This window comes from Zalophus californianus, chromosome 10 (assembly GCF_009762305.2).
Source record: "Zalophus californianus isolate mZalCal1 chromosome 10, mZalCal1.pri.v2, whole genome shotgun sequence".
NCBI lineage: Eukaryota > Metazoa > Chordata > Mammalia > Carnivora > Otariidae > Zalophus > Zalophus californianus.
Genome location: NC_045604.1, coordinates 105,903,034 through 106,174,504, shown reverse-complemented (window position 1 = coordinate 106,174,504; position 271,471 = coordinate 105,903,034). Strand labels below are relative to the sequence as shown.

Here is a 271,471-nt window from a genome sequence, read left to right as displayed (position 1 = left end):
GGGGACCAGGTCGGAGAAACTGATGGAGGAAATTGGAAACCCTTGCAGTTGGGGGTGCAAGGAGACACCGGGAGACAGAAGCAGAGAGGCTAAAGGGAGTGGAGCCAGGCCAAGACCGGTCAGAAGGGCCACCACTCCCCGGGGGCAGAAAGTAGCCTCCTCCCGCGGGTGTACGGGTGGGCTCAGCTCACGCTCAGCCGCTGGCCGTCAGGCAACAAGGCCCCCCGCAGGGCAGCACACAGAAAGACTCCAGGTACACCCACGAACCCACCCTCCTCAGCACATGAACACAGACCTCTGCACCCACGCATGTCCTGAGGATCTGTATACATGGCTCTGCACCCAGGGCTAAACCGGGTGGGTGGAGGAAGGGTGTGAGGGACAGCCAAGTGTGGACTTGGAGCACTGCCCCCACTCCAAGGAGCTGGTGGTCCAGGCTCTTAACTCCTGAGCATGCCCCCTCCCGCTGGAGATAGAAACCACCTGCAGTTCTACCCTGTAAAGAACCAGGTAAGTGAAGGATGTAAAAGTCCTATAGTAACTATAAAGTGCTGCAGGGAATATTAAGGTCTGCTTGGCATGGAGGCCCCTCTCCCTTGCCCTCCCTCCAGGGTCTGACCAGCTCTCCCACTCCCCCTCCCCACCAAAGCTGATTTCCCACCTAACTTTTCCCACTTTTTAAAAAATACTTTCCAAGGTGATAACCCCATTACCTGCTAAATGGATCCAGTGGACTGTGCTAATGTGATCAGGTGGAGGTTCATGTCCCGTTCCTGGGCTCCCATACACATGGCCACACCAAGGGTTAAACTGATGAGAGTCATCCCTGGAATTCTAGGCCCAGGTAGGCCAATAAGTAACTGACAAGTCACTTAACCTTCTTTTTCTTCTCTTTTTTAAAAAGTTTTTATTTATGTAATCTCCACACCCAATGTGGGGCTTGAACTCACAACCCCCGAGATCAAGAGTCACATGCTCCACCGGCTGAGCCAGCCAGAGACCCCTCTTCCTTTTTTTTTTTTCTTAATAGGACTTCCCCCTGTTTCTGATTTTTAAAACTGCTAACACACTGCACATCTCACAAAGCTGCAGTTAAGGTAGAATATGCTCAATTGTGGGATAGCTCCTCAAAAAGTTATGAGTGTTGGAGGAAAAAGTCCGGAGTGGCAGGAGGGAGATGCAACCATGCTCTAATCCCTCCCTTTTCTCTAGAAGCCTCGCCTTCTGCCACCAGAAATTCTGGAATTGGTCCAAACGTTCACCACTCTGTTCCCTCAGCCAATGAGAATAGAAAGTTTCCTGAAGTTGCTGACACTTCATGTCCCAGTCACGCAGAATGAAGAAGTCACCACTCATTGGTCCAATCAAAAACCATGTGGTTCCAAAATCACCACGCTCAGACTGCTTCTGTCCCGACTCCCCTGGGAAGTCAGGGGGTGGTGGTGGTGGTGGTAAGAGGTTGGAAGATGACTAATCTTCTGGCTACCCCTCCCAGCAAGAGAGAACAAGAGGCTTTCAGCATCCTTAAGTGCTCTGAGGAGGCAGGGAGGGGGGGCCATCACCTTGTGCTATTGGGCTTTAAAATCCGCCAAAGTTAAGACCAGTGGGGCTCAAGAGTGGAGTGATCTGCTTGCTGGTAGAGACGTGAGAGTCCTAGCTTCACATGTCTGGGTTCCAGCCCCCCACCCCCACCCCCTTCTGATGGTGAGCCACAGAACCACCCAGAATGTTTGCACAGCACTTCGGTTTAATTTTCACAACACTGTAGGATGGGTGAGGCTGTTTAGTCACTTTACAGATGAAGAAAGTGGGTTCTGAGAAGTCCCACGATGTGGGCTAGATCCCATAGCTGGCAAGGGACACTATGAGGGCCTCTGGCTGCAAATGCAGAACCCACCGCCCACTCACCCCTCAGAGGTCAGATGTACTTTGTGAAAATGCTTTGCAAACGGCAAAGCACGAAATCAATGTCAGTGCTATTAATGCTGGAGATTTCCCTTAGTTGCTCTGAATTTGGTAAACACTGTCTCGGACTTTGGGATCCATACTGGCTTTGACCCTCTTGCTGGGCTTGTTTATTTGGGTCTTTTATATTTGGAAGCGCCTACTGTGTGTCTTCTCTCTGGACGGGTGTGCCTTACTGTCAGTTGGGTAGTATCGTTGCTTCCTGTCGTTTTACTTAGGCCCATCCTCATCCTCAGCTGCAGGGCCCTCCAATCCTCAACATGGTCTTTCACCCCTCCCCTTCAACAGACCACCTTGGGTCTTCTTCCCTGGCCTCTGAACACCCCCACTTCCTGGGATTCTGATGACCAGGACTTCCTCCTTCAGATTTTGGGGTTTGGGGTTAAGGCAGACGCTTAACCAACTGAGCCACCCAGGCGCCCTGATGTTAAAGCTGTCTTTATACCTCTGGCATTTCATTCAGATCTTGGCACACAGTAAGTGCTTAATAAATATATTATGAAAGAAGGAATGACTTCAACTTAGTTCTAGAGTGGGGGAAGGTGAAACCACCTTTGATCATTTATCAAAAGTCATCCACTGGGTAGAGGTAAAACCAGACTCCTGGCACCTTAACCCCAAGCCAATGCACAACCCAGCCTCATGCTGCAATTCTAAAGGTTCAGTATGAGGGCTTGTGCCTAGAAGTCCCTGAAATTCCACATCTTCTCTCCCCACCCATCACCAGGTTCCTCTCTCTGGTCCACATGAACCAACGTTGGTTGTAATGTCTGTCATTTATTTGCAAACATTAACGTCACTTCGATGGGTCCATTTCTGCCCTCGAAGAGCTCAATTGAGCTAGCCATCAAAAAAACCCCACCACTTTTATTCTGGAGACTATCTAACACACCCAAAAAATAGAACAGTATAATGAAGCCTCACTAGCCTATCATCAGCTTCAACAATTATCAGCTCAGAGCTGATATCGTTGGGCTCCGCAAACATGCCGATATTTTGAAATAAGTTTCAGACATCATATCATTTCTGGTATTTCAGTAAATCTTTATCACGGTGATAGGGATGGAATTGTGTCCACCCCCAATTCATATGTTGAAGCCCTGACCCCCAATGTGACTGTATTTGGAGACAGGGGCCTTTTTAAAAAAATTTTTTTTTAAGATTTTATTTATTTATTTATTTATTTATTTATTTATTTATTTATTTATTTATTTATTTATTTATTTATCTGACACAGAGAGAGACACAGCGAGAGAGGGAACACAAGCAGGGGGAGTGGGAGAGGGAGAAGCAGGCTTTCTGCTGAGCAGGGAGCCCCGAGACAGGGGCCTTTACACAGGTACGTAAGGCTAACTGAGATCATAAGGGTGGGGCCCAAATCCAATAGGATTAGAAGAGGAAGAGACACCAGAGATCCTTCTCTACCTTCGAATTTGCAGAAAAAGGCCTTGTGAGGAGGCAGAAAGAAGGTGACTGTCTACGGGCCAGGAAGAGCTCTCTTACCAGAAACTGAATCTACCAGCACCTTGATCATGGACTTGTAGCCTCCAGACCCATGAGAAATAAACGTCTGGGGGCGCCTGGGTGGCTCAGTCTGTCAAGCAATCGACTCTTGATTTCAGTTCAGGTCATGATCTCAGGGTCGTGAGATCGAGCCCCACGTCCGGCTCCATGGACATTTAAATGCTTTAAAGTTTTTCCTTTTGGGGCGCCTGGGTGGCTCAGTTGGTTAAGCGACTGCCTTCGGCTCAGGTCATGATCCTGGAGTCCTGGGATCAAGTCCCGCATCGGGCTCCCTGCTCGGCGGGGAGTCTGCTTCTCCCTCTGACCTGCCCCCCTCTCATGTGCTCTCTCTCCATCTCTCATTCTCGCTCTCTCAAATAAATAAATAAATAAAATCTTAAAAAAAATAAAATTTTTCCTTTTATTTGCTGGTCTTCAAAATAACAAGTTGATGCCTCAACAACTTCCAATGGGGATCAATTATTATTTTTAGAACCACTATGAACTCATGGGTTTTAAGCATGTTTAATGTGATACAGTTACTGTCCCTTCCAGATGCTCAAGTTATCCAACTTTTTGGATAAACTTGTGCGTCACAGTGACACAGAAAGGTCGTGATGGAGCTCTTAGGGTTGCAGAGGTGGGATGCCCTGAACCAGCCTGGCAGACTGATAGGTTAAGGGAGGTGTCCTGGAAATGCCACCTTAACTGGGTATTAAAAATTCCCCTCCAGGAGCGCCGGGCTGGATCAGTCCTTAGAGCTTGAGACTCTTGATGTCGGGATTGTGAGTTCGAGCCCCGCGTTGGGTATAGAGATTACTTAAAAATACAATCTTAAAAAACAAACAAACAAATCCTCCAGAAGGATAAAGAAAGGCAAGGTCCCGCCAAGGAGGAGGGGACAGCCTGAGCAAAGCCCAGAGCAACAGCCTGCTTCACAAGAAGTAGTTCTGGGTTGTACCCATCTTGTGGGCAGGGACTACTGGTCAGCGGGGGGAAGGTTTTAAGCAGAAGTGACACATCTGCCTTGTGAGTAGAGACGGCCCTCTGGTGGCCACATGGAGAATGACAGGGAAGGAAAAAACCAGAGGAGGCATCAAGTTACTCATAAGGTTTCCTCAGTTCATATATTTATGTTAGACTCTTCCAGGGGCGCCTGGGTGGCTCAGTCGCTAAGCGTCTGCCTTCGGCTCAGGTCATGGTCCCAGGGTCCTGGGATCGAGCCCCGCATCGGGTTCCCTGTTCAGTGGGAAGCCTGCTTCTCCCTCTCCCACTCCCGCTGCTTCCGTTCCCTTTCTTGCTGTGTCTCTCTCTGTCAAATAAATAAATAAAATCTTAAAAAAAAAAAAAGATGAGGTCATACTGAATAAAGGTGGGCCCTAATCGAATCTAGAACTGGCCTTCTATAGGAGAGGGAGATTGGGACGCGACACAGAGGGAGAAGGCCATGGGACAGCAGAGACAGAGACTGGGTGACGTAGGTGCGGGCCAAGGATTGATGGCACCACCCGGGGCTGGAAGGAGGGAGGGAGGGTTTCTCCTCTACAGGCTTCAGAGGGAACAGACCCTGCCGACACTTGATTCTGGTCTCCAGAATTGTGAGACAATCAATTTTTGTTGTTTTAAATCACCAAGTGCGGGGCGCCTGGGTGGCTCAGTCGGTTAAGTGTCTGCCTTTGGTTCAGGTCATGATCTCAGGGTCCTGGGATCGAGCCCCGCATCGGGCTCCCTGCTCTGCAGGGTGCCTACTTCTCCCTCTCCCTCTGCCTGCCACTCCCCCTGCTTGTGCTCACTCTCTCTGTCTCTGTCAAATAAATAAATAAAATCTAGAAAAAAAAAAAAACCAAATCATCAAGTGAGTGGTGCTTTGTTAGGAAACTAGTATATCTTTCTCCCTTCCCGCAATGGATGCAACCCCACCCCCACCCCCGCTTCTGGCTCTGTGAAGGGAACTCCTATGCACCCCTGCCCGCCCCCCAAGCTGGGCTTCCTGGTGCTGGGCACAATCTACGAACGACGCAGCTGGTTCCCTCTGCACAGGTCTCTTGGACATGCTTCATTTGTTCATGCCTGGTGCATGGCCATCACCAGCACACGGTCAGAATGCAAACACAAACAAGACACACTTCCCGCCCTTAACATCCGCATTTAATAATATGAGATAAAAGATCGTGGATGAGCCATATGTTTGGGGTAACAGAACACCAGTCCACATAATGTGATGGTGTACATAATGCGGATCCCATAGTGTAAGGCTTGGGATGTGGCCATGGCTAGGAAAAGATTGTGTGGAAAGAGGTGGGCGAGATAAGAGTGACAATAACTAATATTTGCTGAGCACCCTGCCAGGTGCCACGCTAAGCCTTTCCGTGCATACCTCATTTCGAGCTCAGCGGGGACACTGTGGTGTAGATGGGAAGATTAGAGGCAGTGAGTGAACCTGAAGGTCCGCACATAGTGAGGGCTGAACCCTGGGAGCTGAGCTGTGACTCCTTGGTAGGGGTTCCACCCATTCTCCACTTAGGAAGGAGGGCCGAGTCAGGGACGGCTGGGAAGCCGGGCTGGGCTCTGTTTGAAGGCTGCCTCGAATGCTGGGCTGAGGATTCCTCACCTTCTAGCAATGAGAATCCAGCGACAGTGAGGATCCAGCAGGGAGAATTACATGAAGAAAGCAGTGTTTTACAAAGAGCATCTTGACAGCAGGAGGAGGGGGGGATGGGAGAGAAGGGGCAAGACCTCTCTGATTGCTGAGGCGCAATCCCATATGATAGCGGCTTCTGGGAAACAGGGGACTGATGTGCAAAAGGCCATTCTGAGCGTCTCACCTGGTATCTCAATCCAGCAGGGGACACTTGTCATTGTCCAGGGGTGTCATTTTCTTTCTTTTTTTTAAGATTTTATTTATTTGAGAGAGAGAGAGAGAGAGAGCACAAGCAGGAGGAGGGGCAGAGGCAGAGGGAGAAGCAGACTCCCCACTGAGCAGGGAGCCTCAGGTGGGGCTCGATCCCAGGACCCCGGGATCATGACCTGAGCCACCCAGGCGCCCCAGGGGTGTCACTTCCAACTCCCTCTGCTCTGCATAGTCTTGCCAAACCCTCAGACTGATGATGCATTCTGCTTGCTGCACCCCACCCCCAAAACGTACGTATGGATATGGGCTCCAAGTCTCTCTCCCAGGGACGGAAGCCTGATCTGGAACTTTCTGTATCTCTCTGGTTTGTGTTGTGACCTCTCCTCTCACCCAGATGTCTCCACATGAAGCATAATGTTCCCTCTCAATTCCTCTCTCCACGGGGATCAGACATGACCACTTTCTTGAGAAACTTGCCCAGTTGTTTTCACAAGCACTGGGAGCACTTTACTCCTTTTTACTCTAGGGCCAACCCACTCCTTACTGCGCTTCTTGGCCTCTCCTGTTTCTCTCCAGCCTCTGGCCAATCCCTCCCATCCCCTGACTATTGGTCTTGGATTACAGACAGGAGAAATGAATGATGGGGAGTGAAGACCCCTCCTCCCTCTCCCCCAGTCCTCAAAGGCCCCATTCCTCACCTACCACCCAGCCCAACCTCCCCTCCCCAGAGATAGGCATCTACCACTCACAGGGGAGAAGGGCAGGGGGGTTCTTGGAGGAAGGCCCACAGCCATGTAATCCTCACACCACCAGCTCTTGGGGGTAGGTTCTCACTAGAAGTTGGTGCCTTTGTCCCTCTGGGGAAGAATCCAGAGAAAAACATGTGATGCTATCCTGAAAGTTTGGGCTGAGGCACGAAGTTCAAACAAGTAGGCAATGCATTCCAGAGGTGTCCAGACCAGGCAACATGCAACAAGCAAGACCACATATTCCAAGTAAATGATTGAGAAGATACTCTTGAGTCCCTGACCCATGACAAAGATTGGAATTTGGACACAAAGGAGAGAGGTGTGGGGGAAGGACTTCTGAGCTCTGCAAGCCTTACCCGTGGAGGGCAAGGCTTGCCTCCACAGGATCAGTGACAAAGGTTGCAAGACTCAAAGAGTTTAGGATGCCCCAGGGTTTGGGGGACATGTCCACCAGAGAAGTCTAATGGCTAGATGGTAGCTGACTGGATGTTCCCATCCAGGAAAGAAGGAAGGACAAGTGGCTGCATTGAGCCCAGCCTGTGTTCTAACGGTATCCAAGCTAAGCGTGTTCCAACCTGGAGCTGTTTATTTTCCATCCCTCTCTCTACTTCCCAGCCTAGAAAAGCAATGGGCTTCCTAAGGAGAAATCCTATGTCGAGTGCCATGGGCAGAAAACCAGGGACAGATGATGAGGCAGAGGAATCTAAAAGAGAATACTCTGGAGAATCCAGGAGAGCCCCCCTGAGGAAAAGGAATCAGCTTGGAAGGTCTGGAGGCCCAGAGAACATGAAGCTTAGGACAGTGTTGTCAAGAATGTTTGGGATCCTCTTTCTCTTCCTCTGCCCCATACTCCAGTCCCTAGGGTTCAGTAACAGAGACAAGAAAGGGAGGGGGAGGTGGGGGAAGAAAGAGGTCAGCTCCATCCCCTTTGTACTCCACCTTCCCCAGCTGCCCCTTCTGGTCAAGCAGGTATCCCGCTTGCTGCCCTTGCTGGAGATGGAAGGTTCCTACCCTTGGATGAAGATCCAAGTGTGGATTCCTACTCAAGCTACATGTCTATGTACCAACTTAAGGTGAATGAAGAACTTACCACTTGTGACCCTGATAAATCCCGGGGCTGCTCAGATTTTCCTCCAGGAACAACAACAACAACAACAAAAAAAAAACAAAATTCTTCCACTGAATGTATTTTATAGGACAGTGGGAGACTAATACAGTTGCATTCCAATTACATTTCAGCAAGTTTTTCTGAAGTCCTGGATACCGACGCAAAGCTGGTCAGCAAACAGGACTGATGTTGTCAGGGAATGCTATGACCGCATGAGGACCCTTAGACTGTCCGGTCTTACCCTCTCCTTGGACTGACGCCGTGTCTGTGATGAGGAATGATGATATTTTGCCAATCTCCGTTCTAAGCCCCTTACATCTTAATTCTTTGATCATCACAAGAGTCCTGTGCTCACTGAGCGACTGGGTTAATGTTGACCTAACACTGGGCTAGCAGCTGGGCTTTGTGCTGCTCAAACAGGTCCCTGCTTCATTCATCTCCTGGCCACAAGGAAACATAAAGGATGGAGAGGGGTGCAGTAGCAAGCTATGGACCAACACTACCTTTTCTACCATCGGAGATCATTCCACTTGCCATATGGCCAGGAACCCTTAACCAAGCTCAGCTTTTGCTCAGGCTGACTATTCCACCATCCATCCTATCTTCTCCAGCTCACCCTGCAAAGCCAACCTCTCCCTAGAGCCACCCGCCCCAACTCAATCCCGAGGCCCTACAGCTCTCCGGGAAGCAGACGCCTTCATTCACAGAGGGAGAAAGGGCTCAGCAAAGGAAAGATACGTAGGCAAGGTCATGCAGCAGAATTAAGGCTTGCTGGGAGGGGAATTCCGATCCCCAATCCAAAGCAGCAGCTTCGCAGTAGAGGAGAATGAGGGTGGATCATGCCTGGGCCCCCTTACTCCCAGAGCCAGGGTGCGAGCTCCGCAGGCATCCGATTCTACAACATAGTGGTGGGACAGAAGGACCAGTACAGAGAAGCAGTAGGAGGAGGGTCTCAGTGCCCTGGGCTGAGGGGCTCAGGGTCGGGGGCGGGGGGACAGCAAGGGCTAGATAAAGGTGAGGTGAGTAGAAGCTGGGACACCGCAGCTTTCCTTGTGGTCCTCGAAGAGTTGCTCCAGAGCCTCCATATAGAGCATGTGATAGTGGTCAACCTCCTCCTCGGTGGGCTCCAGGCGCTGGGGCACTGGGATGGGGCGGCCCACTGCAGGAAGAGGAGAGACAGAGGATGTGGGGGGGGGAGCTCTGCTGCCCACACAGCCGACAGCAGCTTTCTTGCCTGGAGGTGGGCACTCACCCACAGTGGTGATGGGCCTGGCGAAGGGCACCAGGCCCCAGGAGTTGGCCGAGAAGAGCCCGCGGCCCCAGAAGATGCAAGGAACAAAGCCCATGATTTTCTTGAAGGTGACCTGGCACATATACTGCCAGGAGTTTGTGGCAAAAAACTTAAAATTAAAGACATCATTCTCGCCAAAGGAGTACACAGGTACCAGGGAGGCCCTGGGAAGGGACAAGGAGAGAGAAGAAGGGTGGTCAGGCCAGTGGCTTTCGGAGCATCCCAAGACAGAACCGCAAATCCCTCCCTACGCCTCTGGATTCCACTGCCCAAGTCCGTTTCAAGCAAATGACAAAGAAAGATCCGGACGAAGGGACTCAGAATTCTTGAGAAATGACTGTGTCCTGGGCCTTCATATGTTCACCTTTGAACAACACGCGGTAAGGGGCACTGACCCCCACCCCAAAAATCCTCATATAACTTAACACTCCCCCAAAACTTAACTACTAATAGCATGGCCAATAACATAAATAGTCGATTAACAATATTTTGTATATGTACTACATAATGTATTCTTATAATAAAGTAAGTTAGGGGCGCCTGGGTGGCTCAGTCGTTAAGCGCCTGCCTTCAGCTCAGGTCATGATCCCAGGGTCCTGGGATCCAGCCCCATGTCAGGCTCTGCACTCAGCAGGGTGTCTTCTTAAGATTCTCTCTCCTTCTGCCCCTCCCCCAGCTCATGCTCTTTCTCCCTCTCTCTCTCTCTCTCTTTCAAATAAATAAATAAAATCTAAAAAAGAAAAGAAAAGAAAAGAAAAAGAAAAGAAATCATCAGGGGGTGCCAGGGTGGCTCAGTTGGCTGAGCGCCTAACTCTTGATTTCAGCTCAGGTGATGATCTCAGGGTCGTGGAACCGAAACCCAAGTTGGACTCTGCACTCAGTGTGGAGTCTGCTTGAGGTTCTCTGCCTCTCCCTCAGCTCCTCCCTCCCCTCACGCATGTGCTTTCTCTCTCAAATAGATAAATGAATCAAATCTTAAAAAAAAGAAAATCATCAGGAAGAGAAAATATATTTACAGTACTATATTGTAAAAAAAAAATCCATGTATAAGGGACCTGTGCGGTTCAAACCCACGCTGTTCAAGGGTCAACCGTATACATTTTCTCATCGAGTCTTTGCAACTACAACATTGTAGCAAAGTAATTATTAGTCCTGTCTCACAGGTAAAGAAACATGTCCAAGGTCTTGCCTTTGAGGTAGTGTCAGAAAGGGCTTTGAATCCAGGACTTCTGAGCCCAAGGTCCTGCTACTTGCACTATGATCCTGCCTCTTTCAGAGAGGGCAGAAGCCTGGCAAAAGTGGGCATGGTGCTTGGCACAGAGAAAGTGCTCAAGTGTTGACATGTGCCAGAGAGCGCAGTGTGGGCTCTGGGGACACAGAGTCCAGGCTACAGGGACCTGGATGGGTAGGGACAAAAGAGTGTAGACCCGCAGACACAATGTGAAGTTCTGACCATCAACAGCAGCCCCGGGCTGGGCACCTGCACCCCCACTCACCCGTGCCTCAGTGCCAGGCGCACGAAGCCTTTGCGATTCCGGAGAACGAGGCAGTGCTTTCCTGGGATGGCATACAGGGACTCCTGGGCACCCCCAACCATGATGATTACAGCCTGCCCGAGCCGGCGCCGTGACAGAACAAAGTCCAGGCTCCACCGGTTCACAGAACATATTCCTGCGTGTGTGAGGAGGTGGGGAACGGTCACCACGCCCTCCTGGGCTGCCTAGCCCCTCACCCGCCCTTTAGTGAGCCCCACACCCCATTCCCTCCAAACCTGCCATCTCCACGCCCATGTCAGTGTGACCTACAGTGCCTCTCCCAGCAAGGATGCAGGATACTTGCTGCAACCAGAGCTATTCACTGATGCTCACCGTGAGCCAGGCCAGTGTTCAGGCCAGGTCCCTGTGTTAGGTGCGTGGGAGGCAGTCAAGGGTGGGCGGAAGGAACGGGTGCCTCCTCCCACTCAGCTCGAGGCTCACCAAAGGACATGATGTAGTCACGATAGATTGGAAAGTGGAAGAGGGAGGCCAGCACTGCCGATGAGAGCTGAATCCCCGGGAACTGCTTGGAGAAGTTGTTGGCCTCGGTGGAGAAATTGCAGAAGGTTCCAATGCACATGATCCCGTGTGGGTGGGCACCCAGCACATAGTTCCGGTCAGGGGGCAGCTCGGCTGTTTTCACCAGCTTGGGGCGGGGGGGGGGGGGTGGGATTAGGTAGGATGAGCGGAAAGAGGCGTGGAAGGCAGGACACCAGCTGAAAAGAGTTGCCCTCCACCCTGACTTCAGAGTTCAGGGTCCTTGAATGGGGTGGGCAGCACAGAGAGCCTACTCTGGAACACCACTCGGCAGCCCCCGCCCCGTGCCCCACTGTCTGAGTTTAGGGAGCCCAGGGTGCCTAGGCAGGGGTGAGGAGGGGTGAGGAGAGGTAGGAGGAAGAGTGTCTCTGCGGAGGGTAACCTGTCACCTTGATAGGATAATAATCCCTGGCGTGTTTCCACATGGCCCAGTTCCTGGTCCACTCAAAGCGCCTTCCACCTTGGGGCAGAGAGATGCTTTGAAGAATTTCTGGAGGCCCCTGGCCACCATCTCCGCTCCTTGGGCACATGCCCAGCAGCGCTCACCTTGGTTAGGCGTGTCCCAGTCCAGGAGGAGCCACACCAAGTAGAGAACAGAGACGGACCAGAATGACGTGAAGAGGAGGGAGAGGACAAGAAGGGAGAAGAAAGGGCCTGAGGGAAAGATGACAAAGAAGAAGAGTGCATTAGCTTTGGAAGATGGGTCGTTCCACGCAGCGGCTCTCTCCTCCCCCCTCACAGGTGGTGGGTGTGCACCCAGCCATCTCCCAGCCTGAACTCTGGCCCTCTCCTGCTCCCTTTGCCCTCAGGCACGCAGGCAAATGGGGCCCCAGCCTTTCTCCCCCAGGTCCCTGCCCCCTTTGGGGACCCCAGGGCACCAGGCCTCTCACCCATGAAGAGGAAAGTGAGCACGTATTGGTAGGCGCTCATTACTTCTGGCCACTGTTTCTGCACGGATTCCATGGTGGGCTCGCGGCGGGGCTGTGGAGACTCCTGTCCCAGTCGCTGCCCTCTGCCAGCGAGGCTCCAGGGCCCGGAGCCCAAACGAAGAAGGTTGGCTGGCGGATGGAAGGCTTTCTTGCCGGAGGGGCCCAACCCCTCGGGCTCTCCCGGGACTGCGGGTGTGTTGCGCGTGTGTGGATCCGGAGCCCCAGATGTCTCCAGAATGATCTTTGAACTGCAAGCGTTAGTCGTTTTGGGCTGGTCGCTGGGCGGAGCTGGGAGGCTGCAGGGAATCGGTGAGGGATATAGTGAGTGTGTCAGCTGTCCGGGAACTGATGTGGGGAGGAGGCTCACAAGGAGCTTGGGGAGCCCGCCCCCCCCCCCGGGTCCCAGCCGCCGGCAGGGGCCAGAAGCTCCGCTGAGACCGTGGGAGCTGCAGGGCGGCCGGGCACGCCCCCGCTGCGCGCCCCGGATCTGGGTGCAGGCCTCCGGGAGAATCAAGATCACCCGGAGGCACGGCCCCGCACAGACCCGCACACACCGCAGCTCTGTTGCCACGTTTAATTTCCCTCCGGTCGCACCGCCGCCGCGGGCGCCGGGCGAGGAGGAGGTGCGGGTGGGCGGCGAGGCCGTGGCGCGCCTTGCGCTCGTCGAACCGCTGCGCGAGCCGCTCCACCGACAGCGCGTGCAGCGCGTCCACCTGCTCCCGGCTGGGCCGCGGGTTTCGCTGCACCGGGATCGGGGCCCCCACTGCGGGCAGAACGGGACGCCAGAGGGGCGGTGGTTGGAATCCCCAGCCCGTGCCCTTCCCGCCCAGCCGCGCGACCGTCCGGGACAGTGTTCAGGGCCTGGCCGGTTGCCGAAGGGTGAGGCCGGCGCGGCCAAGGTGTGGCCAGCAGGCGGGGACCTTCACCTCCTGGCGCGGGGAGGGCGCGGGGCCGGAGCTCCGCGGGAGCCGGTGCGCCGGCGGGGAGCGGAGCGGGCAGAGGCCGGGGCTCACCGACGGTGTGGATGGGCGTGCGGAAAGGCAGGAGGAGGCCCAAGGGGCCTTGAAACAGCGGCAGGGCCACGCTCAGCAGCGGCGGCAGCGCCTCCTGCGCTCTCCGCAACCGCGAGCCGGGAGGGTTTGGGAACTGCTGGAAGAGCTCGTTGTGCCCGAAAGAGAAAGCAGGGCCGGGGAGGCCCTGGGGGAGAGCAGAGGCGCGCCCGACTCCGGGTTTCCCCGGCGCGCCACGCTCCTCCGCGACAGGGTAGCCCGCGAGCGTCCCGCCCGGCCACTGCGGCTTCCTCACCCTTGTTCCCGCGCCAACGGGACAAAGCCCTTCTGATTCCGGATCCACAAAATCAGCTCGCCGGCTTTTGCTTCCAGCGCTTCCAGGGGCCCTCCCACGGCCAGGACCGCCACCTGGCCGCCCCCCAGGCCGGGACAACAGATAGGCGGCCGCTGGCCTTGTCAGAGGACACCAAACCTGGGGGGAGGGGAGAGGGGGCCCGGATGCCTGGGTCTTTGAGAAAAGGGGGAGGAGGGCGCCAGGAAGGTAGAGCTGGGACCAGGAGCTCCCCCGCCACCCCAGAGAGGTGGGGGGTGACACAGCATGGACTGGGGGATCGCCCCACTTCTCACCACGACACATGATGTAGTCCCGGAAGAGAGGGAGGTAGAACCAACAAGGCAGCATGAGGAGGTATGGCAGGAGGCAGGGGAAGAGGCTGGAGAAGCCGCTGGCCTCCGTGCAGAAGTTGCTGAAGGCCCCGGTGACCAGGACCCAGTGAGGGTGGAAGCCGAAGAGGTAGTTGCCAGAGGGATCCAGTTCTGCGGTTTTAACCAGCTGGGGGCAGGGGCAACATACCCCACTCTGACCGTGAGATTAGACTTTGGGGGGTAACCAGAGAAGAGTCTATTCCAAAGCCTTGCCCCCACCCAGCACACCACTCCTGGATGGCCTCACCGAAGACAGGGACGTAATCTCGGAAATGTCTCCAGATGGCCCAGCTGCGGACCCAGGCAGATCGGCGGCCTCCTGCCCTCCGTGTGTCCCTGCTCGGCTTAGAAGAGCAAGGAGCACCATGGCCAGGCACACCTGGGCGGGAGGATGGAGTGGGGGACATTAAGGACCCAGACATTTAAGTCCCCAGGTACCTGCCTCTGCCCTCTCGTCCCTGTTGGAGGCCCTCCTGCCCAGCTAATTCCTTCTCATTCCTTCAGCGGCGCCCAGAAAGCCCTGTCCTGCCTCCCTCCTGGTAACAGGGAAGCAGAGTGCCAGGTGCTGAGCCTCACTGAGCCCCAAGTAGGAGAAGACCCATTGCAGGACAGCAACCCCTTGAAGACCCCGGCAGGGTGGCTGGAGGAAGCTGGCATACTGTGGAGGCACATCCCATAGGGGCCACCGTGGGCTCTTAAGTACACTCCCTGTGGTCCAACCTGCTGGCCCTGACCCTTGGCCCTGGTTTGGCTCCTGTGTCCACCCCCTTTGCTGACCTGAACCCTGTACCCTTGTGAGCCCCAGCAAGAAAGGGTTAACGACTACACGAGCTCACAGGGTTGTGATCAATAGGACCAAACAGAAATGCCCAGGGGTGTGGCCAGGGAGCCTGGAAGGGAGGGTGTGCGGACCTTGCAGAGGTCAGGACCTTGGGCCTCTGAGGGGCCTCTGAGGAGCTGGCTGGCAGAGGTCTGGGAAAATGGGGTGTTGCCAGAGTGGCATGGGCTCCCCACACAAGTGAAAGCAGCTAGAAACCCCTTTAATTGCCCTGGTCTGGCCCCTAAGGAGTAGCTTAGGCTGCTGTGGGGAGACATTCCGGCAGGAATGGCCAGAAAGGCCAGCAATTGGCCAGCCCAAAAGGACACACCCTCCAAGTATGCGGGACCAGTCCTCACATGGCTGGGGCCCTCCCCAACACGGGCCAGAGCTGTGGACCCTCTCCCGGTCAGAGAATGTCACTTCTTTAGGCAAGTCTGACATACATCCTCTGTCCCATTCTCTCCTGGCATAAAATACTTTCCCACGTTCCCTCCTTCGTGGCGATTTTCTGGCTAAGGTCTACCCCCAGCTGTGAGCCACAAGAAGACAGCTGTTGTTCTCATCAATCCTAACCCTGTGACAGGTGCCCAGCAGGTGAGGGATGCTCAGTAAATGAGCATGGTAGGAGACAGGATGAGCCAGCGTCCAATGCCACTTAGGCTGGCTCATCTGTCCTGCCCCCTGCTTCACTCTCGTGTGGGTTGCCCCTCGCCCCACCCCAGGAAGTAATGTCTCCTGTCCCTACTCAGCTCACTTCCATCCGCAGGGAGACCGGGTGAGATGCACTGAAAAGTCTGGCCAGAGAGGTGCTCAGTCCACACGGAAGGGGGACCAGCCCCACCTGTCAGGAAGGAAGACTTCACAGAGGAGGTTTTCCTGGGAGTCCGGGCAATAGCAAGAAAGGGGTGGATTGCATGTGAGGTGTTGGAGGCAAGAAACGCCCAAGGACCAGGAAATGGGCCCGTTTGGTTTTCAAAAGCCTTCTGCAGGGGACCAGCTGGGAGAGACTTTCAGGAAGGTAGGCTGGTGCTAGGACCTGCGAAGGATCAAGCTAAAGGAACACGGCCTGAGGTCCTCAGGGTGCCTCCAGGGGTTTCGCTGGCTTAGCAAGGGCTTGATGGCCCCCCCAGAGGCTGGAAGACATCAGCTCTCAGGAGGTCTCGCCTCTTTTTCAAGGCTACTTTCCATTCCCCTCTTCCAGGAAGCTTTCTTGGGCTGACCCTCCAAGGCTTCCCTTTTCCTGATCCTCCTCTGACTAAAAGCTTGGGTCCCAGAAGCCTCCTGTGTCTTCCTTTGGAACACATGCTTCCAGGGGGCCTCCCTTCCCTTAGCACTGTCCCCAGAGGCCAGCTCAGGGCTCTGCCACCCCCTCGCTTCATGCAAGGAAGAAGATGCCCTCAAGGGATGAGAGTGTCAGGGAGGAGAGGCTGGGGGAGGCCGGGGTGGGCTTTCACCTGAATCTAAGTGAAGTCCTTGGTGCCTGGCCCTTCTCAGGCTCCCCTCCCCCCCACCCCTAGGCAAAACAGCAGAGTGACAAATAGGATCCAGGGAAGCTTCTTGGTTCCCACGCTGCTCTACCATCTGCTTTCTGCCTTTTCCTCTCTGCTCTTTTTCCTTGGGGTAGCTCCAGGTCTCCCCCTCCGCTCTGGGGGCAGGAGGGATACGGGGTCAGCGGGGAGGGGAAAGACGGACGCGGACTCACGAGTTACAAATCCTCCTTTATTGGGAGGGAGGCTGAGAAACAATAATTTATTGTATGGGGAGCCCCCAGAAGCCTTCTCCCCATGAATCTTTGGGGGCTGTGGGGAGGGGCAGTGGGGCTCCAGGAGCTTCCTGAGAGGGCCGTGTGTTGGGTGGGGAGGCGACACATTCAGTCCCAGGCACGCCGAACATCCACTCAGGAAGGGAGGCGCCAGACAGACCCCCATCTCCAAGGAGGGGGGCGCGGGAAGGCACAACGGCGGGGAAGGTTTGGCAGAGTGGTTGAGTGTCAGGGGTCGACAAAGGACACCATGATGTAGCGAGTGCCCCGAGTAGTGGGCAGCCCCTCGTGGTAGTGGGTGAGGCGGCCGGGGTGCAGGAGCCCCCAGCCCTTCCGCGGGGACGAGACTATGCAGTCATAGCGCAAGAAGCGACAGCCACCTCCCTGGAGGAACAGGGGAACGGAAGTGGACAGTGAGCAGACAGGGGGCTGGGGGGCTGGCCGCCACAGTGGGGAGAGAGGCAGGCACGGGGTTTTGGGGTGTCGGCACACAAGGGAGGCACGGGGGTGGGGGTGGGGGGCAGCGAGGCACACAGCCTGGAAGAGGTCCAGGAGATGGCGCCTTCAAAGTAACTAGAAACATGAACACGACATGCCATCGGGCAGGGCGGGCGACTGAAGGGTGTGTAGGGGTCGTCAGGGGGCAGGAGAGCAAAGTCCCGGGGGCTCAAGTGTGTGCACGTGTGCACGCGTGCACGTGTGGAGGGGCCCTGCTGGTGCCCTGACACGGGAGGGCGCCTGGGGCTCACCTCATAATCCAGGCCCTTGTGGTTGAGGGCCACGTTGAGAGTGAAGGTAGATGAGTCGTGATGGGGCCGCAGAGCAGGCTGCTCGTCTGGCCGGTAGCGGACCACGAAGTTCATCACTGCCCGGGTCTGTGGGGACGTGACAGAAGACACTGGAGGGATGGCCGTGAGGTCCCGGGGGCCTTCTGAGGAGGGTGGTAGGCGGAGGGCCACGGGGGTCTCACCGCTAACTCCTCCTGGCTGCCCTGCTGCGGAAGCCCTTTCCACAAGGCTCCGGATGCTACGGGCGCTGAAATGGCGCCATGTGGAGACTTCCAGCCAGGACGGGGGTGTGGGACGGTAGAGGCAGGGGGTAGCCGGGGCGGCGGCCCACCTTGGTGTGGTAGCCTGGGAACAGGCTCTCTGTCATGGGTCCCACGTACGTCCTCAGCAGCTGCAGCCACTGGTCCTCATAGCCCACCTGCTTCATGTGGATGTCCACGGTGGGCACATTCTCGTAGCCTCCGGCCAGCCTCGAGTCCTGTGAGCGGTGGGCACTGAGCCCCAACAGGGCCGCGCCAGCTTCCCCCTCCTCTCGCTCTCAGGCCTGAAAGCTTGTGTGACCCGGGTCTGGCAGCCTCGACCACTTAGCCTGACCCTCACTCCTCCTGGCCCTGAAGATGTCACCTCTCCTGTGAAGCCCCTCGGTCCCCCCGTGTCCGGGCCAAGGCCCCTCCTGTGACTCCCACAGCCTCTGGGCTGCCTGTCACAGCCTTCAGGAGCTGGGCTACTGTTACTGACTCTAGCAGGTGAGGTGCTGGAGGGCAGGGCTCGACCAACACAGCTCAATGGGACACACCGCCTAGGTCAGTAGCTGGTGCCTGGGACCTGCATGCCCCAGGAAGGAGTTCCTGAACGAATGCTCACGCACACACATGCGATTGTGCCCCCTGTGGGTACCCCCCCGGGGTCCCCTTCTCTGCTCCCACTCTCTTGATTCCATTCCCCTCCATCACAGCCGCACCTCCCTCGCCCGGTGGCCTCCGCCTCCTCCCCTGGCCCGGCCCCTCTCACCTCATGCCGGCCTCCTGACCACTGGCCGTAATGCTCCATTTCCTCCACCAGCTCGTCGCACATCTGGTCAGACAGCAGCGGGAACCAGTACACGTCTGGGCACGGCTGAGGATGGGCAGAGGAAGAACAACAGGGCTGGGGGATGCTTGCAGACCCCTCTGGAGGAGACAGGCAGCCAACCCAGGGGAGAGAAAGCAGGGAGCAGAAAGGGAAGCCGGGAGATGGGAGAAGCTGGAGGAACGGGAATCTGAGCATGCGGATGGGCCAGGAAAGGCAGGGCCAGAGAAGGTGGGAGCGGTGCAGGGGACCCGGCACAGAAGGCAGGAAGGTGCCAGAACCCCAGGTTTGGGGCTTCTTTACAAAACTGTCATTTCACCCATAACACCAATAGGCCCAAGAGACAAGAAAGGATCACTCTGATTAGTGGCAGGGCGGGGAGCCGAAGGCCTATCTGTTCGGCCTTCGCCTTTATCTGTCTGAGGGAAGTCAGTCTGGGAACCACTAATCCAGGCAGCGGACTCAGGGGCGGTGCCCACCAGGGCGGTCAGGGGTCCTGCTCAGGGCTCACCTGCTCCACAAGTCCCTCCCCTTCAAGGGCCCGGCTGTAGTTCTCATGAATGTACTGCTCCTTCCAGTCCTGGGGGAGGAGGGGGAGGGGTGAGCACCTTGATGTGTGCCCTCTTCACTCCCTCCGGGCCCACCCAGGAAGCTCCAGCGCCTCTCCCCAGAGACTTCCGCCTCTCCCCAGGCAGGAGCAGAGCCTGGGAGCGGGGACATGCGTGCGTGCGCCCTCCTATAGTGAAGGGCATGTCCCGTTCTCTGAGCAAGACGTCAGGCACTCACCAGGGGGTTGTCGAAGATCTGCCAGAGGTCAGGGTGCAGGTGGTCGGTGTCATACTGGGAAGTGGCCAGGAGGCGGCCAAATTCGTGCTGATTGCTGAGGTGGAGGAAGATGCCCTGGTGGGGGTGGGGGAGGGGTGTGAGGAGACACGGGTGGCTGCTTCCCAGCACCCTGGCTTTGGGCGCCCAGGCCCCACTCACCTTGTCCCGCAGGCTCTTACAGAAGGCCATGTCTGGGTCAGTGTCACTGCCCGAGAACACCTCCCTCTGGGGCAGCTCTGTCCTCAGGGTCTCACCGCGGATCACGTATGCCTGGGCTATATAGGGCACATTCCACACGCCCCTGGAGGCACCCACACTGGCGTCAGCTAGGTGGGTGACCCTCCCCCAAGGCTGCCCCATTCAACCCAGGAGCCCCTTCCCTCAGGGCACCCCCACTCTCCAAGCCAGAAGGTCCACCGGCTTCCCTGTCACAACACCTCAGGCTGGCTGCACTGTCAGCCCAGCCCCACAGCTGTGGCCCTTGCGACCGGCGGGGCCTCGGGGCGGGGGGAGGGGGGTGGCGGCGGCGCGCAGGCGTCTGCGGGCCCGGGCTGGAGGAGAGGGGCTGCGGCCCCCCGCAGGACTCACACTCGCTTCCGCTGCACCAGCTCCACGTAGTCCTCCGAGCGGGCATAGTACTCGTCGGGGCTCAGGGCTCCCCAGAAGTTGGACCACAGCTTCCCAAGGCGGGACAGCATGGGCGCTATCACCTTCCTGTGGACAGGTGGAGGTGAGGGCCGGGCAGAGGTGAGCCCTGGGCCCCGGGAAGGAGGCGGGGACTCCCCCGAGACTATCTGGGGACCCTCTGGCTGAGCCGGGCAAGCGACCTGTTCTCTTCGATGAGGATGCGCAGGGTCTGCGGGTTGGTGATGACAGCGTCAGCATCCAGGCTGAAGTAGAAGTCGCACTCCGGGTCCTGCCGACAAGTGTCCCTGGAGGTGAGAGATCAATGAACAGAGGAGCTAAAACAGGAGCAGGCGGGGGGAGGAAGGGACTGTGTGGCAGGTAGGATAACACCCCCTCCCCGCCCCCCCGCAGAGGAGGGGAAGAAGAAAGTGGGTAGAAGCACCAGGGGGAGAGTAGGAAGACTATGGGGGTGGCGGGTGGTGCGCTTGCTTCCCCCGGACCCTGAGGTTCTCCTGGCTGGGGGGTGTCCCCGTGGAGGCTGACCCAGGCTGCACGGCACATGGAGAGGGAAGGGGGTGGGTGCAGTGGCTGGCAGCACCCCTCAGCCCTCACCCGTCCTCCCCGCCCAGTGCTCACTCACATGGCCATGTCCCTGGCCTCGCCTGGCGTCAGGGCCTCCTCTGGCCCCACCAGCTTCACGCCTGAGAAGTGGTCCTGGAGCTGCGGCCAGGAGTCTGCAATGTGGGGCTCATGGTACACCTCCTGGAGACGGGGGCGGGGGAGAGGGAGGGGGGTGGAGAGGGCAGAAAAAATGGTGCCCGAGGCACAGGAGGGGGAAGGTGGTGAGCAGAAAGGGTGTAGGAAGGAGTCTGGGTGGGTGGCAGTTCCAATCGGGGCAGGGGCAGAGTGCCTCGGGAGGGTGCACAAGGGAGAGGCTGCTGGGGTGTCTCACACTGTTATGCAGGAAGAGGGTGACCCTGTCGGGGGGGTAGTCCAGGAGGAACAGCCGCTGCAGGAAGCGGGGCAGGAACGGGGTAGGTTGTTGTACAAACACAGCCAGAAGCACCCGGGGGGGAGGCTGGAAGATACGACACGATGGGGCTCAGAGGACAGCCCAGGCCCCCAAATTGGTGTGTCCTCCGCCACCCTGCCAGGTTGGAAGTCCCCAGGAGCTCTGGCCCGTGTGCTGCTGCCCAGCATGCTCTCCCTGCACCCTCTGCCTCAATGCCTGGTCCTGCCCACGCCGCCCCCCCCCCCCGGCCGCCCCTCCAGCACCCCTCCTCACCTGCCCCCCCGGGAGTGTCCTCCGGTCCCGGCCGCAGAACCCACAGCCTCCCTGGGGAGTCCAGCCATTAGGGACATAGTTTCCCAGGTAATTCAGCTGGAGCTGTTGGGAGAGGCAGTGAGAGGAGGAAGCAAAGGAGTCCAGCAGCAGAGGTGAGGAGGGTCAGGTGGACAGGCAGGGGACAGGGCAGGGAGGGGAGAGATGGACACTTAGAACCTCTCCCGGCACCTCTGCAGCTGGGGCTGGGGAGGACTGGCTGCTTGGAAGGGCTGGAGGCACGCAGGGGCGGGGGCCAGGTCTGACTGGGGCAGGGGTGAGGGGGCTGAGGGTATAAACCATTGGAGCACCTTAGTGGGACCATTCCCATGGACCACGACGGGAAGCGTGTCATAGGCCACATTCCGGATGCGCACACGATTCCGATCGAACTTTAAAACCACCTCATCTGGGGAAGAAAAGCCCAGCTTTAGACTCTTTTCCTCTCAAAGCTGCCAAGCAACAGATGCTTCTAAATATGGAGGGGGGCGGGGAACCCGTGCTTCTCTAGAGGATGAAGGACTGTGGCTCCAGGGGGGGCGGGGAGCAGCCAGTGTCTCTCTCCTGAGGGTACTGACCAGACTCCGGCCACCCTGGGGAGCTCCACCCTACTACCCGGGTGACCTGGGCAAGTCACCAGTCCCTCAGGGAGGCATTTTTCCTCCCCCCCCCCCCCCCCCCGCCCCGGAACAGGTGATAACCATAGGCCCTCCCTTTGTAGGATTGTTGTGTTAAATAAAATCACAGAAGTAGAGCCCTTTCTCCTCACCTAAAGCCCCATTGAGGTTCTGAAAGATCCGGGATTTATGATCCAGATTGAGGCTGAGTTTCTCCTGGATGGGATGAGATGGGGTGGGCCATCATTTCCCACTCTTTCTACAGCCTCCCTAAAGCCCTATCCCCCTCCTCTGCCCTTCAGCCCGCATGGGCTGCAAGTGACCCCCTCCGCCGCTGCTCCCTACCCTAAGCCCCGGGTCCAGGTAGAGTCGCGTATAGAACAGCTGGTCATCATCGTCATCCTTGTACTTCCACTGGCGGACGACTTGGTGGACGGTGGGGGCAAAGCCAATGAATCCTGTGGGGGTGGGTGGGTGCTGACTCCAAGACTCTCGGGGTCGCAGGGACCCGTCCCCACTCCCTCTCTAGCCCTCGCGCCCCTGGAATGCTCCATGCCCCATCACTCTTGCCCCCCCACCCCCCGCCTTGGGCACTCTGCCACTCACCACCAGAGTTGAGGAAGCGCTTCCCCGTGCCCACCTCAGGGTACTGCTCTGCCAGCCCCCACTCGGGCCAGCAGAAGCCCTCCGCAGAGAAGAGCAGGCGGCTGCCACTCTGGACGAACTTCTTCAGCAGCTCCGAGGGGCTGCCAGCCAGAATCACGTCGTAGCTGGGTGAGAAAGAGGGGGCGTGAACGGGACGCGCCACGAGGAACCTCGGGCTCCTCACCCCTTCCTCCTGCTTGCCCCTCCCCCGGCTCCCCATCCGCAACCCCTTTACCTGTCCACAAACATGATGACCATATCCTCCCGGTCTGCGTATTTCCCCATCTCTTTCTTCAGCCACCTGACCTTCTGTCCTCCACCAACCGTTCGGGCCACATCACCCCCTCGCCACTCCTCTCCCAGGCCCAGGGTCTGTCGGGGAGACCCGCCATCAGTCGGCGGGATGGGCCCTCCCCACCAGGCTCACCGTGGGGCCCCAGGCATCCAGCCCTCAGCCCACTCCTCCCGCCCCTCCTCTCCTCCCGCCCCTCCTCTCCTCACCCGCACTGTGTAGTTGAAGAACTCCGCGGACCGCAGGAAACGCCGGTATCCTTCCGTCTCGGTTGTGGCCACCGTGATCACCAGCAGCTTTTCTGTCACCAGCCGGCAATTGGCGCTCGGGACCCACTCAACCCAGCTCACCGCCCCCCGCGCTCCGCTCCCCGCAGACCCCCTTGCCCTCCCTCCGACTCTGCTCCTGTCCTCTTTTGTTTCCGATTCTCTCTTAAACTCTTCCCAACCAGGGGAACTTTGGTCCCAGTGGAGAGCTGGACGAGAGTAACACCAAGGAATTCGGGGTCAGTTCACGTGGGAGGCTGGAAATCCCAGCCCAGGGTGGGGAGGGGCCGCGTGATTCGCCCTGTGGAGGGCGCACGGCCACCCCCTCCAGGCCGCGACCCGTTCCCCGGCCCCGCGGGCAGGCACGCAAACCCCGCACCCAGTCGGCGCTCCCGGGGCTCTCACCTGGGTTGACCGGGTCGCTGCCCCGGGAACGGTCGGAGGCCGAGGTCGCAGGCGGCGGCGGCAGCAGCAGCAGGAGCCCCAGCAGGAGCCGGAGTCCCGGGCCGGAGGAGGCCATGGCGGGGAACGGGCGGAGACTGCACACAGGCCCGCAGGGCTCTGGGGCTCGTGCGCCTGGATCCCAACTCCGGGGAGGGGCCCTGGGAAGAGGGACCGGGGCTGCCCCGCGGCCAGCCGCGAGGAGGAGCAGGGATAGGGCGCCGCCCTGGAAAAAAGGCGTAGCCCGAGGCTACTGAAAACTCGAGAAGCGGGCGCCGCAGACAAGGCGAGGATTGTCCCCGGGCGTCAGCGCGCGGGCTGCGCGGAGCCAGCGGAGGGGGCGCCCGGCCGGGAAGCGGGGGAGGGGCGGGGGCTCGGGCCAGCGATCCGGAGCCGAGGACTTTGGTGAGGGCCAGCCCGGCGCAGCGCCTCCTGACACATGAGGAAACTGAAACCCGGAGAGGGGAAGTGACCCCCTGCGGGTCGGGCGGGATGCGGAGGCGGGTCTTTGCCACAGCCCTGCCGGGAGCTGCGGGACGGAAGGCTGGGAGAGCGCGGCGGTGGGGGCGCGCGGAGCGGGGCGGGTGGAGGAGCGGGCGGCAAGGAGAGAGAAGGTCGAGGAGTCTGCGGCCCCAGGGGCGCTGGGGGTTGAGGTTTCGGCAGAGGGTCTCCGGGGGCCTCTCGGATTGCCCACTCAAGCCTGCCCACTTTGGTAGTCCAGCCCATCATCTCTACGTCCCCCGGGAGAAACTCCAGGGGTTGCCTTTGTGATGATGGCATCTTCAGAAGCACTAAAGGAAAATGACATTTCTCAAAAGACCACTGGCACCACCTCTTTAAAGTGATCCATTTCGGGGGTCCCACAAAATACACAACTACACTCAGGCCGGAAGTGGTTTTGCCCCTATAAAACATGGCGGAAAGCTTTCTCGTCTCCTGGGCAACACCACGTAAAATGCAGACGCATAGGAATTCCATTGGGATTACTCTGCGCGCGCGCTGCCGGAAGTGGTGTCACCCCCCTTCCGCAGCGGGTGGCTTAGCGCGCGTGCGCAGTAGGCTCTTCCGTCAGCTGTGTTGTGGAAATGGTGGAGAAGAAAACTTCGGGTATGTGAGCCCCCGGAGGTTGGCCCCCTACCTCCTCCCAGACCCGACCCTGGCCTAGGAGGCTCTCACCCAGTTATTAGTCTTAAATCCCTTCCCCCGCCCTGGGGTCCTGGCGTCGGGGTAGCCCCTCAGACCATCCATTCATTTTGTATTGATGCCCGCTCCATGCCTGCGCTGGGGATGGAGAGAGGAAAAAGGTCCCCATCATCCAGAAGCTGGCTCTCTGGGAGGGGGACAGACACGCAGACCTGCCGTTGCATTTCAGAGTGATACGTGCGACGGCAGAGGGGTGCATAGCTCCTGGGCGCGGGGAGGAGTGGCACCTAACTTGGCTTCTGGGACCGAGGGGACAGGGAAGGCTTGGAGGGAGAAAAAAATGCTCTGATTGGGTCTTGAAAGTCGAGTCACGGTTTCGCTCAGTGCAGGTGCGCCGAGGCTCATTCCCGGCAGCGTGAACCGCGCGTGCAAAGGCAGGAAAGCGAGAAAAAGCAAGTCGCTTAGGAAGCCACGTTCACAGTTCGGGGCTTGTGGAGGAACAGTAAGAGAGTCTGGAGGGCTGGGGAGGGGTGCACTTGAAAAGCATTCTGTACACCGCTGGAGAGTGTCAGTTCTGTGGAGAACCACCAACGGCTCTTTTAAGGCAGGGGCACAGCCGAGACAGATACATCTTTTAGAAAGGCAATTCTGGCTTCAGTACGGAGCAGCACTGTACGGTGGAACTTTCTAGAATGGTAGGAACGGTCTTAATCAGCACTGTTTAGCATGGCAGGCTTTAGCCACATGTGGCTTTTGAGCACGTGAAATGTGGCTAGTGCCACCGAGGAACTGAATTTTACATCTTATTTAATCTTACTTAATCTACGTCGAATTTGAATGACCACGTTGGAGCAGTGGCAACCTTATTGTACAGCACAGGTGTAGAGGCTGGAAGGCCAGTTAGGGAAGGTTGGAGTAGTTTAGTCCCGGTAAGAAGAGATGTGGGTGGAACACTCAGCCAGATTGACTTTAATCAATCCAATCATGTCAGTCCTTTCTTAAAACCACCCTTTGCTGGATCTCCGTTTTTCTCACTGTAAATCCTCAAATCCAAATTCCTTTAGATACTTAAAGGTAAGACTTTTAATGGTCTGCCTGACTTTATATCCACAGTCTTCCCCCCCTCCCCCGGCATGCTTTATATAGCAGCCCTACTGAGCTTTTTATAATTTATTGAAGGCACCATGGTCTGCCATCCAAGCTTTCTGTCATGCTGGTACAAAGGCCTGACACACCCTTCCCTCTCCCCCAACCAAGCTAACTTCTATTCCTCAGTCAGATCTCAACCTAGACTTTCCTCTGGAAAATCTTCTGACTACACCAAGGCCAAGTTAGGTGTTTCTGGCCTGTGCTCTATAGCACTTTGTACTTCCTTGTGCGAGCATATACTATGCGGTACTCTGCATGGTTATTTGATCATTTGTATTCCCCACCTGACTGTAAGCTCATGTATTCCCAGGGCCTAGCGCACCGCCGGGCACTTGGAGGGGAGGCAGTATGCAGGGATCCAGAGCTGGGCAGTTCTGGATCAGAATTCTGACCCACCACTTACTAGCTATGTGAGCTTTGGACATGCTTCTTAACCTTTGAACTTCATTAAGCTGGGGATGATAATGATACTTCTCTCATAAGGTTGATAAAGGGTTAAAGCTCTTACACAAAGAGCTTAGTGTAGATGCTATTATTAGGATTAGAGGCACTCAGTAAATATTTGTTGACTGAATAAAGAGATATTTTGTGTAGAACTATCAGACCCTGATAAAGAGAGCTAAAGAGGGAGGTTTAAAATAACTCCTGGGTTTCTTGCTTAGGATGTCTGTGTAGATGGTTCCATTTACTTAAAGAGTGTACGGAGGAGAAGCAGACTTGGATGGGAAGATTTTAAATTTTGAGCTACAGCGTCAGTGGGGCCATCTCTGGCTACTCTTCTAAGCCTCTCATGTGGCCTACTCTCTCCCTGCTAAGAAGAGGGCTGTCCCCATCTCTTTCTCAATCTTTTTACTCTTCCTGGGATTTCAACCCCAAACTTGGGGCTCTAACTCTCACCCAAAAGTGAATGACACCAAAAGTGGTGCTGTCAATTCTCAACTTTTTCCTGAGCCCCACAGCTGTTGGCTGTTCAGTCAGCTGCAGGAAATCACCTGCTGACTTCACCGTTTTAAACCTCTCTCTTATTACCATTCCAGTTCACTGGGTCTGTTAATTCTGCACAAAATATCTCTTTATTAAAACGCATATTCAGGGGCACCTGGGTGGCTCAGTTGTTAAGTGTCTGCCTTCAGCTCAGGTCATGATCCCAGCGTTCTGGGATCAAGCCCTGCATCCGGCTCCCTGCTCCACGGGAAGCCTGCTTCTCCTCTCCCACTCTCCCTGCCCACTGCCCATGCTTGCATTCCCTCTCTCGTGTGTCTCTCTCTCTGTCAAATAAATAAATATAATCTTTTAAAAAAACGCATATTCATTGAGTGTCTATAACCATAAGGAAAACCTGAAGTTATGTCAAGGAAGCAAATGAGGGCATTCTTTCCGCCCAAGGGAGATAATCGGTACAGTCTCAAGGTGTCTTAAAAGGAGGATTGTAGAAACACACACTGGATTTGGCCCTATTAGGTCACCGGGGTCCTGAATGTGAATTGTTTCCACTGAATGGGAGTCAGTTTGCTGGGGGTTGAGGAGTGGATGGGAGATGAAGAAATGAAACATCCCATGGATCATTCTCTCAAAGATGAGTCACTGTGTGATGTTGGGTTGACATGTGAGAGTTTGGCAGCTTTTTCCAGTGAGAGGAAAATACCTGTGGGGGAAGAGGGGTTGAAGATGCAGGAGGGAGGGAAGGACTCGAGTTGGAGGTGAAGGGTCGGGTTTAGCAGGGGGACTTGGTGTGTGGGGGGTGCATCCACTTGGAACGGAGGGAAGGTGGGTGCCCATACATTTATATGTGAGGGTGGGCTGAAAGATGAGCTTCTCTACATGTGGCCTGTGTCCTTTGTGGCAGGAAATGGGGTTGCTGAGGATGAAGGCGGGATGCATTAAAGTCCCAGTGGAGGCGGGGGGCCCCAGAGTGTATCGTGGCCCCCGTCTGCATGGTTGTGTGATTTCTGCCAGCAGTGAGAGGTCTCCAGGAGGCGTTTCATTGGTTGGGTCTGGGGAGTGGGAGGAAAGGCTGAGGCCACCCTAGCTTCTCTCCTCCTGTGCCCCCATGATTCTGGCTCTGCCCCATCCAGTTCGCTCCCAGGACCCTGGACAGCGGCGGGTGCTAGACCGGGCGGCCCGACAGCGCCGCATCAACAGGCAGCTCGAGGCCTTGGAGAACGACAACTTCCAGGACGACCCCCATGCAGGACTCCCCCAGCTCGGCAAAAGGCTGCCTCAGTTTGATGATGATGCGGACACCGGTGAGGCGGTGAGGCGGGTGGAGGAGGAGGAAGGGTGGGAGGAAGTGGGAGGGTCTGCCTGGCTCAGGACTGTAGAAGGACATCGGGCTGGGGGTGGGTAGGTGACAGGGGAGCTCTTCTGCTCTGCCCGGGACTGGCTCCTGCGGCGGTGAGCCATCCGCTCTCCCCTCTCTGCCTCTGCTTCCTCTAGCAGATGGAGAATACAGAACATGGAGGAGCTGAGCTCCCAGAGCCCTCCCAGCTCTGACACAAAGCCTTAGGGGAGCGTGAGATGTGTGTAGGTGCTGGTTGGAGAAGCGAGGGGAGGGACACACATGGGAAGGAGAGGCCGACTCGGAACCCAGGGGAGCACGTGGGCAGGAAGCGGACTTATGGGTGTCGGGAATGAGGGTGCAGAAAAAGAGGGGGCTTTTCTTGGCACGTGCCAGGTAACTGCAGTTGACCTTGGAACGGCACGGGTTTGAACTCTGCAGGTCCGCTTGTACGTGGGCTTTTTTATAGTCCTGTCCTGTAAATGTCTTTTCTCTCCCTTATGATTTTCTTTTTCTTTTTCTTTTTTTTTTAAAGATTTTATCTGACAGCGAGAGAGGGAACACAAGCAGGGGGAGTGGGAGAGGGAGAAGCAGGCTCCCCGCGGAGCAGGGAGCCCGACGCGGGGCTCGATCCCAGGACCCTGGGACCATGACCTGAGCCGAAGGCAGACGCCTAACTACCGAGCCACCCAGGCGCCCCTAACCTTATGATTTTCTTAATATTTTGTTTTCTCCAGCTTCGTTGTAAGAATACAGTGTATAATACATATAACATATACAATTTGTGTTTATTGTTTATTATTTATTGTTATCAATAAGGCTTCTGGCCAACAGTAGGCTATTTGGAGTTGTTTTGGGGCAGCTGAAAATTACAGATTTCTAACTGTGTGGAGGAGGTTGGCACCCCTAACCCCCTCGTCGTTCAAGGGGTAAACTCTAATTGCCCTTCCTCTGTAGGAAAGAAAAAGAAGAAAACTCGAGGCGATCATTTTAAACTTCGCTTCCGAAAGAACTTTCAGGCCTTGCTGGAGGAGCAGGTGAGTGGGGGAGGGGCTGGCCCAGGGGCTGGGAGGGCCCTGCAGGGAAGAAATGAGCCCATAGAGGTCCTGGTCCTGGGCGGGTGTTTGCTACATGGGTGGGCAAGGAGTTGTGGACCCTTCCCCTTGTCTCGGCAGAACCTGAGTGTGGCCGAGGGCCCCAACTACCTGACAGCCTGTGCAGGACCCCCGTCTCGGCCCCAGCGCCCCTTCTGTGCCGTCTGCGGCTTCCCCTCCCCCTATACGTGTGTCAGCTGCGGTGCCCGATACTGCACCGTGCGCTGTCTGGGGACCCACCAGGAGACCAGGTGAGCTCGGAACAGCCCCTCCTCTCCCCTGCCCCCAGGGCCCCAGACCCTCTCCTCATCCTGGGCTTCCTCTGCCTGCAGGTGCTTGAAGTGGACTGTGTGAGCCTGGGCATCCCCGGAGGAGAGGGCCTTCCGTGCACCACCCCAGCCTCGGAGAGGGCTTGGCCAAAGGGAGAGGTGCTCTTCTGGACCTAGAGAGGAGCCGTTCGCTAGTTCAGCAGAGCTGTGTCCAGCCTGCCAGGGAAGAGCAGTCTTACTCCCAGGGACTGTGTGCAGGGAAGTGGGCTGGGCCCTCAGCGTGCTGATGTAATAAAAGGTTTCATGCCAGGAAGAACCTGTTTGGTCACAGGTCTCCTGTCCTACTCACTGCTCTGCGGCTTTTCCTTCTACCTGTCAGTCACCCCTCCCACGGTCTGCCTGTCTGACCGTGGAAGATTTTATCCCATTCTCCTGCAATGCCCGTCTCTGCATTTGTTGGCTGCCGCTTGTCATTTTTTGGTGATTTATTGAGTGCGTTTGCTTTTGCTTTTTGTTTCTCTAGTTCTTCTGAGTATCACTTGAGTCCTGCCAGGACTGGGTGACAGGCAAGTAGAGTGAGCTTTGGGGACGGGGGCAGAATGATACTGTGGAAGGAGCCAGCCCTGGCTTCGTCCTCTGGTCTTTTTTTTTTTTTTTTTTTTTAAGATTTATTTATTTATTTGAGAGAGTGAGAATGAGAAAGAGAGAGCACATGAGACGGGGGAGGGTCAGAGGGAGAAGCAGGCTCCTCGCAGAGCAGGGAGCCCGATGCGGGACTCGATCCCGGGACTCCAGGATCATGACCTGAGCCGAAGGCAGTCGCTTAACCAACTGAGCCACCCAGGCGCCCCGTCCTCTGGTCTTTAACCCAATGGAGAGAGCGACCCTTGTCCTTGGTGCCGCCGGTCTGAGGAGCAGTTGTCCCAAGGAGGCTGTTGTTACCAGGGACTGCAGCATGTGAAATTATTAGTATCAGAGAAAACCCATTCTGGGAAGCATGGGGGAATTGACGATATCGAGGCCTCTGTTCTTGGTGGCCCTGGATGCTGTAATTCTTTTATTTATTTATTTATTTATTTATTTATTTATTTATTTATTTGAGAGAGAGAGAATGAGCATGGGAAGGGGCAGAGGGAGAAGCAGACTCCCTGCTGAGCTTAGAGCCCGACATAGGGCTCGATCTCAGGACCCTGAGATCATGACTTAGTGGAAGTCGGACACTTAACCGACTGAACCACCCAGGGGGCTCCGGATGCTGTAATTCTTATGTGGTGTTAAAGTTTCTTACACCCGTGCCTCCTCTAAGTGGACTGCAAACTATGAGCTCATAAAGCTCCTTGGAGTTGCTGTCTTAAGGCCCTGTACCCCGCTCGAACATAGCAAAGCAGATGCTTAGGACGTATTTGTTGTACTTGTTGAACAAATGACCTCAATAAGATATTAAAATGGGATCCAGCAAATTCCATGTTAGGCACCTGCACAGGCTCTTCTCTCCCCTTTTGGGGCTTTACAACAGCTGGCCCAAACGTTCCCAGTGTCTTCCTTGCCCTTTCTCTGGAGACTTGAGGTTGGGTCAGTGGTGTTGGGGACAGCTCCAAGTCTGATGGTGAGGACACAGTTTGGGGACCGTCCCAAATTGGTGGTTTTAAAAGACAGCTGTACATTTTCTGACTGTCCTTTCATCAAAAGGTAGGGTCTTTGTCCCCTTCTCCCGGGATTGGGGCAGAATTATGACTGCTTCAACCAATACAGGGTGGCAGAATTGAGACCATGTGACATTCAAGGATGGGTAGTAAAAGGCAGGGAAGCTTCTGCCTTGTCAACTAGGAAAATTGTTCTTCTGGATCCCTCCATCATCATATGAGAAATCCAGCCATCCTGAAGCTGCTGTGCTACGAGGCACCCAAGACTGCACGGGGAAGCCACAGGCAGGTGCCCCCGCTGCCAGATCCAGCTGAGTCAAGCCTTCATGCCACCCCAGCCCAGGCTTCCCTCATGGGAGTGAAGACCCCTCCAGATGATTCCGGCCGCCAGGCATCAAATCACCCTCAGCTCAGCTGTTCTGAGGCTTCCTGGCCGTGTCCTCAACATCACAGAGCAGACATAAGCCATCTCTGCTACACCCCAGATGCCTGACCTACAGCATCCATGTGTATAATCAAATGGTTTATGCCACTGAGTCTTGGGATGCTTGTTACGCAGCAGTAGTAACTGGGACACCAGGAGTCCAGTTTGCTGGCTTCTGACTTCTGGCCTAAATTTATTATCTCTCCCATGAAGGGAAACTTTTCCAAGGTCCTAAACTTTCAGTTTTCCTCTCCATCAAGAAGTACATGCAAGCAAGAAAACAAACAAACAAACAAACAAAAACCAAAAAAAAAAAAGGAAGGAAAGAAGGAAGGGGAATAAAAGACTATGTCTTGGCTGAGAAACGCCATCAGCACTTCGCTGTGATCACCTGCATTGGACTTCCTGTCCGATTTGCACTGAGCACGATCTCTTTGGTTTATTTCCTAAATCCGCTGGCTTTGCTCCATACTTTGCTGTTATAAAAAGAATCACGTAGATTCTGCCTGGTGTAAGATTTGCCTCCTCGGTGACACATTCAGGCTTGCCAGCTGACCTTGATAGGACAGAGCCAGACCCACGGGCTCCTCGTTGCTCTGACACCAGGGAGCTCCAGGAGTCCTCCGTTGACATTCTCTAGGAAGGGTCTCTGGACCCCCACTTAAAACAAGGAAAGCCTTGAACAGTTTTCGCCAGCTTCCTAGGTGCTGGGGAGATTGGTCTCTACCCTGGGAGACACCCAGGTCTCTGGGAAATCAACAGGGTGCCAAGAGTGTGTAGAGGGTGGCCCCGGTGTCCAGTGAGGGAGCAGCACAGCCTCCTGGGCGCACGGGGGGGCAGAAGAGGTTGATTCTAGAGCCTGGGGGCTCACTCCTACAGCCCGCAATGAGAGTTGAATTTAGTTGACTGAATTAGTTTGGAAAGGCCAGGATTCTGCGAAGCAGTCCAGGTGTGTCTTCAGTCTTGGGCAAATCTTGGTCTTACTGGTCTTACTGGTCTTACTGGCCCTACTGTTTCCGAACTGCATGGCTCGGACAGGTCACTTACAGATCACTCTTTCTTACAGCCACCGCCCTGATAGTGGGAGGATTAAACGGGACGGTGCACCCAGCCCAGTGCCTGGCATTTGGGAAGTTCTCAGTCAGTGGTAGCCGTTGACATGACTGCCTAAGACCTCCAGCAGTTTGTTGTCGAGCCTTGTGACAGCCTGTTCCTCCAAAGACTGGACATTCCTCGCAGTAGCCCTAGCCCCTAACACGGCAACCTGCCGTTTACATTTCTCTCGGCTCCTAGCTTGTGAGTTCTCTGAGGGCAGGAGCCGTGTCTTGGTGCCACACTAGCTTATAGCAAAGAAGGAAATAAGTATTGTTTAAAAGGGTAAGTGTGTTGATGGGTCCTAATAGCCGAATGACTGTGCAGGAGGGACGGAAGATGTCAAAACTTAACCTAGTGCCCGTGTTAAGGCGAGTACTTAGATGCTCAAGTGTGGAGGCTGGCTCGGGTTAGCTTTCCTGAGAGCGGGGAAGGGGTGAGAAGAGGCAGGCTGGGCTCTGGGAAAGGAGGTAGCAGCTGTGGGGCGGGGGGCAGAGTGGAAGTTGGGGTCAGAAGTGCCCTGGGTGGTGTCAGGAGATGTAATTGTAATTGTGATTTTGTCCTTCACAGCAGTTGCGGGGGGGGGGGGGGGGCATGCAGCATACAGGCATCCCTGAGGAACTCTGATGGCCTCTCAGAGTTGTAAGACCCTTCTTAAGGGGTGGGTCCCATTTTTGAGAGAGAAACCCACTATGGGTTTGCTAACAAAGCAAACCCCATGGGCCAATCCTTGGCACAGTAGATGGGTAGACCGCGACACTAGCACCCATGCTCTTGTGCAGTCCCTCCCACGTTGACTCTCCACTTGGCCACGTAACTGGCTTGGCCAGCAGGACATCCATAAACTTTATGGGAGCAGAGAGTGAGGGGGAAAAGACTTCAGCAAACTTCTTGAGCAGGAACCCCCTTAACAGCTTCTGGGGAGACCCGCGGGACGCCCCCGTGCCAGTGTGCTCCTAAGGCCAGTGAGCCGCCCCAGTTTGCTAGGCGAGCACAGTTGTACGGAGGAAGAGGAGGGACCTTAATGGTCCTGGGCTTTTCTCCTGAGGCGCCAGGGACCTGCTAAGGCAGCACAACGCTTGACGCTCCACGAGAGGAATGTGGACAGGATTCGGAAGACGGATGAGAAGCTCGATTGGGGGACCCCTATCCTGAGCAGGAGAGAATGAGGGCCTGACCTGGCAAAGGCAGTGGAAGGAGCGAGGTAAGTGGACGTGAAGAACACTGAGGGGGGGAATCCACGGGATCTGGGGCAGGTGGCGGAGGGGAAGTGAAGGGAGAGCCTGAGATGATCGACACTGTGGAGCTGTGTGACTCAGGGGTCGACTGTGCTGGTCACAGGAATGACAGGAACCGGCTGGGGGGAGAGCGATGAAGTTGGTGAATTCGCCAGCCTGGGGAAAACACACAGGGGGTGCGTGTACTTCTGAGGCTCGGGAGAGAGGGCGCAGTTAGAATGCAGATGTGGGTGTCTCTCCATCCCCGGGGGACTGTCAGTGCAGGGGAGTGGGTAGGATGAAAGGGAAAGGAGAAGGGCTAAGATCAGACCCCAGGCCACCCCCAGTGACTAACCCGGTCAGCAGGTCAGCGCTGCCGAGGCTGGCTCCCGGGTTAGGGCCCTTGTCGCTCTCCTTTCATTGGATGCCAGGCCTCTCTTATGGCTTCACGTTCCTGTCTCCCACTGGGCCTGTTCCAAGCCAGCCCACAACCCAGTCAGTGCTCTGAGTTGGACACCACTGAGTCACACGCACGCACACACACACATGCACACGCACACACACGCACACACACGCACACACACACACACGCACACACCCCACCGGTATGCAAGCCTCTGGGAAGAGCTGTTCAGAGACTTTTCTGGAAGTCGTTGACTCTTTCCCCAGAAAAATCTGCCTGCAGGAGAGCTGGTTGATTTGACACACAATTTCAAAGGGCTGTCAATTTGTGACGTCTACTCTTAGGCACAGCTGAAGGAACTCTGCTCACGGTCAGCTGTCTCCTTGAGAAAGTTCGAGCGCCAAGAAAGACTTGTTAGCTCAGGCTGGCCGGGGAGACAGCTCTGCCCCTTTCAGTTTCCCAGAGGTGGGTCTTCCCGTACGCACTCCTTGATGACTCTTGTCAGTAATTATGAGTGCCACACTCTTGAAATCACTTGCAACCCCTCCTCTTTTTTTCGGAAGACAGTCCAAAGGTGATAAAAGAGAGGGACGGGTGACAGCCTGGGGTCCAAAAACTGAGATGGCTCTGGGGGCCAACCCCAGCCACCCGTTGCTTGGCCAGCCACTTCATGACACCCTCCATCCCTGAACAGTTTATAGTACAAATTTATTTATGCACGTATTTATACAGAATACAAACGGTCGGGGACGCCTACGCCCCCTTAACCAACCAGCGCCCAGACCGAGAAGGTCCTGCCCCAGGAGTCCGAGGTGAGTTCTCAGGAGGCGGTTTCTCGGCCAGACGGAGGAGGCGGGGCCGGAGGCGCGGTCAGAGCTGGGCGTAGCTTCCGACCACGGGGCGGAGTCGGGGCGTGGCCTGCACCCCGGGGTTGGAAGACCGCTCTCCGCTCGGGGCACTGGGAGGGGAATGGGGGTCCACTGGCGTCCTACACGTAAGCGTTCTTCCCGTACTTGCCAAAGGTGCTGTCGCCTTCGTCCGAGGCCGCGGGGCGCAGGTGGTCAGTGAGGCCGGGGGACCGCACCGCGGAGGCCTCGTAGGGGAGCCTGGTTCAGAGAGGCCTGGGTCAGCGGAGGGGAGCCCCCCGTCCCGCCGCCGCCGCCGCCGCCGCCGCCGCACGCCGCCCTTACCTGGGAGCCGGGGCCGCGTGGGGAGAGCGGCAGCAGCCGGAGCCGAGGCAGAGGCCGCCCAGGATGGCGAGCAGGGAGGCGCTCCAGCCCAGGTAGAGGGCGGGGCCCAGCTCGTACCTGGGAACAGGAACCGGGCGGGGCAGCGCTAGCTCGGCCGGCCGAGTCCCACCCACAGCCCCCCAGGGCGGGGCTCCCACACTCACTTGGTCCCTGCATACACGGGGTCGAAAAATTCCTGGGTGATGTTGAAGGCGTACCAGGAGATGGCCACCATCCCGCAGAAACCTGGGGATGGAGAGGAGGGTCACGCTCGAGCCCCAGGCCCGGCAGAGGGGCAGGAGGAGGGGGTGGCGCAAGTCCACGAGCAAGTTGCACTCCCTCCCTAGCTCCTGACCTTTCTGCCTCCTAGGATCCCAAGCGCAGCCCCTCTTTCATGTCTAGTCTCCCACGTTCTGCCCTTGGCCCGTTCTTTATCGCGACCCGCCCCGCATCTTGATCACCTAGCTGCCTCACTCGGAATCTGCCCCAGTCAAATCCTACCCGTCCTGGGAAATCCAGCTGCCCCAGCAACGGTCAGGCGCAGCCTGCCCTTAACGCCCGTTTCTTCGGCCTCCCAAAGCCCCCAGAGCCTGTGACATGCCTTTGGCACTCAGTGCAGTGAAGGCCTGAGGCCAGGGAGACCCCTGGACTACAGGACCAGCCTCACCCCTCTCTGGGGGCTCCTCCAGTTAAGTCACCGGAGTTTTCTGAGCCTGTTTCCACATCTAGGGAAGAGGGCAAGACCCACCCTACCTCACAGACTGAAAAGAGATGGCCTGTCGCCTGGTGTTGTTAAGTGTGTGCAGTGGGTTTGCATGTGTCCCCCTGACTCTGGTCTTCCTGGCCGGGCTGTAAGTTTGCATGTGTCCCCCTGACTCTGTCCCCCGGTCTTCCTGGCCGGGCTGTAAGCTCTGCGGGGGCGGGGGGGGGGGGGAGACGCTCACTCACCTTTGGGGTCCCTCTCACACCTGGCTCATGCCTGGCTCCTAGTGCGGGCTCAAGAAACATTGCTGATGGACTGATTTGTAGCTGAGGGATTTGGGTGAGCATGAGGCTGGGTGAGCCGGGGGAGAGGAATTGCTGAGCAAGGAGGGCGCGTGTCAGTGCAATGGGGAAGGTGAGACACACACTGGTCGTGAAGAGCTGGAGAGGACAGGGAACCCCGGGTCCACTGCCACCACTCTCAACCCCCGACCACAACGCAGGGCACACCCACCACCTTCCCGCAATTACCAGCCAATATGTGTAGGGCCCCCGCAGTGGCCGCCAGCTTGGCCTTCCGGGAGAGGTCCATGCTCCCAATGTTTACGCAGCGCAGCCCCACCATGCCTAGGAAGAGGCCCAGGAAGCCCAGGAAGATGGCGGTGATCATGAGCGCCCGGCAGGCCTGGATGTACCCTGGGGAGGTGGGGCGCAGCCATGGGTCCCTCAGCTGGCCCCTTCCCCCTCCACGACCGAGCCAGCCCCTTACAGCCAGCCCCTGCTCGGGTCTCAGCCCATAAAGACCCTCAAGTCCTCTCCTTCCCCGCCAGGCCCTATTCAACTGAAGGGTCCACACGGTCTCCTTCCCAGGAGCTCACCTCAGCCCCAAGGAGTCTTAGCGTCTGCTCCCCGTCCCCCACCCGGCCTCGGTGCGCTCCGAGACAGGCTCGCTCCTGGCACTACTGACACTGGCCAGTTAGTGCTCTGTTCTGGGGGCCGCCCTGTGCATTGTGGGATGTTCGGCGGCATCGCTGGCCTCTACTCATTAGATGTCAGTAGCAATCCGTCCCAAGAGGAGCAATCAACATGTCTAAGACACTATCAAATGATCCCTGAGGGACAAAATCACCCCCAGCTGAGAACCACTGGTCTGTTAGGTCCCCACCACGCTCTGTTGTGAATTACAGAAATTGCACTGGAGCACTCCAGCCCCTTCCCCGCCGTCTGCTTCTCTCTAGGCCCCACCTGGTGCCTGGCACAACCCTAGTCGTCCGGAACTGAGCTTTCTCCCGAAGCGACCGGTAGGGGGCAGCGGCGGCCTACAGGTCACTGGGCGAGGGCCTTTTCCGCCGGGGAAAGTGGGACACCTGGGCCAGGACCCATCCAAGCCCGTCTAGCTCAGGTGTGTTTCGTGCCTCAGTTTCCCCTTTCTCAAAGCCGAAGGAAACGGCCCCCTTCCTTCCTGGTCCCCCCGCCCCCCCTTCTCTGTGATGGTTGTCAAGCACTCCAAGGACCTTGCTCCCCTTTCCCTGGGCGGGGCAGTGCCTCTGGTGCTGAAGGCAAGGCTGGGTCTCTGCCAGGAGGGTGTGGCGTGGCCCGGGGTTGGCGGGTAGGGAGGAGGGACAAAGTTCTCACTCCCAGCCACGCCCTCTGGAGTTCCCACCCTCTCCCCTGCCCCATATCCTCCACGCACGCATTCATCCACGCTTCTCTACCTGGGACTTGCCTGGCCCTGGGTCCCCAGGTGGCCGTGGTAGAACAAGGGGGAGATTACTGGTGGGCCCCGAGGGAGCACGGGCTGGGCGGGATTAAGTGACAGGACCCACCCCCCCCACCCCCCCCAGGACCCGCCAGCCTGGGTTCCAGCCCCCCTACCACCTGTGGGATTCTGGGCAGGTTAAGGCCCGTCCTTGGGGCTGCTTCCCAGCTTTGGTACGATGAGACCACTAACAGGCTGCACGGAGACAGCGCTGAGAGGGAACAGCTGAAGAGCCTAGAAACCACGTCTGGGGCCCGGATGACCCCCAGCACTGGGCAGTGGCCCCCCGCCCTTCCCCGCCAGCATGCTCTTGCCCCCCCCGTCAGCAGTTCCAAGCAGGGCCCTTCTCGGGCGGACGGGCTCACAGCAAAGGCCCCTCCTCAAGCCACGGCGTGGTTGGGGTGGGGGAGGTGGGAATGGCCACGGCTGCCGCGTCGGCTGCCTCCAACCTCTCTTCAGGCCACCCAGCATTCTGGGCTTCTGGCCCAGAGGGTACTCAGCTTTTATAGGGAGCTTTGCGGGTTGGGGGGGGCACCTGCCTTGCACACAGTAAGTCCTGGGGAGAGGGATGAAAGCATGAAGCCCCTACCGCTGTCTCAGAAGATTCTGGGAATGGTGGGGGCACGGAGACCCACCCAGATCCCCTAATTTCTCAGAGAATCTTTGGCATTCCTGGGGGATTTCGTGGAGCCCTGTTCCAAACCCAGCGTTGGCTTCAGTTCTGTCCACTACCCTGCACCTGCAGTAGGGGACTGGAAAGAGCACGATGGCTCCAAGGAGGGCGTGGGAGCAACACTGAATAGCGCACCTGATCCTCCCCTCTTGGTCTCTGGCATGGGGCCGACTGAAGGGACACTCCCCTGGGAAGTCCCGGGGGGCTACTCATAGGGTGAACAGGAAGCAGGAAGATGCGACAGCCACCAGGGAGAACCTTTCTGGGCCAAAAGAGCTGTAGTTCCAGCCCGCAAAGAACTTCAAAAAATACACTGCCCGAGAACGCCGAGCACACACACACACACGCGCGCGCGCGCACGCGTGCACATACATCCCCTACCTGCTTCCAGACCCTCAGAGCTTCAGGGAGACTCCCTTTCAAAGGGTCCTTTAGAACTCGCCATGGCAGTGGGACTGATGCCCCAGCGGGAGCCTGAGGCTCTTACGTGTCTCAACCCCAAGAACCCAAGACGGGGCATCCTCCTCACCCCACAAACCCCAGCCCTCCCATGCCAGAGCTAAGATGCTGAAATTGGCTGTGTGCATACATATGCTAACGTACCACGCTAACATTCTGTGTGCTTTATCCCAACACACAGCCATCCCATGAGCCAGGGCTATTATTACCCTGAGCCTACAGATGGGGTCAATGAAGCTCACGTATCACCTGCCTGGGGCACAGAGCTAGTAAACAGAGCCCAGCAGGCAGACCCTGGTGCCTGCAGTTGTAACCACTAGGGGTGTCACATTAGGGCAGGGGGACACGTGGAATGAGGTCTCTACCGCAGTTCCAGAAAGGGCGCTGCCCCCACCCCCCAGCTTGATCCAGGCCTCCCTTGACAGTCTGGCACCCAAGGCCCGACCACGGGCAGCACCCACCCTCCCTGGGGGTCTCTCCCTCCTCCAGCCTCCTGCCACCCTCTGCCCCCTGGAGCTCTCCCCATCCCATACCAGAGAGGGCCAGCAAGGACGGGAACTCCCGGCAGTTGTAGACTCCCATGGAGTCGGTGGCACAGCTAAACCAGAGGTTCTCGAAGATGGTATTGGTGGTGATGACGCTCCCGTGCACGGTGGACACTCGCCAGTAGCTATGTGGCAGGGTCACCCCCAGCATCAGCAGCCCCAGCGCTGCCATGAAGAAACCGAAGGTCTCCACGGCCACTGACATGGTAGGATGCAGGGCCCCGAGGGGCGCTGGGGGCCCCAGAGAAGGGGAGGGGCTGAGCCCCACAAGGACTTGAGGGGCTTTGGCTAAGTTGGGGCGTAAAGGCAGGCTGGGGAGAGAGAAAGGGGGGCCAGCTGCAGTGTGGACCTCACGTCTGTCTCCCGGTTTCTGTCGTCAGCCCTCTCTCTGGGTCTCAGCTTCCCGGAAGGTCCGGGCAGAGGAATGAGCCTAGAGCACCGGGCAGCTGTTGACGAAGAGATGGAGGGAATAAAAGAAACCGGCCAAAAGTCCACCCCCTCCCCCAGCCTCTGGGCTCCCCGCCCCAGGAGGGGGGCGGAGAGGACTTATGGGAGTGACGAACAAACGGATACAGCCAAGGAGGGGCCCCCATGGGAGGCAGTGGGAGCCAAGGGGAAGCGTCTCTGACTCAGCCTTCATCGGGGGCCAGAGAATGGAAGACGACGACAAGGAGAGACAAGGTAACCGAGAAAGTGCCCACAGACAGACCTTTGGCGTGGCAGGGTCCGGGGAGCAGACCCACTCTCCTGGATGTTGGTGAGAACAAAACTTAAGAGACGCAGAAGACCTAGGATTTGGGCCAAATCTTCCAAGGAAAATTCTGGTTGAATAAGGGAACAGGGTATTTGGGAGAAACCCACTGCTCTGGAGTCCAACCAACCCGGATTCAAACCAGACCCAGTATTTACCAGAGCGATCCAGGCATGAAGTTTGAGCCCCATGAGCTTGTTTCCGTTTCTGTGAACTAGAACTAGCTTCCTCACCTCATGGGTTGTATTAAGACCCGTGACCCCAGATCAAAAGCTCCCCGCGAGTGTGAACTGCTCCCTCCTTGATGACCACCCTGGGTCTGGACACCACAGGCTGGGGTGAGGCCACCAGTTGCTTTCCTCCAAACTGCAACTTCCTAAACTTGAATTTCCCCCCTTGTCGCATTAATCTTTGATTCTCAGCACCAAGCTTGATCTTGCGGCCAAGGGCCACTGAGGGGGATAAATTACACGCCCAGAATGTGATCCTGTGGCTAATCAGCCATCAGAACTGTCACCAGCTCTATTAATTATGGATTAGAAACCTCCAGGTCCCCACCCCAAGCCGAGGGCAAGCACCTGTCCCAGTATGGGTGGTACCATTTCCTGCCCCTAGGCCACACCAGGCCAGCTCTGGTTTTCCTCCTGCAAATGCAGCAGGGGCTCAGTCTCCAGGGGACAGGGGCTGGACGCTGCCCCCAGGCAGTCTCACAGGATATCACTGAGCCAAGTGTATCCCCCCACTACCCCCCCTACCCCGTGTCAGGCTCCCTTGCGCTCCCCTCAGGGGCCTCCTCCCCAATCCCCCCAAGCCAGGCTGGCTTGGCTGTGGAACGAGAGGTATGCAGTGAAGCAAGACAGGCCCATGCTGAGCCTGGCACCGGGCGGGTGTGGGGCAAAGCAGGCTGGGTGGGGACTGCGTCCTGACCTTCCATCTCTGAGCTGACAACCGGGATGTCCTGGGTTTGTAACTCGTCTCAAGAACTCTTGCCAAATGCCCATTCCTGCCCCCGGGCAGCGGCCCCTCCTCTAAGGACGGGGTGGGCGGGGTGATGGTGGTGGTGTGTGTGCCAGAAGACAACGGGAGGGAAGGGTGGAGGTTTTAGAGGAAACTGAGTGGGCGGGCCCCCCTGGTGTGGAAAACTCCACGTGCTGAGAGGCAGCTGTGTGGGTCGGAGGAGACAGGAGACATAAATCCTGTTCTGTCCCCTCAGCTCTGCCCTTCCCGCCTCCAGTCACTGCTTTCTCCCGGGATTCTTGTGCCACGCAAAGGCCTTGTCCCGTCCCCCGTCCTGCCTACCACTGCTCAAGCACACAGCTTTGGGGGAGGAGGAGGAAGGAAGGGCGTGGGGTCTGGGCAGCTTGGCAGACAAAGGCAAACCCCACACCAGCCACGGGGGGTAGGAGTAAGAAGGTGAGCAGGAAAGGACCACGGGTGACCCCCACCTTGGGGCCCAATGGAGCCCGCCCCTTCCTCAACACGGACACAGCAGTTCCCAAGCCAAGGCCCAGTTTTATTTACACTCATCCCGGAGCACATGGTTTGGGGCTACTGGACACGTCTCTGGGGAAAGGAGGCTGAACGCCAGAGGGCAGTGATGGGGTGCAGAAGAAAAAGCAAGGATGGATGGGTCCCCCCTCTTCGAGTGTCCTCCATAGGCTCCCACGTATCCCTGGGCAGAGGCGGAGGTGCAGTCTCATTCAGGATTTGGACTTGGACACAGCAAGTCCGATGAGTCCAGCCAGACCTGCCACGCCCAGGGCCATGCCTCCAACAATGGCCATGCCCACTAGTCCATCTGGGAAAGGGAAAAGGGAGACCGTCAGGAGCCCAGCCCCGACAGGGACCCTGCCCACCACCTTCTTTCTCCCTGCCCGATGCTCCTCAAAAGATGTGCCTCTTCCCCTGGAGTCATGAGGTGAGGGACTCCAGGGCTTGGAGAAAGAAGGCTTCTGAGGGACTGAGCAGGAAGTGCTTGGGTGCGGAGGGAGGGGGTCATTTAAAGGGAGACCAGAGAGCCCAGCCCAGGCCCGGGGGGGGGCGGGGAGAGAGGGGGAAGAGGACTTAACCAAGAGCCGAGAGGCGCCCGGGGACGGCTGGGGCCCAGGACAGTGGGGAGTGGAGAAGGTCAGAGAAGAAGAGTTCACCTTTCTTCATGGCCTTGTCAATGAGTCGTTCCAGTTCCTTGGCCTGGTTGTTCTGGGGCTCAGTCTGCAGCAGGCCCCGCACATACTTTAATGCCTTCTCATATTCCTGCACTCGGGGAAGACATCCCACACACCCACACACCCACACACCCATACACGCGCGCACACACACACACGCACACACACACACACACACACACCCTCAGTATTCTGTCCCTCCTCCTGCCCATCAGAGGGCCTTCCCTTCACTGGCCCTGGGGGATCCTCCCTCTGCCTCCACCACCCCTCCTCCTCCCTGACTCCAGCCCCACCCAATGGAGTAGAGTCCACAAACCACCCCATCTGTGTGGGGGTGATAAGCTGGAGGAGATAACAACGCAAGGCTTGGGACTGCACCCCAACCTGAGGTCACCTTGCTCCCCACACCCTCGGCAGCTGGAATCTCACATTCCCTCAGCCTGCTATATCCTTGCACCTCTGTCCCCAACACCACCCGCCTTGGCCTTCCTGAGGCCCAGGGCTGTCCCGTGGCAGAGACACGAGAGGATGCTGTGGCACCGCTGCCTTACCTTGAGCCGGTAGTTCCCCACAGCCAGGTAGAAGACATAATCCCGCTGCTCCTCTTTGCTCCCTTTGGGCAGCAGCTCTGGGGAGGGTGGAGGAAAGAGGGTGAAAACCGCTTCTCTTCTTTCCTGGTGCTTGCGTCCCAGAGACCCCGTCCATTCTCTGAACCCCTGTATGATCCTGGGAGAAAGTCACTGTCCTGTGCTTCCCTTCCAGCTCCGGCCACTCGTGGCTTCCCTGTCAGACCTCCGGGGCACCACGGACCCAGGCTGCCAGACACCCGGTGATCAACACCCTGGTCTCCATACTGCAGTCAGCTCCGGCTCATCTAAGTGAACTGACAGGAAATCAAGGCGCTGGAGAAGCCAAAGACAGCTCTCCTCGCTTCTAGCACCTGCTGCGCGTTCTCACTGCGGTCACTTGCTGCCCAGACTAGTGTTCAAGTGAGTGTGCCCTCCCTCCCCCTTAAAAAAAAAAAAATCAGCTCAAAGCTCATCTTCTGTGAGCCATCCCGAGTGACATGACCTGATTCTTTCTTAATTCAGTGACTTCCCAGAGGCTTATGTGCTCGGTTGTATGCTATGCAGAATTTGGTAGTTTCATGGGTGTTTATCAATCTTCCCAAGTATCTGTTCTGTCTCCTCAACTAGAACTGGCAATGCTTAGAGACCCCATCTACGGCTGTGCCCAGCTGTAGCGGAAACCCGAAAAATCTGAATGAGCCAAATGGGCAAATGCAGGGTGAAGTTATTTGCATTAGAAAAGATTCTTATTTTTATAGATTTATAATGGCCGTCCTTCGCTAGTACGCTCTTGCGTACACATGATTACTGGACCAAGAGAAAGGGTCCAGGAGGCAGAGAAATTTAAAGGTCAGGTATTGTGGCCTCTGACAAATGGTGACCCATCCAAAACCAATAGGAAATAGGATTCCAATCAAAGCAGCGCCATCTGCTCCCAGGTTTGGGGGCCTGTCTTCTGTACTTCTTCCACACCATCCGCATGGAAGGTTTTCAACAGCTGCTGAATAAGCAACACGGTGGGGCCAAAGAGCAAGGGTCTAGAACACACAGGACAGGAGCTTCTGGTCCTAATTCGGCTACGAATTCATTAGCTGTGTGACCCCAGACGAGTCACTCTCCTCGTGGTCAGGCTGCCAGATTGCCAGAGTCCTGCGGGGACTGCCGTGCTCTGACTCTGTCTGGCTGAACAAGGATGAGGTGGTAATTAGCCAAAAGCACCCTGGGAGAAGCCAGGCTAAGGGGCAGCCCTTTGTCGCAGCTCTTTACAGGGACATAACTGCGAGGTGACTATTACAGGCTCCCGTGTTGAAAAAGGATCCCAGCACTTAAAAGATTATTAAAAAAAGAAAGAAAGAAAAAAAAAAAAGGATCCCAGCACTTGAGATGGAGGGAGTGAACGAGGCTATGGCAGTAGAGGGCAGATCCGGCTGGCAGCTGGGAAGGGGAGAACGGGGTAGCCTAGCACCTCACCCTCCAGCAGGGCGATGCCTTTCCGGATGTCATCGTTGTACTTGCTTCGCACCAGGCACCAGGCATACTCAAACTGCGTGCTCTTGGACACGGAGCCTGCTGCCTTCTCAGACTGAAACTTCTTTTCAAACTTCTGCCATAGGAGAGGAGAGGAGAGGAGTCATTTAGAAATGAAGGGGCCCGCCATTCTCTAGCAGGACCTGCGTGTCCAATTCCCAGTTACACCTCATCTGCCCCAGTCTCTGCCACATTTCCCTCGCGGCTCTTGGCATCTGGCACCCCAGGTTCCGCTAGCTTCATCCCTGGGACCCAGACCCAGGGATTCTGCTCCTTAGCGACGGGCTGTCTCCTTGGACGGTAACCCCCGTCCGCTTCCCTCCTCCTAGTGGTACCGAGCGGAGATGCCGCCTCGTGGCGGCTCCAGGCACTGCTCCCGAGGCAGCTGACCCCGAGCGGCTAAACAGTAAACACGCTGTCAGAACTGCTCAACAACCACCCACGCAGTCCCTCTTCGGTGGCTGCTTCCCCCAACCAGCCCCACCCTGTCGGGCCTGGACCTTTTCTTATCTGCAAATTGGGAATAAAAACAGTCCTCACAGTGCGCACAGTAGCCCACAGAGCTACAAAGATTGAGATACGGCCTGCAATACACTTAGCACCGTTCCGGATTCTGTGAGTAATATATGAAAGAATCTTTATGGTAGTTGCTATATCCCCCCCCCCCCCCCCACTGAAGGAACATTAACAAAAAGGAAAAAAAAAAGGTGTCCGCACCCTGACCTCCTAACTCCTGCACGCGCCCAGAACCTGTCAGTTTTTCCACGCCAGACTGCAGGCCCCGGGTCTGGGGCGTGGCGGCCCAGAAAACTACAATTCCCATTAGGCTACCGGACAAAGTAGAACCTCTGGGCAGGGGCCGGACGCTGCAGAGGATGCCGGGAGCCCTGGTTCCGCTTCCCTAGGCAAAACTGATGCTGGGTAGAGGGTCTGGCCCCAACCGGACTCTCCTCGGGACCCGCCCGTCCGAATATTCCCTTTCCCTCCCTCGAGGCCAGGCCTCACCCGCAGGTCTTCCACAGACACCAGCTCGTTCAGTACGGCCTCCATGGCCGCCGCCCCTGCAATCCTCACACCTAGGTCGCTACTGTGCCACCGTCTCCATGGCCTACGGGCAGGGCTGGAGAGCCACTTCCGTCGTCCGGCGGAAGCGGGCCCCTTCCCCATAGCAGAGCCAATCACCTTACGCAGCTGATGCCGAGCCCGCCCCTCTCCGCCGGTGGCGCCCCGCCCCTTCCCCCCTGCGCCGCCAGCGCACACATTGGGGCTCTAATGCGCACGCTCCGAAAGGTCCCTCTCTCACCAGCCACCTGCGGACCTCTTTACAGTACAATTTGATGTCCCGTGTTCGTCCTCGCGAGTGCCCCGCGTGTGCCTTCCTCCACCGAGGCTAACTTAACAGAGTTTGGGCCTATGTCTTGGTGATTAGCCCTTGGGCTGAAAAACTGAAGAAAGAGGGTGGTGGAGGACCCGGCATGATCTTAAAATTGGGGGGGGGACCAGTCTAAACCTACCTCCCCTCTGGCCCCACCCCCCTCTAAGTCTAGGAAACCGGAGGCTACATTACCTTTCGGTGCCTGTAACAAAATCATAACTGGTACCAAGGTTTTTAGGGCCTCTGCTGACTTACAAGAGGATTGACAACAGGACCTCAACCATACACCCAGAGACTGGGGTACATACGAATAGGGGATACTGTGGAAATCTTTAAATGGGAATTTAAAGAAAAGCTGTTACCCCATTACTTGCAAAGAGGGTCCAATCTTTTAATGCTTAGATAAAGCCTCCTCTGTGCCTGAGGGGGAAGATCTGCCGTGGGTCGTGGGCAGCGAGGAGCAGTCAAAACATGGGAGACCGTAAATGTTCAGTCCTCTGGCACCTGGGCTGTGCAGTGATGGGACTGGGTAGGTAGTGACTTTCAAATTCTCTTCACCTTGACCCACAGTGCTCCAGTGCACATTACAATGTAAGTTCCATGAGGGTAGAACCTGGATCTTGTGTCTCTTTGCATCCCCAGCACCTGGCACAAGATCAATGTCCAATAAATATTTGTTGAATAGACATGAAATAAAGCGAACAATAGTAAAGAGGGCAGTGCAAATGCAGGGATTATCATCCCAAAACCTTTCATGTTTGCAAAGCCCCTTTTTGATTTTTTTTAATTCTCAGAATAGCCTTGTGAGTCAGGTAGGCAAGAGATAGTCTTCTCTACTTAGCTCCAACAGCTGAAATGACTTTGATAGGGGGAGTCTGTTAAAGAATAAAGAAGAGCGGATAGGACAAGTTCCTAAGTACATTCTAGCTATTCATCTTGAAACAATTCAGGCCTAAATTTGTAAATTTTTGCTGGTTTACAATAGAGATCTTCCCATAAGCAGCAGGATGAACTAGGGAGGAACGACTCAGGTTAATTTAAAGGCTAGAAGGCAAAGCAATCCTGGGAAACCATTTGTTTCAAGTACAGCAGGAAAATTTAAAACGAAGGTAGTACAGAGGAAAATTAAAAATGAAACCCCGCAAACTACCACCAGTGCTGCTGAAATTGTAATACTGGTTTCACCGTCTTAGCTAGCAGCCAGTATTTTTAATTCACGCCATTTGTCGGTTTGTAATTATACACTTGTGTGATAACTTGATGAATGCCACCCTCTCGTACGAGACTGGAAGCTACATGAGAGCAGGGTCTGTGCTATATTGCTCATATTATGCCCCTAGAGCCCAGCTCAGGACCTACCACCAGTAGATACTCATATAATTTATAAGTGTTGCCTAAAGAGATATTGTGGTTGCTATTATTAACTTTTTGGAAAGCAGTGAGGGAAAATGAGTTAAGAGCTAAAAGACGTAATATTATCTGACTAGTAATCTCCTGTGGAAGTATTCAACAAAAGCAAAAAAAAAAAAATTTAAAGCAAGACATGAAGACATTCATTCCTGCATTATCTGTGGAGGTAAACAAACAACAAAAGCGCCAGGGAATGGTTTTATTAAATGATGATACATGAATATAATGAAATAACAACCAACCTTAAAGTCACAGTCATATGGATTCTTTGCATGTGGATTGTAATATTCAAAACAAAACAAAAAAGCAAGCACTTCTCAAATTTGGTTCTGTAAATGGGCAGAAAGGAAACTGACATTTTTGGTTGGTGGGACTGAGAACTAGAACTGCCACTTGTTAGCACATTCTGGGCCCTGGGCCCCTCCCTTGACTACGCGGTTAGTTGCAAGCCTGCTCTGGTCTTCTGCCCTACAGCACCTTGTTGGTGGGCAGCCCGGGAGAAGAGCTCAGCAAACACCCCCTAAACAGGGTTCCACTATTCGTGTTCTAGTCTTCGGCGATGCTCACCTCTACCTCCCACTTTCATTTGCTATCCAATCAGGAAGTCCTATCCACCGCAAACTGACTCATTCAGCCACCCAACAAACATTAGTTCTGGGCCTACTGTGTGCCAGGCGCTCTTCGGAGTGCTGAGCAAGCGACATGAACTAAACAGACACAGTCCTTCTCTCATGCAAGTTACCTCAATGGAAGAGACAAGACTGCTAACGAATAAGTGAATGTCAGGCCACCCCTGTCTCCATTCTGTCACCATACTTCATACATACGTCAGATTTTTTCCCCCTCTTCCAAACCCAGCCTGGCTGCCAGTTGTATTTTAAAGGTGCAAATCGGGGCTCCAGTGTCCTGCTTAAAAATACCGTCTGGGCTACGCAGAACATTGTTTAAACGTCTTCTCACGCCCACGAAGCCCTTCAGGGTCGCCCCTGCTTACCTTCCCAGCTTCATCTTCAGGCACCCTCAATCCTGCACGGCGAGACGTTTTCCTGGCAGCCGCCTCTCTTCCACCCGGAATGCTCTCCGTTCACCAAACACCGGAGCGCCTAGAAGGCAGGCGACTGCCAGCCCCGGGGGCCGTTCCCCCTCCGGGACAGACTCCTTCGATCCGGCCCCCGCGCCTCCAGCTCCTCGGCGCTACCGAGTTGATCACCCAGTCCTGCAGTCCTTGACGTGGACAGGGACTGGGTCTCATTCATCTCTCTGCCAAAGGCCAGGAGTCCAAGCATCGTTTGCGGCGCGAATGAAAGAGTAACGACGGGAGCTGTACAGAAGACTCTAAGAACTGCGGAGACGTCTGCACTTCCGGGTGCCGGTTACGTTGGCACCGGAGGAAGCGAGGGGTCGGGGGGGGGGGTCTCCTCCCGGGCTGCTCTAGGAAGAGGGCTCGGTGGTCCGGAGGACCCGGGGAGCCGCCGGCGCGGTGCGGAGGAGGAGAGCGCCGCGTGGCTGTCGCGCGGCAGCCACCTCCTCGGGGAGGCGGGGCCGAGCGGAAACCGGGGCGGGGCGCGGGGGGCGGTCAGGGCGCGACTTGGAGGCGGAGCGGGCGGCGCCGAGGCCTGGGAGTCTCCAACTTCATCTCCCCGCCCCTCCTCCCCGCCTCTGTAACTCTAGGGTGACGGAAGTGCTCCCTGGTCACTCTTGCCCCAGAGACGCTCACTGTAAATTAAAATTTAAAATTACGCGTTGTCCCCTTTAGAGTCTGTCTCGATACAAAAGGGGGTGATGGGTACACACAAACAAGGTGCACACGAATCACCCGGAATCGTTAAAAATGCAGAGTCTGATTCAGTAGGGCTAGGGTGAAGCCGGAGAGGTTTCATTTCTAAGAAGCTCCCAGAGGATGCTGATGCTGTGCGTTCTCTAAGACGCTTTCAGGAGCAAAGGTGTGAAAGTGCAGTCCCAGAACCGGCAGCATAGGCAGCCCCTGGGAATTGTTCGGAAGTGCAGATTACTGGACCCCCACTCCTAAACCTGCTGAATCAGAAAGTCTGCGGAGTGGGGTGGGGGGAGGATGCAGGCAGAACGTGTTTCTACAAGCCCAGTGGGTAATTCTGATGCACGCTGGAATTTGGGAACCAGTGGATAATGGAAAATTCAAAACAGCCCGGACTGTCTATAGATTTGTGATCATGGTCAGTTTGCCTTAATCTAGCTAAACTTCAGCTGAAAAATCAGGATAAAAATACTAATGCCTTCCTAGTGAATCTCTTATAATGAGGGAAATGTGAGATGATGAAAGTAAAGAACTTGGCGCACCTAATAAACATTCTAGAAAAGTTAAGCTGTCATTACCATTCAAATGGATTGCCAAAGGGCAGTTCGAGAAGGGGTAACTCCCCTGGCCTGAGGTGAGTGCTAGAAAAGTCTTCAGGGAAGAAACGTGAGTTGACCTTTGAACCAGAATCTTGAAGAATAGGAATGCCAGGGCGCCTGGGTGGCTCAGTTGGTTAAGCGACTGCCTTCGGCTCAGGTCATGATCCTGGAGTCCCGGGATCGAGTCCCACATCGGGCTCCCTGCTCAGCAGGGGGGTCTGCTCCTCCCTCTGACCCTCTTCCCTCTCGTGCTCTCTATCTTTCATTCTCTCTCTCTCAAATAAATAAATAAAATCTTTAAAAAAAAAAAAAAAGAATAGGAATGCCAGGTGAAGGTGAGAAAAGGCATTCCAGGAACAGGGAGCACCCTAGGTAGTCTCAAGAAAGGGCCAGGGGTGGGAGGGAAAGTGTTGTGGGAGGATAGAGGACAGGTGGCTGCAGAATAAATCATAGAGACCCTGCAAGCCACGCAGTGATGCTTACACTTCATTTTTTAGGCAGAGAAAATGCCTTTAAAAGAAGGGCAGGATCTGCTCTATGTATCATAACTGCAAATCTTGTGACTGTAGCGTGGGGGCTGTTCCGAGGGGCAGAGAGGCCGGTGTAAAAGACGTGGTGATAGGTCAGGCTAGAATCAGCAAAGATTTAGGCTAAGACACTGGCCCTGAAAGTAACGGGAAAATAATAGGAGGAGGAAAGTTTTCTCTGATAAAATGGACAGAACTTGGTGGCCAAAATGGATATGGAAAATGAGGGAGCGAGAGGACTCCATGACTGCATCCAGGTTTCCAGCTCGGTGTAAGGGTGAACCACTCTGGGGCGCCTGGGTGGCTCAGTCATTAAGCGTCTGCCTTCGGCTCAGGTCGTGATCCCTGGGCCCTGGGATCGAGCCCCACATCCAGCTCCCTGTGCAGTGGGAGAGCCTGCTTCTCCCTCTCCCTCTGCCTGCTGCTCTGCCTACTTGTGCATTCTCTTTCTCTGTCAAATAAATAAAATCTTAAAAAAAAAAAAGGTGGGGGTGAACCATTCTCTAAATACGTAGAAGGAAGAGCATGTAGATAGAGATTGTACAAATAGAAGCCAGAACTCCAGGGACCAGAAAACCTTTCAGAAGTAGGCAGAAGAAAAAAGAGACAAGGAGCATGAGAAATGGACCTAGGAGCTGCTAAAAGGAAGTCCAGGAAGGCTGGTGTCCTGAGAGCCAAGAGAGATTTCAGTCGATACCAGTGGGCAATTATTTTAAAAGTTGCAAAGAGATTAAATAGGACAAGGACCGAAAATAGACCACTAGATTCAACACAGGTTGGTTATTTGTGGTGAGCTTAGAGAGAGTAATTTCACTAGTGAAATAAGGATGGGAAGAGATTTTTTTAAAGGATGAGGCATAGGCAGGGGCAGGGGGAGTAAGCATATGGAAAATAACTTTAAACTATTTTTCTGGTCCACCAAAGTGGAAAAGACAGGGCTTCAATGGTAGTGACCCCAACAATATTACCTCTCAATGATGGTGATTATCTGCAAAATCATTCATTTGGGGTGATGAATAATTTCATTTATTTGAGGTACCTCTTGCAAATGACTGAATTTTGGAGAGCAGTGACACAGACAAAGAGGATTGTTTTTATTTCTGTTTTTCAAACAACAGATGAACCTTAAATTAAACTATTTAGGTGTGGTTTTCCTGCTTGTCTATTCTGGGAACAACATCACCTTTGCCATTTGCCACTTTGGTGTTAGAATCTGGTAAAGAGAAGAAGAAGGACAAATCACAAAGGGGCAAGAGAATTTCCCAGGTCAGTGAGTTTTCATTCATTTCATTCAGCACTGAATTCAAGCTGCCAAAAGAAGAACCAGAGCGGGGCGCCTGGGTGGCTCAGTCGTTAAGCGTCTGCCTTCAGCTCAGGTCATGATCCCAGGGTCCTGGGATCGAGCCCTGCAAGGAGCCCTGCATCGGGCTCCCTGCTCGCTGGGAAGCCTGCTTCTCCCTCTCCCACTCCCCCTGCTTGTGTTCCCTCTCTGTCAAATAAATAAATAAAATCTTTAAAAAAAAAAAAAAGAAGAACCAGAGCATCTTTCACCCCAACCTTATACATTGCCCTGGTCCAGCTCTGAGCTACTGGATTACTGACTTTAGGAATTCTTTCAGGACTCAGTGACCTTTCAGAATGTGGCTGTATACATCATCAACGATGAACGGAGTTGCTTGGACCAGGGTCAGGGCCCCTTTTTCCAGAATGTCATGCTGAAGAATTACAGGAACATGGGTTTACTGGGTAAAGATTCTGCCATATAGACAGGAAGTTTTTGAAGGTTTTTTTGTTGTTGTTTTTGCTTTTTGGTTTTTGGGTTTTTTGAGAGAGAGAACGAGAGCACACAAGCAGGGGAAAGAGCAGGGGGAGAGGGAGAAAGAGAATCTTGGGTGTGGAGCCCGACACGGGGCTCGATCTCACAACTCTGAGATCATGAAATCAAGAGTCAGATGCCTAACCGACTGAGCCACCCTGGTGCCCCAGCTTTTCAGTTTTTGTTGTAATTAAAATTCATTGCTTCAACAACCACAGCTCTTAATTTAGCTATGATTTGCTTAAGTTCCATTTTGTTGATGTCAGTTGAGGAGATAATGGAGCATGTACTGGGCTGCAAAGGAAAAGGGGAGGTTGTGAGTGACCAAAAATTTGCCCCAACAAGTAATGTTTTCATTAATTGAGTAGATTTGGAGAGGAGCAGGTCAGTCTGCCTAAGGATCTCCTGACTAACAATCAAGCCAAACAGTAACATATTGGCCTTTTAATTTTAGTCCAATGTAAAATATTTATTTTGCGATAGAGTTTGTAAATGATTTGTTGTTTTTGTTGTTGTTATGATTTTTTGGCTTTGCTGTGTTTTTAGATGTCTTTGTATTTTGGTGGCTGCTGTTTGTTTTGTTTTGTTTTTAAAGATTTTATTTATTTGACAGAGAGAGACACAGCGAGAGAGGGAACACAAGCAGGGGAAGTGGGAGAGGGAGAAGCAGGCTTCCCGCTGGTCAGGGAGCCCGATGCGGGGCTTGATCCCAGGACCTGAGCCAAAGGCAGATGCTTAACGACTGAGCCACCCAGGCGCCCCTCTTTGTTTTGTTTTATTTTTTTACTTTGTTAAAGATTTCACGCATAGAACTGAGAAAAAAAATCCTTGGCTATTCAAATGTAGGCAAAACTAAAAAAGATTCCTAAAAGCATAATTAATTCCATATATCCTATATGAAATACATTTAGTCTAATAAGTGCCTCCTTAAAATATAAATTTAAGGTGGAAATACACTTAATGAATTGGCTGAAAACCCCATGAAACACTCAAAACTAGGGGAAAGAGAAAAAAATGCATGTAAAAACATAAACATTCTCAAATGAGGAGGAATCATTTTATTTAAGACAAATGATGGGAGAAAGCTTCTTGACATTGCCTTGGCAATGATTTTTTGGATATGACACCAAAAGCACAAGCAACAAAACAAAAATAAACAAGTGGGCCAACATCAAACCAAAAGGCTTTTGAGCCACAAAAGAAACAATCCACAAAATGAAAAGGCAATTGATGGAATGGGAAAGAAAATATTTGCAAATCATGTATCTGAGAAGGGGTTAATCTCCAAAATATATAAAGAACTCTTATAACTCAAGAGCAAAAACACAAGTGATTCAATTTAAAAATGGCCAAGGACCTGAATAGACATTTTTCTAAAGAAGACATGCAAATGGCCAATAGGTACACGAAAAGGTGCTCGGCATCGCTAATCATCAGGGAAATGAAAATCGAAACCACAAGATCTCGCCTTGCACCTATTAAAATGGCTATTATTCAAAAGACAAGCAATAACAAGTGCCAGCCAAGATGTGGAGGAAAGGGAGCCCCTGTGCACCGTTGGTGGAATGTAACGTGGGGCAGCAGCTATGGAAAAAGTATGAAAATTCCTCAAAATATTAAAAATAGAACTACCAGATTACCTGGCAATCCCAATTCTGGGTATATATCCAAAGGAAATGAAATCACTACCTCGAAGACATATCTGCAGTCCCATGTGCTTCTAGCATTATTTCCAACAGCCACGACATGGAAATGACCTAAGCGTCCCTCGGTGGATGAGTAGATAAAATGTGATACACACACACAATGGAATATTAATTATTCAGCCTTAAAAAGAAGGAAATCCTGCCATCTGGGGACAACATGGATGGAACTTGAGGGCATTATGCTAAGTGAAATAAGCAGACAAAGGAAATGTTGTATGATTTCACTTATATGTGGGATCTAAAAAAGCAGAATTCATAGAAACAGCAGAATGGTGGTTGCCAGGGCTGGAGGTAGGGGACATGGGGAAATGTTGGTCAAAGGGTACAAACTTCCGGGTATAAGATGAATAAATTCTGGGAATCTACTGTAAAATATGCTGACTGTAGTTCACAACACAGTGTGATATGCTTAAAGTTACTCAAAGAGGAAAGCTTAAGTGCTCTCACCACATATACACACAAATTGGTAATTATGTGAGGTGATGGACATATTAACTAACCTCACTGTGATCATTTCACAATATATACTTGTCCTGAATCATCACGTTGTACACCTTAAGCTTACAAGATGGTATATGTCGATTATATCTCCATAAAGCTGGGGAAAATAAGATGTTAGATGATTGATTATAAGTAGATGTATTAATAGATTGATTAAACCGTTGGCTTTAAGTGAATTATCTTTAGGCAACTGATTTTAAGCTAATTGGCCTAGAATTACTTAGACTGTGTTGCATTTCAGTAGATTTAGTTACTTAATAGATTAAGAGAGATCGAATCATTGACCATTTAATTATGTAAATTGATCAGAAGTCACAAACACCAATGCTTTTAGAATCTATTGGTAATAAGATTGCATCGAGGGGCGCCTGGGTGGCTAAATCAGTTAAGCATCAGGTCATGATCTCAGGATCCTGGGATTGAGCCCTGTTTTGGGCTCCCTGATCAATGAAGAGCTTGCTTCTCCCTTTCCTTCTGTTCCACACCCCCAGCTCATGCTCTCTCTCTCTCTCAAATAAATAGATAAAATCTTAAAAAAAAAAAAAAAAAGATTGCATTGAGATAACTTTCTAGGCCCAAGATGGAGCCCTTCCTGCTCATGCTGTTCCTGAAGCACATTGAAACTTATATAGCTTCTACGTCCCTGTAAATGCTCAGGAACACAGTCGATGCAATCAGCCAATCCCCAAATGCCACGCCAACTCACCCCAAGCCAGGCTGACTAGATGGCCCCAGCCAATCAAATATTTTCTTTCTCTTCCTCATTCTTTACTCTTTATCTTATCAAAGCTTTCTGTCATCCACTCCATTTTGCAGTTTACGTCTTCAAGCGTTAAATGAAGTCTGTATCACCTCAATTGTCTCCTTTAATTATTTTTTAACAATTGTTCATCCGTAGGGTCGCGGTTAATAAGGGAGGAGCAGGGCAGCTCATGGGGTTCTGGAGGGCACGTGGGCAGCCTCTGTGTTTGGCACTCAAATTTTAGGCTAACACCATGGTAAGCCCAACAAAACAGGTCTAAGGCCAGGTTGGTCTGTTGAATTTGACCTCTGCTCCTTGTGAATTGGTTTTATACATGCTAATTATCCCTAATTTACTGAGAAGTACAGTCTCTCTTTGTGGATTTCTCCTCTGACAGCGATTTAATTTTAAAATCTTAAGTAATTCCTTAATTTAAATAAGAAACCTATCGGGGTGGGTGGCCGGAATCGACCGTGGCAGGTGGGCAGAAGCAGCCCTTAGTTTAGAGGCCAGACATTTTCTTTCCCCGACTCTCTGAAATATAAGGACAATTACTTTTTAAAAAACATCTGAGTGTGTGGTGTGTGCAATTCTATCACCATTTGGGAGATGACTGATCTCTGTAGCAGACTCTTTTTTGGACCATCTGCCCAGTTCATCATTATGTCTTTTCTTTGAAAAATGGCACCATATACTTGGATGGCCCACCGTTTTTGGGTGAGGAGGAGCCAACCACACTCTGTCTTGGGACTTAACCATAGTTAGTCTTGGGACAAGCCTCTGCCTGTGGCTGGGCCTGAAGTATATATAAACTCAGCAACTGCGGGGAGCCCTTATTCTGCTCTGTGAACAGAGCAACAGAGAAGCTGACAGAGACCATCTCTCTACAAAGAGACAAGAATGAAATGGATTTTCAGAGAAAAGCAGGGACTAGAGAACCTGAGGACCTAACAAGAAAGATCCTGAGGTGACTTCGTGGGCTGGTGTCTTTTTGGATTCTGGTTTTAGTCCCTCCTGAAGGCAACTACAATCTTCTGGGTAGATTCTGGGAAAAGGTTCATACTCCTTTTTTCTTAAGCTAACTCACGTTGGTATCTATTATTTGCTACACATATATAATGTAGGGAGGTAGTGGAGTTTCTTTCTGATCCCCACAGTGGAAAATTACAAAATAAAGCCTAGCACTGAGCCTGACAGCTGACTTGGAATGTTCTCAGCTAGACCCCAGATACAGAGCTAGCTGGTACCAATCACAGGTTTTCACATTTTTAGGCAATGTTATGAATTCCCAGGGTAACCAAATAAGCTCTATTATGGATTATAGTCATACCACTTAGCTAAGCAGTTTTAAAACCTTTTTGTTTTGAAGCATAACATACGCACGCAAAAGTGCACACAGAAAAATGTACAGCTCAATGACTTTATAGAATGAACCACTATGTAACCACCACCCAGTCGAGAAATAGGACATTGCCAATCTTCCAAAAACCCCCCTCCCCAACTTGGACTCACTACCAAAATTATAACCCCCTACTTCTCTTTCTTTTTTTTAAAAAAGATTTTATTTATTTATTTGACAGACAGAAATAGAGCAAGAAAGGGAACACAAGCAGGGGGAGTGGGAGAGGGAGAAGCAGGCTTCCCGCGGAGCAGGGAGCCCGATGCGGGGCTCAATCCCAGGACCCTGGGATCATGACCTGAGCCGAAGGCAGATGCTTAACGACTGAGTCCCCCAGGTGCCCCTAACCCCCTACTTCTCTAATAGTGACCAATATCCTGATTTTTATGGCCACATCCCCCATTCCCCACCCCCCATCTAAGCATGCATCTGTAATGCTACAGTTTACTTTTGTCTGGTTTTCTTTGAAACCTCTACTTTTCAGCGTCTGGCTTCTCTCACCGAATGTCATGTTTGTGAGATTCGTCCATGTTGACATATATAACTTCAGTTTGTTCATTTTTCATTGCTGCAGATTTTTCCATTGTATGGATGTACCGAAGCAACTATACGTTGCACAAGTGCACTTAAATAGAATGCAAAACCAGACAAAAGGCATCTCTATTTTAGAAATTCTGTTAGTGGTCCTTCTTTGTGGGGGCAGGTGGAGATTGGAAAGGACAGTGATGGGGCTTCTGGGATGCTGTTCTAGTCTCTGTTGGGGGTGCCCATGTTCAATTGAGCTGTGGTAAATGAATTCAGTAAAGTCACAGGATACAAAATTAATATGCAGAAATCTGTTGCATTTCCATATGCTAATAATGAAGTAGGAGAAAGGCAAATTAAGAAAACAATCCCACCAAAAAGAATAAAATACCTAGAAATAAACTTACCCAAGGAGGTGAAAGACCTGTACTCCAAAAACTATAAAGTATGGATGAAAGAAACTGAAGAAGGAATAAACAAACGGAAAGATATTCCATGCTCATGGATTGGAAGAAACATTTTTTTTAAAGATTTTATTTATTTATTTGACAGACACGTAGAGCCAGAGAGCACAAGTGGAGGGAATGGCAGAGGGAGAGGGAGAAGCAGACTCCCCACTGTGCAGGGAACCCAATGAGGGACTCGATCCCAGGACCCCGGGATCATGACCTGAGCTGAAGGCAGACACTTTTTTTTTTTTTATTTTATTATGTTATGTTAGTCACCATACAATACATCATTAATTTTTGATGTGGTGATCCACGACCCATTGTTTTTGTATAACACCCAGCGCTCCATGCAGTACGTGCCCTCCTTAATACCCATCACCAGGCTAACCCATCCCCCCTCCCCTCTAAAACCCTGTTTGTTTCTCAGAGTCCACAGTCTCTCATGGTTCATCTCTCCCTCTGATCCCCCCCCATTTTCCCCTTCCTTCTCCTAATGTCCTCCACGCTGTTCCTTATGTTCCACAAATAAGTGAAACCATATGATAATTGACGTTCTCTGCTTGACTTACTTCACTTAGCATAATCTCCTCCAGTCCCATCCATGTGGATGTGAAAGTTGGGTATTCATCCCTTCTGATGGCTGAGTAATATTCCATTGTATATATGGACCACATCTTCTTTATCCATTTGTCTGTTAAAGGGCATCTCGGCTCTTTCCACAGTTTGGCTATTGTGGACATTGCTGCTATGAACATTGGGGTGCATGTGGCCCTTCTTTTCACTACATCTGTGTCTTTGGGGTAAATACCCAGTAGTGCAATTGCTGGGTCATAGGGTAGCTCTATTTTTAAATTTTTTTTAAAGATTTTATTTATTTATTTGAGAGAGAGAGAATGAGAGATAGAGAGCACGAGAGGGGAGAGGGTCAGAGGGAGAAGCAGACTCCCCGCTGAGCAGGGAGCCCGACATGAGACTCGATCCCGGGACTCCAGGACCATGGCCCGAGCCGAAGGCAGTCGCCCAACCAACTGAGCCACCCAGGCGCCCTATTTTTAAATTTTTGAGGCACCTCCACACTGTTTTCTAAAGTGCCTGTACCAACTTGCATTCCCACCACCCATGTAAGAGGGTTCCCCTTTCTCCACAACCTCTCCAACATTTGTTGTTTCTTTCCCTGTCCATTTTTGCCATTCTAACTGGTGTAAGGTGGTATCTCAATGTGGTTTTGATCTGAATTTCCCTGATGGCTAATGATGATGAACATTTTTTCATGTGTCTGTTAGCCATTTGTGTGTCTTCTTCAGAGAAGTGTTGAAGGCAGACACTTAACCATCTGAGCCACCCAGGCGCCCCAAGAAGCAACATGGTTAAAATGTCCATATGATCCAAAGCAACCTAGAGATTTAATGCAACCTGAATCAAAATACAAAGAGCATTTTTTCACAGAACTAGAATAATACTGAAATTTGGATGGAACCACAAAAGCCCGTGAATAGCTAAAACAATCTTGAGAAAGAAGAACAAAGCTGGAGGTTTCACAGTCCCAGATTTCAAAGCTGCAGTAACAAAAACAGTATAGTAGTGGCATAAAAATAGACATGTAGGTCAATGTAATAGAATAGGGAGCCCAAAAATAAACCCATACTTATCTGGCCAATTAATCCTTGACAAAGGAGGCAAGAGTATGCAATGGGGAAAAGACAGTCTCTTGAACAAATGGTGCTGGGAAAACTGGACAGCTACATGCAGGAAAATGAAACTGGATCACTTTCTTACACCATAAACAAAAATAAACTCAAAATGGATTTAAGACCTATATGTGAGACCTGAAGCCATAAAATTCCTAGAAGAAAACATAGGCAGTAATTTCTTTGACATTGGCTGTAGAAAACATTTTTCTAGAGATGTCTCCTCCCGCAAGGGAAACAAAAGCAAGAATCAACTATTGAGACTACACCCAAACAAAAAGCTTTCACACAGTGAAGGACATCATCAACAAAAGGGCAAGGTAACCTGCTGAATGGGAGAAGATATTTGCAAATAATATATCCAATAAAGGATTAATGTCCAAAATATATAAAGAACTCATACAACTCAACACCAATGAAACAATCTGATTAAAATGGACAGAGGACCTGAATAGACATTTTTCTAAAGAAGACACACCCATGGCTAACATATATGAAAAGATACTCAACATCCCTCATCATCAGGGAAATGCAAACCAAAACCATGAGATATCTCCTGACACTTGTCAGATGGCTAGAATAAAAAAATATAAGGAACGCAAGTGTTGGGGAGGATGTGGAGAAAAAGGAACCCTTATGCACCGTTGGTGGGAGCGCACAGTGGGGCAGCCACTGCGCAAAACAGTATGGAGGTTCCTAAAAAAATTAAAGATAGAGATACTATATGATCCAGTAATTCCACTACTGAGTATTTACCCAAAGAAAATGAAAACACTAATTCAAAAAGATAGATGCATCCCTATGTTAATTGCAGCATTATTTATAATAGCCAAGATATGGAAACAGCCCAAGTGTCCATCAGTAGATGAATGGATAAGGAAAATGTCTTATATATACACAATGGAATATTAATCATAGAAAGAATGAGATCTTGCCATTTGCAACAACATGGATGGACCTAGACGGTGATGATGTTAAGTGAAACAAGTCAGACAAAGACAAATACATATGATTTCACTCATATGTGGAATTTAAGAAACGAAACAAACAAACAAAGACACTTAAATACAGAGAACAATCTGGTGGTTGCCAGAGGGGAGGTGGGTGGGAGGATGGGTGAAATAGAAGGGAATTAAGAAGTACAAACTTCCAATTACAAAAATAAATAAATCATGGAGGAGAAGAGTATAGCATAGGGAATGTGGTCAATGAGATGGCAATAACGTTTGGTGACAGATGGTGACTGCTCTTACTGCGATGAGCACTGAATAACGTATAGGATTGTGGAATCACTATATTGTACGCCTGAAACTAATGTAACACTGTATGTTAATTATACTTCAATTTAAAAAATTAATTGAGCTGTAAAGTTATGATCTGTGCACCTTGCCAGATGTATAATTCACTACGATATAATGTTAAAAAAAAATAAAAAGCTGATGGACATCCCAGCCAACAATGGCTCTGGAATTGGGGGACATCCCCAGGAGAAAGGCAGCCCTCCCAACCAGGCTCCCAAGGCAGAACCTCTGTCCTTTCTTGGAATTGGGGCTGGTAATTCTTCACTCTTTTGTTAGCTCTCTGGTGCCGTCAAGTGGATGTTTTTTTATATTCTGACTGGTTTTTTTTTAGTCTCCTCAGGAGGAGAGATGGGCTGAATCACCTAACCTACTTTTACCAGAAGCAGAAGTTATCATAGTAATTCTCTCTGGGTTCTGAATTAAATTGAAATCCTGGATAACGGTAGAGTCACATCTGTTAAATTTTTTTGAAAATCTTCATGTTATCGGTGATTGTTACCCAGTGTTATTTCTGAGAAGAAAATGTCTCTTATTGATCAAATATTTATGTTGTGAAAGTCAGATTTTGTTTATGAATTTACTTAATTATGTTAATCCTGAAGGGACCTATTTTTCTACTGAAGTACAAAACTTCCAAAATTTTCCATCTGAACATTTTCCTAACCTGGTCAACTATCTTACTTAAAAGCAGTGAGACTTATCCTATAAATATAAATCAACCATCAACACAAACCAATAATAAAATATACCTGTCTTGGCTATGGCAACAATAGGAGCTTCCTTAAGCTTTACATTACATTTTAAGCTTTAAAAATCTCCATGGAAAGTGCTTTTCCTTTTTCTCAGCATTTTAATTTGGATGTACTTACTTGAGAACTAATGGGTTAATTGTCCTTGTAGTTCAGATTATTCTATCTACCTTCTTTTTGTACATTTTTAAAAAAGATTTTATTTATTCATTTGGCGGCGGGATGAGTTGGGGGGAGGGGCAGAGGGAGAGGGAGAAGCGGGACTCCCCGCTGAGCAGGGAGCCCTATGCGGGGCTTGATCCCAGGACCAAGATCATGACCTGAGCCAAAGGTAGATGCCACCCAGGTACCCCTATTTTATCTACCTTCTTAAAGGAACTTCCTGAGAAGCGTCATCTCTGAGTCCTCTTTGGCCAACTCCTGGTCACCCTTCTGGTCATTTCCTTTTCTGCTCCAAAAATTTCAAGAGCTAAGACCGACCTTGGATGGCCCCAGCTGCATTTTTCCATTACAAAACACATCTTCCCACTTCCTTTGCCAACATTAGGAGTTCCAGTTAACAATCTGCTCTGATCTCCCAGCTAGAGCCAGAATAGGAGCACAAAGGGGACATGAGAGGGTCCATCACAGGTAAGTGAAGGGAACAGGACACAGCAGATGGGAAAGAAATAAGAAATAATTGTAAGTCCTAAGGACTTGGTTGTTGGGCTTGCTAATAAGGGGTAGACAGGTCTTCTCAGTGATGTTCTCCTTCCCACATGTCTACTAAAATGAAGCATCATGGTGGTGGCTATATAATTTATTATCCAAAAGGGACATGTTTGAGGGTGAGACAGGGATGGTATCAATCGTTGCATGAAAACAGTAAGAGTAGACTGAGACATCTTGGCAAACTGGCTATCTGGTCACCCTAGTCATATAGGACTAGCTTGGGAAGGGCTCCTTATGTCATGACCCCTTTCCTGAACCCTACATCACAATTTCACACAGACGCTGCTGTTAGCTTCACTATTTAGACTTGATTTCAGCTGACACGGAGCCTCAGGGTTTTACCTGAGTTCTAGAACAGTGGTCTTCAAATCTGAGATGCATCAGAATCACCTGGAGAGCTTATTAAAACAGAGTCCTAGACCATACCTCAAGTTTCTGATTCCATAGGTCTGGGGTAGGGTCCAAGAATCTGTATTTCTAAATAAGTTCCAAGTGGTGCTGATGCATCTGGGGACCAGTTCTTGTTGTTGTTGTTGTTGTTGTTTATTGTTGTTTTGGTTTGGTTTTTTTGTTTTTTGGGGGTTTGGTTTTTTGTTTTGTTTTTTTTTTTTTGGTTCTCAAGGCTCTAGAGCATTTTCCATGCAACTCAGTGTTGCTCCATGTTCTGACTGAACCCTAACTGGTGTATACCAATCTGATTTGAAGGAGACTGTTACTGCAGAATCCTGATTTATAGCAGATAATTGTGAAAATTGCTGGACTTTTACATCCTCCACAAATGAGGCCTTCTGATTTTTGCAGGATGTTGATGTGGAGATACTTTACACCATGTGAAACACCGGAAGGTACACCATCCATAGGATCTCATTAACAGGGCCCTTTATGACAATCCCAAGGCTTTGTTGGTCTATTTCCAAACTCACTGCTGCTGAAATGCCTTTTCTTTCTTTAAGATTTTATTTATTTATTTATTTATTTATTTATTTATTTATTTATTTATTTATTGACAAAGAGAAAGAGAGAGACAGAGAGAGAGAATGTGAGTGTGGGAAGGGGCAGAGGGGGTGGGAGAGAGGAGGGGAAGAATCTCAAGCAGACTCTGTGCTCAATGAGCCAAAACCAAAAGTCGGACACTTAACCGACTGAGCCACCCAGGCATCCCTGAAATGCCTTTTCTGTATAGTTTGCCAGGATTATCTGAACAGCAAGGACATCATGGCACCTTATGGGATTGAAAATGTTTTCAACATTTGAATCACTGAGCCCACATTTCTATTCTCTTGAACTTGACCAGCAATAGCCACCAGGCCACAGGGCTGTAGGGAAAATAAAAGGAGCTTCACCTTTTTTTGGTGCAGCATTTACATTTGGGGGAAGAAGGGGGCCCATAGTTTTGATCAGATCTTTAAAGTCATAAATACAGGAAAGCAAGGACCTTTCTAAGTCATGGGGTGGGACCCCATGAGACATTGAGAGAACATGAGGGCCGATCTAAAGAATCTGTTTGAATGAGATGGGGGGTCCGGTGGCAGAAATCTGGCTAATATCACTACACCATGTTCGCGGTTGAGCCCTTCAGGCTGCTCACCCCCATGGCCTCCATCTTTGCGTTGCTATGGAGTATATGAGATGGGTAATAACTGGGTTATTTAGGCATAAGGTCTAAATTTAATGAAATAAACTGTATTTTAAGCAAGAATTAGGAGGATTCCAGTGTGACAAAGGCTGCATGTTTGTGTTATATTGAACTTCTAGAATTTTATAGCAGAAAGGACAGGAAGGTGTCTGATTCACCCACTCATGTTTCACGTGAAAGAACAGGATTAGGGAGGTGAAGTGACTTTCTCAAAATCCCTAGGTCTCCTGGCTCTCAGTCCACGGCAGTTTTTCTATGCACCATTGTCTCTTCCAATACGTGGTAGAGCAACTTTTTAATTTTTATTTTTTTTAAAGATTTTATTTATTTATCCATGAGTGACAGAGGTGGGGAGAGAGAGAGAGAAGCAGAGGGAGAAGCAGGCTCCCAAGGAGCAGGGAGCCCGATGCGGGACTCGATCCCAGGACCCTGGGATCATGACCTGAGCCGAAGGCAGACGCTTAACCATCTGAGCCACCCAGGCACCCTAGAGCAACTATTTTAAAAAAGGAATTCTGGGGGCACCTGGGTGGCTCAGTCATTAAGCATCTGCCTTCGGCTCAGGTCATGATCCCAGGGTCCTGGGATCGAGCCCCATGTCAGGCTCCCTGCTCAGTGGGAAGCCTGCTTCTCCCTCTCCCACTCCCCCTGCTTGTGTTCCCTCTCTTGCTGTGTCTCTGTCAAATAAATAAAATCTTTAAAAAAAAAAAAAGGAATTCTGATGTAAAATCATCTGTTTCTGGTAAAAAGGCAGGTAGCTCCGTAGTTCAGAACAACATTTGCGTGAGTTGGATTGCTTAAAATGTTCCAGGCTAAAAAACATCCCCTCCCACCACTTCAGATGCTAAGAAGGATGTTCCAGAAGGCCAGCTGTGACTAAGCGCTGAATAGAGGCAGCTTCCTTTGAAACATGAGGTCATATCAAGCTGGGCAAATCTAAGAGCTCAAGAAGGCACCGAACCTTCCTGAATGTCAAAATGGTTCAGCTATTTTTAAAACGTTGAGATTTTATTGATTTGACAGCCGAGATGGGATGAAAGGGGTAGAAAAAGCCTGAAGAAACGTGTAACTTAGCTAACTTTTTCTGTACCCGGAAGGTTTTTGTTCCATGGCAATTGTCTGAGACTGGACTGTGGCCCCGTCCCACTTCGTGTGTCATCTTCAGTATCTCAGAATGGCTGTCCTTGGAGATGGGGTCTTTATCGAGATAATAAAGTTAAAATGAGGCCATCAAGGTAGCCCATAATCCAATATGATTGGGGCCCTTAGAAGAAGAAATTAGGACACACACACACACACACACACACACACACACACACACACACAGGGAAGACCCTTCGGGGACACAGGGAGAAGTAGTCCATCTACATAAGCCAACCCTGTCAACTTGATCTTGGACTTCCAGAGAGTCCAGCAAACAGAGAAAACAAATCTCTGTTTTTGAAGCTACCCAGTTTGTGGTGTTTTGTTATAGCAGCCCTAGCAAGCTAATACAACATGCAAATGTCATTTTGCATGAGAAAACTCATTTCTTTTTATACTTCTGTGGAGACGTTCTTCACAAAGTCTTGGTGAGTGCACGATACGCTTCTCCCTTGGTTCAGTTTCGCTATTCCAGAGCTTTCTGGATCTGATCCCCCACCACCACCACCACCACAAGCCTTGTGTATCCCGGGCCTCTCTGCTTCTGCTGTTCACCACGAGTGCGGAATGCAGAGATGGTTTTTCAGATACTGGCGCTTAACTCCAAGAGGCACTAAGACAAAGGTCTTTGTCCATCTCCTGTGATCACTGAGGCTCTGAACAGTGCTCTGCTGGCCCCTTGCCATTCTGAAAACCCATTTCAGTGTTTTGCTGCAGGGAGCTGAGAAGCTGCCTCCCTCGCTGAGGCTGGAGGGGCTGGAGAGAGGGGCGCAGACCCAGGCTTCAGAAGCCTGTGGGGTGGTAGGTCTGGTGCTCAGTGAGGGGCAAGACTGGAGACCTGTGAGCCCCTATCACACCTTCCTCCCTGCTCTGGCCAGGCTGGGGTGTATATTATTGAGCACTGACCATATGCCAGCCTGGAGATGAATTCTCCCTTCATCCTTACGGTGACCTTCCATCGTGGCTATTATTATACCCATTTTAGAGATAAGGATATGAGCTCAGATGAGAACACTGAGGCACAAAGAGGTGACATAACTTCTACAAGTTTACACACGCTAGCAAGTAGCAGAGCCAGAAATTCCACACAGCAAATCTTTATTCAGGACCCACCCCACGTCTGCCGCTGTGTTAAGTGTGGGAACTGCAAGGGTAAGGAAAAACCCAGAACCTTCACAACATAAACCGGCTGTCTGGTGAGGGAAAACGGCGCAGAGGGACAATTATTACCCTATCATGGGCAAAGTGTTCTTTATTCAGTCATGCCTGTGATCAGGGCACAGAAGGGAGGGGTTGCGAATCCAAGACTGCGAAGTTCCTTAAAGTTTGTTTGTTTTTTTAAAGATTTTATTTATTTATTTGAGAGACAGAGAGAGAGCACGAGGGGAAGAGGGTCAGAGGGAGAAGCAGACCCCCTGCTGAGCAGGGAGCCCGATGCGGGACTCGATCCCCGGACTCCCGGATCATGACCTGAGCCGAAGGCAGTCGCCCAACCGACTGAGCCACCCAGGCGCCCATTCCTTAAAGTTTTGAAGGGGTGATCGCAGAGCTGAGTTTGGAAAGCTGGCCAGGCCTAGGAAGGGAGCAAGCACAGTTTACTGCAAAGGCTAAGAACGGGACCCTGGAGTTGTGCTCCCGGATTGGATCCAGGTCCAGTACTAAGAGCGGAATGACCTTGAGCAAATGTCTCAGCTTCTGTCAGCTTCAGTTTTGTCATCTACAAAATGGAAATAACCACCTCATTTTATTTTGAGGATCAAATGAGATCATGCACATTGCCTGAAAAAAAAAGTACATGCTCAATAAATCATAAAGGGTTTTCAAAGAAATTAAACCAAAGGACTCATTATATAAATAGGGGAAAGGCAGGGATGAGGCAAAAGAGGCAGCAGGGTCCAGGTGATGGGGGGCCATTCCAGGACCCAGGAGATCATGACCTGAGCAGAAATCCAGAGTCATATGCTCAACTGACTGAGCCGCCCAGGAGCCCCTCCTCAGCCTCTTCTGCCCCCAGTTTTCAAAGCTCACATCACACTCACTCACAAACAGCTGTTTCTTCTTTAGAACAAGGACTTCCTTGAGATGTCAGGGACTAAAGTTCACATTCCTAAGCCCAGTGCCCAATCCATGTAGACACTCCAAAATAATTTGTTTCATGAAAGAAGACATAGTCAGTGCTTCTCGATGCTAATACCAACAATACAGAAGGACAAAGCCTGTGATGGTGCAGTGTGCACAGTGTTTGGGGAAGCCTTCTTAGGTTTCTTAGACGATACAGGGAACTTTTCACAGAGGTCCTGTTTGGGCTGAGTCTTGAAGGAAAAGCACATCAGGCGGAGAAGGGAATTTTTTTAAGGCTGAATAATATTCCTCTGTGTGTGTGTGTGTGTGTGTGTGTGTGTGTCTCACATCTTCTTTATCCATTCACCCATCAGTGGACACTTGGGCTGTTTCCATGTCTTGGCTACTGTACATAATGCTGCATTTAACATGGGGGTGCCGATAGCTTTTCGAATTAGTGTTTTCATTTCCTTCAGATAAATACCCAGAAGTGGAATTGCTGGATTATATGGTAGTTCCATTTTTAATTTTTTAATTACTATTTAAAATAATACTATTTTCCATAGTGACTGTACCAGTTTGCAATCCCACCAACAGAGTACGATGTTTCCCTTTCTTCATATCCTTGCTAAGCTTGTTATCGCTTGTCTTTTTAATAATAGCCATTCTTTTTTTTTTTTTTAGGGGGGAGGGGCAGAAGGAGAGGGAGAATCTTAAGCAGTCTCCATGCCCAGCACGAGCCTGATGCGGGGCTTGATCTCATGACCCTGAGATCAGGACCTGAGCCAAAATCGAGAGTTGGACGCTTGACTGAACCACCCAGGCTCCCCAATAATAGCCATTCTAACAGGTGATGTCTCCCTGTGGTTTTGGTTTGCATTTCCCTGATGATGAATGATGTTGAGCACCTTTTCATTGTATGCCCTGTTGGTATTCAGGTCATTTGCCATTTTTCATTGGATTATTTGGGGTTTTTTTGCTATTGAGTTTTAGGAGTTCCCTATATATTTTGGAGATTAACCCCTTACCAGAAATGTGATTTGCAAATCTTTTCTCCCATTCCATAGGCTGCCTTTTCATTTTGTTGATGGTTTCCTTCATCATGGTGCAGAAGCTTTTTAGTTGGATGTAGTAGTACTTGTTTATGTGTTTGCTTTTGTGTTGCCTTTGTGTTTGGTGTATAAACGAACTCTTAGAACTGCTTTTGCCCTGAAGACATCTGCCAACTCTGCAGGGAGCTGCGGTGAAACTGAGTTGCATTTCTGTTCACCCTCCTCACGGCTGGAGAAGGACAGCACTGTAAGTCCAAGGGATATCACCCCCTACCCCCAACACACATGCTCAGGGTAAGGTGACACCAGATGTAAATCTATGTTCTTTTGGCACAAGGTGCAAGATTCCTGTGAGACAGTAAACCAAGCCCAGGCGTCCTGAGGAATAGTAGACTCAATTTACACCTCAGAGGTGGTACAAGACAGCTCAAGTAGGAATTTAGCTGAAAGCCATTCTGGTTTTGATGGTGGCCCAGGCATCTGCAGATGGAAACATAGAAGAGATCTAATTTGTTTTAGCCACCTAATGGATGATTAAGTGCTATGTCTTCATTTGCATTTCCCTAATGCCTAAGGATGTTGAACATTTTATAACCTCTGGTGAAGCGTCTGTTCATGTATTTTGCCCATTTCCTAATTGGATTATCTGGGGGGTTTTGTTTGCTTGTCTGTTTACTACTGAGTTCTTCATATTTTCTAGATAAGTCCTTCGTCAGATACACGGTTTACAAATATTTTGTCCCAGTCTGTAACTAGTCTTTTCATCCTCTTAATGGGGTCTTTGGCAGAGCAAAAATTTTAATTTTGATAAAGGTTAAATTTAGCAATTTTTTTTTTCTTTTATGGAACCTGCTTTCCGTGTCACGTCTGAGAACTGTTTGTCTAGACCAGGGTTTCTCAAAACTCAATTTTCTCAGTTTTGAGAATGTGAGCTAAAAGCGGACACACAACAGCTCTGTGTCACCCATTTCTCACTTATCTGTTTCCATGGTGATGACCCTTGGGGCAGACTCTCAGAACTCTTAGAATTCTTGGCACAGCTGCAGGGGGAGATGTTATTCTAGATGCCCAAAGCAGCGGGTTGAGAAGAGCCAGGCTGTCAGAGTGTTTAAAGCAAACTAAGGAGGGGGCGCCTGGCTGGTTCAGTCAGAAGAGCATGAGACTCTTGATCTCGGGGTTGTAAGTTCGAGCCCCACATTGGGTGTGGAGATTACTTTAAAAAAAATGGTAAACATAAAGATTCATGATGCTCATGAATGGCTGAGGTGCTGGTGCCTGGTTGGGGGCCATGCTTGCTCACATGGCAGGTATGTAAGTAGCTCTGTTTGAGAACTTTGGATGCTAAGACTCAAGTGGTCTTTCCTGGACCAGGACATCTTGGATATGCTCCTGCTGTCTGCACATGGAGAAGGTGTGTCTGTGCTATCCCCACGGAGAGATTAAGAAAGCATGCATTTGACCTCTCCAGCCTTTGCTTATAAACATCTTTTTTCCTGCTGTTCCTGCATTCTATTCTTCACTCTACTAAATCTTAACCTTGAGTATAACTTTATGTGGGGTCCTGTGAGTCTTTCCAGTGAATCATCAAACTAGTTGTGGGACAGGGGGTTGTTTTTTTAAAACGAAGAATTCAGTTTTTCAAATTGTTACAAGACTTCAAAAATCATCTATTTCATATTGAGTGAGTCTGGGTAGTTTGTAGTTTTCAAGGAATTGGTCCTTTTCATCCAAGTTGTTGCAGTCATACGGGTAGAGTGATTTAGTGTTCCCTTATTCTCCTTTTAAGGTCTTTGGAGTTTGTGGGAATGGCCCATATTTTATTTTTTGTGGCTTTTTCTTTTGTTTTCAGAGCATCTTTATGGAAACTGTCTGATGTGACTTCTAACTATGACCCTGTGCGGCAGGCAGGGCAGGCGTATTTATGGGCATTTGGCTGCCAGAGAAACATACCTGCTCAGAGATGCCTGTTTTAGAACCACATGGACAGAAGATCGCAGAGCTGATATCAGAGCCCAGGGCTCTTGACTCCAAGCTTCTCCGCTGGTAATAAGGTCCCAACTATCCCTCCCACATAGTTCTGTTGCCTTCCATACCTACCTCTCGGCTCTTTCTGGTGTTTTTACTCTCTACCTAACCTTCGGGTGTCATGCTTTTCCTTGAGTGAATCCTATCTTACAGATTTTCCCCTTAGTGTACTCCTGGCCTTCTCACACTTGGCCTCTCTCCTTTCTCTAGGCCTTAACTTTGCCAGATCGTACTTCCTCTTCTTGGGGACCCCCAACATACCAAGGTCTAACCCAGTGGTTTCCAGCAAGGAGCAATTTTGTCCCCCAAGGGATATTTGGCAAGGTCTAGAGACATCTTTGTCACAACTGGTGAGATGCTACTGGCATCTAGTGGGAAGAGGCCAGAGATGTGGCTAAATATCCTGCCAATGTCAAGACAGTCCCGCCCAGAACAAAGAATTATCTGGTCCAAATGTCAGTAGTGCTGAGGTGAGAAACCCTGCTCTCATCCCATGCCTGGGGAGGCCTCGCCCGACTCTCACTGGCTCTCTGTATGTGCCCCAGGCCACCAAGGCTTAAGGCTTTCAATTTCTGGTGGATGACTTGCCAATCCGTGGCTTTGTCAGCTACATGGAGGCAGAGTGGCTTCCTGCCACACAGCCACAAGATAGGACTCTAGACCCCTTTGGATTTCCACATCGAATCCATGGAGATGGAATTATTTTGCCGATGTCTCGGTGTTGGGTGTCAAGCCCCACAGCCCCACTGGGTTACGGCCTCATCCACACAGAGTGTGCTGGTCCGAGACTTCAGTGGAATGTTGGGAGTGGCAGGTGTTGTGGGGATGATGGTGGTAACTTCTTTCCCCAAGCACTGGAAATCTACTGGTTGCCCATCATCAACTCACTGGTGGGTCTTGTGGTTGTCTTTCACATGTGTGTGTTTTGGAATGACCTGGCTGGGTACAACTTGGATGAGGAGGTGACCTCTGGAGGTTCCGGTGATGGTTTTGACCAGGGTGACAATGGCTGGAAAATCATCCATACAGATGTCCTCTGCTTCCCTCCATACCATGGTTTGCTCTGTGCTGTGCTCAGCATGGGTGCCCAGTTCCTGGTCCCTGGCACTGGTGAGATGATAAGAATCAGGGATTTCTCTCAAGGGGTGGAAATAAGTAGTTAGCTTGTTCAGAAAACGTTTACAGATCTTCTCTTCTTTCCAAGGTGAGGGGCAGACCTAAGGAGTGGGGTGGCTCTAGTAAAGATGAGTATATTCTATTGTAGGTTTTCTGGACAAAAGAATTGGGGAGATTGCTCTGCTGCAGGCCCTGGGTCTGGGAGAAAGGGGACTCATTCCTCTAAAACATACTAGAAGAGGGATAGGTGAGCCCTAACACAGGCTTCTTGGTGCTACTCTACAGACATCATTATCATGGCACTGCTGGGCATGTTCAGTGGGTATCATCATGGGGTCATTAACTCAGTGCCATCTTGTTGTATGCCCCGACCTGCTGCATCTCTGGACACATGTCCAGCCACTTCTATTGGCAGATCGGAGTTGAATGGTGGATGTGGAATGTCATTCTCACCACTAGCCTCTTCTCTGGAGGAGACTTCCCTTTCCCCGGTGGGCCAGCCTAGACTTAGGAACTTACAACACATCATGGTACCTGTAATAGAGCCAGAGTGAGGTTTACTGCCCGGACCCTCACATGCCTGCTTCCTTGTCCTAGATCTGCCAGTTCTTGGCCATCCAGTGGTTTCTTCTTGATATTGATAATTTGTGTCTTCCTTGTCTTTTCTTTATTGGCCTTGCTAGAGGCTTATCCATTTCAGTGATCTTTCAAAGAACAGCTTTCTGTTTAATTGCCTTTGTTTTTATGTCTTTTATTTTATTGATTTTGGTATTTTTCCTACCTTCTGTGTTACTTGGGTTTATTTTGCTTTTCTTTTTCTAGTTTCTCATGGTAGTACCTTACATTATTGATTTGAGCCCCTAACATGAACATTTAGTGCTGTGAATTTCCCTCTCAGACTCTTTTGGCTATGTCCCACAAATTTTGATATGCTGCCTTTTCATTCAATTCAATGTGACCTATTCCTTTGAGACTTCCTCTTTGACACATGGATTATTGTCTGTGTGTGTCCATGTGTTTGGAGAATGTCCTGCTATCTTTCCATTACTGATTTCTAGTCTGATTCCACTGTGGTCAAAGTTCACATTCTGTATGATTTCAATTCTTTTGAATTTGCTGAAATTTGTTTTCAGGAAATAGTCTACCTTGGTGAATGCCTCATGCGCACTTGAAAAGAATGAGTATTCTGTTGTTCTTGGGTGAAGTAGTTCTATAAATATCGATTAGGTCCTGTTGGATGACAGTGCTGTTCTATATCCTCGACGATTTTCTGACTAGTAATTCTGCCTACTGTTGAGACAGTGGTGTTAAAAGTCCTCAACTATAGGGTGCCTGGGTGGCTCAGTTGGTTAAGCGACTGCCTTCCGCTCAGGTCATGATCCTGGAGTCCCGGGATCGAGTCCCGCATTGGGCTCCCTGCTCAGCGGTGAGTCTGCTTCTCCCTCGGACCCTCCCCCCTCTCATGCTCACTCTCTTTCTCTCTCTCAAATAAATAAATAAAATCTTTTTTTAAAAAAAGTCCTCAACTATAATTGTGGATTGGTCTGTTTCTCTTTTCAGTTCTACCAATTTTGCTTCATGTATATTAGAATTCTGTTGTTTAGTCCATATATAGTTAGGACTGCTATGCCTTCTTGGGGGACAGATCTTTTTATCAGGATGTAATGTCCCAGAGGCTGCTGGGAAGATGGTGGAGGAGGACGACCCTGGGCTCACCTCTTGCTGCGTGGCCACCTAGAGAGCACCCATGTCGGCATAAATAACCCAGAAAGCAACCTGAAAGCTGGCAGAACAGACTCTCTGCAGCCTGGCAGAGACAAGAGGCCACAGTGAAGCAGATCCACTCCCCTCTGATCGCTTTTGGCAAGAGCCCATCAAAGCAGTGCCACAAGCCTGGCAGTGTGTACACAGCCCAGACAAGGATCAGCACCACTCTAAAGTGAGTCCTGCTCCAGGGAGAGGAGAAGATAAGCACACACCAGTTTGACTGTGACCCTGGTAGTGGGCTGGGGGCAGGTAGTTGGTCTGACTGCAGGCCCCACCCACCAACAAAAGCTTCTCAGGGGACAACACAGGGAAAGTGCCTGCAGTTTGGTGCTGCTTCATCTCTGGCAAACGCCTGGTCTGACTCAACTCAAGCCCAAGGCAGCCCCAGACCGGCCCACTAACACCACGGGCACCAGATTCTGCCCACAACAGGCAGAGAGCCATCGCAGGCCACACTGAAGGCAAACACATCCCAGCCACAATGGTAGGACACCCCTGTAGCAACACACGTATAGGAGACACCCCCTGAAGCACCATTTTCTGGTGACAAGGAGACCTTGCGCTACAAGACCTCTTCTTCATAAAGCCATTACTTTCAAGTGGGGGAGACAAAGCTGACTTTCCTAACACAGAAAAACAGACACGGCAATAGACAGAATGAGGAGACAGAGGAATACGTCCCAAATGAAAGAGTGGAACAAAATCAGAGCAGGAGACCTAAACGAAATGGATAAGTAATATGTCTGATAGAGAATTTAAAGTAATGCTCATAAAGATACTCACTGGACTTAAGAGTGCAGAACCTCTATGAGACCCTCCACCAAGAGATAGGATACATAAAAAAGAACCAATTAGAGCTATTGGACTCACTAAAAGGAAATAAAAATAGACCACCTGGAATAAATAGCAAAGAGGAAGTAGAAGAATGGATCAGCCACCTGGAGGACAGAGTAATGGAAAGTAATCAAGCTGAGCAGATGAGAGGGGAAAAAAATACACAGAATGAGAACAGACCCAGGGAACTCAGCGACACTGTCAAGCATAACAGTCACATGATAGGGATCCCAGAAGCAGAAGAGTGAGAAAAGGGGGCAGAAGATTTGTCTGAAGAAATAATAGCTAAAAACTTCCTGAATCTGGGGAAGGAAAGAGAAATCCAGATCCAGGAGGCACAGAGAGTCCCCGACACAACCAACCCAAAGAGGTCTGCACCAAGATACAAAGTAAATAAGACGGCCAAAAGTAGTGATAGAGAATTTTAAAAGCAGCAAGAGAAAGGAAAGCAGTGACATACAAGGGAAACCCCATACAGCTATCAGTGGGTTTTTCAGCAGAAACTATGCAGGCCAGAAGGGAACGGCATGATAAATTCCAACTGCTAAAAGGAAAAAAAATCTATGGCCAAGAATACTCTATCCAGCAAGGCTTTCATTTAGAATAGAAGGAGAGAGAGTTTCCCAGAAAAACAAAAGTTAAAAGCAAAACCAGCCATGTCCCTGTCACACATGATGCCATCGGCCTGTGGTTCCCAAATTCACAGTCCAGTCGTCCTCCTGCCTCAGTCATCATGCACGGCCTGCCACCTGCTCAATGCCAAGTCAACATGCCTTCACCTCAGATTGCCAAGGGTTCAAACTGGCACTCTTCCCCTCAAATTCCATCCCCTGTGCTCAAGTTTGTGCACAAAAGTGGGCATAATTATAACAGCAGAATGAAGCAACCCAAACAGTGACACTATTTCTGTGGAATATAGAATGGATAAAAGGAGTGTGCTAGGCTGAGAACGTCTCTAACAAGCACATCAAAGAACAATACATACAGCATGATTCTGGTTAGTAAAAAAACAAACAAACCCGGGAAGAATAAAACAAGATGAAATCAGAGAGGGAGACAAACCATGAGAGACTCTTAAGCATAGCAAAGAGGCTGGGGTTGCTGGAGGGCAGGTGGGTAGGGGGATGGGGTAACTGGGCGATGGGCATGAAGGAGTGCATGTGATGGAATGAGCACTAGGTGTTCTATGCAACTGATGAATCACTGAACTATATTTCTGAAACTAATAATACACTGTATGTTAATTAATTGAATTTAAATAAAAGGACTCCCCCAAAAAACAAGGATGTAATGTCCTTCTTAATCCTTGGCAATTTTCATTGCTGTAAAGTTTACTTCATCTGGATATTAACATAGCCACTCCTGCTTCCCACTGACTAATGTTTGAATGGTGTATCTTTCTCTATCCTTTTACTTTCAGTCTACATATATCTTTATATTTGAAGTGAATTTCTTATATACCGTATATAGTTGGATCATGTTTTTAAATCCACTCTACCAATCCTTGGGCTTTTTTTTTTCTTTTAAGTGAGCAAATGGCCACCAGGAACTCCACCCGTTGATTCTCCCAGTTTAGCAATTCCAGAGCACAGAACATGCCTCTCTCCTGGTAGCTCCAGCAGCCTTCCCAATGAAGCCTCTCATTGCCCTGGCCCTATTCTTTGTTCTTAACTAGTGGATTTATACCATTTACATCTAATGTAATTTTGGCATGTTAGGGTTTAAGCCTGCCATTTATTATATGTTTTCTGGCTTTCATTCCTCTGTTTTCTTTTTCATACTTTTCTCTGGTTGCCTGAACATTTTTTATAATTCCATTTTCATTTATCTATCCTGGTTTTGAGTGCATCTCTGTAGTATAAGTGCTTGATGTAAACTTTTGATTGCTGTGGCATCCACTTCAAATTCATCCATCTTGAATTAACATACTGCTGGGTGGACGGCCCAGGTGCCAGCAAAACAACTAGTAAGGAACGAGGCCACCCCCACCCATGAAGTTCCTCTTACAAAGAGCCCCAAGTAACCTAGATTAACTGACCACTTGATTGATCTCATTTCTCCCTTCCCGTGCCCTAATTCCTCCTCTTATGCCATAAATTTGCTAATAAAGAGTGTACCTGTGAAACTCTAGGTACCCCACCCTCAGTCCCTAATAAAGGCAGAGCCCTAGGTCCTTTCTCTCTCTCTCTTGACCCAGAACTTCATGTGTGGCCCTGGGGTGTGTAATAAACCATGTTCTTCAAAGTTCCCCAATGGTTTTGCTGAGGTGCATCCTGAAATCACAGTAGAACCACAGGGCTGGTCCAGCCACAGCACTGGCCCTGGTGCTGGTGGAAGGGGGGACATCTGTGGGGCTCAGGCATTCCTAATCAAGAACATCACTATCAATGGGCTGGGACTGACACAACAAAGTCTTTGTATAGTTTTTTTTTTCTTTTTCTTTTCCCCAGTGGTTGCCCTAGGTGTTTTACATCTGTAACTTACTCCAACAACCTACTGGTATCAATATTTTTAACCATATTATCTCCATTTAGGTCTCTGTACCCACGCACCCCCATTTAAAATTGCCTTACGTATTTCTTTTCCATACAATGAATGCCACGTCAGGCAATGTTATGGTTTTTGCTTTAGCTATTAGACATAATTTCAAAAACTCAAGAGGATAGTCTAATATGTTTGCCCATAATTTTACCATTATCATTGTTCTTTCTTAATTCCTGATGTTCCCTCCACCCTCCAGAGTCTTCCTCTATTCGTATTAGACATTATGTCCAGGGTTTGAGCTGCACTTCAGTGGGAAGAAGAGAGAGAACTGCATCCATGCCATCTTGTCCGTAACTGCCATCAACCTCTTCTAATACTTTGATATTTTTAGCCTATTTTTATTTTATTTACTTAAAAATTTTATTTATTTATTTGACAGAGAGAGACAGCGAGAGAGGGAACACAAGCAGGGGGCGTGGGAGAGGGAGAAGCAGGCCTCCCGCTGAGCAGGGAGCCCGATGCAGGGCTCGATCCCAGGACCCTGGGACCATGACCTGAGCCGAAGGCAGACGCTTAGCGACTGAGCCACCCAGGCGCCCCTTTAGCCTATTTTTAAATAAAACTTTTATTTCAGGATAGTTTAGTTCTACAGAAAAGTTGCAAAGATAGTGTAGAGTTCCCATATATCCGTTTCCCCCATTAATACACCTTATGGTATCTTTGTTATAACTAACGAACCAATATTAATATATTATTAAATAAAGTTCACCCTTGATCTAATTTCCTTAATTTTTACCTAATGTCTTTTTCAAAATGTTCCAAGATCCCATCCAGGATACAGCATCCCGTTTAGCTGTCATTTCTTCTCAGGCTCCTCTTGGATGTGACAGCTTTCTCAGACTTCCCTTGTTTTTGATGACCCTGAGAGTTTGGAGGAGTCAGGCATTTTGCACAAGGTCCTCAATTGGGATTTTCTGATGTTTTCACTGCATTAGACTGGAGTACCGGGTTTTGGGGACAAAGACCACAATGGTGGTAAAGGGCCATCGTCATCACATCATATCGAGGGTACAGACATCAACAAGCCTGATCACTGTTGACGCTGACCTTCATTGCCTGGCTGGGATGGGGACTGTTGGGCTTCTCCCGTGTAAAGCAGCTACTTATCACCCCCCATTCCATGTTGTACTCTTTGGAAGGAAGTCACTATGTGCAGCCAATACAGTTTCTTTTTCTTTTATTTTACACTTATAATCATTTACCACAAATTCTGACTTATTGGAGGAATTAATCTTCCCTGGACCCATATTTTCCCAAACATTTCATTGTTTATTACACCAATATGAAGCATTTATGCGGCAAAGCAAAGATCAAAGGCATGATTCCAGAGACTATTTCTCTTAATACTTCCATGCACTCAAAACTAATGTCCTAATGAGGCCTTTCAATACTATCATAGCCATTTCTAGGAAAAACCTAAAAATCCTATGCAGCTGTAAGGGGAATGGAATTCTTCTGAATGCTTGTTTTGTTTCAGGGAAATTTATCAGAAGAAACAATGAGTTTCATTTTCTCTGGAAAGTTTACCTTAAAAAGAAACTTGGATCTTACACATCATTTCCTCATGAATCTCCTAAATTCCCCAAAGGGAAGCACGTTTGTGAATGTCGTATTTGTCCTTTTGACACAGATAGGGCTATTTTTAGACCAGGCAGGCAGAATGGCAGAATGGTTTGTGCTTTGTATAGACTCTACAGCACACGGAGGCCTGTGAAATTATTATCTTGAGTCCCCATATGCCTACGCCATAGGACTTGAAGCATCATGTTGTCCTTTTATATTGCTGAAGACCATCCTAAGTTTTATGTTTTTGCTTTTATGATGTATTTGTCAGAACCGGAACTTGTTTGATGTTGAGTTTCTGGATATGAGTAATTATCATGAGAAAATATGACTCCTGCTTACCAAATGGCTCCAAGAATACACTGCAGAGGAAAGGGGGAGATTGCTCAAACTAAGGATATTGTTAGAATGTTCTCTGTATGCAGGAGGCTCTGTACAGTCTGACATCATGGAAATCTCTAAGTGACTACCGCCAACCCCCACTTATCCACCTTAGTGTCACGTGAATTCTGGAAAAGAATAATGAGGCAGTAGCCTTATCAGATAGGAAAACAACTTATAAAGAAAAAGAGTCAAAATAATTATGTATCAGACAAGGTACAGAAATAGAAATTCAAGAAAAAGACCCACATTCAAATGGGAACTGAACCCATAATCACAGCAGCATTTCACAATGGCTGGGAAAAGGGAGCTATGCCCCAGACGGTGCTGAGAGGTGATGGGGGAGGGGACTATCCCAGACCTTCACCCCCAGGCCTTACCTCAAGGTAAATTCCATGGGGACCCAAGGTTTTAACATAAAACAACGAAACTATGAAGTACCAGCAGGTGGAAAGGATTAACGTTTTAACAGCTCCGGAGTGGGAAAAGCATGAATATGCAACATTCAGAAGCCATACAATAAAAATGGGGTAATTTGTTTGGCTTAAAAACCCCACAAACTCAAGAGACATTTGGAAGGATGGCCGCGAGGCATCTGACACGTGAAGGGACAATACCTTCAATGAATGCAGAACTTTTGCAAAAGGATCAAAGAGAAAGGTGAACAAAATTAAAACGTAAGAGGCAATGAACACAGGGAAAGATGCCTAGCCTAACCTTGAGTCACTTTTCATTGCCTAGGCTAGACAAAGTGAAAATTCCAGAGGTGAGAAGTTCATGGCCACAGGGAAGGGGCACCCTCCTTCACAGCTCCCAGGATGGCTGCTGCGCCTTCGGGCGGTACCTCCCAGATCCGTGAGAAGAAGGGGGGCAGGCAGGGAAAAGGCAAAAGGTTCCTGCTCTGGAGTCCCCCACTTTAATGAGTTCTCGTGGACGCCCAGTTCTGCTTACATCTCATTTGCTGGCTGCACGCGGCACTATGGGGAACTTACTCATTTTTAACTTTGCCTCCTAGAAAGCGCACAAATCCTAAGCATCCCACTTAGGGATCTTCACAGAGTGAACACATCAATTTGACCAGCATCCAGATCAAGGAACAGAGTGGGAACAGCCTCCTTGCAAGACCCCATGTGCTCCCTGCCGGTCACTAGGGAAGGTAATTTTAATGGGTACATTCTCAGTGTGACCACAAGAGGGTTTGTTAAGAAAAGGAATATAAGTAACCAGCCATCTGTCACAGCCATCATTTTCTAGATTCACCCAAAGGCACGCTGACTCTTAAGTCTTCTCCCCAAATTTTATATTCTTCGCCCAAGACATGTTCTGGTTCTTTGAGAGAGAATGGCTGGGATTTACACTTGCTGGGATTTTATATTGTGAGGCTGGGACCCAGAGCAAGCGGGCCCTGAGCAGGACCTTTCTGCAGCAGTAGACTCATAGGTGAATGCAGTGAGGAGGTCCCTATCAGAGGATGAGCTGGCCCCCAAGCATGGAGAGAGATGTGACTAGGGAGACATCCCAGAGAACCATCAGGGACCCCATCCCATGAATGTGATGAAGATGGGGATAATGTGCAATTCTGTCTGTATCTTTTAGAAGTGAGAAGACCGCAAAATATACGTGGCCAAATCTTAGAAGTCAGAATTTATTCAGGATTACAGTATTCGTATTGGAGAGAGATCTCGCATTACAAATACAGGCGACTTTTGCTGGGGCTCCCATCCTCCTGAACACTGAAACATTTGTCTTAGAGAAAGCCCGATCTGTGGAGGCCTCTGCAAGCATTCCAGCACCTTCACAAGCCACAGGAACTCTACAAATGCAATAAATGTGAGGGCTTTCGGGAAAGCAGAGCTCATTCAACATCAGAGAATTCACACTGGAGAAAAACCACATGCACATAATGGATGTGAAAATGCTTTTAGACAGTGCTCACAGCTAATTAGACTTCTGGGATTTCAGGGCAGGGAGGAGCTCTGTAAGCACAATGGATGAGGAAGAACCTACAATCCCAGTTCCAGACTCAGACAATGTCAGCTAATTTAGTTGGGACTTGAGCTGGTCATATGTAATGAATATGGAGAACTGTCTAGGGGAAGCATGGAGCTGATTGAACCTGAGATCATTCATCCTAGAGAGAAGCCTGTGAGCCTAATTGGTGTGGAAAATCATGTGGGGACAGTGTAGCCCTCTCTCATCATTGGAGAGTTCACGGGAAAGACACTCTCGTGTTGTACAGACTGTGGGAGAGCGTTTAATCCATAATCAGGCAAATTCATACTGGAGAAAAAGCCTTGATTACCAAGAAGGAGGAAAAGCCTTCAAGTTCTTTTCCTTACTGGATTTCAGAGAAACCTTCATGGTGTACGGGCCAACTGTGGGGGTGGGGGAATTCACGGCGTATTAAGCATCACGGTGAAGCATTAATCACATCAAAGTAGGAGGTTACCCTTTTTGCTTCCTCCATCCCAAAGCTTTCATTCTTTTCTCTGATGAGGTCAGGAATTTTTTGTGTGTGTCTTTAATGACTAATCTTCCTAATAGTATCATTGCTTTTATAAGTTTAGCTTGTACCTCTACTAGGTGTTCAGTACTTCTACTGAGTGAGTGAAGTAACACAGTGGGCAAATGTCGGGGTTGACCTGGTTTTGGCCTTTGGGGGCAGGACTCCTAAGATAGGCAGGGTGCATAAGGGCTATGCCCAGAGGGGTGAGGCTTAGTGGCAGAGTCTGCTGGTAACTCAACCGTGTTTGGGCCCCATTCATTTGATGACCTTCTACCGGCCACGTGTTTCTACTACTGATGATGTGGGGATGGGAAATGGGTTGGTGAGACTTTTCTCAAGTTCTGAACACAATGAAATAATCGTAGGATGCCAATTTATCTTTGTTGTGTACCTGAAACTAGAAATCAAAAGAGGAAGGCCTAGAGTGCTCGAGTTCAACGTCTCATTGCACCAAGGAAGGGAGGACCACACATTTTCTTGTGTTGTGCTGAAGAAGCACCCCGTCCCCACTGCTTGATCAAAGCTGGGGCAGAAGACAGCTTAATTTAGCCCTTATCAACAGATGGCTTTCCTGCCTCCCAAGCGAACCAGGATGATCCCCAGACCCTAGTCTGGGATTCGAAGCTTCCATAAGGCATCCTTGCCTCCCACTATCTTTACTCTCCAGCTGAGGTAGAAGAGATTCAGATCTTGTGCATTTCTGGCTCCTGGCTTTGCTGAGAAGACAGGAAGAAAGGGTGGAGAGAGAGGGAGAGATGCAGAAGAGATACAGAATGAAGCACGTGGGAGCGCCCGCACACAGGCAATGGCCACAATTCACGCCCTGTTCCTAAGAGGATCTAAACTGTCAGGAAGGCTGGCTGGAGGGTTAACGAAAAGGCCTCGTTTTCCACCAGTTTAATTCTAGTTGCTGTAAACTCCTCCCAGCCAGTACTTGGCACTTCTGAAATCTTGCTGTGGACCCTGGCCTCCCGCAGAAGTGATCTGACCCACCCACCATTTGTCCATTCCAGCTTGCTGCTCCTTCCATGTGCTTTCCATGGCTTTCTGGCCCATGCTTAGGCTCTCCTCCTCTCCCCTCACTGCCCTTGTTTGTCCCAAAATTCATCATTGAGCCCCATTTTAGAAGACTCATGCTCATGTATCTAGAACTTTCCTGAATCTATCTTTCCTCATTTGCGTCCAACAGGCCCTGGGAGTTGGGACTAAGTGCTGGAATTGCTCTGTAGGCTGTGAGAAATCTTGACTTGTATTTCCTACCACGTAAGTTAAGATTTCCACTGTCTAAATTTGCGGTGATTTCCCATTTGGATCTAAACCAAGAGCATGGGGCTCTAAGGAGTTGATGACGGACAGACAGGTTCAGAGCAGTGCTATACTGGCTAAGAATGTCTTAGGCTTCAAATAGCCGAAATCTGCTTAGAAAATAAAGACATTTAATTAATGCATCAATAAGACTGGAAGTAGGTGGTTCCAGGATAGGTATAGTGGCTCAACGATGTCATCTAGGACCCAGGCTCTTTTTGTCCGTCTCCTGGGCCAACTTTGGTATGTTGGCTTCTTGGTCTTGTTGCCTCATGGTCCCAAGATGGCTGCTACAGCTCTAAGTATCACATCCTCAGACATCCATGTCCAAAGCAGGAAGAAGGGCCAGGCCTCTTCACCATCCTTCCTTTAATCAAAAAGCAAAATTCTTCCCAGAAGGTCCTCCAGCCCATTTCCTCCTAATTTTTATTGGCAGAACGAAGTCACACGGCCCCCTCTAAGCCAACTGACAGCCAAGGGAATAAGGAACAAGTTTGTTGCAGTGACTCACGTGGGCCAGGCGGGCCCAGGAGCTCTGGGACACTAGGGCACCTCTGGGACTGGCTCCACCCCCGGCCTTTCACGGGTCCCAGCTCTGCTCTGGCTGTCCGCTCCTTTCTCCCCTTGCCAACAACAGGCTCATGGTTCCCTCCACTTGGAGGTCTCTCCATGTCATGGCTTGTTTTTCTTCTATCTCCACGTTCCTTCTTCAGTCTCATTCAGGCCAGCACATCGGTCCATCCAGGCTCTACTTGCCCTCATGCTATCCTGTCACACACACACTGTGCCGATACAGTCTGATTTTTTGGTTCGAGTTTCCCCGAAGGGGAATCCAACTGGTCTGACTGGCTTTCCTTATATTTTTGAGCCAGCCAGGTGATTTCAAAAGTCACTGGTCAGCTTCCACTGGATCCTGGCCCAACGCGCGGGGTCATGTAATACAGTGGGGGCCAAATGTGGCAGCTCCCCACAGATGGGGCTCAGGGCAGGACAGGTACTGTGGCACAAGGAAGAGCATGGATGGTGGCTTTGCGGAGCCCGGAACAACAATGTAAGGAGATGAAGTTACTCTATGAAGAGAGACTGTTAAGGGAGAACATGGAAGCACCAGACGCACGAGTGAAAAAGCCATTTTGGACATTTCCACTCCATTTCAGTGGATGCCACGTGAAAAAGAGGGGAGGGATCCTGCTGGCAGATAGAACCAAGGCCCCTGCACTACGGCCAGTCAGACCACCTTAGCCAAATCCAGCCATTTGGGCCTCTTGGGTCAAGGCCCAGACACAGTGGAGCAGAAAGAAATTGTTCCCGCCCTGCTCTGCCTGATGACCTGACTCACAGAATGGAGAGCAGAAATCACAGATTCTTGCGTCTGCCATGCCTCAAGACTCTCCCCAAATTCCCACAGCAGAAATTCCAGTGACTGCTAGGAGTGCGGGGGATGTCGCTTGTGAACCACAGGGATGGTCGGGAGGTTCAGCCCCTACTCCACCTGGCCTCTCTGAAACCACTGAGCGGCTCTGACAGGCCGAGGAGGGGGCTGTGGAAGCAAGACCATTTCAAGGTGGCTGCGCGATTGAGACGCAGCATGGACTGGGATTCCGGTGACGCAAGGAAAATTCCCGCAAGGTGAGAAGTAGCGCCTTAAAGCCCGAGGGATGGGCAGGCCTGGACGTGAAGCCTGCTCCTCCCCTTACTCACTGCCCACCCTTGGGCAAGTTATTTAACCTCTCTAAACCTTATTTTCTTCATTCGAACACGAAGACAGGAACATGCTACTTCCCGGGGCTCCTGGGGATTCAGCGGGGCCCTGCGCGGGAAGCCCTTGGCCGTGCGGGCACTATAGGCAGGTTGTGCTGGTTCGAGCCTCACGCATGCCCCGAGCAGCCTCAGAGGCCCCCCGTGAGAATGGCCGCTCAGCAAGCATCCAAGAGCCTGGCGTAGGTGCTCTGGATGAGGGGCTGTGGGGATGGGGGGGGTGCCTTTACATACCATGAAGCCCTTTACAGCTTTCCTTCTAGACCTGACTTCTCGAGCAATTCTCTAGAAGCCTTTGGAGCTGCTTCTTAGGAAGAGCCTCGGCCCGCTCCCTATGAGTGCGGAGCTGAGAGCCACCTGCCCCTCCAGCTCCCTGCTCGCTCCCCCCACAGCCTTCACTTGATCATCTATTTCGACCTCCTCTACCTGTTTGCATTAATTTCTGTTCAGTCGGGTCTCCGGGTGGTCATTAGGGGAATAATGTGAGGGACCATTTTGGAGACCCACTGTAAATGACACTCCAGCTACCAACAGCCAAACCCAGAGCGCCGACACCTGGTAGTCAGTGGTGTTCCTGCCCAGAGACAACTGCGTGGGCACCAAAGCCCCCGGTAAGCACACAAAGAGGTGGCCGGCAAGGGCCCTCCTTTTCCCTCTCTCCTTAACTCTTGGTGACCGGCTCACATGTCCACCAGTTTCAAGGTTCAGCTGTTTGGAAGCAGCCCCCGGCTCCTAGGAGATGTGGTTCTACGGGCAGTGCGAGCCCTCCGGACCAGCTCCTACTATCTGGCCTAGAACATTTCTAACTCACTAGCTTTAAAAGAAAGCAGCAGAGGGGCAGCTGGGTGGCTCAGCTGGTTAAGCGACTGCCTTCAGCTCAGGTCATGATCTCAGGGTCCTGGGATCGAGCCCCGCATCGGGCTCCCTGCTCAGCAGGAAGCCTGCTTCTCCCTCTGACCCTCCCTCTGCTTGTGTTCCCTCTCTTGCTGTCTGTCTCTCTCTCTCTGTCAATTAAATAAATAAATAAATAAAATCTTAAAAAAAAAAAAAAAGAAAGAAAGCAAGCAGCAGAGAGCTCCGAGGCTCTATAAAACCCTGGATGTATACACAGGATTTGTCCCCTTCCCCCGCACCTCCCCGCAAGACAGGGATTCTGCAGCTTACGAAACACACAAGGGGGCACTGTGTGCATTTTGTGCTTAGGACCCAGGACTTCACCATATACCAAAGGGAAGACGCACTCATTGGGGGGTGGGGGGACACTTGAGGACAGTCACTAACATCTGAACTCGCTCCCTCCATGAACTCCCTGGCTGCTGGTAACTACAGGAGCACTCCCCTACTCCACGCCAGGTGAAGGCTTTCTACGTGCCAGGTGCTAAGCCAGGCACTGTGGATAGAGATGCTTCAGACACAGGCCGTGCCCTCAAAGAGCTGCAGGTTCGTGCTGAGGGTGGTCCCTACGCCAGCCAGAGTTAACCAGGACACTGCATGGACAGCCCTGCGACAAGACTGATCGCTTGCTTGCTCCCCCGCCTCCCCCTCCCCGAAGTCACTCCCACGATTGGCGCCATGCACGGCTGGCAGCAGGGAGAATCTGGCTGGCCTTCCTGGCGTGGGCGGGTGTCGGGGGCAAGGAGTGGCAACGAGGACAAGATCACCTTCCACCTGCATGACCTGGAACGGTGCGGCAGCAACTGTCCCCTGAGAAGGCAGGCCACGGCTTCGGTCACGGGCACATCTCCGCCCACGACTGCGCTGAACCATAAATCTGTCGGCTTCAACCGCAGTGGCCACAGCCACACCCGGTCTCCAACCCAAGTCCCGCTGTGCTCAGACATGCCATGGAGAACACCAAGGAGCGGATGTGGCTCTTCCTCAAAGAGCTTCCTTTAAGTCTGTTGGAGAAGAAGGCATAGAAAAGTCATGAAAACCTAGAGCATCGCGTGAGTGCCAAGGGCTTTGGTGGGCCGTGAACTCTCACAGGAACACGGATGGGGGCGTCCAACTGTAGGCCTAGAGAGTCCCGGGAAGGCTTCAGGGAGGAGGTGAGTTTCAGGCCAGGCCAGGAGGGTGGGCAAATTCAGAGCCGTGGCGGGGGGGTGGCACTGCATTCCAGGGGCATCTGTGACCCAGGCACTGACCTCGGGCGCTCAGAACATAGCTCACTCCCCACCGCCCCCCCCCCCCAGAAAGTAGTGCCTTGTCCCCTTGCTGTGCTATCACAGGAGGAGACAGCCAGGGGCTGGAATGTTGGTGCAGTCACAGAGCCTGGTTTTTGGAAATGGGGACTTGTGGACAGAGATGCTTCAGACACAGGCCGTGCCCTCAAAGAGCTGCGGGTTCGTGCTGAGGGTGGTCCCTACGTCAGCCAGAGTTAACCAGGACACTGCATGGACAGCTCCACGACAATACTGATCGCTTGCTTGCTCCCCTGCCTCCCCCTCCCCGAAGTCACTCCCAGGATTGGCGCCATGCATGGCTGGCATTTCCTACAATGTCATCACAGTGTGAGGCCAAGACCGAGGACAGCCCAAAAACACCACTGCTCAGCCTTCCTGCCAGGGCAGAACCACGGGGGCCACCCTGGGGGAGGGGAGCTGCTGCTGATATGCTGATAAAGGCATCACTTTGGGAAACCTCAGACTCTAAGCCCAAACCTCGGGCACAATTCTGGCAGGGTGTCAGAGAATTCGTACAGAGGAAATCTTTGAATATTATGAATAAGGGAAAATTTCCCTTCATTTCCTAATTCATCCTAGAGAGATTCAGTGAATGGCACTGATGTAGGAAAATCCTCGGGAGGAGGCGAGCAGCTCTTCGAGATGAGGAGGTCACAGGAGAGGGGCACGGGACACATAAAACACAAGCCCTGGCAGCCCGACCTTCCGAGTGCCACGCAGGAGAAAGTGGCATCCTCAGTGGGCCGAGCCACGGACTCGCCCAAGAGCAGATAAGCCATCCACGAGCTAAATCTTTCAAATGGAATGAATCGAGGGTGATGATCATTTGAGGAGAAATCAGCCCTTATTCATTTCCCCAAGATCCTGACTGGGGAGAGGGCGGGGGCTCCTAGGGAATGAGGGAGCTCGTGGGGGCCCGAGGGGGGCCGCTGCACGGGCCTCTGAGCACACGGGACAGAAAACATTCCTATCGGAGAAAAACAACGATGAACGGAATCTAGAGAAAGATTTTGCTGGAACTTGGAAATTTTCGCACCAGCGGTGGAACAAGAGCCTGGCTGTAAGGAGTGCAGATGCCCTGTGGGACTGTTCGTTCAGGTGTCAGGGGAGCCCGTATGGTCCCTGTGGTCCACAGCGCTGAGCCGAAGAGAAGAACGGGGACATCGCCCTTCCTCCTTCCTCGTCAGTCTTCAGCAAAGTCTGATGTCACCTTTCCTGTCCCTTGCCTCAGCCTTGGGAGGGTACCTTCACAAAGGCCCCGCCTGTGTGGGCTTGGGCTCTGGCGGGCAGGAGGCTGCCTGTCCACTAACCGGCTGGTGACCACTGACCCGTTCCACGCTGGCGACTGTGACTGGCTCATTCATCCACTCATCCATTCAACAAGTGCCTTTTCGGCATCTTGTCTGCTCTGTCCCTGGCACTATTGTTTGTGCGGGGGGGGGGGAGGTAAAGGACAGGGAAGGAGGAGCCGGCTGCAAGTGGCCTGGGGGACCGCGGGGAGACGAGAAGGGTCTCGGGAGCACAGCAGCACCTCCAGGTCCCACGGTCTCAGAGGGCGCTCGGGAGAGAGGGAGGAAGGAGTCTGTCCGCCATGTGTCGGGGGGGCACATGATTCCTCTAAGCGACCCCACGAGCCGGGGGCCCGTTAGCTCCACTGTGTAAAGAAAATAAGCCAGCACCCGAAGCGAGGTCTGTCTCACTCCTCGTGCCACGGTCATCCCACAGGGAACCAAATGGCCCTTCAGCACTGCTTCTCCTCGGGCTCCGTTTCCAGAAACACAGGGGACACTGAGAGGCAGCTGGTGAACTGGGGGGTAAGGGGGATGAAGGGGGAAGGGGCTGCCTTCTGCAGACTCTACTTCAGAGAACAGGGAAGGGCTCACTCACTCCTTCATCCAAGCCCCACGGAGCGCCAGGCGCTGGGGATGTGAGTCAGAATGACACGGTCCCTGCCCTCATGGAACTCCCATTCTAGAAGGAAGCAGACAACCCAGCATGCCGTGCGATTTGAAAGGGGAAGGATGGGCCCCGAGGAAGCACAGAGAATTATGTAACCCAGACTCACAGGGTTGAGAGTAACTTTGGGGAGGAAGTAACAGGTTGGCTAAGCCCCAAAGAGGAAGCCTCAGCCTGGTGTGTGGACAGGAACTTGCGGGAAGGTCTGCTGGTGATGGAGCAGAGTGAGAGGGCCCGAAAAACGGCCTGTCTAGTGTATGTGAGGAAACAGTGCAGGTGGGGAGGCACGCAGCTCAGAATGGACCCTGAGAGCAATGGGAAACTGAGAAGAGGGTTAAGTGTGGGGATGACCCGAGCAGGTTTATGGTTTATCCCTTCCCTGGGAAGAAGCCCAAGGCTGCCACAGCGAGGAGACAGCTGTCCAAGGATTCCTCAAGTTCAGGTACGTGTGGTGGAAGAGGGAGGCTGGGAGTTCTGTCTTTTTTCCCCTCGTGCACCAAGAAGGTTTCCAAGAGATGCAGTGAGCAGGAGTAATAAAGTGAGGACTCACTACGGCTGCCTTGGATGGGAGCTGCCCATTCCAGACCCCAGCACGGGTGGCTTGGGGACACGTGCGTGAGCCAACACCTCCTTCTTGTGGCCACGAGGGGTATTGCCACTGTGTTCACAAGCATGTGGGGTCTTCTCTTGCTTCCCACCCAGAAAAGCAGGGCAGATGAAGTCCCAGCTGCAGGTGGCTGTGGACCCCAGGAGGTCTCCCTATATTTTTTTTTTAGGAGAAATCTGAGTAATGGGGGAAATGTGTATATATGTTTAGAAACAGATGCTAGAGAGACAATGTTACAGATGACTAATTCTTTTTCATTTTGTTTCGACGTATTTTAAAATTCTCTGTTCTAAACATGTATTCCTTTTGTTAATAAAAGAATAAATGCATTATTTTTTTTTTTTTTGAAAGGGAGAAATGACACAAAAGTGGCACCAAGAGGGGACTAAAGTGGAGGCCTGGGGGCTCAGGTGACAGCCGAGTGGCTGGGTGATGAGCCACTACCCAGGCCAGCTCCCTGGGCCCTTCCACACCCGGGGAGCACAAACCCCGGCCAGCTGCAGGGCCATATGGGGGCCTGGGTTTGGGGGCAAGGCCTCCTGAAGGAGTCCTCCCTGCCGTCTCTCTAGTTATGTCCCTCAAGCCCTTTGGCTCACACCCCCTGGTCCCTCCTGCCTCGCTTTGTCTCATCTACATGCTGCCCTCCTGACCTGGTCATGCAGGGGCACATGACCACCAGCTTCTGGGTGATCTAGAGTCTATTCCCCACGCCCACATGGAGGATCCTCTCCTGCGCAGGCTGATGCTAAATGAGGGCTGGGTCTGCCCACAAACTGGGGCCACAGGTGCTACGTGTATGGGGTCTCTGTCTGCAAAACTTTTCTGACTTGGAACGAGGCACTCACCTGGCCTGGAGTTCTGGTCACTTCTGTCACCGTCATGGCTGCTTCTTCCCTCTCCTGCTTGAAACTCTTCTCTTGCGCAGGGCAGCTGCTTGGCCTCCTGTCTGGAGGCTCCCTAATGCTGGTCTAAGATTCTGGAACATTCTCAGGTATCTCCCAGCTCTGGTGAAGAGTCACCCGTGGGATCTTCTTTCAGCAAGTTCCTGATCTGAGCGCCTCGTCCTTACTCCTGAGGTCACCGTCTGTAATCATACGTAGAAAATCCAAATGTTACCTGTTTGCTCTGGAAAGAAAAGCCATTGAAATAAAATGCAAGCCTACCACTAGGGATGGATGAAATAAACCATGACATATAAAACAGCAATGAAAAATGAAGTTATAGAAAAGTAATTAATGATCACACTTTTTTTAAAAAAAAGCAGGTTATGAGGGGCGCCTGGGTGGTGCAGTCAGTTAGGCAGCTGACTCTTGGTTTTGGCTCAGGTCATGATCTCAGGGTCCTGGGATGGAGCCCGACGTTGGGCTCCCTGCTCAGCAGGGAGCCTGCTGGAGACTGTCTCCCTCTCCCTTTGCCCCTGCCTCCGCTCACATGCTCTCTTTCTCACCCTCTAAATAAATCATTTTTTTAAAAAAAGCAGGTTATGAAATACAGTGAGATTATGAAGTACTTCATAAGGAGAGAATACCTCCAGGTTATTTTACAAACCTGGGAAGAGGATGAGGAAAAGTCAGGGGACTGAAGTGGTGGGGATGGCGGGGGCGGGGGGAAACAGGAAGGGAATTCTGAGAAGGCTGGGAAGAACTTGGGCTCTCCTGGCCATGCAGCAAAAGGTGTGGGAGGCGGGCAGCTGAGGAAGCTGCCCAAGGGGCCAAGGTTAGTGACCTCCAAGGAGGTGCATCCTGGGGTCGAAGCTTGAGGTAAGTGCACAAAGGAGGGCCCAGGCAGAGGGGTGGAAACCTGGATTTGAGTGTGTGGTCCCGTGTTGGTCAAAGAACTCTGATACATCATAATAATTAAAAAAAAAAACTTGTACATGTAGGCACTTTATAGTTTACAAAGCACTTTCTCCTCTTTGATGCTTACAGATGCACGCGGCGGAGCCAGGACCTGAATCCAGCTGGTTCCAGCCCTCACTGTGCTGGGCTATGCTGCCCAGCTGCCCTTTATGAGCATGGGCAGTGAGAGGCTATAAAAGCTTTGGACCAAGGAGGTCCTACACTTTACGACTGGAAGGGCCCAAACACTGAGCCATCAGAACAGATGCTGGTCTCATCTGGAGATCCAGAAGCCTCTTGTAAGACCAGGCAATAGCCATTAGATGCTGGACCCTAGGAAGGTCCTGAGGGTCCGGGGGGGGGGGGGGGCGGGGAGAGTCGCTGGGGTGGCCAAGGAGGCTAAAAAGCAACCACACCAGAATTCAAATAGCCCAATCCTATGTCCTGTGTAATGAAGGACATCCAGCTGTGGCATGGGGACTGGTGGAAGACTGAGATTCTCTGCTGTGCTCCAATAAATTCAGCACCTCTTTGAATTCTGGACATAAGGTCTCATGCTAGTCTGATGATCACACCCCACTCCCAGCACAGGTCTGCAAGCTATCATGTTCAGTCTGCCTTTTCAACACAGGAGTGCCCAAGAAAAAGATCGAAGACCCTGATATCCTCCCCAGAGGATGCTACCTCTTGCCACTGGCGTGGAGGGTGTGGGGTTCCCAAGATCCACGTGTGAACTGGGGATCAAGTGGCTGAAGCTGGTGATGTGTGGTGATTCCTGTGCTGGGGGGGTGCTATCTCGCCCCCAGAAAACTTCCTGTCCTGGAGACAATTAAGGAAATTGGGAGCCCTAAAGGAAATAAAGGTAATTACTTGCTTTTCTTTTTTTTTTTTTAGATCAAAAAATGTTGGAGCTTGTAGGGTCCCGAGCCTCCTGGTCCTAGAACTCTATGAAGTGCCGATGGGCTAGCTCTCAGGTGGGAGGCTGATTACCTGGCAGCATGGTCCTCTGCCTCCGGCTTCAAGGTCAGAATTCTGTCCTGCTTTTGAAGGACCTGGGGGCACTGGGACACAGCCCCCCCTCATTGCAGTGCTCTTTCTTGACAGAAGTCCCCAAGGAGGCTCACTTGTGAGGCTTATGTTTCAGAGAAACTCTGAGCTGCTTCATGTTTCAGAAACTTTCTGAAACACAGTAACACGAAATAAAACCCCTTGATTACGGTCCTTTTCAACACCACTAAAGAGTAAAATAGTACAACGCCATCTCAGGTATCCGGTACCATTCTTGTCTCCCCGCAGCCGGTCACGCTGGGTATTTTTCCAGCGAATCTCAGACATCATTTCGACCATAAAACCTGCAGTATGTGTCTCTAAGACTCTTTTCCTTTTAAAAACAGAACCGCAACAGCCTTTTCACAACCAGAAGTTTTAAACAGTAACTCTGCCATATTGCCAATCAATGTTCACATCTACCAGATTTTTTAAAAACCACACAATTGATTCTTGGACTCATGATCCGAATGAAGTTTACAGGTTGTATCTGGCTGATAAGTCTCCTTATCTATAGGTCCACTTCCTCTTTAAAAAAATTTGTTTTTTTTTTAAACTTGTAATTTTATATTTCAGCTGGCTGTCGTTAGAACGAAATGACACTTAACCGATGTCTGGGTGCCTGCTCTGTGTCAGGCAGGGCGCTCTGTGCTGGAAAGAAAGGCGTGAGCGGACAGACTAGGGTCTGGCCTCGCTTTGGGGCGAACCATGGACTCTCTCTGGGCTTCGGTCCCCCCCAATCTAGCAGAAGAGACTGGACCAAGCGCTCCTTCGAGGCCACGCTCTGAGGCGACTCTCAACGCTGTGACCGTCCCGCTGTGCGAGCCTCTGCAAAACGCCTGCCAGATACCTTCCCTGGAGCCCGGGCCCACACCCCGCCTTTCCGGGCGACCGCCCGTCTGCCGGGGATCCCGGGGGCCGAGGAAACGCGGAAGGAGCTCCCCCGGACGCCGCCAAGCTCCGACCCGACCGCGCTGGCGAGCGGTAACGGCCACCGCTCGGAACTCGCGCTCGGACCCGGCTCCCCAGCCAAATACAATTCCCAGAGGCCTCTGCGCCGAGCCGGTCACCACCATGGAGACCAGCCGGGCTCGTCGGCTCTGCAACGGTCGGTGGCCTGGGCCTGCGAGAAGCCGTGCGCGGAACAGTCCCCAAAGCTTTCCGACGGGCGGTCACGTGCCCCCACCACCCAGGCCTTGGTTCTGCGGCCCGAGGAGACGGAGTCCTTACACCGAACCAAGGCCATGGGAAGACGGAACTGCATTTCCCAGAAGGCCGCAGGCGCACTCCGCTTCCGGTCGCTCGGCCCTGAAACGGTAACACCAAGCTGTTGCCAAAGGAGTCAAGTGCTGGGTATTTGGGCTCCTGAAGCCCGTGAACAGAGGAGCGGGGGACAGAGAAGACGGACAGAGGAGGAAAGGAGAATGGGGAATTTGGTTACAAAGCAACATTAAAGAACGCATCCCTTCCTGTTTACCTTTTCCATGACGCTCAGGGCCAGCGTGGGCATCGCACAGCTCTCTGGGAAATGCAGGCGACGCTGCCCTAGGGCCTATGGGAAATGTAGTCACTGATTAACTGTCACTTCGTTGAGCACCTGCAATAAACCGAGCACGCTGAAAATAGGGGATTAAACTCCCCTTCTTCCTTCTTGTCCACTCAAACACAAATTTTACTTCCTAAATACTTACGGAACCTGTCCCATTTTCTTCATGCCAATCGCCGATGCTGTGTTTCAGACACTCTGGATTTCCTTGTCAACCTGCTCTCAGGCATGTTCCCCTTAAGCCGTCTCTCCACGGGGCCACGAAAGTAATCGTCCCTGCTCTGCTTAGGGCCTTTCAGCGGCTAACAGACTCACGTCCACGCTCCTTGCTGGTATATATTTGACCTAACTTACACTCTCGTGCTAGTCTTTCCATACGTAAGAACCATTCTTTTTAGATTCATCTCGTTTGCGATTGATACCTTAAAACTATTGTCACCATTTTTAAAAAATGCAAAGCACAACTTCCTGCTTTGAACAGTTGCACCGCCAAAAAGGATGATCAATTCCCAGTGCGGTTGTATTTGCAAAATATCCTTGAAAAGTACTTGAAGTAGATTCCTGTAAGTAGAAACCAAGTCATTCATACTCTGACAAAATTAGAATTCCTCTGAACAAAATATTTCATTGCGTCACATGGGTGACACACCTAGGTGTTTTCCAGGCCTTGTGAAGTCACACAAAAGAGAAAAGGTTGGTTCTTGTATAAACTACTTATCACAAAACTCCAGTTAGACAATAATGTAAAATAAAGAAGTTATTTTTATTTTACATAGCACTTTGAATGTCTAAGATCTAAAATTATGCCCCATCCAAAGAGCTGCTTAAGTGTGGGGTAAATCTGCACTGAGGCTTTCAAGAAAGGAGGCATACTTTTAAAAGCTATCAGAATGCTTAGATAGGAATGAACTGCAGAAAGATAGATGAGGTGTTGCTCACATCAAAGCACCACGAACTTTCCTTTTGAAGTGGGAATACTTGGCAGACATAACATTTCCATTGGCTTTTAACTTTGGTAGGAAGACTGGCCAGTATCATAAATGTAGAGAATTATTTAACTGATAAAGCAGTTTCAAAGTCACATCAAAAATATGTAATCTGTTCTTAACATTCAAAAGCAGAGAGTTTCTTCCCTCCTCACTAATTTAATCTCTTTGGGTTTGGTTTTTGAAAATGGGGATGCTTCATTTGTTGAAGGAAAGAATACATTTGTTGAGAAAGTATCAGCCAAGGCCAGGATATTCTCAACCATCAGGTGGGGAAGGCTGAGGTCAAGATCTAGAAGAGTCATAGTTCAGAGTAATTTTCTTGAGTGGTGCAAACAGTTATTTTTTAATTGGTATTTTTAAAAACTCTCATAGGTCTTCAGTTACCAGCAAATCTCTGCTCTTTGCTATAACAATTTAGCTACCCTTGTGGTATATGGGTCTTCTGGTGTTCCACAAAAAGTATAATCATCTCCAGGAGCTTCCCTGAGCAATCTGGAGCTGTGGATGTTCAAGTTGTGATGTTAAGTGACTAACTTGTGGTTTTCTTTACAAGTTTCAGTAATACTCCCTGATTTGATTGGTTTCAGAAAATATGATGATGCTAGTTCTGTCTGCATCAGATGTGGAAACCATTTTCTGGGTGGCTCGGCTTCAAGAACGGCTCTTTGCCCGTTGCTGTCCTTGTTGCTTTACTAGGGGTTCAGTTTCAGGGGTGACATTCTCAGCCATGTTCATCTGTGGACTCATTTGCCTGCCCAGTTACCCCAGGACAGGGGAAAGAACAGGGGCGTGGGGGGCCAGTTTGGTCCCTGTCCCTAACTTGCTCGGTCATCTCAGACTGAGCATTTGTCCTCTCCCCTAACTCCCCCTCCCCTGAGCCTGCTCCTCGTCCATTAGCGCCTCAGGTACCATTCACTGAGGCTGAATTCCAGCCCCCAAAGATCTCAGGACCCAATCCCTGGAATGTGTGAGTGTTGTTTCATTAGCTGGAAAAGGAATCTTTGCTGATGTGATTAAGGATCTTTAGATGGGGAGATTATCCAGCTGGGCCCTTAATGCAATTATAAGTGTCCTTACAACGGAGTGTCGAGGGCCGTTTGAGTCAGATACACAATGTGAAGATGGAGCAGAGAAAGATCTGAGGATGCTGGGCCTTAAAGACTGGGGCGATGCGGCCACAAACCAAGGAATGGTAGCAGTCACCTCTACACGTGTCCTTCCCATCCAGCTCTCACACTGCCATCAGAGTTTATTTCTAAAGTGGAGACCTGGCCACATTGATTGGCAGGGATGATTCTTCAGTGGCAACTCAGACCCTAACTCCTTGGCCTGGTCAGAGAGGCCCTTCACCAACTGACCACTCATCTTCTCTCTGCCACCCACACCTCCCACCACTCAGAGACACCTATCCCCATTCCCTCCCCCCCGTCACCCTCCCCACCATGTCACTCAGTCCCACACCGACTGCATACACATTCACTGGAGTCATGCTGAACTACTGAGTTTCCCCTGTGACCAGGCTCTTCCATGCTTCTGCGGCTCTCATGTGCATTGTCCCATCTGTGATACAAAGAAAGTAATCTCACCATACGCTAGCACACGCATGGCAAAAATCACACTGTACCGTTAGAAAATGGTATGAAATGAGAAATCAGACCTAGGATGCCTAGACCAGCAACCTTACCCTTCCCTCGAAAGGGCTGATGGTTGAAACCACCTTCCTAAGATTTCACATTCAATCATATTTATATCCCAAATCATGCATTTCAGTATTGTTAAAAATGTCCATCCATAAAAAGGTAATATTTCAACATGAATGGTTATTAAAATGATCTAGTATAAAACTGTAACATAAATGGTTATGTGGAATAATTTGCAGCTATGAAGAAGAATAGAGCAGCTCTGTATGTATTTACACAAACTCCTAAGATAAAAAGTGAAAAAAGCAAGTTGTAGGAAAATGTAAACAGTTTGCTATCATTTCCATTCACAAAACACATTTGTACATGCACAGGCTGTGTCTGGTAGGATATGGAAGGTAAGTATCTTCTTCCTTTTCTTTTTTTTTTTTTTAAGTAGGCTCCATGCTGGGCATGGAGCCCAACCACTGGGCTTGAACTCACGACTGGGATCAAGACCTGAGCTGATTATCAAGAGTCGGACACTTAACCCACTGAGCCACCCAGGCGTCCTGGTAAGTGGCTTCCTGAGAGGGAATGGGTTTCCGGGACAGGGAAGACAGACTTCTTCATTGACTCTCCCCTTAGACCTTGCGCACACGTGGCCTATTCAAATGCAAATCTTTTTCTCTATTCAAGTTCTTACAAGGGTTGCACTCTGGCCCCTAATGTAAATGCATGCTGCTGGGGTTAATTTTTCTGTTGAACTCTTGGCTTCTCATCAACAATCAGATAAAAATAATTCCTTTTTGTTCTGGAGCTGTATTCTGCAGACCAATTATTATTACTGCCGCTATTATGTAAAGATGATTTGCTACAGTTGGCCTTGAGGCTATTCTGTGTTCCTTCCACATGTTCCCACCGAGAGCAGGTCAGAACGAAATTAACCTGGACTTAAAATGTGCTCGCAGGTAACCAGGCAGTTGGCTAAGAGGTGACTGTAGTTCAATCTAAATTTACCAGGACGTTGGCATTATTAGCAAATACCACTCTCTGACAGACTGCCCACACAGCTCCATGTCAGCCTCCTCCTTGTCAAAGTGAAGAGCACCCACGCCTATTGATTCATCTCTCTTAAGCATCTCTACTTTTATCTCACTCGCACTGGAAAAGACCTACATCTAACTTTTGATCTACTTAATGTATTTTCAGGTTGGCTATGTTAAAAAAATTCCAAAAATAGGGGCACCTGGCTGGCTCAGTCGGTAGAACATGAAGCTCTTGATCTTGGGTTGTGAGTTCAAGCCCCATGTTGGGCCTAGAGCTTACTTAAAAAAAAAAAAAAAAAGAATCCAAATATAAAAATTATGGATGAACAAATTCCTAAGATTAAAGCAAACCCACTTGTACGATAAGCTATAAACTCACCATATCTGCTTATTCTAAGCATCAACACTTTTGATGGTTTTTACAAATTAAGTGTTAGGACAATATAACATTGTTTTTACATATATTACCTGGAGGAATACTTAAGAATTAAGTTCCCCTGAGATCATAAAAAACTTTTTAGAAGACGTTATGTGTATTCTACCTTCCAAGCTGATAAGGATGTCCAGATATCAAGGATATTTAAATAAAAATAAAATCTTGGAGAGGTTAAATGCTAATCTTCTTCAAAAATATCCTAGGTGGCGGTGCCTGGCTGGCTCAGTCGGTGGAGTGTGTGACTCTTGATCTCAGGGTTGTGAGTTCGAGCCCCACATTAGTTGTGGAGATTACTTAAAAATGAAATCTTTGAAAGAAAGATACCCTAGGTGAATTGTACACTAATGTTCTAGCAAATCATTTACGATAACCAACAGATGAACAGATAAACAAGATGTATTCTGTCCATACAATGGAATAGTATTCAGCCCTAAAAAGGAAGGGCATTCTGACGCCTGCTACAACATGGATGAAACTTGAGGACATTCTGCTCAGCGAAATAAGCCAGTCACAAAACTTAAAATACTGTATGATTCAGAAGTTTAATTCCTGTGTATTGGTTTGAAGGTGGTTTTCATTGCTTAGTTCATTCAACAAATACTGACGCGTCATGCTACACTGTTCTTGCTGCGGACGATATACAGCATGAGCAAAACAGATAAAAATCCGCCCCCTCGTGGAGCTGCCATTCTATTCCTCTAAATAACAGGGAGGTAGAGTCCAACACTTAAGTCCTACACCTTAGATATGGGGAAAAAATGATAGTCTTCCATTTTCCATAATTGGTCTAAATCTCATGCTCCCCTCCTCCTAGATAAGGAGGGGACCTAGACCACATTTGATGTCAAATGAGGGTACAATTGACCCTCCTTCATGGGCTCTGCATTTGCAAATTCGCCTACTGGCTCAAACTGATTTGTAACCCCCAGATCAACTCCCTGGCTGACCCGACCGTGACAGTAGATAAGGAAAATCTCTTCTACAGCCACAGGGAGAAGGTCACATCAGTAGCTGGGTAAGATCCCAGATCTGCCTGGGGAACAAGGTGACCTCATGTGTGACGTGGAAGAGTCCAGAGGAAGGCTGCTTAGGTGATAATTGACATCTCTTCCCGGTCTCTGCTTTCAGACACTGAGTTGATTATGCTTTTTAAATACTTGATGAACTCCAACCTGATGTCTTCAGGGTCATCCTCAAGATTTGAATGCACCAGCTTCAGCTTGCTTAAGGGGGGCGCTTAAAAAGGAAAGGAAAGTAGGCATGAACTTTTTTTTTTTAAAGTTAAAAATTCCTTAATTTTTTATTTCTGGTACCACTACCACAATTTACAGGGCAATATACCTGATGTAATGAAAAGAAAAAGAAAAAGACAAAGCTACAACAGATAAAGACCTCGGGAATGTACATGTAACTGACACTACATTGCATTAATCAATAGCTACACTTTTTGCAAACTGTGGCCATGACAGTCCTGCACAAGAAGGGTTTCCTGTTTAAGCTGCAGTAACTTTTCTGACTATGGATCATTGTTCCTTCTGTGGCAGATTTTTACAGTTCCTCTAATAGGCATGAACTTTTAAGAATGGGCCCTTTCCAGCTCCCGATGACCCGAGTCTTATCGAAGCCAATTTGCTGACCTCCCTAGAGGCCAAAAATAAAGTGGTGTCTTGCCTGCCATGATTTAACAGAGGAAGGAACGTTTCACCACGTGCCACTGCCGCTGCTCAGCATCGTGCTCGGCATACGGTAGGCGCTCAATAAAGAGTGCCACCACACTGTCACCTGGTGGTGGGATAGCAAAACTACACGCCACTTCCAGGTCCTCTTCTCACACCAGAAAGGAAGAGATTTCTGAGTATTGTGAATCGTCTTCCATGAGCACTTTGTCACTCTGTCATGGTGTGTCACAGGCTAATTGGGAGTTTTTCTTGAGACAAGACCAGTCAGGAAAGAATGTCCCTAATTGTACTGATGAGTGGCTAAAATCAGGTTTTTGTTTCTTTTTTTTCCCTCTTGGTGTCTGCCTGCTTTCAAAGTGTCTCTGTCCTGGCCTGGATGCTATGACAGATCTTCCAACCTGGCAATTCCAATTTACATGGTAGGAAGAACAAAGGCCAAGGACACAGTAAGTGCTCAATAACTGCACAGAGCCTCTGGTTTCTAAAGACCTAGAACAATATACAAATGCCCAGACCACTCATGACAAGAGCAGAAAGGAGAAATGGAAGTCTCCTTACACAAAGTCAGGTGTCCTTTATCACTTCCGGAGCCTGGTTTGTGGTGCGCGATCAACAGACACTGAGCGTCCTGTAGGAACTGCTGCTGGACGAAGCAGGAATACCACATCTCGATTTCCTTCAGGTGGCTGGGGAGGTCGGCATTGAAGATGATCACCACCCCATGAGAGTCCTTCATCAGGGCTGGCCAGCAAGACTCGAACCTGCAAGCCAGAGAAGGAGGCATGGTGAATGTCAGGTGGCTCCGGTTTCTAGCTGAGGCCTTTAGAAATAACGTCTTAGGGTTAATCGATGGATGACTTGTCACTGTGTCAAGTTTCAAAAGCCACGCATGTCACCAAATAATCGATCATGCCCCTAATACATGCTAGGAAGTGTGCTGGGCCACAGTCCAAGGTGCTTGGCGGGCAGCTGAGTCTTGAATCATTTGATGAAGCCAACCCTCTTTAAAGGAAACGTACTTTGGATCACCGCCACAATCCCACAGCTCAAATTCACATCCCGTTCCTTTGGCATTGCTGGTCACGTGTGGGTTCTCAAATTCCAGGATCCTAGAAATAAAAACAATAGTAGCATCTCCACTTTGGGAACAGTATACTTTGGGAATGCCACCGTCCCAAAAGGGGGGTGGTGGGCCTCTCTGGGAAACAGATTTGTCAGGGCTCACCTCACTCCTTGGGTTGGGTTGTATTCGGTGATGTCAGAAGATTCTGTCAGGAAGTTGGCCAAAACGGTTTTTCCACTCTGTGGAAATGAAGATAATAAAAGGTCTTTGCTGAAGAGCAGAAAAGAAACCATAAATGTGCCCTCCAATAGCTGGCTTGGAACCAGGTGTGATGGCGTGTAGGCCATGGCCACCCTGAGAGCACCAAGGCAGAGGGTTCTCTCTGGTTGGGTGGGCCTCGCTGCCTTCCTGTATTTGGTGGGTGCAGTCTGGTCTGGGACCCAGCATGCATGGGGTTTTAAAGAAGGTCTAACTGGGTGACCTTCTTACCCACACTGATTTCCCTGGCTGGCTTTCAGTTAACTTATCTGAGAACAGAAAAGAATTGTTAGCGTGAGTCTCTCTCCTTTTTCTTTTTTAAAATTTTTTTCCTTTTTTTTTTAAAAGATTTTATTTATTTATTTGACAGAGAGAGACACAGTGAGAGCAGGAGCACAAGCAGGGGGAGTGGGAGAGGGAGAAGCAGGCTTCCCGCCAAGCAGGGAGCCCAACGCGGGGCTCAATCCCAGGACCCTGGGACCATGACCTGAGCTGAAGGCAGACACTTAACGACTGAGCCACCCAGGCACCCATCGTGAGTCTCTCTCCTGCCATGCTCCTCTCCACATCAAGAAACCAGTCTGTCACAGATATGAAGCCACTGAGGCCCAGAAAGGGGAAGGGAGTTCCTCAAGGTCACACAGAAATTCAAGTTCAGAGCTGGGTCCCACAGAGGCTGGCTGTGCCACACTGTCACACGGGGCTGTTTCTCCTTCTAGAAAACACAAGTCATACTCAGTCCTATTAACAAAACAGCCCTCCTGGTCCCTCCGCCCAAAGTAGCTATCTGTCCATCTCTTCCATTCCCTCCCCAAAGGTGGTAACTATGATCTGTTTTCAGATACTTTCTGTACATTTGCATCGTTCATTTAGCGAATATAGTATATGCTTGGATGTAAGATTAGGCGTTTTTTTCTCCGCAAATTCCTCCTCAGATGAAAGGGAATCACTCGAGTCCTTAAAAATCTCTGAAATTATGTCCTGCTCTCTCAAGAACTTTATTTTGAACAACTGCTTGACTAGAATCATTTCAACCAATGCCAGTTTTGGAGGCTTGTAGAGGTCACTTGACAGAATCAGAAAAAGGTCGGGGAGGGGATTAATCTTGCTTTAGTAATTCTTCCTGAGCATGTAGCCTCACTTAAAAATAACACAGTTGAGGGGCACCTGGGTGGCTCAGTCAGTTAAGCTGGTGGCTTAGTCGGTTAAGCATCAACCTTCGGTTCAGATCATGATCTCAGGGGTCCTGGGATCAATCCTGGCGTCAGGCTCCCTGCTCAGTGGGGAGTCTGCTTCTCCCTCTCCCCCTGGCCCCCCAACTAAATAAATAAATCGTAAAAAAAAAAAAAAACTACAGTTGAGTGGTTATGTTTGTGGAGACCATGGATATTTATCTATAGGATGAACAAATAAAGCAAATGACCTGATGTTATAGGAATGGTTCTTTGGGCTGGAATACATTTCTAGGAACAGGGTCATACACAGATTCAAAAAGTGCTTATATGCTAAACTATTCAGATGGTATGCTTTGTCATGTGTTCTTTTTTTTTTTTAAGTTTTATTTATTTAAGTAATCTCTACACCCAGTGTGGGGCTCAAACTCATGACCCTGAGATCAAGAGTCACACACTTGTCCAACTGAGCCAGCCAGGTGCCCATCATGTGGTTTAAAAGTGGCTTTGGTCATAAAATCAACTCAGGTGTCAAAGGTACAGGTGAGGAGTTTAAATTTTAAAGCTGTGTCGTGAAATGCAAGTACGGAATAAAACAGCATTTCTAAATTAATATGTATCTTTAGGGTACCTTTAAATGTATATATAGCTACATGAATACATAAAACATTATAGAAGTATATTTATATATTTCATCTACGCCCTTAAATTTATATAGACATGTTGGTCAAAACCAATTGATTGAGGGGGAGGGTTCTTCTGGGAAAATGAAGAAACTGTTAGGCACATCAGGTATTTTTAAGTGTCTACCTTGCCTGGAGCTGTTGAGCAGAAGATGAAGTAGTGCTAAGCATGAGGATAAAAATCAAGTGGGATAATGCCATAGGGACTTTGAACTGGGTGGTCAGGGAAGGCTGAAAGGGTGAAGTTTAAACCAAGATTTGAATGACAAGGGGTCAACCGAGCCTTCCAGGCGAAGAGAATAACTAGTTGGATGGCACCAGGCCAGGAATGGGCCCAGCATGCTAAAGGAATAGAAAAGTTGGCCAATCTGCAGAGTATTGAGGTAGAGGAGGATATGTGTATGCGGAAATATATTTTGTTGTTGAAGCTGGGTGATGAGTACTAGGAGTTCCTTGTTTTTTCTCCCTTTGTATGTTTGAGAATTTCCATTAAAAAAAAGAGAAGATATTTATGCTTGGCTTACTTTTCACAATTCTGTGCATATTGTTATTGTCTATTTCACTTACTAGTTTATGTCTTGGCAAGACATAAACTTGACATGTTCTCCATGTCCCTCCACACAGTGCCTCCTTTTGGGAAACGCTGGAGTCTTCCCCAGTAAGAATGTCCCTAGTTTATTCAGACGTTCTCTTATCAATGGGCACCTAGGGTGTTTCCAGTTCAATATCGTTCGACACCCCCTCTGGGGAACACAGGTAAGTGTCCAGCCTCCGTAGATTTTGAGAAATGTCAGTGTTGCACTGAAAGCTATGCATGTTTTTAAAGTTTAATAATTGGATTTGCCAATAAAGCTGTTAGCAATGTATAGTCCCATCAACAGAATCCTAAAGTACTCATTTCCCTACAAGCATCCTCATGCTTCATGTTATCAGTGTTCTAACCTTTTTTCACCCACTACGGTGGGCAAATAAGCTTCATCTTCTTGTTTTAATTCATGTTCTTGTTGACTGTGAGGCTGAACATCCTCTTATACTTATTGGCTGGTTGTACTTGTGTGCAGGGACCTCGCTTGATTTTCTACTGAGTTCTTTTTTTTTTTTTTTAAAGATTTTATTTATTTAATTGAGAGAGAGAGAGACAGCGAGAGAGGGAACACAAGCAGGGGGAGTGGGAGAGGGAGAAGCAGGCTTCCTGCTGAGCAGGGAGCCCGATGCGGGACTCGATCCCAGGACCCTGGGATCATGACCTGAGCCGAAGGCAGTCGCTTAACCAACTGAGCCACCCAGGCGCCCCTCTACTGAGTTCTTTTTACCAATTTTTAAACTTCCCCTGTGCGTTCTACCTGTTAATTCTTTCTTTGTAATGTATTATGCAGATACTTTCCCCAGGCTTACTTTCGCTGTCATTTCTTTTAGGCTTCTTCATTTTTTGTGTTGTGCTTGAGGAGACCTTCCCTGTCTCAAGCTGAATAACATTATCTCTCCATAGACGCATCTACTACAGTGGTTCTCAACGCGTGGTCCCTGGACGAACAGCACCAGTAAAAGGCAGATTCTCGGATCCCTCCCAGACCTACTGAATCAAAACTCTGGGGCAGGACTGGCATGTTGTGTTTTTCTGAAGCCCTCCAGGCAATTAGGATGCGCGCTGAAGATGGAGAATATTCACTATTTCTACGGTAGTTGTTTTACACATTTAGCTTTAGTCCATGGGAATCTTATTCCTGTGTATGGTGTGAAGTCCACAAATAGGTTTAATCCTCCGCCCCCCCCCCCCCCGCCCCGCCACCACGGACACTACGAGGGAACCCTTCAAAGACCATGTAATAGTCCAATCTTTCCTCTCCTTTTCTTGTCCCACAGGCATGTTCATTAGGGCCAACCTCAGGGGCAAAGGAGAATCGTGGGACCTAGACTCTGGTTCCAAAACGCCACTCACTACTTTCAGGACTTACGAAAACGGGGTCAAGGTCTGGGGGCGCCGAGTTCACGCTGAGGCCAGCGGCGCCCACCGGGTGGGCGCGGTGGGACCAGGCTCTCGACTCCCGGGGGGCTCCCGGGGCAAGGCACCGTCCCGGGTCGCGCGCGCCCGCCTCGGCCCCCGCCCGCCGCCCTCGCCGGCCGGGCCTCACCTCGCAGGGCCCCACGAAGAGGATCTTGGCCTTCAGCATCGCGGTCAGCCGCCCTCAAGCTGGTGGGAGCGCACCTCTGCCCGGAGGAGCGGAAGCCGCCGCGCCGATTGGCAGCCTTCGTTTCCACAGCGACGGGAGCGGCCCGCGGGGGCCGACGGGAGTGGGCGGGGCCGCGGCGCGGGGCCGGGAACAGAAGGGCCGGCGTGTGGGCCGGCGGAGAGTCGGGCGCATGGGCCGGCTTCTCTGGCTTGGTGGCTTGGGCTTCGGGGCTGGAAGCGGGCGTGCAAGGCTAGAGCGAGGGTGGAAGGGAAGCAAAAGACCCGGATCCAGATTCGCTTCTGACCCGGGAGGACCGCAGAGCTCACACAGGGCGCCTCTCTCTCTTTGTAGGTTGGGGGCTGATTGCAGGTCCCTGATCTATGCGTCTTCTGGTAATCCCGAGAACTCAAGACTGGCCATGTAGCTGGTGAGCTGGGGTTGGGAGCAGGCCTTCTGACGTCTTCGTCACTCTGCCACTCCACTGTCCACACTGTGATCGGGTTTATCACGGCCCTGGCCCAATCTAGAAAAGGTCAGAGACAAAACGAGTCTCGGGTCTCTGAATGGGTTCACCACTGATCGTCCTTTGGGTGATCTGGGGAGAAACCAAAAGGACAATGCCCAGCGTAGTTCAGTGTCGGTGCAGATGTCTGGACGCTTCGCTGCAAAGTTCATTCATTAGGTCAGCCTTAAATTGCGGAGCCGGTCCAGAATTTCAGGAGAGGCCATGAAATTAAGTGTCCAGACATTTGCAAGCCCCAGAAAGTGCTGGTATGACAAAAATGCCAAAATAAACCCAACACCGTGGCTTTAACTTTTAGTGGATAGTTACATAGTCTTTGTATGACAAATAACTTGAGTGAAATGTAAGGAAGAGTCTACCGCAATTTCAAGATGTCATGAATTGACTGATTGATTAAATGAATATCCTTCAAATTCCTACTTCATACCAGGCGCTCTTCCAGGTACTGGGATTTACCTGTACCTCTGGAAGCTTTCATTCCCGGGGAGCCGATGGACATTAACTAAGCAAGAAAATAAATAACATACTCCCGGGCAGAGACTATTTTAGTTAGTGGTAAGTGCTATGAATAAAGATAAAGTACTAAAGAGTTAAGGAGTGTGAAGGAACCAATTTTGGCTGGAGTAGTCAAGGCAAGACCTTGGGACAGAGGTGACATTAAAGCAGAAAGCTGAGTGAAGCGAGGGCTCAAGCAAACTGTGAAAGATCTCAAAGAAGAGCATGCCAGAACAGCAAGGACAAAGGCACTAAGGCAGAAATAAACTTGGCATGTACCAAGAACAGCCCAGAGGGTCCATGAGGCTTGTGCAGGAAGAATAAGGGAGAGTGGTAGGATATGCTGTGGGAGAGATCGTGTGAGACTTTGGGAATTTATTCTAAGGGTGATGGGAAGCATGTGCCAGGAATTGTATCTGGCTATGTGTAAGAGAAACTCTAGGGCCACCTGGGTGGCTCAGTTAAGCAGCTACCTTCTGCCCAGGGTCCTGGGATCCAGCCCTGCATTGGGCTCTCTGCTCAGCGGGGTGTCTGCTTCTCCTTCTCCCTCTGCCCCTACCCCCTCTCTCTCGTGCTTGCTCTCTTGCTCTCTCTCTCAAATAAATAAATAAAATCTTTAAAAAACAATAGTTTGGAACCCCAATATGACATGGCTGAAATGCTAAAGTTCATTAGTCAGTGACGCTGCCTGAGATATCAGGTCTAGGGCTAGTTAGCCTGTGACATTGGAGAAATGTAATGCTTAAAAGCCCTTCATAAATTGGCTCCCACCTATCTATCCAGTCTCATTCCCATTCGCATCTGCTGTGGGTTTTCCATCTTCTCATGTCTCTTAAGACTTCAGTGCTATTTCTCAGCCTGTCTTCCCAACTCCTCTTGGCCCTTTTGAATGCTCCATGATGCCTCCGGCCATAATTAACTTCACATAGCAGCTGTTTCCAAAGTGTACCTTTGAAGATTATGTGCTTGAATTCTTGGTTTGGGATTCTGAAGGAGGAGGAGGAGGGATGCATTCTCAGTTGATGAAGAATGAAGGTGGAGTGGAAATAATTTGGATGGGGCGACTTTGTATTTTGCTTGGGGATTAATTTGACTGAAAGAACAAAACTCTTACAGTGACAAGGTCTGGAGGATGACAGTCTAGGGAGGGCTTGGCAGCTCAAAAATAGCCTCAGGCACCAGCTTCTTTCTCCTTTTTTCCTCTGCTGTCCTTAGGTTTAATTTACTCTTTGTCCTCATGCTTGTTACCTCATAGTCACAAGGTAGCTGCTGTGCCTTCAGGCATCACGTCTGTAATAAAGGAAAGACTGCGGAACAACAAATGCTTTGCCATAGAGTAGTCCTATTTTTTTTAAAAATCAATGTTATTTACACCAAAAACTAATGATGTAATATATGGTGATTAACATAACAATAAAAAATCAATGTTATTTAGTTATAAATAACTAAATTTAAAAATAAACATATATTAAAGTGTACCTATTTTAAATGTTCTTTGAGTTTTGAAAAATGTGTAGACTATCATTTTACTCAAGACCCAGAATATTTCCATTACCCCAAAAGTTCCCTCATGTTCCTTTGTGGTCAACTCCCTCCCACCCCTAGCACCGGGAAAACTTTTGTTGTACTTTCTGTCACTAGAGATTAGTTTTGCCTGTACTGGAATTTCATATAAATAGAATCACACAATATTTACTCTTTTGTGTCTGGCTTCCTTCACTCAGGAAAATATTTTTGATATTTATACATATTGTGTATGTCAATAGTTTATTCCTTTTTATTGCTGAGTCATATTCCATGTATAAATATACCATCATCTGTTTACCTGTTCCCCTGTTGATGGTTATGTGGGTTGGGCTGTCTATAGTTTGGGGGCTATTATAAACACAACTACTAGAAATAGTTTTGTTTGGACATGTTTTCACTTACCCTGGGTAAATACCTAGGAACAGAATTGCTGGGTCATGTGATTATCTATGTCTTCATCAGTGCCTATACCTGCACCTGTATTTCTCTCTCTCTCTCTCTTTTTTTTTTTTTGAGAGAGAGAGAGTGCGTGCATGAGAGCTGGGAGTGAGGGCGGGGAGGGGCAGAGGGAGAGAGAGAATCCTAAGCAGTCTTCATACTGAGCTCAGAGCCCAACACGGGGCTCAATCTCACAACCCTGAGATCATGACCTGAGCCGGAATCAAGAGTCAAGCACTTAACCAACTGAGCCACTCGGGTGCCCCAGTATTTCTATGTCACACACACACACACACACACCCCTGGTTCCTGATTTCCTATATTATTCACTTGGTTATAATCTGTCACCATCATTGTTTATTTGATGCTCAAATAGTCCTTGATTTGGCCAAGTGGGAGCCCCCTCCCTTAGGCTGGTTTCTATGTCCTTTTGAAATCTTTCTTTCTGTGAGCTCTTCTTTATTTTTTGTCACTGTTACACAGTCCCAGGTGGTTATTAGTATCACTTCATAACCACCAAATACTATACACATTCTCCCGTATTTATTTTAAAAATGAAAAGTTTCAAAAGTCCAAAGAACCTCAAACATGTTGCTCCCTTTCACACCTAAAAAAATTGGGGGGAATCTCGCCTTCCCCCTTCCCCCTGCTTTTTTGGGCATGAAATATATACTTAGATCTCTGGCTGGGGCTTTGGAAGGACTGGTGCCAGGCACTTAGGTAGGCACTGGGTTCCAGAGATGGATCCGCCTAGTCCCTGCCCCCAGGCAGTTCCTAGTCTAGATGGGAAGACCCAACCTGTATAGTGCTTTTCACCTCATCAAGTGCTTTCCCATATATGATCTCGTTTTAATTCACAGTGCGTGAATTAAAACAACTGGGTGCCTCGATCGGTTAGGTGTCCGACTCTTGGTTTGGGCTCAGGTCATGGTCTTGGGGTCCTGGGAGTGAGTCCTGTGCTGGGATCTGTGCTCAGTGGGAAGTCAGCTTGAGGATTCTCTCCCTTTTCTTCTGCCCCTCCTCCTGCTTGCTCAGTCTCTCTCTCTCTCTCTCTCAAAAATAAAATAAATTCTAAAAAAAGAAAAAGGTGTCATTCATGTTTGGGTCCACTGGACCTAGTTCAAAGCTTGGTACACAGTAGGTGCTCAATAAATGTCAATTCCTCCTCCCTTTCTCCTAGTACACACACAGGCACGTTCGTTTGCTCTATAAATATTTAAGTTAATGAATGTTCCTTTACACTTGCCTTGGGGCTTTCGGTTTTGTTTCCAGGTGAGAGAAAGAAAAAAATGTGAACTGCTTTCCATTTCTTGGATACATGCACTACATAAATGTGGGATTATTATTATTATGGATTACTGAAATACTTTACTTTATGACTTTCATTTTAATTAGAAGAGGTTGACCTCAGATGGCTTAATACCCAGTCTTTGGTTCTGAAGGGAGCAATATGACATTGGCAGAGCCAGCACTGGATGATCTGAGAGTAATTTTTCTCCTGGTTCTGTGACTTGATGCAATAAAACCTCTTACTTGAAAAAACTTAGAGAAATACATTTGACATATTTCAAATCCTTTCTATAAATTGCTGAAAAGATTTAATATAACTGCTAGTCATAAAATCTTTAATTTGGGTTGACCTTCCACGGTCACAATTCTTACACATGCAGTTTTTATTACTAAAGAATAAATGGTGAATTTCCTGTTATTCGAGGGAGTAAAAATGTCCTTCAGTCACCTTCTCCTACAGCACAGAGACTGAACGTATTTAGGTCAACTCTCAAAAATAGGAATGACCGCAAAATGGTTTGTAACCTGCAAATGTTCTATTCTCTATTATTGCAGGCATCCCTCCTCCTTCTTCTCCTTCTTCTTCTTCCTATTATTTTATTTTACTTTTTATTTTTTTTTAAGTAGGCTCCACACCCCACGCAGAGCCCAGTGCAGGGCCCGAACCCACGACCTTGAGATCAAGACCCAAGCCAAGATCAAGAATTGGATGCTTAACCGACTGAGCCACCTAGGTGCTCCATTATTTTTACTTTATTATTATTATTATTATTATTTTAAAGCTCTAGCCAGGGATGAGGTTCAGCAAGTTTGGTTTAGGGAAAATCAATACAGTAAAAATTATTTTTCATCAATTCCCGTTAGAAAGCCTGAGCTATGTTCTAACATAAAAATATTTCCCAGTAGGGGCGCCTGGGTGGCACAGTCGTTAAGCATCTGCCTTCGGCTCAGGTCATGATCCGAGGGTCCTGGGATCGAGCCCCACATCATCGGGCTCCCTGCTCAGCGGGAAGCCTGCTTCTCCCTCTCCCACTTCCCCCCTGTTTGTGTTCCTGCTCTTGCTGTCTCTCTCTCTGTCAAATAAATAAATAAACTCTTAAAAAATATATTTCCCTTTGGATTGAAGATAAAACTTTTGGCAAAAGCAATGAAACAGGGATGTGGCTTCATCAGGACCCTCTGTCTTCGTTAGGTGATGTCTTGCACTCAGGCTTTGCAGAGGTGTGGTAGAAAGAATGCTGATTTGGGAGTAAGGTAGAATTTGAGATTAAGTGAGTGATCTTAAGAAAATTACTTATACTCTTGGGTCCAGGGGAAGCCAGTATCCAAAATGGCCCCCCCCATGGTCCTCACCTCTTAGTTTCTTTTTTTTTTTTTTTCCTCACCTCTTAGTTTCTAAGCTCTTGTGTGGTTCCCTCTTGCCCTGAATAGGACGGACCTGTGTAACCAATAAGATGTGAAGGGATGTGTGACTTCTGAGGCTGGGTCATACAAAGACCTTGTAGCTTCTGCCTTCTACTCGCTTTGGTCAATCACACTGAGGCCAACCAGCTGCCATGTCTTGAGGACATAAGCAGCCCTGTGGAAAGCTCCATGTGGTGAAAAACTGCCTCCTGCTTATACCCTGGCATCCACTGACAGCCATGTGGTTCACCAGTTCCAGTCAAGCCTTCAGATGACCCACAGCCCCAGCAAACATCTTAACTACAACCTCATGAGGGATCCTGAGCCAGAACCACCCAGCTCCGCCCATATTCCTGACCCACAGAAACAGTAGGAGAGAATAGTTGTTTATTGTTGCTGTAATTTGCCAAGTTTGGGAGGAATTTCTTATGTGTAGCAGTAGATAACTAACACAGAGCCTTAGTTTTCCATCCACTGAAGTGGGGCTTAATCCAGTCCTGCGTGGTTGTGAAGAGGATTGAACTGGATGAGTTGTACAAGCAATTTGTGCAAGTCTTGTCACACAGTAGGTGGTTGATATCTGGTGCTTAGATCTTTGTAACACTCCTGTGATGCTTTGGACCCATCCTCTCCATGCCCCTGATCACAAGGGTTTTCCCACCACGCTGAGTGTACCTTCTGAGCACTAAACCTTTGTGGTCTTCCTTCGCTTTTTTTTTTTTTTTGTAAGGAAGGAGCACTTAGATGTTAAATCTGTCACAAATAAGTTAATACCGGTAACACTCCCTGTCTTCCTGCTGTAACTTTTTTACTGAAAGCTATTTCACTCCTGCTACACTTAGCTCATTTCCTGCTTTTTTGACTCAGTTCACTCCCAATTCTGTACAGTATATTATATTTTCTTAAAATGAAGGCTACTGTACATACAAGAAACAGCTCCAAGTTCCAACTGCATTTCCTCCCTAAAGAGGTCTTTGTTTACACACCTCCTGCACTGTGTTTACATTCAGGAGCAAATCAGATCCTGGAGGTGCATGACACTGTAGGGGACAATGTCTGGGGTCCACTCACCCGTGGACCGCTGAGGTCTGTATGTGGCCCGTGCAGACCAGGCACTCACGGAAAGACTTAACTTTCCTAATGCAGTTTTCGGATTGCGTGTGTTCTCTCTTCTTGGGACAGGCTTGAATCTGAAATTTAACCAAGATGATTCTAGAGCCTTCCTTTGTGAATAAATGCCACCTTCATATAATGTAAGCTTTAGTACTATTCACGTCTGGTGAGGCCAACAGATCAGGAGAGGGCTGTCCTTGAAAAGAGGGTTTGTTACAGTTCCCCAGCGGCAGGTGCACTTCCCTCCCGTCCACAATCCCCACCAGGGTGGGGGGCACACAGGGAAGCACCAGGGTCAGCCACAGGCAGAGGGAGGAGGAGAAACAGGTGCACAAGAAACTTTCTTGTGGTTTCTGCAGGAACAGAATGAGTTTGGCAAGATAAAGAAGATTAGGCTGGCTAGTTCGAATGACTTCAGCAGGCTCTGGGGAGTAGGTGTTATTTCTAGTGCATCTGGCACTTAACCCTGGGGTGATTCGGGCAGAAGGACAGTGGTCCAGAGTGTGAGTGTCCAGTATAGGAGGTGGCTGGGATATGGGCTCTGGATTGGCCAGTTTGCATATGAAAGGCACACTCAACTGGGCTGGTGGTTTCCCGTCTCTAAGAATTAGCTAGCCCTGGGAGGGATGGTCTCTCCAGGGTCTGTGAGGCCCCTCGATGTCAAAACATCAGAAACACAAGGTTAATAAAAAAAAGTCCATCACTTAACATTAGTTAATATATTATAAAATGTACCTTTTGATTCTCAAGAATGGTAACTATTTGTATAGGCTTCATTTTTACCACTTGGTCTGGATTGAAGGTTTTGTTGTTGTTTTTTAAAGATTTTATTTATTTATTTGACAGAGAGAGACAGCGAGAGCAGGAATACAAGCAGGGAGAGTGGGAGAGGGAGAAACAGGCTTCCCGCTGAGCAGGGAGCCCGATGTGGGACTCGATCCCAGGACCCTGGGATCATGACCTGAGCCGAAGGCAGATGCTTAACGACTGAGCCACCCAGGCGCCCTGTTTTTGTTTTAATACCATATATTTAAGCCTCCTGCTAATGGGTTATATTTGGAGAACGAATCATTTTGCAGTGGAGTGCAGGAAAACTCAGCCCTTTCCACAGGTGGGGAAGCTGGGACCCCAACCTATGTCTATGGCTCGGAGTAGGGATATTTATATTTAAAACGTTGGCTAGCTTCTCTTATTTGTCAGCTGGTAATTCATATAGAACCTGCCTGGCAGGGTACAGGTTTGTGACCCCTTGGCCTCATCAGGAAAGTAGTCTGGGAGGGGAGGAAGAGACATGACCGTGGATGGGGTTGGACAAAATGCTTTGGGATGTTCCTTTCATCCCGATTGTCTGGTTTGACTAAACGTTTCACCTATTAATCTCATTTTCTTCTTCCCTCTCAATACAGTTTACATACTGGAGTCATGTTCTAAAACATTCGGTAATTGTTTTTGCCCAAAGGCACACTTTGACATCTAACTACGTGTTAACATTTAACGCACCAGCCTGATTGACCTGACCGCCGAATTTCCCTTTTCCTTGTATGACGGCAAGACTGAAGGAAGACATGCTTGGGTGTGGAGCAGAGCTGAGTGGTTTTGGCAGACCCTCTAGCAGACGTGTTTTGGGAAACAATTCCTTTCTTGTGCAAAGCAGCCCAGTGACCTGAGCAGACCCATTCATTTGCCCTAATCTCATCTGAAGTCTCCCAGGAAATAACCTGAACACAAACACAGGGTGTTTCCCACATCACTTCTCTTCAAAGTACTTTACCCCCAATCTTCTAATCAAACTTCACAGCTTGCTTGGGAAGGGAAGATGGTTTTCTTCATGTCCTGGTGCCCGCAAGGCAGGCCAGCACAAGGCAATGAAATAAGGAGCAGAAGGCTTAGTTTGGTCCCCATCTTCTCTCTTTGAATCTCTTGATGGATGTCTGGGGCTGGTGGTTATATTCCTTAATCTATGAGCTAAAGGCTGCACCTGTAGCCATTGGCAACTTAGACTTTCTAGACTCTGTCTAAGAGAGAGAGTGAAGATGAAGATACTTGGCATCAATTCATAGTCAGACATGAATTCATTCAAGTGGAACAACCAACCAACAAACAGACCAACCAACCCGACAAACAAACCCAGCAGCATCATCGTTATCATTTTTACCAACAACAACAGAGTGATTTGATCCAATCGGTTCAGTGGCCATCAGAAAAACATCACAACAAATCAGATAGGAGCGTTGCTGTCCCTGGCTGTCGTTGGGGTGGGTGGCTGTGCAAGGCAGTGATGGATGTGCGGGGCCAGAAAACCTGAGCTCAGCCAGAAAACCTGAGCTCAGAGCTCAGCTTCACCACTTCCGGGATGGGTGATCCTGGGCCAGTTACATAACTGCTTTGTGCCTCAGTTTTCCCGCCTGTAAAATGGCCATAAGAGTAGCACCTGCTTGGGATGCCTCGGTGGTTCATTCGGTTAAGTGTCTGCCTTCGGCTCAGGTCATGATCCCAGGGCTCCTTCCTCAGCGGGGAGCCTGCTTCTCCCTCTGCCTGCAGCTCCACCTGCTTGTGCTCTCGCTCTCTCTGACAAATAAATAAATAAATAAAATCTAAAAATAAAAAGGGTAGCACCTGCTTTGTAGGAGTGTTGTAAGGACAGACGTGCTAACTCACCCAAGGAACTCGGCTTGGTTCCTGCCACCTGGGCAGGGCTCCATCACCATCAGACTTTATAACTGTGCAAACCTGGCCCAACTCCTCCCTAGTACTGTTTTGTGGACCGGGCTTTCTCCATAGGCATGAAAAATCACAGAGAAGGGCATTAAGATCACCACAAATTAGAACCACGGGGGAGCCAGGAAGTGGCTTGACTGGGTTGTGTAGTTCCGTCAAATGTAAACCGACTAGCTAAATACCCGCCCCTGCAAAAAAGAAAACAAAACAAAAAAACAGTGTGAAGATTAATATGTCAGGAAACAATTCCTTTAAATGCCCTTCACAAGCTTTGGGCCGTGGCACATGGACGGCGAGAGAAACCATCCAGCGCCACAGAACTGTGAGACGTGGGCCCCCCCCCCCAGGGAAAACAAGGCATGGAGGGTCAACTCCACAGCTCTCCATTATCAGCCAGTTACTAGGAAAGGCCAGAGAGGTTTGGCAAATCCTTATTTGGAAAGAGACCTTTTTGACCCAACTGAAGGCTCTCAAAATGGTGAGGGGGATTCATCAGATTGTTTCTGGCAAAGACCATGAAAACGAGAGAATTTAACTGAAATTAAGAACGTGTGAAAAATGAGCCAAACAACCTGAGGGGATTCTTAGCATCCACATGGGTTATGTTACAAAGCCAAGGAAAAACTGAGGAGCGAGAGATAAGAACGCTTTGGCCACCAAATAGCAGTGGATGGGAGTGTGAGGCATCTCTGGGGAGAAAACCATCTGTATGAATGGTGCTGAGGTCAGCACTCAGCATTTGCTGAGTCCTTAGTCGGGGTCACACCCAGTTTAAAGCACTTCACGTCAATCAACTCATTTAAAATGATCAACAACCTAATAGGTAGGTGGTCTAAAACCAAGGCACAGAGACTGTTCGAATTCCTCCAGGATTTGAATGGAGGCTGTGTGAAGCTGGGACCCAACTCCCCCCCACTCCCCTGAATCACACTACCTTGGTGGGGGCATCAGGAAGGTGAAGAGTATGTCACTTGGTGGCTTGCCAGGGGATCCTGATCAGTGGAACAAAGCAAGCTGGTGACCAGCCTGTTCCATCTCAGAGGGAAGCCTCTAGACCTTTCAACGGGGAAGGAAACACACAGACCTCCTCCTCCACCTCCTTCTTCTCTTAACTTGTTAATATGGACAATTTCAAATATATACCCCTAATCTGTTTCAACAATTATCAGCCATTTTCAATCTCATTTTATCTATCCTTGTTTTCTTCTTCTTGAGTATTTTAAAGCAAATCCCAGACATCAAGTTGTCTCACCAGTACACACATATGTTGAACAGATCAGGGATTTAAAGAAAACCATAACTGCCATGTGATTATCATACCTGATAAAATGAACAACGGTTCCTTAATATCAGCCAATATCCAGTCCATATTCAAATTTCCCCAATTGGCTTAAAAATGTTTTTACAACGGATTTGTTCAAACCAGAATCCAAACAAGGGCCACCCATTGTATTTGACCGTTAGAGTTTTTTTTTTTAAGGATTTATTTATTTATTTGATTTTTTTAAAAGATTTTATTTATTTATTTGAGAGAGAGAGAATGAGAGATAGAGAGCACGAGAGGGAAGAGGGTCCGAGGGAGAAGCAGACTCCCCGCCGAGCAGGGAGCCCGATGCGGGACTCGATCCCGGGACTCGATCCTGGGACTCCAGGATCATGACCTGAGCCGAAGGCAGTCGCTTAACCAACTGAGCCACCCAGGCGCCCGACCGTTAGAGTTTTTAAGTCTCTCTCTCTTTAAGAACAAAACAAGGGGCGCCTGGGTGGCTCAGTGGATAAAGCATCCCACTCTTGATCTCAGGGTCATGAGTTCAAGCCCCACATGGGGCTCCACCCTGGGAGCCTATTTAAAAAAAAAAAGTAACAAAACAAAAAAACCCAACCTTTAAATTTTGGAGCAACTTCAGATTCAAAGAAAGGTTACAAAGGCGGTACAGAGTCCAGTTTTCTTCAATGTTAACATGTTACACAGCCATGATACATTTCAAAAGTAAGGAATTAACATCGATATGTTAATATTAACTAAACTTCGGTGTATTGGAATTTCATCTATTTTTCCACCAAGGTCCTTTTTCGGTCCCAGGATCCAATCCAGGGTCCCACATTGCATTTGGTATGTCTCTTGTAATCTATAATGGTCTGCCTTCATGCATTGATGTTTGGAGAAGTTGTTGGGTCAACTGCCCCATAGAATGCCCTGCATTTGGACTTTGCCGATTACTTCCTTCTGGCGTTTGACTTGTTCCTCTGTCTCCCATATTTCCTATAAATTAATGGTCACGTGTAGAGGCTTGATTAGATTGAGGCTCCATTTTTTTTTTTTTTTTAAAGGGCGGAATTCTTTGTGGATAGTGCTTTGTACTTCCTGCTGCATCACATTATGTCACACAATGTCTGGATATCCCACTTTCAGTAAGTTCTGGAGGATCGTTTTATTTTTGTTTATTTAAATTTTTAAAAAGATTTTATTTGTTTATTTGAGAGAGAGAGAGAGAGAGCATAAGCAGGGCGAGTGGCGGAGAGGGAGGGAGAAGCAGGCTCCCAGCTAAGCAGGAAACCCCACATGGTGCTTGATCCCAGGACCCTGTGATCATGACCTGAGCCAAAGGCAGGTGCTTAACCTACTGAGCCACCCAGGTGCCCCTGGAGGATCATTGTAAGCCCACATTACCTGTTTGTTCTATCTACCGTTGCACTTTTGAAAAAAACAAGTTTTTTTCTTTGTTTGATTAGCTTATTTTTTTTGGTATTAGACAGATTTTCTTTTTTTTTTTCCTGATCAACTCTTACCAGGGCCAAAGTGTTGATGCTAGTCATTCTACCCTTAAGATAAACATGCTTCAAGGTCTTCATCATTATCTATGGTGAGAAGTTTGCAAAACAGAGCCAAGACAACCTTTGTTCTTCAGATAGACTCTGCAAATGTGCAAGTGTCAGGGGTTGAGCCGTCCCTGGAGTGTAAGAGGTGAAATGCAATCTCCAGCCTCACGGGAGAGCAACCTTGAGCCGTGGAACAGCCATAGGACACGGATCAGGACCCTGCCAAGAGCTGGCTGACAGTGGCCAAATTCAGGGCCATCAGGTTCAACTATGTGTGCTGCATAAACCTGGGGCAAATCATTCCCATGGATTGCAAAGTGAATGGCAGCTCCTGAAGTCGTGCAGTCTACAACCCACACAAATGTATATGGCTGCCCTGAAAAGCTATGCAGCTCTCCGTGGGTCCCAGTTTTATCTTCTATGAACTGGCTGCACCAGGGTCCTGGCAGGAAACAGAATGGATCCTGGATGGTTCAAATGAAGAGGCTTCAATGAAGGAGGCCTTATAGGCATATGGGCAGGGTTAAGTGAGCAAACCAGGAACGGGGAAGTGTGTCGGGACTGATACTTTTGGGGCGTCCTGGGAGCTGGAGCCTGGTAGGGGCCCTCTAGCAGCAGCTGGAGCCCGGGAAAGACAAGTTATTGTCACAAACTTGGGTCTGAAGCTGGGAGGGAGCAGGGAAGATGTACCCCCAGCTCTCACTGCCCCCCCGGCCTCCTCGCTTTTGCTGATTCCTCCCACTGGCTGGACTAAAGGCAGCCAGGCGATGCAGTCTGAGGTTCAGCCTCCCAGGCTCAGAGTGCGGCAGACAGGGGTGGCCAACAGAAAAGCCAGCACTTTAGGGCCCTTGGGATTGGATATTAGATCTGAGACCCCTTAAAATTTACGATTCTTTCACTCCAGGCACAACATTTAAAAAAAAAATATTGGGCCCCCGCTTCCCCCCGAACCATGTTAGACCTTGATGGGGAAGTAAATAGGGACAAGGTCAGTATATGAAAGGGGGTCAGGACGTGGGTCAGGACTCTGAGTCCCAGGCACCCACTCACAATGGTACACCTGTCTTGGCCCTGTGGCCCCAGGGAGGCACACACCGTGGTCTGAATCCACACCCCCAGCCTCCCTCTCCTATCCTATGGTAGTATTCCCGCCACCTTCCACACTGCTTTCAAGCTTCACCCTTGTCCCTCCTCTGGCTTCCCCTGATACGCAGAATGATCTGAGCCACCCCCCTCCCCACTCCCCCCTCCCGCTTACTCCATTCCTGCCACACTGGCCTCTTCATTCCTCCTTGAACCTGTGACATTCTAGCATTTGCTATTCCCTCCCCTTGGAGCATCTCATGCGCCTCCTTCCCACCATTAAAGTCTTTGCTCCAGTATCACTTCCTCCTAGAGGCCAGCACCCACATCTCCATCTAAAGCAGGCTCCTCCATCCCTCCTAACACCTCAAGTTTAGAAATGGAATCCCTGTGTTGCTTTCTTGATTATTGTCCAAAGCCCTGAGCAGGGTGTAAGCATCTTGATGTCAGGGCCTTGTTTATCTTTTTTTTTTTTAAAGATTTTATTTATTTATTCATGAGAGACAGAGAGAGAGAGAGAGGCAGAGGGAGAAGCAGGCTCCCGAGGAGCAGGGAGCCCGACGCGGGACCCAATCCCAGGACCCTGGGATCACGACCTGAGCCGAAGGCAGACGCCCAACCATCTGAGCCACCCAGGCGCTTGTTTATCTCATTCACGAGACATAACAGTGGGTTCCTTTCCAATGGTTTTCTAGGACATAGGCAATTCTTTCTTCCTCCCTTGAGTTATTCTATTGGTTTTGTTAGGGGTATGTTTTCAAATGACTCCCCTGTTGCAAAGAAAAAAGATTCTTTTTTTAAAAAAATATTTTATTAGGGTGCCTGGGTGGCTCAGTTGTTAAGTGTCTGCCTTTGGCTCAGGTCATGGTCCCAGGGTCCTGGGATCGAGCCCCGCATCGGGCTCCCTGCTCAGCAGGAAGCCTACTTCCCCCTCTCCCACTCCCCCTGCTTGTGTTCCCTCTCTCGCTATGTCTCTCTCTGTCAAATAAATAAATAAAATATTTTTTAAAAATTTTATTTATTTGAGAGGGAGAGAGCGAGAGCACAAGCAGGGGGAGTGGCAGGCAGAGGGAGAGGGAGAAGCAGGCTCCCCGCCGAGCAGGGAGCCCGATGTGGGGCTCCATCCCAGGACTCTGGGATCATGACCTGAGCTGAAGGCAGACACTTGACCGACTGAGTCACCCAGGCGCCCCGATTTTGAATTTTCTAATAGCCACGTTCAAAACATTTAGGAGAAATAAGGAAAATCAATGTTAACGATTTTATTTATCCCAATATATAAAAATGTGATCATTTCAACATTAGAACTAATATAAAAGTTATCAGTGAGATATTTTACGTTCTTTTTCTTTGTGTTTATTAAAGATTTTAAAATTGTTTTTAAGTAATCTCTGCACCCAACATGGGGCTCAAACCCACAACCCCGAGATCTAGAGTCGCAGGCTCCACTGACCGAGCCCGCCCAGCGCCCCTTTCACATTCTTTTTAGAATTTGGAGCGAATGCTTCAAATCCTGGTGCATATGCTCCACCTGCAGCCCATCTCGATGTGGAGCAGCCACCTCTCAAGAGCTCGACAGCCGCGTGTGCCATTGCCTAGGGCAAGGGGTGAGCGGGTTTTGGGGGATTCTCTCTAATTCTCTCTAATCTGCTCCCTCATCACCACCTGGGCTCATCTACCAGCTGCGCTCCGAATGCTTCTCTGCAAGAGCCTCTCCAACCAGCTTCCGCACCTCCAACCTTCCTTGGTCCTCTTTGCTCTACCTTCTGCAACCAGAGAGAGCTTCCTAAATGCACACCAAATCATTCCTGGCCTCTGTTTAAACTCCATCGGGAGTGCCCCGTCCCCTGTGAGTGGAGCAACTTTGGCCCCCAGTGATGTGTTCCTGCTGGCGCAACCCAACTGGCCTCACCTCGGACTCTCGCTCACGTCTTCCCTGCTCGGCTGCCTCGGGTACCAACCCTGTGGGTTCACTTATCTGTCTCCCCGGCTCCTTAGGACAGGCACTGTGCCTTTCGCCTCTGGGTCCTGGGCACCGAGCCCCATACAATCTCACCTTAGCTGCCGCAATTTCCCGACCCTGTGTATGTGCTCTGGGATTTCTGTATACAAACTTTGTGGATGTGGCTTGCTCTGGGATTTATGTATATAAAAGGAAGCAGTGACAGATGATTCTAGAAAGGTAGTTTGGGGCCAGGTTGTGAAGGACTTTGAATGCCAGGTCAAGGAGAGTTCAGACTTTATTCTGTAGGTAATGGGGAGCCATTGCGAGTGTTTGAGGGAGAGCAGGTGGGGCAGGGGACAAGTCCAAGAGGGACTTTTGGCCTCAGGCTTAAAGTGAGATCAAATCCAAACCCTTGGCACCCCGTGGAAAGACCTGGAAGGGAATGACATGATCTGCTTTCTAGAACCATCTTTTCTGAAGGCCACTTAGGGATGGGTTGGAGGGAGGAAGTGAGGCAGAGAACGGCACATGTTGAGCTTCTGTAAGCAGGTGACTTCTCTAATATTATATGTGAGGACGTATGTAGGCAGGAACTTTCCTAGTGATCCTAGGTGAGAGTACCCTTTCAGAAACTGAAGTTCAAGAAGGTTAGGACAGTTGTCCCCAGCACCCCGTAGTAGTAAGTGTCTGAGCCGGGGTCCCATTGGGCCTGGATGCCTACAGGAGGCAGGGCAGCTTCTGTGTGTCACCAGCAGGTGCACCCCAGACTACAGGGCTGCCTTCTCCACGGGGGAATCTCTCTGGGTCGCTTTGGTGCCAGCTCGCAGACCAGACGGAAAGTGCCTCCAAGTGGAGCCAGATGGCAGCACAGGGCTTTGAAACACAACAGGTTACTTACTTTGACCCCCTGCTCCCCTATAAGATTCAAAATTATTTTTCTACTTGGACCTTAGTTAATACACAATATTACATGGATTTCAGGTGTACAACAGCAATCCGACACTTAGAGATATTACGAAATAGTTACCCTCTGTCACCATACGAAGTTATTACGATATATTGACTATATTCCCTACGCTGTACTCTTTTTTTAAAGATTTTTATTTATTTATTTGACAGAGAGAGAGAGAGCAAGACAGGGAACACAAGCAGGGGGAGTGGGAGAGGGAGAAGCAGGCTCGTGGAGCAGGGAGCCTGATGCGGGACTTGATCCCAGGACCCCGGGATCATGACCTGAGCTGAAGGCAGACGCTTAACGACTGAGCCACCCAGACGCCCCTGCGCTGTACTTTTCATCCCCGTGACTTATTTATTTTATAGCTGGAAGTCTGTGGTTCTTAATCCCCTTCCCCTTTGTCACCCACCCCCCTACCCACTCCCCTCTGGCAACCACCAGTTGCGAGCTCTCTCTCTCCCCATAAGACTCTGAAATTGACACGGTCTTCTGGTTACAACCAACGCCTTAGCTTTCATTAATGCCTTAATTTTAAAAATCCTAGAATTAATTTTTGGCTCTCCTTAGCATGAAAAGCTTTCCCTCAAAGCCTTTAATTCTGCAGCCCCCTATTTTTCCAATCAAAGGAAACTCCACGGGACTTTCATGGTCTAATTAATGACTCTCTAATCAGAGTTCCACTCTGCCTGCTTCATCTCTCCTTCCTCCCGCCCCCCGCCCCACACCCGCCCTGGTTTCTCAATGAAGGGCCTAACTAGAACTTGTTTTGACTTCAAACAGACACTTCATAATAGTAAATGGCAATACGGTTTTATCGAGTGGAACAACCTTTTCATTCTCTTTCTTCTGGGTCTTAGTATCAAAGCCACCCTTAGAGAATGTGGCCTTCTTTCCTGTCTGGTTTTCAGCAAAACATGCCTTCCCAGCAGCCTGGCGAAGGTGTTTTGGAGTGTTTTGGATTATGCGCAACAAAGACTTCCAGGGTAAATCTTTCTAAGGTGATGGCGGGCTGATATTCCCGATGCTATCTAGAGGCTTTTAGTTTGAGGATTGTACCTGACAATCCTTACTTCAGGAGTTTGGATAGAGATGTGAGGGGTGCAGGCACCAGTCCCTCTTGGAATGAATGGCGAGTTCCTTCTTTGGTCTGGTCATCCACAGGACACACCTGCCATTTCCATCTGTGGCTCTCTTTTTCTTTGTCACACTCAAAGAAATAAAGAACACTCAGCAAACAATTGTTGCCCAGGGCCCAAAACTTGCATGAATGTCCTCCAGAGGCCAGCCCTGGGAGGGCAGCTTGGCCCCCAGCTCTCCTCTGCCTGGGGGCATGGGAGAAGTCAGTAAATGATTCACTGATTTGCTGGGATATTCAGCTTATAGTGACTAAACTTTGCCTGAGTATGAGCCTGTTAGGCCCAGGGATACAGAGATGAGCGGGAAATGACCTTTGGTTTTGGTGCAGTGTGTTGGAGGGGAGATGGCCGATGTGTTAGGAAGTAAGCATGGCCAGGGAAGATGGGTGTGGGCATAGAAAGTTGTGGAAAGATCTCTGGAAGCACCGAATGGGCATCAGTCCTCGCTGGAGAGATTGGAGAAGCGTTGGAGCCTGGAGGAGGCTCACGGGGTGAGGAGACAGACCGAGGGTGGGAGTGTGTCTTAGTCCATTCGAGCTGCTGTAACAGAACATCACAGACTGGGGCTTTATAAACAACAGACATTTATTTTCCACAGTTCTGGAGGCTGGGAAGTCCCAGACCGAGGTGCCGGCAGACTCGGGGTCTGGTGAGAGCCTGCTTCCGGGTTCATAGAGGTCTGTTTCCTCACGTGGCAAAAGGGGCAAGGGGAGCTCTCTGGGGTCTTTCTTATGAGGGCCCTAATCCCCATACAGGAGGCTCCACCTTCTTGACCTAATCATCTCCCAAAGGACCCGCCTTCTAATACCACTGCCTTGGGGTGAGGATTCCAGCATGTGAATCTGGGGGGGACAGAAACATTCAGTCTGTAGCAAAGGGCATTCAAGAGAGAGGGGAGCAGTCTGTAAAGATCTCAGCCCATGAAGGGAATGCGAGTGTCACTCTGGGGCAGGAGCACGGGGAAGGGGTGTGTGGAATTGGGGGAGGACAGGCAGGGAATGGATGAAAGAGTCATCCAGAACAGACCAGATGCGGAGACCCCATCGGATACAGGGCAGGGGGACTGCATTTCAGGGGGCTGGGAAGTGTGTGCATGGTGGAGGAGATCCAGGGGTGGGGGTTGGCCCACAGGGTTGTAGAGGGGCAAGTGGGGTTTGATGTCCCTCCTGGGCTCTGCGGGCCGAGCCTGGGTGGGGGTGTGTCCACACAGAAACTGGGGGGCACCTGTCCCTAATTCATGCAAGCATGGACAGGCAGTGACCCCAGAGAGTGGAGTGCAGCTTTGAACCTGTCAAGTTTGAGGGTTGTGGGCAGGTGAGGATGCAGATGTCTGGGGGGTGGCCTATAGCCTCCCCGAGGACTGGGCATTCAGAGCAATGGGACTCTGTCAATGGTCACCCAAGTCCAGGGCTTGCCCTCTGTCATGCCAGGCTTTTGCACGCACCTTCTCTTTGTTCCCCCATCTGCAATCCCCACTCCCACTCAGCCCTCTGACTTTGGACCTCCTTCTAAGAACTTGGCTCCCTACTGTCACCCCTAGCCCTGAGCCTGGTCCCCCAATCCCACAAACAAGTCTTCCTCACGGGTTTCCCCGTGGGCCCCGGCTTCCAGGGTGGCCTGGAAGTGAGGATGAAATCCTAGAGCCGGGGTGGAGGAGTCTGGGAGAAAGGTGTTGGGGGACGGGCCACAGAGCAAGGTAAAGCCCTCGCTCACCTGGACAACTGCCTTTGGGGGGGCGGCTTCTTTCCGGCTCTCGAGAGGTTCGTGCGTGCACACGTGTGTGGTACCTGGTGTGCGCACAGGTGTGTGGAGCTGGGCGGACACCTTCTGCTGCATCCCAGGCCCTCCACCCTGAGCCCTTCAGCACTGCACATAATCCTGCCCTTGCCCCTCGCCATGCTCCGGCTCCCCCTGCCCTCCCTGCCTCTCCCGAGCTCACATGGATTTCCCTGCCGCCAGACCCCCTAGCCTCCTCTGAGCTGCTGACTTTGGATCAAATGGCATCAGGGACCATGTTTCTTCATTTGCATCCTTCCTAAGGGTCCCGTAAGTGCATCTGAGGGTGAAACTGGTGTCTAACCTGGCTGGCCACATCCAGGGCCTAAGCACAGAGCCTCACCTGTGTCTCTGGGTTCATCATGCGTCAGGAGCTACTCAGTGAGAGCGACAGACACAGCTGGTCAAGTGAAAGAGAGGGACGTGACCAAGATCCTGCAAAGAGGCAGATGGACAGGCACCAGAAGGTGCAATCTTGCCTGTTGGAGATAATTTTCTAACCACCTCCGCAGGGCCAACGGCCCCTTTGCACGAAGCCCTACCCCCTCATCTCTCTTTGCCCAGAAGTGGTGTGGTCCCTTCTGCTCAAGCCTACTGGCCAGAGGGCGCCTGGGTGGCTCAGATGGTTAAGCGTCTGCCTTCGGCTCGGGTTGTGATCCTGGGGTCCTGGGATCGAGTCCCGCGTCGGGCTCTCTGCTCCTTGGGAGCCTGCTTCTCTCTCTCTCTCTCTCTGTCTGTCTTTCATGAATAAATAAATAAAATCTTAAAAAAAAAAGCCTACTGGCCAGAGCTAATCACATGGCCCTGCCTGGCTGCAGCGGGGGCTGGTGAGGGAGGACAGCAGATCCAGATGTTGGTGAGCACTGGTGACATCTCCCAGATTTACTCAGGCCCATTTGGGGGAAATTCCTCCATCCATGAGATGCCCTGAATCAGTTTCCACTTACTCACCTGAGTCACGAAGTTCTTCCTCACGTTCAACTGACCTTGCCCATCCATTGGCCTCCAATTCCTCCTTGAGGCTCAAAGAACACGTTTAATTCCGTTTTCCCGCATGACTTGGGAGATCTGGATCACTTCCTGCTGGTCTTCCTTCCTCCAAGTCCAGCATCCCTCTGGAGGCCACTCCTACCTGCCCTGGGCAAAGCTGCCCATCACAGACCCTCAGCTTGGGCACTTGTGGGAGGCACATCATGATGCGGAGTCATCCTGTCTGAACACCCCACCGTCTTCATACCTGGGCCAGGGTAATGCTGGTATGGCCAACACTCTCCTGGGTGTTGCCTCTTTCTCATTAATAATTTCACTCCCCTGCAATGGACTGTATGTTTGTGCCCCCCAACCCAATTCATTCGGTGAGAGTCTCACCCCTAGTGCCATTGTGTTAGGAGGTGGGGCCTTTGGGAGGTGCTTGTCTCACAAGGGTGGAGCCCTCCCTGAACAGGACTAGTGTCCTCATAAAAAGAGGTCCCAGCGGGCTCCCTTGTCCCTTCTGCCATGTGAGGACACAGCAGGGAAGATGGCCATGCCTGAACCAGGAAGCGTCCCTCCCCTGACACCAAGTCTATCAGCACCTTGATCTTGGACTTCCAGCTCCCAGAACGGTAAGAAATAAATTTCTGTTGTTTATAAGCCCCCTAGTCTATGGTATTCTGTTATAGCAGTGGATGGAGCCCACTAAGGCATCCCCTTTCTTTATCGCTGAGCCATCTCGGTAAGATCTTTGGGAAGCACTGTTTGAGCTGTGGCTACATTAGGGAGCAAACTGATCATCACAGGAGTTGAGTTTTCGGTATTGGCGACTGGGCAGACTCCTTATTTTTTGGTGTTTTTTAGGTTTTATTTTCGACCCTTTTTTTTGGTTTGTTTTCCTTTCAAACCTCGGTTTGAGATCATGGGCTCTTGTGATAGGCATCCAATTTGCTGTCTTCTGAACATCTATTACTCTGGGGAAACGGGTAGGCTTACACCTGCAGGTCTCCTGGGCAAAGAAGTGACCGCTTTTATAGAGCCTGGCTGGATGCCTGGGGGGCGGGGCGTGTACGGGGAAAGAAAAATTCAGGGTTCGAAGCTTCCAGAATATCCATGTTTCGCTCATGTTCTGGCCTGGCCAAGGACAGAAAGCTTGGCCAGAACAAAGAAGCCCTTCTATGTGACCATTCCGCTACCTTGAGTCAACCCAGCCCATTTCTGTGCTGTCCTGGGATCCGGAACAGCTGGGATTATGGGCTGCCTGAGAAATCAGTGTGGAAGCTTACATTGCCTCCCTAAACTTCTCGTGTGTGTGTGTGTGTGGGGCGGGGGGGAGGCGGGGGGCGGCTGCAGAATCCATGTCCAATAGGGCACTCAGGGGGAGGGGGAGATTTCTGTTTTAGATTAACAGGAGGATTTATCATGCCAGAAGGTCAATATTTACCTTGGCTTCAGCTTGATGAGTATTTACTTCTCTGCTCAGTGGCTCGTTCCGCTGACTTCAGCAGAACAGAAGATCTGCTTTTTGTCGGCGGAAAAGGATGCTGACTGATATTTTCTTATCAGAAAGGCCCGGTAACAGAGTTGCAGAGGATCCCCCTAGTCAAGTGTGTATGTGTGTGTGTGTGTGGGGGGGGGTTGTCTCCTTCCACCAAGAAATCTGATCCCTCTTTGTACAAACCTGTTTTTTAAGGCATGTTTGAACTTACAAAACGAGGAAAGCACGGCTCCTGGACAAATCACTTCTCTCAACTCCTTGTCTGAAAAATGGGAATTCTGAGAGCCCCTGCCTGCCTATGTCAGGGTTGTGGCAAACAGTGGATGTGCTCAGTAAAGCCCCGCCAATCCTCATTTGTGGGGTTTTCGTTGTATTGAGGTTGGGAGGGGCGGGTTAGGTGATTGCCCAAGGTCACCGAGGAAGAGAGGAGGAAAGGGGCCAGCACTGCAGACAGGGTCCCAGCTCCAAGCCCTTATGGCTCAATTTCTTGGGCTCTTGGCAACGGTGGCTTCTGCCTTTCCCAAAGCACTAACGTGTATTTGGGGGGGGTGCCACACGCACGGCTGTGGAATATGGAGACAAGTGCTTGTGTGGCGTGCTGACAAGGCCAGCCAATCAATTCTATGCTTGAGGACCATTCAATTCTAACGGTACTGCCTGGTCCTTTATTTTGGGGTGCTCACACCTTGCCACTGTTGCCACCCACCACATGTATGTTTTATCTAAAAAAATAACACAAACTGCACATTCTACACAATAACACCCCCATATTTGTTTTATTTTTAAAATTTTTATCTTTTTTTAAAGATTTTATTTATTTATTTATTTGACACACACAGAGAGAGAGAGAGAGAGAGCGTGAGCACAAGCAGGGGGAGTGGCCGGCAGACGGAGAGGGAGAAGCAGGCTTCTGGCTGATCAGGGAGCCCGATGTGGGGCTCGATCCCAGGACCCTGGGATCATGACCTGAGCCGAAAGCAGTTGCTTACCAACTGAGCCACCCAGGCATCCCTTTTTTTTTTTTTTTAAAGTAGTCTCCGTGCCCAACGTGGGGTTTGAACTCACAACCCTGAGATCAAGAGTCGGATGCTTTACCGACTGAGCCATCCAGGTGCCCCCTCCTGTATGTGTTCCAAAATAAAGTTTTGTTTTAAATTGTTGACCACAGATATATATACACAATGGAATACTATGCAGCCATCAAAAGGAATGAGATCTTGCCATTTGCAACGACGTGGGTGGAACTGGAGGGTGTTATGCTGAGTGAAATAAGTCAGCGAAAGACATGTATCATATGACCTCACTGAGATGAGGAATTCTTAATCTCAGGAAACAAACCGAGGGTTGCTGCAGTGGTAGGGGGGTGGGAGGGATGGGGTGGCTGGGTGATAGACATTGGGGAGGGTATGTGCTATGGTGAGCGCTATGAATTGTGCAAGACTGTTGAATCACAGATCTGTACCTCAGAAACAAATAATGCAACATATGTTAAGAAAAAAAAAAGAAGATAGCAGGAGGGGAAGAATGAAGGGGAGTAAATCAGAGGGGGAGATGAACCATGAGAGACGATGGACTCTGAAAAACAAACTGAGGTTTCTAGAGGGGACGGGGGTGGGGGGATGGGTTAGCCTGGTGATGGGTATTAAAGAGGGCACATTCTGCGTGGAGCACTGGGTGTTATGCACAAACAATGAATCATGGAACACTACATCAAAAACTAATGATGTAACGTATGGTGATTAACATAACAATAAAAAATTGAAAGGAAAAAAAATAAATTGTTGACCACAGAATAAGACATAATGGGTTTATTCTGGGGCTCCAAGAGTCATCTGAGAAAACTCTGCACACTCTGGGTATGAGCCTCCTGATCAGTCCTACCCTGGGGATTTGAGAAGGGTGGTTTTTATCAGTTTTATCACTCACCAAAGCCTTGCAAATTATCATAATTAACATTTGTTGAGCATTATAAGATATTACCTGCAGCATCCAGGCACTTCCTGTGAATAATTCATTAAACTCTTTTAGCAAACCCATGCCTTAGGTGCTGTTATTATTATTGATTTTACAGATGAGGATGCTCAGAGAGGTTAGGTAACTTGTCCAAGGTCACACAGCTGGTACTTGTTGGAGTTGGACTCCACTGTTTCTCTACTAAGCCTTCACTGCATGACACAAGAAGTTGCCTGGTTCGCGGTCATGGGGCCAGAATGAACTTTCTTGTCCTAGATATGAAGGGAAGGACCAACCTCAGACAACTGCCCCAGTCCTGAAGCTGCTGGGATAAATTAATTCTTTTCCTACAGCTTTTCATCCTAAAAGAATCCTGCAGAATACGAAGTAGTGGTATCCTCTCCTCTCCTTGGTCCTTCTAGCTGGGGCGCAGCCTGTGGCCCTGGAAAAAAATGACTTTGAGATAAAAAGGAAATTCTTAAAAAAAAATAAATCTTATTCTCTTCCTGTCACCCCTGCAGTATAAAAGTCATTTACAATCACATGGAATTTCTCTTGTCTCATTCTGAAAGTAGACGAGAGGAAGAAGAAAGACAGAATGTTTACAGATTCCTGGGAGATGGGGAATGACCTCATCACTTACTGGGAGTTAGCCAACTGTCCAGGGAGCACAGATCAGTTTTGGGGAAGGCCCTGAAATTCCCCTGATACCCCAAATTCTCCAAATCTTTTAGGTCTTGAGAGAGGGATGGAGGGCAAGATGAAAAGGAAGTCATCCCAGGTCCAGATGACACTTCCCATTATGGGCTGTCCACTCTGAGATGGACTCATCATCCATCCTGAGTCCTGTTCAGGGACTCGGGACTTGGGAAGTGTGGGTGTGCCATTGAAAAGGCCTCGGCAGGATTTGAGGGAACTGAGTGGAGAAAGAAGGGGTAGTTTGGGGGAGAGGGTGGAGCGGGTTGGATATGATATTTTGGGATACATACTCAAGGGGGTACCAACGGGATATGTAAGCAAGAGGGCAAAAGCCACAGGAGTGGGCCTTTCCGTCCACCTGCCTAACAGCGTCCTCTAAAAACAATCCCACAATTCTCTTACAAAATGTATTGCAACCCATTAAGCGCTTCCATATTGGATGGCTTCTCTCCAGATGTACCGACATTTTACAGACTAGGAGCTCCCCGATGTGAACAGGGCCAGAGGTAGCCTCAGGGCCTCTGTCAGCCCCTAGGATGCTCTGGCAGAGAACTGGAAAGACTCCCAACCTGGGGAGTGGGGCACAAGCTGGATTTCAGGGCCCACCTGTCTCTCGCATGAGGTACAGTGCTGTGGGTGTCCTGCAGCCCAGAAAAGACCAACCTGCGGCCAGGCTGGTGGGCTCAGCTTGTCCATCTGTAAAAGGTGGGAGGTAGGATGGTATTAGATCTCCCCTCCCCCCTCCCCCCAGCTTCCTTCCAGATCCGATGCCTCACAAATTGGTGATTCCAGAAACAACTTCTCACCCCAAATCCTGCACTTTCCTCCTTCTGTGCTACATACAGCTCATCTTGGAGAGAGAGCTGTCGAGGTAGAGGGTGGAGGTGAACGGGAAGAGGATTCTAGGGAAGCCTGGGTGTGCAATAGTTTGGTCCAAAGGGCCCTGGACCAGGACCGCGTTATTTTTCGGCTTAATTCTTGTGAGCCTCGGTTTCCACCTCTGAAAAATGGGAACGGCGCCACCTAATACAGAGGGCAGCTTGGGCCAGGGGAAACTGCCAGGCATGGAGTGGGTGCCCCACGAGCGTTTGCGGGCCCGAACAGGGCTTGGTTGGGAAGGTTCTAGAGAGTGTGGTGTGCGCGAGGACGCAGGAACAAGGTCTGGCTTTCCCGGCACGCGCGGCTCCCGGACCCCCAGCTCTGCGGCCACTGGCGCCTCCTCGGCCGCGGACCGCCGAGGGTTAATGAAAAAGCCCCACGCCCCCTTTGACGGCGCAGAGCCCACCTCGCCGAATTTGAAAAGGCGGCCCTGGTGAGGCGTGGGCGCCCCCCAGAAACTTCCAACTCCTGGCCGCGCTCCACTCGCTCGCCGGCTCCCTCGCTGTGCTCCCGGCGGGGGCCGCGGGTTCGGTCCGGCCGCGGGTGCACTCCCGCCTGTCCTCCCGCCCGGGCTGCGGGTCCCCGCGGGCGGCCGCGCAAGATGAAGCTGGCTCTCCTCCTGCCCTGGGCGTGCTGCTGCCTCTGCGGGTCGGCGCTGGCCACCGGCTTCCTGTACCCCTTCCCGGCCGCAGCCCTGCAGCAGCACGGCTACCCCGAGCCGGGAGCCGGCTCCCCGGGCAGCGGCTACGGGAGCCGCCGGTGAGTAGCGCGGGGCTGTGGGGCCTGGGGGTGCTGAGCGCTGGGGGTCCGGAGCGGTGGGGGCTGGGGGCTGCAGACAAGGGGCTGAGGGGCGGGGGGCGCCGGGCAGGGGGTGGGGGTGGGGGATGGAGGGGCTGAGGGGCGGTGGGCTGCGGACGCGGCGTGGTTGGGGGCTCGGGGCCTCGGACAGCCGGGGCTGGGGGCGCGGGGCTGAGGGTCAGGAGCTGCGGGGCCCGGACTGCGGTGGTCTCTGGCCGCGCCCCCCCTTCCTTTCTTTGCTCACCCAACCTTCCCCCCTTGGGCTCCCGGCTCCGAGTGAGGGTGGCTGAAACCTGCGGCGGGGGCGCGCGGACGGGGCGACCGTGGCCCGCTGGGGCTGGGTGGCTCAGCCCGGGGGTGTTTACCGGCTCACGTGGCTCCGCCGCGCTCCCCTGCGCGGTCGCGGCTTTGTGTTGGGGAGCAGGTTCCCGGGTTGCCAAGGCCGAGCGTCCGGGGTCTCCCGCCTCTCCTGCCGGCTGCCCAGGGACACCGGAGGGGCGATTCCGTCCCGTCTTGGGGGCCGAGGCCGCGGAGGAGCCTCGGCTGCGCCTCCCCGGCCACCTGGGGAACCCGGCTTGGATCGGAGGGGTCCGCGGTGGGGCGGGAGAAGGAGCGAGGTCACCGAGACCAAGGTGCCGGGACGCACCGGTGGCCTCCTCCTCTGCCGGCAGGTGGCGCCCTGGCCCCCCCCCCCCCCCCCCCCCCCGGGAACGGTCTCCTCGCCGCGCGGTTGAATTCCCCCAGAAAACGCGTAAGCACGCGAGGAAAAGTTGCCAAACGCCTCGTTTGCGCAGCTCATTCGAATTTAGCTTTTCCTCATTTCATAATTACAACTCCCGCCGCTGTCATAGATCTCTAGAGCACACAACGTGCGTTCATTCGTACCTTCCACGCCTTTTGATCCTAAAACCACTCCAAGGGTACCTGTTACAGCATAATCTTTCCTTCAAGTGAGGAAGTTGAGCCCCAGAGGGAGGTCCCCAAGTTTGTGGCAACTCAAGACTGACCTTCGGTCCGCTTTCTCCAAATCCTGAGCTTTCTGCCGCACCGCTCTCATTATTACGGAGGAAGGCAAGAGACAGGTCCCAGTTCGTTCTCCTCCGTGATATTTATTTACCAAACCCGGGAGAGCTACCAAGATGAATCCTGGCAACGTCTTAGAGCCTCTGGGAAACAGGGAAGTTTTTGTGCCGGGCGCGTTGTACCCTCCATGGCTGGGTAAGGCGAGACTCCGAAAAGCCAAAAAGTGCTTCTGGAAAACTTTGCATACAATTTTATTTCCCTCATTTTGTTTGGAAATACTTACCCATGGCTTCTATTAGTATTATTCTCCAAACATCCACAGTAGTGTGGCCTCTGCACGCTTCCATATGCGATGAGTCTGAAAAAATAAACTTTTCAAGTTGTAGCAGGATATGTATAACACGATCTCATTTGTGAAAAAAACAAAAACAAAAACATTCTGATTTATGGGCATGTAAACGCGCAGAAATAAAGCTTGTAGGCAAACGTTTCTTGCAGTGACCTGTATGGAGAGAACCGAGGCTGGAGGGGCAGGGGGAGGTGAGGTGGGTGGACTTCCGTTTTCTCCCTCCGTGGACTTGGGTCTTGTTAGCCTCTTTTACCAGGAACATGAATTCATGTATTATTTTTGTAATTAAAAAGTGTGGGAAGGAAAGTCCTAAAAGGCTTCTGCAGTGTGGAACATGCATGCTGGGAAGAGCCAGAGGTGAGGTCCCTGAAGGAAGCGAGTGAATGGGGACGGGCGTTCTGGCGTTTGGTGGGCTGGAACTTGGGGGCCGCCACAGAAACTTGGAAGGGATTGTTGTAGCATAAATAAAAAGAGGCCCAAACAATTGTGGTAATCTTCCAGAACTCTTTCTACCAGGATGGAAGCCGGGAGAAGGTATAATTAAGTTTAAAGAGGATCTGGATGAATCTGTGGAAAATGGATCCCCAAATAGGATACGGGGAGGTGTTAAGGAGGCTTGGGGCAGGTTCCAGACACTTGAGATTGATGCTCCAGAGCGTAACTGAATCTTGCCATGCACGGCCCAGCATGGCCATTGCAGCCTGGTGTCACACACTCCTGTGTCTCACGAGCCATCAGTCACAGGTGGCCTGTGTCCTTGAAATTCAAAAGCCCCAGAAGCAGAAGGCTTGGAGACAGCATTTGGCACCGTGCCCTTCACGGCCTTGGCCTTGGCCTCGGCTTTGGCTCCGTATGTGTGTTTACAGTGGCTTGGTCTCAGTCGATGGGCCAAGTGACAGAGCTGTTTCTTGACAAATAGTCCTCCTTTATTTTATGGTATTGCTCCTGTTGACATCTGAGTTTTGGATGTGGTGTGCATTTGCCTTCATGTGTGTGTGTGTGCACATGCGTACAAGCCTGTGCCCGTCCTTCTGGGTCTGACCTGGGCTGGGGGCACCTTGCCTAACCCACGGTGCTCTGCTTTGGTCCCCTCTGTCAGAAGCCCAGGGTGCACCTCTCTGTTTAAGCTATTTTGGGGAAAAAAAAAAGAAAGGAGGACCCCACTTCCTCAGAGGGTTGTTCCCAGAAGAACCTAGCGGCCCTGTATATGGGCCACTAATGATTTTTGCCGGCCATAGAGCTGTTCAGGTGCCAAATAAAAGCTGAAGGGAAATGCAGCATTAATGTACCTGCTGGGTTGCGCTAAGAACAGAGCCCCCAATCCCTGTTGCAGTCTCTCCATTCTACCCTAGTAAGCATAATGCATTTGTGAAACTCTTTAGAGTATACACATTTCCCTCTTTTCCCTTTCTTCTAGACTCCTTCCCTCCCCCTCTTCTCTGACACAGATGTTAATGGGGGGGGGGTCTTGTCTGTTGTCTCCTCCTCACCTCTATCTCCAGCCCTAAAAGGGGCCAGAACAGGGTGATCAGGGCACAAGGAGTGAGATCAGACAAGGGTTTTTACGCCTTATCCATGTTAAGGATACGTCTCCCAGCTGGAGGAAGGAGAAATTTTAATCCAGATAAATAATAAATTTTTATATTTCCTATTAATTTTTGGACTGGAGGTATTCTTCTGACTAGGAGAAAACAGAAGAGATGTGGGACCTGCCCAGATTGCAGCAGAGGAAGGAATGAGTACGTCTGGAGAGTGGGTTCATGGGGCGGGGGACCAAGGACAAAGCTGTTTTTTGCTTCTCCTCTGAAGAAGAAAGCTCATTCCAGAAACTGCTTACCCTTGTGTAGGGCCCGAGGCATGAGAACAAATGGAACCCACACACCGTAGGGCTAAATGTCTATATATTATGACTCAGGCTAACGGATGGTTCAGTAAGTGGGTTCTGTCCACCAGCCTTGATGAGTGTACCTTCTCAGTGACCTGGAAAGCTGGGTCGATGAGGAATTCATAGATGCCTCAGAACTCTGTTCTGGAAAATGGTGGTGGGGGAGGGCTGGCTCTGGCCTGCCCTCTACCCTGGATTCCTCCCACACGGTGAGGGGCTTTGTGCTCAGGCTTATGAACCCCTCAAGCTGCATGTCCAAGATCACTCCTGTTGGCCTAGAAGTGGGCAGACTAGCTCCGGGGTCTACCTGGAAGGATGGTCATACCTTTAGTGATGCTGATACTGATGAATGAGGAATGGTTTCTCCTTGAGCCCTCACCAGCTGGTGGCCTGTTCCATCCTTGTGGCTTGACCTGCATGAACCTGTCATCCTTACCATGCCTCTGGAGGCTGCCCACTCACTCCCTCCCCCTCCCCACTCTGCCATTATTCTGGGCACCGGGATGTCTAGGTGTGTGGCTCACCAATGCCCCACGTTACTCTAGGCCTCCCCTTCCCCTTAGTCACTGTCCTTGGCCTTGTGCCTTGCCAGGCTCTCACTACCTTGCATGAACCTCCTCACACCTCAATATGTCGCTATCATAAATTTCATACATTCTGGACATAGGCTCTGCCATCTCACCCCTCACTCGCCTGGCTGACCCCTCCTTTGCTCACTCTGTCTTCTCTTAGCCTGTCTACTTGTCCCATCTTTGTGGCCTTCCGAACTTCAACTTCTTGTCCCCTTGAACTTCTCTACTAGCTGCCTAGAAAGGCCCCCCACGGGACCCTCCAGCCTCCTGTGGAGGGTCGGGGGGGCTGTGGATCTGCTGTAGGAAAGCTGTTGCTCATCAGCAGTGGTGATGGGGTCTGCTTTCCTGCCTCTCTGCCCAGGTACCTGGAGATAGGGGGTGTACCAGCCAGCCCTGTGATGGTGAGGCTGTGTAGCCTGGTCCAGGACCAACCTAGCCACTGTCTGGTGGGGCCTGTTTTAGTTCTATAAGGATCTGTCTTTCTCCTCTGCACAGCTGTCCGATGGACCTTTCTCAGCAGCAGCAGAGAGCACTCTCCTCTGGTTCAAGCCCTTTGGTGACTCACCATCTCCTGCATCGGTGTAGCTGACAAGTTTCAGTTCTTAGGTCAGCTCTTAGTGACTGGTAGGGGCCGACCAGGCCAGTGGGTTAAGAAGGATTCTGAAGTGGAGTCTGGGCTCCGGGAGGAGTACCAAGACAATTGAAGGATGTCACTGTGACTGAGGGACAGGAAAGTGGAGGCAAGTGTGATGTATTTACAGCCTTGGCCTTTATGATAAAATCTACTTTCTCCAGCGTCACATGTAAAGGCTGTCTTTTTTTTTTTTTAAGATTTTATTTATTTATTTGAGTGAGAGAGAGTGAGCAAGCAGCAGTGGGGGTGGGAGGAGGTTGGGGAAGGGCAGAGGGAGAAGCAGGCTCCCTGCTGAGCCGGGAGCCCGACGTGGGGCTCGATCCCAGGACCCTGGGATCATGACGTGAGCCGAAGGCAGACGCTTAACTGACTGAGCCACCCAGGCGCCCCTAAAGGCCGCCTTTTTAAAGCCCATCATTTGTCCTCTACACCATCTATACCGTATTAGTTATTTCTGTTTCTTTGCATCTGCTGTTTTGATTTGTTTGGAATGTCCTCCCATGAGCACCTAGAATACTCTGCTTACCTCTATCTTCAGGTTTCTCAACCTTGGTACCCTTGACGCTGTGGACTGGGTAATCCTTTGTCCTGCAGCCATCCTGTGCATTGCAGAGTGTCCAGTAACATCCCTGGTCTCTCCCCACTAAATACCAGGAGCACACCCTTGCCTCGAACCGAAACAACCAAAAGTGTCTCCAGACACTCCCAGATGTCCCCTAGGGGACCAAATCACACCCACTTGGAACCACCATTCTCTATGAATTTGAACATTTTGATTTGGGGGACATTTAAAAATATGGCAATTAAAATTTTTTTTCCTATGGAAGTTGTCAAGCAAAATAAACCCCCATGTACCCTCACTGGGCTTTGTTGCACTTTGCCACACCTATTCCACTCCCCTCTGCCTCCCAACACACACACAGTCTGTTTGTGTGGGTGGAGCATTTTACCTTTTTTTTTTTTTTTTTTTTAAAGTAGGCTCCGTGCCCCACGTGGGGCTCGAAATCACGACCCTGAGATCAAGAGTCGCACGTTCTACCAGCTGAGCCAGTATTTTTTTTATTTTTTTATTTTTTTTTAAGATTTTATTTATTTATTTGAGAGAGAGAGAATGAGAGAGAGAGAGCACGAGAGGGAAGAGGGTCAGAGGGAGAAGCAGACGCCCTGCTGAGCAGGGAGCCCGATGCGGGACTCGATCCCGGGACTCCAGGATCATGACCTGAGGCGGAGGCAGTCGCTTAACCAACTGAGCCACCCAGGTGCCCCTGTGTGGAGCATTTTAAAGCAAATCCCAGACTCCTGTTCATTTTACTTGTAATATTCAGTACATGCCTGATTCCTCCCCAGCATGCCAGTGTCGCAGCTAAACCGACTTACGCTCCGTCCTTAGTCGTATTATTGTTCCTTATTACTTACTATTGGATCTAAAATCCGATCCACATTCAGATTTTCTCCAATTGTCCAAAAAGTGTTTCTTTCTTGTTAGTTTGTTCAAATCTGGATCTAAATGAAGTCTACTTTGGTTCTTGTGCTTTTTTTTTTTTTTTTAGTCTCTCATGGTAGGAAAGTTCTCTCTCCTTTCTGAAAATGCTTTTTTTCCCCCAAGCCTTTGACCTGTGGAAGAAGGCCGGTAGTCCTGTAGAATGCCCATGTTCTAGATTGGGCTGATTGCTTCTGGGTGGTGTAATTGAATTGATCCTTTACCCCCTATATTTGTTCTGTATTGGAGATTAGATGTAAAGGTTTGATTACATTTAGGATCTCTTTTTGGGGGGAAGGCAAGAATGCTTCATAGTTGGTCCAGTTTATCACATCATATCATTATCAGGAGGTGTTATGAACTGAATGTTTGGGTCCCCTCAAAATTCTTATGTTGAAGCCCTATCCCCCAATATGATGGCATTTGGAGATGGACCTTTGGGAGGTAATTAGGTTGAGCTGAGGTTCTGAGGTTGGGGTCCCCGTGATGGCATTGCTGTCTTTATAAGAAGGGGAAGAGAGACCAGAGCACTCTCCCTCTCTCTCTCTCTCCCTCTTTCTCTCTGCCACATGAGGACACAGTGAGCAGGTGGCCACCTGTAAGCCAGGAAGAGGGCTCTCACTGGGAACTGAATCTGCTGGCACTTTGACCTTGGACTCTTCAGTTTCTGTATCTGTGAGAAGTATCTTTTTAAACCACCAGCCTATGGTATTTTGTTGTGGGGCCTGGGCTAATATGGGAGGACATGACATTTTTTTTCCTGGAAAGGTGGCTGCTTAACATTCACCAAAACGCTACTGTCTACCGGTTTCCTCTTCTCTTCTTTTTGCAATTTATTTGTTGAACAAACTAAGCCTGGTTGAGTTTTCCTCGCTCAAGTTGTTGTTGATTATATCCTCATGGTGCCTGTTAACATGTTCCTCTGTCCTTGGTATTTCCAGAACATTCGAAATTAAATAGAGGTTTGAGTGGATTTGGGTTCCTTCTCCTCCTCCCCCTTATTATTATTTTGGCAAAATTACCTCATTGGACATGTAGTATTCTTCCATCAACAGTCATATCAGGAGTCACACTACGCCTGGTGGTTTCTCTTTCTCTTGTGACATCAGTAGATTTTGATAATCATTGTCTTCATTGCTATTTCATTAAGGGCTGCAAGCTTGTCCTATTCTACTCCTGACATTTTTTTATTTTTATTTTTTAATTATTTATTTATTCATTTTTTAAAGATTTTATTTATTTATTTGACGGAGACACAGCGAGAGAGGGAACACAAGCAGGGGGAGTGGGAGAGGGAGAAGCAGGCTTCCCGCCGAGCAGGGAGCCCGATGCGGGGCTCGATCCCAGGACCCCGGGATCATGACGTGAGCCAAAGGCAGAAGCTTAACGACTGAGCCAGCCAGGCGCCCCCTGCCATTTTTTTTAAAGATTTTACTTATTTATTTGAGAGAGAAAGAGAGAGCAGGGAGGAGCAGAGGGGGGGAGGGAGACTGTGTGGAGAACAGAGTTTTTTGAGATTCTTTCATCATGGCCCATTATAAGAAATACCTTTTCTATGGCGACTGAATATGCTGCACGTGTACATCTGAAACAAGTTTCACAAAATAATGCTTACTGTTACCATATGTGATACTCTCTTTTTTATTGTATTCTATGGAGTTCATAAAAAAAAGTGCTTGCCAAGACTCAGAAAATTGATTCCACAGCCCCTCTGGGTTCAGACCTGCCTGGAAGACCCTGTGCCCTGGGGGAATGTGGGAGGCTCCTTGCCCCCCCCGCCCCCCCCAGCCCCTTGCGTGCCTGGCTCTCCCACCTCTGCTCTGACTCTGAAGTCTCTTGTTGTTTCAGCCTAGCTGAGTGCTTGGTGTGCCCCCTTCTTACCCCAAAGGCCTCCCGCAGACCTTACTCCACTCTCTTTCTTATGGGGCAGCCACAAAGCCCTTTTCTTCAGGAAGCTTTCCAGGACTGACCTCCCTGCTCTATGGGCAGCAATCTGTGTCCCTTGGATCTGTGATTATTTGTGGTTTTCATCCTGAGAACTCACTTCCCACTTTCCTTCCCTGCAGATGGAATTATTTTTCCTACCTGTTTACTCCCTAGCATGGCCCCAACTGGCCCACCTGGGACATGGGTGCACAAGCTGACCCTGCCCGCCACCCACTCCTGCCCCTTAGGGGTGTGAAATTATCTTGCCAGGCATTTAACCACCTGGACACTGAGCCTAGTAGGTGGGCTAGAGCTGGGGACTCAGATGTGAGGGCCAGGGCCGCTGCCTGGAGACCTGCACACAGGAGGACCTCTGCACGCTCTGGGGAGTGAATGATCACATCTGGGAGGCCTTGTCTCCCTGATCGCAGGTTCTCAGGTGCCTTACCTTCAAGGAGTTACTATTGAGGACCTATTGTATGTACTTGGTGCTGGAGGCTGTGAGGTGACTGGTGATCAGTGGGGCCTCAGAGACTGGTTGCAGAAGGCAGACCCCTGAGTGAGGGTGGGATTTGCTGCCATGTGGATGTGTGCTAAATGGTATGAGCAATTGTTTGGGGGAATTTGGGTGTCTCGTGCCTCAGTTTTCTCCTCTGTAAAATGGGGATGATTACAGCATTTACTTCAGAAGGTTCTTCCAAGGCTTAAATGGGTTAATACAGTGCTTAGAAAAACGTGTTAGCAAACACTCTATTTGGCCTGGTGACTGTGCAGTGTGCTCATGTACCTTGCAAAGGTTGTGAGGATGGGGTGTTTCACAAACACACGAGGCCGTGGGATCCTTTCCTGGGGAGCATTTTGTCCGGCTGGTGTCCTGGACGCCATACTGTGGGAAACACTGGCTACGTGTTTCGAGGACCTCCGAGGGGGTCACTTTTGAAGTGGGTCTTGTAGGATGAACAGGAGTGTTCTTGGCAGTGACAGGGGAGGGCGTTTTGGGTGGACGAAACAGCCGTGTCAGGGCTGGGAGGCATGAGCGTGGTTATATATGGTTAGGGTGGGTGAGTCCAAGAAGGGCTGGACCCACCGGGCAGGCCGGGCCTTTGGAGCCTGAGTGCAAAGCCGCTTTCTGCCACCCTGAGGAGCCTGGGTTTTATGTCTAGACCTGGTCACAGTGGGTCTTGTGCTAACCTTGCTGGTGGGAGGAGAGCCAGCTAACAGACAGTGTCGGCAGTCCCGGGCCACTTGGTGGACCGCTGATAAGCAGCAGCAGGTTGACCATGACGGGGGCTTCCAGCCCCGCCCAGTGCTTGGGGGATGCTGGGAGCCGGCCACCTTGCTCCTTGGAACAATGCAAAGACTACAGTGTTTTATCAGCTTTGAAAAGGCAGCAAAGCATGGTGTTCAGGCACCTTGCGTTTTTATAAAATACTTGTATTTTTCCTCCATGGGGTTTTCATGGCATGCAGCCGTGGGCTGGCCCACGTTGGGATTCAGTGGCTGCTTGTTGAGTGAATGAATGAACAGAGGCCTTGACCTCTCTCCTCTGGGAAACTGAGGCTGTGGGCTCTGCCCTCGTGCGGTTCTGTCATTGTGAGGGGCCTGGGAAGGTGGTTCTTGTCTGCCCTTTGTCCCCGCTAGGTCAGCTCTGAAAGCCGTGTTTAGAGGAGCGATGGAGGCGACCTGCTTGAGGGGGTCCTCCTTCTTCCTTTGAAGTAGAAATGGGTACAAAAGGGTGACTTTTCCTGAAAACCACACGGAATGGCCTCGATGTAAATATCTGGTGTGACTTTTTCCTGCAGCCCCAGGCTTTTCTGTATCTCCTCTCCCTTCATCTCTCTCTCTCTCTCTCTCTCTCTCTCTCTCTCTCTCTCTCTCTCTCTCCTCCCCCCACCCCCAGCTTGTCTGTTATTTTAAAATCCATTCCCAGAGAAACAATTCCTATGGCAATAAGAACACTACTCCAGGCTTCTCTTGGCTTGAACCGGTCCCACACTTCATTGCCGCTTCGAGAGTGTATGAGCTGGATCCCGACCAACTCTGCCTGGGGCAGGGAATAGAGTAACAATAACTAACTGTTAGAGGATTTTCGGGAATCCTGCAGCCGATCCTAAGGAAGTAGACACATGGCACACTGTTCTCCTCCCTGAGGAGTTCAAGGGTCCCCGGCCTTTCCTGCCCAGGCTTCCTTTCCTTGCCTCCCAGAAACCAGGGTGTACGAGACCGTACGAGACCACCTTGAAAGGAGCTGGACCCTGTCCAGGTTAATTCTGTAACACTCGGGTTGGGTGTGGGGGGTGGCGAGGCAGGACTCCCACCTCCCGAGCCTCTCCCCGGCCTCACCCACAGCTGCCTCCAGAGTGCTCTGTGTAGGGGTCAGAGCTGACCACTGACTGCTGACCTCTGCCGGCTCCCCGGGGCCTGCAGTGACCTTGTCCTGCTGGGTGTTAATAGAGGTTGTGAGAAGCAGTTTGGGAAGTGCTTGCGGACCAAGCTCAAGCGTTTCCCTAATAAAGAAGGAGGGCGTGAACCCCGGCTCTGGGGGGGCCCTGACTGAGTCACCTGACCTCTCCTCATCTGTAAAATGGGGATGATGGTCCTATTTACTTCTGGGGCGTACCTGAGCTGATAGTAACAAAGTGCTTAGAACGATAGCTAGGAAGCACTCTTGGTGACTCGTTTCAGTGACAAAGGCTTTCCCGGACTGAGCAGGGTGCCCCTGGGCCTTGCAAAGCTTGGGAAATGTGGTTTCACGGACATCGAGGCCATCAACTCTTTTTCTGGGGAGCGTTTGGTTTGGATGGTGTTCCAGATGACACGTTCTGGGAAAGGCTGGCCTAGTGGGTCAGAGTTCATGTCTCAGTGGTTTACAGCGCCCTTTGCCCATCGGGAGCCGATCTTCAGCAATCTCAGCAGGGGCATTTCTAGCTTCCCCCTGCAGTGGCCCACCCTGGTGCTGCCAGGGACCAGAGAAATGCGGGAGTGAGGGTCCTGTTGTTTCCTGAATCCCAGAGGACCCTGCTGGGGTTTTCAAGGCTTTGAGTGAGGTGTGGGGGCCGGTCCACACTCGCGGCCGAAACTCGGCCACTAGGGGTGTGAGCACAAGGGGCTGCCCCCAGAACATGATGGGGAAACAGGTGGGAGGGGCTGTGGGGGACACCCTGAGATGCCCGCGGTGAGGTCAGAGGGCCCCGGAGTGCTGATGAGCTTCCCGTCCCAGAGAGCGAGACCCCGTGTGGCCCCTGGATCGGGGGATGGGGCTTCTTTGGGCCTGTCACGCCTGGCTAGGGGACCCACTGCCAAGCCGGCACTTCTTCTCGGTGACTTGGTGACTCCTGAGTAACATGAACCTAATAGGATTGGGTGAGATCAAATGAGGAAGTGTAGAGATGCAGACTAGTTATTACTCAGCGCGTTCCTGCCCACTGGACACCTTCCACCCCTCTGAGCAAGACTTGGGGGGCACCAAGGCTTGTGGGAAGATGGGTGTTTGCTCCGTGTGTGTGTGTGTGTGTGTGTGTGTGTGTGTGTTGCTTGCACCCATGCCTGGCTGCAACTGGCAACGCAAACCTTTTACGTCTCTGTTTGCAAGTATCTGGTCCCCCTACTGCCTTCCCTCCTTATGAAAGGGCAGGGAGTGTGCGGCCTTTGCTGAGGAGCCCCCCAGTTCCTGCCACTCGGGAAGCCCAGCAGAGGGTCTTTCCTGCTCCGAGCCACTGCAGAAAGCTTAAGCTTCTGTCTCGCCTGGGGAGCAGGCTCTGGAGCCCGGCCCGTGCAGGCTGTCGGCTGACCTTGCGGGGGTCTCACTGCAGAAGCCTTTGCTCAGAAAGTGGCAGTTTCCTTCTGATTTGGCTCCGGCTGTCTGTGCCCCGGCCAGTTGCCTCTGGCGTCTGACATTTTTGTCATTCCTGCTGCCCTGCAAGGGCTTATTTGGGGGAATCAGCACTTTCCTCTTCCCGTGCCTCTGTGAGTGACTTGGCCACACGGCTGCCTCTTTGGATTGGAGAGCTCTCAACCTTCCCCGGGCACCCATTTTCTGCAGGGATGGAATCCGGGGTCTGCAAAGGGTTTGCCAGGCTCTTTCTCTCGTGTGTCGCTTGGCTGGTTTGCGGTCCCCCAAAATAAGTCCAGGCCTTTTAGTTAAATGCCGTTGGAGCTTGCTCTCACACCCAGGAGCTCATGGTAACGCTAAGTCCATCCTCTAATCAATCACTTGATAATTACTGAAGAGTTGTCTACGTTGAGACTGGTGAGTTTTCTGAGGGCAGGTGTTCTGTCTGTCTTGTCTGGTATCGTATCTCTAGGTTCTTGGAGAGTCCCTGGGTTACAGAGAGTATCCAGCAAAGGACTAACTGCTTTGCAAGTTAGTTTGCAAGTATTCGTTCTCTACTGCTGCTGTAACAAATGACCACAAACTCTGTGGCATAAAGCAATACAGATTTATTACCGCGTGGTTCTTGAGGTCAGAAGTCCGAAATGGGTCTCACTGGGCTGAAAGGGATTCGCAGGACTGGTCCTTCCGGATGCTCCAGGGAAGAATCCATTTCCTTGTTTTTTTTCAGCTTCTGGGGGTTACCTGTTCCTTGATTGATGATTTCTTCCTCCATCTTCAAAGGGCACCCGCCAACCTCGCTTCCTAACATCTCCTCTCTTTCTGACTCTGATCCTCCTGCACTCCATCCCACGTGGACCCTTGTGATTCGGTTGGACCCACCTGGATCATCCAGGATCATTTCCCCACCTCAAGACCCTAAATTTAATCACACCTACAAAATCCCTTTAACCATGGAAATTAACAGATTCATAGGTTCCAGGGTTTAGGATGAGGACATCTTTGGGGGGGGCCTTATTTAGCCCACTACACAAACATAAATGAAAAAAGAAAGGCACATCAGACATCTGGGTTCTTGGAGAGTTGGGTTAACCTTGGGTTTCAAACAGCGTTCATACTGAAAGTGGGTTGGAGCCTCAAAAGCCTGTTAAGACTCAGTCTTGCATGAAAGAGCCATGAGAAGAGCATGGCCTTCCCACCCAAGTTTTTGTGTAGGCTGTGAGGTAGGGATTTAACTTTAGTTTTTCCCCCCAAACCTCTCCTCATGCTTCTAGTGAATAATCCACCTTTTTTTTTCATAATTAGAAATACCACTTTTATCATATACTCAATTTCCCTGTATACACAGCCCTTTTTCTGAACTCTTAATCTGATCTGGTGCCCAAACCACACGATTTTAATGACTATATCCTTATTGTGTGTCTTGTTAGCTGATAGAGCAGTTCCTCCTTCACTGTTCATCTTTATCAAAATAGTCCTAGTTTTTCTTGTACGTTTTTTCTTGGCGGTGAATTTTATAACCATCTTTTCTAGTTCCATAAAACATGCTGTTGGGATTTTGATCTAGGCTGTGTTGACCTAATGGATTCATAGAATTCGATGTTTATAATATTGTGTGTTTTTTCAGGAACAAGGTATACCGCTCCATTTATCTAGATCTTGTTATATTTATTCTTGGGCGTTTTATAGTTTTTATGGCTATCGTGAATCAGTCTTTTTTGTTCCCTGACTTTTGTAAATGTTTATGTCTGGCAAATAGGAAAGCTGTTGATTTGGGGCGTGTTGGTTTTATATCCAGTTACCTTCATGCATTAAAAATATATATATCTTCATGGTCTTTCAGGTGGTTCTGTGAGGTTTTGAAGGTAGAGAGTCCTAGAGTCTCCAGTGTGTGGGTGTCCTTTCACACAAATGTTCCCAGGTAGATGATGTTCCCCCCAAAGCTTAGGTGGCCCAAAGCATTCTTAGGGAAGAGAACAGCATTTCAGACTCTCATAGAGTCACGCACACTAGTCCAGATGTTAGCTGTCCAGTTGCCTCATATGGCCTGGGGCTGGCTGTGTAGGCTGATTCTGGCCCTTCTGCGCCTGTTGATGTGCTTGTGGAGAAATCACAGGGACAGCTAGTACTGAGTCAGTCACACCTGTGTCCCAGAGAATACAGAGGGTCAAAATTGCAAGTGCCTGGGATCTTGAGACACAAAGCAGCATGGCGTGGCCCGTGGGGTTGGTTGCACTGCATTCTGGATTGTGTGTCTGCCATGAGCCGCTCGCGCCCAGTCCTGTCTTGGTTTTGCTTTATTCCTGTGTCATGTACTTGTTCTGCAGCGGGGCTCAGGGTCAAGAACCCCATCCTGGATGGCTTTGTTTGCCGGGGCAAGTAACCCGGGCCTGAGCATAGAATGTGAGCCGAAACAATCCCTTATTGATTCAACAGCAACAGGACCAGTTGGGACACCACTGTGTTTACTTCTCAGGCTCAGCAGTCCAACTCCTTCAGGAGCTCAGGAGTCTAGGGCTGCATTCTAACCGGGGACGAACTGAGGAGTGAACAGGGAGCCCGGGGGACCCTGACGGGGTATGAGGGTCCAGGCAGTTGCAGGAATAAGAGGTTTGGCTGGAAAACTCAGTTTTCAGCCTGGCCGTTGGCAGGGAGGCAGTAATGCTGGAAACTGTCTGCCTGCTGGCCTGGGGCAGCTGCACGTAGGGACAGCTGTCTCCGCTTTGGACATTGGATCTGCCCTGAGATTAATAACAGAGCCTGGCCATGGCCATGGGGAGCAGAGAGGGGCTTGGGTTACAGCGCACCAGGAAATTCACCTGCCCTGCTGACAGTGGGTGGGTAGCCTGCAGGATGGATGGGCTCTGGGGGCCTGGGAGTGTCTGGGCAAAACAGCTCACCACTGGCCAAGCCAAATCCACCCCCACGAGATGCAAGCTGACTCTCCCAAGAGCCGCTTTCTTTCCGCTGGACCCAAAACCAGCAGGAGCTGATCTCCAAGAATTATGTGAAGAGCTGGGAATGGAAACCAAATGTTGATGTCAGGTAGAGAAAGCTGATGGAAGCCCTTGGCCCAGCAGGCCTGGGAGCAGTGGGGGCCCGGACTCCAAGTGGCCAGCCCAGACGTGTAGGTAAAAGGGGCCTGACGCATTTTCTTTCAGACAAAAGTTTATTTTCTCCTGGTTATATTTACTGCGGCTCATTTGGAAAATACGGGGAAAGTGGAAAGGAAGAAATCATTTATAATTCCATTTTTTTTTAAGTTTTAAATTTTTTATTCCTTTTCTTGTGGCGAAACCCACATAACCTAACATTTACCATCTTAACCACTTTTAAGCGTACAATTCCATGGCATTAAACACATTCACATGGTTGTGCAACTATCCCCACCATCCATCTGCAAAACAGAAACTCTAGACCCATTAGACACTAACTCCCCAACCCCGTCTCTCTCAGCCCCGGGCAACTACCATTCTACTTTCTGTTGGTATGAATTGGACTCCTCTCGGGACCCCATACACTGTTTGCCCTTTTGCGACTGGCTGGTTTCATTTAGCATCATGGTCTCCATGTTGTACCAGGTGTCAGCTGAAGAATAGTCCACGGTATGTATGGACCGCATTTTGTTTATCCTTCTATCTGTTGATGGGTGTTTAGGTTTCTTCAACCTTCTGGCTATTGTCAATAATGCTGCTGAGAACATGGCTGTACAAATATCTCGTTGAATCTCTGCTTTCAGTTCTTTTGGGTAGATATGCAGCAGCGGAATGGCTGGGTTGTATGGTAATTCTATTTTAATTTTTTGAGGAGCTGCCGTACTGTTCTCCACAGCAGCTGCTCTGTTTTACATTTCCACCGATAGCGAAAAAGGGTTCCGATTTCTCCACATCCTTGCCAACACTTGTTATTTTCTGATCTCTTTTTTTTTAAGATTTTATTTATTTTTGCGAGAAAGAGAGAGGGAGAGTGAGAGAGCACACACAAGCCGGGGGGAGGGGCAGAAGGAGAGGGAGAAGCAGACTCCCTGGTGAGCAAGGAGCCCGATGCAGGACTCAACCCCAGGACCCTGGGTCATGACCTGAGCCGAAGGCAGACACTTAATGACTGAGCCACCCAGGCGCCCTGATCTTTTTTTTTTTTTTTAAGACACACACACACACACACACACACACACACACACACACACGGTGTGCACATGCGAGGTGGTGGAGGAGCAGAGGGACAGAGAGAGAGAGAGAGAGAATCTCAAGCAGGCTCCATGCCTAGCGCAGAGCCAGACGTGGGGCTCAACCCCGTGACCCTGAGATCATGACCTGAGCTGAAATCAAGAGTTGGCCACAGAATCAACTGAGCCACCTAGGTGTCCCCTGATTTTTTTTTTTTTTTTGATGGTAGCCATCCCGATGGGTGTAAAGTAGCATCCTAATCTCATTGTGGTTTGGATTTGCATTTCTCCAGTGATTAGTGATGTTGAGCATCTTCTCATGTGTTTCTTGGCCATTTGTGTTCATCACTGGAGAAATATCTATTCAAGTTATTTTGCCCATTTAAAAATCAGGGTTTTTTTTGTTGCTTTTGCTGTTGACATATAAGTGTTCGTTATATATTCTGGATATTAAGCCCTCATCAGATATATGATTTGCAAAATTTTTTTCCCATTGCATGGGTTGCCTTTCACTCTGTTGATTATGTACTTTGGTGCACAAAGGTTTTACATTTTTGATGCAGTCCAGTTTATCTCGATTTTTCTTTTGTTACCTGTGATTTTGGTGCCATATGCAACAAATCATTGCGGACTCCAATATCGTGGAACTTCTTCCCTATGTTTTCTTCTATGTCTTGCCCGAAGAGTTTTAATCTTTTAGACTTACATTTTGCTCTTTGGCACTTTTGTATACACAATTTTGGGTAGCTCGATACTCAGAACTTGCATTATGACTAGTGATAGCTGAGCCTTAGAGTGCACTATGATGATTTTTCCTCTCCCTGCCCACATTGTTGACCCTTCCTGTTTTTGTTCACTTAGCTTTGGGGTTATTTGGGGCTTGGGGTTATTTTGGGGGTTAGTTTTTGGGGTTTGGAGGTTGTTTTTCTTTTTTTTTTGAGATTTTTCATTTATGCATTTGAGAGAGAGAGAGAGCACAAGTGAGAGCATGAGCAAGGGGGAGGGTCAGAGGCAGAGGGAGAAGCAGACTCCCCACCGAGCAGGGAGCCCGACCTGGGGCTCGATCCCAGGACCCCGGGATCATGACCTGAGCCAAAGGCAGATGCTTAACTGACTGAGCCACCCAGGTGCCTCTTGCTGTGGGGTTATTAACTCATCTCTAAACTCTTCCCTAGGCGAGTGCTTGCTTCAGCAGCACATATACTAAACTCTTCCCTAGTCAAGCAGATTTCCTCCTGATAATCCATTAGATATTCTGCTACTCTCATCTCTTTGGAGTAGTTACTGCCCAGACCTCTGATCTGCTGAGATCTGTCCAGGTAGAAGTTGAAACCCATAATCTTGGGATTGCTCTTCATCAACATCCTGGTGATTTCCTTTGTCCCAAGCTTCTCCCCTGTGTTGGACCCCCTCTTTCCTGCATTTCATATCCACTGTTTTTGGTTTACTACCTCATTTTAATGGAATACATCCTTTAGTAGCTTTCTGAGAAAAGGTGGAGGGTGCACGAGGCTTGGTGTTAGGAATTCTGCCCCAGGGCCAAGGCTGAGACATTTGTGTACCTCTCCTGCTTACCTCTGCCACGGGGCTTTACACTGGAATCCGCCACCTGACTTCCCACCCTCCTCAGGCTGGACTGCCAGGGATCAATACGCTTGGCAGTGTGAGTTTATTCCTATGAACTCATTCTTTCTGTTAGGTTCTGGTTTCTTAGAAATTCCTTTCCTTTCCCTCCAACTTAACCATGACTTCAATAATATGTACTTTTGACTTGATATTTTAACCGGCGTCATTCGTTGCGCTGAACCAGGAAGGGTTTTGTGAGCAAAACAAGGAGGTGGGGGAGGGGTGGGTGGGGGAGGGGGAGAGGGATTACCTGGGGAAGATGAAAACCAGAGCCTTTCTCCAAAGACCCCGGGATAGAAGAGACTGCTGTTTTGTGTAGGGAATTCAGTCTCAAATGCTCTAAGTGGGCCTCCTAAGTGCTAGGAACTGTGGGGTTAACGGAGGCAAGTGCCACATGGTCCAGCGGCTCATGTGGGTCGGACACCCACTGGCAGCAAAGACCCAAAGTGCCTGGGGCAACAAACCTCAGCCTGGTCACAGGTGCAAAACAACTGGGGACAAAAACAAGGGAATGCCCCAGCCAGTGCCTGACCCACTCAGGAAACTGAGGCACCCGCCTCGTCCCTCCTCCAGAGCAGGTCTGTAATTTCTCAGAGGGGTCCCAGAGTGAGGTCCTTGTCTTTGCTTTGTTCCTGCCAGACCAGCTTTCCAGAAGCCACTTTAAAGAAGCCACAGAGGCCACCAGCTTTAAGGGGCTTGCTTCTCCCTTTGAAGTGGGAGTGGGTGGAGAAGGGGGAGTTTTCGAGAAAATTCCTTGAGACAGCCTCAACGTAAATATCTGGTGTGGTCTCAGGGATTGGGAACCCCTTCTCTGAAGTTGGGAAGAGGAGGGTCCATTGCAGGGGCTGTGTGGCCGGCTGGGCTTTGTGGGGAGGACTTCTCACAGATCCCCAGAGCTCTGGGCCCCTCTGTTCCCCGTGTGGCTTCAGGGCTCCTTCAGGAGAGTGTCTCCCCTCCTCAGGTCTCGTCTCCTCTGTGGCCTGTGCCCTTTGCCCGCGCCCTGCCTCTCTGGCCTGACCCGCTAACGAAAGCCTTCTGTGCAGAGGTCAGTGGTGCCTGACTATGGTCACAGAAGCCTCATGGGGGACGGGGTGGCGGAAGGAAAGGGGGCTGGGGGAGGGCCTAAGCCACAGAGCTGGAGCAGATGGCTAAGAAAAACACAGGCTTGTTTGCCTCTCTGGGGGTTCCAGCACAGGATGGGAGTTCTCTGGTCTGAGGAATTTGCTCACACACAAGGGCATGTGGGAATGTGTGTGTTGGGGGGGTGGGGGGAGTCACCCCATTTGTGCCGCAAGTGCTGGGGCCTGGTGGGGATTCTGGTTGTTGTTTACCTTCCTGAGGGACTGACTTCGTCTGGGCTGTGGATTCATCCTGGGCAGGGGCTGTGACCTTCCCCCTCAAAGCCCACACTCCGTCCTGCCCCAGCCATGGGTATTTTGGGTGTGTGTCAGTACGGGTCCTGTTGAGTGATAGTTGGACTCAGGAGGTTTCAAGAGGAAAGGAGACTCTTCATCTTCCTGGATAGTCTGCACATAGGTCTTCCCCCCGACTCTCTGGGAAGGAGGGAGCAATCTCTGCATTTGGATCTAATTTTAGAGGCCTTTCAAACTCTGCAGGCTTCAGTTGGGAACCAAACGTTACCTTTGGGGTAGTGTTAGGCTGACTATGCCTCATCGCAGGGACAGGTTTTGTTACTCTGCTGGGCACCCCCCCCCTCCACTGTCATCCTCCCGGGAAAACAGGCTGGGAGATGAAGAGGGGTGGGTCCAGGGTCACACAGCTGGGGAGTGGCTGAGCCAGGGCTGGAATTGAGTTTTTTGGCTTCCTATCCTGCGCCATCTGCATCGTGCAGCATAGGGTCTGTGTTTAGATGGACACAGTGGCGTTCTAGAACATACTGTATGCATAGAACATGGGAGGTATAGATATTTACTATTTACAGTTCCAAGAATAGAAGGCAGGCCAAGCTGCACAGGGTCACATGAGGAAGCACCGGGGTTCCTTGGGGGTGGTGGTGGGGAACAGGAAGCCTTGTGGCTTTTGCTGGAAGGAACAGGTGAGGGAAAGTAAGCAGGCTTAGGCTGGCTAGTTTGAACAACTCCAGTGGGCTCTGGGGCAGAGGGGCTGTCCCTTGTTGTGTGTGGTACCCGGCCCTGGGGTGAATAGGGCAGGTGGGTAGTGGCCCTAAATGTGAGAGTCCCCAGAAGGAGGCAGTTGGGTATGGCCTCTGGATCGATTGGTTTGTATTTGAACGCCATGCCCCGAGAGCGGGACCTTCGCCAGGTGACTCAGGCGCATCCTTGGGTGGTCCAGAGCGAGGCGTGTCTGGCATGTGCCTATAGGGCAAATGTTGGAGCATCAAGTTTCTAGAAACTAGAAACACAGCGGACACACAGGGGCCTGTGTGAGCCCGTATGTGAATGTGGCCAGCTCAAGAGCAAACGCTGATAAGGCAGTTGGGGTCTTCAGGAGCCACTGTTTTTAGCCAATGGGGACCCACGTGGGCCGCACACAGGCAGGGGTGTGTGTTACTGCTATCCACCATCTACTCAGTAATTAATGAACTCATGGTTTATTTCATATCTGTTTTCTCTGTTAGGCTACAAGCTTCCTGAGCATAGAGACCGGGACAGACACCTTCGATGCCTCATTAAAATGGCAAACACTGAATCAATGCTTATTATGTGTCAGGTGGTATTCTAAGTGTGTTGGGTACATTAATTCATTTGTTCCGCACAATGCCCCCATGGGTTAAGTACCATTATTATTATTATTATTATTTTAAGATTCATTTATTTAATTGAGAGAGAGAGAGAGCAGGTGAGCGGGGGAAGGGGCAGAGGGAGAGACTATCCAAGCAGACTCCCGCTGAGCGTGGAGCACGACGGCTCGATCTCATGACCCTGAGATCAGAACCTGAGCCGAAACCAAGAGTCGGACGCTTAACCAACTGTGCCACCTGGGTGCCGCTAGGTGTTCTCATTTTATAGGTAGGGAAACTGAGGGGAGATTTAATAGCTTCCCCATCCCCTCCAGGGTCATGGAGCTAAGAGCCGGGATTTGAACCCAGGCTGTCCTAGCTCATGCCCTTAACCCCTGAGCTGTCTGACCCTTCGGTGCTCGAGGGTGGAGCATGAGCAACGAATGGAACACAGATAAGGGGACATGAGTGGCCTGGTGGGGAGAGAGCCACATGTGTTTGTGTCTGCTGCATTGTGGGTGTGCATTCTAGGGGCACGGCAGAGCAGTGTGGGAGCATGGAAGCTGGGGGTGGGGTGAGCCTGAGAGCGGGAGGATGGAAGAGGCTGGGAAGGAGGTCCTTCTAGGCAGAGAAGGGAGAAGTTGCTATGAGTTGGGACTCTGGAGGTGGGTGCAGAGGTGGGAGGGTTCTCCGGGTTGATGGAAACAACAGGAGCCCTGAGGGGGGTGGGTCTGGCATTCCTGAGCCACATGCACCCACCTCCTGCATCCCGTCCACAGGACGTCTACCCTGTTCCTTTGACCCGTGTCCCCAAACCAGATGTATGGGGATGTCTGGGAACCCCGAAAGCGTGACGAAGTCTTGTGACCCAGTTTCCACTTGTTGGAACTGGGCCTCCCTCCCCGGGCCCAGCGTGGCCACCTCCTGGCTGTGTGGCCTGGGGCCAGCCATGTGTGGGAGGCAGAATAATGGCCCCTGAAGATGTCCACTTCCTAATCCCCCCAGAGCCTGTGCATAAGCGACCTGACCTGGTAAAAGGCACTTTGCAGATGTTGAGATTGGAGAAGGTCCTGGATTATCGGGGTGCGCACAACCCAATCCCAAGGCTCCCGTTAAGAGGGAGGCGAGAGGGTCCAAGGGGACGGGGGATGCAGCAACAGAAGCACGGGGTCAGAGTGACGCACAGAAGGGAATGAGGAATGCAGAGCCTCCAGAGGGAACCAGCCCACCGATACCTTGACTCCAGCCCGGCGAGACTGAGTTTGGACTTTGGACCTCCAGAGCTATCAGATAATAAATACAGGCCGTATTATACCACCAAGTTGGAGGTAATTTGTTACAGCAGCAACAGCAAGGCCATACACCACGTCCCTGCTCTGAACCCCAATCTTTTCTTCTGCAGAACAGTCACGACCCCCCTGTCCTGTCCTGACTCCCGAGTTTCTGAGGATCAGAAAGCAGGAGACTTTCTGGTCTTCTGAGCTGCTGCTGGAACTTTCTGTCACTGCACAGCAGGTTTCCATCCAGTGGCAGATGAATGGATGAAGAAAATGTGGTCTCTACGACTACGCTGGAATATTACTCACCCTTAAAAAAGAAGGCAGTCCCGCCATTTGGGACAACAGGGAGGAAGCTGGAGGACAGTATGCTAAGTGAAACAAGTCAGACGCAGAAGAACACGTGCTACGTGATCCCATGTAGATGAGTGATCTAAAATAGTCAAACTTAAAACCGTAAAATCAGGGGCGCCTGGGTGGCTCCGTCGGTTGACCGTCTGCCTTCGGCTTAGGTCCTGATCCCAGGCAGGGTCCTTGGATCGAGTCCCGCATCTGACTCCTTGCTCCGCGGGGGCCTGCTTCTCCTTCTCCCTCCGCCCCTCCCCCTTCTCATGCTCCCCACCCCTCGCTCTCTCTTTCTCAAATAAATAAATAAAATCTTTTTAAAAAAAACCCCGTAAAATCAAAGAGTCGAATTTGTAGAAGCCGAGAGTGAGAGGGTGCGTGCCAGGGGCTGGGGGAGGGAGGAAATGGGGAGGCACTTGTCAAGAGTACAGAGTCTCATTTACTCGAGAGGAACATCTGAGAGACCCGTGCATCGTGGTGCTGGTGGTTAATAGTATACACTGTGCTTAAACATTTGCTAAGAGGGTAGCTCTGATCTTAGGGGTTCTTATCACAAAATAACAATAATAATAAATAAGAAGGAGGGGCCGGGTATGTTTACGGGGCAGATTGTGGTGCTGGTTTGTGGAATGTATATTTATCTCCGAATTCATCAAGTTGTATCCATTAATTACCTACAGCTTTTCGTGAGTCAAGTGTATTTCAGTAAAGGTTTAGAGGGGACGGGGGGAAAAGCAGCGGGTTTCCAGGCCTCACCATCACATGTGTCCAAACGTGCCGCTGTGAGGTCTCTCCTGGAGGGGAGAAAACCTTATCCCCAGGAATTCTAACCAAAAAGCTCGGCGACCCCACCACAGGACTGATTAAAAGAACCCTTTCTGAAAGCAGCAAAACTGCAAGTCATTAGTTTGCAGCTTTTTCGTGTGTGACCGTTGGGTGGCCTGGTTCAGAGCATTCTGCAGCCCACAATGGATTTAATTATGTGTGTTGATCCCACGGCGAAAACCACAAACAAATAGAAGCACGTTCGCTGGACCCTGCTGTGGGCTCCTGGGACCAGGTGAGGTGTGGAGGCCTGCCCCTCCTGGCGGCCCTGTGGGGGACCCCCCACCCCCGTCTGCAGGGGTTCCTGGGAGGGAAGCCCTTTAATCATCGGGGTTGGAGGCGAAATGGGCTCTCCTGTCTGGTGATTTTGTGTCTTTCTTGTGGCCGGACGGCGGTGCCCCTTCACCTGGGGAGAAGGAGCCAGATGAGAGGGGAAAGGTGGGGGGCGTTTGCCTTCCATCACACTCTCCGTCCTGGGGCCGTGCCCATCGGGGCTGCTGGGGGAAACCTTCTGGAACTCAGCTCTGTTCACGTCGTGCCCTTGCTTAAAAACTGCTCTGCTGTCTCCCCTGGCCTCAGGCCGAGGCTGGAACCCCCGGGGCCGCTCCAGCCCCACAGAGCTGCCCCGTTGGTGGTTCCAGAGCTTTTGGAACGTGCTTCGTTCCTCAGCCCTGCCTGGAGCCACACTGATGCTGGATGCTGGGGGTGCGCGGAGTCGGCATGGTCTCGTCTTTTCCATCCCTGCCCTGCACCAGTGCTGGGAGTCTGGAGGAAATCAGATTTCGTGTGTCCTGGGAGGGACCTGTGAGGCCCAGACGGAGGGTGCCCAGGAGTGAGAGGGGAGGCGGTGGCCAGGTGGGCGCTGAGGGGATGGCAGTAAGCCTTACTGCGGGTGAGGGGGTTGAGAGGTGCTTTCCAGAGAAGAGCCTCGGGAAAGAAGCCTTTTTTGTACGTGGAGTGCTGAGCTTGCATTGGAGCCTGGGGACTGAGCAGTGTGGGGACATCCTGGGGAGGGAGGGAGATGAGGGCCCCCTGGTGCGTGTCGGATTCTCGATCGCTGTCCCCTGGCTGCTGAGGGTGCCTGGCTGGGGACAGAGGCAGGCAGAGGGAGAAGCAGACTCCCCGCTGAGCAGGGAGCCCGATGCAGGACTCGATCCCAGGACCCGGAGATCATGACCTGAGCCAGAGGCAGACGCTTAACCCACTGAGCCACCCAGGCACCCCTAATGGACCTTCATTCTAATTTCAAAGCTGCTTTCCCATGAGAAAGAATCTGGTGGTAAGGTAGAATTTGAATGTAAAGATCCTAAACTTGTTTCTTCCAACACACAGTTTACGTATGTTAATTGTCCCACTGAACTTCCCAAACATTCTACTTAACGCTTACTTGATGCCCGGTGCGGCCGCGGAGATACAAATTGGGTGGGTTTCTGCTGTCAGGGACCAGACACAGAAAGAGATGGTGGTGTACCCCCCTGGGGGGGGCACAGTGGCTGTGAGTAGGTGGGCACAGTTGGGGGCACCAAGAGGGAGAGGTCCAGCTTGTCCAAAGGGCACAGCAGAGATTTGAGAGAGGAGGGGCTGGGTGGGGAGGAGGGGACTTATCTAAAAGACACTGCTGTGGGCTAAGGGTCCAGGTGGGGGGAGGGGCACAGCTCAGGCTGGGGAGACGGGCCACTGGAGGGCCAGATGGCTCAGTTATGGAGACCTCAGGGGAGAGCATCAGGAGTCCACACCACCACTGTCCCTTCTTTCTTCATTCATTTGTCTAGTGAGCACCTGTTCATGGATGGGCACCGTGTGCTACACTGGGGCCAGGGGCCGGGGAGGCAGGGGTTCAGTCGTGGTACCTGCCCCCCGGAAGTCGGCAGGTAGACCAGGCTGGTGGACCGCAGCACGTACTTGCCCATCACGTGCCCTACACAAGTGGCTTTGTTTTGCTGGAAGGTCTCACCGGGCCCCTGGCTTGGGGACGACTTTGCAGGTGTTTTTGCAGAACGACCTGCCTAGAGAGGGGGTAAGCACCTCCAGCCCCGTGAGCAGTAGAAACCTAGCCCTGGCCGGCTGGAGGGCACGAAGAAACATGCACTTGGCCAGTCTGGTTTCCCAACAGTCTTGACTTCTGGGCGAGAGGCAGCGTCACTCTGGCCCTTCTGTCAAGGTGAACGTGATGGCCTCTAAAAGCCTCTGCCCCAACCCTACCCCCCAGCTCCAATGCTGCCAGGAGGACGTGGAGGTCCAGAGAGAGATGGGGCCAGTCCATGGTCACACAGTGATCCCAGGGCTCCGGCTTCCTCTTTTAGGAAGACCTCTGGAACCCACTGACTTGTCTCAGGTGGAGAGTGTCAGGTCCGGAGGTGTCAAACCCATGTTTCCCCACTACCCGCTGGGGAGGGGGGAGATTTACTGAGCTGCCAGCCATGAGTGCTGGTGGCAAGACGCCTCGAAGAACTAGGGAGACAAAGCAGGCTCCAGGAGAAGCAGCGATCCCAAGGAAGAGGCGAACTCCATAAACAGCAGGATTTAATTCGGAATGCCGTGTTCATTCCCCACCGGAATCTGAGTTGCTTCAAGTTCTCCGGGCCCGCCCTTTGCGGGGGGATTGAGGGGCTCCTTCGAGACTCAAAGCCAGCTGCGGGATGCAGGGGGGCCACCCAGCTGGGCCCGGCGTGTGGACACGGAGCCCCGCTTTTTTTGGAAAGGGACGCAGGTCCAAAAGGTGTTCTGCTCACCAGAGACTTGTGGGGTCGTAATTGTGTGTGATCTTTGGGGTATCGGATGCCAAATTCCACCCTCGTCCCTCTTGGCAGCCACATTCTTCAGATTCTTATTAGTTTTTTTCCCCCAAGTGAACACTGGGAGCCAGTCTCCCTGTTGATTGTGGGAGGATGGGAGAAAATTAAAACCAGGAGTCCTGGCTTTCGTCCTGACTCTGCCACCAGCTTGCTGTGCCACCGTGGGTCCTTCCCGCTGGAGGGCCTCATTGTCTCACCTGTAAAGAGGGGGTTGGGACAAGGTGATCTTTGCAAGACCTGCCCCCTGCAGTGCAGACCTTTCATAATTCTCCATCCAAGTCCCTCTGTGGGAACAGTGGGTGATGCCACCTTTGCCCATGCCATCCAGAGCCGGCACCTTGGCTGCCAATCGGTGGGGGTCACACAGGGCATGTCCTACACTGAAGTTTATGGAAGCAGCATGTTTACATCCAGAGGAGCCTAAAACCCCAACCAAGAGGTGGCAGTCTGCATAGTGGTAATACCTACCCTCTGCCTGGAGCTGTGCAGCCCATATGTCTGTATTCATTCACATAGGTGTTACTGCTCTTGAGCAGCCCTTGGAAAGTGGGCTCCCATTTTGCAGATGAGGAACTGAGGCTCTGAAGTTGAGACTTGCCCAAAGCCATGTGGGTGGTAAGTGGTGCAAGTAGGACACAAATTAGGCCTCCTGGTCTCACATTTGTACACCTTGATAGTACGCTCTGACAGTGGGTTGTTTTGTCTGGGATGCTTTTAAATGTGAATCATAAAAACCCTACTGACGTAGGCTGAAACAACAAAGTCATTTAATATTTCACATATTGAGAAATGGGTGGCTCGAGGGTTGGTTAATCCGGCAGCATCAAATGCTCAAGGACCCTGCTTTTTACTCTGCTCTCCCTAGGCTGTCTTCCCTCGTGGCTCTAAGATGGCTGCCACAGCTCCAGGCATCACATTCTTATCCACCTGTGTACAGGAAAAGGCCTGAACTTCTCTTCTTGAATCCTCCCTCCCCCATAAGGGGTGGTATTTTGCAGAAGCCCCTCGGTTGACTTCCCCTTACTTGTCACTAACCAGACATGAATGAACATGTCCACACTTCAACCAATGAGATTATGGTCTTACCCACCTTTTTTGAACTTACTGATGCCCAGAGTCTGAAGAAAACTGGGGTCGGTTAGCAAAGAAGGAGGAGGAGGAGATGACTACTGGGGACACACGTGTCATATATGAGAGGCCAGTTAGGCACCCAACTCCCTCACTGTCTGTTCTAAAAGGCACAGTCCCCCAGAGTGCCCGCTACAGGGGGCCCTAGACCCCCTGTTCTGTGCCATGCGAGTTCCCCACACCTGACTGGACCAGGGGTGGGCGTCTGCCCCAAGGCAAGCAGGCCTGCGGGGGCCTGGCGTGGACAAGAGGAGCTAGGCCAACCCGAGTCTCTGTCTCAGGAAACAGAACTGGGAGAAAATGAGGCCATCCCTTCAGTGTGGCTCCAACTGTGGTAAGCATACATTTTTCCTTGCGGAGGGGTGGAGTGAGGGAAGCTGCTTAGTCTGGCTGGCTTCTTCTGAACACAGGTATGGTGGTGGCTCTTCCCTGGTGGGTTTCTATAAGGATTACAGGAGGAGATGTGTCCGACGCTTGCCCCAGTACCTGGCACATCCAAGCGCTCGGTAAATGTCAGTTACTCTTTTTCCTGTTTCGGTTCCAACTTCCGTTGGGTGGAAAGCGTCACTGTCCTCACCCAGCATCCCTGGGAAGACTGTTACAAGTGCATATTCTTGGGCCCATCCCCACAGGACCCGAGTCAGAAGGTGGTTCTGAGAGATGGTGCCCTTGAGAAGGACCACCAAGGACACACAACTCGGTCCTGTCCTGATCTTGGCCACACAGAAACCTCTGACTTCGACAGAGGTTGCTTGCAGGCCAAATGGCTCACGGTCCAAGGCGGACACGCCTCACTCTGTAAAAGGTCTGGTGAGTTCCAGTTCTGGTCGCGGAATCTGTGTCGCCGGAACGTTTCTCGGCAGGTGGCCTCAGGAATGCTGATCCCACGGAGGACGTTTGGCACCAAACTCTGGCAACTTGTTTCCTCTGGCGCTCTCATTAATGGGAGTCATCGTGGATCCTTCTTGAGATGCTCAAAGCCACGCTCTCTGTTCCGCCAAGTCGTATGCTCCCTCAGCTGCCCCCGTGCGAATGGGAAATTCAATCTGTAAGTGGCTGATGCTCTGTATGGGGTTCTTCCAGCCTTGTCTCAGGTGGGGGAGGCCTCAGGAATTCCCCACCATGGAAAGTGCTAGAGAACGAATGTAGACAGGAAGCAGCAGAGCTGTGCTGTCTGGGGGCACGCTGGCTCCCCCCTTTGCCTGCGGACCCGCATCCAGACCCACACGCCTCCTTTTCCCACCCGGCTTCAGCGTTGGACCCCGCAGTCCACGTCATCACCCCCCTGTTTTTACAGAAAGATTGGGTCGGTTGCTGCCGGGCTTTTAGATCAGCAGCCTATCCCTCTGAAAGTCAGTGACCTTAAAATGACTTAAATTCCTCCCTGGTCTTGCCTCGAAATGGACGACAGTTCCAATAAAATCTGTCAGGGAGCGCAGGCAAAACTCTCTGCGTAGCAAACGCTCCTACTGGTTTCTGGGCCCTAAAAACTGACCAGGACTGAGTGGATCACACACTCAGTTATTCTTACAGGAACGAAACCGTCACTCCGGACAGCGGCTCACTGGTTGAGAGATGAAGAGAAACACCAGCCACAGGGACACTTGCCTTGTTGGGAGACACTGTGTGGCAGTCTGGTCTCTGGAGGTCAGTCTCCCAGGCGGCTCCATGCTCTGAGCTGACTTGGGGCCCCTGGGGCCACTTGAGCATGTCTCACCTGAAGGTGTCTCCCGTGGAGAGCTGGCCCCTCAGAGCTGCCTTCTCCCCGCTGCGGCCCCCAGCGCGTTTCTGCTCACTCTATCTGAAGGACCCACTGCCGACTGTTCTTACCTGCTGGAAAGGGCAGGTGTGAATGCGAGGGGTATGGGGCCTTCTTCTCCCCCTGGCCAGATCCTGGGCTTCCGAGCCGTCTTCTTCCCATGGACACTCACTGCTCTACGGGTCGGCCTCCTCGTCCCCCTAGCCTCTAGGACATAGACCGCTTTCCTCCCAGTGCGCCGGGTGTCACTTTATTTCTTTCCCTGTCGGGCTCACAGCAGACACCAGGCCGAGTCCCCAGGAAGCAGATTCTGAGACGGGGTCCAGCACAGAGGATGTGTCCTGGGATTGGTGACATGGAAGGACTTGGGAGTCAGAAGGAGAAGTTGAGCTGGGATGCAGGCCCAGTGACAGCTACCACCAGCCTCCCCAGGGAGCCCTGCGGCTACAGTGGACCTTTCAACTTGTCCTGGCGTCCATACGGCTGGGCCCTTCAACTCGTGCATGGACCAGACCCTGGACAGGGTCACCCTGGGGAGAGCAGGATGTCAGGCGAGGCAGCTCTTACTGGGAGGGTCTGACCGCTGATAGCCCTTCGTTGAGGGCGATCCGGAGGGGGATCTGGGGCACGGCCCAGTGTCCACACCCCATGGGCTGGTGCGGAGGGGAGCAGGGTGCTCTGAACGTTATTCTGCACGAAGACAGCCTGAGATTGCCTTTGCCTTTCGGAATACAGCACATACCACTGACTCGCACTGAACTTATTGTTGGCGAGAACCTCCACGCCCCATCTGGGGCTTGTCCGCTGGGTTTTGGGGCCGCAGGGCCGGACTCCACATTCACCCGGTCATGTTTCATCTTGTTAGATTTGGCTCCTTGCTCCAGGCTGGGGAGATCTAGCCTGGATCCCTCTTCCCTGCCAAGACCCAGGCCCCCGTGTGCACCAGCTCCTGGTCTGTGCTTCCCGTCAGCAGCCCGCTGCCTCCAGCACCATCTGCTGCCCGGCCCCCTCCAGGCAGCATGGCCCCACGTGGAGAGACCACCATTTGCCAAGACCCAGGTGCTCTTCAAGTCCATCTGGCAGGTGTAGCTGAGCCGCTCAGGGCTGGGCTTGAATCTTGGGTGCGCGTTGGCTGGCTTGTTGGGTGGCCTGGGACGTGTTCTGTCTGCCCTCGCCCCACGCCTCGTTTCCTGATCTGTGACAGCTCCCACCCCACGTGGGAGACCACTGGGTCCCTCCGGCTTCCTGGTTTGCAGGTGGGATGGCTCCCAGAGGGACTTGGCTACTAAGCACCTGCCGGGTGATTTTGTACTAGTTCTCTAACTGTCTGCTGGCCTCCTGGGCAAGGTGCGTGCAGCATGGAGCGTCGAATTGAAGACTGAGCTTCAGGGTCTAAAAGGACCACGTGCTCAGTGTGTGACCTTGTCTCTTCTGGAGGCTCAGCCTCCTTCTCTGTAAAGCGCCTACCTGAGAATTGTTGTGAAGATTACGTGAGATCACGTACGTGCAGGTTTCCTGGGGCCGCCACAACTAAGTCTCACACGCGGTGAGCTTAAATGACAGAAATGAATTTCCTCACGGTGCTGGAGGCTGGAAGCGCAAGACGGAGGTGTTGACAAGGGTGGTTTCCCCCCGAGGCCCCTCTGCTTGGCTCGAGGATGGCCTTCTCCCTGCATCTTCACGCTGTCTTCCCTCTGTACAACTTTGTGTTCATAATTTGCAAATTTCCTCTTTTTATAAGGACCCCAGTCACACTGGATTACAGCCCACCTTACTGACCTCATTTTAACTTAATTCCTTTTTTAAAGACTTTTTTTAAGGTTGTATTTATGTATTTTAGAGAGAGTGCATGAGCTGGAGGAGGGGCAGAGGGAGAGAGAGAATCCCCAGCAGACTCCCCGCCGAGCGTGGAGACTTACTCGGGGCTCGGTCTTACAACCCTGAGAACATGACCTGAGTTGAAATCAAGAGTCCGATGCTTCACCAACCGAGCCACCCAGGTGGCCCAAGACTCCATCTTTAAATACAGTCACATTTTGAGTTATTGGGGGTTAGGGTTTCAACATATGAATTTGGGGGTAGGGACACATCTCAGCCCATAACAGTACATGGGACTGCTTTGCCAACCCCAAAACAGGTCTTGGGGTCCTGAGCCCGACTCTGCCCGCAGGAGAGGGTCTCTGCATGGCCAGAAGCCAGGTGGGCTGACTCTGTACCTGAGCTATTCTTTCTGTCCTGGGAAGGGGCGAGGATCTGGTTCCTCTGCCGGCATCTCTCTGGAGACCAGCTAAGCCCCATGGGCTCTGCTTCAAGGGCATGGTCTCAGAGTCATCCAGATTAACCATCCACGTGGCCATTGCCTTCAGGCTGCAAATCTGGGTTCTCACAGAGCTGCGTGCACCCAGTTGGCCTGCAGAACCCCTGGAACTGGCCTCTGGGGGTTGGGCAGAGTATGGCCAGGTAATTAGAATGATCAGGGCTGGGCGGAGGGGGGCCTGAAACTCAACGCCCTTAACCTTGAGATGGGTGGCCCCAGCCATGGGGGCAGAACTTGCTGGGGCTCAGGGCCTGGCACCCAGCAGAGCCCGAGAAACAGTTTTTGGTGAGTGAGTGCAAGTGGGTGAGAGAAAGTCCCGCTGGGACATAGGGCTTGGGGTCGGATCAGCACAACTTCATGAGGCCTGTTCTGGGTCCACCGTCCTTGGGAGCCTATAGTTTTCTAGCATGATTGGGGCTAAGATCAGGGGATGCACGGGAGCCTGTGGAGCCTGAGGTAGGGGTCCCTTCCTGGCCAGGGGGTCAGGGAGGGCCTCCAGGAGGGGACAGAGCCTGAATGAAGACTCGTAGGATAACAGTTGGCCAAATGGAAGACGGTGGGACGGCACGCCAGGGAGGACACTGTGACAGTGTGTGTGGCAAGATGGAGCGTGGTAGGAGGTGGTACCAAGGGAGGTGGGTGGGAGATGTGGAGGATGGGGAAAGGAAGTGACGGGGCAGGACAGATTTGTGGTTTAGGGAGTGCCCTCTGGTGGCATGTAGAGTTCACTGCAGGGAGATAGGGCTGGAGGCTGGTAGACCAGCAGGCACCAAGGCCGTCCAGGTGCAAGATCAAGATGGAGCAGGAGATGGGTGGAGGACGTGGACTTGCCTGGCGTGGGGGCTAAGTGGCCACATGGAGTGAGGGAGGGAGAAGGTGGAGTCTGTGGCAATTTGCCGCTGGGCATTCTGGGTAAAGGGACCAGGAGTTTAGTGATGCTGGTCACCAAGATGGACCCAGTTGGGTCTGGAGAGCGATGCGCTCAGTATTGGACAGATTGAAATGGTATGTCTCAGAGTGTCCCATGGGCTATGATGATGTGTGACCACTGTCCAGACAAGTAGGGCCTATACATTGGGGTTCAAGGAGAAGCACTGAGGTGACTTAGCATGACGGTGGAGCAGAGCATGGGACAGGGGAAAGGGGGCAGACTGGGTGATCCTCCCGGGAAGGGAGGACACCGTCAGAGCCCCAGGGCTTGGTTCGGGCTCAGAGCTTAGGGTCCTGGGGATGGAGGGAAAGTGTGAGTGAGATCAAGTCCCAAGGCAAAGCTCAGCTAGAACTGGGGGGCTCGGGGGGTCAGTGCTTGGGTTGGGACCAGGGCTCCGGGGAGGAGAAGTTGCCATATTGGCATCTCCCTGGGTTAGTTATATTCAGAGGTGGGCCTGGGCCAGGGGTGTCCTGAAGACCCTCCATTCCATTGTGCCGTGATATCCTGAAGCCACTTAGCACTCGTGGTCCCAAAGGACCCTAAATTAAGAATTTCGGAGCTTAGCCAAGTCATGGAGCCAAACACTAGCAGGGTGAAGACCACTGTAGAAGCGGCCTCTAGGTGGGTGGAGCAGGGCCAAGTCAGTGGCTCTACCCCATCAGGGAGTGGACCTCGTCTCATAAGAAAAGGGACCTGCACGGGAGCCCGTCTGTCCCCAAGGCTGGGAGGAAGTTTCCCATCCTGGACCCTCCATGAGAACCCAGCTGGGGAGGGGCAGGGGAGGTATGGAAGAGACATTTGCTGCTCAAAGATAATGTCAGCCCCTTCCCATCCTGATGAAGGTTGCTGAGGGCACCCTCACTGCCAGGCAGTTCGAGGACCAGCCCTGCCACTCCCAAATTCTGTGATCTTGGGCCAGTCCTTCCAGAAGGATCTTAAAAGGGACATATGTCTCCTGCCAAGCCAGTCTCCTGTTGGAGTTATTCTGTGGTCCTTATTAGCTCTGTATGCACCCACCATGAGCAGGGGTGGGGGTGGGTGGTGCTGTGATACCACCCACAAACAGGAGACACGGAATGTTCAGGACATGGGGATCCTAAGAGGGACCCCACACGGGATAAGAGTGCCTGACACCAAGATTCTCTGGAACCGTGGTGCCTGGACATGAACAAGGTTTTGAATTCCATCTGAGAAGGCCTAGATCCCTTTTCCCTTGTCTCTGCCTGCCTTCTTCATTGTTTTTGGCCAGGTTTTGAGTTTGGGAAGCCATTTACAGCCCATTAAAAGATCAGATGTCCTGCAGATGATGAATTGAGGCATTTGAAAATGTTTTGCAATTCACAGCTCATTTCCCTATAGACAACCCTGACCCCGCGTGATTTGGAGACCAGGCTGGCTGGTCTGTCTGTTCCAGAACACCAGGGGCGGATGTCGGGATGGAGCATTGTCCTCGGGTTGGTTCATCCCCAAGAGAATCACGCTCAGTGCCTGAGATGGCACCAATGATCCCCAGTAGAGATGAAGGAAGGGCTTAGATGCCACCATCTTGCACAATTTCCGGACTGATCCGGCAGAGGCAAGAGCGGAAGTGTGTACTGGAGAGGTGGGACCCTGCTGGTCCTCTGGGCTGGAAGGCTAGATTCCCTTCCCCACTCAGCCTCAAGTCTGAGCTATGGGCAGTGAGGTTTAATTGCCCACTACTCCGCCAAGCTCCAAAATGTGTAAGATCAGTCCCTAGGCTTTTATGGACACTGTGGGGATCTGGTAGCCAGCCAATCAGGGATACTTTAGTAGCGAGTGCCACATGATTTATACACCACTAACCTGAATCTGCTCACATAGCCCTTGCAGTAAACTTAAGGGGTAAGATTTTTTATTTCACTGAGGCTCAGAGAGGGGACATCACTTTGCTCAAGTCACAGAGCAGGTTGGTGGCAGACCCAGGTTTTGAACTAGGTCTCCTGGTATCTTTGGGGAGAGGGATGGATTTTCGATTACTTCTATGCTCTTTTTGACAGTGCAAATGTTGGTAGTAGAGATTTGCCTAGAAAATTGTCCAGATTTTGAAAAATTTTGATGCAAGATCACACATAAAATTTACGTATAATTTTAAGTCTCTGGAATTTTTCTCTTGTGTCTTTGTTTCTCATTAGGAATTGCTATAAGCTTTGTCTATTTGATTTTTTTTAAACATGTTTTGTTGATTCTCTTAAAGTAAATCTGCTTCATTCATTTCTGCTCGAATCTTTGTGGATTCTTTTCTTCTTTCTCTTGCCAAGGTTTTCTAATTACTGTGTTTTCTCTTGCTACCTTCTTGCTTTTCTAACATTTTGTTGGATTAATCAAATTTTCTTTGTTTTTTTTCTTTCGTGGTTTGTTAGTATTTATCTTCAAACTGAAAGGTATATTTTAATTGTGTATTTTTCTGCTATACCTGAAGTTGCAAAGCACTCATGTCCTTTCCTTAAACAAGACTCAACCCCCAGCAACTTTTCGTTCCTTCTGTCCCTCTTACAGCTCTCTTCCTTACTGAGATCACTTTGGATTTTAGAGCTAGGCTGTTATTAAATCGTATTACTCTTTCTTTGCTCATAACTGCTTCTCATATGTAATATATTTCTTCTGCATCCTTCATTTATTTTGCTGGAGTACATCCTGCAGTGATTCTTTCAGAAAAGGTGACTGGTAAGCTTTCCGAGTTCCTGTGCATCTGAAAATGTCTTTATCTTGCCTTTGCCTTTGAAGGAGAGCTTGCCTGGGTGTGGAATTCTGGGTGCTTGATATTTCCCCTCCGAAATTCGAAACCATTGTGTTTCTTGATGAATCTGGTGCTGCTGATGAGAACTCTAATTTCAGTTCAGTGGGTAATCTGCGTTACTTTCCTTTCTACAGCATTTGGGATTTTTGTCTCCATCCTGAGGGTTCTGACATTTCAGCACGATATGTCTGTTTGTGTTCATCTGGTTTAACACTCAGTGGGCTCTTTTGGATTAAGAAATCATGTCTTTCTCCAACTCTCTTTATTCTTTCTTCAAGTACGTACTTCCCTTGGCTCTCTCCAATCCCCCATTCCAGAGCTACTAATAGACATATGTCGGCACGTGGTCTCTCCCCTGGGTCTCTCACTTCCCCCCCCCCACACACACTTCCCACCTCCTCTTCCCCCTGCAGTGCATCCTTGGAAAGTTCATGGCTCGGATTTCCGGCTCGTCCGCTAACTCTCTAGCTGTGTCTATTCTGATTTTTCAGCCCATCTGTTGTGCTTTTGGTTTTTACAGTCGTATGTTTCATTTCCAAGAGATCTCGTTTTTTCCATTTCATAATATTTTTTACAAGGGCACAATTCTCTTATCTCTTTGAGGACATTAATTATGTTTTAAAAAATTGTCTTCATTGGTTTGCTTTATTATCTTTTCCTGAGGTGTGATTTATTGTCTGTTGAGTTGGTGCTTTTCTTTCATGGTGTTGGCCTTTTTTTTTCTTGAATACTTTGAAATTCTTGGTATTTGGGGATTTCCACTGGCTCGTCTCTGCTCTACTGTTTATTGCTGCTTTGCCTCTTGGAGGGTTGGTAGTATGGGTAAGGGGTAGGGAAGGAGTGTGCAAGAATTCAGTTGTATAGGGGCACCTGGGTGGCTCAGTTGCTTGAGCCTCCGACTCTTGGTTTCGGCTCAGGTCATGATCTCAGAGTCCTGGGATCAAGCCCCATGTTGGGCTCCAGGCTCAGCGGGGAGTCTGCCTCTCTGCCTCTCTGTCCCTCTCCCTCTGCCCCTCCTCCTGCTCTAGCTCTCTCTCTCTCTCTCTCAAATCAATAAATCTTTTTAAAAAAGGAATTCAGTTGTATAAACTTGAGAGGGTCTCCGTTTCTCCTGGGGGTCATCAGATTTTGGAGCACCCTCTCCAACCACACCTGCCGCAAGGCAGGTGAATCTAATGCCTGATTCTTGACACCAGCAGGGGTAGGGATCCGGGTCCTACCTGTCTGACTCCTTGTACCATGGTCCTCTGACAGTCACCTCTGGGTCCCTCCCCTACCCCATTAGCCACATGAGCTCTTTTCCCAAGTTGTGCCCACATTTACCACCGATCTGGAGTCTTCCCTGTTTCCGGTTGGACTTTCCTCTTTCAACTTAGTTCCACCTACTTTCAGTCTCTCAAGTGTTCCTCAAAATTTCTCGACCACGGCCTCTTTGTTTTCCAGTGCTGTTAGGGACTGATTTTTTATTTTTTTTATTTACATTTTCTGCTTGATTGAGTTATGAGTGACAAAATTAAAAAGTGTTATTTAGGTTGTACAATACGCTTTTTTCCCCCAAAGGTATACAACGTGATGACTTAACATACATATGCGTTGTGAAATGGTTACTACAGATTATTAACACATTCATCACCTCACATAGTTACCACTGTTTGTTTGTTTGTTTTGTGGTGAGAACACTTAAGATCTCTCTTAGCAAATTGCAAGTATGCAATATGGAATTATTAACTATAATCACCACGTGATTATATATATAATACACAGATAATATAATAATACACATACATATAAATCTAATCTGTATGTTAGATCCCCGGAACTTATTCATCTTATACCTGGACATTTGTATTCTTTGGCCAGCATCTCCCCATCTCTCACACTCCCCAGCCCCTGGCAATCCCTGTTCTACTCTCTGGTTCTATGAGTTGGATGGTTTTGGATTCCACATGCAAATGAGATCATACGGTATTTGTCTCTCTGTGGCTTATTTACTTAGGGTATTGTCTTCCAGGTTCATCCACGTTATTGCAAATGGTAGAATTTCCATCTTTTTTATGGCTGGATAATATTCCATCGTGTGTATGTGTGTGTGTGTGTGTGTGTGTATTTTCTATATTGTCTTTGTCCATTCATTCATGGATGGACACTTTGGTTGTTTCCATCTTGGCTATTGTGAATAACTTTGCAATGAGCATGGGCATGCAGACATCTCTTCTAGATACTGATATTAATTCCTTTGGATATATATACCCAGAAGTGAGATTCCTGGATCATACGGTAGTTCCATTTTTAATTTCTTCAGGAACCTACCATAATGGCTGTACCAATGTCCATTACCATCAACAATGTACTAGAGTTCCTTTTTCTCCACACCTTCGCCAACACTTGTTGTCTCATGTCCTTTTGATATAATAACCATCCTGACGAGTGTGAGGTGGTCTCTCATTTTGATTTGCATTTTCCTGGTGGTGAGTGATGTTGAGCACCTTCTCATATACTTTTGGCCATCTGTATGTCTTTAGAAAAATGTCTGTTCAGGCCCTTTGGCCATTTTAAAATCAGATTATTTGGTTTTTGGCTATTGAGTTTTATGAGTTCCTTGTATGTTTCAGATATTAACCCCTTATCAGATGCACGGTTTGTAAAAATCCCAAAGCTCCCGCAAGGGCATTTTTGTCCATGGAGGGCTGGCAAATTATCGTTACTGAGGAGAGATATGAGTGGGGGACCTCCTGTCCCACCATCTTGCTGATGTTGCAACAGGGACTTATTTTTAGATTTTAAATTTCTAGGATCTGGGGAGGGGGGGAATGGGAGGGGCAGGTGGGAGCATGGGCTGCTGTTGGATCCAATCACAATATTGTTTGCGTAAACCCCACCCCCACCCCACCCCCCGCCCCGCGCCACGTCCCAGCTCAGGCTTCTGCACCAGAGAAATTTTTCTAAACTCAGACCCATTGAGGCATTCCCCTGGTCAGAGTCCTTCAGGGGCTCCCCACTGACTTCATGATAAAACCCACATCTAGCCTGGCAGGTACCACGTCGCTTCCTTCCTCCCGGCTCCTCCCTTCCCTCCCGCCTTTGGGCCGCGTGTGATTGCACTTGCTGTGGGCTGACTCTTACCTTTCAGTACCCAGGTGGTTGGTCTTTCTCGGGACCTGGGTTGGGTGCCCTCCTCTGTTCCCATAGTTCCCCGTGTACATCTTTTGGTTGTACCTATGGCCCCGTGTTCCTGTGGGTTGTAATCACTTCCCTCTTAGTCTTCCTCACCAGAGTGGGATTTCCCGGTGGGCAGGGGTTCCTTCCGAGTGTTTGAAGACAGAAATGGTGGGTGCCAGGGCTTGGTGGCCAAGGTTGTGGTGGGTACTTCCCTTTCCCCTTAGTCCTGGACTGAGGGTCTCAGTGAACCCCTTACCCGGGAGAACGAGCACCCCCACCCCGCAGCCTTATGGAGGGACCCCTCCTTGGCCAGCATGACCTTTTGCCCTGCAGTCAGCACCTCAGGAATAGAAGGGCTGACATGACTATTGCTTTCCCCACAGGCACTGGTGCCATCACACGGTGACGCGGACGGTGTCCTGCCAGGTGCAGAACGGCTCGGAGACAGTGGTCCAGCGTGTGTACCAGAGCTGCCGGTGGCCGGGGCCCTGTGCCAACCTCGTGAGGTAAAGGCTGTGGGGCGGGCCAGCTCTGCCCTTCCTTTCTGTTCCCTTGGGTGAATGCAACCCCAGCACAAGCTGCTGGGGAGGGGGGTTTGACGCTCGGAAACAAGAGCTGAGTGTGCGTTTATGGGGCACCTTTTGTGTACAGAGCATGGGGATTATGTGTGGGCAAGATGAAAGGGACATGCTTCCCACCCTGAAAGAACTTCACAATCCGGTAGGATTTGATGAGCAGAAGAGCACCATAGACAGGAAGTGGGGTGAGGGGACTGAGGGATGGGGGAGAGCCAGGTGAGGCCCCTCTCGGGCCCGCCCACCACGGCCCCGCCCCCTTTACGCCCCGCCCCCCACAGCCCGCAGGCAGCTCCTCAGCGTTCGTTCGCCTGATGATCCTTACTTCTCACAACTGCCCTTTGCCTTGGGACTGAAGCAATGATGTGAACAGTGTGCACATCAGACCCATCACATCACATCAAGACCCACTGCAGGGTCTTGTCCTCCGTGTGGGTGTTTACAGGCCCCCTGAGAGTTCTCTCCCTCTCCTTGGCATGAGGAGCTCAGAACAGAATGTTCGGTCACAGCAGATCGGAATTTGTCCTGAGCCATCCCTTTGTTGAGTAAGACTTAATGCTCATTCTCGAGAGGAATTCCATATCTCTGGTCTCAATTATCATTGCCACTTAAGTGGCTATTATCTGTTAAGGAATGAGGGTTTAAGGTACTTTCCTCTCTCTCCAGTAACTCCTATCCGAGTTAGGGTTGGGGTGCATCCCCTCTGCCTATGGCTGGGCAGGGAGAGGGAGGACAGTAGGGTTCGGCACTGTCCCCAGCTCCCTGGCGACGTGGGGCACCATGTGCACTCTTGTCCCGGGGCCTGGTTTTGCTGGCTTTGCAGATACGAGGCACTGTTTGTAGTAGCTGCTCTCTGGTCTTCCCACCTCCCCCGTCCCCTCCACGTCCTCTATCAGATCACGGCACTGCTCCAGACCTTCCAGAAGCTTCCATCTCTCTTACAGGGCAGTCTCTACCCCTCTCCACAGCCGATCAAAGTCCGGACACGGACCCTGTTTCCCTCCCGACCCCAAGGCCCTCCGCGAGCCACCCTGGTCCTGGGACTGTGGCCACACGGACCTTGCTGGCCTGGAGACTCCGTCCTTCCTCGGGGCCTTCGCGTTTGCTGGTCCTTCTGCCTGGCCTGGTTTCATGCCGGGAATAGCTGCATCTCCTGACCTAAATCAGTGCCTTTCCTCCCCGACGCCCTGTCACTTTCCAGGGGGCCACAGGAGGGCAGGAATTGCTTCAATCTCTCCTGTGCCCCTCCTCCCCCTGTGCCTCGCGTTCAGGAGCTCAAGAGATACTATTGAACTGATGGCTCAAGATCAGGAGGATGAAATGAGATCCAAGAGGTCAGAGCACTTTGAATTCACGCACAGGGTGAACCGTGAATACTGCACTTCATTCTGGCAGAGAGCCCTTGTCTTATCAACTAATGCGCACACTTGCCATCGGGAGTCTGACGTTCAGAGCAAAGTGACTTGCCCAAGGTCAAAAGAATCGTCACAGGGATGAGGTCGGGTTCAGACTCTGGCCCGTCAAACAGGCCCCATAGGGATGTGCCTGAGGTTTCATGGCCCAGCTCCCTTCCTCCCCCAAATAAATATGTGTTGACCTCCTCCTGTATCCGCGCTCTGGGGAGGCCACCTGTCCTCGGTGAGAACCCAGACCAGGCCCCGACTCAGGGAGCCGATGATCCAGTGGTGGTGGCAGGGGCATTAGTCAAACCACGACAGAAACAGGCACTTGGTCACAGATCATCACTGCTGTGTGGGAGCAAGGTGCCCTGAGGGTGGCGCTGGAGATGCGGTGGGGACCCCTGACCTGTGGGCTTCCCTGAGCCAAAGATATTCTCAAGATCTTGGGCACCTGTGATTTCACCCTCTGCCAGCTCCTGTGTCTGCCATATTGTTCCTCAGGGTCACAGAAGGGCGGGAGCAGCTCCGGGCATCAACAACAGTGTCCCAAATAAATGAGAAAGGGGATGTGGCATCATGTTCTCCTATCAAAGGGCACTGTCTTTTCCAGAGTCCCCCTGCAGACTCCCCTGATGTCTCACTGGTCCGAATTTGTCCTATGACCCTGGGTGTCCCTGACTCTAAAGTGGGGGTGGTAGAAAGCTTCCCTGGGAGGCTGTTGGAGGATGATGTGAGGCGGGCATGTAAGAAGTGCTCTGGGAATGGAGGCTGAGGCTGGGCCATGCTGAGATATGAAGCAGATCCTGGGCCTATCGCTCCCCCGCCCACCCACCCCCACCTCCGAGGCAGCCCCTAGTGGGGGTGTAGGCCTGGGCACGCTCTGAACTTGCATTTTTCCACACAGAGGTTAGGGTGGCAAACCCCAGCTGGGCTCCCATAGCTGCCTTGTGCCTTGTGTTGCTTATAGTCCTGGCTGCCCAGGGTGTCTTGCCACATTTCAACCTCCTCATTTACACAGAAGCTTCCAGGTTTCGGTATCTTTTTGCCTTTGCTGCCTGTGGAGCTGTGGGAGACGCAGCAGGACCGAGCAGGACCAAGACCCTGCCTGCCCCCACCCCCTGGTCCACAGAGCAGAGTTCCTGGGACATATGGCCTTCTACCCAGGCAAGAGGAACCCCTTGTCCTGGCCCTTCCTTCAGCCATACTCCTCCTCGTGGGGCAAGGAGTCTGCGAGCCTAAGCCCCTCTTCTGGACCATTCTCTGGGTACCTGGCTAAATAGCCCTGAGGGCTTCTGGGTCTGCCCTAGCCTCATCCCTGAATCTGGGGGACTGTGCGCGGTGGGCACACCCCCAAACCCCATGGGGGCTGGTGAGGGTGGCTGTTTGTAAGAGTGGCTAGCATGGCTGTTGCTGGGTACTGGTGCTAAGGCGTGTCTAGGCCAGTGTCTGGCCGGGATAAACCCCAGTGCCTTGGTGTGGCTCTGAGAAGAGACGCAGATGTCAGGTGAATGAAGAGTGGCTGGCGAGAGAGTGCAGGGGTGAGTTTCCTGCCCGAGGACGGGGGCACCTTCACTGGCATCTTCCTCCGTGCTGGGTCTGGGGAGAAGGGGTTTCTGCATTTCCGTGTGGTTAGATTTGGGGATCCGCATGGCCATAATCCTTCGTGAGGCCTCTCTTGGCCGAAGGCTCTGAAGTCAGCACATTATCTCATTACATCCTGATGACATTTTTGTGACCAAAGTGTGCAGGTGGGGGAAGGGAGAGCGTGGTTGTGAAAACTTTGAGGCCCTATTCAGAATGCACTCGGGGGCTGGCATGGGCCCCCACCCTCTCCGCCAGGAGCCCCACACAGACCTCTTTGCTTGCATTTATTCTTTGACTCAACCCTTTCTGCAAATATTCATTGAAGGCCCTACTATGTGCCAGAGGGGAATGTGATGGAAAGTAAGACCAAGTCTTCTTCCTCATGGGGTTTGTATTCACCTACATACGAAAATGAGAAAAAATATCGCCTCATAATGAGCGTAGGAAATTAAGATAGGGGTGATGTGACTGGGCATGAATTGGGACGAGAGAGAGAGCAGGCACGAGAGAGACCCTGAAAGGATGATGTTGATGCTGAGCAGAGTGAGGAGAAAGAGCCTCCATGTGATGACTGGGTGAGGATAGTTGGTGCAAAGGCCCTGAGGCAGGAAGGCCCTAGATGAAGGCCCAGAGAGTAAGTCAGTGTCCAGAAGCAGAGCAGGTGAGGAGGGGAGTATAGGGCAGAGACTGATCTCCAGGGCCTTAAGTTTGGACTTTTTATTTTTATTTTTTTAAATTAAAATTTTGAAAAAAATTTTAAATTTTTTTTAAGTATGGATTTTATGCCAGTGTACTGGGAAGCCATTGAGAGTTTTAAGTAGAGATGAGAAATGATCCGATTTAGGTTTCTTTTTGATTAGCTTTTTATTTTGAGAGCATTGTCGATTCACACACAGTTGTAAGAAAAAAGACAGACAGATTCCATGTGTCCTGTCTCTTTTTTGGATCCCATGTACTGTTCATCTCCTTCCTCCCAATGGTGCCGTCTTGCCAAAGTGTACGATGTGTCATAACCAGAGTATCGAGATGTTGACACTGATACAGTCAAGAGACAGAATATTTTCTATACACCAGGTCCCCATATATTGCCCTTCTGAAGACACACCCACTTTCCTCCTGCCCCCAAGCTCCCCAAAACCCCTGGTAACCACTAATCTGTTCTCCACCTTTAAAATGTTGTCATTTCAAGAACGGAATCACACAGGAAGTGACCTTACGGGAGCGGATCTTTTCCCTCATCATGATTTTCTGGAGAGTCATCCCGGCTGTTGGGTGTATGAGCAGTTCGTTCCTTTTTATGGCTGAGTAGTATTCCACGGTGCGGATGTCCCACAGTTAGTTTAACCAGTTAGCTGTTGAAAGACATCTCAGTTGTTTCCAGCTTGGGGCTATTCTGAATAAAACTGTCATCAACATTCGGGTACCTTCAGATTTTTGCAGGAATACAGGATTTCATTTCTCTGCGTAAATGCCCACGAGTGCAACTGAAGATTTTCTCCTATTTTCTTTCTAAAAGTTTTATAGTTTTGTGAAGTCCATGATGTATTTTGAGTTAATTTTTGTGCAAGGTGTGACGTTTAAGGCAAGATTTTTTTTTTTTTTTTTTTTTGTCTGTGGATATCCAATTGCTCTGGCACCATTGTTGAAAAGGCCATCCTTCCTTTCTTGAACTGCTTTTGCATGTTTGTCAAAAACCATTTGGGCGTATTTGTGTTGGTCTAAGTTCTCTGTCTTATTCCATTGATAACATGCGTCCACGGTTGTGCCAATACCACTAGGCCTTGCTTGCTGAAGCTATATAATAAGTCTTGAAATTGGATCAACTGATCTGAAATAGATCAGATAGAATGAGTTAGGATGTGCTCCCTCCTTCTGCATCTTTCTGGAAGAGATTGTGTAGAATTGGTATTAATTCCTCTTAAACATTTGGTAAAATTCTCCAGTGAAAACATCTGGGGCTGGAGAATTCTTTTGAAGGAGTTTTTAAGTTACAAATTCAATTTCCTTAATAGTTATGGGGCTATTCAAATGATCTATTTCAGATTCAGTGAGTTAGGTGACTTGTGTTTTTCGGTGACTCGGTCCATTTCCTCTCAGCTGTTAAATTTATGTGCATAGGCCTACTACCTATTTCATTTCTGATATTGATAACTCGTGCCTTTTCTTCTTTTTCCTTTGTCAGTCTTGCTAGAGCTTTGTCGTTTCACGGGTCTTTTCTGAGAACCAGCTTTTGGTTTCACTGATTTTTCTCTAATATTTTTCTGTTTTCAATTTCATTGATTTCTGCTCTTATCTGCTCCTGTCTCTACTCTGTCCTTCCTTCTGCTGGCTTTGAAGTATTATTCTCTCCTTTTTTGGAGGTTCCTGAGATGGGCTGGTTTAGGTTTTGAAAAGATTGCTGGCTGCCATGGGGACAGTGGGCGCGGGCAGGCGCAAGGTGATGGTGGCTCACGCCAGGACACTACCTGGGGAAGTGGAGAGAAATGGGTGAATTCAGGATGTGTCTGGAAGCTGAGATGACAAGAGTTTGACCACAGAAGAGCAGGGGGCAATCACAGAGAGCCCTAAATGTTTGGTTTGAGTGGCTGGCTGGCTGGGCGTGTCCTTCATTAAGTTGGGGACCCCCAGTGGTGTCAGCCCTAGGAGGTGGAAACCAGCAGCTCTGTTTCGGCGAAGTGAAGTTGGAGATGCCTATGGGCGCATCCGTGGGAGGAGAGGATGCAAGTAAGATGTCGAGTGCAAAAGTCTGGAGTACTGGGAAGATTTCAGGGCTCAGGGCATATTGCATTTCATGGACTCTATGACGCCATTGGCAGGAAGAAGTACATTATCTTACGATCCCTAAGAATTAAGCCAATTAAATGATCTCACACCATCAACTGTAGTATGAACCCCAGTGTCCCCGATGTTAAACTGTAACAATGTGGGCAAGTTGGAACCTGGGAGAGGTCATGTGACCGAGGATCAGGCGCATGCAGACTGTGTTCGAGGCTGCGGGACTGGGGTGGCCTTGGGGATGACTAGATGGAGAGGGGGTGCTGATCCCCAAGCCATCCGGGCACCCTGACCTCAGAGGCAGGGCTAAGGTGGAGGGGCTGGCTGAAGTGGTGAGAAGGAGCTCCCGAGGCAGGAGGAGCATCCGCATGTCCCGGGAGGTGAGTTTCGGGATGGAGGGCATGAGGCAGAGCCTGAGTCTCCCAAATGCTCTGGGAAACCTGGTAAGACCAGAGCCGAGTGCCCATTAGAAATGGCAACGCGGAGTGTCTGAGACCCTGGCAAATGCAGTTTTGGGGAGCGGTGGGGACGGAGGCCAAGATGACAGGTACAGAGGAGGAAAATGAGATGTGAGAAGTCTCAGGAAGTTCTTGCTGTGAAGGGAGCAGTGAATGGGGCTGGGAAGCTGGAGGCAGCATGGGTCAAGAGAGGGATTTTGTTTGTTTTGAAGACAGGAGGTACGGGAGCATATCTGTAAACTGTTTTGTGAGCCGTCAGGAATGGTCCCGGAGAGAGGGGAGGGCAGAAGCCCAGGGTGGGGAACCTGCAGCAGGAGGGGAAGGGGGGCCTTGTCAGAGCTGCAACAGGGGGGCAGGCTGAAAGCAGGGGTACCTGCCACGCATGTGGGTTCACCCGTGTGATGTGGGGATGGTCTGATTTGGGGGGTGACTCTACCGACTCATGACATTCCCCTCCTATTATTCCCAGGGCTCACTGCGAGGCCCTACACACCGAGGTGCTCGGCCATGTTCCTCAAAGGATGCAGCCATCTTCTTGCTACCTGAAAACAAAACTGTAATCCAGCCGTGTCCTGTGTGGATTGTCCCATTGTGTGATTTTTTTCCTACATTGGATTTCTGCAGTGTGTATGTGTGTGTGTGTGTGTGTGTGTGTGTGTGGATTGGAGTCGGAGGTATGTGTCTGTCATGTTTACAGACAAACATGAGGCCCAGGACCATGCCAGGCACCCGGTCAGTAGGCAGCTGGTGAGGAGAGGGGGTGCCAGGGGGTCCACCCTGGGACCCGGTCTCCCTTCAGGGAAGTCCCTGCCTCAGCTTTCTCAGATCCTGTGTTTGGTCTGGTCAGCGGTTGGTGCACAACTGAGCACCTAAGAGCAGACACTGGTGTGCAAGAACATGGCCCCTTCCCTCACAGAGCTCCCGTGTGTGTTGGGAGGACGGCTGGCAGAGGGAATGTGGAAGACTCACGGCAATCGTGGCCCTGACATGAGACCTGGTCCTGGGTTTCCTGGGGGCAGTGACACTGGCGCAGAGATCTGCGGGATGAGGGGGTTTCCCTAGGGGAGGGGTGCGGTGGGGCGGGAAGGGGTGTGGGGGAGGCAACAGTCTGGGAGGGCCAGGCGGGGGGGCCGTCTCCAGCCGGCGCCACAGTGAGGGGCTGGACGCTGAGATTTCCCCGTGAGAGGCCTCAGGACCAGCTCCACACCCAGAGGAAGGCAGAGAGGACAAGCCGGGCCTCCCCTCTCTGTGCCTCAGTTTCCCTTCCCGTCTGCCTTGCTTTGGGGTGGAAATCACAAGGCCGTGCCTTGATCAGAGCAGAGCAGGAAGTCCGCCGTTACTGATGCTGCCCTCCTGCCCCCCTGAGCCCCGCCGGGGGCCGCTGCGGGAGGGGGGCCGCGGGCCAGGCTCAGGGCCTGCCTGACAAATTGGGAAGCCCGAGCCCCAGGGACTCGGGGGTTAAGTTTTCCTCGGCCTGGCTTCCCTGCCCCGGCTGTCTCCCTGGCCCCTCCGAGCTCTTTGATGGCATTAGAGCCAACCTTTTCCAGATGTGCTGAGCGGAGGGGTTTGCCGGAACTCTCCGGGGCTTCATCTGCCTCCTTCATTGCCCTCCGCCAGACGGCCCCCTGCCGGCCAGCCTCCCCCCTCCGGTGGGGTTGCCTGCTGCCTGCAAGGCCCTGCAAGGCCCCGCGACGTCCTGGACTTAGTACTTTCTTAAAACGTGGCCTTTCTTTCCTGCCCGGCCTCTGCAGCTGGCCTGTGTGGGTCCAGAAGCTCTCCGAGGCCGACCCCCGCAGCGTGGGGGCTTGTCCGGGCTGCGTCCCCCTCCCTCGCCAGGACTCCCCAGCGCCCTGCGGTCCTGGGCTCTGGTGGGTGGTGGGGGTGGGGGTGGGGGCTGGATGGAGGACACTGCCCCCTGGGCCTGCTGTCCCTTGCGTCTGGCACTTAGGGATGACTAGCTGGGATTTGGAGGAGGCTAAGATACCCCCTCCTCTTGTCTCTGAACCACAGTGGGACAGCCCCTTCCCTCCCACTGGCCCGCTGCTATTAATCAAGAGATTAATAATCTACTGCCTCCCTTTCTGAAACCCCTACTCCCATTTCCTGTTGAGTCTCCAGCCTGTCTCGGTACCTCCCAGTCTGGTCCTCCTCACTGTGGTCCCTGGTGGGAGGAAGTGGGGCCAGGGCAGGAGCCTGTAGGCTGAAATGCCCAGCGAGGGAGGGGCACCTGCGCCCCCACATGAGGTCTCCGGGCTGGGGATGCCCAGACCTTAGCCCTGTGCTGGCACCCACCGAGGGGCCGCCTGATGCTTTGGAGACCCCCACCTTTGGAAGCCAAAGAGCCATGGCTTCCACCTACACACCTCCAGTGATGGGCACCTCACCCCTCCCGGGATCTCGTTTTTCAAACGCCCTCTCTCATGTGACCTTGTGCACCCAGGGCCACGTTTGGGGAAATATAAGACACATCTGCACCCTTTCTGGGGCAGTCACTGAGTGGCTGTAGGAGTTTGGGGGCCCTTTAAAGGACCTCATGACTTCAGCCTTCTGTCCTTCCTGAGAGGGTCCCCCAGGACCAACTGCTCGCGGTGGGGGTTAGCTTCCCTACGTTGTTGACCAGATAAGAATACACCAGCTCCAACAGGAGGCCTGGTTCGGTCAGAACTCTGCCACTTTATAAGCTGGAGTCTGACCCCATGCTCCTCTGCAGCCTCAGTTTCCCCTTCTGTAAAATGAGGTCATTCATCCCTGCCCTGCCCCTCTTTCTCGCCCAGCAGCCGCCTGACTGCCTTCCCCACCTTCCATCTCTCCCTTCCCATCTGGCGCCACACAGCCAGCCACAGGTGGGGTCTAGAAAAGCCGATCTGACCACCACAGTCCTCCACGCCGCAGTCCCTGGGTGGCTTCCCCTTTTGGCTGGGAGGGGTTGGTCTCCTAGTGGGTACAAGGCTGTCTGTTGAGGAGCAGGAAAACCACATCAAGTCTTCTGTTTATTTTTTAATCTCTAAAATAAGAGCGAAATGAAGCTTTACTGATTTTTAATATATGCAAAGACAGTAAATAATACGTGTATGTACACATGTGTAGACTAATACATGTATATTGCAGGCTCGAACATGTTTTGCTGATCAGGAGCGTGCTCTGAAGGCCAGGTGAGCGCCAGCCAGTGCGGTCTTCCTAAACCTAGGCCAGACTCCTTGCCTGCTTCGGGGGCTTTTGTACCTGCCCTGCCTTGTCTGTTCCCTGAATGCACCAGGTCTCACCCCAAACCACCTCCCGGCCCTCCTGGTGCTGGCTGCCTCCTCACTGTCTCAGCTCAGCAGATAATCCTCAAGCGTCCCCCGACGTAGGAAGCCTTTTCTGGCCCCTCGTTGTGGAGGTGGCCATGCCCTACTGGCCATCAGTGTCCAAGGATGTCCCCTAGCCTGACACCCTGAGCTCCAGCACTAGGCCTGGGAAGCAGCCAGCGGCTTTAGTGGAGGGGACAAACATCAGATCAATGACAGCACAGGTGGTGGTGAGTGTTTGGAAGACAAGCCAGGGTTCTATGACAGTATAAACCAAGGGGACGCAGCCTGCAGTGGGGGTGGGTGTGACTGAGGGCCGGCTGGTCAGGGAGGCCCTCTCAGAGGAGGCGGCAATTTTTCCGTGGTTATTTATTGAGTGAGTCACAACCCCCAGGAGAATATATGTCCTTGAGTTTGCCAGGTGACAGGTGACGGTGAGGGAAGTCTCAGGATCCAACCTTCAGAGGGAGCAAATGCGGAGAGGTCAGAAGTCCCTAGATTTGGGTTGTCTTGGGGGAAAAAAAAAAAAAAAAGCCCAGAACTGGTGAGGTGGGAGACACCCCCTGGAGACTCCAGATTGCATTTGGAGAATTTCAAGGTAGGAAGGGATCTTTGAGTCTGGTGCATCTCAGCGCAGACTTTATAGAGGGGCAGGGACTCACTCAAGGCTCACAGATGGGCAGAGATGCGTTGGAATGAACTAGAAACAAAGCAGCCAGAAATCCCTGTGTTTATCTTGCCTGACTGCATGTTTGCTCCCCTCAGGCCAAGTCAGCCTGGGCTGTCCTTGCGGGGGGCCACCCTGCACACATGCCCCAATGTCGGGATCTTGGTTGGGCCTGCGAAACCAAAGCAGCCTCATCTGACCTCTTAGATGCATCTGGGATGGGAGGTGGGGGGCAGCCGATGAAAAGATGGGCCCTGGGGTAGGTATGCAGTCGAGGGTGGGGAGCGGGCTTGTCCACTTCCTGGTGGTGCAAGCCAACTGGGGGCCCCGCTACCCACCAGCCGCACAGCTTGGGCAAGGACTCTCCTCATCCGCAAGATCATGGTATCAGGGGTCTGAGCTCCCAAGGGTTCGGCAAATATAACGCCCTTACATTCCTCTTCCTTTGCTGGGCCACTCTTGGCACCTGTAAAGCTAGGAATGCTGAGCTGGTCAGAGGCCTCAGGAGGGCTTCCTGGAGGAGAGGGCATTGGAGGTGAGGGTGGAGATGACTGGGCCTTAACTAGATAACAGAGGGAGAGAGAGAGAGAAAGAGGGAGGGCAGCCCTTAAGTGATGAGGGATGTGGTACGTTGGAGATTTGGAAGGCCAGTATGGCTGGAAAGCAGGAGTGAGGGGCTCAAGAGTCACTGGGGAGGCTGGTAGAGGCCAGGCCAGAGCCCTCAGGGCTTGTGGGCCACAGTGTGGAGTTTGCTCTCCACTCCACGTGGACACTGCAGCACCTCAGAGTCTAGAGGGAGACAGGATGGAGGAGCATCTCCACCTTGGGGGGCATCAGGCCTCAGAGGCCAATCTTGTTTCTCTTCCTGCAATACCCACCCCGGGAGTCATTCAAGCCTTGGCAGTGGGGGTCACTCCCGGGTCTCTGTGGCTGCCACCCAGGACCTCATCCTTGGCCCTCCATGTTGCTGCCAAGGTACAAGGCTCCTGCCACCACCTGGATGGTGGGGTAAGCCCCATGTGGGGGTGCAGCCTCTGCTGGGGAACCCTAGGCAAGCCGGGTCCTCTCCAGGAGCTCAGTGTCCCCAAATGAGACTGGCCTCCAGGCTGTCAGAGGTTCGGCCAAGGCTGTAAGCCCTGGGATTATGGCTGTTTGTCTTCTGGTGGGGGTGGCCTGGGGGCTGTGCTGAGTTGAAAGGGATTGCTTCCTGGGCTGGGGGATGGGAATGGGTGGGAAGTCTCTCTGCCCCTTGGGAACAGTCTTGAAACAACAGCAGGTGGTACAGTTGCCCCCTTACCTCACAGAGGCGCTCAAGACTGTGTGTGTGCGTATTTGTACTTTTGTTGATTGATTGATTTTTTATTTGATTTTTGACAAGTTTAGTCTAAGGTGTATCGCGTGGTGTTTGGATATATGTACACATTGTGAAATGATTAACCACAATCAAACTAATGAACATATCCCCCACCTCCCATACTGACCATTTTTGTGTGTGTGGTGAGAGCCCTTGGGAATCTCCTCTCTTAGCAAATTTCAGGTATACGATACGTCATTGTTAACGACAGTGATCGCATTGTTCGGTGGGTTTCTAGGCCTTACTGGTCTTATACCTAAAAGTTTGTACTCTCTTATCAAGATCTTCCTCTTTTCCCCACCTCCGAGCCTCTGGTAACCCCCATTCTACTCCGTGTTACTGTGAATGCCACTCTTTTGTTGTTGTTACTCCGTATATGAGATCATACGATTTTTGTCTTTCTGTGTCTGGTTTATTTCACTTAGCAGAATCCATGATGTCACAAAGGGCAGGAGTTCCTTCTTTTTTACGACTGAATAGTCTTCCAGTGTGTATACGTGTGTGTGTACATATATCATTTCTTTATCCATTCATCTGTCGATGGACACTCAGGTTGCCCCATGTCTTGACTGACGTGGACAATGCTGCAGTGAGCATGGGGATGCAGATGTGTCTTTGAGCTACCGATTTGATTCCCTTTGGATAAAGACCCGAAGAGGGCTTGCTGGATCACGTGATCATTCTTCTTTCTAATAACCCGAGGACCCTCCCAACTGTTTTCCACAGTGGCTGCACCAATTGGCATTCCCACCAACAGCGCACGAAGGGCTCCCTCTTCCCCACATCCACGTGAATCCACGTATCTTTTGTCTTCTTGAGCGTAGCCAGCCCAAGAGGTGTGAGGTGATCGCTCGTGACCTTGATTTACGTTTCCCTTCCTAGTTATTTATTGATGTGGCTGTAGTAGACGAGGTAGATGAGCTGGTGCTTGGGAGGACTTTGTGGTCTGGAGGGGCAACTGATATGGAATAGCTTCATTACCATGATTATAATTGAAAACAGTAGCTGTATTAGGGTTCTCCAGAGGAGCCGAACCAATAGGATATATGGAGATATATAGAAAGAGGTTTACAGTAGGAACTGGCTCGCGCAATTATGGAGGCTGAGCGGTCCCATCATGTGCCATCTGCAAGCTGGAGGCCCGGGAAAGCCTGTGCTGTGCTTCCAGGGGAGACCCGGGGTGTCGATGTTGTAATCCCTAGTTCAAGTCCCGAGACCCAAGAACCAGGAGTGTGGACGTCCAAGGGCAGGGGAAGATGGATGTCTCCGCTCCAAAAGAGAGTAAATGTGCCCTTTCTCTGTTCTCTTCAGGCCCTCAGTAGATTGGCTGATGCCCACCTGCATTGGTGAGGGCAGATTTTTTTTTTTTAAAGATTTTATTTATTTATTTATTAGAGAGCAAGAGCGAGCGGGAGAGAGAGCACGAGCAGGTGGGAGGGGCAGAGGGAGAGGGAGAAGCAGACTCCCCGCTGAGGAGGGAGCCTGACTCGGGACTCCATCCCAGGACTGCAGGATCATGACCTGAGCAGAAGGCAGACACCTAACCGACTGAGCCACCCAGGTGCCCAGAGGGCAGATTTTCTTAACTCAGCCTACCAATTCAGTGCTGGTCTCTTCTGGAAACCCTCACACATGTTTTACCAATTAGGGGGGCACCAGTTAGTCCAGTCTGGTGGAAACATACAAGTACCCATCACAGTAGCTAACACTTATTGCATTCCTACCTGGAAATTGTGTTCACCTTGAGATGCTGCTATAACAAAATGCCAGACTGGTGGCTTAAGCAATAAACATGTACTCAGTAGACAGCTCTTGAGTTTGGACAGTCCAAGATCAAGGTTAGGGAGCAATTGGACCCCAGGCGCTGCTGCTCGGCTTGTGAACTGCTTTGTCCAAATAGATTTGGGTCACCTGTTTGCAGCATCTACTAAAACAAAACCTATATCCATCCTGTGGGCCAGCAACGCTGCTCCTGGGAATATACTCCAGAGAAATGAAAACATGGGTTCACAGAGACTTCTACAGGAGTGCTCATCATGTCTTTCTCCATCCTGGTTCGAGACTAGAAGCAACCCAAATGGTCAATCAACAAGAAAATGGGCCAATTGGGGCCCATTTCTATACTGGAATATTATTTAGTAATAGAAAGGAACAAAATGCCCCTGCACTTAACAACACGGATGAACCTCAGGCTAAGGCTGAGTAAAAGAAGGTGGGCACAAACCAGTGCATGCTGCGAGGTTCTGTGTATATGAGATTCTAGAACGGGGGGGCGGGAGGGGAGGGGGAGAGAAATCAGAATGGATACGCTTGGGGGCAGGGTAGTCATTTTGGAGAGGGCACGGGTGACTTTGGAGTTGGGACCGTTGGTTTAGACATAAGTAAAAGTTTATTAAGCTAAACACTAGATTTATCTATTTTGCTGCATGTACATTATATTTTAATAAAAAAGAAAAAAACCCACTTTAATGTGAGGTATGAATTCGGTGCTTCACTTCATAGCACTTACCGTGGCCCGTGGTCGTCCGTTCGTTCATGTGTGTGGTTCTGTGGCCAAGCAGAGCTGTGCCCGCCTTCTTCATGCTTGTGTTCCCATTGTCTGGCACTCCAATGCTCTGCTGAGTGCACGCATGAGCGTTGGGTTCAAAGCAAGCTCTGGGCAAGGAGCTGTGGGAGGGCTCAGCAGGGAGCCTGTGGACTCTGGCCAGGAGCGGGGGAGCTTCACAGAGGAGGATGACAGGTGAGTCACACCCTGAAAGCTCTTGGGAATTTTCTCAGGCAGAGTAAAGGAGGAAGGGCAGGTAGGCAGAGGAGCCTGCACGTGCAAAGGCCCAGGGGCAGGAAGAGCAGGTTGTGCTGTGGTGGTAGGGGGTTGGCTGGGGGTGGCAGGAGGAAGGGAGCATAGAAAGGTAGGCAGGGCCTTCTTTACTGACTTCAAGAGTTTAGTCCTTAGTCTATGGGAGCCGTGGGAGTTTTTTGAGAGAGGGCAGTCACAAAATCGGATCTACATTTTAGAAAGAACACCGGGTTTGTAGACTGGATCCCAGTGGACGGGCTGGGAGTTCTTCATGAAATGTAGGAGGGGAAAGCCCAGCCTGGGCCAGGCTTCGAATACTGCCTGTTGCCCAGGGCACTCAGGGGAGACCTGAGGGGTCTGCCAGGCTGAGCCCGGGCCCTCAGGGCTGGCGAAGCAGCGCCACCTACTGGTGTGCCCTGCTCCTGGACATCACAGGTCATCTGGTTCCTTCTGGTCCCAGAGTGGGGCAGGTCAGCCCATGGCTCTCTGAATGAGGGGCAGTAAGGGACCTTTCTGGAGGACAAGCTTTCCCTCTGCTTTAAAGCCCGAGATCAGAATCTTGTGCAGATGTAGGGAGGGAAAATATTCCCTTGTGCCGAACAAACACAAATTAGTATTGGTAGGTTCTGCCAATTCTGTCTCCGTTTGGATCCTAGTCCCATTACATTCTGGAAGTGTGACCTTGAGAAAGTTGCTTAACTTCTCTGTGCCTCAGTTTTCTCATCTGTAAATTAAAATTAGTAATAGTGTCCACCTGTTAGGATTGTTATGAGTCAGCACATGGACAACACTCAGAACAGTGCCTGGTGCATGGTGAATACTCAAAGCTCTTATGATACCTGTTCTTATTTCCATCATCATCATCATCATTCCGGGCGTGGATGGAGGGATGCCTGGTGCATTTGCCTGGCTCAGGGGCCGGAGGGGGAGGGACAGCCTATGGCTCAGGGGGCCGGAGAGCGGCCATGTGAGCAGGACAAGGGCCTGCACGCATGGCTAAGCAGTCAGACCCTCCTGACCGCAGCGGGGACGGCTGAAGGGCGTGGGCCGAGAGGAATGAGGTCAGATCTGCGTTTTGCGAAACCAGCATCTGTGCACGCTTCCTGCTCTGGGCGCCTCGCACACGCACCCTCTCAGCGAGCCTCACGCCCTGCATCCTCGTCTCTGTGGTGTCCTCATAAGTAATGCGTGCAAGTCCATATCGTGAGTTAGGGGCAGTGCCCAAAGCCCACAGTCCAGGGCCCCATCCACCCCATGGTGCTGAGGTTACAGGAGGCACCCATCCATGGCATCGGCTGCCCTTGGCAGGATGCGAGCTGCAAGACACTTGACCCTTTCCCTGCCCTGCACGTCTGCCCCAGGTGGGGCTTCCATAGCCTTTCTGCTCCCTTTCAGCCGGAGTGACATCTTATTCCAGGAATCAGTGAAAAAACTGGCGTCTTTTATCTAAATTAAAGCCCCCTCCCTCTCCTAGCGGGGCCTGCTTCCGGCTGGGAGATCTGCAGCAGGAAGGCGGTGTGAGGGTGTGAGCGTGTGAATGAGTGCCTGTGAGTGTTGAGTGTGTGAAAGCACGTGAGCGTGTGTGCATGGGAACACATGTGCGTGTGTGAGCATGAAAGCACGGGAGCCCGTAGGTGCACGCAGGAGGGTGTGTGTGTGACTGTGTGCGTGTGTGCTTATTATCACCTGTTTATTATCTATGTGTGCTCCTCGGACCCAGGCTCAGCAGCCCCGATGGCCCACCAGGCCACTTGCCATGGGGTGACGATGGGACACAGTTCCTCTGTCTGCCCTGCCCCTCTGGCCTGCCGCAGAGCTTCCTGGGGGGCAGTCGAGGGTCTAAAGATCTGGGTCCACTGTCCTGGTCCCAGCGTGGACGTCTCTCTGTGCAGACTCCTGGCTTCTCACTCGAAATTTCCTGCCCCTGGCTGCACACAGCCTCATGCCCCGCTTAGATCTCCAGGGGGAAGCTGGTTTGCCAGAATGTTCATGAAACATGAGCGAGAGGACTTTTTTTTTTTTTTTTTTGGTAAAAGAGAAATTAGCGTAACAGGATTGTTCAGATCGAGTGCAGTATTTCTGAAATTCGAGACGTGACTCGTGTGTTTTCCTGTCAACGGGGCATCTTGAAACGTCACTCCTGCTGCTACCAATTAATTCATAATTTTCCCATTCCCCGATTAAGTTGCTTGGTGTCAGCAGATTCGGATTTTGTGCAGTCACTTAGCTTAGCTTTGCTCTCAGGAGGAAGATGTGCAAACGTGATCAAGCAGCGAAGTCATAATGATGCATGCAAATCGAATAATAAAGCCAAGTGTATCCTCCTTGTGAGATTGGGTCCTATGTTTATGTGTGTATGTGTGTATTGGGGTATGATTAACATTCCATGTTAAGTTAGTTTCAGGTGTATAGTATTTGATTTGATATTTATATGTATTGCAAAATGATCACCACAATACGTCTAGTTAGTATCTGTCACCACACACAGTTACAAAAATTGTTTTTCTTGTGATGAGCACTTGAAGATCTACTCTCTTAGCCATTTTTATATATGCCACTCAGTCTTATTAACTATAGTCCCATGCTGTACATCACATCCCAAGACCTTTACATTTTATTTTATATCTGGAAGTTTCTGCCTTTTGATCCCCCCTTCTCCCATTATGCCTGCCCCTACCTCCCGACGCTGGCAACCATCAGTCTATCTGTATCTATGACCTCGGTTGTTTTTTCCTTAGATGCCACATATAAGGGAGATCATCCAGTATTTGTCTTTCTCTGTCTGACTTATTTCACTTAGCATAATGCCCTCACGCTTCATCCATTGCTGTCGCAAATGGCAAGATTTCTTCCCTTTTTATGGCTCCGTAATAGTCCATCGTGTACATACATCACATTTTCTTATCCGTTCCTCTGTCGATGGACACTTAAGTTGTTTCCATGTGTTGGCTCTTGTAAGTAAGGCTACGATGCCCATGGGGGCACAGATCTCTTTTTGAATTAGTGTTTTCGTTTTCTTTGGATCAGTCTCCAGAAGTGGAATTGCTGGATCAAATAGGAGTCCTATTTTTTCTTTTTTAAAAGATTTTTTATTTTTTATTAGAGAGAGAGAGAGTGCAAGCAGGGGGAGCGGCAGGTAGAGGGAGAGGGAGAAGCAGGCCTCCCGCCGAGCAGGGAGCCCGATGTGGGGCTCGATCCCAGGACCCTGGAATCATGACCTGGGCCGAAGGCAGCTGCTTAACCGACTGAGCCACCCAGGCGCCCTGGGAGTCCTATTTTTAATTTTTTGAGGAACTGCCGTACCATTTCCCACAGTGGCTGCACCAGTTTGCATTCCCTCCAACACTGCATGAGGTTTCCCCTTTGTCCACGTTGTCGCCCACACCTGTTGTTTCTTGTGTTGTTGATGGTAGCCATTCAGACAGGTGTGAGGTGATAGCTCATGGTGGTGTGGTCACACATCTTATGTCTCGGAGTTTTGTAAAATAGTGTCAAGCTTTTTTCAAGAAAAATATCAAAACTGCAGGAGCGTGAAATCTGGCCCCGGAATCCACAGCAGTTTGCAGGGGAATAGGGTCCCACAATGGGGCTGCCAGTTTTCATTGGTGTGTCTCGCTCATCCGTGAGGCTGTGATTTTCTCGAAGGCGGGACTCAGTTCTGTCAGTCTGTGACCACAGTATCCCATGTAGTTGGCGCTTAATAAGTGTTCATTGGATGAATCAGCCAAAGGAGATGATTGGGACAAAGTGTTAAGAGTTCAGGAACTTTTGGGTGGTTGGAAGTTGAGGACGTCCTAACGATAATTTTCTTTTCCTTCTTCATCATCTTGGTCAACGTCTTAGCTCAGGCTGCCACAGCAAAATATCACAGACTGGGGGGTTTCAACAACAGAAGTGTGTTTTCTCAGATGGTCACCTTCTCACTGGGTCCTCGCACGGCCTCTCCTCCGTGTGTGCATGAGCTCAGAGATCTCTTTCTCTGTCTTCCTCTTCTTATAAGGCCACCAGCTCTGATGGATTAGGGCCCCACCCTGATGACCTCATTAAACTGTGATTACCTCCTAAAGACCCTCTATGCAAATAGAGACACATGTTGGGGGGGGGACAAGTCTTCAACATACGGATTCTGGGGACACAATTCAATCCATGGCAGACATTTTCCCACCCTCGGTGGCCCTGCTTGGAAACTTGCCGGAAGGCAGAGCTGGGAGGGACTTTATAATGCATCCAGCACAGAGAGGGGTGGTCACTTGCCCAGGGCTCCACAGCCAGTGGGCACAGAGCCGGGATAACGGGCTCCACTACCCAGGTGGCTCCCAGAGCCCTGGGCTGCGTGCTCTCTGTAGAAGTGGGATGGGACCTGGGGTGGGTGGGCAGGTGGATGGGTGCTCACACTATCCTGATGCTGCCCTTGTGTTAGTTACAGAACTCTGATCAGACCCACATACAGAGTGTCCTACCGCACGGTGACGGCGCTGGAATGGAGATGCTGTCCTGGCTTCACCGGGAGCAACTGTGAGGAGGGTGAGTCTGCCGGGGTGTGGGGGGCCGGGGGTCAAGGGCCAAGGGCTGGGGCACAGGGTGCAGGGGGACGGGGCACCGGCAGGACTGGGCTGCGGAGTCTCTGGGGGTTGCTGCCACCTGCCACGGGCACGGAGGTGGGGACCCTGTGTGCATTGATTGGGTGGAGGAGAATCATGAGTCCTGGCCTGGGGGAGGGGATTCAGTTTACAGCCTCTTTCTTCCGCTCTGGATCGCACTCACCCGGGAATGGGGGCAGGCAGAGAAGGCTCCCAGGGTCTCTGTTCGCCAGCCTTGGAGCCACGTCTGTTGTCCAATGAGGCACACGGATCTGGTGGGCAGCGGACTGATTGTCCTGCCCTTCTGTGTGGCTGGAGCCCTGGGGGAGGATGGGAGGACAGGGCCTAGAGCTGGGGCCTTCCTTCTGAGCCTCTGGACCCGGTCCCAGCCTGCCTCTGGAGCCCGGTGGGGCCAGGGAGGGCCCGAAGCAAATCCCAGCTGTGCTCACGGCCAGGGAAAGCAGGTCCTGCTGGACCAACAGATTTGCAGCCCATCTCGTTCCCAGGGCTAGCTGGTCGGCCCGGAGGCTCGCGGGTCAGGGTTGTATTTGGAAACGGTAATTTTCCATGACATGGACGTTCTGATCAAATTATTTTCCTTCATCTTTTTTTCAATTACCTAACTTACTGACTTTTGTTTTATGGATATGCTTTTATAAATTAGGTGATTATAAAGTTATAATAAGTTATAATATGTTAGGTATATTTTTTTATTGAAAACTGCCTAAAATGCTTTGGGTTACAAATAATAACAGGATAATTACAGAACAGTACAAATAATGATGATGCTTCAGTGGGCCTGTGGCCCAAAGCAGAGCTGAAGGAAGGGTCTGGAATGGAAAAGGGTCCAGTGGTGCCGCCCTTCCTGACTTAGAAGGCGCCTGATCCTGGGAGGCTTTTGCTCAGCGCTGGGAAAGCTTTGGGGGCACTTTTCTCAGCTCCCAGAGCCTCCGAGCTCCCCGCGACCCCATCCTTGCCTCAGCTGACTATAATCATGGGTTTTCCTGTTTGCCCACCCCCCGCCTCCAACTACCACTCGCCACCCTGCAGATTGTTTCTTCTAAGGGTAACTGAGCCCAGCCCAAATAGGGCCCCTTCCTCCCTCCCCTGGAAACCACTGAGTGCTGAAGCATGGACGGTTTTTCATCTCTCCTCATGTTCTCATTATTAAAGGAACAATCCAGTAAATGAAGTGTAAGTCTCAGATGTCTGAGTCATAAACCTCACGCAGATAGATAAAGGGCACATTGATCAAACTCATTGAGCGAGTGATTCAAAAGGGGGATTCGAGACACTGAGATAGATGCAGACTGGGGAGCCCAAGACCGCCCTTAGGTCTGATAATTCGCCGGAAGAACCCCCAGAGCCAAAAAGCTATTGTGCTCACGCTTATGGTTTATTATGATGAAAGGTACGGATTCAAATCCTCCAAGGGAAGAAACCCATGAGACAGAGTCCAGGAGGGTTCCACACACACAGAGCTGCCAGGTGTCCCCTCCCAGCTGAGGCATGGATAGCGATGAACTCCTCCCCTCACATGTAAAACACATGGACAAAAATGTGACCAGACGCTGGCAGGAGCCTCCCCTGAGTCTCCCCCAGGAGCAGTGGTTCACTATTTGCTAATTCAGGACCACTGTGACTTTATAGATCACAGCTACCATGAATAAGCAGAGTGAATCGTGTCTAAGTATCTAGAACTATAGGGATGTATCTAGAAATGTTTTCTTCTTATTGCAAAAGTCAAGCCTGTGTTCGGTGTAGAAAAGGTGAAGACAGGCAGAATCACACCTCTCAAGGTTGACCTTGAGTCTCACTTGGGTGAAAAGCTTCCAGACCTTTTTTTCTGTGCTTTCATACGGTTGTACTATTTTGATAACTTTCTTTTTCAAATAAGTGACCATGAATGTTTCTCCATGTCAGTAGATAGCTTTCGGTAGCATTATTTTTAGTGGCTGCAAAATTTGGGTATATACTTTATTAACTAAACCCCCACTGCAAGATATTTAAGTTGCTCCCAAGTTTTAAATTATTGATGACATTACTCCAGACATCCTTTTATTTTTTCTGACATAAAATTTACATACTCTGAGATGCACCTATCTTAAGTGTACACTTTGATGAGTTTTGATACGTGTACACGTTTCTATCACTTTCTGGAAAGTTCTCACCCCTCAGCAGCCACTGTCCTGATTTCTATCATCATAGATCAGTTTTACTTATTCTTGAACTTCATATAAATGGAACCATATAATATATACTCCTGTGCATGGTTTCTTTCAATTTTCAATAAATCTTTGAGATTTATTCATATTGTGATATGTATATCATCAGTACTTTACTCATTTTTATTGCTGGGTATCATTCCATTGAGTAAATAGCCACAATTTTATTTGTGCATTGTCCTGTGGATAAATCTTTGGGTCATTTCTGGTTTGGGGCTTTAAGAATAAAACTTCTGTGAACGTTCTTGTAATGTCTTTCTCTGGACATCTGTTTTTATTTCCCTTGGGTTAATCCCTACAAGTGGAATTGCTAGGCCAGGTTGTATGTTTAACTTTATAGGAAAGAGCCAAACTGTTTCCCAAAGTGGCTTTACCAAGTTACACTCCCACCAGCAAAGTATGTTCCAGTTGCTTCACATCGTTGCCAACATTTGGTGTTGTCAGTCTTTTTCATTTCAGCCAGTCTAGTGGGTGTGAAATGCTCTCTCATTGTGAGTTTAGTTTGAACTTCTCTGTTGACTAATGATATTGGACCTCTTTTTGTATGTCTATCTGACAAACTTACCGGTCATTCTTACATCTTCTTTTGTAAATTGTCTGTTCAAGACTTTTGCTCATTTTTGATTGGGTTGTTTTACTTGATAAGAAGTAGCCAAATTGTATTCCAAAGAGGTTTTAATGTTTTACACAAGCAAGGTGTGTTCCAGTTGCTCCACATTCTTGCCAATATTTGGTGTGTTTTAATTTTAGCTGTGCTAGTGGGAATGAAATGAAATGCAATTTCTTCTTTTTTAAGACTACTTTGACCACTCTAGTTCCTTTGCATCTCCATAAAAACTTTGCACCACTTAACAGTGTCTGGAAAAAAAAAAGTATGTTGTCATGGCGGGTAGGATTGTGATGAGTTTACAGACCAATTTGGGGAGAATAGATATCTTAATATTGAGTCTTCTGATTCATGAACATGGTATAGCTCTCCATTTATTTAGGTATTTAATTTCAGCTTCCAGAGTAGAGGTATTGCTTATCTCTTATTAAATTTATTTCTAAGTCTTTTAAGTTTTGGTGCTTTTTAAAAAATGGGATTGCCTTTTAAATTTTCATTTCATAATTATTTTTCTGCTAGCATATAGAAATATATTTGATTTTTAATATTGACTTCATATGTAAAAACCATGCTAGATTCATTTATTAGTTCTAGTAGCTTATTTATTCATTTCTTTGGATTTTCTACATAAACTGTTATGTCTTCTGTGAATAAAGGCATGTTTGCTTCTTCCTTTCAACTATTAATGCATTTTATTTGATTTTTCTTGCTTTATTGGACTGGCTAGAACTTCTGATAAGATGTTTAACAGAAGTGGTGAGAACAGATATAATTGCCTTGTTTCTGATCATGGCAGTGGGGGGGGGAAGTTCTCCATTTCACTGTGAAGTATGTTGTTAGCCGTATATTTTCTCATATATGCCATGTATCAGATGAGGATAGTCACTTTTAGCCTGAGTTTGTTGAGATTACTCATCAGGAATGGTGCTGAATCTTGTCAAATGCTTTTTCTGCTTTTATACTGAGGTGATCATTTTTTTTAATCCTTTATTTTGTTAATGTGACAAATTACATTGATTTGGAATACTAAACCAACCCTTCATTCTTAGGAATAACGTTATTATTACAGGGATCAACCACCTTTGGATGTATTATTAATTTTTCTATTTCTCTATTTGATATTTATCTGTAATTTTCTCTTCTTGTAATGTCTGCCAGTTTTTGGTGATGGGAGTTGTGCTGTTCTCATAAAAAGAAATGGGAAAATTTCCCTCCTTCTCTATTTTCTAAAAGAATTTTTTTTTGTAAAGTTGGTATTACTTTTTCCTTAAATGTTTAATAGAATTCACAGTGAAACCATGCGGACCTGTAGTTTCTTTGTGAGGAAGTTTTTTTGTTTGTTTGTTTCTTTAGAGAGAGAGTGTGCATGCTCAAGCAGCGGGGAGGGGTGAGATAGAGAATCCCAAGCAGGCTCCACGCTGGGCATGGAGCCCGACACAGGGCTTGATCTCATGACCCTGAGATTATGCACGACCTGAGCCGAAATCAAGAGTCTGTGCTTAACTGACTGAGTTACCCAGGGACCCCTGTGGGGAAGATTTTGATAACAATTTTTTTTTAAAAGACATAAGGCTATCTGTGTGTTCTATTTCTTTTTTCTTTAAAGATTTATTTATTTTAGTGGGGGGAGGGGAAGAGGGAGAGGGACAGAGGGAATATCCAGCAGATTCCCTGCTGAGCCCAACACAGAGCCTGATCCATAACCCTGAGATGAGACCCTCAGCCAAAATCAAAAGTCAGATGCTTAACTGACTGAGCCACCCAGGTGCCCCGATGTTCTCTATATCTTAAATTTAATAATTATCTGCGCATTTAAAAAATCAAATTTACTAAGGTTTAATTGATGTACAACTTATTATATACATATAATTTACACACACCAGATGTGTACAGATCAATAAATTTAGACTGAATGAGTAATTTTCTACGTAGTTCTTGTCTTTCTGGTATTTTGTCCACCAAATTTGCCTCAGCCTTCCTGAACTCAGATTTCTGTCTCTTCAACTCAGAGAGATTGCCACGTTCTACTTAGTCTTCCCTCCGTGAGCTCTGGTCCAGAGGTGTCTCTAGGAATTGCCTTGTTTGTTCTGGACTGCCTCCTGTCTAGTGTCTACAAATAATTTTTCCATGAATTTTGTCCAATTATCTAGTTATTTATGGTGGGAGAGCAAGTTCAGTAGGAGTTAATCTATCATTACTGGAAGCAGAAATTGTGCCTTTTCCTTTATTAAATTTTTCTTTATAGTTTTCTGTATTATTTCTTAGTAGTTTAAAAAACAGTATGCTTCCACTTATCCACGCCACTATCCTTTGTGCTGTTGTCGTCTTTTGTTTACAATCTAAATCTGTGAAGAACCTCCCAATTCAATATTATAATTTTCTCATTAAACAGATTATGTTTTTAAAAAGGAAGGGAAGGATCATTTCCAGTGATCTCTCTTCCTCCTAGAGCTCTGAGCCTCCATCCAGTATCCCTTTTCTTTCAGCATGTCTTCTAGTGCAGGTCTGCTTGCCGTGAATTTTCTCTACTTAAAAAAATTTTTTTACTTTCTATTTTGCCTTACCTTATTTTTAATAATCAGTCAATGAATTGATTTGTGGCAAAATACACATAACCTAAAATTTACCATTTTAGCCATTTTGAAGTATATAATTCGGTGGTGCTAAGTCCATTCACAAGGTTTCGCACGAACATCACCACTGTCTAGTTGCAGAACTTTTTTATCCCCCCAAAAGGGAAACCCTATACCCATTAAGCAGTCATTCCTCATTCCCTCCTTCCTTTAGCCCTTGGCAACCACAAATCTGCTTGCTGTGTCTATTGATTTGCCTATTCTGGATATTTCATAGACATAGAATCATGCAATATGTGGCCTTTTGTGCCTGACTTCTTTTACTTAGCACGATGCTTTGAAGCTTCATCCAAATTGTGGGATATATCAGAATAATGAATAATATTCCATTATATGGATATACCACATTTTGTTTATTCATTCATCAGTTGATGGACAGTTGGGTTGTTTCCACCTTTTGGCTGTTGTGAATAGTGCTGCTGTGAACGTTCATGTACAAGTTTGTTTGAAGACTTGTTTTCGATTCCTTTTGATTTTTACTTAGGATCGGTATTTCTAAGTCATATGGTAATTCTGTGTTTAACTGGTTGAGGAGTTGCAAAATTTTTTTTCGTAGTGGCTACACCATTTTACATTCTCACCAGTGTCGTACAAGGGTTACCACTTTCTTCGCATCATCTCCAATACTCCACTTTTTGAATAATATTTTCATTGAGTTCATAATTCTAGGTGTATTTTTTTCTTTCAGTGCTTGAAAACAGATTGATCATTCCGTTGTCTTTTGGCATCCATCGTTTCTGGTGAGAGGTCTGCTGTATTCCTTTTGTTGTTTCCCTTCTAGAATGTGTCTTTTCTCCCCTTCTGGTTGTTTTCCAAGGTTTTTCTTTATCCTTGCCTTTCAGCAGTTTGACTAGGATGTTATCAGGTCAGATTGTCTTAATTCTACTTGTGCTTCTTTGAGCATCTTGAATCTATAAACCCATGTGTTTTTGTTGTTGTTATTGTTGTTGTTGCTTGTGTTTATCTTGTTGGGAAAATTCTCTTCATTGTTTTTCAAATATTTTTTCTTCCCTATTCTCTCTTCTCTTGAGGGTCCATTTGCTCACATGTTAGATTGCTTGATTGAGGTTCTGCTTTTTCCCCTCTGTTCTTCAGTCTAGATAATTTCTGTTGATCTGTCCTCAAGTTCATTGTCTCTTCTGACATCTACAATCTTCTGTTAAGCCCATTTTGGATAATGTCTTTTCAGTTCTAGAATTTCCATTTCTGTGTGTGTTTGGCTTATAGTTCCCTGATAAGATTTCTCCATCTAGTCACTTATTATGATCATAATTTATTTTATATGCTAGACCTTATATATCATAGCTACTTTTTAAGTCCTTGTCTTCTGTTTCCAAATCTGGGTCATCTTAGGGTTTATTTGTGTTGCCACTTTTCTCTTGACTTGGGACACAACTGCTTCTGTCTTTCTTTTTTTCCATGTTAATAACTTTTGCCTATATGTTGGACACTTTGAATGATATGTTGTAGAGATGCCAATTTCCTTGAAGAATGTCCATTTTTGTTCTAGCAAACGGTTAAATTACTGTAAGTTTGTGAAGGCTTGGTTTTTATACTTTATTGGGTGGGTGTGTCAATCCCTTAGACCTGGGATATAGTTTTTACTCCTAAGGCTTGGTCTTTCTGTGGTTTCAAAGGCAAGGCCTAGGGGGAGAGACTCATGCTCCAGACTCGGAGACACTCAAGCTCTAAATCATCTTCCTCCTCTTGGGCGGCAGCTGATATCTCTGCTCAGCTTTTATAGCCTTCCCTCTGTTGTTTTTTGCTGATCTCACTGGAATCTTTCCTACACATGCACAACTCAGGGGTCAGCCAAGGACTTCAGGGGAGTTTGTACACAGAGTTTGGGGCTCTCTGCTCTATGTAGCTTGTTCCTTACTAGATTTCTTCCTTCAGTTTCCAGGTCCTCTGGCAGACTTAAACCTAAACAACTTCAGTTTTTGACTTATGTTCTGGCCACCCTGCGCTGCTGAACTAAATTTGGCCCTCAGGGGGAAAAGCCATGATATGTAACAAGTTCTATTCTCTTTTTGCAAGGGTCGAATCCCTTCAGTTTCTGCTGGATTTTTGTTGCTCTCAAGGGTCCTCAAATAATCGTTTAAAGAATTATCTAGAGCTTATAATTTTTACCTCAAGTAGAGTTAGTCTGATACAAGCTACTCCATCATTTTGGAACGGAAACTTTGTGAACATCTTTTCAACTCGATCTTTGTCAACACCTTTAATAATTTCCTTAGGATAAATGCCTGTACAGAATTATTGGGGTATCTATGAGGGATATACATTGTGTAAAGGCTTTTGAATCATATTGCCAAATTAGCCCCTAGAAAGGTTGCTGATTATGCTGCTGTGGGCGGATCGAGAGATTCTGGAGGGCAGAGGGTGTTGTCATTATCTGTGGCTTTTATGGTGCCCAGCACAGGGCCTGGCACTTAGTTGGGGTTCTTTCAAGGACTCTACCCCCAGGACATGATCTGGGACATGATCAAAGGAGTCGGCATTAAGCATGGGATACAGGACCATTAGTTCACCTCTAGATTTAATTTAAAGAGTAGTTCCTTGGGGCGCCTGGGTGGCTCAGTCCGCTGCGCGTCCGACTCTTGGTTTTGGCTCAGGTCATGATTTCAGGGTTGTGAGATCGAGGCCCACGTGGGGCTTCGTGCTCAGCAGTGAGTCTGCTGGAGATTCTCTCCCCCCTGCTCTCGCTCTCTCTCTCTTAAATAAATAAATGAATCTTAAAAAAAAAACAAAAAGGAGATCCTTAAGCTACATTCCACCTGGAGATGTCCCTCCAGTTAGCTCCCTTGGCAGACATCGGAGATGACATCATCACCTTTACCAACGTCATATATCATGCCATTATTTCTTACCTTTGAAATGGTACTTTACTCTCTAGAAAGTCCTTTTGGTCATGCTGCTCTATGTTTCCATGGTATAGATGCTGTGGACTGAATGTTTTTGTCCCCCTACCCCCCAAATGTATACATTGAAACCTATTCCCCAATTTGACGGTGTTAAGAGGAGGGGCCTTTGGGGGGTGATTAGGTCATGAGGGTGGAGCCCTCACGAATGGGATTAGTGCCCTCATAAAAGTCCCAGAGAACATTCCTTCCCCTTCTGCCATATGAGGACACAGTGAACTGGGAAGCTGGCCCTCACTAACACCAGATCTGCTGGCACCTTAATATTGGGCTTACCAGCTTCCAGAACAGTAAGAAGTAAATGCGTGTTGCTTATAAGTAGCGCTCCCCACCCCCACAGCGTATAGCACTTTGTTATAGCAGCCCAAATGGACTAAGACAGACGCAGAGACTGCGGCTCAGAGATGTGAAGAGACTTGGCCAAGGTCATCCAGCTGAGCAGTGGCTGATGCAGAACTAGAACCTGGGTCTTTTGCTCCTGAATAAGAGCTCTTTTCCTGTAAGCCACCTGGGACCTTCCAGGTCTCGGGAACTCCTACTCCAAGTTTTTCTAACACAAGGCACAGGTCAGCTGGGTTCTTGGCCGGCTTCTTTCCGGAATACCTAAGGTGGCCTGGTCCCTGGTGTTTTCGAGGCCAGGTCTCACATGGTGTCATGGAGGACATTTGCCACAAAGTTGATACAGACTCAACACGATGCGTTGAACTCAAACAGGGGATTTTTCCTTTTGTTTTGTTTTGTTTTGTTTTGTTTTGTTTTGTTTGCTTCAGCTGGAGTCAGAGCCAGGACAGGAAATGAACCCCCTGTGCTTCCATATGGGCAACGGCAGGCCCAGAGTGAGGCGGCTTAGCTAGTCCATCCAAGCATTGAGCTGATTGATTTGAGTCCAAGATGGTGCTGACATTTCACCCCTGGCACGAGCTCTGTGTATGAGTGTGTTTGTGTTTTGAATGGCTGAGGGTTCAAAGCCAGAAGGCACTCTCTTGGGAGGAGGCTATAGCCTCCCAGCCAGTCTGCAGAGCTCAGCATTTTAGGGAAACGATTCTCAGCGAGTCTGAGGGTGTTTCTGAAACTTGCCTCCCATGGCTGCCATTAAAGGGAGGGACAAGCCAGTGGGGCCATTTTTTTCAAATTAACGGAGTACCTGGGAGGTTCCAGGCACTGTGCTAGGGGCTTGGGTCATGCTGATGAAAAGGGGACCTCAGGAGTTCCCAGCTCCCCAGCTCCCAGATGTGGCGTGGAGGCCAGGGGAGTGGGCAAATAATCCTAATGCTGGGAAGTGAGGCTTTTGCTAAAGGTAGTTTGCTTTGCTGTGAGACCCACAGGAGGTAAGAATCGGGGAGGGGCCTTCCTCTAGCTCGAGGCCTGACCCTCTGGAGCCAACCTGGCTCTCGTACCACGGCGATCGTCTCTCTTGTCGGCTCCCTCTTTTTCTCACCCACTGGTTCCTTCCCATCAGTACACGAACACATCAAGTATGTCTTATCTTTCAGAAAACAATGTCGTTGAATCTGCATCAACCTTTAGCCACCACCCCGTCTTGAGCCCATTTTCTCTTTTTTATTTTTAAGGTTCATTTACTTAGAGAAAGAGAGAGCATGCGAGTGGGTGGGGGTGGGGGAGGGACAGAGGGGGAGGGAGAGAGAGAGAATCTTAAGCAGACTCTACGCTGAGCCTGGAGCCCGACGCGGAACTCGATCTCACGGCCCTGAGATCATGACCTGAGCCGAAACCAAGAGTCGGAAGCTCTTGGCCACCCCGGCGCCCCTTGAGTTTCCTTTCTTGGCCGAGCCTTTTGGAAGAATTGACTGCCTTCCCTGAATCGTGCTTCCTTGCGTCTAGGGCCTTCTGCAACCTGCGAGGTCAGGCTTCTGCCTCACTTATCTCTCAGAGACTCTTCTCACTGAGTGACCTCTGCGCAGGTGATGTCCTTGTCACGTTTATTTCTACTTCCCCAGCCACTGGCAAAGAGCGGGAACCTGATCTGTTTCTTGAACCAATGAATGATTGCAGAGGCTGTTGTTTTTTTTTTTTTTTTAAGATTTTATTTATTTATCTGACAGAGGGAGACACAGCGAGAGAGGAAACACAAGCAGGGGGAGTGGGAGAGGGAGAAGCAGGCTTCCCGCGGAGCAGGGAGCCCAATGAGGGGCTTGATCCCAGGACCCTGGGATCGTGACCTGAGCCGAAGGCAGACGCTTAACGACTGAGCCAACCAGGCGCCCCCAGAGGCTGTTCTTATGTGTGTGAGACGTGAGGTTCAGCTGGGGGATGTACGGTTATAACCCCATTGCATAGATGAGTAACTGAGGCTTAGAGAAATGTTGATTTTTATGTGAGTTCCCGCCGGAGCCAATGGGAGAGGTGGAGTCCAAGTGACAGGAAAAGGAAAATGCTGGCTGAGCTGGAGAGAACACTCCATGGGGCCCGACCCACTCAGTCACTTCTAACACCTGCCTCTTCCCTGCATCTTTGGTAAACTTTGGCCTGGGGTGGGGGGCGGGGAGAACGAGCTGGGGGCCTGTTCCGTTGAGCATCTGCTCTTGTTCTCAGTTTCCACGGACAGCGTGGCCTTGCTGATGAGGTTCCGGGCCCTTTGATACTCCATCCCAGCCTGGAGGGTTTCCAGCCGTCGGGATGGGTTTTGTTGTCGGACAAACATCTTTCGGCACCTCCCGTCATGCTGTGTGGGGCTGTAAATATCCACAGATGTCACCTGCCTTTTCTTTTTCTGGGAAGCGCTTGCACGGGGGCTGGCCCAGGTCACTGGCGCATCTTCTGGCTGCTGGGCTGTCTGCACATCCGGGGGGGCTCTCAGCACCACCCCTGGCCACTGCTTCTTCGCCCCTGGGCATTTCACAGGGAACAGCAGGGGCCAGAGTGATGCCACAGGAGATGATTGCCAGGCTCATGAATTTTCTGAGACTCTTCTGAGACCCACAATCTTAGGGAGTGATGCCCCTGGGAACCTCTTAGGGATCCAAACCTCTGAGAGGTCCAGGACAGGCCACAATCAACCAGCCAGAAAGTGGGCTCATTGGACCAGGCATTTCTCTACTAAAGCCTGCTCCTCTCCTGACCCGAAGCTCAGTCTTTTCTAGAAAGAGGAGGGGGCCTGTGGGGAAAGACCTCCACTCCTACCCTCATGGCCTGAGAAGACCAAGTCAGGTCACGGGGCCAAAGACACATGAATGGAGAAGGTGGGGAGGCCAGAGAGCTGTTGCAGATTGGGTTTCCTGGGGTGCAGGCTCTAGAGGAAGGCATGTGAGGGAGGTCCATTGGGGGCACACTGAGGCTCAAGACCTGTTATGGGAAGGGAAGCAGGGATGGATGGCACAGCATGAGAATCTGGGCCGCAGTGCAGCCTCGGTGAAGGCCTCAGCCCATCCCACGGGAGCTCTGAAGTGGGACGACCCTTCTCAATGGCCCTAAATTGGGGCCAAAGGGGTTGGGCCTTCATACCCTCCAGTTGGCTGATGATGGGTTGTGGCTGCCCAGAGAGGGCCATGACCTTGGGTGAGGACGCCGTCTCCACTGAGGCAATTCTCAAAAAGGCTGACGGAGGTGAGCTGCCAGCCCACAGCTTCCCAGCAGCTGGGGGTGAAGCCTGCATCCTGAAGGGGGGCCTGGCCAGGGCAGCCTCCACAGGGAGAGCCTCAGCTACTGTCTGAGGGCACTCCAAACGTCCTGGTTCCCACACAGGAGAAACGTAATCTGTACCTCTTGTTGTCCTCCTTGCAAAAGGCCACAGAATTTGTGATCGAGTAGATAGGAAAAACAGGTCGCAGGCTGCTAGGTGCGGGGACGGGTGTGGGGACGGCAGATGCCACACAGCCTCCCTGCTCGGTGAGTGGCGGCCACTGTTTTCCTATGTGCCTGGGGGAAGGAAGGCTCAGGCTCTGGGAAACGAAGTTCTAGCTGCAGAGCACACAGTTCCTTCTCACAATCCAAAGTCAGGTAGCCAAAAGTCGGGGAGGCCCTCCCAGAGGAAGTCTGGGGGCTGTGGGCACCCCATCCTCGCTGCTGTCACCTCCGCAGGGTCCTCTCACGCTCCCGTGGCCTGTCGCAGCACCGCCCCATGGCCCGTATTGGCCCCCCACTTGGAAACACTGAGGCTGGTCTGGTGGCTCCTGGGATGGCAGGGCAGGGCCCGATGGCCCAGAGGGCAGCCTGGAGTTGGGAGGGCAAAGGGGTTCCTGTGGAACATTCTAGATCCTCTGCATGGGTGGTCCTCTCCCCCTGCATTGGGAGCTTTGCTAGGACCAGACACACACACGGAGGAATATTTCTACCTGCAGAGCCCAGGCCTGCAGAGCCGACGTAGGGTTGATTCTGAGGGTTCAGGTGTTCCAGAGGGGTGTTCAATCCCAGGAGCCCCTTGCTCTGTGGCTTCTGGTGCCTTTCCAGCCCCAAACTCCCTGGCAGGTGGCAGAGGGTTAGCTGGGTCCCTGCCTCCAGCCCTTGACCATCGAGGTAACATCTCAAGGCTGATAGCGGAATTTGAGCAGGGACTGGATGGCCTGGTGCGTCTACCCAGGCCCGTCTGCCTCCAGAGAGGCTGTGGTGGCAACCCCCAGCCAGAGATACCTGGGTCCTTACATCCTGAGTAAATGCTTCAGTTTTTTTCAGATCACTGCTTATTTTATTTTATATTTGTTTTTTTAGAGAGGGAGAGAGAGGGGCAGGGGCGGGGCAGAGGGAGAGGGAGAGAGCAGACTCTGCACTGAGCGTGGAGCCTGACAAGAGGCTCGATTTCAGGATCCCGAGATCATGACCCGAGCCAAAATCAACAGTAGGATGCTTAACCATCTGAGCCACCCAGGTGCCCTGGCTTTTCCTTTTGTATCTCATCGGACTCCACCCCAGACCTCATGGCTGTGTGTAGGTCCTGCTGGGTATTTGCAGGCCCCCCATCATGCAGCATCTCTGCTCTGTTTCCCCAATCCTTTACCAGACCAGACACGCCACGGTGGCCTCCGACCTTGCTACCCTTCCCGGTTCGCCCACCCTGCTGGTGGGTGGACCACGCGGGGACTGATGCAGGGCTTCTGTCTATAGCTGATTTGCCTTTGGGGCTCCATTCAAACGTTTTTCTTCCAAGGCCACGTGACTCACCAAAACCAGCTTGGGGGTCCCTGGGAGCCCAGAATGTTCTCTCTGCCCCATTTCAACAGAGTCACAACCCCTGGGCCCCGGGCATGTGGAAGGGGAGGGGAGAGAGCTCCCGCTTTCCTGCTCACCCAGCACACTGGCCTCTTGCACACCTGTGCAGAGCACCGGGAAGCGTGCGGTGGTGATATAAGGCATCAGGCCCCTTCCCATGTGACCAGAAACCCAGGGACAGCGTGTGGCGGTTTTACACACAGGACGAGCAGAACGGAGAACAGAACCTCACCTCTCAGAGGGCCTCCGCAAGGCCTCCCGGAGTGTGAGAATGAGCCAGGCCAGCTGGCTCCAGGCAGGGGCACAGTGGCCTCCCGCCCCGCCGACCTCCCTCCTCCCTGTTGTCATTGCTTTGCCAGAGGTGGCTCGGTTTTCCAGCTAGGGCTCCTGGCCCTGGGGATCTGGGCGTGGCTGGTGGTCCTTCATGCCCGCCACCTGCCCACCACTCTCTGCCAAGGGATTCTGTCCCCCTCGCCTGCGAGGGCGGTGGAAAGAACTCGGGCTTCAACCCAGACCAAGGGTTGACGTCCTGGTTCCATGTACCCACTCCATCTGCGAGTCACTTGCTCAGTCCGAACCCGTTTCTTCCTCTGCAAAGTGGGCACAATGATAACCGTCTTGGACTGTAGATCAGATAAAGTGAATAAAAAGTACCCGATGTGCCACAGTCCGTGGTACACAGTGGGCCCTTAATACGTGGTTCTTGTTATTGTTGTTATGCTCCCTACTTGCCCTTTGCTAGGCACAGTGGTGTTAGAAATACACATGGAACTGATTTTGGGGTCTTCCTCTTTAGAATGTGGACGCTTAGGGTCAAAATGAACTGCAGAACTGAGGTTATGTCCTGGTGTGTCTGTGTGTGTTTGTGTGTGTGAGAGAGAGAGAGAGAAAAAGAGATATTCCACCTCTGCTTTTTTTTTTTTTTTTTTATCATGACCGGGGTGTGATTACAACACAGGACTTAGGCCCTTGGATTCCTTGGGGACAAGGGGCCACAGAGATGGGATTGACTCGGCTTCCAGGGAGCCTGAGCAGTCCTGACTGGTAGCCCCGGGCTGAGGGCCTAGGTGAGTGACCTCACCTGCTAAAGGTTCTCTCGGGGATTCATAGCTGGGGTCCGGGGTCCAACCGAATTCCCCTTCAAGGCAGCCACCTAGCCCCGGAGATGCTGTGAATGGAATTTGGGAGGTGGCAGGTGGTAGGGACAGAGCTTGGGGTGTGAGGCCAAGAGTTGGGACCGTTCCTGCCCATGTGAACTTTGTAAGTCACTGGCCTTTGGTTTCTTCTCTGGAAATGGGGTTCTAGTAATCATTCTGCTGGGAAGGGGGGTGCCTTTGAGGTATGCAAGCCTGTGGCTCTGCGCTCCCCTCAGCGGGGCTCCCGGCTGCCTCGGAGCAAGGCCTTGTAACGACACTGAGCTCTGGTTATTGTAAACTTCCCGCAGAAGGAGGCATACCTTACCATGATGTCATGTCTAGACACCCAGGTCAGGTATAAATTATGGAGACAAAGTAGCATGTTCAGTGGTTAACTGTAAAACTTTAACGAGAGATTTCTGTGCCTTGAACATGTGTGGGGAAGGGCTGTTCTGGGAGGAGGAGGAGAGGTGCTCACTTCCCTTTTCACTTCCTTCCGGGCTGTCTGCAGGCAGGGAGGTGAGGCCCCTAGGACTCAGCACAGGCTCCGGTCTCAGGGGGCGCCTTCCTCCAGTAACCCCGTGCTGGAAGCTGGAGTTCTGCCCTCCTGACCTTGGGCCGGTCACCGCCTCACCAGAGCTGGGGGGGCAGGGGAGGGCCTCAGTCTCTCTATCTGTAAACTGGGGGCAGGGGATAGACTCTTCCAGCACAGATATTGCCATGTCCTGATCCTCTACAACCTGGCAGAACAAATCAGTAGACATGCATGTCGAGCAGAAGGAATGCCTTTTTGGGTTTAAGACCTACCTCCTGGGGGCTGTGGTGCAGAGGAATGTGGCAAGACAGAGGAACGGCTTCACAGGCCGTGAGGTGCTGGGCCGACGTGAGGGGCCGGGCTTGGAAGTCCTAGAGTCTCCTCTGGAAGGGGCTGAACGCTCCACCAGCAGCAATTTAGGGAAGATGTGTGTGAAAGAGGAGATGGGCCCTTTTTGGGTTTTTTCGTTTGTTTGTCTATTCCTTTGTTTTTCTGACACCACCACATGCGTCGTCCCGACCCCGCTTCTCCAATGCTCTGACGCCAGCTGGGCGTCCAGCCCTTCAGGTCAGCTCTGACGCTGACTACCTGGTCAGCACAGCCACCGCAAGGTAAAGGGCCGCAACACTGCTCCCCACTTCGGAGGCCAGCTAAAAATAGGGTCCCCAGGCTTACCTGCACTTTTGCCACCCTGCTGATTCATGGGGTCGCACCACACCCCCCTTGAGGCTGATAACTCGCTAGGCTGACTCCTTGAACTCCAGAGACCGCTATAATGATGACCGTGGTTTTGTTAGAGAGGATGTGGCTCAGGAACAGCCACGTGGAATAGGGTAAAGTATGGGGGGAAGGGGCATGGAGCTTCTGTGTCCTCTCTGGGTACGCCACCCTTCCATCATGCCATCGCGTCTGCCAGCCTGAAAGCTCCCAGAGCCCCATTATAGGGAGCTCCATTACACAGGCACGATGGATGAAACCACTGGCCATTAATGATTGAGCTCAATCTCCAGCCCCTCTCCCCTCCCCAGAGGTTGGGGGTGGGGGAACTGAAAGTTCCAACCCCCTAATCTCATGGCTGGTTCCTCTGGGGACCAGCCCCCATCCTGAAGCCACCCAGGGCCCCACCAAGAGTCGCCTCGTTAGCATGAGCCCAGAGGTGGGCTTGTTATGAGGAACCAAAGATGCTCGGGTCTCTCAGAAAATTCCAAGGGTTTTAGGGGCTCTGGACCAGGAACTGGAGATCAAATATAGATATTTTATTATACCACAGAGAGGAAGGCCTTCCGAGCTGGGGTTGGATACCACTGAGTGTGTTGAAGGCGCCCACCTTGGGGCCATAGACTTGAGGCAGGGGAGGCCCTGGCATCTGGCAATGACGTTCCATGGTGCCTGCCCCCGGAGGACATCACACAGGTGCGTGTCTTGGGACAGCACATACATCACTGCACAGGGCTTTGCTCCAGTCATCCATGTGACTGAGAGATGGCAGAGCGTTGGAGCAGGGTAGCTGGCTTTGCGTGATGCTAGTAACTTCACTGTGGGGGGAGATCCATTCAATCCCGGGTGGCCCAGGATAGTAGACCATGTGTGCTGAGGATACGGAGCTCTGTGATCCCGGTACCTGTGGGTCAGGGTCATGTTCATCCTACCACAGGAAAACGATCCCCAGGAGACCACAGAGCAGCTGGGATGAGGACATCCCTTCCCTCGGCCAAACGTTCCACCACCAAATTGCATTTATGAAGTGCCCACATGCTCTGAGGAGACCATGAACACTGGGATCTATGGTGCAAAGGCTTACTCCTTCCAGCTGGAGTGTTGTGGGGCCCCACTGGACCCTTGGGCTGTGGCGGTAGTGCATTTGGCCCTAGGTCCCCTGTTCCCCCAAGAACCTCCTAAATGTTCTTTATGACCAAGCACTGCCTGGAGTTTTCCTCAAGAGGGGCTGCATTTCCTGATGCGCAGTTGGAGTGTTCCAGAATCCCTGTGCCGTGCTCTGCTTTGAACAGTTATTTATTGCCTGGGCCTCTCATTCAATGCTTCTCTCACCGGTTTGGGATTTTCTTCTTTTTCTCCTCATTGCCTACGTGTGTATCTTCTCAACTAGTCTGTGAGCTGCCCAAGAGTTGGAACTTTCTCTGCTGCTTTTTGGTCTGCAAGGACTACCACACCCCAGAGGAGGAAAAAAAAATCAGGGTTTGGAGGCTCCAGACCTACAGTCAAATCTGACCTCACCACCAGCTAAATTTTGGACAAAGCAAATGACTTCCCTAAGCCCCGCTTTCCCCATCAGTGAAACGGGAAAATTAAGGCTTACCCTGCAGGGGTGTTAAGAGGTCTAGGGTCTCCCAGAAAGTACCCGGCTCAGTGCAGAGCACCTGGTGAACACCCAGGGTATTAGATGATTAGGTGAAGATGGAGCACATGGATAGTAAATGATTGATCCTGGACGGGAAATCAGGTATCACCTGTCTGTAGTGCCTTATCACACTCACTAAGGAGGAAATGAATGAAGAATCGATCAAAATATGGGGTTGCTGTGGCTGACTCTGGGATCAGGCCTGGGCATGATGAGAAGCAGGTGGCCAGCCTGTTGGTTGGGCAGCAGAAGAGTCCTGATTCAAAGGCCAAGAGCAAAGGGGGGGTTTGGGGGGCCATTCGGTCACAGGGTGGACTCACGGAGCAGGGGTGTGTCTGTGTGCGATGCGTGTGTATGTGTATTTTCTGTACTGTGAGGATCTGTGTTGTGTTTATGATGTGTGCAGGCACCGAGCAGGTATAGGATGTGTGTGGTGGTTATGTATAGTGTTCATGTGTGCGTAACATGAGTGCGTTTGCACGTGTGTGTGTGTGCGTGGGTGTACTGTCTGTGTGCGGTGGGTGTGCATGATGTGGGGGGGTGTATGTTAGTATGTGGATTGTAAGGTATTGTGTGTCTGTATTAGTGTGCAGTGTGTGAGGTTTACATATGTGTGTGCTATGTGCAGATGGGTCATGAGTGTGTAGTAAGCCCTCAGTGATGTTCTTTTAGGCTGGGGAGATTCTCCTGAGAAAATGTGTCCACCTTTGTACATGGAGGGCGTACATCTGGTCACCTGCCTTCTGGAAGCTAAGTGGAGGAGGGGGGCTGGGTGGGGAGTGCTTGACATTCGATGTGTAAACTTGCCCTTAACCCATTGTTTTTTACTCTGGTTTTCTTTCTTTCTTTCTTTCTTTTTTTTAAAGATTTTATTTATTTATTTGAGAGAGAGAATGAGATAGAGCATGAGAGGGGGGTAGGGTCAGAGGGAGAAGCAGATGCCCTGCTGAGCAGGGAGCCCGATGTGGGACTCGATCCCGGGACTCCAGGATCATGACCTGAGCTGAAGGCAGTCGCTTAACCAACTGAGCCACCCAGGCGCCCTTTTACTCTGGTTTTCTCACTCTGTCATATGCTGTCCTTCCATCATGACATTCGCCGTTTTTCCTCTCCTGAGAATAAGCCCCAGTTTTCTGCCTGAGTGGACAGACCCTCCTCCTTTACAGACTTTGCACCTGTGCTGTTTTTAGCTCCTTCGTGAATCTTCCCTTTTCAGAGTACCTGACACGCTGCCTTCTGGGGGAGGGACGTTCTGCAGCACAAATGAGCTTTCTGCTGCTCTCTCTGCTGCTGACTTAGGACTCACCATTCTCGGGTTGGCAGTCAGCTCTCAGTCATCCATTTGTTTGCGCTTACCACGTTTTTACCTGCTGGTGACACCCTTCCTATTTTCTTTCTCCTTGTCAATTTATACCTTTAAAAACCCCAACTCATTCCGCCACTTCAGTGGGGAGGTTTCAGGAGAGTGTGGGGTAAATGTGGACCTGCCTTCTGTGCTGAACACAGGGGAACCGACGGAAATGTCATGTCCCTTTGTGGAGGTAGCTCACAACACAGGGCACTTGGGCTCAGCAACGCTTAGTACTTCTTACCATCCTAGGGGGCAAATTAAATTCTTAATTTGTAAACCTTATATAAGGAATATTGCAAACTTACTGAGAAGTACATAAAACACCCTTAAAATACTTATGTAGGAGCCATCACTGAAATTCAACAGTTAGCATTATGCCAAATGTGCTTCAGGGCAGATTTTTCTCTTTAATTTTTACTTTAAAATAATTCAGGACACAGTGTATTTTATTTTATTTTATTTATTTTTAAAGATTTATTTATATTAGAGAAAGAGAAAGAGAGCATGAGCAGGGGGAGGGGCAGAGGGAGAGGGAGAGAAGCAGACTCCCGCTGAGCGTGGAGCCCGACTCGGGCTTGATCCCACAACCCTGAGATCATGACCTGAGCCAAAATCAAGAGTCGGAGGCTTAACCAACTGCGCCACCCAGGTGCCCTGGGACAGTGTATTTTAAAGCTCTAAAATGTCACAGGTATGGCTAAAGTTAGGGACAGCTAAAGCTGTAATAATATTCTATAATATATATTTTTATATAACTATATATAATATGTTAGTATATTTATTCATTTATGTCTGTAAATAATATATGTGTTTGAAAATTTGTATACATGATGTTCTGCCCAATTCATCCTTTTACAGTTTACTTTTCCACTTAAAATATTTGAGATCTATTCGTTTGACTGTTTAAGCTCTAGCTCATCTATTTTAACTGCTTTATAGTGTTCACCTGCGTGAATACACTATAGTTTTTTTTATCACACCCGTTCTGAAAGACATACTGCTTCTACTTATTCACAATTACAAGCAGGACCACAGAGAATACCCTAGGATCCTTGTGCACGTGAACAAAGACTTGCTCAGACTGAGAATGTTTATCTCTACCTTTTCTAGAACTTGTCAGATTGCTCTCCAAACTCGTTGTTCCAAGGTCTACCCTACCAGCAGTGTACATAAGTTCCCCATTGCTCCATATCCTAGCCAATATTCCGTGTTACCCAACCTGATTTTTTGTACCTGATGGATGAGAAATTGTATATCGTTTTAAAGATTTGCATTCCCCTAATATATCTGAGTTTCAGCTTCTTTCAGTTTTTGTTTGTCCAAAAATCACTGTAACTAGCCATGACTCTTGAACGATAGTTTAGTTGGGTATAAAATTCTAGGTTGATGATGATTTTCCCTCTGCACTTCGGGGACCTTATTTCATTATCTTCTGGCCTCTGTTGTTGTTGTGGAGAGATCTGAAGATGTTTTGGAGATAACTCAACTTTTTTCTTCAGTTAATTGTAAGATTTTGTCTGTCTTTAGTGTTCTGCAGATTACTGTGGCTTGTTTAGATATGAAGAGGCTAACTTCTCTGTTTGGGACTCACTGTGATACTTGAATTCTTGAATTGATATATGAAGATCCATGTATTTTTAAATCCATTCCAGGAAACCCCAAGTCATTATCTCTTCAAGTGTTGCCTCTTTGCCATTTTCTTTATTCTTTGCTCTGGAACTCCTTGTAGACAGAAAGAATCCTCATTCTCTTCTCCATGTCTCCAAACCACCCTAAACCCCTGAAATCAAGAGTTGGACGCTTAACAGGCTGAGCCACCCGGGCGCCTCTGTTCTGCCATTTTTTGTGGTATGCTCGTCTTCGTCACAGCTTGTTTTCCTGAGAATCCCTTGTAGCCTGGATTGTGGAACCGTTCTTCCACAGAGTTTCACATTCACTCTAGAGTATCACTGGGCAGGAATAGATTTTTATGTTAATTTCTTGGTTTGTGGGTTTCTAAGATTAATTCAGACCCCGGACCCATACAAGGCATGGGTTTGAGGTTTGGGTGTATCAGGAGAGATTCTTCCCTCCCCATGCTGACTGGCAGGTAGTCTTCTAGCAAACCTTTCATGGAGGTTGCTGTCCTTCCTCATTTTGTGGACCCTGAGAGCATTTGGGTGTGAAGATCTCACACGGAAGCAGCCAGATTACTAAGGTGATAACCAGCCTTCAACCCAAAGTCAGTTACAGTGGCTACTCATATGGTGGCTCTCAATTTTAGTTTCCTCTTTATTCTTGTAAGCATCTCCTTTCTTTCTTGGGAACTCAACTATACATTTAAAATAATTTTTTAAAATATTTTAGCTAGCATTTCTTTTCTTTTTTTTTTTTTTAAAGATTTTATTTATTTATTTGACAGAGAGAGACACAGCGAGAGAGGGAACACAAGCAGGGGGAGCGGGAGAGGGAGAAGCAGGCTCTCTGCAGAGCAGGGAGCCCAATGTGGGACTCGACCCCAGGACCCTGGGACCATGACCTGAGCCGAAGGCAGACGCTTAATGACTGAGCCACCCAGGCGCCCTTTATCTAGCATTTCTATGTGTTTGTAGCAAGGGGTTTTTCTGATTTTCCTATACCCCATCTTGTTAGAACCAGGGATCTCTACCTAATCTCCTTAAGCCTCAATTTCTCCCTTGCTGGAGTAGGAAGAATGTTGCCTTCTACAAAGAGTTATCAGGACTAGGTAAGGATTTACATAAGCAAATGGTACATACTCAGTAAATGCTAGCTATAGTGGTTGCATTGATAACATATGTATTTTCTCTCTTTATTGATATTTTTGTGTGGCCTAGCTGGAGGGCTTTGAAAATTAAATAGCTAATTTTTTTTTTCATGCACGTTAGGATCTTTACTTGTGCCAAATTTATCCTGAGAAGGAGGTGGAAGGAAAAGCAATGACACTAGAAGTTAGTGTTCACAGGTTATGCTAATCATTCTAGTCTCATATCACCCCTATTATAAGCCCATGGTGTAGGATGTTGTAATTGTCAGGATGGACCAGGTTACCCTTTGGTAACAAAGAGCTCCAAGATTTCGGGGAGTTGAGCCAACAAAAGTTTCCTTACTCGAGCCACATGTCTGGGGTGGGTCAGCAGAGGGCCTGGCATCATAGGGCTCCTTAGGGCTCTGGGTTGACGGAAGTCCCTCCATCTTGCAGCTGCACCATCTGCAACGGGTGGGAGACTGGAAAGTGGTACGAGGACTTTTCACCACCTCAACCTCTCATAACTTCTTGGCCCAAACTAGTCATGTGGCCAACTGGTCAACTCTAAGGAGTCAAGGGAAGAAAATGGGATATTGGGTGACTACATCTGTCTCTGCCACAGGTGGAGTAGGAAAACATGGGCTTTTCTCAGACACCTTCTAAGTGTCTAGCACTGTGCCAGGCACATTTCCCATTCTTTCTCAACTCTCAGCAAGGCTGCTAGGTAGCTTTGTGCGTGAAGAAACCGGGGCTCAGAGAGGTTAAGGAACTCATGCAAGAGGCCATATCTAATTAGTGACAACGCCAAAATTTTCAGTTCTACCTTCTGACTCTATGTCGTGTATTTCTACCAGGGGCGAAAGAGAGCCAGGGACACACAGGGAGGTGAGAGAAGCCCAGAGGTCAGCGAAGAGGCAATGCTGTCTCTCCTCGCGAGCCCTAGGAGCAGGGCTGCCTGCTCAGCCTTCCAGTTCACATGTGTGAGCTGTTGGCCCCTCGGCTTCAGAGGCTAGTCATGCCAGGCCAGGCCCACCTTCCAAAGTCAGGCCTGAATGCTGTATGATAAATGTTGAGTTTGGGTCCTTCACACCTTGGCTGTTGTGCTTCGGGGGCCACCAAGGCTTCCCTGGGACGTACACTTGGGAGCTGATGGACCAGAAAGAACGTAGTTCTCAAGGTTACTTCCTTCTCCGTGCTGCTCTACAGCCTGTCCCGAATTCTATCCACTGACCGGTGGCTGCCTTCGATGGCACGGCTGTTTGGGCTGGGATGCTGGGGTCTTCTGTTTCATTTCTTAGTCCCCAACGTCCAGGACGGGGCCTAGCCCCGAAGAGGCCTCAGGAAAGGCTCTTCGGTGGGACAGAGCTGCCTGGTCCGGCATCCCTGAGAGCAGGTTGCTACAAACCTAGAGCTTCCGGGGCTGTGGGGGAGCGGACGGAGGAGGCTTGAAGTGGGTCCAGGCTGGGCAGCTGCCCTCTTCTGACTTTGGGAGGTTACATCCTCTTTCCCAGCCTCTGACTCCCATCCCAGATGGTGGGGTCTGGGGCCAAGTGATCTCAGCAGGTCTGAGATTCTGTGGGATTCTGGGATCTGTCTTCACCCTCCAGGCCTGGCTGAACCTTGGGGAAGGGATGGTCAGGGATTGTTCATCCCGTGGAGGAAGCAGCAGAATTCCCCGTGCCACATCCCCCGCGGAGCCCAGGGCTGTCTGGATCCTACCCCTTGAAGCTGGGTCTTGGGGTTCGCAGGACAGACTCAACAGAGGCTGGGGCTCTGAGCTGGGAGTCCCTCCCCGCCCCAACCTAGGAGGCTCTGCAGGGGGCGGAGGGCTGGAGCCTGTCCCCACCAGCCAGCCACGGCCCCTGCCCACCAGCAGCTGTGGGGAATAGGACCCGGGCTGCATTTATAGAATTCCTGTCTGCAAAGGCCATGCAGTTGTTTTAAATTAGCATACAAATCGACATTAGTGTAGTACATCTGTTGTTAATCCACATCCTGGTGGAAGGGAGATGCCAACACGTCCTTTATTAGGCACGTCGATCCCATAATGTCCTTTTTTTGCTGCCTTTGTCTTCTATCAGCGTCCGTAATGGGTTCCAGGATGTCTTTTATTTTGCTACAGACCACGTTTCCTCCTGCCTAACAGATCAGAATGTAATGGATTCCAGGATGTAATTTATGCTATGTTGGAATCAGACTCTAGTACTATTAATTCTGAAGCCTTTGGGGCAATCTCCAGGGAGGCCGGAGCCCTGCGTTTGCCCCCGTGGTCATCAGACAGGCACTGCGACCCCAAGCCCAGTCCTGGGGCCAGAGAGGGGAGGGGAGCCCGGGTCAGCGGCTCCCAATTAAGGGACTTCCAGGCAGGCATGGGAGAGGAGCCCAGGGGTGCTGGGGGAGAGAGAAGACACTGAGATGTGGGGCTGGAAGGCAGGACACAGATGTTCTAAAAACCCAGAGATGGGCAGAACCTCCGGGGCTGGTCATGGACACTGGGCCACAGAGGGTGAGCCCCTGGAGAAGAGAACCTAGACTCTGGCGTCCAGAGCGGGGATGAAGCCCCAGGGAGGTGCCTCCCAGAGGAGGGCAAGGCCATGCAAGCAAGGGCATTGCCTTTGGAGCCACTAGGCACGGACTCAAGGCCGAGCTTGGTGACTGGAGTCCTCATTCACCCATGACCCTGGGATTGGCCACTCCCCTCCTCCGAGGCTGGCATTCTCTGCCCAGAGTCATTACGGAGCTCTAGAGACATAGTTAAGTGTTGTGGACATGTACAAGGTCTGGAGAAGTCCGCAAATTTTGTTCCTGGGGGTGGAGTGCCCGGCCTGTCCCCAGCAGGGGTGGGTCCCCTCCATCTGTTCGTTGAGCAGGTGAACAGGACTGCAGCCGGCCCATACATGAGGTAACTTCGTGTGATTTAAAAGACTTTTTATTTACTTATTTGAGAGAGAGAGAGAGAGTGCTGAGCAGGGAGCCCGACCTGGGACTCGATCCCAGGACCCTGAGATCATGACCTGAGCCGAAGGCAGATGGTTAACTGACTGAACCACCCAGGAGCCCCGCTTTAGTGTGATTTACATTGTGGTGAAACACACCTAAGATAAAATTTACCATTTTAACCAGTTTTCGGTACACAGCGCGGCGGTATGAAGTCCCACCATCCATGCGCCCAGAACTTTTCCGTCATCCCAATGATACTGCAGACTTTTAAAGGGGGAAGAGAAGTTTCCTGTGTGTCCTGGGAGGCTCCCCCTCCTTTCCTTGTCTCTGAGCTATTTGACGGCTCCGCAAAGCTGTTCACCATGAGAAATAAGGCCAGCAATTCTCATCCATATTAATGTCAATTAACTGAGTGAGTCCAGAGGAATGTGGTTGGTTGTTGCCCTGGGGACGGGCCCTGGTTTGCATTTATTTGTAAACCCAGCACAGAATTCCTTGTTTGCCTACATCCTGTGGTTCCACGAGTTTTCTTTGAACTGCGTGTAGCATCTTTGTTCCCTCTTCATTTAATGCGTTCAATAAAATCTTTGACACATGTTCATTTTATATTGTTATGAGAGCCGGGGTTTTCCCTTTTGTTAGGATCTGCCCCGTGACGACAGAATTTCTGTCTGCGGAGTTGAGGAGCTTGGTTTAACCCCTGACATTCTTGAGTCAATGTCACATTCCCAGGTGGGGATGGAAGACGGGGACCCTCAGCAGGGCTGGGGATGCCCGGGCCTCCCTGTCATTCCTCACGGGAACCTGGGAGGGGCTTACATCCGAGGATGAGAAACTCACAGGAGAGACCCCTCGGAGAGCCTGGGCCGGGGTGGGGGGCTGGCTGTAGGAAGGGCACGGCCCGGGGCCTTCTCAGCGGTTAGAGCCCAGCTGGGAAAACAGGTGCCAGATATATTCCATCCTCTGTCACCCTGGGAGCGAATGACAGCAGTCGGCGCTGGAAGGGGCCCCGAGACCCATCTCGCCAGCTCACTCCTGTTGCTGCTGAGGCCCCACAGCCGGGTTTGGACTGGCCGACACTGAGCGCTTTCTGCGAACCAGTGCCCACACTGAGCTGGTCACATCCATTCCTGATGACCCCCGGGACATCCCTGTGAAGTGTGGGTCCGGGCATGGCCTCCTGTTCAGAGGTGAACCCTACCCAGCCTGGGGAAGGTCAAATGACTGGCCCAAGGTCACAGTGCAGCCAGATGGGCAGCGGCTGAGGGTCCCAGGCCTCCCGCCCAATTCTTCCACTGACATGGGGGGTCCAGAGGCAGAGACACCCCAGTGGTCCCAGTGGAACAGCATTCCCGGGGCCCCTGGAACTGCCAGGACAATGGGCTTTTGTTTGGTTCAGAAGAAGGGGAGTCCTTGATGAAAAAGCCAAAACAATAAAAAGCATTTGCAGGGGAAATGTAAATAGGGCCTGCTGGGGGGCTATCTGCCCCCCCCCCCCCGCCCCGCCCAGTCTCTGTCCATCTGTCCTGCCAGCTCTTCAAGGCCATGCCCTTGTAAGGAGTCCTGGTGGGAAAGCAGAGACAGATCAGAGCCTCTAGGTGTGTGAACTTGGGCCCTCTGAGCCTCATTGTCTTCACCTGTGAAATGGGGACGGTCATGCTTTTCCCCGCAAGGTGTTGTCAGCTGTGGGCCAGAGCCGCCGCCTCCTCGCTCACTGGAGCGGATTTTGTGCGACACGTCCCACCTCCACGGCATCCTGCTGGTGGCTTGAAGTAAGCCACGGTGCGGGGAGTCAGACCGAGGAAGTGCGCAAACACTGCAGATGAAGGATTGTCCCCCCGGAGCCAGTTGTTAACCGTTTGCCGGCACACCACCGATGGTTGTGCAAATGTGTGGCAAGGCGTTTCGTGCCAGGCGCTTGTCCCCGAGGGGTGTGAGGACTTTGGTGTCACGGGATGTGAGACCACTGGGTTTGGGTGGGCTGCGAAGGGTGGGGTCCCTGCCTGGAGGCCAGGACATTGGATGCCTGAACCCCCCCTCCCCCGACCTGTGCCTGCCTCCCCCGGTCGGCGCAGATGTTGAGTTTAAGAGGGTAAGATTTGAACTCTTGTGGAAATGACATTTCTTGCTCATTCCTTTTGCCCAGACAGTGGGATCTTTTGGGAAAAGGCTGCTTTGTTTTCTCTTAAGGAAAAAGCCAGTAAATAGAAATAGTGTAGTAAAAAAAATGACATGGATAGCAATGGGGCGCCTGGGTGGCTCCGTCAGTTAAGCGCCCGACTCTTGGTTTCAGCTCAGGTCGTGCTCTCGGGGTCGTGAGACTGAGCCCCACATGGGGCTCTGAACTCAGCGCAGAGTCTGCTTGAGATTCTCTCTCCCTCTGCCCCTCCTGCTCCTGTGCGCTCTCTCTCGCTCTCTCTCTCTCTAAAATAAATAAATAAATCTTTAAAAAAATATGGATAATGATGGTGATGTTTTGTCACCATTTCTTGGATAGCTGCTGGGTACCAATTGTCAGAAAACTATGGCATTTGCCCTCCAACAAGGCAGGCCTTGTCATCCCCCTTCTATGGGGGAAAAAGTTAAGACCCAGGGAGGAGCGGTCACTTTGCTCAAAGGCATCCAGGGTTCCTTCACCAGGGGGTGAATGGCAGAGCTGGGGTCCCACTGAGCCTGGAGCGCATTCTTTCCCTCCTCACTGCACTAGGGAGTGAGAAGCCAGGACAGACCAAACCGCCCCTCCCCCTCCCCCTGGCTGTTCCCAGAGCAGCCTGCTTCCCTCCCTCCCTCCCCCACGGCTCTCCTCTCCTTACCTCGCCACCAAACTGGCTGCTTCTCTTCCCCCCCTTCATCCAAACTTAGGCTGAACTACTCCCACTCCATCCCCTCTGTGTTTGCCCAGCAGGTTCTATTTGTCTATAGAGGCCCAGGTCAGAAGTCACTTCCTCTGTGAAGCCCCCCTGACTCCCTCGGGGAGCCTGCAGCGGTGGCTTTGCCCCATCGGTCAAAGTTGTCTCTATAGCACATGAAGATTGCAGTCGTTCTTCACTTTTGGTGCCGTGACCCCCTTTGACTGTCTGCTGAAGCCTGTGCATCTCTTCTCAGAATAATGTTTTATTATGCCTTATTATTTATAATATTTATAATGTCTTATTATTTATTTCCCAGGATCATGCATAAAACAATTGATCAGGATTACAAATGGTTGCAGAATAGTTATCAAAAAAACTCAAAAAAAATACAAATGACATATAGAATAACCCGTGTCCTCCTTTGCCAACACACAAATAACAAGATCTAACAGTGGGCCTGAGGACTCCCAGAATTTCAAAGTAGTGATGAGCATAAGCGATATTTCTAGCTAGCTGCAACGATTGTGATGTGAAGTCTGTGAATTCCATAGGGAACAAGATAGAGGAGAGGCTTCTTGTGCTTTGTTGTGGCTGTTATTGTGACCACGTTCCTAATGGAAGGAAATGCTACATTTCAGTTAGAGGTTGGTGCAAATAAAGACGCAATTCTCTTTCCCATCACTGTTCACCAACTCCTGATTTCTAACCTTGCGTCAGGGATAGAAGGGGTTCCTTGTGGGCCAGGATTGGGTGTTGTCTACATTTCCAGTACATAGAGACACGCCTGGTTTGGACCATGCAGACACACTGAATAGAGCGACCAGGAAGTTTGTTGAATGAGTGAGTGAGTGAAATAAGGGAAAGAAGGCAAGGCAGGGGGCCAGGCCAAGCTCCTCCCCCCCGGGTCCTCCAGCTGCGCTGGTTTTAATAGCATGAATCTGACTTGGCTGGGCCTGGTACTGTGATAAAGAGCGCACGTTCCCTATCTGCTGAAGGCCAGACCCCGTGCTTGTCAGGTGCTGCCCGGCACTGGCTGTGGCTCATCTCAGCCCCAGGGGGGGAGGGGCTGTGCCCTTCATGCCCAGGCTTCCCCTCTGCTTCCAGACCTTTCTCCGGGCAAATGCAGCCCGAAGGAGCTGCTGCGGTTTCAGAAATGAATTGACCTGATGCTCTTCTGGCTCTTCTGAGAAAAAACAGCGAGTGTCGTCTTAAAGAGGCATTCACTATCCACTGAGAATGTCAGGCTATCAGGCAGCCACCCTGGAAGAGGAGCCATCAACCTCAGCTGTCAGCCCTGCTCTGTACTCCCGGTGTCTGGAGCTCCATGACTTGTGGCTCGGGGAGCCGTGGGTTCATCCTATTTTGTATTCATCTTACATTGGCTAACCTGTGCTGGGCAGCTCGTGAACCAGGCACTGGGCTGAGCACTTTATAAGCATTTAATCTTCATTGAGTCCCTGAAATCATGAGAGATGGGGATCGTTCTGTAGAGGAGAAGATTCGTCTCTCAAAGTGGACAGAAGTTGGAGAGTTTGCCTGAGCTCACCCAGCTCATTAGTGCCTGGGTTGGGACTTGAACCTAATCACCTGTGCCCTGAGCCACTAAGCTGTGTACGTAAAATCTCTTCGTCAGACCCTGTGAATGCTGAATGCTTGAAGATTGTAGGGGGAACAGCAAATGCAAAGGCACGGGGGCCAGTTCAGGGAGAAGCTAGTGGTTGTTGGCCTGCTCTGGAGCACAGGTGCTTGGGTGGGAGTGGGGCATGCTGGGCTGGACATGGTGATGCTGCCCGCCCGGGCTGACTTGACCTTGGTCCTGTTGGCAATGGGGAGCCATTGAAGGTCAGTGAACAGGGAAGCAAGCAGAGCTCAGATCTTGTTTCAGGAAGACCTCCCTGGTATGCCAGGAGGAGGATTTCAGAGGTGGTGGAGGGGATCCAGGGACAGTGGGTCACTGCTCTGCTGTTTCCCTCATTCCCTGCTTCCATCCGAGACGAGCCGTGTGAACTGGTGGGAGGGAGATCCTGGGGCTTCTGGTCCAGGAATTTTCCCCAAACGAAGGCACTTCGTTTGCCTTCTAGGAAAACTAAACCCAGGGCTGCCTCCCTTGCTGGGTTCCTTGGTGCCTCCTTGGACACCCTACCCTGGGGGCCATCAGAGTTGCCGTGGCATGATTGAGATGAGATCCAGGTGTGGGTGCAGCAGTCCCGGGGGTGGGGAGCGTGGCGAGCCTTGGGCAAGCATCCCGGGTCTCGAGGCCTGGTTTCCTTATCGGCAGCATGCGGAGCCTGCTTGAGACGCTGCACCTCCCTGAGTTTTTCAGGATGCTGGTTTGAGTTCAGAGCGAACTCTCACGATCCAGCATGCGGTGGTGTGTCCCTTGCCGTGTTTGTCACTGGCTTTGGAGAAATCTGAGTGGACGTGTTCCCACAACAAAGTCTCTCCGGTTTTTGGTTTTTGTTTTGGAGACACGGGCTGGAGACAGATTCTTTGGGGTTTGCAAACTCGAGGGAGGCCGAGGAGCTGGGCTGGCTCCGTTGTGGGCCGCACCCCGAGAATCTGGTCTCCATGGAGCGCTCTCAGGCACGGGTGTAAGCCGATCCCCGCACAGCAACTGCGCATTAATGAAAGTTTTGACAGAGAGATTTCATTTTGGAACTCACATTCCCTGAAGGGTTTGTAATAATTGCACTTGAAATGGAGCCATTCAGCTTCAATGCTTTCCAGATTGGGGGAGCAGAGGTATGCTCCTTCCTGGGAAGGCCAGACTGGGGAGGGGGAGGCGGGGGGAGGTGTTGACCGTGAGAGTCCCCAGCCCCTCTCTGTGTGGATGCAGGGCCAGTGGCTGGCCCGGGACCTTGGGTCCAGAGCTGTGATCTCTGTGTCCTTACGGCCATCCAGGGAAGATTGATGGTGACCGTCTGGGGTCTGAGTCACAGACTGAGTGGGGACAGATCGGGGGTCCTGACCCCTCCCCAGACTCCTTCTTCCTTGCCCCAGAAATGCACTGGGGGATGTCTGCCTCCCAGAATGGTGATCTGTTCTCAGGTGTGTGGCGGCCTTTCCCCAGCTTGGCTTCTGCCTACCTGGGGCGGGGGGGGGCAGCCCCTGAACAGGGCAACTGTTGGCCTCCCCCTGCCTCCGTGGCTGACTCTGCCGAAGCCCCCTTCTCTCTCCACTGCAGGGCCTTTGCACTTACTGTCTCCTCCAGCAGAGACACTCTCCTATTGGGCTTTCTAATGGGGTGGCCCCTGCACCTTGCCTTCCGCTTTGCCTATTCTTTTCCTCTGCTTTATTTCTCCCCATGGCACTTATCCTACTACATAACCACCTTAACTATTATGCTAATTACTTTTCTCTGCTGGAATGTAGATCCCCCTAGGGCTTTGTCTTGATGAATTTGGCCAAGTTCATCTAGCTGGTAAAGAATGGAACCAAATGGAACCACAGCTCCTTGCTGTATCCTGTTAATCAAAAAATACCTGGAGAACGAACGAATGAATGAGTGAGTGAATGAATGCATGAACACAACAGGACCAGACATCGTGAAAGGTGACCTCATGCCACACGCGGCTGAGAGGTGAGTAGAGAGACCATCAAGGAGCCCCAGCCAGATTCAAGGAAGCTTGATTGTTTCATACGTCGGTCTCCTGGGTCAGTTTTGCTTGAAGTCTGTTCTTCGTTGGAACTGACACACGTGTCTGTCATCCCGCCCCTGAGGTCACAGGGAGTGAGGCAGGGCTCCACAGCTCCCCATATGCCGGCTTGTGTTCCACTTGGCCTGGGAGAAGGCAGGGCTGGATGATCACCCCACTTTGCAGATGAGGTTCAGAGACTAAGGGGGATCTGGTCAGGGTTGGCACTTGGGGGACCACACAGATCACTGAGTCTAGTGCCCTTCCTTAGAACTGCTGATGTGACCCCAGGACTAGGGAAGGGGGGGTACCCACTGAGGCAGCTTTGGGGGAGGAGGAAGCAGGGATGCAGGCCAACCTGGGTTCAAGTCTGAACGATGACAGTTCCCAGCGGTGAGACATGGGCAAATCACGTCACCTTCTCATTTGTAAAATGGAGCTAATCACGCTTTGCTCACAGGGTTGTCGGAAGGACAAAATGACATCATATTTATGAAATAAATACAGGCTGACGAGCCCTATGCCAAACAGAATTTTGATGAGGGTCCCCAGCACTGGTGTGATTGTTATGGTGGGAAGCTGACCTTTGGCTCCCCACCAGCAGGGAAGGTTCTAGCGACAGCCAGGTGCCTGTAGGAGGGAGGCCACCTCCCTGCTTTCCTGAATTTCTCTGTATGCCTTCAGCTATAAGAGATAGGAGCCTAAAGCACTCCAGGAGAGTCCCACCACCAAACTGCAAAAAAGTTTGCTTAGAGCTGGCCTCGGGATGAATAGGAACGAGGGAGTCGCCCCTCCTGCCCCCCCCCACCGTCCTCCCAGATCTCTCTGTCCCTCATCTTCACGTCTTGCCCTGGTGTGTGCCCTGTTCATTCCCTCGGAGGAGCGTCTCCCCCCAGCACAGAGCACAGCATGACTGATGCAGACTCACAGCCTTACTTTTCGAGGCCCAAGAGGAAACGTTTCTTCCCGATGCTGGAGAAGGAAAAAACTCACAGGGAAGGATTGTGATTGGCCCGGCTGGGTCACGTGCCCATCTGGTCACATGACAGATAACGGCAGACCCTGCAGATGTGGTCACGTTACTGTCACCTCCGTTCCCTTTAAAACGTACTCAAACAGGGAGTCTTACCCCTGCTCTTGAGCAGAAATTGGGCCTCCCCATGACTTTTCTGGCCCTTCGGTAGGTAACAGAAAGTTTGACCGTCAGTTACAGTCACAAACGCAGTCCCTTTCATTAACCAGACATGTCTGCTTCTACATCATCATCAAAACTCCCAACCTGATTGAAAGCGAAATCCGTCCCCTTCCCCAGTTGGGGCCGGCCACGGGCTGGCTGTTCCGATGGGGGGGGCATTCTTGCCTTCAGTGCCCCTTCGCCACTCCAGCCCTGCATCTCTGCGAGGTTGAAACCGGGGTCCGGGGTGGAGGCCAAGCTGGAAGAGCAGGAGGGTGACCGCTCGTCCTACACGCATTCCAGAAGCTCTTGGGGCTGCCATGCCTAGTGGGGGACACTTCCCCCACCCCAAGCCCTGGGGCAAATGCACACCTTCCAGCAGTTGCTTCCGCCTCTTTCAACCTCCAGGAATTTGGAGGCCACCTCTGACTTCTGCTGAGGTCTGTTCCTCTGTGATGGGCGGGAGCCGAGGTGCTGCCCCGGCCAGCTCACTGCGGGCACCTCCCATATCTGGGCCAGGGCACTCGGCCACACGTTCTCTGCTCCGAAAAGCTCCGAGAGCACGCAGGCCGATCCTTCAATTCTTAGTTCCACCACCAAAGCAGCCAGCCAGCCGACCTCCCACCTCCTGGATTTCCAGAGCAAGGGTCGCCCCACAGCCTCCTGTACCGTGTCCCTGCACGGAACTCCCTTTAGGCTCTACGAGTGACCCCACAGCCATCCCTTGAAGCCCGCGCTCCAGACTGGCCAGGCAGGCGGCTGAGTCCCACAGCATGCCCTTGCTCTTCGAATAAACCTTCGAAAAGCCTCTCAACCCTTTTATTATCTCTGATGGGGCAAGTTGTCCTTGGTCCCCTGCTTTGATCTTTCTGCACGATGGCTTGTTTCTAAATCCACTTTGGATTTCGACAGCTTGGTGCTTCAGTGGAAACTCCCAGCTGAGCACCCTGATTCATAATGGAAATGATAACCTCGGTTTGCGAACGCTTTCTCTCTGCTGGGCCCCGAGTGAATGCTGTGCAGATTTTCTTCCTGAGCCCTTCCAGCAATTCCACGAAGCAGGCCTTGTTATGTTACGTGACGTGACATTCTGTTATGTTTAGTATTAATACGTAATATGCATTTATATAATATACAACAACATCATAATAATAGATATATTACAATTGTTATCCCTACCGACAGATAACGTAACAGAAGCTCAGAGAGGCTGAGTCTCAGAGGATCTCAGAGCTCCAGTGGGAGTTGGCATGTTTGAGGAGGAATGCATAAAAATTGCCGCCGAGGGTGTCCCTATCCACTGGCCGACAGACATGCCCAAGACTTGGGTACCAGGGACCCAGAACCCCATAGAGAGGTGGCCCGGTGGGCATGGAGCCGGGCCTCGAGGGCTGGTGGTATATTCCCCAGGTCATACTGAGGCCCGAAGAGCCTGGCCTCATGCGGACACCCCTGATGTGGGGAGGAAGGGTGTCTTTTGACAGCAAACCCTATGATCACAGACGTGCAGGGAGCTCCTTTTGGGTGTTTGGTCTCTCTCTGAGCTACAGTTGTCTTTAATATCCCTGGCGTAAGCCAACCACCTGCAGATACGGGTCCAGCAGTCTGAGCTCTGGACCTCCGGGGTGGGGCCCTCAGCTTTCTTAGAATCGGCTTCTGACTGTAGGAGTTGGGCCTCATATTCGGAGGTGTTTTATTTTTATTCTTATTAAAAAGAAAAGAGTCCCCGCTCATCTAAACAAGGCTGTTAAATGTTGCTTAGGAATCTGCCAACTGAAATAAACCCACAGGATTAGGGAGGAAATGGGGTGGTGGCCACGAGGGCTGTTGGCCTGGAGACCCACACCCAGCCCCCTGCCCGGCCCTGTTCCAGCTCCCCCTGCCGCCTGGGTCTGGGTCTGGAGGGGCTCCCTGCCTCTGCAGGGGTGGGGTGGGGTGGGGCTGGGACAGACCGCAAGCTCAGAGGTGACGCCTCCTTGGAGGTGGCCCATCTCAAGTCCACAGTCTTCCACCCTTTTTTCTCAACTCACAGACACCTCCTCCAGGATGCCTACCCTTCCTTGGTCTGTCCAGATGGAAGCCAGGCTCTCTGTAGGAGTTGCCGCTCTTGTTGACCGTTGTCACTCTCTGTCTGCCCAGGCCCAGATCCCCAGCTCAGCCACGTGCTCTGTTTTGTCAAAAGGGTCACTGGGGTCATCCCTACAGTGCTCACTACAGAGTCTTGTCACAGTGGTGCTCAGACTCCTGGTGGTGTGCTCGTGTGCATGAGTGTGTGCACATGGGCTCGGGTGTGTCCCTGAGCTTTGTGAGCAAGCATGGGCTGTGTATGTATGTGAGTAGTGTGTGTGTGTGCATGGGTTCTGAGTACACACATGGGCCATGTGTGTGTGCATGGGCTGTCTGTTGCATGCGGTGTGTGTGTGCACAGTGTGGGTTAGGGTTAGGTACATGGTTCTCTTTAGTTCAAAGCGGCTCTCTAGAAAAATACACAGGGATGTATCATATATATATATACCGTGCCAAAGCCTTAGAGGTCATTTGGCCCAATCCCCCTCTTTGTTCAAATGGGGAAACTGAGGTGCAGAGAGAAGATTGGGCATTCCATACTAGCTGGCTTCTGACTCAGAAACTCCCTCAAAGCTGAAGGCTGGGGGCTGCCAGGGAGGGGACAGAGCTTGGGCAGGAGTTGGGCTGGAGCTCTGCCATCCCCCGGGGACCCATGAACAGGGCCTTGCAGCTGCAACCTGGGAGGGCCGCTTGATTGGGAACCCCCTTTTCAGGCCCACTGTGGGTGGGCGGCTCAGCCCACGAGTTCTTGGCGAACCAGCCCTCCCCTTGGCGCACCCCCCAAGTGGCTGTCCACCCTCCTCTCGGGTACTTCTAGGGATGGGCACTCCCTCCGTCCGGGGGCAGTTGTCCCCAGAAGGGCCCCAGGACAGACATGCTTCTTCCTTCCCCTCCTCCCTCCCCAGGGTGTGTTGCCCCAGTGCCTTCTTGTGGCTCCCCAGGGCCCCCCCTGCCCCCAGAACTGCCTTAGTTTGCCCACCCCATTGGTGGACAAAGCCAGGGCCAGGCGTCCCCCCCCCCCCCCCGTTATACAGCTTTCTCATTATTTCTTCTCGCACCCGTGATGGGGCTTCCTGGGGCCCTAGAACTGGATCTGTGGGGCCCTAGAACTGGATCTGTGGGGCTCCCCCACTTGGAGTAGCCAAGGCGCTAATGAAACAAAGAACCCTAAGAAGGGAGCCTCAAAGCCAGCAATGGGGATGCTTGTCCTTCAGCCTAAAATCAGGGGCACCGGTCAGGGCTGAGAGCAGTTGAGGTGGCCCCTGTTCAAGGAGCTGGGCTGGGGAAGGGGTGCAGCGTGTGTCCTCCTGAGAGAGGTGGGTGCTACAGCCCTCTCTTGACAAAGCCCTCTCTCGACATTGTTTGGGCCACAGTGGCTCTTCCACTTCCTGCCTCACCATCGTGTGCCATTTAAGGGGCTTTGCGGGAAAGGGACCGTGCTCAAGGCGACAGCTGAGCCCTCCTGTCTGCCGCCAGCCCAGGCGGTGGGGAGCCATGGTCTCTCTCTGTCTCCTGCGGACCCCTGGGCTCGCTGTCCTGTGTAAGCCAGCACCCCCTCTCTGCCACAAGCTGACCCCTCCTCACACTCTGGGATTTAGGGATCAGAGCCCTGCCCCTCCCCATCCATGTTCTTCCTGACTCGGGGCGGGGTGTGGGGGGGGTTCTGCCGCAGTCGGTCTGTCGGTCTGTCGGGGTGATGCCCTTGCTGCTGCTGAGAAGGGACATGCGTGCTGGGGTCTGTGATTCACCAGACACCTCTCCTCGGCCGCTTCACTGGTCCTTCTCCAGGGCTCTGAGGGACTGGCAGCACACAGAGGGGTAATGATTTTTTTTTTTTTACTTGCTCGTGACACACGTGAGGCCCCCAAGCCCCCAAGCCCCGAGGAATTCAGTGACTTGCCCACAGTCCCCCGCCACCAAGCGCCGGACCCCGGGTCCTCATCATCCAGATTCTCGGGCTCCAGCTGGGGCTTGGACCACTGTCGTCCCTGCCTGCAGCGTGTGAATACCGTGTGTGTACGTGTGTGCATGCCCGTGCACGCATGAACACTTGTGCACAGCATGTGTGTGATGGTCCTTCCACTGCTGTTCAGGAACGGCCCGGAGTCTGCAAGGACGATGGGGGACCACAGCCTGCAAGTCACTTCTCATGGTCTGTGTCCCACCCTGAAGCCTTTCTGATGTTTCTGGCAAGTGGCACTCCCTTGGATGGTTCTGGTAAGCTGGGCCAGGGCGTCCTGCAGAACAAAAGGAAGGTGAACAGGAAGGAAGGGTAGGATCTATGTCTGGGGCTCCTTCTCCCAGGTCCGAGCCTCTCAGGCCGGGTGTGTGGGGTGAGGCCTACAGGTCCGGGCACCACAGGCTGGGGGGTCTTGGTCCTTGGGGAGTCTTCCGGAGTCTCTCTGGTTTTGTCGTCTGTTAAAAAAGCAAATGCATCCTTTGGCTTCCCTTCTGAAAGGTGTCGTTTGTGAGGCGGCTGCTGGTCCCCCAGCACTCTGGTGGAGCTCCGTGGGGCCCCAGCACCGCACCGTGACGCTGTGTCCGGCACTGTGCCCGGTGGCAGGGGAGCCCGATCTCCCCCCACAGCCCCAGGAAGTGGGCCCTGTGATCTCATTCCCAGTTTACATGCGAGGAAGGGCAGGCCAGGAGAAAGTAAGTGACCCGCCAGGCAGGCGACTTTGGGCAAAGTCACATAATCATAGAACAGGGGAGCCCGCAAGGAGGGAATGAGAACATCCGTGAGAACCTGCTCGAGAAACGGCGTTCCGTCCTCTGGACGTCCCTGTTCGGGGGCCGGTCAGCAGAATGGGGTCTTGCCCGCACCAGCCCGCCTAAGATAACCATGCCCAGGCCCCAGGCCCCGCAGGTGGAGGCTGCAGAGCAGGGGTGTTGGGCCAAGGGCATGGATTCAGGGGAGACTTGACCATGCTCTGCAGACATCTAAAGGGCTGTCACGGGTGGGGAAGGAGCCAGGGGGAGAACTAGTGAGCGCACTTGGCACCAAGGGACGAAGAAGGAGGGGTGCCCCCGAGGCAACTTCCAGAGAGGCAGCGGACCGGACCTTTCGTCGGTGGGGGATGTTGAGGCAGAGTCGGACAGCATCCTGGGATGGCCCGACGACGTTTAAAGCATGCTCTTGACTCCACCTAATTGCAAAGACCCCACAAGATCCAGTCGGGCCTTGGCCCACTGTCCCCACCCAGAGAAAGCAGAGAACGTCGGAATTGGGAGTCATCTTCTGACATCTGGGCCAAAGGCTTTCTCCTCTAGATGGGGAAACTGAGGCCCAGCAGCCCAGGGCTGGAACCGGCACATGTTGAAGGTGACACAGGCTAGACCCTCGGTCTCCTGCTCGCCTCCCTGCCTTGTTCCACTTCTGAAAACCCTGGGACAGGAGAAGCCATACCCTAGGCCACCTCCCCACCCCCCACCTCCCTCACTCAAATCCTCCAGCCCTCCCCCTCCCCCGCCTCTCTGCCTTGGTTCTGTAGAGGGAGCGGACACAGGGTCAAAACAGACCCACTCAGAGCCTTTCGGACAAATGTTTGAAGAGTCACCGATTGCGTGATCCTCAGAGACCTGCCTCCGACTTCCTCCCCGCGGGACTCGATGGTTGCGGGCCCGGCCACCTCCTGGAGTCCCGTCCCGACTGTGACAGGCATATTGCAAGCATGTGTTTGCTGTCTGCAGGGCTGCTCGCAATAAACCAAGGCTGCAAACCACATTAAAATGAGCCAGAGAAGAGGGAATCACTTTGTAACATACTTTATTTTATTTTTGACTTGGAAAGAAGCACGTCTTGGCTGCTAATCAAAGAGTTGGTGGGGGCCTCTTAGCAGAAACCAAACGGGTCCTGGGCCAGACGCGCCCGCCGGGCCTCCCCGGACAGCAGCTCCGGCCCGAGGAGGGGCCCCCAGGCCATGGGTGGGCCGCTTGGCTGGTCCAGGAGCTGGAGATGGGTCCTTGGTGCCAGCCCCATGTCGACTGTCTCCAGGCTGTGGGATCCCATATCTCTTTCTTCCTTGTGCCCAGCCTCAGTGTTCCTGGGGTGTCAGGACTCCATTTGTTCCCAGAACCAAGAACTCCTTTTCATTAGTCATTGGGCTCTTGTAGCACCCAGGGAGAGTATATTTAAGGATCATTTTCGCACAAGAGGGGGCCGGTGACTCAGAGTCCCACGGTGGTGGGATGGAAGGGCTTCCTGACTTCACCTGATTGGCTCCAAGACCACAGGAAGATCTCATGCCCTCCCGGGTTTCTCGCAATAGCTCTGCAGGCTGGCCTGGACCATTATAGGACTGTTATGGGGTTCCCAGTGAGCGTGCTGGCATCCCAGATTAATGGGTCACGCGCCGAGATTCATCCCTGTATGAGCAGCCACCCTCTGGCCGGTCCCTCTTAGATCCCTGCGCTCCTTTCACCCCCTGCCAATACCAAGCCAACTCATCACCACCCTCTAGAACCTCGGCTGACTCTCCTTGCTCAGTGGTGGGCCACACTCTCTCAGCTGATGAAGCCAGAAACCGCAAAGCCCCAGCGCTCTCCTCTCCCCTGCCACCCCAGTTCTGGGGATCCCCACGTCCTGTGGGTACTTCTGTCTCCACAGCCCTCGAACACATCCCCTCCTCTCTGGCCCATGCCCATTTCTGAGTTTAGACCTCACTCGCCAATCACCTGGACCACCCCTGCCGCCTCCTATCCAAGATGGAAACTAAACATTCCCTTCCCCCTTTCAGACCTTTCTGGATATAAGCCAAATGACATCCCACTAGTGCGTGTTCCGTGTCTTTGTGCGGATTAGGAAGAGGTGCCCCTTCCTCGAGGCTCTTGACTGCCATCTGCTGGAAAATGGGTGTAATAAACCTACCAATCTATGATGTCTGGGCAGGGATGGCGCCCCCTAGGGTTGTGCGTGTACAGTGTCCTGAGTCCAAACATCTCGTGGCATGAGAAATCCTGAGAGCCCTCATGTCTCCCATCCCTTATCTCCATGCAGATCCTACCCTCCAATGATACCGAGCTATTTGAGGCACGGCGGTTCAGAACGTGGACTTGGGGAGATGCATCCAGTCAGTTTCCTCATCTGTAAAATGGGCATAATACCAAGAGTCTCCTCACTGGGTTGTTTTGAGGATTTAATGAGTTAATACCTGGAATATGTTTAAAATGGGGCTCGACACACAGACATACTATATTGGTATTTTTCTTTTATTATTCTTCTTTCTCGCTTCTGTCTTTTGGCATGCATTCTCCCTGCTGAGAAATGCCTCTCTCCCACCCCGTTCTGCCTCTTTGATTGGTCAACATCTCATCATACCTCCAGGCTCCGCAGTCCCTGGGTGACCCTCAGACACAGCTCTAACAAAAGTTGTCCTAGTCACTTGGATGTCCCTGGGCTCCTTGCCAGCAGGAATGAGGTTGGATTTGGGTCTGAATCTTCAGGCCCCTGACCTTCCCAAAGCTTGTCCTGAAATTCGCCTCGACTCATTTTGAGCATTTTGCTATTTATTAAATAAATTAAGCCAAGTAGCCATTAAATGGGATCTCAGTTCAAAACGGTAAAATAAATTAAATGTCCCTTAGTAAATGTCATTTATTTGGTAGGTTAGCCCTTTTACAAAAGGAGCTAAAGGGAGGAAAGTGAATATTAACAACTAGCATGAATTGACCACTACGGTGAGCTCCTCATGGATCTCCTCTGTTAAACCCTCACAGGAACATCAACTTTATTCACATTCCCATTTTAGAAAAGAGTACTCTGAGGACTCAGGGTTAAGAAACTTGCTCACGGCCCCTAGCCCTGTATGGGGTGGAACCAGGATTCCAGCTTGGCTTGACTGATTACAGGAAAAGGTGGGGAAGCATGCTGGTCTGAGGGCGGCTGACTCCTGCCCTGAAGTCCTAGGACTGGGAATGTGATGGGGGGAGGGGGGAGTGGGGGAGGGTGGGGGGGGGCAGGACCTGAAGCCCCAGAGCCACAAAGCAGGTGCAGTGGGAAGGGTGGTTCTCAGGGCTTGGCCCTCTGAGTCTTTGCTTGGTGTCACAGCCATTCCCCTGGGAGCTGTGGGATTGTACGCTGGGAGGAAAGAAGTGAAATGGGCATCAGTCATCACACCAGCCCGAGGATCAGAGGCCTGCATTCAAGTCCCAGCTCTGTAGCCCGCTGTGTGGCTCTGGGGGAGTCACTAGCTTCTCTGAGCCTCAGCTTCATCACGCTAATATCCCATCTGCTTCGGGCTTGAGTAGAGACACCTGGCGAGAAAAGCACTACATCCGCCCCACAGAGAAGCAGCTGGGGGGCAGGAATTCCCTAGTGAGGTTGGCAGTTACCAGTTTTGAAAGGAGATGCGGGCGCCTGGGTGGCTCAGTGGGTTAAGCGTCTGACTCTTGATTTCGGCTCAGGTCATGATCTCAGGGTCGTGAGATCGAGCCCCGCATCAAGCTCTGTGTTCAGTGCGGAGTCTGCTTCTCCCTCTGCTCCTCCCCCGACTCATGCTCTCTCTCTCTCAAATAAATAAATAAATAAAATCTTGAAAAAAGAAGAAGAAAGGGCATGGAAGCCCGGGACTGAGGGATTTACATGTCAAACTGGAAGTGGCCCCATTTCAGACCAAGATGCTTGGGCTATTTCCACCCTTTGGTTCTTGAGGTAAACAGAGAGCATGTGGGTATACCTTGTTGTCTGAGTACTTGTCTTCAACTCTTTTTTTTTAACTCAAGTCCCTGAGTGGGACTACATAGGAGTCTCAGAGGCTCCATGTTCTGAGTTGTAATTGCCATGAGTGGGCCAGCTCTGAGTTGGCTTTTCCAGTTGGGGATCGTCTCTTCCTTGCCCCCACTTCCTGCCAATCCTTCTTTGGCTTCTGCAGGGGCGCATTTCCCTTTCCCTTTGGTTTAGCTACGGAAAACCTTGAGGGTCGACGCAGCGTCCTGCAGCTCATTCTCCCCCCACAGCCCTTATGTGAGAGTTGGACTTAGAACCTGCATTTCTCAGGGGGGATGCTAGTCTTCCCGTACACCTTCTTGTGCAACTCGAAAAGAATTTGCCCAATAAGTTGGAAATGAAATCCCCAAATTGCGCCCAAGTCTCTGCTGTGTGTTGCCAGGATTACATTTCTGTTGGGGGGGGTGGTGCACTAGGATTACTACAGTCCTAAAGATGCCAGAATAGTCAAGCCCTAAGATGCCCACAATGCTGGATGGTAACCTGTCCTTTCCCTTTCTTATCAAGGAAGAAAACTCACCTCCGTATAGAGCACCTGCTAACTCTGGGTCTGGCTTAGTGTGGGTGTGGTGGGGTTCCTGCGACCTTGCTCCTGTAATTCTCACCATAGCCAGGAGAGGGCAGTAGAATGGCCCACAGGACTGGTAATGGCGCAGCCTTGCCCAAGCTCGCCCTGGGAGGCCCTGGGACAGGTTCCTTAAGGGCTGATGTGGATCTCCGCTGGGAAAGGTTGGGGACCTCACCACCTCCGCACTCTTCCCCTTTTGGGGAGGCCCCCGAAGGAACGCCTCACATCTTTGCCAACACCGCAAGTTCGATTTTCTCCAGCAGCTGGTGGTTTTGATCCTAGAGATGTGATTCTTTGCTTCATCTTCTAGAAAACCTCAAGCCCCATTTGTATCTGATGGTTGACACTTGTGATGGTTTGCCCAGTTCCGTTTTTCATTCCTTCACTCACCCTTGGCTTCCCTTGCGTTTTCTGCCCTGCTCTCTTCCTCCCCCCCGCCCACCAACCATCTCCTGCTTTCCACCTGCTGCTGTCAGCATCTCCAACCAGTCCTCCCCCAGTTCCTCATCTGTAAAAGGAGGGACTGAACTGGACATCAGGCAATGGTGTTAACATTTCGGGGGCGTGCATCTCCTACTCTGAGAATTGGCCGAAGCTTCAGACGGTTTCCCCTCGAACTTGCCCAGGCGTGGATAACTGTGCTGGCAGCTTCCAAGGGTTCAGAGACTGAAAACCTTTTGGGGGTTCCCTGAGCTCTTACAAAGAGTCTTTCAGATCAGGTGATAAAATGAGGAGGGACCCCCTAATCCTCATTGGGCCCCATTTCACATGAGGGTAGGGGTCGATTTTCAAAGTCTCAGGCATTTGCCTGCCCACCAGAGTGGCCCAGACCTTTCTCGGGTGGGCCTTGGGGATACACACATTTAATTCAGACAGAGCAGCAGACCCCCTTGGACCACCTCAGACCTCATAAATGGGGAAGAAACCAAATGCTATTGCGGGGGGCGGAGCAGAGCAGGGTGCTGAGGAGATGGGCTCAGAGTGGAGCTCAGCCAGCTTCCGGCTGACCTTGCCTTGGATAAGGCCTGGCATCTCTCTGGCCCGGTGGTGAAATGGGGCTAACCCGGAATCCCCCCTCCACCAGTGGGAGCGTGCTAGCACAGGGAACTTGGGTGCCCCTTTACAGGGAAGCAATAAAAGATTTCTCTGCCTCTTCCCATCAGCAGAGCTCATGTCTGTTTCCCCTAGCTGGAACTGAGTCACAAAAATTCTTTTATGATCCGTTTTCTGGCCCTCACCTCTGTTTTTTTGTTTTTTTTTTTTTTTTTGGAATTCTGAAGCCACATCCTAAATTTCCTCAGCCTAATTTTAGTCTCTGAGAACTGCAGCCAGATGATGTCAGACTGAATATTAGATGCCATTGGTCTTTCCAGGCCCAGCTCTGTCACCAGCTCCCTGCTGTAGCGCTATCCCACAGGGTCAGGTGGGAGGTGTCATGGTCATCAGCTGCAGTAGGAACCTTCTTCTCTGTAGGAAATGTCCTTGGCATTTGGTATCCACCTAAATCCAGGGATAGGAAAGGTTTCCCCAAAGGGAAGGAGCACGTTGTCCTTCATCAGCAAGCTTTGTCAGGACACCCCAGTGCGTGCCAAGAGCCTACTATGTGTCCCGAAGAAATGGGCAAGATCCTCCTCTGTGAAAATGGACCCCATCCACCTCCCATACTCAGCCCACAAGCACCTTCCAACTGCAATGGTTTTTTTTTAAAGATTTTATTTATTTGTTTGAGAGAGAGAATGAGAGATAGAAAGCACGAGAGGGAAGAGGGTCAGAGGGAGAAGCAGACTCCCTGCTAAGCAGGAAGCCCGATGTGGGACTCGATCCCGGGACTCCAGGATCATGACCTGAGCCGAAGGCAGTCGCTTAACCAACTGAGCCACCCAGGCGCCCAACTGCAATGGTTTTTTAAGACTTTATTTTTTAGAGCAGTTTTAGGTTCACAGCAAAACCGAATGGAGAGTATGGAGTGCCTGGGTCCCCCTGTCCCCACACCCATGGAGCCTCCCCATCATCCACACCCCCACCAGAGTGGTGCCTTACACTCTGTCGGTGACCCACACTGACACATAATCAGCCCGAGTTCATGGTTTCCACTATAGTTCGCTCTTGGTCTGGTACATCCTATGCCGGGAGCACCTTCTAACCGCCGAGTTTGACCTCATTATCTAGGGGCACATCCCAGTTCCTGGGTTCTGATGCTTATCCAACTTGAAAGGCTTTTAAATTAAAAAGAAAATGTGGAATACTTTTCATTTCTAAAAACCTGCGAGCAGGTGAACACTTGCCCAAGTTTCTCTCACGGCCTTGAAGGAGCCCTTGCAAGGGAAGGTTCTAGAATCATGAGCTTTGGGGCGAAGCTTCTTTTGCTTCTTATTCCCTTCTTAAAATTGTTCATTAGCTTCTGTCACTCTGAAGTGACAAGGTGTCACAGGCACCTTAGCAGGCTCACAGGACCCAGCATGAAGAGTTAGAGGCCCATGTTCTAGCTACCCTGGCCTGGAATGTGCTGAGCTCTCCCCGTGCGCAGGGCCTTTGCACGTACGGGCAGGCCCCTCCACCTGACCAGCTTCCCTGCCATCTATATCTGCTTGCTCCTGCTCTGGGAGCCTCCACCAGCCAACCACATCTGCATTCGAAGCTCCTCTCTCTGTTCCCCAAATCGCATGTCACTCCCCCCACTGTAGCACACGGGACACTGCGGTAGCTGTCTGGTGACCCCAGGTTTCCATCAGCAGACTCGACGCTCCCTAGGGCCAGGAGCTTGTTGTAGCCCCAGCGCCCAGCAGGGCACCGTGAACATCTGCTGAATAAATGCGCGATGGAAAGGTAGATGTGGAAAAGGTGGAAGGAGAAGCATCCTGAGCTTTGTTCCTCTCCCGCCTCGGTCTGTCCTCTGGCCTTAGCACAGCTGCACAGCCCCACACCCCCAGTCAGTCCTGTGTGGCTGGGTGATACGTTTCGAACCCTCTCCTGTTTTTCCAATGAGATGAGACGTCTTATCCTGAGTGCTCCTCTGTTCTTGGCCTCGGTGTGTGGTCCTTTCCCCCCACTCCCTGCCAGGCCCCAATTGCTGTAGCGGCCCAGCGCCCTTTACCCTTGCAGAGGGAGGGGTGTGGGAGGTTGGTCTCCCCGCCCTCCCCTCCTCTCCTCTCCCCCGCCAACCTCAGATGTTCCACGTTCAAGGCAATGGAGGCCAAGATGCTGGCCTGCCGCCAGACCTCGTGTACCTCCCAGGATGGGCCAGACTGATACCCCCTCCCTTTACGGGCCCCAAGGGTTCCAGCTACTGGACGTCGGCATCTCTTGGAGGCCCGGTAGCCAGAGCCCAGCTGGGGCTCAAGGCAGCTCCAAGAAGTCATGGAGGCAGCCTTTCCCAGGGGGATGCTGGAGACGGAAGCTTCTCACTCAAGAGATGCTTCCTGAGGCTTCCACCCATCCTCAGGTCATCACACTGGCAGGCGCCAACCCCCTGAGGGGCTGCATCCCGCACGGAGACGGCAGGTCCAGGGCGGCGGGCGCTGACTGTCCAGCTGGGGAGGCAGGGTGGTGGGGGAGGGAACACTGCCTGAGACCAGGAAGAGCGGGTTCGAGGCCTGGCTTCTCCTGGGTAAACCTGGCTAATTCCCATCTCTCTGAGTATTTCTTTATCTTCAATCGAAGCCAACAGCTTCCCCTCCCTGCTCACATAGAAAGTGAAGATGCTTTGGTCCCTCCTTGAGTTTGCAGTCGGCCTGGGTTCTGCAGCCTTTGATCAAGCCCACAGCTCCCACGTCTGGTCCCGGGCTGGGGGGTACAGCCCCCCTGTACACGAGTGATGCTGAATCTGGGCAGAGCATCAAGGGGCGATGGCTTCCTCCTAGTCCCCTGGGACCCCAAACTGGGATGGAGCTGGGAGCCCCCAGCAGCACAGTGTGTGGCTTCCTGGTCTGTCACAGCCCCGGGGGCTCTTCTTAGCTGGCCACATGAGGTGACTCAGAAGTACTGAGCATCTCACTTCTTGACACAAGGGTCTCGTCTGAGTCCAAGGCAACAGGTGGCTCTAGGTGGGCAGGGACCTCTCCAGGCCCCGGAAACCTTCAGAAGGCTTCAACTTGGAAAAATGAAGCCCACTTAGGTGAATCCCACGGGGGGAGGCGGGAGAGGGGGGCTGGGGGATGGGTGAGTGGTAGGACTAGACCCCATTTCAGGGCCGGGACTCCTGGGCGCTCAGTGTGATGGCCACAAAGCGAACTCCCAGAGCAAATTCCCAGTTTCTGACCTGGTTTCTAGGGATGATCATGTCCCAGAGGGGCTCCATCTGGATTCGAGTCTGAATTTATCAGGCACATTTTGGGTCGTAGCCATCTTACTAGCTGTGTGACGAGCTGTGTGACATCTTACTAAGTTGTTCTCTGTACCTCAGTCTCCCTACCTAGCCCTCCCGGAATCTCAGATGCCCAGGACAGTGCTAGTTGAATGTCCATCCGTGAGGCCATCTACTAACGACCGCTCCAAATATTGGGCAGTGGTGAGTGCTTCACTTTCCTTAGGAAGGATTCTATGTTCCAGAACCTTCCCGGGTCATTTCCCTCTGGAGAATTGCCATTGGGAGTTGATGCTGAAAGCCTGTCTGCCCCCTTCCCATACAGCCTCAAGCCTGCCTCCCAGAGCTGGCCATTGGTACTGCTCATCTCCTCTAGACCCTCCTGTGGACCCTGGGGCCTGACGGAGGGGCGATCCACCTCTTGGCTTTTGAGTCAAGTATCAGCCTGGAATGTCCTATAGGGAAAGCTTAAGAGACTACCATGATGGGGGTGTGTGTTGTGGATATACATGCATGTGTGTGTGTGTGTGTGTGTGTGTGTGTGTGTGCGTGATCTCAGCATCAGACTCATCATGCTCATGCAGAGCTTGGACGTTAGAGCTGAAAAGATCCTTAGGGACACACACACACACACACACACACCCCTTATTTTGTGAATATGTGTATATATATATATATATTATACATATATATGCTGTGTAAAGAACTTTGGGCCCAAGGGATTTGGCCGTGGCCAAGGACAGGAGCCCTGGGTCATGCTCAGTAACGGTGTGAACCCACAGTGGGACATCACACACTGGGCATCTCTTCATAATCTAGGTGCACATGACCTCCCCACACTAGATCACTGTGAAAGTACCAGCATTCCTGTCCTGTACTTGGATCGGCTGGCTGGCTGGCTGGCTGGCAGGAAGAGAGCAGGGCATGAGGCTCCCAACCCCTTCTCTGCCTCCTCTCCAGGGCAGGGACCAAGAGTGGGGGCCTGCAGGACCTGTCCAGGCACTGGGGCCCCCTCGACCTCCAGGAGCTCAGGTCACCTAAGGAAGAGGGCAGTTCTGTTGATGCTGGGTCACCCATGGCAGGTGTGGCAGGGTGGGCGGACACGGGTCTCGGGAATCTGGGACCAAGGTTTACATCTGAGTCAGAACCGGGGGGGGGGGGGTGGTGGGGGTGGGGCTGGGGCCGCCCGTACCCGCAGACACTTAGATCTGGGGCTTAGTGAAAGAGGAGACAGGAAGAGTCTACCCCTGGTCTCCCGGGGTGGGGGGCAGCAAGGAAGCTTGTCTGTCTGGACCCGGATGGAGAGAAATAAGCCTGAGAAATCAAAGTCTCGGGCCTCTGCCTCCCACAGGCTCAAGACTGAAACTTACCCTACCCCTGTGGCCGCCAAGCTGGTTCCGAGTCGGAGCTCTAAGGGACTCAAGGGGAAACCTCCAGAATAACAGATTAACTATTCAAATCCAGCAGTGCGGAGACAAGTAACAGCTCACGACCAAGCAGAGTTTAGCAAATCGACTCCTGGAATTCAGCTCATTAACAGTTTAAAAGATACAGTTCAGCATCTCTTCATGCTGTAAAGGGCTGATGAGCCAGGCAGGGAAGGGACCTCCGCCGGGTCACACGAGCCAACATCACACCTGCCTGAGTCCCGAGAAGTGTCCCCTTCAAAGTCATGAGTGGGATTCCAGAGGCAGTCATCAGACTTCACTGTGAAACTGGGAGTTAAAAGCATAAAAGGCGGATGGAGTCACGAACTTCTGCGTGACAAAAAGCAGCCGTTACCAAAGCAAAAACCACAGGCCAGGGACCCAGGGATGGGGAGCAGGTCTTCGGCGGATGTGAAATGTGATGACGGGTTGGTATCGGAAACACAGGGAGAACTCCCGTGACTCCGTAGGAAAAAGACAGAAGGATCCGATGGAAAAATGGGCCGAGAACATGAACAGGCATTTCGGGGTCTGGAGGAGAAGTGTTTACTCAAAACCCTAGGAAAAGATGTTCAGCTTCACTGGTGATGTGGCAAATGCAAATTCAAACCACAATGAGATAGCATTTTACACCCACCAGATTGGCAGACTTTTGTAGTGTTGGACGGCTGCCTCTCAGGGCTCCCCGGGGGCTCCAGGGGGCTCCAGGGCACGGGGGCTGAGGGGGTGTTGCAGGAGGCAGAGGACCGGATGCCCCCACACACGTTAGGGAAGCTCATTCCTGACTCCTTATTGTTCTTCAGGACTTGGCTGTGGCTGGGACAGTGAGCAGTTTGGGCCCTCCCCCAGGCCCTCGCCACCCCACCCCATGATGCTCCCACCCTGGGCCCTTGGGGTCTGCCAAGACTGCTTCCTTGGAATCTGCTGGTGTCAGGCTCCCCTCGGCCCACCCCTTCCAGACAGCCAGATGGGTCTCTGGCTGCAGCGCCTGGGTCTGATCTGCAGAGTGGGGTAGTGGGGGCAGGGTAGGGAGAAGGGGTCTGGGGGTAACTGGATCAGACCACCCCTCCCTTGCCCTTGGACAGACCCCTCTCCCAAGGGAATCTGCACTCCCAGCTCCCCACCACCGTATCCCTGAAGCTCAGAGAGGCTGAAGGGAGGAGGTCTGGGCTCTCTACCCTCCCCACACTCCAGTCCAGCTGTGAGAGCAGGGAGCAGGCACCAGAGGCTGAGGCCAGCCTTTGGCTGTCTCCCTACCTCCCCTGCAACCACTTTGCTTCTGGCCTGAGCCTTCTCCCATCTACCACTTGGTGAGGCCAGTTGGGCTCCCAGGAGCCTGGGGTAGGACCAGTGTAGACGCCAGCCCTGTTGATGGAGCAAAAGCTTCCCCTGCTGCTGCAGACCAGCGTCTGGGTGCTGGAAAATGTGGCCGACAGGAGCCCCGATCCAGTAGTTGTACTCTGTGCATGAGCGGAGGGCTTCTTGTCTCCTTCCTTGAATTTGTACCCAGACGGAGCTGCTGACTGAGGAGGATCGGCATTTCTGGATCCCAGACCAATTTTGTCTTTCTGGGCTGGATAGTCTCTTGCGCCTTCTTAATTGTGGGGACAGTATTATTTTCTTCTTAGGCTCTGCTGGCAAGAGAGAGGAATGGGATGGGAGAGTGCTTTGTAAAGTGTTGTGCTTCCAGTGGTAATGTATGGATTCATTCTTACTATGGTGTAAATGACTAAGGAGGGTCAATGACGTGCCCACCCTGGGAAGGTCGAAGATCCTTAGATTCATACCCAGAACTGGGTTTTAGCTCTGGGGCGGCCACCACCCTAAATGTGTGACTGTGGCCATGAGCCACTTACCACCCCACATCTGTGTTCAAATCTGTTTAAAGAAAGAGCTGGGTGAGATAGGTCTAAGATCCTTTGGTCTTTACAGTTGCATGGGAGATTTGCTTTCTGAGCATGTGAGTGCTAATTCTGCATTCCCTCGAACCGGTTTAGGGCCCTAGGAGGGAGCCTTGATTTTCCTTCTCGTCTGAGCAAAAGTAACTCAAGTTCAGAGGGTTAAGGAACTTCCCAAGGTCACACAGCTTCTTGGGGGGCACAAATGCCCATGTATTCTTCACATTTGTTTTAAACTAGTGGGGCAGTCGTTGGGGAGGGAAAGTGTCTCTAAGAAAGAACCAGATCCTCTCTGAGTGATCCTTCAGGCTGGGAAGTAACAGCCAACTAACCCATCCTCAATGAAGGTCTGTGCTTGCGGAGGGGAGGGGCCTCATCCAGCCGGCCTGTAGTTGCCATGGCAACCTCCTCCTGCTAGGACAGGCAGTCCAGGTTTGACCCTGAGAGCCAGGAGCCTTGTCACCTACCAACTCTTCCTTCCTGGCCCCCTCCCTGTGTGGCGACCGGAGGCCAGGTGGGGCAAGGCTCCAGCCAGACCTACTCCTGGCCAGGAAGGGGTGAAGTTGGCAGCTGTGCAGTGGATGGGTGGACAGGGAGGGGGCAGGCCGGGCCCAGAGGTATGTCAGCCCCAGATGCTGCCAGATGCCACGAAGCAGGTAGCTTCTGTGTGGCCACTATACCGCCCCTGGACGTGGGACGGGCCTCATCACATGAGCCTCCCTTGGGTATCTGAGAACTGGGAGTAGGAGCGCCAGTACTTGGCCACCTCTTGCCCGCCTTGAGCCCGGGACCAGGAGCTAGCTGATCCTGTGCTCCCACCCCTTAGAGCCCCGTGCTCACCTTCTGGCCCCCCAAAATAGCCATCACAAGGCAGATAGCCCTGTGAGGACACGAAGGCCTTTCGTGGAGCCCAGCTGAACCCTGGATGAAAGCCAAGCCACCTTGGGCCTTCACCTTGCCTTTGGAGGAGGAGGGACCCCGAGAGGGGAGGGCCCTGTCCAACTGTTGCTCCCCGTGTCTCCTTCCTCTAAGCCGGGGGCTCCTGCCCCCGATTCACTGCCCCATCCAGTCCCACCACCTGGGGCCAGACCAGTGACTTTGCCTTCAGTCCTTAAAACTCTGTTGTCATTTCCCTCCGAAAGCCCCAATGACCAAAGAGACTCCACCCCCTGCTTGCCAGTCTTTTCATCCTAAGCTGTTTCCAACCAGTGCGGCAGGTGGGGGAGGCCCCCCCTCCCCGGCTCCAGGCTGTGGGTGCTCCTCACGGCCCTCTGGGCTGCAGGAGCCCCTGGGCAGAGTCAGGTGACACCCTCCCATGGTCCGGAGGCCCCCCTCCCTGCCTTGGTCAGCCAGCTGTGCTTTCTGGCCCTTGAACCTTGACCTTGGGCTTGGAGCCCCGTTAAAAAGGATTCTTTCCCAGTGACACACAGCAATGGCAGTACCGACTCCACGAGTCCAAATGGACCAGCAATCCCAGAGCTCATCTCCCTCGGCTGTGCTGGGTATCATCTTTCAGACTCAGACCGTGCTGCCCGCCAGCTCTGTGAGACCCTGGAGATATTTATGATCTGTTTCTGGAGGAGGGAAAAAGAGTCAGACACTTCAAACAGTAACTTCGGATTAACAACATGAAGCTCAGAATCCACCCAAGAGAAGCAGCTGAGTCACTGACCTTGAAGGATGGAACAGACACAGGGCAGACCCAGCTGCAGAGAGACTGGGTCCCTTCTTTCTGTGGTGATGAAATCCCCTGTGTGTCCCCAGGGACATTCCTGGATGCCCCGACGTCCCTCCACTGAGCAAACTGTATACAGCTACCTTCAGCCAAGTCCCCCCAGCTTCGGGGACCCCACCCCATCCCCAACCAAGGGCCCGCAAGTACCCGGTCCTTCAGGATTCTGGCCCCGCCACACCCATGTCATTGATTTCTGGGGACAGCCAGTCGGACGGAAAGCCGCCGCCGATGAGACATATATTACTTGAATCAAACGAAGCTGCCACCAGCTACCACAACTCACCTGTCCAGAGAGGTGAGTTATCCCGATGTCTGGGGAACCTGTCCGGTAGGTGATGCAGCCATGATGGGGTTGTGCGGCCTCCGGGGCCCTCAGGGTCCAGGCAGCAAAGCCCGTGCCCCATCATTGGGTGCTCTCACTGATGTGACTCCTCTGCCGGTGAGGTTCTCAAGGTGGCCAAAGCAATTGGGAGCTGGACATCCTGAAAGAAAGAGCACCCGGGCTCTGGAGGATCTCTGGTCTGGTTCCTGGCCCTGCCTGCGGGGCCTGGGGCAGCTTCGTCTCCTCTCAGCCTCTGGAGACCACTCTCCAAAGGCCAGGGACAAAGGTCTGGACAGGGACTATTGCCTCAGTTTATCGTGGAGGAAAGCTGAGGGTCCCCCTGATGAGGAGCAGCTGAGCCGAGATGGAAGAGGGCCCCCCGCTCCTCACCTGGAGCTCCGGATGCCCGAGTCCCACCCGGCGGTCAGGTAGCCTCTGCAGCACACGGGATGCTTCACACGGGATCACATTTCACCAAAGAAGCCTGAGACTGAGCCGTGACGGGGTCCACCTGCTCGCAGGAAGCAAAGCCTGGCTCCTTCGCCCATGGGGGAAGAGAAGGGGAGAGGTGACGCACAGCTGCTGTGCCTTCTGGCTCCAGGGACAGAGAGGGCTGTGCCCTGCCTGAGGTCACAGAGTTGACCCCACTTCCTGTCCAACAGGGGCACGTGCTCACAGAACAGGGACTGGCCCCTGGCCTGGGTAGCTGGTGGGCCACTAACAGGGGCCTTCTTGTTGCTCATTTGGGTTCCTTTTGCTGGAGGTTCTGTGAAGGAGGTGGGTGGGGTGGGAGGGCCCCTGGCCTTCCATTGGTGACACTGTTTTTTTTTTTTTTAGAGAGAGAGTGGGAGGGAGGGGTGAGGGGCAGAGGGAGACGGAGAGAGAGAATCTCCAGAAGACTCCGTGCTGAGCACAGAGCCTGACACGGGGCTTGATCTCACAACCCTGAGATCATGACCTGAGCCGAAATCAAGAGTAAGCCGCTTAACCAGTTGAATCCCCCCAGGCACCCCTGACACTGGGGTTTTTGTCCCAGCTCTGTGTGACCTGGGAAAGTCCCCTCCCCTCTCTGAGCTGCCCTTTGCACTGCTGTAGGTTGGGACCATGGACGGTGGGTCCAAGTGCGGCCAAAGGTGTAAGAGAGCTTTGCGAACCATAGACAGGGCTCTGTGTACATGGAGAATGTTTCGAGGCTTCCACCCGTGTGTCAGAAATAGGACCAGACAGACAGATGCACATAGAGTGTGCACACAAGCGTGCGTGCCCAGAGACACTCCCCTATAGACTCCCCCACGCCTGGGCCTGAGTGTGCACACACACACACGCATACTCAACGTGCATGTTCTTACGTATCTGTGTTTGGGTGGGGAACACGTGGATTGGTCTCCCCTTGTGCCCCTTCCTTCACCACCTACCCAGCAGCAGTGCCCTGACCTTCTCTGAACCGCTGATGCTGCCCGGAGCCAGCCCCTCTGCCCCAGCGGCCCCCAGCCCACACCACTGCCAGCTTGGGTATCTTCTTAGTTGGGCCTCTGGGGGAGAAGAACAAAGAAAATATGTCAGCCCCGTATAGCAAAGGGACATAAGTTACTTTTAGGAGGGATCTCATTTCTTAAGGAAATGCATTTATTTAATTCCTGCTGTTTCCTCACAGAGGTCGAAGGCCCTCATGTTTTAGAGAGGAAATGCTATGGTACCCTCAGCACAGGGCTCACGGCAGTTTGTGGGAAGGCAGGTGCTGAAGTTTTGCCTGGAGTGGTCAAGGAAGCCTTCCTGGAGGAGGAGGTGCTTAAGTAGGAATTGGCTGATCAATGGGGTAGGATGGGCGCCACTTCTAGATGAGATAACAAGACAAGCAAAGGCCAAGGCCTAAGAGGGTGAGGCTCAGCACTTGGCAAGTAGCCCACATGCACAGGGTTTGTCCTCAGGGCAATGAGAAGCATCGGAGGGTGACATGTCCGATTGGTGGTTTAGAATGAGCAGAACAGCTTGACACGTTTTTCACAAACTGACCGCACATGTGCCCCAGCACCCACATCAAGAAAGAGAACATTTTCATTACCCTGGAGGCCCTCCAGCTGCCTCTTCCCATAACTGTCCTCCCTAAGGTAACCGCTGACTTCAATGCCGGTGTGCAGAGCTGTCTGCCTGTGTTGGAACTTCAAGATCAGTGGAATCGCGCACTGTGTGCTCTTTGGGGTCGCCATCTTTCACCCAGCATTATCTTTGTGAGCTTCACCCCCACGGCGGCATGTGGTTTGTGCACACTTACTACAGGGCAGCGCTCAGCTTTGGGACTCTTCAATTGATCCAGGCGTCCACTGAGGGAATTTGGGTTATTTATAATTTGGGGTTATGATGAGCAATGCTGCAGGGAACGTTCTCGCACATGTCTTTTGGTGAACGTATTTATTCATTTTGTTGGATACATATCTGGGGATGAATTTGCTTCTGCTCAGCCTTATTAGAAACTGCCGAATGGTTTTTTCAAGTGGTTATATCATGGACACTCCAGTGACAGTGTCTGAGAATTCTAGTGGTTCCCATGCTCTGCAATACTTGGCATCATTTTAATTTTAGCCATTCCGGTGGGTGTGTGGGAGGGCCACACTGTGGTCTGATTTGCATTTTCTGCTGTGGCCAATGAGTTGAGTCCTTTTGCATATGATTATTGGCCATTTGGATATCTTACTTTGTGGATATATGTATTCTAAGAATCCTCTTCTACTTGGTGGTAGGCCTGTGCATTCTCTTGTGATGAAAATAAATTCTTAGGGAGCCTGGGTGGCTCAGTTGGTTAAGCAACTGCTTTCGGCCCAGGTCATGATCCTGGAGTCCCAGGATCGAGTCCCACGTCGGGCTCCCTGCTCGGCGGGGAGTCTGCTTCTCCCTCTGACCCTCTTCCCTCTCGTGCTCTCTATCTCTCATTCTCTCTCTCTCAAATAAATAAATAAAACCTTTAAAAAAAAAAGAAAATAAATTCTTAATTTTAATGCGGTGTGCTTTGGCAAAGTCTTCTTTAGTGTTAGTGTTTTTTGTGTCCTGTTGAAGAAATGTGATCACGAAGGTCGTTGCCTCTGGTTTCTTTTAAAAGCTGTCTTTTACCTTTTGCGTTTGGATCTACAATACATCTGAAATTGACTTTCATGTGTGGTGTGGGGTTTTTTAAAAAGATTTATTTATTTATTATTTTAGAGAAAGAGAGAGAGTGCGTGCGTGCGTGGGGAGGGACAGAGGGAGGGAGAGAGAGAATCTTAAACAGGCTCCACAGTCAGCGTGGAGCCCAACATGGGGCTCGATCTCATGACCCTGAGATCATGACCTGAGCGGAAATCCAGAGTCAGACACTTAACCGACTGAACCACTCAGGCGCCCCTGGGGGGTCTGATTCTTTTATTTTTCTTTTCCATTTGGATAGCCGATTGACCCAGCACTGTTTATTGAAAAGTCTACCCTTCCCTTTCTCTGTGGTACTGCATTCGTGCTTTTCTCATAAATGGAAGTGACTATAGGTACAAGTCTGTTTGTCTGTCTTTGCACTAATACTACAGTGTCTTAATTACTATAGTTTTAAAATAGGTCTCAATTTTAAAGGTCCCAATTTAAAGAAGTATAAGTCTTCACCTTTTGTTCTATTTCTTCCAGATTGCCCTGGTTATTCTTGGACCTTTGTCTTTTCGTATACATTTCAGAATCCATCTGCCAATTTCCGTACACACACGCACACACACACACACACACACACACGCGCGCACACGCGCGCGCGCGCGCAACACAGCCTTCTGACATTTTGCATGGGATTGCATTGACTTTATAGATCAACTGGGGAGAATGAACATCTTTATAATATTGGGTTTTCTAATCCATGAACATAGTATATCTTCCCATTTCTTTAGTTCTTCTTTAATTTCTCTCAATGATGTGCTATAATTTTCAGTAGATTTATTCCTAGGTAATTTGATAACTTTATGATGCTTTTGTGAAGGGTATTATTATAAAATTTCATTTTCTATTTGTTACCAGTATAGAGAAATATGGTTGATTTTTAGAAACTGTCTTTGTATTCTAGCGACCTTGCTAATACAGTTTAATAATTCTAATGATTTCTCTTCAGATTTTGTTGGGGGAAAGATGCTTCAGGGTGTGGTCCAGCCATGGTCCACATGGTTCAAGGTCAAGACCTGTTGATCTTGAACACTGGGCTGGATGTGGAGTTAGAGAGGGTGGAAGACAGATTTGGCTAGCCTGGTCAGGAAAGTTCCTAGGGCCACAGTGAGGTGCACAAGTCACACACTTTGCCCATGCTTAGCCATGGTCCAGGCACTGTCTGCACATCCATTAAGAGCTGCTGCCCAGCCAGGGCACGTAGCCCAGCCCACCATGGCCTCATGGGAAGGGAAGCCCTGGGTTCTAATTCTGACCTTTAATTGACACACTGTGTGACCTTGAGCACAGTGCCACACCTCCCTAAATCTCATCCTACTCACTCGCAGAAGGAGGGCAATATGCCCCGGTATTTCTTTCTCTAAGCCAGTAGGTGCCTGGTAAACGCTGGTGAATCGATTTCGCTCACCAGCATTGTCCCTTTTGCCCGTGGGGTGATGCTGAATGTCGCCAGGAAGTCCTGCAGCCCACAGAGGGGCTGCGAACGTGGGTGCCCATGGGGGACAAGGCGGCTGGCTACCATTGTGTTCTGAGAGGCTTCAGTGCTGTCGGCCCTTTGGGGATTTCTGTTTCCACCATGAGGACACACACCCATGTGAGGCTGCCCCTCTCCAGGAAGGAACTCAATTATTCTTCAATAAACATCTTGGCAGAAGTTCCTGAAAAATCTTGCCTTCTCTATGATCCCTGATATACAAAAGGATGGAATTTAATTATTCTGTCCTATCCATGAGCCCCACGGCTGGGCCTGGCCCGCAGCCATGGCTCTATCTGACCAGCAGGCTCCCTGGCCCCTGATGGGATGCATTGGGAAATATAGGGAAAGCACAGGGCAGGTTCCCCCTTTGGTCTGGCCTTGCCCTCTCCACCATTCCTTTTGGAGTGTATGGCTTAGAGAAATCCAGTGTGTCTGATTCCCTGGATAAGCAGCTCACTAGAAGTTAACTGGAAAGGTGATTTCCTAGGCCCAGCTGCTACCAGAGCCTCTCTGTTCCCCATGGGGCTGGCCCCACAGCCACTGGTAGACTCTGGTAGACTCTGGAGCTCCAGCCTGTAGCTGGCTTGCTCCCTCCAGCCCCGACCCCCATCTCCCTCATGGCAAATTGGATCCGTACCTGTTATAGGAGCTTAAGTCAGGGATCTCTATGGGGTCTGTTTGGGCGGGTTGTAGTTTGAGGCCTAGCAGAATCTTGTAAAGGTGAGGAAGTGGGGCCTGAGAGCAGACACTCCAACCCCCTCCCAGCTCAACCCCTTACTCACTGCGTGCCCACTTCCTCCTCTGTAGGTGGGAGGGACAACAGGGTCCCTCATGGACGGACACAAAGATTTCAAGTCACCACATGCAGTGCCTGAGTGAGGCGGGGGTGTGCTGAGCACCAGCGGTCTCAGGTCAGGCTTTCAGCGCCTAAGAGCAAAGAACGTGTGCTTCCGGGTCAGTTTCTGGCTGGGAGACTTTTCAGCAAATTTGCCTATCACTGTGCCTCAGTTTTCCCATCTGCAAAATGGGGATAGCAATCTAGTGCCTGCCTCAGGGTTGGTTAGAGGCTTACATGGAAAGAATGGGTGTAGAGGGCTCAGCCCAGGGTCAGACCCAGAGCAAGTACTCGGCAAACTTTTTTTTACCAGCAGTAGTCAGGGTTCAGGTGTTTCCTCCTTGGGAAACCCTCTTGATCTCCTCTGGTTGGGGTTGGTCCTGCCTTTCCTAGGAGAGCCACACAGATGGGCAGCGCCCCTCAGCGTGGTTGCTTACATGTCCAGAGACCTTTGAGGGTGAAGCCACTTGTCCCTGGGTCCCTGTCCCAGAGAAGGCCTTGGTGTGTCTGTAGAAAGAACAACGTATTAAATAGGGTTGACAGACAAAGTATTGTGTTTTTATTTGCTAAATCTGACAAACTATCTCTAAGGCAGCTGGAGCTGAATCCTGGAACATTCCCAAGAGGCCAGAAGATTCTCCCCTGGTTGATGAGTCTGTTTAGGACCTGTTTATAGGTTGAACCTTGAATCAGTCAGAGTTCTCCAGAGAAATAGAACCAGAAGGTCGTGTGTGTGTATATGTGTCTATATGGCTGTGTACATATATCTCTTCCAATCTATGATCGATCTATCATCTGTATTAAGGAATTGGCTTATGTAATTGTTTGAAATCTGGGGCTGGCAGGTCTGAAATCTTTAGGGCGGGCCAACAGGCTGGAAACTCAGACAGGATTTGCTGCTGCTGTCCTGAGGCAGAATTCCTTCTTCTGTGGGAAACCTGTTTTTTCCTCTAAAGGCCTTCAGCTGATTGGATGAGGCCCACCCCACATTCTCCAAGGTAACTTCCTTTACTTAAAGTCAACTGACTGTAGATGTTAACCAATACTGCTACCTCACAGCAACATTTTGACTAGTGTTTGGCCAAACAACAGCACCAGACCTAGGCAGGCTGACACATAAAATACACCATTCCAGGCCTCTGGCCGCCCTTCAGCCAATGAGTCTCAAGGCTGCTAAGGGGCCATGGTGTGGGAGGTGGGGGGGGGGGTGTCTGGTTGTACCCCAGACCAGATATGGGAGCTTCAGGACCATTCCCCCACAAACTGTGTAGCATGTGTTCAAGGCAAACTCTTCGGGGCCCATGGCAATTCTCAGGGATGGTCAGGGAGAGATTATCTTGCCCATTTTACTGAGGAAGAACAGGTACCGATGTCCAATGACTTTGCAAAGGTGTTGGCTTAAGAGTGGGAGCCAAACCTCTAGATTCTTCGCCTTCAGGACACATGCAAATGTCTTCTCCTACTGTGCAAACCCACCGCCCCTCCGCAATGAACTTCGGATGGGCCTCAGGGCCTGTGGTAGGTGGTTGGGTCCTGGACTGAGGGAAGAGCCCTGGGGCCAAGTGAGACTCATCCGCCGTGAGGCCGTGACATGAGGCTGTGATCTTAACCCAACTCCCTTTCCCTCTCTGGGCCTTGGTCTCCCTGCCTGTAAATGATTTTCAAGGTCTGCTTCTGCTCCGTGCAGAAGACTAAGAACTACAGGGGCGCCTGGGTGGCTCAGTCGGTTGAGCATCTGGCTCTTGATTTCGGCACAGGTCATGATCTCAGCGTCCTGGGATCAAACCCCCGTGTCGGGCTCTGCATCCAGCGGGGACTCTGCTTGTCCCTTATCCCTCTGCCTCTCCCCCCACTTGCCTGTGTGCATGCTCTCTGTCTCTAAAATAAATAAATAAATCTTTAAAAAAAGAAGAAGACTTAATGCTACAAACAAATGACCCTCAAGGTGTACATGTTTCACTTATTCCACGGGCATTTATTAAAACCCTACTGTGTGCTTGCTAACATGTGGGACCAGAGCTGGTGGGGGCAGAGCAGAACCAGAGGCCACCAGCCCCACAAGAGCAGGGAGCTTCCCTCAGCATGGTGTGGCCCCAGCGGGAGAGGTCGCCAAGCTAGGGGCTCAGAGCTGGCGAAGGTGGAAAAGCCAGGGACCCAGGTGCTGGTCAGTCTCTGGGAGCCACTGTTAGAAGCTGGCTCTGCCTCTCAGGGCCTGGGGTGGGACAGACACTACACTCCCGGCTCTGTCCTCTGACCCCACACAGCAGCCCTAATGATGTAGGGCTGGTTGGCCTCGCGGGTAGATCAGAAAACTGAGCCAAAACAGGAGAACATCAATGGGAAATTTTACACAAATGAGGGCAAAACTCACCCACAATTCTAGCACTGCAACTCTTTTTATTTTTCCAGGTTTTGTTTCCTTTTTTAAAAAAGATTTTATTTAGGGCACCTGGGTGGCTCAGTTGGTTGAGCGACTGCCTTCGGCTCAGGTCATGGTCCTGGAGTCCCGGGATCGAGTCCCACATCGGGCTCCCTGCTCGGCGGGGAGTCTGCTTCTCCCTCTGACCCTCTTCCCTCTTGTGCTCTCTATCTCTTACTCTCTTTCTCTCAAGTACATAAATAAAATCTTTAAAAGAAAGAACTATATCAGGTCCTTTAAAAAAAAAGATTTTATTTGTTTATTTGACAGAGAGAGACACAGCGAGAGAGGGAACACAAGCAGGGGGAATGGGAGAGGGAGAAGCAGACTCCCCGCTGAGCAGGGAGCCTGATGTGGGGCTTGATCCCAGGACCCTGGGACCATGACCTGAGCCGAAGGCAGACACTCAACCAACTGAGCCACCCAGGTGCCCCTGGGATTTGTATCTTGACTATCCATCTTTTATATGATTGTAAGCAGAAAACAGATGCAATGTTGTATAGTTTTCACATAGCATCCTGAGCATGTTTCATGTTCTTACCCAGTTAAACATTTTTAATTATAGTGTGTATATTAAGTATGCCTTTTGATTTAAAAAGGCAAAGTCCTTCAAGGCTTATAATTAAAAAGAGCCATCTCCTGCACCCCCTTTTTACCCCCAGTTTTTATTCCCTACAGTCAAGCTTGTTTTTTAATCTTAGAGATTGTCTGCTGACTTCCTCCTTTGGGAGGTCCTGGTGCTTTTTTCGTCTCTGACCCATCCTCCAAGTCCTTTCCTCTTCCCCTCTTCCCAAGTGATTGTACCACACTTTGGGTTAGATCAGTAGACAATGACTAGAGTTGTATAACAAAGCAAATAATATTCACAGCTGATTTCAGGTAACATACCAAGGTGCATCTCCTTGCTGTAGACTTTTTATTTTCCTGGAGTTAATGATTCATTTTTGTTTGTTTGCTTAGTTTTCTCGGCCATGCCATAGATGTAGTATCACTTGGCATGTCACTAACTCACCCCACATTTTCCAAAAGAAGTTTAATTCTCCCTCACACTCATGCACATCAGGGGCTCTTTCCTTTCTAGAGCCCTCTGTCTCCTGGTCTAACGTGGTTGGGTTGTGCTGCACGCTCTCATCAGGTGACATGTCTTTATTTCCCTTCTCAGGATGTCGCTTTGTTGTTGAACTTCTTGCCTTTGGGTATCCCTGTTTTGTGTCTTCTTTTCTCCAGCTTACTCCTTTGTTTTGGTGGAGTACATCCTTCAACACCTTTCAGAGAAGAGGTATGTGGTGTGTCAATGTTTTGAAGCCATGCGTGTCTACAGATGCTTCATTTTACCCTCAAACCTAGAGGGATAGTTGAGCTGGGTATAGAATCTCAGCCAGACACCCTCTTCCCTCAAAAGAATACCACTATCTCCCAGCTTCCACTTTTACTGTTCAGTGGTCCACTGCCATACTGATTCTGGACATTTCTAGGAGGCCTCATTTTATCTTGGAAGCTTTTAGGGTTTTCTCTCTGGGATTCCAAACTTTTGTGACAATGTGCTTTTTGGTGTGAGTTTTGTTTTGTTTTGTTTTCCATCTGGCATTTTGCATGTTCTTTCAGTTTGAAAGTTCATATCCGTCAGTTTTAGGTGACCTTTAGGATCATTTCTTTACTTCTCTCCATTTTCTCTGGTCTCTTTCTCTGGAACCTCCAGTTAGTTAGTTGTTAGACCTGGATTGATCCTCTAATTCTCTTATCTTTTCTCTCCAACTGTCAGAGCCCCCTTTTTGCAGTTTTCTAGAAAATTTCCATATTTTCTAATCCTTTTACTGAATATTTTTACATCAGCTATTTTTCTTCCATTTCTACAAACGCATTTTTGTGATTTGAAGGTTCTTTGTAAATAACCTCCTGTTGTTTCAGGATGCGGTATCTTCTCATATCTCTGTAAGGATATTAGAGTTTGGCTTTGCTTCTTTGAAGTCTTTTTCTGTCCACTCATCGTCTCTGTTTTCTGAGCTTACTTTTTCCCTGTTTGTTGTTTTGGTCTTTGTCATTTGCATTAGAGGCTCTGAATGCATATTTAGTAGTCAGACGCTGGGAGCTGAACCCCAATGGCGGGCAGACCCATCTTTTCATAGGTTTCCCTGCAGGAGTTAGCACTGGTCCCTTAGTCACTGTACATCCAGGTCTTCTCTCTTTGGCTGGAGGGGCTGTGACCTCGCCAGCGGGGCGTGGTCTGACTGGAGGGGCGTGGCCTGGCCGGAGGGGGCGTGGCCTGGCTGGCTGGCATGGTGTGAGTGAGAAGGCAAAAGAAATCTGTGCCTACTCAGGACAAGCACTTTTTCCCCCTGACAACAGTTTCCAGCACAGAGTGAGATGACCAAAGTCTCACCAGTAGAGGAAGGTCCTACATGGCCTTCAAGGCCCCAGTGGGGAGGAGGGAGGCATCAAAAGAATGTGTGGCCCAAGACTACACTCGGGTGGAGCAGGGCTGACCCCATATGTAGTAAAACAGAAAGGTAACAGTCCTGTCTGTGCTAGGCCCACCCCAGCTCTTGTCACACTGGGGAAACTGAGGCCACTTAGGACCTCCTCATTCCTGTGGTCTCCTGTGAACACACCTGGCCAGCCCCGCCCCCTGCCCGCCAGCATCTGACCCCACTGACCTGCCTGGAGCTCTCCTAACAGGGCTTAGGAGTTTGGGCTGGAGTCAAAGGTCTCCAGGGGGATTTTAGGGATCTCTTCCAGCTTGGTCTCCTGGTGACATCCACCCTCCACGTGCTCCCTGCTTGTGGACCCATCTCTGAGACCTCTCACAGAGGGGGCTGGGTGTCTGGGGGCAGGACCACCTGTGTGCCCTCGCTCCCCCCCGTCAGGGTCTTGTGGCCCCAGCCTCACGGTGGTCTCATTCGGCCTCTCGTATTCTCTGCAGTCGGCAAGGCTCCCCTTAGGGCCCAGGCCTGGGGAGTCGCCTCACTCGGGAGCTGGGTCCTGAATTCTGGGTGCAGAACCATCAGCGGTGGCTGTGCTGGCTGAAGGGCAGGTGGCCGGTGGATTAGCAGGTGCACCATCTGGCAGTGGGTGGACAGAGCCCAGCGGTGAGAGCCGGAGGGCAAGGGCACAGGGAGCAGGATCCTGAGGCCCTTGGAGCTGATCCAATATAGACCCCCTTTTACAGATGAGAAAACTGAGGGGCAGAGAGGTCAAATGAAGCCCTCTCCAGCCTCACAGTGAGTTAGTGGCCTTATAGTTCTCTTTCTACTAACAGCACCAAGCAGTGAGTCTCTCTTTCTCTCTCTCTCTCTCTCTTTCACACACACACACACACACACACACACACACACACACACACACACACTGGTTTGCCTGGCACATCCACACTTTGATACACACATATTGGCAAAGAGTTCCAGGCACACTTTCCTGCATCCTAGACACCAGGAACGTGCTGTGGCCCTGGGCATTTGCGGGCCTGTGTGTGCTACCAGGGGGCTGGGATCGTGGGAACCGTCCGAATCTCGGGAAGTGAGAGTCTTCATCTTAGCAAGGGGAAACCGAGGCCCAGAGCCAGTGGGCAGGGCCTGGTCCCCTCAGCGTGCCAGTCAGCATCCTTGGTGCCATTCCTCTGTCCCCACCACTCCCATGAATCGTTAGAAAAATTTAAACAAACATAATATAATTGCTTGTCGATGACAGAATGCCAGGGGAACCATACAACCCGCTGGTCTCAGCGCCTGCCCAGGCAGGTGGCACGGGGAGGCTGGCTGGCAGCCTCACCCCTGCCCGCTGGCTGCACCTTCCTGGCCTCTCTGTGGCTGGGGAACCGGAACCCCTCCCCGCCCCGCCGTGCCCGCTGCCAGCCAAGCCGCACCTCACCGGCCAAGAGGCGTGCCCAGTGCCAGAGCAAACTGGGCCCGGGCCCAGCACACTTTCCAGAAATAGGTTCCTGCGAGAGCCCGAGGCTCACCCCTCCCTCCACAGAATTTCCCCCCTGCAGAGAGTCCTGTCTGTGGCCTCAGACCCTGGAAATGCTCTGTGGACGGCCCCTAAACGCCTCAGAAATGTTCACTGGGTCAGAATGGGGCTCTAGTTCTCAGCTCACCCACATCCGTCCTGCCTCGTGCTCTTCCTGCCGCCCCCAGGGTGGGGTGGTGCCCTCCTGGTCACGGAGGGGGCCTGGGCTCAGGCAGAAAAGCCCCTTTTCACAGTCCTCCAGGCCGGTCCTCCTCCAGAGGACGGGAAGGTCCGTGGGCCTTCGCTCTGAGGACAGGCACCCTCATGCATAATGCCCTGCCACCCACCTCATCGGTCTCCAAGGGGCTCCTGAGCATGGTTGGGGAGGTGCGGGGGTGGAGGGAGGGGGTGGGGTTGGGGGTAACGTAGGCGGTAGGGGGGGGATGAGCGGAGGGTGCGTAGATGGGGCTGGGATAGTGGGTGCATGAGTGGGACCCCATTTGTTTTGATCTCTGTCTTTCCATTAAAGGCTTCTTTTAAGGCTCGGGAATCCTGAGCTGTCCGTTTGTAAAGAGGGAGGCAGTGTCCGTGATTTGGCCTTGTTGACTGGGGGCCTTGGGAGACCCCGCCGTTTCTCTCAGCACCCGTGGGCCTTTCCCCTCAGGCCTGTGTCTGTCCCCAGAGAGGACCCCTCACATCGCCTGCCTGGTGCTGTCCCGGCCTCAGGGGAGCCTGGAGGCCCTGATGTCCGCTTTCCAGGTGGGCCCGGGCCCCTGGCTGCGTTATTGGCCTCATCCGCTGAGAATTCTCCTGTGCCTTTCTCTTTGCTTTGTGGATTTTTATCCCTTTTTCCTTCTTCACCACCCTTTCCTGGGAGAAGGGAGGAAGAAACATGTGGGTTCAGCACCCCCCCCCCCGCCCCCGCCAACATTTAAGCAGAAAACCCGCCCCCTCTCTTTCCCTGGTCCTTTGTGAAGTGTTTCCCATTCCCGTCCCGAAACTGTATACATTCTTCTAGTTGTTTGGAAGCTTCAGTGTTTATACCTTAGTCTCTAATCTGTTTTATGTTTCGGGGTTATGGACAGGGTTTTATTGGGGGGTAAAAAGGGTTCTGTTCTTTAAAAATGCTTATAAACCACTGAGTGGGCCCAGCCCAGGGGAGCCGGGGAGGGAGGTGAGGGGGAGTGGGACCTCTGCCAGCCCACGTCTTGTAAACCCAGCTAGGGCTGGCGAGCAGACGGCCCCAGCTCAGCCCCCCTTGCCCTGAGGCCCGGCACCCCTGGGGAGGACACAGCTTGAACCCTGGGCCGAAGACTCCTGGCCGTGCTCCATGTGTCTCACAGAGCAATCACCACTGCAACCCGGGGACGTCAATGAGGGCATTTGCTTGCCGAGATGAAGTTGGGGGACCTCTCCGAGGACAGGGGAGGCCATTGGGGGGGACAGGTATGAACACCGCTGGTGAGCTTCAGGCCTCACCGCGGCCACAGGGCCTCTGATGGTCAGCCCTGGCACACCAGGTGGGACCCCCTGAGCTACCCTCATACCTCAGTGTGTCTGTTTGGCCCAGAATGAGGTTCCTGGAAGGTCAGTCAGGCTGTGAACCGAGTGAGAGATTTAGGCATCCCTCGAATTCTGGAGCAATAAAAGCTCTTGAGAACAGCTTTGAACCATCTATTTCCTCTTTAAACAGCTCCAGTCCCTGGGGCAGACAGACATAAATAGATAATTATAGCCCAGGGAGATGTGGGCCTGGGGGGTTAACTGTTACCAGTCTCCTAATTGGCCTTCCGGCTTCCCGTCCCTCCCACACCCACCCAGTGTCTACGGCTGCTGCCCAAGTGAGCTTTTAAAAATGCAAATCTGACCTTGACTTTCAGCCCCTCCAGCAGCTGCGCACTGGCCTCAGGACGCTGCCCAGAGCTCCTCCTGCCAGGCCTCCAGTGTTAGGCCCCAGCCCACCGCTCCAGTCTGGGATGTGGGGGGCCCTCGGGCATGGGCGGGGGGTCCCTGGGTCTGCTCTGATTCGGCCAGCCTGCTGCCAGACCCTTCTCCACTCTTGCTTGTCTCCAGACGTCAGCCCTCTTTCCTCACCGGGCCATCATTGTGCCTCCCTCAGGCCTCCCCTTAGATGCCCCTGCCTCCAGGATGTCCTCCCTGATCACCACCTCCCCCACCCCAAACTGGCATTGCTGTTCCCCCGTGATGCTCTTTTACACATTCTGTTCTTCCAGCCCTAGCGTAGCCCTTACCAGCCTGTACCCATTTGCCCATCTCCCTCCCCAGACTGAGTTCTCAAAGGCAGGGAGCCCATCCCCTTTACCACCTATTTATCAGTTATTGGATTTTTTTGAGCCCCTGCTTTGTGGGCAAATAAAATAGACAAAGACCCCGCCCTCATGGCACTCGCAGGCTGACCAGGCACCTGGGGTGCTGCCTCGGACACTTTGCTGAATAAGCGGGCAGTACAACGTGCTGTGGGTGCTCCGAGGTCAGGCGGGCTGCCTGGAGGAGGGGGCTCTGAGGATAAGACCCTGAAGGCTGGGTAAGAGTTTTCCAGGCAGACTGATCAGAGAGCTCCCCGCCTGCCGGCCCAGAGGCTGTCCTGGCAGCTGACTGCTCTCACCCCAGGGTCTACACTCCATGTTCACCCTTCTCTTTCAGAATGCATGAACTGTACCCGGCTCAGCGACATGAGTGAGCGGCTAACCACGCTGGAGGCCAAGGTCAGACGGCCTGGGGGGCCCGGCCTAGGGAGCTGGCGGGTGTGTGTGAGGGTTGTGCATCAGGTACCAGCCTAGCCCTGGGGAGCCCAGCAGGCCCGAGCAGCCTGGTCCCAGGGGTTGGGTGCTGCTGGGGCCTCAGTGGCTCAGGGTGGCCTTCTCTGGGCTGGGCCAGCCTCCTGGGGTGGGGAAAGCAAGAAATCTGGAGGTCTCGGACAGCAGGCTGGTCTGGGTGTGGGTCTCAGTGACCGGGGCGGGGGGGGGGGCCTGGATGCCCGGAAGGTGACCCCTGGGTGGAAAGAGGAGGGACCCCTGTCCCCCCCAGGGCTCCTGCCCCCAAATCTGGCTCCTCCTGTCCCCCACCCCCATTGGGCACAGGGTGGGGGCGCCCAGACAAGCCGATGGAAGAGCAACTGCCTGGCTCCTGTTAGCCCCCCCACCCCCCCACCCCGCTGCATCAGAGGGCGGAGCGGGTCACCCCAGAGGCTGAAGGACTGAGGAAAGGAGGAATACGGGGAAGTAGCCGTAGGCAGCATGGGGCAAGGAGACAGGCAGTAAGTCAGGAAGGGAAGGCTGTGTGATCACATCCTCAGACCTGTTCCAAAGCAGGTGTGGTGATGGGCAGGTTACCCTCGTGGACACCGGGGGCTCTGTCCCCTCTGGCTCCTTGGAGAGACAGTGCAGAGCAGGCCAAGGGTCGAGGAAGCCCGCCGTCTCTACCATCCCTCCGTGGGAGACACTTCTGGGCCGTGTCTCCTGTCACCTCACCTCCCTGCCTCACGTGTCTGCTGAAATTGCTCGGCCTCCATGAGGGCACCTGCCCTGTGGGATGGGGGCTGCAGGGGACTGTCCCTTAGAGCCAGACATAAGTGGGACCGAGCTCTCACCGCAACTGCGCAATGTGCCGGCGGGGGTCAAGGGCGGCTGGGGCCTCAGGCGACATGGTGGTGGGACCTGGCTTTGGGAACGGGAGTGCCGGACCGAGGAGAGCCTCTGTGTCATCATCTCCTCGAGGCTGCCGTCCCCATCTTACAGGGGAAGGCACAGGTGTATGGGAGAACCCCGTGCAGAGCACACGGCATGAGAAGCCCCAGGGGGCGAACGGCGTCCCTTGTCCCCGAGGCCTTCTGCAGGTGGGAGGGTCCCCCAGCAGCCCAGACCCCTGGGCACAGGCTGGGGGTGGGGGACCCCGTACCCTCCTCGGCGCGGGCGTGGAAGCCTTCAGGGAAGAGATGCTGCCACCTGGGCCAAGCCGGGGCTGGGGAAGCCCTGGGAGGGTGGGGGGCCCTGGGGAAGATGCCGGGGTGAACTGCTGGCACCCAAGATTTCAAACAAAAGGAGGCGTCCCCAAGCCAGCTGGCCTGAAGGACATTTTCCAGATTCCTGAGGCCCTGCGTGGTTTGGCAGAGTGTCTGCCGACAGCCGTCCTGGCCCTGGCCCGGCACCTCGGGGTGTTAAAAGTCAGGGCTCTGGGGGGCGGGGGCTGTCTCCCTGGCTCCAAGGTGAAGGTCGTGACCCCTCTGCAGACCCAGGGGGGCAGCAGGAGGTGTTGGAGGAGCCCGGGATAGGCTTCCTGCCCAGCAATGGCTCTGCCCTGCCAGGTCCCTGCTCAGCCCTGGGCCTCAGTCTGCTGCCCTGTGAAATGGAAACGGAAGGAGTCACTTCGCTGCCCCTCACCGGGTTGTTTTGGGGTGGGTATACGGGGGTGAGCTTCGGGGCAGAGAAGGGGAGGTGGTCAGAGTCTGGGCTGTGCGGAGAGGTGGCTGCCACCCCCGAGGTCAAGGGTGGGCTGATTCCTGCCTCAGCTCCTGTGCCTTCTCCAGGTCACCTGCCAGTTGTGTCCCTGCCTGCGAACACGCTTGTGTCCCTTGGGGAAACCGAGCCCCTGGGTGTTCCATCAGCCCAGGTCACAGGGCCCTCAGAGGCATCAGCCTGGAGAGGGAGGGGGACGGAAGCTGGCCTAGCTGCCAGGACAGCCTCTGCTGAGGCCAGGCGCCCGCCTGCCGGGGTCAGAGAGACCATGGAGCAGGGTCAGTGGCTGTGGCCAGGCCAGTGAGAGCCAGGGGGGCGAACTCCAGATGGGGCGTCAGAAACCTGAGGGCTGGCATACGAAAGCAGCAACCCAGAGGCCTGGAAACTGTGGCTTCTGCCCTCTGAGATAAGAAGGCTGCTTTGGTGTGCCGGGAGGGACGTGTTCAGCTCTAAGTTACAGACACCCAGCCAATGGCAGCTTATTCTTTCAGGACATTTATTGTTTGTTTGACAAGGAGTCCAGCGGTAGGTGGTCTTGGGGTTGGTTTGGTGGCTTAAGAACTCAGGCTCTTCACAGCCTTCCCCTCCACCTCCTTAGTGAGTTGGCTTTTGTCCTCCTGGTTAGTGCCTCATGGTTACAAAGTGGCTGCTGCAGCTAAAGACATCACATCCTTATACCTGTTCAAAAGCAGGAAGTAGAGGTTATGGCAAAGCACCCTAACAGGCTCGTGTGTCTCATTGGCCAGCACTGGGCTATCTGCCCACCTCCTAGTCACAAGGGAGCTGGGAAAATAGGTACCTGGCCAGTCATGATTCCTCCTCTGGGGCACACCCACAGGTACCTAATAGGGGGTTCCTGAGCCAGGCAGCCATCAGGGTCTGTTCCATCTTCACTCCCTGCTGGTGCCTGAGTTCGCAAAGGGTCCAGCCCTAGGAGCTGATCTGGGAGTCCTGCCACCCTCTTCCTGGGACAGGGTCAGATGGAGGTAGGGGGATGGTGGGGCGGAAGGTCAGCAGGCAGAAGTTTCCTGACTTCCCCCCCCCATCCCCTCAGTTTACACTCTGACTTCATGGACCCCATGGCCGCATGGCGTGGGAGGGAGCCTGAGGGGGGTTCCCTGTGTGAGGGTCTCAGAAGCCTCGACTTAGCTGGTCTCTGGGGCAGGAGGACGGCCTCCCGGCCAATCAGCCAGGCCGCAGTAATGTCATCAGGACCACTGGCCTCCAAGGCTGGCCACAGTCTGGGTTTCTTGGGTTGAGCCCCCACACCCACTGCTGCCCGCCCTGGTGAGGTCATGCCTGCAGGGGTGGGATCAGTTTGTCCGGGAGGTCGGCCGTGGCCAGGCCCGGCGGCCTTGGACTCTGGCCGGGGCTGATGCGAACTTGGCTGTGGCTGGGGCTCTGCCCAGGTCCGTGGGCTCTGTGGGCCTTGGAGTCTGCGTAGGAGGTGCCCCACAAAGAAGCGAGCCAAGGTCTTTTGCGAGGGGGGAGGCTGCAGGTGCCAGGGCCCCTGGCCCACTGCAGATGGAGACCCTGAGAGTGGGTGCACGGGCTGTTGACACAAAGCGATGGTGCAGGGGCTGAGGGCACACACAGGAGGGGACACCCTCAGTCCACAGGGTCAGACAGACTGCCGGGGGCCTGGTGTGGGGGGAAGGGTCACTGGAGTCTTAGGATTGTCCCCCCGGCTCTGGCGTGAAGGGAAGGGCTTGGGGGGAGGCGGAGTCGGGGCAGGAGGGGCCCTGGGGTATAGTTCAGGGTGGCTGGAGCAAGGCTGCTGAGGCCCAGGAGGAGCAGGGCAGGCCCAGAAGGGCGCCCCGAAGTGTCGGGACGCTGGTGGTTTGGGGGGGCTCCTCAAAGTTCGCTTTGCAAGGTGTCCTCACCCTCTCCTGTGGGGGCGGCGCCAGGAGCGGGGAGGGGGCAGGCAGGGGGATTTGGGGAGGCAGCCGGGACCTGGGGGAGGCCAAATGCACAGGCCTGGCCCTCCTGGACGTGGGGCTGGGGAGTCAGGGAATCTAGCAGACGCAGGCTTCTGGCTCCCAAGAACTAGAGGGAACCTGAGACGCTAGACGTCCTCCCCTTGGGGCAGATCAGGGTGCAGAGACTAGGGGCTCGCGGTGGGCAGAGCAGGAAGCCAGGCTCTGTTGGACTGGCCCCGGGGACCCCTCTCGGTCTGGGTGGGCCTCCAGAGGGTCTCCGCCCCCCGTCACCGTGGCCTTGTTCGGATCCCTGGTGCACAGCGCCCCCTGCTGACCTCTTTGGGGACGGCAGGGACTGCCTGGGGTCTCTGAGGCCTGGCTTCCAGCTCACCTGAATGAGGGAGGACAGCGTCCCCGCCCAGGCCCTGGGTCTTCCCAGGCTTTGACCCCCCACCTCTCTCAAGGGGAGAGGACAGGGCAGCTTTCCATGCTGGCCCCGCGTGGCCACCTTTTGTTTTCCCAGAGCTCCTACTAAAAACCATTTCCCAAGCCAGGCCCTTTGGTATCTTTTCAGTCCCTCCTTTGGGAAGAGCCAGGGAAGGGGGGGGACGGTGACCACAGGGCTCTCCTCATGGGGATGGCCGTTCCAGAAGAGGAGTACAGGGAGTATGAAGGTGTCCCAGGGGCGACCTGCTCAAGGCCCAGGTCTGGGGGGGCTCTCCTGAAATGGGAACGAGAAGGAGGGCAGGGATGCGGGGAACATGTCAGCAGGGGGAGCAGTGATCACCCATACCTGGCCTGGGGCAGCTGCAGGTCTCATAGGGCACACACCAGATTCTCTGGCCTGCCCGGGGTCCTGACCCTCTGCCCTTCTCCGGCCCAGGTTCTTCTGCTGGAAGCAGCAGGGCAGCCCGCAGGCCCGGGCAATGACCTGCCAGCCCCCCAGAGCACCCTACCACCCTGGAACGAGGACTTCCTCCCTGATGCCATCCCACTCGCCCACCCAGGGCCCCGAAGGAGAAGGCCCACGGGCCCAGCCGGTGAGTGAAGGCCTGCACCGTAGGCCCTTGGGATCGAGTGCCCTCACGTGGTATTTTGAAAAACCGAGCTAACGTTTCAAAACTGTGGGGTTTCGCATGAAGATCAGGATTTCTAGAAAGCTTCTCTTAGAAAAATAGAAGCTCTGGCCTTTGGGGCTTCAGCCCCTCGTGGAAACCATTGGCTGCCGCCGGGCCACAACCACCCCTGCAGACCCCATCCAAACCGTTATAGGGCCTCACCCTTCCGTGTCGTGGGTGCACACAGTTGGGTGCATGTCCTCACGCCCTGCCCCACTGCCTCTTAGCATCTGCACTCAGACCCCCAGCCCGGCCGCAGCCTTCTGGCTCAATTTTACTGGGACCTTTCTGCCTCCCACCACCTTCTGGGGGGTCCTTGCTGAACTTTCTGCTTGTGAGGTTAACTGCTGGGCTAGTTAATAAATATTTTCATATCACCCTCGGCTGCACAGATATCACTTCTAATCATTCCAGTAAGTCTGTAATGCTTGGGCTTCCAGAGGAGAAAACCAAGGCCCAGAGAAATGACCCCTGGGGTCAGCCCATGATCCAGGGGCATATTGTCTCGATGATTCTTGGCCCCACTAGAGCCCTGTGCGGGTGACGCTCTCCCTCCCTCGCCTCTCTCGAAGTTGAGCCCCCAGCTTCTTAGCACCCCTGCCCAGCCTCCGCTCTGAGCTCATACCCTGTTCCCTCCTCACCTCATCCACCTGTGCCTGGCCAGTCAGGAGAAGGAGCAGAGCAGGGAGGGCACGGCCCCCAGCAGTGGGAGCGTCCGGTGGCCAGTCTTGGGAGGAGCAGACACTCTGGGATCTTCTGACGGGGCTGGAGGCTGTGGGAGGAGGCGTGAGCTCAGGGGTGGGGGGAGCATCTCATTCTGGGTCCCCAGGCCCACCTCCCAAAGTTTCACGTCCAGGCAGCTGCCCCTGCCTGCCTTCTTCCAAATCCTTCTTCTGGAACTGGGGAGGAGGGGCACTTCCCTGCCCTCAGAAGACCCAGGCCCCAAACCCCCTGTGGGGGAGGCTGGGAGGGGCGCTGGGGCTCCTGGGCCGCTTTCTCCTCACCAGGCAAGGTGCAGTTCCAAGAAATGGCCACCAGGTGGGGCACAGCCCCTACAAATGGTGACACCGGGGCGCGCCCTGAAATCCCTGAGAACAGGTGAGTTGGGCACCCGTGTGCTTTAGGGCTTCCTGGGACCTCCGATGAGGCCTCATTGGGGAGCTCTGCCGCAAGCGCCGTTCCCGACCCTGAGCAGGGAGACAGTAGGACTCCTGAGGGAGGGGCCTAACTCATCCGCAGCCTGGCTCTGGGCCCTTGAGCAAGGGACCACACCTTCCTGAGCCTCAGTTTCCCCACCTGTGAAGTGGGAACACAAGCAGCTCTTGAGATCGTAGGAGTTAATAGGTACAAAAATGGTCTGTAGACTGTAATGAGGTCTCTGCTCCTGGGAGCAGGTCTGACCTGATGGCCCAGGTGGTCAGGCCTGGAGCCCCTCCGTGGCAGCTCGGCCCACAGTGTTCTCAGGGCTCATCTCACTCTCTCCTCAGGGCCCCCGGGGCAGACGGGACCGCCAGGGCCTGCAGGTCCCCCAGGCTCCAAGGGTGACCGGGGCCAGGCAGGAGAGAAGGGCCCAGCAGGGCCTCCTGGTAAGGACCCCCCCAGATCTGACTTTGTCCACTGGGGGAAGGGGCTGGGGTTTCTCCCCTATCTGAGCAGCTGAGGCACCCTGCACCCCTGATCTCGCTGGGGTCAATGACTGCCGTCCTGGGGGGGTCCCAGGCTCACTTCCTCCCACCAGCAACCCCACTGCCAACCCTATCCCAAAGCCTTTAGGGCCTGGGCTGACGCTGCAGGAAGAACAGAAGGTTCCGGGAGCTGGGGGGTCCAGGCGTGGGGGTGGGGCGGCTGGGGCCTGGGGACTCTTCTCAGCCATTGAAACAACACCTCCAGAGAGCCCCCCCAACACCCCCAGGGTCCTGCGGGGCAGGTACAGGTTCTGTGAAGGCAGGTATAGGGTCAGCCCAGGCTGGCTGCCACCCTCAGTGCCCCGACCCCAGAGCTGAGGCCTCTGGAGGGGGCGACCCTGCCTCCCTCACCTCCCACCCAGCGGCCCCGGTGCTCCCCAGGCCAGAAGAGAAAGCCATGTTCACTCACATCCCAGGACAGCCCTCCCAGGAGACTGGTCTGGAGGCCACCACTGACCTGTTTCCCATCGGCGGTGTCAGCTGCCAGGCCCAGCCCTCACGTGACTCCTCTTCTCCCGCTGCAGGCCTCTTGGGGCCGCCAGGGCCCCGCGGGCTTCCTGGAGAGACGGGGCGCCCCGGGCCCCCCGGCCCCCCTGGCCCAGCGGGCAGCCCGGGCTTCCCTCCGAACGGCCCCCAGGGCGTCCTCTACTCCCTGCAGCCGCCGACGGACAAGGGTGGTGAGTGTCCCCCGAGGGACGGACCCTGGGGAGGCAGACCCTTAGGGAGCGGGGCCTGGGAGCAAGGCTCTGCTGGGTGGGGTGGAAGGGTCTCTGGGGGCTGACGCTGGCCCCACAACCCGGCTCTTGGCCCCAGCCCGGCCGGTTCCTGTCCCGGTGCTCAGCTCCTGCCCCTGGGGTCCTGACCCCCCACAGGTCACTCTGTTGTCTGGCCGGCCTTGGTTTCCCCACTCGGTGACAGGAACACAAAGGCAAAGCCCCTGACCTTAGGCCATTCGACAAGTGTTGGTTGAGCACCTGCTATGTGTCGTGCACACAGTTTTTGTCGCTGGGGATACAGCAGTGAGCAAAACAGACTCCTGCCGTCAGGGGCCACAGTCTGGTGTTTCTGAACCCAGAAACACCTGCCTACTTGTGGGGAGGGCAGGAACAGAGAGGCCCGGAGAGTGGGGTGGGGAGTGCAAAAGGGGTGTCATCTGGTTAAGTGCCCTGGGAAACCGGGCGAGGGTTCTAAGAAGCAGGCGACAGGGGTTGGGTGACATCCCGGGCACCGTGGGGGATGGGGACCTCTTTGGGTCAGAGAAACCCTAGCCCCCTTCTGCTGGTGCTTCTGTCCCCATCTGAGCCTCAGTTTCCCCACCTGTAGAGTGGGGGCAGTTAATACTCCCCAATGGAGTTGCTCTGGTGGATGGGAAGGACTCATTCTTGAGCAGAATGGGGATCCTGGGCTGCCCTCAGGCGAGAGCAGAGCCTTCTGGAGCAAGTGGGAACTCACTGAAGACTCAGAGAGACAAACAGGGCTCAGCCACACACCCCCGGGGCCGCAAGGAGCGGTCCCAGGGCTCCAGCCTGCCCCGGTCTGGGCATGATGCCTCGGGCACTGCCTGCCATCTGGAGTGCTCAGAGCCCTCCTCAAATGGGACCCTCCTTACCCCCCGGCCCTGGGGTCCCCAAGGGAGGGCCGGGTGTGCGCTTTGGGAAGAATGGGGATGCCCCAGTGGGGCCCCGCCCGCTGTGAGCCTGTGGTCCAGGCTTCCGGGCGTGGGGGAAAGGGCAGAGGTAGCCGCTCCGATCCCAGGCACTTCTGGGGCCTGGCTTCTCTGGGTCTGGCTCCGGGGACCCGGCAGGACAAAGTCACATGGGGCTTGCCCTGGAGAGACACAAATCGCAGGAGCTCGCCGCGAACAGACCCCACTCCTGCCCCAGGCTGAGTAATGGGCCCTGTAGTGGCAGCCCAGGGCCCTGCAACTCAAAAGGATGGGCAGAGGGGGCTTCCTGGAGGAGGCCCCGCAGGAGTGAGGCTGTCAGATGCATCAAGAAAGGGCCTGTGGAGTGGAGTGGGGTGGAGGAGAGTTCTGGCCTGGGACACTGGGGAGGTGAGTAGGGCGGGGCCAGACTCGGAAGGGCCTAGAAAGCTCTGGGAGGAATTTGTGTATTATATGAACCCCTCTGGGCTTTCCCTGCCCTTTGACCTGGCCTCCGTGGGAGGAATAGCATCTGCCTGCCAGGGCATGAGGCCCAGTGGAGTTGGGGGTGCCTGTCCTGGCCCTGGGGGAGCTCAGGTCCGGCAGCCCAGCCCCGTCCCACGGGGTCACGGGCGGTTCTGCTCTGCCCACAGACGGAGACTCACAGCCGGCCTCTGCAGCCGTGGACACAGTGCTGGCCGGCGTCCCAGGGCCCCGGGGCCCCCCTGGCCCTCCAGGTAAGTGCAGAGGGCAGCCGCACAGCCAGGCCTGGATTGGGCACCCCCTCTGGGCTTGGCCTGGGCCAAGGGGCCTTGTGGGGCCGGTTGAGGGCCCATGGCCTTGGCAGGGTGCTAGGGATTGGCGAGTTCCCTTGCTTCTGGGGGGCAACTCCTTTGTGGGACTGGACACAAGAACCCCAAATGTTTCTGCCTGCTGCCCACAAGAAGCAGCTCAGGGTTGCCCCCCTGTGGGCCTGAGTGGGGGTTGCGCCGGGGTACGTGGAGGCCCAGGCCCAGGGGGAGGCGGGGGGGTCAGCACAGGGCTGGCCCCAGGAGCTGGTAGGGCAGGTGCCTATGAGAGGCAGGATGCCCTGGGCCTTTTGGCAGAAACCAGGGGCACTGGGGGCAGGGGATGGTCCTGGGGCTCTAAGGGGCTGGATCCTGGGCCTGGCCTGACTCCCACCCTCCGGGGACCCTCCCTGGACGGGAGGAAAGGGGCGTGCAGGGCAGGGGCCAGCCCTGCTTGCCAAGTGTGTGGGTGCCTTGCCCCCCCATCATTCATTTGCCCTTTCGCGTAGTCACTGAGCTCTCCCTACTTGGGGCAGGGGTTTAGTTTCCTGGTCTCTTTTTAAAAAAGGTGGCATTTGAGCAAATGCCCCGAGGTGAGGGAAGGTGCTCGGAGGGTATCTGGGGAGGGCATGTGCTCTGACTGGAGGGAGGGCATTCTTAACTAGACAGAGTCCAGATCTGTGCCCACCTGGGGGGGGGGCACTTCCTGCAGGTCCTCCCCCAGCATGGGTACAGCCCAGCAGGGGACTCCCAGAGGCCTCACTGTCATGTGGAAAGTTTAAGCAGGAACACTGCTCCCTGTGCCGCAACCACCAGACTCAGCCTGACCCTCTGGGTGCTCCCTGGCCCCCAGGGATGGACCTGTAAATCCACCATGGCCATGGGTGGAGGCTGGTCCCTGTCGGGGACTGGCCTAGAGGAGGGGTGGGGGTAGGTGCCACAAGGCTTCCTGGAGGAGGTGATGCTCAGCCTGAGACTAGAGGAAAGGCCAGTAGGAAAGAATTTGCTGGGCCTTGGGGGGGATGGAGAAGCTCCAGGAGGAAGGGACAGCATCTGCAGAAGTGTAGAAGCCAAGGAACTTTCCAGGACAGTAGCTGGGGGCATGAGGGTGGAGGGGGCCCGGCTGAGGACTTCAGGAACCCCGGGAAGGACCTAACCGGAAGGTGGCTCTGGGTGGCCACGTGGAGCGTGGATGGTCAGGACGCTGTTGTAGTAACTCAGGCAAGAAGGGTGGCCTTGGAGGGGTAGGGTCCTAGGTCCAGGGGAGGGGCAGGCCTGAGAGAGATTTGCTGGAAGAGCAGCCGGCTGGGGGGGCTTGGGCGGTGTGTAGGGCGACCCCCTAGATGAGGCTCTGAGAGAAGAGCAGGTTGCAATATAGGGTGGGCAGGGGGCTGGCCCCGGGTGACCATCTGTGACTCTGCCCACAGGTCCGCCTGGACCACATGGTCCCCCAGGACCCCCAGGTGTCCCTGGATCCCAGGTAAGGACTTGCCCAAAGGGGAGGGGGCATTGTCTTCTGAGAAAGAAGAGCCAGGCTTCTTCCCAGCCTGAGTTGCTGAGGAAGGGGCGGCCCTTGGCTGCCCACCCCCCATGCTGGGGACGTGTTGGCACCCTTCCCATCTCAGAGATGAGCTAATGGGACCCAGAGAGGCCAGGTGCCTCTGGAGGACATACAGGTCACAGAATGTCCACCCCAGCCTGTCGCCCTCCTCCCCAAGAGTCACCTGTGTGGGAGAGAGTGCCCCAAAGCCTGGCGACATGGCCCCAAGCCCCAGCTTGCTCTGCCTCTCCAGCTGTGTGACCTTGGGTGAAGAGACAACCTCTCTGGGCTCCGGCCGCCTTTGCTGCTGAGCAGGGGGTACAAGGCTTCCCTTGTGGGTTGTTGGAGGGAAAAGGGAGAAAAAAAAGTGCTGGGAGGGGAAGGGCCTCGTGCTGCAGAAGCCCGGGGCCTGGGAAGAAATCACCCCGGGGAGGGGCAGCCCGGAAGCAGAAGGGGTGGGTGTCCTGCTGGTGGGGCTTCCTGCAGCCCCCACCTTAGGGCCCGCCCAGCCCTAGCGCCCCGCTGTCCCTGGAACTCAGGCTCAGCTGGGCGAGGAGGGGGTGCCTAGCGGTGACCCCCATGCTGCAAGGGGCGGGAGTCTGGGCCTTGGCTCTGTAAGTGCTGGGACCTCGGGAGTCCACACACCCCAAACAGCCAGGGTGCCAACAGCCCGAGCCGAGGGTCCAGCCAGGCCCGGGGGGCCACAGTGTGGCCTGGTAGAGTGTACATTCATTCAGAACCAGTGTCCCCTGACTCCTGATCTACTTCCTGTTGTCCCTGCTGGGGATTTTTACGTCCAGGAGGATGCAGCTTGGAGGGGGCAGGCAGGCACACCGGCCGCGGGGAGGGGTGGCCAGGAGCTCTGGCCGGGAACATAGGGGCCCAGAGCCGGCTGGTGGGCAGGGCCTGGGGGCTGGGCGGCCTGGGGCTGCAGAGGTGGCAGGGGGCCCTCAGGCCCGATCTGTTCCTGACTCAGGTACGACAGGCCAGGTAAATGGGGAGTCCAGGCCCCCCAGAGCCAGGCACCCCAGGGGCACCCTCCGAGAGAAGGCTTGTGGGAGTGTGGGTTTCCGTCACAGGGAAAGGGGACTCTGAGTCTCAGGGAGGGAGACCCCATGATGTGATTTACATCTTTAAGAGACCCCTCGGGCTGTGGCTGTGGTCGGGGAGCGGAAGGTGGGGGGCAGTGGGGCAGGGAGTCCAGGGAGGAGACACACGGAAGCATGTGGGGAGAGAGAAGGTGATTTGCATTCAGGTGGTGGCACTGGAAGCGGCCAAGGGAACGGACGTGTTTAGAAAGTGGAGGTGACAGGTCTGGTGCATGGAACAGATTTGGCAAGAGAGGGAAAGGAAGGTTAGCTCCTGGGCGTGCGTGGGAGCAGCTGGGAGGACAGGGAGCCATCTCCCTGGGAGGTGGCTGCAGAGTGCGGTGGGTTTGGGGGGGGCACCCAGGGTTCCACTTGGGGGAGGTGGAGTGGGGCACCCCCCTGTGGGCAGGTGGAGAAGTGGGAGGGCAGCTAGACGCATGGGTTTGGGCTCTGGGGAGCCTTCCGGCTGGACATCAATCAACATGGACGGGAGGCCTCGAGTGGGACCCTGTCACTTGTTCTCTGGGGGGGGGGCCTCCCTCTGCGTGCGGGGGGCCTGAGGGCTTTGCCATCTGTGTGTGTGACAACCACAACGGCCCATTTCTCCGCTGAGAAGACCGAGGGCCCTGCCGGGGCTCAGGGAGGAGCCAGAGGAGGATGGCCCGGGAGGGGCCCTCCCATCTGCACACCATCGTCTTCCCATCCTGGGGCAGGAGCGGCTAAGGGGAGGCCAGAGGTATTAGGGGGGCAGGCAAGGACTCCTCTGCTTTGTCTGCCTTTCTGCAGGGCCTGGCCGGAGAGCGGGGCGTGACAGGACCGGCTGTGAGTGGGGGGCTGTGCTGCTGGGCCGTTCCCAGGGCGGTGGGCTCGGGTGCAGGCCCAGGGCACCGGGTGGGTGGGGGGGGTCTGTCCCGGCCTGGCCTGAGCTCAGCCCCACAGCCACCCTGAACATGGCCTGATTCTACCTACCCTGCCCAGAGAAGGGGCCGCCTGCCTGCGACCCCAGCTGCCCGAGGTGGGAAGGGGTGCCCTTGGAAAGTGGGGAGCCCCTCACTGGGAGTGTGAGCAAGAACTGAAGTAGCCTCCTGGTAGGGGGTTGGATGAGCATCCTCAGGTCTCTTCCGGGGAGCCCAGAAGCCCAGACCCCTGAGTTAACATGCTGTGTGGCCTTCGGAGCTCCTCCCTCCTCTGAACCTTCCAGGAGTAAGGGCGCCGACAGCTGGCCTCGAATTTCCCTCCTTGGAAACAAGAATTTATGAGTCTCCACTCCTGCCTGCAGGGCCAAGGAGGCAGGCACCTCCTCTGTGACCGATTCTAAAGTTAGGGGCAGAGAGCCAGGGAGGAGGGATGGAGCTTTGCTGAGCACCTACTATGTGCTGGGAGGGGAGGCGCTCCTCATCCATAGTGAGTTTAAGCTTAGTTGCGACCCAGCAAGGCAGGACTTTATTTTCCCCATTTTTTTGAGAACTGGCAGCTAAGGCTCAGAGAGGTTAAGTAACTTGCCCAGGGTTGCACAGTGAGGCCATGATGGAGCCAAGATTTAAACCCAGGAGTGTTAGCCTCCAAAGCCATGCCTCCTCCTGGCTTCTCTCTGGTTACGATGGTGATTCCTGTCCCCGAACTTCGGGCACCAGGCTCCAATCAAAGCTCATTATCAGTATTGATTTATTTAATCCGAATACTCCCAGGAGGTAGGCAGTATCACCCCGTTTTAGAGATGAGAGCATGGAGGCATAGAGAGGTCAAGTAACTTGCTCCAAGTCACATTGGATATCACGTGGGTATTATTGTGAGGCCAATATTACTGGCCTTGTTTTAGGGGTGGAGGCAGAGAGAAGCAGGGACTTGATTCCTGGCAGGGCTGAGACCTGAGCTTGCGGGTTTTCGAACCTGAAGCCCAGTGAAGCCCCCAAGCCAAACCATGCCGGGCTGGGCAGGGGTGCATGGGGCCTTGGGCGCTCCCCTGCTCTGCTCACCCCAGGGCAGGAGTTCCACTGGGTGCAGCTGTCAAGCTCTGGGCCCCAGCACCCCTGTCCCCAGGCTCTGCCTGCCCAGCGTTTCCTAACTCCCTGCCAAGCCCCCATGGTCTGCACGAGAAGCTGGGGAGGGTAGAGAGGCACCCCCACTCACCCCCGCCCCGCACACATACACACGCACACCGGTGGTTGACTGCACGGTTTTCTTCCTAGGGCGAGCCTGGCGGGAAGGGGCAAGAAGACGACAAAGCTGCTGCAGAGGTAACTGGTCTTGGGGGCTGTGCTCCCCTCCTGCCCCCTCGGCTGTGTCCCAGTGGGAGGGACAGGGCACAGGGCCCTGGGCTACGGGGTGAAGGGGGTCCCTGCCCGCCGGGGGAGGCCGGTGAGTGACGTAATGCCTGCAGCATAGCGTGCAGATGGGGGACTGGCCCGGGGTCGGAGGGCAGGGGGGACCCTGCCGGGGAGAACCCCTTATTTAAGGAGGCTGCAGGCTGTGGAGTCCCTCTCCAGGGACAGGAATCCCCCATGAGCAGCTCCTGGTGCGCGGCGGTGCCCCCAGGGTCACGGCGCTGGTGGCCTGAAGGACACGTGGGCAGGTGGACAGAGGGCTGGTGGATGTGGGAGGGGACGGTGGGGGAGTGAATGGGAGCAGGCAGGGGCCGGGGCACGATGGGGCCGGGAGGGGACACAGATGGAGCACGGGCATGACCATGGGGACCTGCCGTCTTCTGGGAGGAGGAGGGGAGCTGGGGACTGGGGTGATGGATAAAGGGGGTGAGGGCAGTGGGGCCGGCAGGGGAGACCTTGCAGGCTGCGAGCAAGAATCCCCTTGGGTGTGTCAGAGCTCGGGGGGCGGCCAGCAGAGTGGGCATCTAGGGTTCTCTAATGAGCCAGCCTGGGGGTGACTGGGGAGGTGGGCTGGGATGGAGGGGGGAGGCTGGAGCCAGAGCATCTGTGGTGGGTACAGGAGGCAGCGGGAGGAAGATGTGGGTACAAGGCATGGGCACAGATTCGCAGGGAGGTTCGCAGACTTGCAAGGGGAGAGGGAAACGGTACTTAGGACTTCTCCCTTCGCCTTCTGTAAGCGTGCATCCCGTGGCTCAGGGGCGTGGGGCTTAGGTGGGGCCCTGAACCCCCATCCCGACACTGCCGCCAGTGTGGCTTCTCGTGGCCTTTGGTTCGCTGCGGGGGAGGACCTTTCTCCTTAACACAGGTCACTTTTTGCTCTACTTTCGTTTTTTTATTTTGCTTTTTTGTAAGTTGGCTCCATGCCTAGTGTGGAGCCCAACTCAGGGCTTGAACTCACGACCCCAAGATCAAGACCTGCTCTGAGATCGAGTCGGACGCTTCACCGTCCAGCCACCCGGGTGCCCCATCCCTTTGTGTTGTTTTAAACTCTGAACGTCAGGACAGAGCTGTCATGTTATGCCAGCAAGAGGCACTGTTCTGGGACTGACTTCAGCGCGGGGCCTGAGCCCCTCACCATCACTCGCCTTTTCCAAGTGGCCTTGACACCTGTCTTCTCAATAAATCAGCTCACTGACAGGTCTCGGTGCCCAGGGTCCTCTGCCCGTGTGTAGGCTGGGCCCCCAGAAATGGCCTGTCCTCACTGTGCCCCCGTGCTGACGTTCCAGGAGCAGCGGCTCTCCCTTCTCTCTCTCTTGCTGGGGTGGCCACACCTGGAGAGCTCTCAGGAGACCTGCGGAACACCCCCACCCATGCTAGGTGCTCTGCCCTTGGCCGGGCATTTTCCAGAAAGAAGGGCGCCCAGGGGAAGCAGCCGGGCAGCCCCCGGAGCAGGAAAAACCGAGGCGTGAGGGGGCTGGGTCTGGGTGTGAAGCCAGGCTGTGTGGCCACAGGACCCTGGCTACCCTCTCTGTGCAGCAGGTTTCCTGTCTGCAAACAAGAGTGCAAACCCCAGGCCTGGCACGCGGATATCCAAGCTGGGACGCCTGTTACTGAGAGGATGGGAACAAAGCGGGAGGAGGCAGGAGCGGGGAGGGCTGGGATGACCCTGGCTGCTTCCTCCCCGCCAGGGTGAGGGGGTACAGCAGCTGCGGGAGGCCCTGAAGATCCTAGCAGAGAGAGTCCTCATCCTGGAGCACATGATTGGGATCCATGGTGAGTTGCGACCAGGGCCTGGGGCCAGCCGGACCTGCAGCTGGCCGTGGAGTTGGGAAGCCCCGCTGCCCCCGCCTCCCCACTCCGTGCCGCCTTCTGGTCTGCCTGCCTCGACGACACCTCCACTTGGCTGCCAGTTGGCCGTCCCCAAACCCCAGGCGGACCCTACCCTGTGCCTCCCCTGCTCAAGGACCCTCCGTGGCTCCCTACTGCCCGGGACCGATGTCCAGGCACCTCAAGTCCCAAGTCCCTGCCCAGCATGGCCTGGTGCCCAGTGACTTGGAGCCACCACCTAGTCGTCCCAGGCCCTCCTCGCTCCCGTTCCCACCTCCGTGCCTTTGCTCAGGCCGGTCCCTCCACCGGCTGACCACCAGCTCCCGCTTCAGGACCTGCTCTAAGGTCTCTTCTTCTGTGAAGGCACCCTCCTCTTGCCCCACGGTGCTCTGCAGAGCCTCGTGCTCACTGATGGGGTGGGAGGCCCTTGCAGCAGGTGGGGACCGGCAGCCCTGCGGGGCCTGGAGCCCAGCCCCGGGCAGCCCTGGTCGCAGGGGGAGCAGGCGGACGCCTGAGGGGCTGGGTGCCTGCGTGACCAGGGAGGCTGCTGCTGTCTTGCCCTGTCCTCGCTGGGCATCCGGCTTCCTTGCTGGCTGGGCACCAGAAGCAAAGGGAGCCTTTGAGTGCTCTCGACGCCCTGCGTGAGCCTACCCTCCTGCTGTCCTTCCAGATCCCCTGGCCTCCCCCGAGGGGGGCTCTGGCCAAGACGCTGCCCTGAGAGCCAACCTGAAGATGAAGCGTGGTGGCTCCCCGCCTGACGGCATGCTCGCTGCCCTGCTCGGCCCCGACCCCGGGCAGAGGAGGGCTGGCCGGGCCGGCGGCGGCAAGTGAGAGAGGCCAGCTCTCCAGGACAAGCCCCAGCCCTGCCAGAGAGCCGGCCCGGAGGCCTGTGTCGCCCGGCTGGCTCCTGTAGACACCCCGAGTGGGCCTGGGCTCTGGACGCTGACGATCGTAAGGGACACTGGCTCCCAGGGCCTGGGGGGACTTGGGGACAGATGGCAGCTCCAGAGGCAGGGTCCAGAGGGCCCCAGCACCCTTGGCAGGGCCCTTTGCTGGTCCCTGCCCTCCCCACCCTCACTTTCTGCAGGAGACAGGATCTGGGTGGGCTGGGCAAGGCGTGAGAATAATCCTAATACTCATCATTTACTGAGTCTGGGCCTATCCAAGAAGCTTTCCCTGCACCGTCTCATTTAACCCTTAGGAGGTAGGCTTGATATCCCCACTTTCCACGGGAGGACGGAGGCCCGGCGAGTATAAGTAACCTGCCGAGGCCACGGGACCAAGGACAGCTGGGGCAGGATTTGAACCCAGGCCTCCCGGGTCCTTAACCCTTGACAGTGCCAGGTTCCTGTCTTCACGGAGAAACTCAGGATGGGCACAGGGCTGGGCGGCGGGGGGGCTGGACTGGCCGGCAGGGAAGGAACGCAGGGCCCTGGGCCTCCTTCCTCAACCCCCGTCCCCGGGCTTGGGGTCTGCTCCAGGGTCTGGCAGCGCCAGGGAGACCCTGAATAAAGCCGGGACACTCCCACGGACTTGGGGATAGTGAGAGAGGGGCCCTGGGGTGCAGGACCCTTCCGACCAAACCGGCACTGCCCACTGCTGCCTCCCAGCCTCAACCCACCCAGCCCAGCAGGGCCCTCCTGCCCCTGAGCCCAGAGGTGGGAGTATTTCCTGGGACGGCAGCTCTGCCCTCTCTGGGAATCTCTAGGGTTGGCCATTTCTGCAGCATGTGGCAAGTCCCACGTCCCCTTGACCACCTAGAGACAGGACATTGTCTGAGTCCCGGGCTCCGTCAGGCGAGACGCTGCCCCCTTCAGAGCCGTGGGCCCAGGCAGCAGGCTCCACAGCAGACACCCGGGGCCGGGGACCCCAGAGCAGCTCAGACCACAGCCCTCAGGGCCTCTCAGGCTATGGGTCCCCTGTGACCCAGACTGGCCCTGGTGCTCCTCTCTTGCTGGGCCAGGACCCCGTCTCAGCCGCTGACTCAGAGGTTTGGGTGCCACCCCGGGTGGTGTCTCCCCTCAGGGCAGGAGCTGTCTGTCCCCGGCATCCTTGGTGCTCCCCGGAGGTTGTGGCCAGGCCCCGGCCACCTCCCCCTGCCCCACGCGAGGCAGGAGCGGCCTGGGGGCCGAGGTGCGGCGGCAGTCAGAGGCGGGCGGGAAGTCTGGAATTCTCTGACAATAAAGGTGCTCTCCCCACCCCGGGGCTCTGGTGTCCTGCAGCGCTGCTGGTGGGGAGGCCTGGGAGCCGGGCTCCTGGCCACAGAGACGCAGGTGCTGAGGGAGGCCGTCCCTGGAAGTTTCCCACCCAGGGACGGTGTGGTCCGATGTGAGGACGGTGCCGCACACACGGCACAGGACATGGCTGTGGGCCACCGCAACCCAGCAGAGGGGACACCTAAACTGTCAGGGGCCAGGGGAGGGGCCGTGGAGGAGAAAAGGGTCTTCAGGGGTCAGTGGGAGTCGACTAAACAGGAAAGGGCACTGGAGGCAGGGGAAGGGCCTCTGTAAAGGCTTGGGGGGGCGGAGGAGGGCGGCTCATGGGGGAACCCCTCGTACAAGGCCCCCTTGTGCCCAGAGCGTACACACAGGTGCAGGAGGCAGGGCTGTGAGCGCCTCCCCTGGAGGGCTGAGCCCCTTTTTCTTTCTGTAGGCCACCCTCTCAGCTCACTGGGCCCCCCCACACCACCCCTGGCCCTGAGTAACCCCCTGTGTTGGCTGAAGCCTCAGCCAGGGAACGGTGCAGCCCCTGGGGCTCCTGCAGGACTGCACGCCCTCTGACAAGCTGAGCCATCCCCTGCTCAGGGAAGCCGGTCAGAAGGCTTCTCCTTCTCCCAGACCCATGGTGGAGAAGCCATGCGAGACTATCTGCTTTGCCCAGGACACCGAAATGTGCTGCCCCATGGCCCTCAGCTC

General features: G+C 51.9%; 8 protein-coding genes across 14 annotated transcripts; 2 read left to right on the top strand and 6 right to left on the bottom strand.

The window, feature by feature from the left end:
• Positions 1-5,602: 5,602 nt before the first annotated feature.
• On the bottom strand, positions 5,603-12,746 carry MOGAT3 (monoacylglycerol O-acyltransferase 3). The gene is made up of 7 exons (XM_027614026.2): positions 12,430-12,746; positions 12,086-12,193; positions 11,929-11,999; positions 11,444-11,648; positions 10,964-11,138; positions 9,429-9,631; positions 5,603-9,335 (listed from the first exon to the last, which is right to left on the bottom strand). Exons 1-7 carry the CDS (start codon positions 12,500-12,502, stop codon positions 9,181-9,183), a joined length of 990 nt encoding a protein of 329 aa, XP_027469827.1. The 5' UTR covers positions 12,503-12,746; the 3' UTR covers positions 5,603-9,180.
• LOC118356023 (putative diacylglycerol O-acyltransferase 2-like protein DGAT2L7P) lies at positions 12,726-14,550 on the bottom strand. The gene is made up of 6 exons (XM_035722233.1): positions 14,431-14,550; positions 14,106-14,310; positions 13,788-13,930; positions 13,482-13,665; positions 13,023-13,231; positions 12,726-12,764 (listed from the first exon to the last, which is right to left on the bottom strand). Exons 1-6 carry the CDS (start codon positions 14,548-14,550, stop codon positions 12,726-12,728), a joined length of 900 nt encoding a protein of 299 aa, XP_035578126.1.
• Positions 14,551-16,717: 2,167 nt separating this feature from the next.
• PLOD3 (procollagen-lysine,2-oxoglutarate 5-dioxygenase 3) lies at positions 16,718-24,108 on the bottom strand. Of its 2 annotated transcripts, XM_027613348.2 has the most exons (19): positions 23,620-24,106; positions 23,158-23,249; positions 22,892-23,028; positions 22,618-22,781; positions 22,357-22,469; positions 22,164-22,227; positions 21,706-21,803; positions 21,359-21,460; positions 21,026-21,151; positions 20,714-20,835; positions 20,274-20,378; positions 20,035-20,160; positions 19,606-19,747; positions 19,408-19,521; positions 19,133-19,201; positions 18,565-18,669; positions 17,885-18,031; positions 17,515-17,640; positions 16,718-17,149 (listed from the first exon to the last, which is right to left on the bottom strand). In XM_027613348.2, exons 1-19 carry the CDS (start codon positions 23,732-23,734, stop codon positions 16,994-16,996), a joined length of 2,223 nt encoding a protein of 740 aa, XP_027469149.1. In that variant the 5' UTR covers positions 23,735-24,106; the 3' UTR covers positions 16,718-16,993. The 2 variants fall into 2 exon arrangements, with proteins under 2 accessions (XP_027469149.1, XP_027469148.1); XM_027613347.2 differs by having other exon boundaries at positions 19,408-19,747; positions 23,620-24,108.
• Positions 24,109-24,672: 564 nt separating this feature from the next.
• ZNHIT1 (zinc finger HIT-type containing 1) lies at positions 24,673-29,932 on the top strand. The gene is made up of 5 exons (XM_027613349.1): positions 24,673-24,762; positions 28,023-28,193; positions 29,183-29,262; positions 29,401-29,570; positions 29,652-29,932. The coding sequence occupies exons 1-5, from the start codon at positions 24,741-24,743 to the stop codon at positions 29,671-29,673; spliced, it is 465 nt and encodes a 154-aa protein (XP_027469150.1). The 5' UTR covers positions 24,673-24,740; the 3' UTR covers positions 29,674-29,932.
• Positions 29,933-35,056: 5,124 nt separating this feature from the next.
• Positions 35,057-40,207, bottom strand: CLDN15 (claudin 15). Of its 3 annotated transcripts, none has more exons than XM_027609929.2 (5): positions 39,723-40,205; positions 36,830-36,925; positions 35,761-35,842; positions 35,558-35,674; positions 35,057-35,473 (listed from the first exon to the last, which is right to left on the bottom strand). In XM_027609929.2, the coding sequence occupies exons 1-5, from the start codon at positions 39,937-39,939 to the stop codon at positions 35,356-35,358; spliced, it is 630 nt and encodes a 209-aa protein (XP_027465730.1). In that variant the 5' UTR covers positions 39,940-40,205; the 3' UTR covers positions 35,057-35,355. The 3 variants fall into 3 exon arrangements, with proteins under 3 accessions (XP_027465730.1, XP_027465729.1, XP_027465731.1); XM_027609928.2 differs by having other exon boundaries at positions 36,830-36,994; positions 39,723-40,041; XM_027609930.2 differs by lacking the exon at positions 35,558-35,674 and having other exon boundaries at positions 36,830-36,994; positions 39,723-40,207.
• A 1,770-nt stretch (positions 40,208-41,977) lies between these two features.
• FIS1 (fission, mitochondrial 1) lies at positions 41,978-45,910 on the bottom strand. 2 transcript variants are annotated; one of them, XM_027609931.1, is made up of 5 exons: positions 45,752-45,910; positions 44,690-44,822; positions 43,202-43,278; positions 42,633-42,738; positions 41,978-42,283 (listed from the first exon to the last, which is right to left on the bottom strand). In XM_027609931.1, the coding sequence occupies exons 1-5, from the start codon at positions 45,794-45,796 to the stop codon at positions 42,186-42,188; spliced, it is 459 nt and encodes a 152-aa protein (XP_027465732.1). In that variant the 5' UTR covers positions 45,797-45,910; the 3' UTR covers positions 41,978-42,185. The 2 variants fall into 2 exon arrangements, with proteins under 2 accessions (XP_027465732.1, XP_027465734.1); XM_027609933.1 differs by having other exon boundaries at positions 42,633-42,696.
• A 51,598-nt stretch (positions 45,911-97,508) lies between these two features.
• Positions 97,509-104,098, bottom strand: IFT22 (intraflagellar transport 22). Its single transcript, XM_027612249.1, has 5 exons — positions 103,967-104,098; positions 99,884-99,960; positions 99,678-99,767; positions 99,217-99,419; positions 97,509-98,215 (listed from the first exon to the last, which is right to left on the bottom strand). Exons 1-5 carry the CDS (start codon positions 104,003-104,005, stop codon positions 98,067-98,069), a joined length of 558 nt encoding a protein of 185 aa, XP_027468050.1. The 5' UTR covers positions 104,006-104,098; the 3' UTR covers positions 97,509-98,066.
• A 25,697-nt stretch (positions 104,099-129,795) lies between these two features.
• Positions 129,796-270,750, top strand: COL26A1 (collagen type XXVI alpha 1 chain). Of its 3 annotated transcripts, XM_027613322.2 has the most exons (14): positions 129,796-129,988; positions 167,898-168,020; positions 169,034-169,423; positions 186,832-186,935; positions 252,815-252,876; positions 257,428-257,584; positions 259,150-259,248; positions 259,872-260,024; positions 261,643-261,726; positions 263,205-263,257; positions 265,192-265,227; positions 266,595-266,642; positions 268,418-268,502; positions 269,227-270,750. In XM_027613322.2, exons 1-14 carry the CDS (start codon positions 129,831-129,833, stop codon positions 269,385-269,387), a joined length of 1,713 nt encoding a protein of 570 aa, XP_027469123.1. In that variant the 5' UTR covers positions 129,796-129,830; the 3' UTR covers positions 269,388-270,750. The 3 variants fall into 3 exon arrangements, with proteins under 3 accessions (XP_027469123.1, XP_027469125.1, XP_027469124.1); XM_027613324.2 differs by lacking the exon at positions 169,034-169,423 and having other exon boundaries at positions 186,838-186,935; XM_027613323.2 differs by lacking the exon at positions 169,034-169,423.
• Positions 270,751-271,471: the final 721 nt, after the last annotated feature.

Excerpts from the sequence above, each read along its gene's own strand:
- MOGAT3 (XM_027614026.2), bottom strand. The coding sequence starts at position 12,502 with ATGGAATCCGTGCAGAAACAGTGGCCAGAAGTAATGAGCGCCTACCAA. Across the intron at positions 12,194-12,429 it reads GCTCACTTTCCTCTTCATGG|GCCCTTTCTTCTCCCTTCTT; the intron begins GTGAGAGGCCTG and ends TCTTTCCCTCAG. Across the intron at positions 11,139-11,443 it reads TGACTACATCATGTCCTTTG|GAATATGTTCTGTGAACCGG; the intron begins GTGAGCCTCGAG and ends TCACACACGCAG.
- LOC118356023 (XM_035722233.1), bottom strand. The coding sequence starts at position 14,550 with ATGGTGCTCCTTGCTCTTCTAAGCCGAGCAGGGACACACGGAGGGCAG. Across the intron at positions 14,311-14,430 it reads AGATTACGTCCCTGTCTTCG|CTGGTTAAAACCGCAGAACT; the intron begins GTGAGGCCATCC and ends CCCTGCCCCCAG. Across the intron at positions 12,765-13,022 it reads AACGTGGCAACAGAGCTGCG|CCTCCCAGCTCCGCCCAGCG; the intron begins GTGTGTGCGGGT and ends GATTCCCTGCAG.
- PLOD3 (XM_027613347.2), bottom strand. The coding sequence starts at position 23,734 with ATGGCCTCCTCCGGCCCGGGACTCCGGCTCCTGCTGGGGCTCCTGCTG. Across the intron at positions 21,804-22,163 it reads GAACCTCAATGGGGCTTTAG|ATGAGGTGGTTTTAAAGTTC; the intron begins GTGAGGAGAAAG and ends TTTCTTCCCCAG. Across the intron at positions 20,836-21,025 it reads CCCTCTTCCTGCATAACAGT|GAGGTGTACCATGAGCCCCA; the intron begins GTGAGACACCCC and ends CCCCGTCTCCAG.
- ZNHIT1 (XM_027613349.1), top strand. The coding sequence starts at position 24,741 with ATGGTGGAGAAGAAAACTTCGG. Across the intron at positions 24,763-28,022 it reads GGTGGAGAAGAAAACTTCGG|TTCGCTCCCAGGACCCTGGA; the intron begins GTATGTGAGCCC and ends TGCCCCATCCAG. Across the intron at positions 29,571-29,651 it reads GGGACCCACCAGGAGACCAG|GTGCTTGAAGTGGACTGTGT; the intron begins GTGAGCTCGGAA and ends CTCTGCCTGCAG.
- CLDN15 (XM_027609928.2), bottom strand. The coding sequence starts at position 39,939 with ATGTCAGTGGCCGTGGAGACCTTCGGTTTCTTCATGGCAGCGCTGGGG. Across the intron at positions 36,995-39,722 it reads GTCCTTGCTGGCCCTCTCTG|GGTACATCCAGGCCTGCCGG; the intron begins GTATGGGATGGG and ends CCACCTCCCCAG. Across the intron at positions 35,474-35,557 it reads CACGCGGCCCCGGCTCCCAG|GCTCCCCTACGAGGCCTCCG; the intron begins GTAAGGGCGGCG and ends TCTCTGAACCAG.
- FIS1 (XM_027609931.1), bottom strand. The coding sequence starts at position 45,796 with ATGGAGGCCGTACTGAACGAGCTGGTGTCTGTGGAAGACCTGCGG. Across the intron at positions 44,823-45,751 it reads TGTCTGTGGAAGACCTGCGG|AAGTTTGAAAAGAAGTTTCA; the intron begins GTGAGGCCTGGC and ends CTCCTATGGCAG. Across the intron at positions 42,739-43,201 it reads TGGGGAACTACCGGCTCAAG|GAATATGAGAAGGCATTAAA; the intron begins GTAAGGCAGCGG and ends CCCCGAGTGCAG.
- IFT22 (XM_027612249.1), bottom strand. The coding sequence starts at position 104,005 with ATGCTGAAGGCCAAGATCCTCTTCGTGGGGCCCTGCGAG. Across the intron at positions 99,961-103,966 it reads TCTTCGTGGGGCCCTGCGAG|AGTGGAAAAACCGTTTTGGC; the intron begins GTGAGGCCCGGC and ends TCATTTCCACAG. Across the intron at positions 98,216-99,216 it reads TAAAGGACACCTGACTTTGT|CGCCCCCCTTAAGCAAGCTG; the intron begins GTAAGGAGACTT and ends TTCCTTTTTAAG.
- COL26A1 (XM_027613322.2), top strand. The coding sequence starts at position 129,831 with ATGAAGCTGGCTCTCCTCCTGCCCTGGGCGTGCTGCTGCCTCTGCGGG. Across the intron at positions 168,021-169,033 it reads CCCTGTGCCAACCTCGTGAG|GGCAGTCTCTACCCCTCTCC; the intron begins GTAAAGGCTGTG and ends TCTCTCTTACAG. Across the intron at positions 263,258-265,191 it reads CAGGTGTCCCTGGATCCCAG|GGCCTGGCCGGAGAGCGGGG; the intron begins GTAAGGACTTGC and ends GCCTTTCTGCAG.